The 236,013-nt window shown below is 37.7% G+C and overlaps 35 protein-coding genes, 2 long non-coding RNA genes and 2 other non-coding genes across 69 annotated transcripts; 18 read left to right on the top strand and 21 right to left on the bottom strand.

Moving 5' to 3' along the window:
- Positions 1 to 1,907: 1,907 nt before the first annotated feature.
- LOC113703323 (protein BRANCHLESS TRICHOME-like) lies at positions 1,908 to 3,606 on the bottom strand. Its single transcript, XM_027224649.2, has one exon. It carries the CDS (start codon positions 3,318 to 3,320, stop codon positions 2,166 to 2,168), a length of 1,155 nt encoding a protein of 384 aa, XP_027080450.1. The 5' UTR covers positions 3,321 to 3,606; the 3' UTR covers positions 1,908 to 2,165.
- A 1,987-nt stretch (positions 3,607 to 5,593) lies between these two features.
- LOC113703321 (protein CANDIDATE G-PROTEIN COUPLED RECEPTOR 7) lies at positions 5,594 to 9,863 on the bottom strand. The gene is made up of 2 exons (XM_027224647.2): positions 8,386 to 9,863; positions 5,594 to 6,136 (listed from the first exon to the last, which is right to left on the bottom strand). Exon 1 carries the CDS (start codon positions 9,750 to 9,752, stop codon positions 8,424 to 8,426), a length of 1,329 nt encoding a protein of 442 aa, XP_027080448.1. The 5' UTR covers positions 9,753 to 9,863; the 3' UTR covers positions 5,594 to 6,136; positions 8,386 to 8,423.
- Positions 9,864 to 10,974: 1,111 nt separating this feature from the next.
- On the bottom strand, positions 10,975 to 13,367 carry LOC113704209 (endoglucanase 1-like). The gene is made up of 7 exons (XM_027225942.2): positions 13,093 to 13,367; positions 12,787 to 12,996; positions 12,410 to 12,610; positions 12,228 to 12,320; positions 11,966 to 12,127; positions 11,746 to 11,857; positions 10,975 to 11,600 (listed from the first exon to the last, which is right to left on the bottom strand). Exons 1-7 carry the CDS (start codon positions 13,303 to 13,305, stop codon positions 11,104 to 11,106), a joined length of 1,488 nt encoding a protein of 495 aa, XP_027081743.2. The 5' UTR covers positions 13,306 to 13,367; the 3' UTR covers positions 10,975 to 11,103.
- Positions 13,368 to 14,581: 1,214 nt separating this feature from the next.
- Positions 14,582 to 17,182, bottom strand: LOC113704210 (beta-carotene isomerase D27, chloroplastic). 5 transcript variants are annotated; one of them, XM_027225944.2, is made up of 6 exons: positions 16,491 to 17,182; positions 15,841 to 15,933; positions 15,441 to 15,502; positions 15,197 to 15,303; positions 14,979 to 15,094; positions 14,582 to 14,905 (listed from the first exon to the last, which is right to left on the bottom strand). In XM_027225944.2, the coding sequence occupies exons 1-6, from the start codon at positions 16,893 to 16,895 to the stop codon at positions 14,747 to 14,749; spliced, it is 942 nt and encodes a 313-aa protein (XP_027081745.2). In that variant the 5' UTR covers positions 16,896 to 17,182; the 3' UTR covers positions 14,582 to 14,746. The 5 variants fall into 5 exon arrangements, 3 of the variants coding, with proteins under 3 accessions (XP_027081745.2, XP_027081749.2, XP_027081747.2); XM_027225948.2 differs by having other exon boundaries at positions 14,999 to 15,094; XR_011819952.1 differs by having other exon boundaries at positions 14,714 to 14,905; positions 14,979 to 15,122.
- Positions 16,018 to 16,100, top strand: TRNAL-UAA (transfer RNA leucine (anticodon UAA)). The gene has a single exon. It is a non-coding gene; the product is annotated as a tRNA-Leu (tRNA).
- A 5,623-nt stretch (positions 17,183 to 22,805) lies between the features above and the next one.
- LOC113705030 (GDSL esterase/lipase At5g41890-like) lies at positions 22,806 to 25,511 on the bottom strand. The gene is made up of 5 exons (XM_027226894.2): positions 24,849 to 25,511; positions 24,292 to 24,422; positions 23,935 to 24,174; positions 23,567 to 23,825; positions 22,806 to 23,230 (listed from the first exon to the last, which is right to left on the bottom strand). Exons 1-5 carry the CDS (start codon positions 25,261 to 25,263, stop codon positions 22,962 to 22,964), a joined length of 1,314 nt encoding a protein of 437 aa, XP_027082695.2. The 5' UTR covers positions 25,264 to 25,511; the 3' UTR covers positions 22,806 to 22,961.
- A 5,617-nt stretch (positions 25,512 to 31,128) lies between these two features.
- LOC113704028 (probable lysophospholipase BODYGUARD 1) lies at positions 31,129 to 35,881 on the top strand. Its single transcript, XM_027225641.2, has 4 exons — positions 31,129 to 32,247; positions 32,396 to 32,724; positions 33,040 to 33,239; positions 35,121 to 35,881. Exons 1-4 carry the CDS (start codon positions 31,647 to 31,649, stop codon positions 35,443 to 35,445), a joined length of 1,455 nt encoding a protein of 484 aa, XP_027081442.1. The 5' UTR covers positions 31,129 to 31,646; the 3' UTR covers positions 35,446 to 35,881.
- A 7,571-nt stretch (positions 35,882 to 43,452) lies between these two features.
- LOC140013101 (uncharacterized) lies at positions 43,453 to 47,335 on the top strand. Of its 2 annotated transcripts, XR_011820174.1 has the most exons (4): positions 43,453 to 43,666; positions 44,822 to 44,898; positions 45,978 to 46,052; positions 47,071 to 47,335. It is a non-coding gene; the product is annotated as an uncharacterized lncRNA (long non-coding RNA). The 2 variants fall into 2 exon arrangements; XR_011820173.1 differs by lacking the exon at positions 43,453 to 43,666 and having other exon boundaries at positions 44,764 to 44,898.
- A 3,091-nt stretch (positions 47,336 to 50,426) lies between these two features.
- Positions 50,427 to 52,554, bottom strand: LOC113705029 (transcription factor bHLH14-like). Its single transcript, XM_027226893.2, has one exon. It carries the CDS (start codon positions 52,395 to 52,397, stop codon positions 50,730 to 50,732), a length of 1,668 nt encoding a protein of 555 aa, XP_027082694.1. The 5' UTR covers positions 52,398 to 52,554; the 3' UTR covers positions 50,427 to 50,729.
- Positions 52,555 to 71,655: 19,101 nt separating this feature from the next.
- On the top strand, positions 71,656 to 72,602 carry LOC140012600 (uncharacterized). The gene is made up of 2 exons (XM_072060863.1): positions 71,656 to 72,198; positions 72,281 to 72,602. Exons 1-2 carry the CDS (start codon positions 71,794 to 71,796, stop codon positions 72,584 to 72,586), a joined length of 711 nt encoding a protein of 236 aa, XP_071916964.1. The 5' UTR covers positions 71,656 to 71,793; the 3' UTR covers positions 72,587 to 72,602.
- A 1,052-nt stretch (positions 72,603 to 73,654) lies between these two features.
- Positions 73,655 to 76,282, bottom strand: LOC113704202 (mediator of RNA polymerase II transcription subunit 10b). The gene is made up of 5 exons (XM_027225933.2): positions 75,855 to 76,282; positions 75,660 to 75,740; positions 75,472 to 75,574; positions 74,698 to 74,787; positions 73,655 to 73,884 (listed from the first exon to the last, which is right to left on the bottom strand). The coding sequence occupies exons 1-5, from the start codon at positions 76,115 to 76,117 to the stop codon at positions 73,813 to 73,815; spliced, it is 609 nt and encodes a 202-aa protein (XP_027081734.1). The 5' UTR covers positions 76,118 to 76,282; the 3' UTR covers positions 73,655 to 73,812.
- A 425-nt stretch (positions 76,283 to 76,707) lies between these two features.
- Positions 76,708 to 78,753, bottom strand: LOC113704323 (ubiquitin-ribosomal protein eL40 fusion protein). Its single transcript, XM_027226147.1, has 4 exons — positions 78,479 to 78,753; positions 78,206 to 78,308; positions 77,064 to 77,130; positions 76,708 to 76,956 (listed from the first exon to the last, which is right to left on the bottom strand). The coding sequence occupies exons 1-4, from the start codon at positions 78,666 to 78,668 to the stop codon at positions 76,930 to 76,932; spliced, it is 387 nt and encodes a 128-aa protein (XP_027081948.1). The 5' UTR covers positions 78,669 to 78,753; the 3' UTR covers positions 76,708 to 76,929.
- Positions 78,754 to 81,138: 2,385 nt separating this feature from the next.
- LOC113703680 (methionine gamma-lyase) lies at positions 81,139 to 84,592 on the bottom strand. Its single transcript, XM_027225125.2, has 2 exons — positions 83,501 to 84,592; positions 81,139 to 81,876 (listed from the first exon to the last, which is right to left on the bottom strand). Exons 1-2 carry the CDS (start codon positions 84,294 to 84,296, stop codon positions 81,299 to 81,301), a joined length of 1,374 nt encoding a protein of 457 aa, XP_027080926.1. The 5' UTR covers positions 84,297 to 84,592; the 3' UTR covers positions 81,139 to 81,298.
- Positions 84,593 to 87,778: 3,186 nt separating this feature from the next.
- Positions 87,779 to 93,761, bottom strand: LOC113702772 (embryogenesis-associated protein EMB8). The gene is made up of 8 exons (XM_027223912.2): positions 93,184 to 93,761; positions 92,940 to 93,068; positions 92,566 to 92,697; positions 90,827 to 90,969; positions 90,626 to 90,723; positions 90,447 to 90,541; positions 89,953 to 90,006; positions 87,779 to 88,175 (listed from the first exon to the last, which is right to left on the bottom strand). Exons 1-8 carry the CDS (start codon positions 93,616 to 93,618, stop codon positions 87,972 to 87,974), a joined length of 1,290 nt encoding a protein of 429 aa, XP_027079713.1. The 5' UTR covers positions 93,619 to 93,761; the 3' UTR covers positions 87,779 to 87,971.
- A 239-nt stretch (positions 93,762 to 94,000) lies between these two features.
- Positions 94,001 to 94,985, bottom strand: LOC113705035 (uncharacterized). The gene has a single exon (XM_027226900.2). The coding sequence runs from the start codon at positions 94,701 to 94,703 to the stop codon at positions 94,230 to 94,232; it is 474 nt and encodes a 157-aa protein (XP_027082701.1). The 5' UTR covers positions 94,704 to 94,985; the 3' UTR covers positions 94,001 to 94,229.
- A 1,784-nt stretch (positions 94,986 to 96,769) lies between these two features.
- Positions 96,770 to 97,653, top strand: LOC140013062 (uncharacterized). The gene is made up of 2 exons (XR_011820136.1): positions 96,770 to 97,241; positions 97,409 to 97,653. It is a non-coding gene; the product is annotated as an uncharacterized lncRNA (long non-coding RNA).
- Positions 97,654 to 100,396: 2,743 nt separating this feature from the next.
- On the top strand, positions 100,397 to 104,353 carry LOC140012873 (rab GTPase-activating protein 22-like). Its single transcript, XM_072061299.1, has 5 exons — positions 100,397 to 100,888; positions 101,779 to 101,914; positions 102,067 to 102,116; positions 102,451 to 102,504; positions 102,666 to 104,353. Exons 1-5 carry the CDS (start codon positions 100,545 to 100,547, stop codon positions 103,969 to 103,971), a joined length of 1,890 nt encoding a protein of 629 aa, XP_071917400.1. The 5' UTR covers positions 100,397 to 100,544; the 3' UTR covers positions 103,972 to 104,353.
- A 3,060-nt stretch (positions 104,354 to 107,413) lies between these two features.
- Positions 107,414 to 116,108, top strand: LOC140012561 (protein HLB1-like). 3 transcript variants are annotated; one of them, XM_072060733.1, is made up of 14 exons: positions 107,414 to 108,009; positions 109,016 to 109,135; positions 110,047 to 110,116; positions 110,406 to 110,519; positions 110,844 to 110,927; positions 112,078 to 112,128; positions 112,427 to 112,456; positions 112,604 to 112,666; positions 112,801 to 112,866; positions 112,966 to 113,094; positions 113,591 to 113,626; positions 114,180 to 114,299; positions 114,875 to 114,912; positions 115,657 to 116,108. In XM_072060733.1, coding segments are annotated over exons 1-14 (1,377 nt in total). In that variant the 5' UTR covers positions 107,414 to 107,554; the 3' UTR covers positions 115,658 to 116,108. The 3 variants fall into 3 exon arrangements, with proteins under 3 accessions (XP_071916834.1, XP_071916832.1, XP_071916833.1); XM_072060731.1 differs by having other exon boundaries at positions 107,415 to 108,009; positions 114,721 to 114,912; XM_072060732.1 differs by lacking the exons at positions 112,604 to 112,666; positions 112,801 to 112,866 and having other exon boundaries at positions 107,415 to 108,009; positions 114,721 to 114,912.
- Positions 116,109 to 116,636: 528 nt separating this feature from the next.
- On the bottom strand, positions 116,637 to 120,941 carry LOC140012560 (metal-nicotianamine transporter YSL3-like). 5 transcript variants are annotated; one of them, XM_072060727.1, is made up of 8 exons: positions 120,642 to 120,941; positions 119,581 to 119,968; positions 119,319 to 119,491; positions 118,719 to 118,813; positions 118,464 to 118,598; positions 118,162 to 118,351; positions 117,940 to 118,054; positions 116,637 to 117,739 (listed from the first exon to the last, which is right to left on the bottom strand). In XM_072060727.1, exons 1-8 carry the CDS (start codon positions 120,645 to 120,647, stop codon positions 116,808 to 116,810), a joined length of 2,034 nt encoding a protein of 677 aa, XP_071916828.1. In that variant the 5' UTR covers positions 120,648 to 120,941; the 3' UTR covers positions 116,637 to 116,807. The 5 variants fall into 5 exon arrangements, with proteins under 5 accessions (XP_071916828.1, XP_071916829.1, XP_071916830.1 ...); XM_072060728.1 differs by having other exon boundaries at positions 120,646 to 120,940; XM_072060729.1 differs by lacking the exon at positions 120,642 to 120,941 and adding an exon at positions 120,373 to 120,469.
- Positions 120,942 to 126,523: 5,582 nt separating this feature from the next.
- Positions 126,524 to 128,014, top strand: LOC140012942 (uncharacterized). Its single transcript, XM_072061602.1, has one exon. The coding sequence runs from the start codon at positions 126,828 to 126,830 to the stop codon at positions 127,743 to 127,745; it is 918 nt and encodes a 305-aa protein (XP_071917703.1). The 5' UTR covers positions 126,524 to 126,827; the 3' UTR covers positions 127,746 to 128,014.
- A 4,432-nt stretch (positions 128,015 to 132,446) lies between these two features.
- Positions 132,447 to 143,697, top strand: LOC140004338 (serine/threonine-protein kinase BLUS1-like). Of its 8 annotated transcripts, none has more exons than XR_011819815.1 (23): positions 132,447 to 132,591; positions 132,841 to 133,048; positions 135,166 to 135,420; positions 135,771 to 135,895; positions 135,998 to 136,042; positions 136,499 to 136,580; positions 136,685 to 136,753; positions 137,005 to 137,175; positions 137,257 to 137,322; positions 138,987 to 139,055; positions 139,143 to 139,214; positions 139,371 to 139,435; positions 139,731 to 140,009; positions 140,952 to 141,085; positions 141,181 to 141,275; positions 141,344 to 141,382; positions 141,465 to 141,524; positions 141,731 to 141,832; positions 142,006 to 142,057; positions 142,141 to 142,196; positions 142,512 to 142,586; positions 142,690 to 142,741; positions 143,031 to 143,102. XR_011819815.1 is itself a non-coding variant. In XM_072061199.1 (23 exons), exons 1-23 carry the CDS (start codon positions 132,578 to 132,580, stop codon positions 143,085 to 143,087), a joined length of 2,232 nt encoding a protein of 743 aa, XP_071917300.1. In that variant the 5' UTR covers positions 132,447 to 132,577; the 3' UTR covers positions 143,088 to 143,697. The 8 variants fall into 8 exon arrangements, 6 of the variants coding, with proteins under 6 accessions (XP_071917300.1, XP_071917301.1, XP_071917305.1 ...); XM_072061199.1 differs by having other exon boundaries at positions 142,522 to 142,586; positions 143,031 to 143,697; XM_072061201.1 differs by having other exon boundaries at positions 132,456 to 132,595; positions 142,522 to 142,586; positions 143,031 to 143,697.
- A 767-nt stretch (positions 143,698 to 144,464) lies between these two features.
- On the top strand, positions 144,465 to 146,871 carry LOC113706273 (uncharacterized). The gene is made up of 6 exons (XM_072061524.1): positions 144,465 to 144,911; positions 145,045 to 145,254; positions 145,357 to 145,436; positions 146,241 to 146,316; positions 146,392 to 146,487; positions 146,572 to 146,871. Exons 1-6 carry the CDS (start codon positions 144,513 to 144,515, stop codon positions 146,722 to 146,724), a joined length of 1,014 nt encoding a protein of 337 aa, XP_071917625.1. The 5' UTR covers positions 144,465 to 144,512; the 3' UTR covers positions 146,725 to 146,871.
- Positions 146,872 to 147,641: 770 nt separating this feature from the next.
- On the bottom strand, positions 147,642 to 149,573 carry LOC113703043 (uncharacterized). The gene is made up of 3 exons (XM_027224258.2): positions 149,042 to 149,573; positions 148,035 to 148,401; positions 147,642 to 147,947 (listed from the first exon to the last, which is right to left on the bottom strand). The coding sequence occupies exons 1-3, from the start codon at positions 149,501 to 149,503 to the stop codon at positions 147,748 to 147,750; spliced, it is 1,029 nt and encodes a 342-aa protein (XP_027080059.2). The 5' UTR covers positions 149,504 to 149,573; the 3' UTR covers positions 147,642 to 147,747.
- Positions 149,574 to 150,200: 627 nt separating this feature from the next.
- On the top strand, positions 150,201 to 153,749 carry LOC113703665 (uncharacterized). The gene is made up of 7 exons (XM_027225104.2): positions 150,201 to 150,510; positions 150,632 to 150,778; positions 150,954 to 151,052; positions 151,613 to 151,804; positions 152,033 to 152,152; positions 152,892 to 152,963; positions 153,080 to 153,749. The coding sequence occupies exons 1-7, from the start codon at positions 150,235 to 150,237 to the stop codon at positions 153,302 to 153,304; spliced, it is 1,131 nt and encodes a 376-aa protein (XP_027080905.2). The 5' UTR covers positions 150,201 to 150,234; the 3' UTR covers positions 153,305 to 153,749.
- Positions 153,750 to 154,007: 258 nt separating this feature from the next.
- On the top strand, positions 154,008 to 155,474 carry LOC113703666 (uncharacterized). Its single transcript, XM_027225105.2, has one exon. The coding sequence runs from the start codon at positions 154,287 to 154,289 to the stop codon at positions 155,361 to 155,363; it is 1,077 nt and encodes a 358-aa protein (XP_027080906.1). The 5' UTR covers positions 154,008 to 154,286; the 3' UTR covers positions 155,364 to 155,474.
- Positions 155,475 to 156,516: 1,042 nt separating this feature from the next.
- Positions 156,517 to 157,675, top strand: LOC113702739 (early nodulin-like protein 8). The gene is made up of 2 exons (XM_027223866.2): positions 156,517 to 156,850; positions 156,978 to 157,675. The coding sequence occupies exons 1-2, from the start codon at positions 156,655 to 156,657 to the stop codon at positions 157,373 to 157,375; spliced, it is 594 nt and encodes a 197-aa protein (XP_027079667.1). The 5' UTR covers positions 156,517 to 156,654; the 3' UTR covers positions 157,376 to 157,675.
- Positions 157,676 to 158,757: 1,082 nt separating this feature from the next.
- Positions 158,758 to 162,639, bottom strand: LOC113703949 (N(6)-adenosine-methyltransferase MT-A70-like). Its single transcript, XM_027225490.2, has 7 exons — positions 161,318 to 162,639; positions 161,098 to 161,196; positions 160,894 to 160,977; positions 160,455 to 160,804; positions 159,792 to 160,008; positions 159,474 to 159,553; positions 158,758 to 159,298 (listed from the first exon to the last, which is right to left on the bottom strand). Exons 1-7 carry the CDS (start codon positions 162,425 to 162,427, stop codon positions 159,013 to 159,015), a joined length of 2,226 nt encoding a protein of 741 aa, XP_027081291.1. The 5' UTR covers positions 162,428 to 162,639; the 3' UTR covers positions 158,758 to 159,012.
- A 2,721-nt stretch (positions 162,640 to 165,360) lies between these two features.
- On the bottom strand, positions 165,361 to 169,519 carry LOC113703232 (oligopeptide transporter 7-like). The gene is made up of 7 exons (XM_027224532.2): positions 169,186 to 169,519; positions 168,417 to 168,943; positions 168,121 to 168,218; positions 167,274 to 167,843; positions 166,788 to 167,043; positions 166,456 to 166,638; positions 165,361 to 166,329 (listed from the first exon to the last, which is right to left on the bottom strand). The coding sequence occupies exons 1-7, from the start codon at positions 169,226 to 169,228 to the stop codon at positions 165,718 to 165,720; spliced, it is 2,289 nt and encodes a 762-aa protein (XP_027080333.1). The 5' UTR covers positions 169,229 to 169,519; the 3' UTR covers positions 165,361 to 165,717.
- A 3,331-nt stretch (positions 169,520 to 172,850) lies between these two features.
- On the top strand, positions 172,851 to 174,605 carry LOC113702687 (protein yippee-like At4g27745). Of its 8 annotated transcripts, none has more exons than XM_027223811.2 (4): positions 172,851 to 173,031; positions 173,408 to 173,475; positions 173,628 to 173,744; positions 174,259 to 174,605. In XM_027223811.2, exons 3-4 carry the CDS (start codon positions 173,652 to 173,654, stop codon positions 174,484 to 174,486), a joined length of 321 nt encoding a protein of 106 aa, XP_027079612.1. In that variant the 5' UTR covers positions 172,851 to 173,031; positions 173,408 to 173,475; positions 173,628 to 173,651; the 3' UTR covers positions 174,487 to 174,605. The 8 variants fall into 8 exon arrangements, with proteins under 8 accessions (XP_027079612.1, XP_027079608.1, XP_027079613.1 ...); XM_027223807.2 differs by having other exon boundaries at positions 173,616 to 173,744; XM_027223812.2 differs by having other exon boundaries at positions 173,408 to 173,480.
- Positions 174,606 to 175,850: 1,245 nt separating this feature from the next.
- LOC113703860 (serine/threonine-protein kinase WNK8) lies at positions 175,851 to 179,913 on the bottom strand. 2 transcript variants are annotated; one of them, XM_027225343.2, is made up of 7 exons: positions 179,271 to 179,913; positions 178,279 to 178,316; positions 177,902 to 178,129; positions 177,599 to 177,819; positions 177,368 to 177,525; positions 176,828 to 177,221; positions 175,851 to 176,738 (listed from the first exon to the last, which is right to left on the bottom strand). In XM_027225343.2, the coding sequence occupies exons 1-7, from the start codon at positions 179,379 to 179,381 to the stop codon at positions 176,008 to 176,010; spliced, it is 1,881 nt and encodes a 626-aa protein (XP_027081144.1). In that variant the 5' UTR covers positions 179,382 to 179,913; the 3' UTR covers positions 175,851 to 176,007. The 2 variants fall into 2 exon arrangements, with proteins under 2 accessions (XP_027081144.1, XP_027081145.1); XM_027225344.2 differs by lacking the exon at positions 178,279 to 178,316.
- Positions 179,914 to 180,845: 932 nt separating this feature from the next.
- Positions 180,846 to 180,919, top strand: TRNAV-AAC (transfer RNA valine (anticodon AAC)). Its single transcript has one exon. It is a non-coding gene; the product is annotated as a tRNA-Val (tRNA).
- A 1,062-nt stretch (positions 180,920 to 181,981) lies between these two features.
- Positions 181,982 to 184,114, top strand: LOC113703716 (protein LEAD-SENSITIVE 1-like). The gene is made up of 2 exons (XM_027225170.2): positions 181,982 to 182,252; positions 183,185 to 184,114. The coding sequence occupies exons 1-2, from the start codon at positions 182,159 to 182,161 to the stop codon at positions 183,940 to 183,942; spliced, it is 852 nt and encodes a 283-aa protein (XP_027080971.1). The 5' UTR covers positions 181,982 to 182,158; the 3' UTR covers positions 183,943 to 184,114.
- A 172-nt stretch (positions 184,115 to 184,286) lies between these two features.
- LOC113703715 (plant UBX domain-containing protein 10) lies at positions 184,287 to 187,674 on the bottom strand. The gene is made up of 4 exons (XM_027225169.2): positions 186,746 to 187,674; positions 185,570 to 185,740; positions 185,210 to 185,413; positions 184,287 to 184,801 (listed from the first exon to the last, which is right to left on the bottom strand). The coding sequence occupies exons 1-4, from the start codon at positions 187,535 to 187,537 to the stop codon at positions 184,571 to 184,573; spliced, it is 1,398 nt and encodes a 465-aa protein (XP_027080970.1). The 5' UTR covers positions 187,538 to 187,674; the 3' UTR covers positions 184,287 to 184,570.
- A 963-nt stretch (positions 187,675 to 188,637) lies between these two features.
- On the bottom strand, positions 188,638 to 192,111 carry LOC113702792 (uncharacterized). 3 transcript variants are annotated; one of them, XM_027223932.2, is made up of 5 exons: positions 191,886 to 192,111; positions 191,026 to 191,098; positions 190,722 to 190,878; positions 189,991 to 190,050; positions 188,638 to 189,858 (listed from the first exon to the last, which is right to left on the bottom strand). In XM_027223932.2, exons 1-5 carry the CDS (start codon positions 191,966 to 191,968, stop codon positions 188,975 to 188,977), a joined length of 1,257 nt encoding a protein of 418 aa, XP_027079733.1. In that variant the 5' UTR covers positions 191,969 to 192,111; the 3' UTR covers positions 188,638 to 188,974. The 3 variants fall into 3 exon arrangements, with proteins under 3 accessions (XP_027079733.1, XP_027079734.1, XP_071918205.1); XM_027223933.2 differs by having other exon boundaries at positions 191,051 to 191,098; positions 191,886 to 192,025; XM_072062104.1 differs by lacking the exon at positions 189,991 to 190,050 and having other exon boundaries at positions 188,753 to 189,858.
- A 2,787-nt stretch (positions 192,112 to 194,898) lies between these two features.
- LOC113705027 (aluminum-activated malate transporter 10-like) lies at positions 194,899 to 197,467 on the bottom strand. The gene is made up of 6 exons (XM_027226890.2): positions 196,772 to 197,467; positions 196,523 to 196,663; positions 196,151 to 196,423; positions 195,955 to 196,064; positions 195,717 to 195,860; positions 194,899 to 195,562 (listed from the first exon to the last, which is right to left on the bottom strand). The coding sequence occupies exons 1-6, from the start codon at positions 197,121 to 197,123 to the stop codon at positions 195,074 to 195,076; spliced, it is 1,509 nt and encodes a 502-aa protein (XP_027082691.1). The 5' UTR covers positions 197,124 to 197,467; the 3' UTR covers positions 194,899 to 195,073.
- A 1,685-nt stretch (positions 197,468 to 199,152) lies between these two features.
- LOC113702663 (transcription factor bHLH157-like) lies at positions 199,153 to 204,678 on the bottom strand. Its single transcript, XM_027223775.2, has 10 exons — positions 204,006 to 204,678; positions 203,172 to 203,261; positions 202,929 to 203,037; positions 202,711 to 202,752; positions 202,559 to 202,618; positions 200,768 to 202,312; positions 200,447 to 200,548; positions 200,181 to 200,312; positions 199,926 to 200,057; positions 199,153 to 199,821 (listed from the first exon to the last, which is right to left on the bottom strand). The coding sequence occupies exons 1-10, from the start codon at positions 204,101 to 204,103 to the stop codon at positions 199,636 to 199,638; spliced, it is 2,496 nt and encodes an 831-aa protein (XP_027079576.2). The 5' UTR covers positions 204,104 to 204,678; the 3' UTR covers positions 199,153 to 199,635.
- Positions 204,679 to 217,726: 13,048 nt separating this feature from the next.
- On the top strand, positions 217,727 to 222,085 carry LOC113707181 (BTB/POZ domain-containing protein At3g05675-like). 2 transcript variants are annotated; one of them, XM_072061775.1, is made up of 3 exons: positions 217,727 to 218,183; positions 218,280 to 218,366; positions 220,519 to 222,085. In XM_072061775.1, the coding sequence occupies exon 3, from the start codon at positions 220,575 to 220,577 to the stop codon at positions 221,871 to 221,873; it is 1,299 nt and encodes a 432-aa protein (XP_071917876.1). In that variant the 5' UTR covers positions 217,727 to 218,183; positions 218,280 to 218,366; positions 220,519 to 220,574; the 3' UTR covers positions 221,874 to 222,085. The 2 variants fall into 2 exon arrangements, with proteins under 2 accessions (XP_071917876.1, XP_027085179.2); XM_027229378.2 differs by having other exon boundaries at positions 217,728 to 218,183; positions 220,514 to 222,085.
- Positions 222,086 to 224,694: 2,609 nt separating this feature from the next.
- LOC140012956 (uncharacterized) lies at positions 224,695 to 228,521 on the top strand. The gene is made up of 3 exons (XM_072061667.1): positions 224,695 to 225,273; positions 226,671 to 226,819; positions 228,104 to 228,521. The coding sequence occupies exons 1-3, from the start codon at positions 225,088 to 225,090 to the stop codon at positions 228,240 to 228,242; spliced, it is 474 nt and encodes a 157-aa protein (XP_071917768.1). The 5' UTR covers positions 224,695 to 225,087; the 3' UTR covers positions 228,243 to 228,521.
- Positions 228,522 to 230,579: 2,058 nt separating this feature from the next.
- LOC113702891 (dof zinc finger protein DOF4.6-like) lies at positions 230,580 to 232,868 on the bottom strand. 2 transcript variants are annotated; one of them, XM_027224052.2, is made up of 2 exons: positions 232,625 to 232,868; positions 230,580 to 232,115 (listed from the first exon to the last, which is right to left on the bottom strand). In XM_027224052.2, exons 1-2 carry the CDS (start codon positions 232,646 to 232,648, stop codon positions 231,243 to 231,245), a joined length of 897 nt encoding a protein of 298 aa, XP_027079853.1. In that variant the 5' UTR covers positions 232,649 to 232,868; the 3' UTR covers positions 230,580 to 231,242. The 2 variants fall into 2 exon arrangements, with proteins under 2 accessions (XP_027079853.1, XP_027079852.1); XM_027224051.2 differs by lacking the exon at positions 232,625 to 232,868 and adding an exon at positions 232,355 to 232,618.
- Positions 232,869 to 236,013: the final 3,145 nt, after the last annotated feature.

The following is a 236,013-nucleotide window of genomic DNA, read 5'->3' as shown; positions in this document are numbered from 1 at the left end:
TAAATGGTACTGAATTTTTTAGGCAAAACTTACTCTCAAAATTAAGTGATAACCTATTCACTAATCACTGAATGCAATATGTACTCAAATATATTAAATTTAATACTTAATAATTCAATAATTTAATGAATTCAAACTTCAGATTTCAAATTTCAGTTTTTAAATTTCAATTTTACTAAGCGCATCCTTACTGTGACACTTAATCCAAACAATAAACGGGTTATACATTAAATAGAGATGTCGAAGCACGAAGTTAACGATCAAAACAAAACCACCTAATACCAGGAAATAACACTACAGGATATAGTAAGATAATGGATGTAGAACAAATTGAATGGCGTGGCTGCAGCCTCTGAGAATGTATCTAAATACGGGTGCAAAGACAATGGCACAACATAAGACAGCATAAAATAAAAGATGGAGCAATGCAAAACAATTGCATTGCATCGAGCTGGAGCTAGCTGCTGCTGCACATGGTACCCCTAATTAGTAGTAATTACTGACTCTGGTCTGGACTGCTGCTGAATTGGGTAATCCAAATGAGCGTCACGTACCAAAGTTGGATCAGTCAGAGAGAATCAAAGCCTCTCTCTCCCTCTCTGTGGCAAAGTTTACCACCCCGATTTACTCAAGAATTGAAAAACTGGATTTCTTTTCCCGTCTCTCTTTTCTTGAATGACGATCAACCAAGTCGGTTGTTTTGTTTTGCTTTATGCCTTGAGGCTGGAGCTGCAATTGTGTGGCCTTCGAGGAACATGACTTATTGCTTGTTCCATTTACTAATTCCTGCTTTCTTCTGCTTCTCCCCTCACCTTAAGCTTAACCAGACTAAGCAGTGGCATTAACTAAGCAAAGTAACAACTAATGAGCGATATTGGCAGTAGTAACACAGTGGAGTTTTCGAAACAGGTAAATGCAACATCAGGCAGGATTATTTTATTTGGGAATATGATGATTGAAAAGTCTTTTCTTTCCGGGATCCCAAGTCCAGTAGTGCATTTGAAGCAGAAACGAGAGGTTACACTCTAAGTATATATACATGTAAACGTACTCGCTCCTCCTATGGATGGAAAATTGCCTCTCAATGGGGAACTCTGCCAAAACGAAAAGGAAACTGGTTGAAGCCCAGGATGAAGGTCAGAGTTTAGCAGCAATTGGGGCGCGCAAGTTCCTTCCAGTTGCCACTGAAAATGCTGCTATTTCACTGTTTCCACGCAAGAGAGGGTTGACGGCGCGCATAGATCGTTACTTGTATCATGGGCTTTGCCCAACGTCTGATACTTTAATTTTTAACAACTGATTATCAGAAAAAAAAAATTTTTTTTTTAATGACTGTATTACGTCTCCAAAGCGGAATGCATTTTCCATACTTATTGTTAAAGTGAATTATTTAAAACACCCGTAAGAATACAAGAGGAAATATAGAACAACTTTGATACTTTCTACTATTAGATATTAAATTTTCTTACAGAATAGTGTATCTTCATTATTGGAAGAATTAATTAGGTAACAAACTATAAATAATAACAACAACAATAATAATAAGTAACAAAAACTATTTCCCATGCATAAAGAAAAGTAAACAAACAAAGATCCATGAAGAAAGGAATTAAAAAGCTAAAGTAGGCCGTCAATACTTATGGTGTTTCACTTTCCCTTTGACCCTTTAGCTGATTATGGTCCTAGATTATTCAAGAAAATACGTAATACCATTTTTACTCTTGAGCTTCAAGTATAATTAACTCATCTATTATACAATAACTCAATCTCGTTGACGTTTTTTTTTTTTTTTTTTTTGCTTTTCTTTTTTAACCTGTCACAAAGGCAATCATTGACAGATGACAAAAAAAGCGGGGCAAAAAGGAAAAAAAAAATCTTCAGATTGTAGTATCATAAACACCGATGACTTGAACAAAGCACAGCAGTGCGTATATTGCAAGATAAAAAAGAGGGGAAAAAAATCACTAACTCTTAAAAGACACAAGTATATACTTTTACATGTTGGCTCCAATATTATTTGGATACGAAAGCAGATCATGAACATATAAAACCATCGACATGTATGAAGCTCATCAGGGACCTGGAAGAAATGGTAAATGGGAAGGAATAACGATGGTATGCCATGCCTAGTTTTCGAGTGGAAAATCCTGAAGACACCTAGGTAACTAGCTAGCTGGTAATAAGGGTATTGGATGATTGGATGATCGGATGGGAGTCTTCTGTTTGAGAAGTATCCTCAGCTGAGCCTTCTGACACTCCAACTTGGTCCCAAAATGCCTACTCTTGGAACCAATCGCTCGAACAACTTTTGGGAATTCCACGAATCCTTTGATGCCCCGCTTGATATGCGGATTTTCAGGCTCAGGCGAAGCTCTTCTCTGACTTGCCGCCACAATTACTGCAGATGCATTTGAACCGCTGCTACCGTCCACAGCAATAATAGCAGTCGTAGTAGGAGCCGGTTTCTCAACCAAAACACACGATTTTATCTCTTCTCCGGAGGAATCACGACTGATACTATTAATATCGTCAGCAGACTCAATCCCACCATTACTTGACCAAGTTTTGTTAAAACTCTCATCAGCCTTGCTAAAAATGTGGCGGTGTTGCGCTTCTTGATCATTAACCTTGGACCGATCAATCATCTGTTTCGTTTTGGTGGCCTCCAACTCCGTCAGCTTTTCTTCCAACAAAAGTTTTGCTTCAGCAAGCTTCATCTGGACGCGTTCTTCTCTCAACACCTCTGCCATCCGCAGCATCTTTCTCTCCTCCTCCATGTCCTTGTGCATTCTGCTCATTTCTGCCTCGCCGGTTGATACTTGTTTTGCAAGTTCTTCACACAGCCGCTCCAATGCTTCTCTGCTTTTCTTGACCTCCGAGAGTTCTCTGGCCAGCTTTTTATTCATAGATTCTGCTTTCTTACGAGCCTTGCGCTCCTGTTCCAGCCCAGCCTTCAATTCGGTGATCTTGGCTCGGGCCTTGTCAAGCTCAGACTCCATCAAAGGCCTGATGAAGGTTAGATCCCAAAAGGAAGCCGCGATCTTTCTTGCTGAAACAGGAAGCTGGATACGATGAACTTGCTTCAGCTGATCAGTACTACAGGTACTATTACTACTACTGGCCTTGTTCTCTAATTGACGGGAGTGCTGCTGATGTTTATGTTTTTGGTTATGAGGAGTATTTGTGTAGAAGGGGTTCTCGTACAACTTCCAGGTTGGGCAATTAGTAATGGGATCATTAGAAATGGACTGAATTCTGGGATTTGCTGGGCTGCTTCTGCTGCTGATCATCATCATCATCATCATCTCTTCCATTTCCATTGGGCAGTCTTGCTTTGCTTTCTCTATAATGTGCCTTTCTTTGGAAGAAGCTTTTCTATGTTTGTCTACCTTTTTTTTCCTCTTGCTTTTGCCTTTTCTCTATTGTAATTGCAAGTAGGGCCGTTCTATCTCTAAAGTCCATTTGTCCAAGCTGCTTCTGAGACTGTGGGAGTGTAAAAGGGAAAGATGCATCACATGCACCTCTTGGTATTTAATTGCTACATCCGGATGCATGTCGGAGGTAGCCGATGGTGCAAGTCATTCGTATAATTCAGCAAGTCTAGTAGTGTCCTAGTTTCTACTACTGCGGTTTTTTTTTTTTTCTTTTTTTTTTTTGGGGAGGGGGGGGGGGGGGGGGGGGGTGTTACTTTAACAAATTGTATTTTGGTTCTTGCAAACCTATTTTCTGTACGCACAAATGCTATAAGTAGCTGATTCTAAATCCCAAAAAAAGAAAAGGGGAACACATGTCAGGGTTGGTAAATTGTGAATAGGCAGTACTTCCAACACCAGTTATATTTCCTCCTGCACAAGCTCATTCGATGAGGGACAAATTGTCTAAAACCACAAGGATTCAACTGGTTATCTGCCAGACCAGTTATATAGAAAACTTTTCATGTATGTCAAGGCCACTTCAAGCCTCGTGGATATTCTAGAACATCTACAAAAATCATCAAGATTGTGTAAAGGACCACATTTGCATCTGTTTGAGATTTTCTCCTGCGAATGCATGATAGGAACTGAACTCCAAAGCTTCATTAATCTAATCCTCTTGCGTGAGGAAGAAATGGGCCTGCACAAGTAACATTACTACTAATTAGGGTCACCTCCGGTCGTCCGTTTTATAATTAATGAATGGCTTGTAGACCTCCACAACCTTCAAATTAACCATAATAGTACTAGGAATCCTCTTTTTACTCGTATGATTTTTCCAGACTGATGAATGATGATACCTCTGCTGTTAAAACAATTTTAAGACGCCCATGAAGGATTTAACTGATACCAGTACCTCGTAATTGCAATTTTTTTTTTTTTTTGGTTTTAATGATCGGTTGGATTTTACGAATGCATGAACTCAAAAGGAGATCTCAACATCCATCTATTCTATCTTGTTATCCAACTCAGATTGTTGATGTTCTGTCCTTCAAAAGGAAAAAGCCTTGGCCTAAGGAGCAGGATGCCAATTGCCTCGTGCTACCAGTAACATGGTTGGGGGTCCCCATGGAACAAACACTTCTCATGATCAATCCACACAACTTTTCACATGGGATGGTCTTCTAACATGTTCTCCTCTACAGTACTCCCTTCTTTTTCTTCATAAGCTAATTCTGGCGCTTGGATGATTAGTACTACGTGCTATCAAGAGTAAGATAATGCTAACCTTGTCTACGTAAATGGGGTGATATTCTCCCTGAATACAAGAATGGAATGACACCTTTCCACACCACCCCCTTTCTCCCAAAAAAAAAAAAAAGAGAACAGTATGCCACTAGCACAGGTTTTCTGCGGTAAGGTCTGAAATGGCTCTTTTAGCGTAAATTTCGTCCCAGAATCCAATTTCCGTCAATTAAGAGCCATACAAGCAAGCGATGTGCCTAAACATATCAGTCAACCGAATGACCAAACAAGAGCAGACAGACAGCAAACCAAACCTCATTTTTGATTCACTGACTAATACGTATTCGATTTTTTGAACTACGAAGGAAATAGTGGTCCAAGTCCACCAGACTAGGAAACTTTTTTGTCCACGAACCTTTTGAATTTTGACGGCAAGTTAGAGATCAAATAAAAAAGAACAGCGAGGATTGTTGAAACGTGCTCCAACTCTTTCTTGTCTTCGCTCTGTTCTCATCTACTACCTTTTTACTTACTAATCAATGAAACAACAGTGTAGTGTTTAGTCTGCCGTGCTTTTTGTTTTCATCATTTAATAGACTGACTAATAGCCCACGAAATAATGTGCACATGAAAGGGCCTGCGGCTCACAGTACCAGATGAAACTTTTGTGAGGAATGATTTTGCATTGTTTAAATTATGGAGGACAAAAATGTTAAAAAGGATGAAATCGATAATTTTCGGCTACAAAGGATAGGCGGATCTGATCAGTCTTATGGCTCCACATTTTGCATCATAGTAGTCGAATCTAGAGTTCTGCAAAGGGAGAGAAGGGCAGGTCAACAGGGATGGCTGTAATGCGCCCCTGGGATCGATTTAAACCACAGTTTCGTACTTTACTACTCTCCAAAGTTTACGCCATTTCTGGTAGTCAAAGCTTAAAAGGACCGCATTGCATATTGTGGCATTGTGCCATAGCCGCGACAATAAATGGAGCAAGTCCTAAATTTGGAAACCAACTCTCTTTAGGCGGGGTGATCATTAGATGACCACTTAATAAGATGCAGGCAGGATTCACTGTAAATAAGAGGATTCGAGCCTCGTAGTACATTCCGTTGGACGTCTCAAAATTATTGGTGCGTTAAAGGAAGAGTAGTTTATTGTCATTTCACTGAAGCCCACATCCTCCACTTTTGCTATGATTGCTGTCCAGCTTCCTTCGTTTTTGTGGGTTCAATCCTGTTAAGGCAAAAGAAACAAAAGCCGCCAAGCTGGCTGGCAGCCTAGCAGGGCGCTCCTCCTTTTAGCATCCATATTAACCTACACTACAACTCCAACTCCAACTCCAACCTTGAATTGAAAATTGACACAAAACTGATGCATCATCGAGCAGTTTACAGTTTACACCGAAGGAGTCAGAGCTGAAACAGGATCCAAATAAGCAAATCTGATAGTGCATGTCCTTCCCATCTTCCGACAAACTGCCCTTGACAAAATGTTTTGGAACAATTTATGCCATCAATTTTGGGCTTGCCAAGGTTAATAGCTAAAACAAGTAACAACACAATCTTTTCCAGAGAGAGATGATAGCAAAATCAAGTAACAACACAATCTTTTCCCGAGAGAGATGATTTAATCCAATGGAGAGTCAAACGTGAATAACACTACACCTTTTCACGTCACAGTATAAGTGGGAGGGTTCGAACTTGGACCTCTCATTTACACTCCCTCCCCCAAACCACCCATCCCTTCCTCACCCCTCCCCCCCAAAACTAAAATGCACCACGCGTGCTACATTTTGGATACCCAAATTTAAGGCTGCTTTTAACTGCATACCAGAATATTTGCCTAGTAGATTAGTCTCATGATGGATATAAGATAAAACGTTAACACATAATTACAGGATAAATACGACATCAATGCCACCCAATTGGTGACCAGCTGCTTTAATCTGTATATGGCCGAAAGCATTCACTTAACTGCCACTAACAGGGAGAGAAAAATTCACACCAAATTAATCTTCAAACCCAAACCTCATCACTAAATTAATCAATTTGATTGCTCAAATACTCAAAGAGAGATACTTTCGGGACAGATCTCATTGCCTCTCGGACTAAGAGTTTAAATTAGATACTCACAAATCTCACCTGGGAGACAAAACTTCATAAAGCTGGTATTAAATTGCTTTGTGATCACAATATGCTTAAAATTTGCCTGAAATATACATCACAGCAAGGGAAAAATCTCTGGACTACTCAGTCATCCTTGTGCTCCAACTAAAATATTAGTATTCACATTTTCTACTGTAAACAGTTGGACAATAAGTCGTAGTCTTCCACAAAGATAATGCATATGGAGTTAATAGCTGAACAGAAATTCAAGAATGTTTTAGCTGACAAAAATGAAGAAAAGCTACAGAATACCTATTATACATTCTTTCATGACCTCTAAAAAGGCTTTTTAGGCCCTCTTATGTTTGAAGGGGAACATATGCCCAGAAAATTTCAGCCCCTTGGTGTATTCAGAAAGGTTCCTACGCATAAATTATCAACTGAAACCATGATACCGTTGCTCGCACCTGTAGTAGCTCCAAATACTCAAAATTTCTAACCTTTTTCTTTTGAATCACTTCAGACAAGTTTAATGACTTACAAATTGTTATTTTTAACGTATCAGTATTACCAATGTGTCAATTCTAATTTCGCTATATTACTTTCCAGATGTTAGAGCATTGCAGTACCAGAGTCATGCTTGGTAGTAGCTAAGTAAACTACTTAGTAAACTACTTAGTAAACAACATAAACACAACAAAGACAAGAAATTCCAGGACTGCCTCTATGAGCCTCAATAGGCATCTCATCATTTCCTTCAGGAAGTAGATTCAGTCTACGGAACCAGAAAACAAAGAATAGATGCAATCAATGGAACCATACTGGTGAAATTATCAAACATATAGTTAAAAAAGAAATATTAAGACACATCATGACAATCAAGAATGAGTTTTGTGGACAATACCGACTAGTCACTTCAGACAGGCAAACAATAATGCCATTTCCTCATTGAACAGTCTCTCTCTCTCTCTCTCTCATACACTCACTTTAGATTATTCTCTCCCTTCTCAGTTTCTTAATTTTCTTTCAAAAAGTATGGACGTCTCATTACTAGGAACTGTGAGACACCAATTAACCATCAGAATATAGGAGCTAATTGTACTTCTACGTTGCAACAGCAGTAAGAAGAACTCACATCATCCAATGGTTATATCTTGAACAACATGAATGCAAATCAGTTCCCAAAATCAAGAGCTGCAACAGTTGGCTCATTGAACAGAAAATAGGAAAAGAGAGTAAGAGTATAATACTGTGATATATTACAAGGAAAATCACATGGGGCATGTTTGGAAGTGAGTTTTTTGACCAAGTTTTTTACCTACTAGTTTTTTAACAACCTTTGCTACAGGAACCCCAAAAAACTTCTCAAAACTTTTTACCTACACACTTCAAAAATACACAAAAAACTTTCCCTTCAACTTCTAGTATTGGAACCTACAAATATGACTCCATTCCCACAAAAATTTGTTTGACAAAAATCACAGACGCATTATAGTCCATGACAGGTATATACTACTGGCCTTAGTCATCAAAAGCCTTAAACAAACATCACATATGAAGACGCAAAACACTACACTACTGATGTCCTAGAAATATGGCAATAAAATAATAGACTCAACCTGACAGGTATCCAATGCTTGACCAGGTATCATCTGGCTCACAATTCAAATTCATCTTCAAGCTTCAACTGCTCAGCCGCAGCCTCCTCCTCTTCATCATCAACCACAAAATAGGGATTGTGCGCTTCAGGCTTAAAGTTGTAGCCAGTGAAAACATAAAAGGCAAGAGTGGCCAACTCCCCAGCCACAACACTGGTCCAGAGATACCTATACGAAGTGATGGTCTCCAACGCATACACCACCACCCTCGTAAAGTAAATGTAGCAGATGACCACGATATAATACTGCCTAAACAAGGTCAACTTCATCAAATTCACAGCAGCCTTGCCATCAGTCCTGGCAGCCTCGCGCAAGTTCTTTATAGACCAAACAATCGGGAACAAGACGGCACAACAGCACACTACATCCACCAACAGGAAAACCTGCTTCCACGTGACCCAATCTTGGTCAAACGGCCCGGACTCATCAATCACAACCTGAGCTATATTAGCAACGACCTGAAGAGGAATGACGATCATCAAAACCTTCTTTTCCTTGTCCTGCAAGTAGGGCTTCAAAAAGGACCACCCAGTCCCAATCAACACAATCAAAGAGAAGAGGGTAATCCCCTTGAAGAAGCTAAACACGTAGAACAAGACATCCCATCCGTGGGCGCTCCCGGTTCGGTTAATATAAGACTTGTCCTCGGCCTCGCACAGGAGATTGAGGGCCTTCAAGATAACCACGGCGAGCATGAAGAAATGGATGGCGAAGACGGTCAAGCGTTTCTTGTACAGAACATGGATCCAGAGGGCGGCCAAGGCGAAATAGACGAGCGAAAACAAGAAATAAATCGTGGGGAGGGGGGTTTTACCGGCGGAGAGATAATCGCGGCGGTTGGAGTAGGGACCGGGTTGCAAATTGTACATGGCGGAGTGGACTTTCATGGAGACGCGGAGGTTGGGGAGGCAGCTGGCGAAGACGAGAGAGTACTGATCAGGGATGGAGATGTTGTGGGGTTTGGAGAAGGAAATGGGGGGGTTAGGGAGGGAGTCGAAGGTGAAGACGAGATCGACGGCGTCGGACTGGAGGGCGCAGGTGATCTGGGAGTCGTCGATCTGGCGGAGGACGTGAAACCAGGCATCGCGGGTGCAGAGGAAGAAACCGAGGCGGGAGAGGTCGAGAGAGGAGGGGTCGGAGGAGAGGGAGATGGAGAAGACGTTGAGGTCGAGGCGGCCCCGGTGAGTGAAGCCGAACTCGTCCAAGGGGATGATGCCACGTGCATCGTTGCGAATCTCGGAGGATCGAATCTCAGCGATTACGACTGCCGGAGAGATGAGGAGAAGAAGAAGGACATAAATGTTGATGGAGTTGATCATCATCGTCATCCTCGGAAGAACAGAAGAAGCTCAGATCTCCGTCTCTTTTCTCTTTCTCCGCTCTTCCCTTTCCTTCTTCTACACTGTAGCCTGTAGGTAGTGGTAGAGCCGGCGCGCCATTTTTTTTTATCCTTTTTATAAAATTAATTAATCTCCTGATTTAGGCTCCGTTTGGATTGAAGGAAGGGAAGGGTAGCAATGGAAAAGAAAGGAAATGAAAAGTGATTCCCATCGAATCGTATCTGAATTAAATATGAAAGGAAAAGAAAACAAATATTGAATTTCTGCTTAAACTTCTGTTTAAGTGTTAATTTAGTTGAAAAGATAGCGAAAAAATAAACTTTTAATAAAATTGTAAATTATTTAATTTCATTTTCCTTCTAAGCATAATTCAATCGAATAATTAGATTCTTCTCCGCTCTTTCCCTCCCTAAACCTTTCCTTTCCCCCCTCAAAAGTCAATCGAAACAACAAAAACCAAATCACTCCAATCCCTCTCCTTTTCTTCAGTTGGGATCCTCTATGTCACTATTCAATGTCAAATCCAGTGTCAATCCCACTTATCACGTGATGGTAAAAAAAATTTAAATAAACAGTACATGACAAATTAAATAAACAGAACACTTGACATAAATATAGAAGTGACACTGAATTACCACTGAAAAAATGACGCTGAGGATCCCGTGTGCCTTTCCTGAGCTAACAGGCAAACAAGCTGGGCACCTTGGTCTTAAATCTCGACATTTTTAAATTCACGTTAACCAAATAGTATGGAGTATTCTCTTTTGGTCAAAACATAGTGGTAAATAGTAAGCATGCCATTTTTTGATCCAAAAATCAATTGTGAATGGATATAGAGAGGAAGAGTTCGCATTGGCCAAGGAGCAGCTATGTGAAATGTATGCATAAAAGGAGTTCAGGAGATGTTTCTTGCCCTTTATTTTTTCTTTTGCTCTTTTATTTTTATTTAGTTTTTCCCCTTCTTTGATTGTTAAGCAATTAAGTTAATGCCTCTCGTTCAGAGTTAGGGATCTCTATTGTCTCTCTGGACTAATCGTGTTTGAGGTGCCGTGAGTTAGGCAGGAAAAAGACTTTGATCATCTTATTCTGCATTTTGACGCTAGTACACTTTGATCATTATCTTCACAAAAGATTAATGCCTCCACAATTTTCCTGTAGTTCATGTTTCTTAGTTTAAAAAGAGTTTCGTCATTCTGCTTGAATGGTCAAATTGTAGAACCCTCAAAATTGGACGAGGGACAAAACAACACTAGTAGTAATTGTCAAAATCGTGCCAACTTGTTCTGAATCACAACATTTTTGGAGCAGATTTTTATCTCCATTAAAGGCAATGAAAATGTTAGACTGTTGTGGATCCGTCTGAGAAGAAAGCCACAGCCCCAACAAAAGGGGCATTTATATAAGTTGCTGGCTCAGATTGCTGATAGTTGTTTCTGTCATCAGCGAAATTGTCTCTGCTATCAGGCCCTCCTAAGATGGCTCCCACGAGAATATTTGGATTAGGCAAGCGGGAATAGAGATATTGAAATCCGTCACTGCAGCTAACACGTCCCGGATGTGCATGCACTGATGGCACAGAGGAACCTCTGTGGTGAACATGCTGGGGATACCTTTGCCCAAAACCCACCATGTATGACATTTTTGCTGGATTATCTCCTAATATATAGTCAACCTGTCTCTTTGCAGTTTCTATGATCTTATCTGCTGTGATAGTTGAGACCCCACATGCTGCAACTCCTCCATTCGAGCGTAAATACTTGGCATATGTTAGGAGAAGGAAAGACGAAGAGGTAACATACTGGAGATTGCTCTCACTTTGTTTATAGAGAAGTCCCCCTGTCAACCAATGTTGTTGATTTTGAGACAGCCAGAATCAAATTTAGCATAACGAAACCACTAAGCACCACAATATGGGCGGCTGATTCTGTGAGGGAAACGAAAGTCATAAAAAAAATAATAATAACAATTTTCTCCAGCACACCTGGGGTATACTGGGCCTGGAAATTTGGCATTCCCGGTATCAAAGAGCAGATGTAGCTGTCAGAATGTGCTTTATACAGCTGAAATTCTTGGGTGCTCTTCTCCAAGAAACCCTATGTGAAGTTGCATCGGAGAAGCATTGAGCATGTAATTTAACGAATTTGTTTATTTGTATTGCAGGAAAGAAGGGAAGGCAAAAAAAAAAAAAAAAAAAAAAAAACCTTTGCAAGCAGAACTTTTGTTCCGGGGCGTTTGTCATCCCAACTAAAGGAATAATCGTCATTATCTGCGCCAAGTGTGTGGCCATTTGATTGGATGTAAGCCAAATACGAGGAATTTTCTGAAGCTGTATGAAGCCAAGAAGCTCCCCACAATAGCTCATCCTAAATCCATGAGAGCAGAGCAGGAGATGGTAAGTTGTGACAGATGAACCTACGCTAGGGACATTAAAGAAAACCTATGAAACTGTTTCGTTCGTCTCACTTGGTATCCTGAATATGAGCAGTAAAATGGGCAGACAACAGAATTGAGAGAGTCACTGTAAGAGCCCCTGTGCCTGTCTGCAAAATCAAACACCTGCAGTTGCATTTGTTCGGGATTGTTTTTTATGAGAAGGGAGTGGTAATAAAAAGTTGGGGAGTCGAAATTAGTAGTGAAAAACTAACCTCCATTGCTGTGTGCAATAATTTGGTGGAATAATGAGGATCGGAATCTTTGAACACAATAGAGGCTGCTGCCAGTGCTGCTGCTGTCTCTGCTGCTACGTCTGATCCTGGGTTTTGGGAGGTCACTTTATACACATTCCGAGGTGTGTCCATGTCCTCTGGCCTTTCCCAGCAACGATGGTCTATATTCGGATCTCCAACCTGCTCCATTTAGAGGAAATAAAGCTTGTTTGCAATTTTCTATTGTAGAAGACAAAACATTCCCAGAAATCAATCAATTCGGCGGCGGTATGGTTAATGATGTACCTTAATCTACTCCTAAAACAGCTATGAATTAGTAAATGTTTTTTTTTTTTATCAAGTGCGGAGTTTCTCACTTGAGCGTATAAGGTAGCAGGAGTTGCTGTGGCTGCTTTCAAAAGATAATCGGCACCCCAGCGGACAGCGGCTTTGGCATTCTCAAGTTGGTTATGCATGGAGCTACCAAACTCAATTATGCTCCATGCAAATAGAGTAGTAGTGAAAGCCATTGGCAGGCCAAACTTGACATTGTCTCCTGCATCATAATAACCTCCCGCAAGATCAACCTGTAATCCACGATGACAAAAATAAGCCGTCAAAAAAACTATTACTCCACCCACTAATTGGAGAGCATGTATACATTAGTAGTATTAATTAAGTACATGGTAACCAGAGCCGTCGGACAATGCAGAGTCACCCCTCCACGAAAGTCGTTGGTTCGAGGGCAGCTTCCCTGATCTCTGCCCTTCAAAGAAGAGAATGGATTTTTCAAGGGCATCAGAATAGTCTCGAGTGGTGAATGCATGAGAGGAGGATAAGGAGAAGCATAGAATCAGTAGTAATTTTATGGTAAACTTAGGAAGGCAAGAAGTCATGTTCGTTTTTCCAAAGTGAAAATAAACTTATAAGGAGGCTCTATCCTTTAGAAGCGAAGCATTCACTAGACTATGTTTTTGTTTTTTTGGCATTGGCACCTCCTCTTTATAGAAAGAAGAATTGGATGGATGGGAGAATGGGGGTAGTTAAGTTCGTTGGTGAATGCGTGCATGAGAGAGTGAGTACTGAGTAGTGTGTTTGAAAGCTTGGACGCATCATCCATTCACGGACGGATTCAGCTGCGCCAATTCGGATAATAGTGTGTGTGTGTGTCCTACTACTCTACTACTAGCATAATACTTACAAGCAAAAGCTACCGCCCGTAACGGTGGGAAGAATAATAAGCCCCCAAAAAAAAAAACAAAAAGTATGAGACAGTCAAAAAAGACACATACAAATTAATCTTTGAATGGAAGTCATTTTCAAACTCGCATCATCCCGTGCACTACAGTTACAAACGAGCACCAGGTTTTCCTCTCATTCATGTTCGTGACGGGACAAATTTTATCCACACTGGGCTGCGGTTCAGCTATGGATAGATAAAGGGGGGGAATCCAAGAACCCCCCCCTCCCCCCCCAAAAAAAATTAAAAAAATAAAAATCTGTGATCTCTATAATTGCAATTTTGAGTTGCTTGCATGCAAAAAAAAAAAAAAAAAAATGTGATGCTGTCATATGACATACAGGGAAGGGCCTTGGATTTGACCCGTGAAGGTGAAGGAGGATGCATGTTTGATTCGTCATGTGACTTTTGGGAACGCAAATTTCAAACTCAGCGACTGCGTGATTTTATTTACAGTACTTGTTTGTATTTATTTTGGGGTGGTTTAGGAGGGAATAAGAAATGCTGCTGTTTGAGCATGTGATTATATTAAGAAGGCGTAATTCAAGGTGGAAGGGGTGCTTGGAAGCCTACAAAGCCAGCACCAATTTGTTGTTGAATTTTTTGTTAGGATTGGAATTGGAAGTAGTAGTACCAGTAGCAGCAGTAGGTAGTATTTCATGTCGACGTTATACAGAGGAAATGGGATTCCATTCTACCATCTGCACTTGTTGCTTCCTCTCTCTCTATAATAGTGCAATCCTTTTAAGAGATATATATTTTTTTTAAAAAAAAAAAAATCATTAAAGGGACCAGGAAAATGCATTCCTCTTAAGGACTTTCTTTTGCATGTTTGTTGGATTTGTGGGAGAGTCTGCAACCTTGGACTTTCTTCTTTTTTTGGTCTGTTCAACCTATAGCAAAGTGCTGACTAAGGAATGAAAACAAAAATGTTGTCAAAAGGAAATGACGACAAGGTCATCAAAGTGAGTTAAAAAAAGTCTCAACACCAGAAACCAGCATATTACAGTAGTGTGATTGGCGAACTTATATGCATTAATTACGCGGAATGCTACGACTACGAGTTCGCTAGTCAAAGATAGAGCAGTCCCATTAGTTCAAACAAACAATTCCTGCGAGTTTGATCTTTTTCTGTTACTTTTGAATGTCGCGCCATAGTCACGGCCCCCAACACTTCCCGAAGAAATGAAATAGGAGCTGTTTCTGTTAGGTTTGCAGCTTGGGACAGACGCTCGAATTGGGATTTGCCAAAGAGCCTGCAAAATATACCCCAATAATTAATTAATTAATTAGGAAAGGAGATGACATGCATCCTTCAAGCCTCCCAACCTTTAGCAGTTGGCGCTTACAAATATCTGCAAAACAAGGTTGTTTGGATGCCGGGTCATCTTCAAATGGCGGTGGAGCCTGCCCGTACACCATCTCACAGCTCATATCTTCGAAATCTGCATTTTCCAACAGCGCGCAGCAGGACTTGTGTTGGGTCATTTAAATGTTTAGAACAAGGAAGGTAACAAAACAAAAAACACACAGTATATATGTACTACTTGGGGTCATAGTTAATGGAAGCCCAAATTCGTCGGTGAAGAAGTCTTGTGTGGGTATTTTGCACATGTTAACGCACATTCCTACGCACCCGCTGTTCTCCAAATACCTTCATTGAACATATATGCCAGACGATTAATAGCACTACTTGACTTGGTCATTAAAAATGGGAACACTAGTCACTCTGTAACTGAACTGAACTATTATATATTCAGACTTCGAGAGGAAAGAAACGTCCTGTAATACCTGCACTTCTTTATGCGCACTCCACTTCTTTGCTTTACTCCATTTACCTCCACTTCCACGACCTACTGGGTGCGGGCAAGTCAGCTTGTAAGGGCGAGGTGAAGAAACAAAATGCAACAACATTTTATTAGTTTTGGTAGAAAAAAGTTGACGCACGGTGGCGGCGGAGCTAAGGGGTGCAAATTTTCTTATATGTCCATTTCATACGAATTACAAACCAACCAATCATTCATCTGACAATTCAATTATGTGGCCAACTATATGTGGGAATCATAACATACATCTTGGAACAAGCACTCTTTAGCATAATAAAAAGGCCCTCCGATGAGAAAAATGGATCGCCAAAACTGTGGAAAGCAAAACTTGATCGAGTCTAGTACAATAAAAATGAGAATACTACCTCTGAAGGCCCAACTAGCCAGTCGAAGAAGGGTACTGTTATCGTGGCATTGAATTCACAGGCCCATCTCGTCGGTGGAAAAAGCTTCCTGAACTGTCAAACCCAAATTTGATTTGGGTAAGCTACTAAGCTGTTGGCTCGTTGGTAGAAGAATAAGGAAGCTCAAAAGCATTAGCAGCTGGTTTGCCCGAGAGGTTAAGGGGGAAGACTTAAGATCTTCTGCACATAAGTGCGCATGGGTTCGAACCCCATAGCCAGCAAATTTTCTTCTTTCAATTTCTCCTTTTGGCCCTTTTTCTTTCAAAAATTAGCTTCTTCTCCCCCCCCCCCCCACCCCCCAAAAATTTAGTCTCCTTTCTTTTCCCTTTTTCTTTCAAATTAGCTGGTTTAAAAAAAGGCCGTGTGTGATGCGTATTCACTCTTTCATTTCTGCGCCTTTTTTTTTGAAATTAGCTTTTATTTTTTAAGATAAAAATTAGCATGGACTTATCACAGTTTCAGCTGGTTTGCAAATTGGAAAAAGTCGTGCGTGATGCGAATTCAATTTCACCCTTTCATTAATTCTACCACTTGCTATTTCTCATCCAGTCCAGTCCAGTCCAGTCCAGTCCAATCCAATCAGGCGGAAAAAAGGAAAGAAAAGAAAATACCTGAGCAGGAGCACCAGGAGGAAGCATGGACAAGAGCACCTCTCGAACCACTTGCTGCTGTTGCGTGCGATTCCTACCTTGAATCACTCTCTTAGAGACGTCCACAAAGCTTTCATAGTCATAATCAAACCAACCCTTCTTCTCTACTGGCGTCCCATCTTTGTTGGATTTGGCAGCAAATTTCTCCATTTTGCGGGCGAAGAGCGTCATGAAAGCCTTCTCAAAGAAACCATCCTTGTATTTTGTCTTCTGCCCGAATGGTGCTGGCTCTCCTGATGGCTCTGCAATCCCACACCTTATGCTAACAGTTCCATTTTTAAGGCGTAGTCTTGGGTGGTAACCACACTTTATTGCTGCTGCTTGGTTATGGACTTGGACTGCTTGAAAACTTGTTAGAACCACCATCAATACTCCCTCGACTCGGGTTGTGTTTCGCAAGAAGCAGAGCACGAGAGGCTTTCTCTACGCTTTTTCTTGGTCAATTTTCGCGACAGCTAATCTGGACGCGCACTGTCTAAGTCTAGTTGAAAAAGGTCTAAATTAAGGACTCTTCATTTAGCAGCAGTCGTCCCTGGAGCTATAGATATTATGCACTCTTCTGTGATTTTCAGGAATCCCAGAGGGCATATGATTGGTTCATGCAGCTCCACTTTTTACTTTTCATTCCCTCAAATAATCAAAAACCATTCACCATCCACATCTTTGAGGGACCTTTCAAATGTCTAGAATGACCCGATCCTTCCCTGTGAATATACGGACGGAATGCAGTCTGTTGCAAAACCAATGGTTATTAGCCTTAGAGCCTGGGCCCTGTGATGGCAGAAAGGGCAAACACAATATCAGAGCAACTGGTTGCGGATGAGCCAACATGATCTATGATCGACTTGAGGCTGAGGTAATGCCACGCAAGACTTGAAATTTGGCCGAGCCACGTAAGCTTTTTCCCTCCCGTTCAGGTTTTTTTTTTTCTTTTGAAATATATACTAACTATTGCCTGGTTTTTCCCCCATGTAATGTAACAGAAGTTCCCCAATTCGACCTCTTGCCTATCACTTTCCTCCTCGGGATCAAGAAAGTAGCAGGCATCAAATTCATGTGCCGGAAATAGTACGTCTATCTCTTGCCACTCTCCTTTACCCGTTAACCCTGGGATGGATTGCTTTGCTCTAACGGGCAAAGGTAAACTCAATGGGGAGTGGTTAGTTCTATAAGCGATTAATCCTCAGAACTCGTGAATAATTTACATCCAGATCCCAAAGGGGGAAAAAGAATACAAGAATATTTGCAAACTTCTTCCAAGCCACCAAAACGTTCTGCAATTCTCGTGCCGAGTAACATGCCAAGGCCACACAGACAAATAAGCTTCCCTTCAGCAGCAGCAGTTTTGCTCAACCATGTTTGACCAGTTACCCAACTGCAAATCAATAGACAATAGGTACACAGAGCTATATCTAACAAATACATATGGTACATGATACACCATATGAGACAAATGAAATGCTACGACGTGTAATTAGTTACTCATCTTCGGATCTGAGGCTGGAACGGTTGTCAGAGCAACCGTTCCGGAAAGTGTAACACCATTTGCACACGGTGTAACATCATCTGTACAAGGTGTAATAATAGAACAACAGCGAGTAACACTAGAACAACATTTTTGTGGATCCCACATGGCGTGAAAATCGAGTTACAAGGAGTGATCTGAACCGCATAAATTTTTTTGGCCTAATCATGGCCGTGGACCTTCCGGAACGGTTGTCAGAGACAACCATTCCAGCCCCTCCTCCCTCATCTTCTTAAGCTGCATTCGAAGCTCAGTACCAATTGTCAGAGGGCCTATACCTTAGTATAATGAGTGATGTGACTTATTTCCACAAAAGAATCTCCGAGTTTAATGGAAAAAAATGAGAAGAAAAAATTATAGTAAGAAAGGAAAAACAGTAACTAAAACGATTAGGAGTAGGCAGCTACTACTCCACATTTCACGAAGAGACCTAGGCACCTGGAAGACGCACAGAAAGGGGAGGAAATGCCCAGGGCCAAAGAAATTGGGAGTTAGGATAGTGAACATGAAGAACAATGACCAAAAAGAATAACATATTATTTTTACACAAAATATGAAGAGAGAGAAAAAGGAAGGAAAAAGAAATCAGCCAAAGTACAACTAAAAGTACACGGGCTATTTCCAGCAGATTGCAAAGGTATAATTCATGCTTGTTGAATAGCTAGCTGCTATCCTACAATGCACTTATTCAGTGCTCAGTTGATCTCCATTGATGTGTTTCAAAACAAAGAACAGAGCAGAGAAATTCTAAGAGATGCAATGAGGTCATAATGACATGCAGGCCAATACAAAAGATGGTAATCAGCAATAAGATACCTTTGTATGGAACACTCAAGTGAGTTCATTAGATGTTGCACGACAAATACTTAAATGAGTGATTTGAGCTCTACCTTAGTCATTAGACACTTTTGGCTTTGAAGCAAAATGAATAGCATTGGAACAGCCAAAAGTTGTCTTTGAAAGAGATATACTCCAGTTCGCATCCAGCAAAGGCCTTGGCTTGAGTCACAACATGACCATCCACTGTTAAAGGTTGAGACCAAGTGATATTGGAAAGAAATATTCAATAAGTCATATTATTTGTCGATGAGATATTCACAACAAACAAACTCCTGTGAATAAAAGCTACAACAAACACAATAAACCACGAGAAGTTGCAAATTCAAGGTCCATTCCATTGATTCCCACTATGAATACATAACTAGTGAAATTCTGATGTGAAGACAGTTTGGTTTTCCATCACACAGAACCCTTACACAACAAAACCTAAATATGCTTGAAACCTCAAAAGGGTCGAGAAGTAGTCAACTGCTACTCAGAAAAGCACAGCTTATAACTTCTAAGGTGCAGCTTGAACAGATTTTGCAGGCTGAACTTCTTGTGACTTTTCCAAAGCTGAGATCCTTCCCTCCAAAGACTGGTAAAGGCCAATCGCCTAAAGGAGGGGGAGAAAAATGGTAACATAAAAACAACAATGCCACAAAAAACAAAAAGAAAAATAATTTTTGAAGCAAGATACCACCAACATTGTAAGTGGTGCGGATATAATTTTCACGGCCATATTAAACAAACTTAAATACACCATTACCCTCTACCAATATACCATTACCCTCTACTATTAAATGTCAATTAAGTTCTAAGGTAATGACAGTTGATTCGCATAATTTTACAGCAGGCCAGTTGCTTCCAATGTTAAGGTAGCACGGCTACATCTGTAACTGCAGACAAAGTTGACATTTTGCTATTTTAACTGATGAAGTAGTCAAATTAGCACATTTTAGTGCCAAAAAGAAAGAACCGCAAATCCCAAGATTTACACAAATAGACCATCAAAATGATCTCATAATCCAGAACAAAATCCTTAACTGCTTTCCGTCCCATTAGAAAAGACTTTGTCTGCACTAAACAACTGCATATCGTGGTCAATCATAAACCTATAAAATCCAAGTCCCAGACAAACAAAAAGGGAAAAAAAATCAAGTAGGGCGACCAACGTCTTGTATTAACTAAGAATTCTTTTGATTTATTTCTTTTCCCCCACCTTTGAACTGTTCAAAAGCATAAGTTTATAAGCATGAAAACATCTTTACTAACACACATCAAACCCTCAGAGCAAAGGCAAGTTGGAACTTCAGAACAGATGAAAAGCAAGAGCTCATCCCTTAAAGAACATGGTCATTCATCCAAATTTCTATTTGCATAAAAAAGAAAGAAAAAATCCCTCTCTGACTTCCATTTTTGTCCGGTAATAGCATTAGGCTTTTCTCCCTCATCCAATTAAATCAAAATAAAGCTCAACAGATATACATAGACGGGCATGGATATGAGGAATAATATCTGTAATTAACTATTCGCAGAAATGGAAAACAAAAGGAACGTATACAGGAAAGAAAACTTAAAAAAAAAGGTCAAAAGAAGAAGGAGAAGAAGCAGGAACCTGTTGAGAATGGGTGCGATGGGCATTTTTGTAATCCTGTTGCAGAGCATAAATTCCCATGGCAGAAGCCACCGCTGCACCCGCGAAGAACGATGCTGTCCTCACTCTCAGTACGTATCCCATTTTTTTTTCAAATTTTTTTCTGCTCTGGGTTTTGTTCCTCCTGCTCGTCGATCGAATTCGATGGCAGTTCCCAGGATCCTAAAATCTGATTACTCAATATTGTTACGGCGTCACAGGCCATTGTGGGTGATTTCTAATGGGCTGGACTTCATCTTTCAATTTGAATGTGAACTTGGGGGTAACCGCTGGGTAATTGGGAGTAACGCCCGAAACCCACAATATTCATTATGGGCTGGACTACATGCTTCCAAAATAATCGAAGAGCCTTGTGGAAAGCGGACAATACCTGCAGAAGTCCGTAGCTGGTCTCTTTTTCTTCTCCATTCCTTTTTTCCCCCTAAAAAAAAGAATGTAAGGTACCAATACTAATTTTTCATAGTAATAAAAATAAATAAATAAAATTTGGAAGAACAACATATAATCAAGGCAAAGCTATTATGACAGCATCCAATTTTTAGGGTATTAAGGACAAGTAAATCTTCCTTGCTGGTTCTTTTCAGCACCACCAAGTGCTTGTTTTCGACAACTTCTTAATGTTTTTGCTTTTCTGAGGCCAGTTTATGAAATGTTTATAATAAAGAAAGTCCACTGAAAATTTTTTTTGAATAAGCAGTTTGAAGGCTTTCTGGCACAATTGTTTATGTGCGTATGATCGAATTATAGCAGCAGCGTCGACAAAAGTGCCTTTGGACTTGATTGGAATGGTCAGTTGAATTTTTGGGAAAAAAAATGAGCAAAATGGGAAAGCCAACCCTACACCAATATTTCTCTTGGCAGCAGAGAAGTCGTGTGCAAAAATTATTATGCCCACTGAGCAAAATTATTATTTTCCACCATTGCGTGGTATTGCTAAATTAGGTTTTCTACGCATGAATTTTTCTGTTTGAGCCTGTTACTCTTTATTTAATGAGCTATGTTTGATCTTGCAATGGACTAGCGTTCGTTGAGAAAAGAGCATGGAGTAGCATTTTATTTTGTTTTTTTAAAAAATTTTGCCTAGGAATAATAGAAAACTACTTTGCATATACGGAAACTCATTCCACTCATTATCAATCAAATATAACAAAAAACTATTTGTCAAATTTTATTTTGCTCGTATAATCAACACATTTTTCAAACATCATTTTTATTTTACGTACATTATATCCAAAAAAAAAAAAAAGACGCTACAATATTTTTTTTAAAAAAAATTATTCCAAATAGTCTACTATCTAAACACATATTATTATTATTAGAGTATTCGAGCACAGCACGAGACTATCCGTAAGGAATGTGAAAATGGGCTCACTTCCTTTCAGAAAAAAAAAATAATGAAAAAAAAAAAGAGTGGGAGGAAATTGACTCGTCATTGCCCTTGTTTTCTTTTTTTTTTTTTTTGGTTGCCTGTCACGGTATCCAGGGCTTTGCCCTGACTAATCCGTTGGTCGACCCGAGTCGCACACCTGGCTATGGTGGGTGAATCTCCCAACAAGGTAGCTGCATACGCCAGGTTTCAAACCCGAGACCTGTTTAAGCGGAACCAAGCTGCTTACCACTTGGCCCAACCCCAGTTGGTCCCTTGTTTTCTTTAATAGCATCTGAAGTGTATCTTTGACTTTGGGAGCTAGAAAGAGGATTATTATTATCACTGAGGGCCGGCCAACTGCCAACTGCACTGCAATTTTCTAATAGTTCCAAGGAGTTGCGACAATGCAGGATGGTGTTACCCCTAAATCTCTGCAAATTCCACAGAGAGAGAGAGAGATGCAAAGCCTCACTAAACAGCTCACGTGCTGCCACCAAATTTCTGGGCGGTGTACGCTCTAACCGGTCCCTGAGTTGTTCCATTGGAGTAATTGATGATCGGCTCAAAAGTCAATACACGCAATTAATTATTTTTCCATACCTATATACCAGCAACACTGACCGTAATAATAATAATAAGTATCATATCAGAGAAGCCACTCTCAAAATCCACCCCCAATATTATTATTATTATTATTATTATTATTATTTACAGCCTGTCTCTCATCGCCCAACACCTCATGTAGTAAGTACATATTTACTGCACCAAGAACAAAAAAAAAAAAAATTCTCAATGGTTTCCTGGAACTAATTTATTTATTTATTTTTTGCTTTGATTGTTAAATTAAGCTTCCTGTACTTAAAAAAGAGTATTATGGTAAACGAAATATTGTCCAGAGTGTGATAGTAGCAACTTGAATCAATACTAGTACTGCTACTAGTGTAGTAGTATAAAAGCAGATTACATTAATAATGCTTTGATAAATCATCCATTATGATCAGTAGATGTTGATGTTGATGTTGGATTGAGTCCGAATTGTGTGAATGGAAGCAAGAAGGAGTCTTAGCTCCGTTGGTGAATGGGAATGATGGGGGAGTGGTGAAGCTGACGAATGTTCATGGGGGAGCACACACTTGGATCGCCATCTAACAGCTTCTCTGCGACTATGAGATTAGCTGCCTCTGTTGGATGAAATGCATCCCAGAACACATATTTTGCTCGATCACTGCACAGAAATGAGCTGCTTGCATTTGCCGTCTTCCCCTTTCCTTCGAAGCAAACAAATGGAGGGAAATAGCCACCACAACAGGGACCATCCCCATTCTCGAATCCTGCCAATCAATTATTATCGATCCATCCCAAAATAATATCCAAACAAGTACTACTATCAGGAATCACTCCACAATTCATACTACTAGTCTACTACTTGTCTGAATTTCAGGAGGATGCCCCATCCGAATAAACCATCAAAACTTTTAATTATAAGATGTTAAAAGTGGTTACCTTCCCCTCCCCAGTCCCCACCCCTTCCCTTCAATACAATTTATACCCGTACCACCAACACAGCACCAAATCAAGATTCTCCATCGAAAGAAAAGAAAAGAAAAGAAAAGAAATGGAACTCTTTTTTCTTCTTGTTTTGTTCAATAAATAACTAACCAACTCACCGTATTGATGATAATTTCGTATCATTCTTCTGAAGACATCGTAGGAATTGGCGTACACGAATACAGCTCCAAATCCCACCTCTCTGTTGAGTCGATTCAGCCCTTCTTTTAGTTTGCTATTGTAGCCTCTCACCACCGAATTTACTTCAATCGAACATTCTCCCTCTGGGATAAGGCGGGTGGCACGGACATAAGGGATGCATCCAAGAGGTCCAACTCCAACTACCACGAATTTTCGAGCACCTAACCACCGCAGTCGCTTCACAAAAACATTTATTTATTATGATTGCCGAGTATTATACATCCAAGAACCAGTAGCGATCGCGCTTCCCATCAATGTATATAACCCACTAGTATTTTTATGATACCTTAAGCTGCGTGGTTAAGTTGGAAACCATATGATCTTGCAACACTTCTGGAGCTATTTTGTCACCAGAAAAGGGAAAGGATGGTCGGAAATAGCTGAGAATATCATTTGATCCAATTGTAATGGAGAAGATTGCTTTGCTTAGGAGTTCGTTGGTCTTCTCTTCTCCCATTAGATTCACCATGTATGACCTACTCTTTTCAAAATACCCAATTTGCTCTTTCAGCGTCAGTCTTCCTATCTGTGAAGCATCAACACAAGTCAAAAAAAATAAATGATTAGTAACGCCTCCTTAATACTCTATTATGCATTAAGTCATTAACTACTAGTGAATGGTAGAAAAGCAAGGAATACAGACAAAGAACGTTCCCGTTTGGTCCAAAATCCCTGAAGCTCCTGAAGCATAATTAATTCCTTCATGAATGGCGTTTGATGTAGTGTTAGGGGCCAGGCAAGGCGGAGGAAATGACGTGGCCCCAAGAACTTGACCTGAGTACATTAGAAGCCATGCAATTACTTGCTCGTGAAAATTATTGAATTAACAGTACGTGCTAAGACTTGGAAGCTACTACTATTACTCTGCTGAATTAATGAATGAGGTTCGGAGTTTGTAACGCGATTAAGCGACTCTGGAGCAACCCCCAACCTACCCAAGAGTGGGCTGCTCCTAAATTACTACCAACCAAGTTTGGAAGTTTATAGTTTTTTCCTTTTTTGGTCAATCCTCTGGACAGGTACAGATTGTCTGTTGTTTTACTCAGAAGAGCGCATATGGGTTTACAGTGTGCAAATCATAAGGTTGTGGCAGAAGGTTCCCCCTTCCCAGTCATTGCCTCAAAAAGAATATTACAGTAAAAAGAAAGAAAAAAGGTTAGAAACTTTAGCAAGGCAGAGGAACAAATTAATTACTACTACCAATTATATCTGGAATTGTGCGGCCATTGGTAAACCTTCCGGTCGGTCTTCCCCCGGAAGGGAGGAAATCGATGCCATAAGGTGGAGAATCCGCCTTAGATAGCGTAAACAAGTAGTCGTTGTTCCCTGCATCCACCAATGAGTCTCCGAACACAAAGGAAGTTAAAGAAACGCAGGGGAAAACGTGCAATTGGATGACAACCAATATTGCGCAAAATGTATGGATCTCCATTATTGTCATGAATATTGCCACGGGATCAGAGCCAGCACCAATCGTGGTAGACACATATATAAGTGTGTGCGTGTATTTACTGTCAAAGGGCTTTGTACGTTGATTACAAGCCACACGGTTTGCATGACTTTGCTTGAAGAATGTAGTACAATTATTGAAAGCGTCTTCGATGAATTCTTCCATCAAAACTATTCGTCACCAGTGGAGCCTGATGCAAATTATATTCGTCACCAGTGGAGTCTGATGCAAATTTTCCTGGCTCTTGTTGAGTAGTTCTTATTAGGTGCCTGCAGCTAAATTAGTTACAGCAAAGAGGATGGATGATGTTAGTAACTATTGGCCTGAGATATATGAAATTTACAAAATATCTGAGTCCTTATGAGTGCATGAATGTTGGATGACGAAGCTAACTCGACCTTGAACGTTTTACCTCTAGATTTTTGCATTTAGGTTGTCAGCACAACACTATCTTTTCATATATAAAAAGTGGAGACGAACAAAGTTTCTATCTAGATGATTCCCACAACCAACACCGCGGCGGGGGATCAAAACAAGGGGAGGGGGGGTTCATGTTGATAGACGGTTAGTTGGTATCTGTATCTAGATGTTTATTTCTAATAATCAGTTAGATGCATTTTAAACTTATTTTTTGTGGTTCGGCTGATGATTATAATTGCATATATAATCAATGATTAATCTTTCATATACTAACGGAATATATGCTATCAATTTTGGATGAATGATAACTATATAAAATTTGGATTTGAAATTCAATTTTTGCACATGTTTCATGGATTTAACGATGTGTACATTAGCATGATTTTAAAAAAAAAATTATTATTAGTGTTAGTTGCAAGTTTTATGGAAGCATGAATAACTCGAGGAAAAAATAAAACAATTTTCTTACATATTCATAAATATTTATTTTACAAAACTAAATGTATCTAAGTGCTCGTGTACCATATTAATCTTTGAAAACTTTTATGCATACGTTTATTTAAATACAATACTATTATACATAAGAAATGCAAGGTCTACGAAAAGGTTGATAGATATTCTTCAAATTAATTTAAAACCTAAATATATATGTATATTTGTATTCAACTAAATACCAGATATTCTCCATGAACAAATATTAAGTTTCTAGCAACATTAATTAAGTAACAATTTAAATAATACTAAATAAAATTAGTATATATGGATAAAATAAATTAAGTGGATTTATAAATAAAAATATAGTTTGTTAGAAGAAAGTAGAAAAGTATAACAAAAATAATCAATTTTATGAAAATAGATTAAGTTATTAGAATAGAGAGAAATTATGAGAAAATTTAATTGGAGAAGAATTGGATGCGAATATGGGTAAAACTCAACTATCCAAATGACTCATCAATTGTTTTCAATTAAACATGCTACCTAAGAGATCGAAAATGGGTAATTAAATTAACAACTATTATATATAGGGTAAGTTTTTCATAAGGTGTGCAATTTTTTTTACACTAACAACTTTAAATTTTACACTAACAACTTTAAATCATGCCACGTAACATGAATTTAAATTTAAAATTCAAGCTATGCACACGTGATATATTTCCGTAATTGCTATTGTTAAAAAATCAATACACTATCATTCCATAAAAGTTACATATATATATATATATATAGAGAGAGAGAGAGAGAGAGAGAGAGGAGGGGAGGTTAAACTGTGTGTGGAAGGATGAACCGTGTTGCCAGAATTGGTCAAATTTCTTAATTCCTAACGACTAGATTGGTTGAAGGCTCAGCTGTGATAAATTGGTTTGAAATTTTTGTGACAATAAAAGAACGAAAAGGATAGACCGTAAAAAGTTGAGAAAGCATGATGAGACATTTAACACTGGTGATTAGTATTGAATGGCCATGCAACAGCCCTGAGCAACTTTAACAACTATGGGCAGAAGAAATAGTCAATGCGACACGTTCAGGCACTTGGTGTTTTTTCTTAAAGAAAAGATACCTATCAAATAAATATTTTATCCACCAAGTTCTTGATCAACTAGCATTTTGACCCGTGTTATGTGAGGATTTATGTTTCAATTCAAAATAATAATATATACTTATAAATTGCAATACATGATAGAGTATATGAAAAAGATTAAAAATTTCAAATAAGTGTATACTTAACATATGTATATAACATGCTCTATGTGTGTTGGAATTTTTTTTTTATTAATTGTGATCGACATTTTTCACATCTATTTGTCTGAGAGTCTTAATTTTTTTCATTTTTTATTTAAAATATAACTTGACATATTGTCAATGTTACACTATTATAAAGTGAATTTGGCGAGTAAAATATAAAGACATTCAATGAGTCAAGAATTTTTTTAAGGAGGAAAAATATATTTACATACTTAATTTAAAATTACCGAAAGAAGGTTTGGAATATTGTTGTTTCTATATTGATTTGAATGTCTGTCTTAATTTTCTTAATTTACAACACAGCCTTTAATCTTAGTGTTGCCAAATTAAATGGTTTTAAATAATGGTATTTCTTTTTTTATTACGGTCATTTGTATTTTACTGAATTATACTCATTTATAAGTTTGATAAGCTTTTAATTTGAAGTGATATGTTAGGTTTTCTTTAATTAGTTCACATTAGAATATGCTAATTAATAGCTTTGATGTGATAAGTATATAATCCGAAAATGAAATGTTGTTTTATTTAATTAAAATAGGTTAAAATTCTAAGAAGAAAGGATACGAAGTTGAGAGTAATTTTCCTAATCTACTACATTGCATTTGCCAAATTAAATGGTGTGGAGTATTGTTACTTTCTTTTTGGTTATGGTCATTTATATTTTTTTTGAATTATAGTCTTTTATAAGTTTGGCAAGTTTTTTATTTGAGATGGTATGTTAGGTTTTCTTTAATTAGTCGACTTAAGGATCGCAGCTAATTGATAGCTTCAATATGGTTTTCCTATAATCTAAACATTAAATGTTGTTTTATCTAATTAAAAAATAAAATTTCTAAGACAAAAGGATAGGAGGTTTGGAGTTTTCTAGGAGATGAAATCTGAAAAGTTATCTTCAAATATATTGATATATAGATTAGTATCTTCTATTAGGTCGTTCTAGAAAAACAATATATGCACTGGCCGATGAAATGTTTTTCCTTGTTTCTTGATTAATTTTTTCCTAAATTGATGGAATATTTCTTGAATATCGTAAAATATCAGCGCATCAAGGGCAAGGAAATAGGGATATAAACAAATTTAATCAAACAAAATACGCTAATGTTCAAATTTACCGAATTGAGTTTGAATGATTTTTTTAAATCAAATTTGAATGTCATCAAATATAAAATGGTATTCAAACTTGGCTTGTTGAACGAGTTCTTATCAAGTCAACCTTGATTTGAACATTAAATAATTTGATTCATCTTTCAATTCTATAAAGAAAGCATTGGATTTCTTGCGAAATTATCAAAATTGCATAAGATATTGCGCGCGCGTGTATATTTCGGGGATGCTAGTGATTTTTTTTTTTTTAAGGTTCTACTTTTCTTGGAAGCTTCTATTTCCGCAATGGATCTTCTGTCCCACATCATGTGCCACTCTCTGTCCCACTTTTTATTATATTACCATTTCTCCTACGTAAATATCATGTTTTAGTTTTTTTTTTTGTTTCCTTAAGATCCAATAACTATTAATTGAGTAATATACAAAATTACAAATTCAAAAAATCAAAATGCATAAAAAAATGAGATTTTTTATGAATTTTCTACTATATTTTTTAATTTTCTATTATATATTGCTTTTTTGAAGCTGCTGTATTTATTTTTTACTCAATTAATAGTTATTGGATCTTAAGGAAACAAAAAAAGAACTAAAACATGATATTTACGTAGGAGAAATAGCAATATAATAAAAAGTGTGACAGAGAGTGGCACAGGATGTGGAACAGAAGATCCGTTGCGTTCTATTTCCTCCTCCAAGTGGTCGCGGAATTGTTTCTTGATATAATCCTCGAACTGCTTAGGCTTGAACTTGTGGCTTTTCGTGTTTGCATATAAGTTTGACTTAATGTGTGTGCGTGTATATACATATATTTTTCCAATTAATGCTCTTTAATAAGTCGCGGACTACCAACTAAAATCCTGTGATCCCAATTCTCGTCCAGTCCACAAACCATAAACTTTTAATGCAAGAGGCCTAGGTCTTTTTCAAGCTTCTTGATGAAAATGGAAGCAAATCTTGCATTTCCATTGTATCCTATGTTATCTAAGTACGGAAATATATACATACCAATCGTCAAATTAAGCTATTGCCTGATGATTGATACAGGTCCGGTTATCATATCTTCGTCAGCCAGCCAGGTTATTATGTACTGCTTAGTGCTTAATGAACCGCTCGGACGATACAAACTACAAAGCCATGCATGAGTTGCATGTTGTAATCCTAGTCCACACTGTGGCTGACCTGAAGGCAATTAGTGGCTCCTCAGGGTATGGGCCGGGAGTCATGTGGTGTGAGACGATGCAATAAATTGAACCCACACATTGTGGTCTTTTGCCTTTGGGTTGGGGCCTCTTTACGTTTGAAAAGTTTACATTTGCCCCTCAAAGTATGGACTGCACGCAGAGTTGTTGGAAAATTTTATGGTATTAATAATAATAGGAATTTATGACTTTAGAATTACAAATTTGATTAGGGTAGGTGCATTTTCTAAAAATGTTACCTAATTGCATTATCAGAATTTACTTTGTATCTACATTTTATGAAACAAAAATAAAATATATTAATGATTCAAGCTGGAGATATTATTATACTCGATCGGTATTTTAAACAATACTACATCCCATCTTTACATTTATTTTCATGAACTATATTAGCTTAGAAAATAAATAATTAAAGCCTGAACTTTACATTTTTCTTACAATCTTTTTAGGAGAGTCCCGTACAAGCTTCAACCTTGGCCATTTTTAAGATCGATCCTAACATTAAGAACCTTAACTATGCAGTTATGATGCGAATTGTGCTATCTCCTTCGATACCCAAAAATAAATAAATAAATAAATAAATGATAACTGGATGGTGTACAAACAAACAACAGAATAAAAGAAGGGGAACCTTTTCTACGACCAAGAAATGAGAGTTCCAACTGGAAAAATAAAAAAATATTCATAATTTTATGTTGGGGAGTTACGAGAAAGGAGATAATTGCACTCATTATGACATGACTCGAGGGGGGGTTATGACTTGTGCATGCGTAGCTACTAGTAATTCCTAGTGTTGAAAAACACAAAGTTAAGATGGAGAGGTTACGTGTGAATATTCTACTAGTCTTAAAAATGCATTAATTCATTTGGCATGAGTTACAAATAAAATTCAGTTTGGAGAATAAATTATTCAACAATATACTAGCACCTCCACATTAACACATCCAATAAAATTTTTTTTTTTAAAAAATAATAAAATAAAAATTCCGGTGCTACTGTTCCGAAAGGCTTAAATTAAAATTTCACATAAAAGAGTCGTATTTGACGCAATATCCAAAGAGTCGTAATAACTTTTTTATTTCTGAATAAAAGCTAATTACTTCAGGTATTGCCCTAATTACTTCAGCTAGTAGCTAGTAGTTTTGGTAAGAGAACCTAGTGATAGAGTTCATGTGTCTTTATTCTACTACATCTTTTTGGGGTGGTTCTGGAGCCAGGGACAGCTGCTTGTATTAGAAATAAATATAGTAGTATTTAAAAAACAAATAAATAAATGGCAATAATGTTGGTTAAAATTGATAAGAAGAGGTTGAGGAAGAAAGGCAAGGCTGAGATATGGGATTTTGAGCAGAAATGCAACTTCACCGAGAGGTTCAACCACCACCAACCTTTTTGCCATTGACCAGCAAACCCATTTTAATGTAAAACAACATCGAAATGAATTCATTTCATCTGTTACCTGTACATACGTGTCTAAATCGCCGCCCTTCTGTTTCTTGTTTTTTTCTTTTTCTTCAGTCTTTTTTTGCCTACAAAACCTTCCAATAAGTAAAGCAAGAAGAGCAAGTTAACTAAGAGAGAGCGTTGTTGTTGGATGTTATCGTAGAAAGACAGAAGAGTTAGTACTGGCAGCAGCAGTAGTAGTGCATTGGTGGGTTACCTCCAAATTAGGACTACAATTATTTCTTCTCTAAACTTTGAGAAAACAAAGAACCTACCACCCATTTTCTCTTTCCCTTCCAGATCATTTTCCTTGTATATTGCTTCGTAATTCGACCAAGCTGATCTCAGAAAACAGATTCCACTGAGGAGGACCCGCGGGTTGCCTTGACATTTTCATTCTACTGTTATTAACATTTCCTTCTTACCATTTCCAGCAATGGTTGCATTAAAACCAATAATGTTTCCGTGACCCCCCACCACCACCACCACCTCCCAAGAGTTAACTCTTGCTCGGATCGATTTTGAACCGGCCCGCCACCGCTCTTTTCGTTGGGCTGGTCTGGCCAGCCAGGCGGTGGCACGTACTTAAAAAGCTTTCTTCTCAAATTTTATACTAGTATATATATCATTAGTTTTGCAATGGAAGTTAAGGCACGGTCTAGATCGGCCCTACTAATGACTGGCAGATTTCTGAACCATTTGCTCAGCTTGATCATGTTCTCTGTTCTAGACCTGCTTGATTTTGCGCTGTGTTACTTGTACAAAGTGATAGATTTTTTCGTGGAGGCAGAACGGAAGCCCTGTTACTGCTCCTCGGCTAAAGAAGCCATCACCAGCAGTGGCAAAATCCTAGTCTCGGAGCAAGGAGAGTCTAAAAAGGTCGTATGCCTCACCTCTACCAAGTTGCAGCTGGAGGAGATCTCCGACACTCTCTACACTCGCCCTGCATTGCTCTCCGGGGTCTCTAAGTCCACCGTCAACCGCCTCACCGTCAACAGCCGCGCCGTCATTCAGAAACCCGACAAGAATACCAAGAGGGGAGGAGGAGGAAGAGGAACGCTACGCTCAACGTTCACCGTCAACTCCACCATTGTTGAAATGCTGCAAGGTAAAATCAGGGCCGCCCACCAACCCCCCCATCCTCCCATGCCAAGGTGGTCAGATTGTGATTGTAAAACCTGCAACTCCTGGGCGTCTTCTTGCAAAGAGACCTTATACGTCAAGGTCCAAGGAGCCACAGGTAAAGCCGCACCAATATTGCGCGCCTTGAGCTTCAAGATTTTTCCTTCGTGAATTTGACCGATCATTGACTGCAGCTAGTGTTGCATTAGTAGCTGTAGTAGATAGTAATTCTTTTTTTTTTGTTTTTCTCTTTGGCGGTGGAGCAGATAATGTGGAAGAAGACGTGATATTCATACACGGCTTCATCTCATCTTCAGCATTTTGGACGGAAACATTGTTCCCAAACTTCTCCGAGTCAGCCAAGTCTAAGTATCGATTCATTGCGGTTGATCTGCTTGGTTTTGGAAGGAGCCCTAAGCCAACGGATTCACTCTACACCCTGAGGGAACATGTGGAGATGATTGAGAGGTCGGTTCTGGAGCCACACAAGGTCAAGTCTTTCCACATCGTCGCCCATTCTTTGGGCTGCATCTTGGCTCTTGCACTCTCTGTCAAGCATCCTGCCTCCGTCAAATCCTTAACTCTTCTAGCACCTGTAAGTTTTATACGCTACTAGTATCCCAGTATATAAATCAAAATGATGCACTTAAATCTCCAAGGAGTTCTACATGGTGGCTTTTATTTCGAACTTTATACAGTTGATAGGATGATCCCATGCTTGATTATTATTATTATTATTTTTTGGTTGTGTGTGTGGTCCATGAGCGTTTATTGGGGGAAAGAAAAGAAGAAGAAGAAGAAGAAAGATTCACAAATTTTCAAAATAGATAGCATAATCTAGTGGTGTCAATTAATTTCTAGAACTAAGATTAAGCTTGCACTGATTCGTGGAATTTGACAAAAATGGCAGCCATATTTTCCAGTACCCAGGGGAGTAGAAGCTAGTCAGTACATGATGAGAAGAGTAGCCCCTCGGCGAGTATGGCCACTGATGGCTTTTGGGTCCTCGATTGCTTGTTGGTATGAGCATATTAGCCGAACCGTTTGCCTTCTCATCTGCAAAAACCACCGTCTCTGGGATTTTCTTACCAAATTACTTACCAGAAACAGGTTTGCGCCACTCTTCAACTCTCTCTCTTATGTATGCGTGTTCCTTACAACACTATAGTAAGCTTCCGACCCACCAAAAAAACAAAGAAAAATTAGACCACTTCTTCTTCTAGTAATTTATTAGCAAAACACCTAAACAACAATATTATTTATGAGCATTAAAAATAATGGTACAACTTATTTCCAAAGACTTTGTGCTTTAAGGACAATATAAGAATTTTTTTTTTTAATTTTTACGCTCCCACTCCTTTTTACCTCCTGACTGTCAAGTACAGAGTTTAAACTCTGAATTTAACAGCGAGAATGAGTATAATAATGAGAATATTAAAGAGTATTCTGATAAGTTTGACATACTCTATATATGAGTACAACGTTTCGACCGTCCACACTGGTCCCTTGCTACCACAATATCCAAACAGACGTCAAGTTTTGGGCTACCTTGCTGATGTCTAAATCCGGTAAGTTTTCCCAACCTTTCCAAGAAGTCTGGGACCATTTCTTGACATTCGGAGAAAGATCTCTTCGCAAGCTTAGGATTAGGGGTGCAAATGAGGCCACTCGAGTCGAGTTTTGATTTAATCGAGTCTAGTTTTAATTTAGTTTTATGAAACTCGAACTCGATAAGTTTTCAATATAAGACTCGAGTTCGACTTGAATTTGAGTCGAGCTCAAGTTTAAAAAAATAAAAAATAATCATTTTTTAAAAAAAATAAGTAAAGTAATAATTTTTTAACAAGTAATAAAATATTAGATATATATATATGTAATTTTACTATCAAAATAAAATAAATATATGTATAGATAACCCCGCTCGCGAGCTAATGAGTTAAATATTTTTGAATTCGAGTTCGACTTAGCGAGTTTGAACTCGGATTCGAGCTGCTCGCAAGCGACTCGATTCGTTCCTAACTCTACTTGGGATGCAGTGGTCTCTTCCAACGAGGGTAGAATCGGTACTTTAGTATTCCTCAGGTTTTAAGAACAAACAAAATTTTATCAAATCGTCCTGAAAATGTCCCAAATTTTGTTCTGGTCTGCGTAATTTAATGCTAATTCTTATATCCGGCCTGTTAAAGGTATCAAAGTCGTAATATTTGGTCAAAATATGTTGGATTGGTCAGGTGAAGTAAGCATATCCAAACTGAATTAAGATTAGTTGGACGATAAAGTTTTATGACATAGAAGACTAATGAATTGATTTCGTAAAGCCTCAATTTACTTCCATTTGAATGTAGATATTTGTCCAAACTCAGCAATCTGCCCCAAGAAGCCTTTGTTTTTTAAGGTAAATCCAAACACATTGATTTATGTTTTGCTCAATTTACCACTAGACACTGAGTAATCCTGTATTAGCGTCTCCTTAGTGCACCACTAAGTCTAAGCTGAATAGGAAAGAGAAGTTAATTGATTGAGGTTGAATTTGCAGTGGGACGAAGCTCTTATATGAATAGGGTAACGGAATGCATAACTACGATGGACGGGTAGGTTTGAGTTGTTATCATAACCTGGTCTAATTAACACAAACATCTATTTTTCTTTTTGACCAATAACAAGGATCATTTCGTTAGTAATTCGGTCTGATACCGAGTTTGAACATAGTATTCTTTGTTGAACACCAAAAGCCATCCATCATTATTCTATGCCTCAAACTTGCATATGTAAACCGATTGCCCGGATTCGTGACTTTTAACAAATACCTGTGAGAAACGTTCTGCCTTAGATAATGCAATTTTACCGCGTTATAAATATCATCCACAGGCTTTTGGTCCAAGTTTGTGGGATGCAGTCGTTAATCAGTCAAATTACAGTTTCTTCTGTTATTTTTTTCAAAAAAGAAAAAAGAAATAATTCAAGATGAATAGCATTCTTAATATTTTGCAGGATCAGAACATATTTGATTGAGGGATTTTGCTGCCACACACACAATGCTGCGTGGCACACGCTGCACAATATTATTTGCGGGACTGCAGGGAAAATGGAAGGATATTTGGATGTGGTGAAGAACCGGCTGAAATGCGCGGTGACCGTAATTCACGGTCGAGATGATGAAGTCATCCCAGTTGAATGCAGCTACAATGTTCAATCCAGAGTGCCTCGAGCCCAAGTTAAAGTTGTAGAAAACAAAGATCACATCACCATTGTTGTTGGAAGACAGAAAGCCTTTGCTCGAGAACTCGAGGAGATTTGGAAAATTTCAAGCCTTTAACAAACCCCAAATAACTTGTGGTGGTGGTAATCGTTGTCGTGGTCGTGGAACGTGTGCGCCTTCGAAGGAAATATATCGCTTCTTAGCCAAATCATTGATGAAACTTTGGATAAATTGATTTGGCCAGTCTTCTACTCCTCTATTCATACCAAGAATGCTGCTGCATATATATACATATATACATGTACTGAAGTCTTAGGGAGGTAGGGTTAATTTGTGAACAATCAGCTATCATAATTGAGGAACGCAAGCAGCAAAGCCTCGTCAGTCAATCGTGTTAGCTTGGTACTCCACACCGTCCCTTTTCTATAAGAAGCAGACTTTAAGAGTTTCGACCATTCCATTTTAGTAAATTGTTTTGGACGATTGAAATTTTAATTGTCGCCACTCACATGATGGGTTGAGAATTGATCATGTTCTTGATATTTACCAGCAATTGCATGGTTCACCTTCTGCTTTCTGAAATACTGCGTGCAGCATTCGCTAATTCATTTTGGGTATACAATGGAATACGCTATAATAAGTATTAATGCTCAATTGGTTTTGAGATACAGAATCTGAATTTCCCTCTCATTAACAAACTGTTTGTAGTCGAGGCAATGAACTCATCCCAGTTGAATGCAGTTACGCTGCTATTAACTGAACCTTTTGATAAATTCAGTAATACAAGTGCATGTTTTAAACATAAAAATCTATAAATTCTTTTTTTTTTCTTTTTATAAGTGAAAGGATTTGAATTCAAATTTACATAAATGCAAAGTAAAAGCCTTCTTTGAATTCAACAATGGTGAATCGTTCCATCCCTTAGGTCACTGTATCTTTTTTTTTTTTTGTCAACACAGGGGTGTCCCGCCATTCGACCCAACTAATCCCTTGCGCTTGTGCATTCCACCCCCAAGGATACACAAGACGGCAGAAGGAGTCGAATCCAATTACACGGTGCCAGAACCTAACTAGGCAATCCCAGCATCAACCGAGCCAACTTCGATGGGCACTTAGGTCATTGTATCTGGGAACTTTAGGCCTTGTTTGGACAGCTATTAATCGTCGAAAAATTACATCGTTTTTCGTGATCACATATCCCTATTACCTTTTTTTTTCACATATATCAAATCGTTACAATAAAATTTTCACGCCTACCGGAGGGGGGGGAGGGAAGGCTATGTTCCTGAACTCTGTTTTGAAACTCGGACCGGACCGGCCGGTCGAACCGGGAACCGGCCAGGTAGCCGGTCCGAGTCACATTAAAAAACCGGAAATTTAAAACCCGGTCAAAGCCGGTCAAAAACCGGGTTTGGACAGGGTAAAAACCGGTTTTTCCGGTTCAACAGTAATTTTTTTTAAAAAAAATTTAAACTTTTGAATATTATGTTTTGATCCCCTAAATTGTTAAAACTTATTGATATACCTCAAATATTTGATACTTTATAAATATTATCCTAAAATTTGATGTTATTTTTCAATTAAATTCATAATTTTAATTCTAAACTTGTTAATATTTATTAAATAATATAAATAGCTACTTGATTGTTCTAATTTCTTTGTATTTTTTTGTTAAATATATTTGAAATATCAAATATATATGAATATACCTTTATTAATATCAATATATTATTAGATATTATATATATAATATTTTAATTTTTAAATAATTTTTATTTATGACGTCATCCGGTTCGACCCCTATCGACCCCCGGTCGAACCCATTGATCCCTGACCCCTGACCTCGGCCGAGTCGCTATCCGGTCCGGTTCTGAAAACATAGGTCCTGAAGTGCGTTAATAGCTGAGGCCACTTTGGCATTCCATGGCCACAAAACAGGGACGGGGATGGCAGTTGGCCGAGGACTTTACGTACTACGTGTCATCTAGCAGCAGATGTTGTTGGTTGGTTGGCGCTCATCCAAATTCTGAAGGCCTTATTTCCTCCTGAGAATCCATTGAATTGACAGCCAACAACATAAGCTTCTCTAACATTTATGACTTAACCAGCCCCCGACTCAGTGTATTCATTAATGCAGCCATTTCTGTTTGTAATAATATATTTCCGGTTTCCCTTTTTTTTCTTTTTGGGGGGATGCTGTAGTGTTGTGGTACAAACGTGTAGTGTGCTTTCCATATGTCGATATTAATTTTGCCTTTTTCACTCACTTTTAAAGTTGTCCCTTCTAAGATCTACAATCAGATGGAAAGCACAAGGTAAAGAGAACCAATGACTTGATTTTATGCAACATCATCTACCCCCAACAATTTTTTGGGAGAAGATAGAACATATAAGCATTCCCGTAAGAATCAGACAAATCATTACATGAGTCCGGACTTGAAAAAGTTGAACAGACCTCGATTCCACTCCCAAGTTTGTGGTCGTGAAAACAGAAAAAAAAGGTCTTGGGAAGTGTAGGACAAGTTTGGATTATTAAAACAGTTTGGTCTGGCATTTATTCGTTTCACTGCTCAAATGATAACTTTCACTCATCTGTTGGCCAACCTGCGGAAGCCACATTGATCGAAATATCTACTTGCTATCCATGCCCGCACATTTTGATCTAACAAAAAGCTATTCATTCCCACCCCCCTCAATAGGAAGTTTTTTTTTTTTTTTTTTTTTTTTGTCGACGGAGTGGGTGTCCGGGTCAATTCCGTAAAGGCGGCCCGACTAATCCCACTTCGACCCGGCCCGGCGCCCCAACCAGACCTAGCACGTTAGATGCACGGAGAAGTCGACGTTGCTGCGGAGATTCGACCCCCCAGGACCTGACGGTCCAGAGGAAGAGCCGCCAACCACCAACCCATTCACGTGGGGGCCCCTCAATAGGAAGAATCTAACAATTTTCCTTGCTGTCGGACTGTAGGATCAGAAGAATTGTGCCAAAATTCCAAAGGTTACAGTTCAATTAAGACCCTCTTATTTAGATATGACAACTACTTTTTTCTTTTTAATTTTCTTGTTGGTGTGGGGGAGAGATTTTGTGGGGATTGACATGACACATTGCCCTAAATTGGCCGCGCGAAATTAACAGTACTAGTGATAGTCAACATCCATAATGCTAAAGTTTGGACAAAAATAAATATAATTTCAAATGTTTCAATTTATAAGGGCACTTAATTCCATTAATCGATTTTTGAAATTGAGTCACATATTGTCCCGTAGTTGGTTCGGTAATTTGTAGGTCTTTTGTTTGTTGAACGTTGTGGGAAGGAGCAAGAATGAATGCTTGTTTCCTTCCAAACTTTTGGTGATATGACGAGGCCCTTTCATCTTTGCTTCGTCTCGTCTACAGTTACTGATATACAGCCAATGTGAACAGCAGCTAACAAAGGATTTAATTGGAACGTAACGCCCAATTGCAAACTCAAAACATTTTGTTAAGCTAAGAAGAAAGTGGCACAAGTATTGGCGTTGGTGCTAGTAGTAAGTTGTAACGCGACCGTAAACTCAAAATGGGACAACGTACTACGTTGCCAGCTTCTTCTACCACCTGCACTCGGGAGGAGCTCTCTAATTTTCCAATTTGCGTGCTTGCCAACCTCAACTTATTTTTTATTTGAGATGATTTTGTCATGCCACCCAGGCCCACCTTAGCTATTGGGGTCTTCTGCATCAGGCCCACCCAGGACCTGACTTTTTACTGAGTTTGTTTCCTTGTCTCGCGGGACATTTTTTGCGTCACTGCTCGTCCAAGCCAACCCCCGAGGTCATCTAAGCCCAACTTTCCGAATGGATCTAATAGCTGGGGGTACATGAAACTTGTAACTACACCTACTTTGATACAAAACTATCTCCAACGTTTTGTTGCCTTGCCCCAATTCCCCTCCAATCAACATGTGCATAAGTAAGGAATTTTCTTTGTAAAATTGTCATATAGGCATCTAGCATGTGATATAAAATAGATCAATATTAATCTTAGTATACAATAAGGATTTCTTTAACTTTTAAATATCAACTAGGGCATCTCCTTCAATTTTTTTTTTTTTTGCGAAAATGTCCTATAGCAATCCAATTCTTAGTTGTTTTACAGTAATATACGGGATCGGTATCATTTCAATATTAGTATATGATTAGTTAATATAACTCTTAAATAGCAACTAAGAAAATAATACTTAATTTCTTTATTACATGTGATTGTTAAAACTTTAAAATAGTTATCAAAAGAAACACTATACCAACAGGAAAAGAAAATGACAAATAAAAGGAACCAAAGACAAGAAAAAAAAAATGAAAAAAATCAACCACGGATACAATTTTATTACTACTAAATTGACTTGGACTAAAATGATAGGAATATTTGTCAAAAAATAAACAATAAAAGTTTTGCCTTTTGATTTTTTTAATCAAGTATCGATCTTTCCTAACTTCGAGAAACCTATTTTAAGGATTGACACTTCACCAAACTCAACTTTCTGAAGGTAAGTAATTTTTTTTTTCTTTAGAATTTCTTCTTATAGTTTAAACTTTAGTTATTGATTATTCACATAAATATTACTCCCTCCGTCCCGAAAAGTTTGTCACTTTTCGGGAATTGGAATATTTTTCAATAGTAGACAAGAAGAAGAGATAGCTGTCTGTAATTCCTAAATTATCCCTGCCAAGCTGTCTAAATTTTGCCTATAGTGGTGCGGATGAAGTTATTCAAACTAGTCAACACTTTGGGCCCACTACATTATTAAAGCTACACTAACTTTTTGCTTATTTTGCACTGCACGCGCTAGTAAACATTGGCTAGCATCAGCCACGCACTTCAAAGCGTGTCTTGTTCTTTTGACAATTTATGCTGGACCCACATATTTAAAGGTAGTGTCAGAAGGGTAAAATTAGAAAAAGGAGAAAAATTCATTTGCCATTTTAGGTATGTGACAAATATTTTGGGACAGACCAAAATGGAAAGCATGACAGTTTCAATGGGACGGAGGGAGTATTATTCAAGTTTATAATATAAACTTTATAATGAATATTAATTTGTACTGCGTTTGACTGTTTGTCCCTCCTATATTAAAATCCTAGTTCCGCTCCTGCCTTTAGCAAGGCTCAGACAATTACGCCAATTCAGAATTCAGAGAGAACAACAAAAATGCATACTACAGTCATCAATTGCCACCATTGCTTCCTCGCATGCCCTCCAGAGGAAGAAGAAGAAGAAGAAACTACAATCATATGCTGACACCACTGTCAATGACCTTGGTGTCAAATCAGCACGCTATTCTCCTAATAATCAATAAGCACAAGAATTAATCTTCAAAATCAATGAAGCAATGAAAGCTAGCAACATCTCTCCCTTCATTAAGTTGGCGGAGTTGGAAAATTGCGATTGTGAATCAAAATATGAGATGATTAGCCATGTTGACTGCATCGAAGGAAATCAGGATTCAACCACCGCTAGCTGGTTGCAAACCCTCAAAGTCTTGCTAGCTCTTGTGTTATTTTTTCGCTTTCATACACACCAACATCAATCAAAGGATGATCATGTGGGCAACCGAGAAGAGAAGAGCGAGGGGTAAGACTTGGTCGGGAAAATGTTAAGCCAAAGAGGTGGGGGCAAGAAAAACATGCGTACTAATCGGGAAGTTGATGAATATTCGTCAAGTACTTGATCTCCGATTTGAACTAATCATAGTTTAAAAATCATCTCTATAAATTAGTAGGATATCTCGTATTCAATATATATATATATATATATATATATATAAATGTCAGGCCCTATTATAGCAAAATATTCAAGATTTTCAATTAGGAGTAGAAGAGGATAGTTACACTACCTAAGCTCTTGATTTTATTAAGCATCTTTATTTTTTTCGATGAAAAATGAGAAGACATTTGATTGCAAAGATGGTGCTCTTGATCTCTCCCACAACTTAAAGCTGAATCGCGCAAATCCAAAATGTATGTTATCTTTCGAAAACGAAGATTGCCAAAGAGAAACATATGTAATCAGCAAATTAGCCAGATGCAGATGATCTAGGTTATTTTGCTCGATCGCATAGATACTTACTTGTATATATGGTGCGTAATCAAAACTTTGGCATGCATGCGGTGTAAGTGATGTTGTTAGTGTTCGTGAGAGTAGCGTAGGAGCTGATGATTGCAAGAAAGCTGTAACGTTCACTTTCTCCGAATAGGTTTCCTCCACACAATCAAATCATTCGTGCATGCCCGCTTTGATTCACTCATTCATACATGCAATTTTTCAAGCCCATGTAAATGTACAAAGTACTACTCTATTTTGAAAAACTAGGCCGTATTCTATCTCGTACAGTTATATGTAATTAGGAAGTAGGAAACAAACTGTACGTGAGGATGGCCATCCGGCTCGGCCATACCGAGCTAAATCCTTTATTATTTGGGACGGGTCGCTACCAATTTTGGTCATCTCGGCTAGACATTGCATGCGGATAGCCGAGATGACTCCCACATCAACTGGTGCCTCGGATTTGTGCACGGCATGACACGACATCCGAAATCTTATCGGAGAATCTGACACCTGCATGGCGGACAAGACATCTGACGGAACCTGTCTACTGTTCCGTCCCATCAAATCAGATTGGACACACTCAATCCCTGCCAGGTCCTAGGGAGTTGGAGCCCACTATTCCTTCCTTCAACTTGTCCCCTATAAATACCACTCCCCCTCATTCGGGAAAGAGAGGGAGAAAGAAAGATAGTAAGAACTCTACTGTTTTCATTCCCATTATTCATTTTTCCACAAAACTAACTTAATCATCGGAGGTATTCTAAGGGAGAAGGCCCGATCTAGCGTGCGTATCATGAAAAGTACAACACAAAGTCACACTCCGTTCAAGAAGAGGACATATTCGGTCAGCCAGACTTGACCGTCCAAAAATAACCTCTTCAGTAAGTTTTACTGAGTTGAAAGGTAACACCAAGATTGTTGGAGTTTAATTGAAAAACAAGATCTTACTAACTAAAACAATACCAGCCCTAGCACATCTTCTTAACACTACAAGAAATTTGGTCATTAGTGACAAAATTTCTCAGTGATGAAAAAAAATCATCACAGAATGGGGTCATTTAACCACAAAACGGCAAGTTGTCACAATTGAGTCAAGGAAGCCAACACATCAGTGACGACCTTGCATTGTTGTCACAATTCGATTCCCGCCAGGAGTCACGGAGAGAGCGGGAACTGCAATAGTGACAACTTTCTAAAAGTCGTCAGTATTAATAGCACTTTCTTTGACAACTTTGCTATTGTTGTCACTGATAACATTATATAGCCGTTAGTGACAACCTAGTCTTATCACTGTTTGATTTAAAATATTTATTGCTTTTTGCAACTATTAATCCTAATTTTTTGTAATCATTATGTGTTCTCTAATGATTTTTAACTGTTGTATACTTATGAGCCTCCTTATTAGTTTAATTTTCTTGTATATGTAATAACTTCATTAGAATAAAAAATAATTAAAAAATAAAAAATTCATTAGTGTAAATAAACTTGTAACTACTTAACTTAGAATGATTATTAGTTAATTTGATATGAATAAATAAGAGTTTTCAAATTCAACCGATTATCGAAGTGGATAAATCCTAAACTCCATAGTTAATTAACTAATACACTTTATGTATTAGTTGAATTGTGCATTTTTTTCTTATTTGAAGATAATGGATTAATAGTGAAGTTTTATAAATAGTAGTTATAATTGATATAAAGTTTTAGCACCTATAAGAACTAGTTAAATTTTATTAAAATGCTTTTCCATTTATATGAATTTAAAAAGTTTTGCCACTAATACTAAAATTTTTAAAATTGTGACACAAAAATAATGAATAAAAATGAAATCTATATTTCAAATACAATTATAAAAGACAAAATTGCACCAATTTTTTTTGTGTAAAAAGGGGGGAATTATGATGTCCAAATCTAGTTAAAATTCAAGACAAAAACAAAGTGGCGCAATTTTAAAATTCAAGGCAAAAAAAAGAGGCGCAAATTTGTCCAAGTCTCTTGTACTACGTAGATGCAAAACAATAACTTTTCTAAGTGTTGAACTCTCTCTCAGACTCTCACAAATCACCTCACTTTTACTCAGCCCGTCAGCCCACACTCACCTCTACCTCTACGGCTCCACCTCCACTTCCACTTCCATTTTCACCTCCACCTCCACCTCTACCACACTCTCGATCTCATCGACAATTGAAGACCAGTGAAGTACCGTGGCTCTTTGGCATTGAAGACCAAGTAATTCTCCAAGTCTCTGCAGCAAAGGTTAGTTCTTTCCCTCTCTTCTTTGTCTCTAAGATAGTTTGCAAATATTTTGGCCCTACGCTTGTTTTTTTTTTCTGAAAATTTCTACCTGCATTCTTGTTGAACCTGTATTGAGGGTGTAATTTAATGGTTATTTACATGATTAAACTTTTCATCCCCTGAAATTTTATTGCCCTAAATTTTAACTTAGGGAAAAAATTAGGGAAAAATTTTTGCCTAGTTATCGTGAATCCCCTAGATTAATTGTATCCTCTGCCTTTTGGCCCACTTGGGAAGGACTTGCTGCTTCCCAATGATTTTTTGTACAAAATCAGCTACGGCTGGACTTGGTAGGGGGAGAATTGAATAATAATGACCAAATTAGATGAGGCAATTGGACAAGCTTTAGATGAGGCATAATAGCATACTCATTTACCTCAAAATATTTATTGCTTTATTCTTATTTAGAAAATTGTAGGTTTTAAAATCCTTCTGTTGTATGTCTTGATCCCACAAAAAAGTTGCAGGGGAAGGGGTTGGTTGCTGCCAATCCTATTGCTATGTTGTTATGCCAAGATTGGCTAATGGTTAGTTGACGAGTTAAAGAAATTAGTAGATGTTCTGTCTCTTATCCTTGAAGCAAGCTACTTCCGAAAAGGTGGTTCTACTAGCAGTGACGATTGTAGTTCATTGGAGACTTGGCCTTCAAAGAAAGCTGCAGGTCACATAATTGAGTTTATTACTTATTATGTTGCCTGTGAAAGAGCAAAGGTCTCTAGAGATATTTTAAGTCAAAATTTGGAGTATTTGACATCAGAAATTAGCTTTTCACCTAGTGTCTCTAGGCAGAATATTGAGATCCACAAAAGAAGAGAGAAGCAATTGCTTACACTTTTAGAGGTTGTACCTGACACAGATTGGGATGCTCCTTACCTGTTGCATTTGTGTGAAAGATGTCAGTTTCACCAGGTATTTCACATGCTGATGAAAATAATATCCATTGTTAGGCAAATCCATGGATATCGAATAAGTCGATTGTAATGTTTTTATGACCTTGTTCAGGTCTGCAGCTTAATTCATTCAAACAGATGTCAGTACATTGCTGCATTGGATAGTTATATAAAAGCTGTAGATGAATCCATTCATGCCTTTTCTTTTATCCATGATATGTTGCAGCGACTGAGTGAGACTGATTCAGAAGCCTTCCAAGCAGCAGTCTTTTCAAGGATTGGTGATCTGGTCAAATTAGACAGGTAATTTTGTGCAAACTCTGATGGTAATTTGTCAGTTACATTCTCACCCAGAGAGCCTTTTTCTTTATTTGAAGACACTTGTTGAAGTTCACACAACTGGAAATCTCAAATTTTCTTGCTTAAGAAAAGATGGAATATAAGAAATTTTCTTGTCCATCACAGTCTTTTCGAAGTTTCTGTGCATATTTTGTATTTACTGGGGAGGGGCAGCTTTATACATTCATGGTCCTCACATCAGAAATGACTACCCCAGAAATCAACATGAGATGACATCTTGATATTTCTGGATTGAAGAGGTCCAATGTCTACCTAATTAACGGTGTCTTTATTTTTTTTGGCTGGCTGATGGCAAGGATTTTGTTGTTTGTTTGCATGTTTCACCATGTTTACAGTCACTATAGTCAGGTCATCCAGATGCATTCAGTTGGTTATTTTCTAGTATTCGTTGTGCCTTGCGCTCTTTCTATCTTGAATTTGATGTGGTTTGGTAAAATTATCAAGGGGCTCATAAAAATGTTAGCAAAGAAGCAGTGAGGAACAGTAATGCTCTGATTTCTTCTATTACCACAGTCAAATTTTTCCCTCGCGTTCCTACTTGTACAAATCTATAGGAGAATGCCCACAAAAAATAGAGAAAGATTAGTTCAACTTTTGTATGTGATCCGTGCAATTCAACTTTGGTTACTTAAGTATGGTGAAGTAGTTTATACATATGTTATGCCATTGTGGATGGGTAATTCCTATGCTTTTTGGTTCCAATTATCATCTATGTTCTTACCTTAATTATCTTTTATTTCTCCATGCAATTCAATTTTGGTTACTTAAGTATGGCAAAGTAGTTTATACTTAGGAGTAGTTTGTGATTTGAAGTGTAATTTGAAATGGTTTTCAGAGTATTCTACCTTAGGGCATAAAATAGGATATGGTGAAGAGGACAGGGTGCTTGTTTTTCTTTCTTGAAAAATAAATGTACCTGATAAATCAATAGCCTATCTGATGCCACTGGCTATGAGGTAATTTTTTTCTCAGCAAACATATTATTTTTCATAGTTATGTTCAGCTTATTATTTACTTGTTAGATTTGAAGCAATACTGAATTCTTGAAGCTAGGAGGGAGTGTTAAAGATAGAGTGGCAACGAAGATTATCGAAGAGGTGACTTAATTGTTTTTCTTTAATTTGCTGCTTTTAAAGTTCTCTTATTTGACTTTGAAAGTTTTGAACTTTGGATCTTTCATTACAGAAATTTGTGCTCTCTAAGCTTAGCATATGTTGTTTTGAAATATTGAAGTGATTTGAGTTTTTGTATGATATGATGGTGTTATTGAGGTAATGTGTTTGAGCACAAGCTAGGATAGTGATGAGTTCTGACCTTGGATGGTAGCTATTAAGTCTTGCAATTTACAGTATTTACTGCTTTAACAAGCATTTACACGGCAATGCCAATGCTTTTCAGTAGCTTTTAGTTGTTTTTGTGATTTGAGTAATTTGGGTATATGGATTTTGATAAGTTTAATATTGTTTATGTAGTACCACTCCATGTATTTATCCTCTAGTGGTTTGGAGAAATGGGTTGTAAAGATTGAGCAACCCATAGACATCTTTCTCACGATACCCATTGTATCAGTTTCTCTTATATAAATGAGGTACACATTGCCTCAGTTTCTCCTATATGAATGGATAGCTCGACACCTTGTATCGTGATTCACATTACTTTGGTTATCATACTGGACACGTTGTATCCTCTGCTATGCATTACTTTGGATTGTTTTGGTTTAGTTCAGTTTAGTTTATTTGAATGTTTAGCTAAGCAAGCGAATCAAAGTTGCTTTTCCTTTAGTGTTGTGCTTGTAGTCTTATCAATTGGTTATATTGTTCATAGCAGTACTTATAGCAGTGCTTGTTGCATTAACAACTTGTTATATTATTCCTTTGAAGCTGAAGTTTAATAGCAGTACTTATTTCTTGAGCTGATTTTCTGCAATAGTTCGGGGTTGATTTTGATTTTCTGGGGCTGATTTTGGTTTTATTTGGGGTTGATTTTGAATGTACAGCTTTAATTATTGAGGTTCTTATTGGATTGCATATTTTAGCTAAGCAACCTAAGTATTGTTACTTCTCCTTCAGTGTTTTAATCCTCCCCTTATCTACTTGTTTTACTACTTTATTACAGATAAATGCTATTTAAACAAAATTTTGGAAGCTGTCTATAGCAATGACTGAAGGACGTTGAAGACAAAGTTACAATTTCTCATGCAAGGGTTCGCTTGGATGTTCTTTGGTTTCTTGAACTCAATTCCTTTTGTAAACGTACCTTATGAATATGTGATATTTAGGCACAATGTTACTTTTATAGACCTTTGTTGGGTAATGTGCACCTCAATATGACATTTCAGTACTGAATGTGCTATATTGGCATGTAGCCTAATGCAACAACTACTTTTAATTATCGATTGTTTAGATTATTTCTTTCTATTTATTTTAGATAAATAATTTACCATGCTAAATTGTGAGTTTATTGAAATGGAGCTGACAATGTTAAAGATCACAAATGACAAAAAAGAGCTGTTGCATAACAAGAATAAAAAACTCTTTGTGACAACAAAGCTTGTCACTAACTCCAAACTTCAATTGTGACAAGAAATGTTGTCAATAAGTATATCATATAAGTGACAACTTCTGACACTTTTCAGTGACAACCTTGATCAATACATCTCTGACAACATGTCAAGTCGTCAATAAAACTCTTTCATACTGTTGTCACTAATGACAACTATTCACTGACGACTTTTTGTGTTGTCACTATATACTTTTACCGACGGAGATATAGTGACGACTCTGTGACGACGCAAAAGTCGTCAATAAAAGTCATTAGTGACAACATTTCTATGTCTTGTGATGAAATATTGTTGTCACTGATGACCAAATTTCTTGTAGTGTAACTTATGAATAAGCAGAGTTGTTTAATACCAATTTTAAGCTTTTCAAGTACTGTTCTTAGCTATTTTTCAATATTCTACTAGTACTACTATGTGTTTTTTTTTTTTTTTGGTTCTTTAACCATAAGGTGGTAGAATATATATATATATATATGTATGCATAACTTTGTGGGTAGTATCTAATACAATATTTTTTTGATTATAGCATCGCTGTGACTGAAAATTTTCTTCCTTGTCATAATTTTCTAACAGACTATAATCTTTTAAGATTTGTCAAGTCACTTCTGACTATACATGATTGCTTGAAAAGGGTGATAATTTAGATGATACTTGCAAATTTGCGTGAAAATGGACATTATTTTTTTTTTATGTATATAAAGAGAAAGGTGCCTGATTGCTTGATAGAAAGAATACATATGATTGAATCTAGGTAGTGCATTTTACATTTCAATGATGGTGATATTAACGGTGAATATATAAGAAGTCAATTTTCCGAAAACTTCTAATAGCAATCACGGAGGACCTTAATATTGTAAAACTTGAATCGCAGAATTATAGGGCACAATCACCGAAATTAAAACCGTCAATGAAAAGAGAAGAGTTAAGTCGTTCTTTTTCTTTTTTTGAATAGGAAAAATTAATTAGTGTAGCATATCTCTTTTTAACATATTTAATACGACAAAGTAGTTTTGCTGCATGAGTTAATTTAGGGACAAAGAATTATGGGCCAAAGTCTGATGTTGATGAATCTCGGAATAGCTAATGTTGAACGAAGCTGCGAAAAGACGTGATTCTCGAAGAAGTTGAATTGAAAAGTTTGACCCTAATGGGCCATCCAAAGCATCGATCTGCTCGTGTTTCACTTCAAGAAAGTTAGCTCCTTAGTCATGATTGTGACCGGGCCATAGACATGCAGACACATTTACCTATGGGCGACTGGACGCCTTTCAGGTCCGCATATGAAACATTGAATCTAGCTGCCTGCTTGTTTTAATTTCCTTGAGAATGAAAAACGTGAAACTTAATCGTTTCTGTATCATCATCTAGGGCCTGTTTGGAACCGAGTTTTTTGGCTAAATTTTTTAGCTAATAATTTTTTAATAACTTTAACTACAGGAACCTAAAAAAACTTATCAAATTTTTTAACGTACACACTTCAAAATATCTAATACAGAAAAAACTTCCTCTTTTCTTTTTCTTTCTCCCCCACCCTTATCCACCACACCTTCATCGCAGGCCACCTCACCGCCGCCGGGCACCACCACCTCCGCCGCTGTTTCTAGCGTCCACCACCTATTCCGGAGCCGGCCTACCCCCTTTTTTTTTCCTTCTCCCTCTCCCCCTCCCCCTCCCCCTCCCACTCTCCTCCCTGGCCACCCTCCTGCTTCCTTAGCTGCGATCTGGTCACACGGTAGCAGATCGCAGATGCGATCTGGTCGAATGACCGGATTGGGCAAAAGGGGATGGGGAAGGGGAGGGGAGTAGGAAAGGGGAGGAGAATGGGAGAGGAAGATGGAGAAGAGGGGGAGAGAAAAAGCAAAAAAAAAAAAATTGTAGGTGCCATGGCTGCTGGTTCTCTGCTTCGGGAGGGAGAGGGAGATGGTGAAGGGGAGTAAAGGGGGAGAGGGGAGCAGAGAGGGAGAAGAAGGGAAGAGAAAAAGAAAAAAAAATTTGGGGAGAGGGGCTGCTGGTTCGTCTGGTACCGCGAAGGAAGAGGGAAGGGGAAGGAAGGAGGAAGAAGAAGAAGAAGAAAGGAAAGAAAAGAAAAATGAAAGAAAGAAAAAGAAAGAAAAAAAGAAAAAAAAATGGTAGGACCATGGCTGCTGGGAACTGGGAAGACAGAGGTAACGGAGGAGGGAAGGGGGAGGGAGAAGGAAGAAGAAGAAGAAGTGAGAAAAGAAAAGAAAAAGGAAAGAAAGAAAAAGAAAAAGAAAGAGAAAGAGAAAAAGAAAGAAAAAAAAAAAGGAAAAAAAAAATTCACCTTACAAAAACTTCTACAAAATTTTTTCAAAAACTTCTACAGTGCACTACAGTAAAGTTTTAGATAAACTCCCAAAAAACTCAAGTTCCAAACAGGCCCTATATTCTGAACCTTAATTCTTCTCAAGAAACTAAAATGGAAAATAAAAATAACCCAAACAAAAAGCCAATGATGTCAGTAGCAGAGCTAAGAGCATATGAAGAGGGGAATAGACATTAAAAAGGAATATTGAATATAAATACTTTAAAAATCTTAAAAAGGAATAGACATTAAATTTCTCTAGCTATAAGACGAAAGTAAAAAAAAAAAAAAAAAGGAAGTAAAAAGTGCAATTTTAGTAGTTTTGATGCAGTTTTAATGCTTAAAATTTTGACAAATGCAAATTTGGTCTTCACAGTTTAGCGCAAGCGTGATTCTAATCTATAAACATTTGGAAAAGCAAATTTGGAGCAAATTTCAAACAATTGACGATTTTTTCCAAATACCAACAAAATCAGTCAAATTTGGTCACACATTTTGTATAAACTCGGGACTAGATTTGCCTGTCAAATCTTTAACAACTAAAACTACACATATTATACATTGAGGATCAAATTTACTCTTGTCAAAACTTTAAGAACTAAAACTGCATAGAAACTAAATATTAAGAACTAAAATTACATTTTTTTTCCCTATATTACAGTATTAGATCACGATTTCAGGGGGCAAGAGAAGGACTTCGTACGCAAATTGTAAAATTTCATAGAGGGTAAGAGAAGCTTTTAAAATTTAAAGGGGAGGCGAGGAGGGCCCAGCTGCATGCCTCCGCTTTATGCTATGCTATGAAGCCATGTACAGCAGACAGCTAGTGTTACAGAAATTGTTGAGGAGCTCCTGAGTTTCCCGCTTCAGTGGGTGAAACTGTGATGGGATTTAAAGCCGTAACCTTCTAAGGAGTGCAGTTTTGAGAGCATCCTCAGTAGCCAAAGCATCATTTCTGGGAATCCTAATCACAACATCGTGTAGCATCAAGTCCTGTACGGGGGAGAAGCTTGCGGAGCAAACTTGGAGCTCCATTTGTCGCAGTGCATCCATCAATTTGGCTGATGGGTAATTCACATCCGGACATAGAATGTGGAGAATGGCTACCGATCCATTTACAAACTTTACTTGGATTTCATGACTCGAATTATTAGCAGTATATGGAACACTACTGTAAGGTTTAGATGACATTCCGCTTTGATTTTGATCAGCTGTGACGGTGCTTTGAGTCTCTTGAATGAAATCCCCGCAGCTTGTGGCAGTAGTAACAAGTAGTTTGCGATCATGATATTGTGCTCCTCCTAGCGATCCAACTCCAACTCTGGCCTCCAATTCCTGAATTTTGGCCTTGAGCTCGTTGATGTAAGCGACTGCATCTGCAAGAAGCGAGGCTTTGTCCATTCTGGATACGTTGGGTACCACGCTTCTGAGAGCATAGAATCTGTGATTGAGCTTCTCTCGCCTCTGCCTTTCTGCCTCCACATGGTTCAGCGCCATTTCTTGCCCCGTCATGGATGCCTCTCTCATTCTTCTTCTCGATGACGGCGATCGGACCTTGCTCCATTTTCCTGCCGCCTCGGGCATGAAATTTTGAGTTTCCAATAGTTTGGGACCAGTGTGAGCCATCCCTGCAGATCCAGTTGATATCCGCTGCCCACCTATTGGTGTCAACGTTCCTGAAGCGGATTCATCATCAATGTTCATAATTGTTAAGTTGCTTTCCTGGGGCTTGTCTTCCTGCAGTGAGTTTTGTTTGGGATCATGACCTAGCAGGCCGCCAATGTCAAACAGTCCTCCTCCTGCAGGAGTAGTATTATTACTACCAAGGATGGCGTCTCTGGTGGTGGTAGTTGTACTAGTACTGCTGGTGCTGTTTTGATCTTCTGAGCCAAACAGTGTCTTGCAAAGTTGCACCAGTCCCCAGTCTTCTTTTATCAATTCTGAGGATCCCAATTCCAGAATTCCACCTGAAGTGGAGATGCAAACAAAAGTTTTAACTCCATGAGAATGAGCTTCTTTAGCCCTCTCGCAGTTGTAAAACAGGAGTTGGTGATCTCCAACTAACCACGCATACGAACCCGAATTGAAGGTTCGGACCAGAAGGTCTTCTCCGGACACAAAGCACCTGGTCAGCGACAGCATATAAAACCACTCCGAATCAGCAACATCCCGGCCATCACCAAATCCATCGCTTTTGCTGTGGGAAGTAGAATCCCTCCAGGGAAAGGACGAAGGAACTTCTTTCCCTGCCTTCCTTCTCCCGAAGATGTCCTGAGTGGTCACCTTCACGCCGTTATCGGCAAGTGGTTGCTGTAGTAGCAATCCGTTGTTATTGCACGCTCTCTGGGAACAGTCTTTAGGCCCGCGGAAATGGCCATCACCCCACGACAAAACCAGGCGCCCGTCTCGATCCCTTGATGCCTGCCAGAAGATAGAATAAACCCACCACTCTCGCTGGTTTTGCATGATGAACTGCAACCGTTGCTTAGGTGCAGCAAGTGTTGCTTCGCAGAGTAGCGAAGCCGGAGAAGATGCTGCAGCAGCTAGAATGTCTTCCATTGATATTAGTCACTACAGACCACAAAATGATGAAGATGATAGGGTCTGATTTCAGATACAGAGATACAAGATATAAAATACTACTAAAAGTTTCTTACTGTTTATTTCCAGAATTACGAAAGAGGAGAATAGGATGAGTTTCAATTGGTGGGCAAGGGATTCAAGAGTTAAATACTGCTTATATGATTCTAAGGTAAAAGGGCTAAGCGGTATATATATTTTTCTCCGGGGGCAGCGCTGTATTACGTCCATTCCCTAACTGGGCGTCAACGTTATACCCGCTCAGCGTGTATCACGTGCAAATTTCTGATTCCCTAGCAATGTACCACAACCAACCAATAATTAGACATCTACCCCTAACTATCTTCCAAAACTAATAAGCACCCTTTTTTTTTTTTTTTTGCCAACACGATAGGGATTCTATTCTATAATTACTCCTATTCTATATTAAAGGGAGGAGGGAACCTAAAGAGATTAAAGGGGAATCTAGCGAGTCACCACCGGTTCAACGGCACCTACTGACGAAATTTTTAAAAGAGTTTGGATATTATAATACATGTAAATCAAGAAATTCGATCCCTTGACCTACAATCAAATAGAGATATAAACTTTCTTGGTGTCCAAGTACCTAAATACCATAAGGTTCTCATAACTTCTTAATGGAACACTTTAGTTTGTCTTTGCCCTTAGATTTGTATATACAATCATGCACTTAAAAATAATATACCACATACTTTGCCCGTTGTGGCCTCTAACGGAGATTGAATTGCGCTTATTTTCTGCTATGTAGTGAAGTAGAAATTTAATATTATAATGCAGGCTAGCGCTACAATTGGTCAGGCCTCATTTCTATGTGGAAAAGAATTTTAATAGTGATTTGTAATTCTAAATTATCACTGATAGCTCCTTGTTCAAATCAATTGAAAATTTATGAGTTTTGTTTTTAGCTATTTTACTAGAGAGAGAGAGAGGAGTTTGCTTCTCGTAATTTGCATCTATCTAGTAAAATATTCTTATTCATTTAGCGGTATAAAAGTTTTTCCATTGAAAAATAGTTGTCAAAATTTATTACAGTTCAACCAATTTACTACAACTTGATAGTATATACAATTGATAACTTAGGGTACAAATCACATATGGGTGACAATAGAGGTGGCAATATGGATAAATGGTTCATAACTGGTTTTGACTTAATGGATGGTGGATGAAATTTATCCAATCCATTTAGATCCATTTAATAAATGGATCTAAATGGATGGATCTAAATGGATTAAATAAAAACCAATTATCCATTTATGATCCATTTATATATTTTGGTTATTTTTTTTTGTATTACCATTTCTTATAATATGAAGATACATTTTTTATGTACTTGTAAATTTTAGGTGTATATGAATGAGAAAAAGGACAAAATACTTAGATTTAGAATGTGTGTGTATGTATTCTTTATTACTCGTCAGATATTATATTTTTCATTCCATATAGTAAGTATACATCAATATAAATCAGAATTGTTCAGTCTTTACTCTTCTCCAGCCACAGATTATAATCTTTTTAACATTTCTATAGACGCTTTTATCTCCAAATGATCCAAAATAAAATGTCTATGATAGACGTGAAGTTAATAACCAGAACAACCTTAATTTTCTTTCCTGAGTGCCTGATATATCAATTAAGCACTGCAATTTATTACTACTACTAAACTGGTCCAAGTCCAAGAAGAGGAGAAGGACAAGGTCTTTAATCTGTTAATTACAAGTGTAAAAGTAGAAAAAGAGAAAAATTAATAATAATAATGATCCACGAAGGGATAAACAATGAAGATAAACCAAAGAGAAACTAATAAAGGTGGCTAAGATTACTGGTAGTGCAAAATATTTACTGGGACTTTCTTTTTTTTTTAATCGTTATTATTCGGTAAATCCACATCCATGTGTGGGTGCAGACTGTGCAGTTAATATATGGTTAAATTAGTTGGTCCTGTTTTGTTTGTGTGCGGGTCTAATTCTGGTGACTTTCTCACTCTATGACTCGCTGCTCAATAACGTGAAGAAATATATGGTTTTAGTTATTTCTTTTTCATTTCTTTTATTTGATTTTTAAGTAAATGGATATATATGGTTTTTATGGATAATCCATATAAATCTATTTAATTTAATGGTTTTACTTTGGTCAACCATTTAAAACCAATACTATAAATGGATAATCCAAATCCATTTAATTATGGATTATATGGATGGATAAATGGATTTCAATCCAAATTGCCACCTCTAGGTGACAATTTAGGAGTGCATATTGCTATTAACCCAAAATGACATACCGCTGCATTGCCCTGCCCCCAACGGTGAGACGCAGCATAAAGGCAACATGGAAGAGTGAGCAACAGAATGACAGTAGGGTCCATTGATTCCGGAAGGAAGAATTATGATGACATTCACACTCACAGATCAGAGAAGGATTACACCGCACCGGCAATCACCGTGATATACTGTTGCCAAAGTTTTTTTTTTTTTTTTTTTTAAGGATGCTGTTGCCAAAGTTCTTGAACAGGGAAAAAACCAATCTCTATCGTGAAAAATCAGAAAATCAAGTAGAACACTGATGAATAGTACACCCGTCTGGTCCGGTGGTGGTTCTGTCCCCATCGGTTCCATAGGCTCAGTTAAGCCTCCCCGTAGATAGAGTAGGAGTAGAGATGACAATCGAAAAAAAAAAAAAAAAAAAGTAGAACACTGATGAAGTATACATTAGCAGAGTCTGTTGGGATATAATAGTACATGAAAGAAAAGCATGAGAATTAGCGAGTTAACAAAGCATAATAAAGACTAAGGCCTTGTTTGGATTGCATTTTCTTGAATTTTTTGTAGAAAAATTACTGTAACAATTTGATGTATGTGAGAAAAAAAGTAACAGAAAAATGTGATTACAAAAAACGACGCAATTTTTCGGCGAAAAATGACTGTCCAAAACGGGGTTTAAGATTTTTTTAATGCATGCACCCGTTCAACTTTGGAAATGAATTCCACATTCATGCACGTGTTTAAGAAGCTTTAATATGGTAGTCACGTCATAAATTTAAGGGTGTCAGTTGGCTCGATCATGCATTACAGAGTCATGAGACCTGCCAAAAAAAAAATTTTTCTATTTATGAAAGGTTCCTATTCTCTTAAATTGGCTTTGTAATAATTGTCAACCATAGAAGATCCTAATATGTGATCTTTGCTCATAATTCCGTACAGACCCGTCCTCATGGATTATGAATTAAAAAGAAATGCTATACTCCATGAAACCGAAAGTCAAAAGGTATATAGGAAGAGACCCGAATTGTCTAGGGGGTAAGAACGATAACATGGTGAAGCAGAAAAAAGGTTTCTATTCTGGGCAAGCAGGAAGATTATGCGCATGCCATCCAATTTATTTGTTTTTCTAATTTTTGCCAAGGTATTAATGCTACCATGATTTTAGACTAGAAAAGCTGTTATTACGTACACAATCTACACTCCAGAGCATAGAGAGTCAACTTGCACAAATGCTTGTTTCCCACATCTATCAAAAGTCCCCTGTGAGACCTCAAGAGTTGCCGGCTTTTGGGGTTCTCACGGGAATATGGGTTGACAAATCTATCAAAAGTCCTTTGGGCTTGGAAAAAAGACATCAGCCTCATTCACGGGGGGTAACGGGTCTCTTTAGGTTCAGCCCACCGCAGGGCAGGCTCCCTTGTGGAGGTTGATATCCCACATCGGAGAACTAGGGGGTTGGGTAGTAGTAGTTAAGTCCCCTGTGAGACCTCAAGAGTTGCCGGCTTTTGGGGTTCTCACGGGAATATGGTTTGACAAATCTATCAAAAGTCCTTTGGGTTTGGAAAAAAGTACAAAACTACTACTCCCTATAAAAATTGTTCATGTTAAAAAAATGTTACCTAATGGGGAGACATATTTTTTGCTTTCTTTCCAAAACTAGCTATTGACGTTTGCAAACAAAGCAACGATGCAAGTAATAATTTGGGTAGCCCTCCTTGGTTCTTTTGTTTGGAGAATGTTGTCCCTCAAGAATTTTATCCGAATAGATTGGAGAATTTTGTCCTGAATGGAAAAGCCCCAGATCAAACCAACAGCGTCTTATTTTCTAGTGTTAAGGTGACATCATCGCCACCCTCCAACGGACTTGAAAAATCTATTTTTTAATCACTTTTTTATTTCATATATATCAAATTATTGCTGTACATTTTTTTTAATATAAAAACTCCAAAAAATAGCAATCCAAAAAGACTTGCTTTTCTAGTGTGGTGTTGATATTAATTTTCTTGATCTTCCTCCTCAGCATTCTTTCCTATTAATTTTCAAAATTACACATTTCCACGGCAGAGGTTGCGCTTAATTAGGGACTGCAACATGGACACTCGCCCTGTAGGGGAGGAAGGGGGGGGGGGTGGGGACATAACCCTGCCTAACAAATATAAATAAAATTATTAATACATCTATATTTTCCATGTTAAATTATTAACACATTTATTTTTTTCCATGTTATGTTGGCTTAAACTAATAATAGTAGTGGTAATATTAGTTTTTCGTAACGATAGTACTACTAGTAATAATAGTAGTGGTAATATTAATTAGTCTTTTCTAATAATAAAGGTGCTAAGAGAGAAGAAAAGGAAAAGAAAAAAAAGGTGCAGTACTCACGGGACGAGATGAGTTACATGGCGACGGAGCAAGTTTGTGACCCGCTCCATTGCCATCCTTTCCTGAGCTTTGATTCTCCCTCGACTTAAACCCACAATGGTTGGGCAAGCAAAATCATATAGTACTTATTTGGTGTTGAGTATGATTAAGGAGTTTATATATGATTACAAGTTGGCTCAGCATAACCATACGTACTCTTACTTATTTGGTTTTGATTTGGAAAGTAAAGTAACTTTTGACATGACTCTAGAACAGTTTAGTTTTATTTTTCAAAACATTGAAGAGAGCAGAATCTGTTTTTTTAGAAATTTACGGATGAGAAAATGGAGGAATCTTATAATCAGTTAATTGGTCTTTGCGTGTGTGTGTGTGTGTGGTGAATGAAGACAATGTTGACTCTGTGGCCGTTATTGGTAGTATATTTCAAACAGCAAATAAAAAAAGGGAAGATTTTGTTGGGTTTCACTCATTTCCATCCCTCTCATGCTGACAACAAAAACAGGGAAGTTTCTGTTCCGGACATTGACGATTTTGTGAGCCAGTGCTGACTAGGCATCCACGTCAGTTTGGTCATCCTAAACAAACAACAATATTGCTGGGGGCGCGTGTATGGTTCGAGGGTGATTCAATTTTCATCGATATACGTATGATCCTATTGTGTCACCTCCTAATATAGATTAGAGTAAAAGTAGATGTAAATAGAGGCCATGAAAAAAAAAAAAAAAAAAAAGTTGGGATGCCGCGTTTAGAATTGCTTGAGGCTGCAGGCATCCCCTTGATGTCCCTCCCAAACTAATATATATTATTATTGTCTCCCGACATATACGGTCTGTTATTATTTTGAAAAACAAGCTACACATACTTGGATTGCTTGTTTGGTCTATGTTTGGTTACACAATCCATATCTATCTAAACTAATACTACAACTGATTTGTAAAGCAAAAGACATATACTGTGTATGGTAGGTACTATGTATTATTCGGAAATGGCTGTCTGTACTTCTGAAACGGACCCATGGCCGCAGGGATGGTCCATAGCCGTAGGTTGTGTAACCGTGGTGATCAGTGTCCATTGTCCCGCACCTATCCTGTATAGCCCCTGTTACAATTACAACATGCAAGGCACGTGTTGTGCTGTGTTTGAGATATGTCGACTTTTCCTACGGATTTTGTTAGATTGTGTTTGGTATTAAAACAATTTAGCGAATAGTAGTTAAATAAATTTTGTTGTTGTGATATTTGATGACCAAAGATCATGGTGTTGTTTAGCAGCTAAGATTGCAGGTGCAGCTGCGTAGATCGAGATGGGGGCGCGGTCCCAAAGCGAGAGTGAGCGGCCGAGGGTTGCGATCACTTTCAGTTATAGGACATGGAAGCGCCGTTGGTACAAGTAACTGTGTGTTGTTAGGTTCCATGAATGTAGATGAATGATGGAAGAAGGATATATTATTACTGATCACAGAAAGGAAAGGTTGGGGCGAGGGGGCGTGGAGGGTGGTCAACGTCGTCCACATGGGAATTATGGGCGGCTAACTGTTTCCTCAAATTATCGCCAATTACGCCCCAATGAAATCCCACCACCACCCATCCACACACACACACACACAGGGCCCCCTCTTCCTTTCTTGGAAAAAAAAGAATACAAAATTATTTCTTGTTACGTTGATCACCATCCAGAATCCCTACAGTTAATCTCAGGCATGCCTTTCACGCGCGCTTCTTGATTGCGAGTTCTTTCCTTAGGAACCAGTAGAAAATCAACCACGATTCATGGTAATGAGAGGATCACTATCCAGTCCATCAGATATGAGAGGATCATCTTTCTTTACAACTCTATCTACTAAAGGTAGTGCTAATTATTTCGCTCTCAACCTAAAATTTCAAGTGACTAAGATGTATATGCATATTCTGTTTTATCGCCAGTCTTTCTTAACCAGAAAATGGCAAACTGGCGACAGCACTCATAAAACGAAAACAATTGTCTTGGGAGTGCAAAAGTACAATCCCTACATTTGTTTCCCCTTTCAAACGGTCCCCAGTTAACTGATGATTGACATGAACGCCCACCCACTAACTTTTTCAATCGTAGAAAACGTCTCATCGGACGGCCATCGTCTCAGCTCCAGTTTATGATGCAACAACACACCTTAGACATGAAGGTCAGGTCCTGATCAACAGTTAGCTATGGCTAATGAAAGAAGGCTAACCCAAGGTGGTGGTGGTTGTGGATTTAGCTGCGGATTTTCTCTACTAACCACCATCCCATCCCCACATTTATTTTATCCAACTTCAAATTCCACCAATCTCTAAACTCATGGTCTTAGAAAACACACCCCCAAAAACCAAAAAAAAAGGAAAAAGAAATGGTGTCTAACTTGTTTACTCTTTTTTTTTTTTTTTTTATATAATCCTTTTCCCCATTATTGAAATAGGCAACAATTTTTCTACGAAAAAGAAAAAGAAAGAAAAGGGCCAAGAGATTAGCAGGCCGAGGTTCATTAACTGACCGAGCAACGGTCAACCGGGCTCGGCCTATTCAGTCCATCACCCATCATAAGCGCTCACACCTTAAATGACCCAGGTTTTCCCGGGCCTAATTAGACTGAATAACTAATTGGGCTTTCCAATCGTGCCAAAAACCATTTTTTTCGGCTGCATACCTCAACTTGGGCCGTTAGAGTCCATTTTTATTTCTGTACAATTCGATTTCCATGCCCTTCGCCGCCCTTTTTACCCAAACAATAATGAAAAAACGACTGCTTTCTAGCTATATAGGATTTGTAAATAAGAGACGAGATCGATGAGGTGCCAAAAAACAAATAAGTTCGAAATGTAGTACTAGTACCATACAACAGTTAAAAAGAGTGTCATATTACAGTACATTACATTACATTCAAAAAGAAGAAGAAGAAGGGGTGGTAGCTGTCAGATTAGAGTATAGCACAAATTTTGTTGGTGCAGGCAGGCTGTGTGGACGACCAAACCGAGCTATGCGTCCTAGAATTGCTGAGGTGAGAGGTCTCCATGTACATACAAATCCACAGGCCACAGGGGAAGAAGCCTATTTTTCCTTTCTTCTTTTTCTGGGGAGGGGAGGGGAGGGAGGAAGTCAAGTAAGTCGGTCTTCCAAGACTCACAACATTTATTATGGTAGTAGTAGTACTCGTAGCATATGTTAAAGAGTTGCTGATTGTTCGTTTTGAAAATTAAAGTTTGAATGAATAGGTCAGGACGTAGGACTTGGGAGCAATATCAAATACTATGTTTTTCAGCCACCGAGTGAGTGGCGTTTCGAGGAAAACACTTTCCATCAAAATGGCACTCTAAAACGGGGCTGAAATCGGAGAAAGTAACCTGACATTTTGACTTTGCTCCCAAACTCCGATAACGACCACCCGCAATTTGCTAACCATTGGTTTTGCTGAGAATTAATCTTAACTTAATTGGCTGACAACTTTTTAAATGATTGATTGCCAGATAAAAAAAAATGTATTGCATGTCAAGAACTGGGGAAGCCAACCTCCAGTTTTTCTATTAATATTATTGTACTTTGTCATATGGTTTTTCTTTTTCACCACCTCTCTCTTATTTTTTGTCTGCTTACCCTTGCTGCCGAGGAGCGGAACTCTTATTTATTTTCTGCTTTCCAGTTTAGAAGCAAGCAAGGAAAAATGGACTTGATTAATCTTCTTAGCCGGGAATTAATGTTACCAAATATAGGGAGTATACACACACGGCTCTTTATTGTCTATTGGTATAAAGTTCGAGAATATGTGTACATTCAAATGATGATCGGGCTAGCTATAGGCAATCTTCTTGATAGTAGTAATACTTACTGATGATAGCAGCACAAAGCACATTTAGACTTCAATTTGTTTTTTTTTTTTTTAAATTTATATTATTGATTATTAAAACATTGACTAGAGTTAAAATAGCTGGGAATACTGAAAAATCCCACTAATCAGGGGAGTTGCTGTTGGAAAAGGAAATGTGGGACGAAGACGGGGAGGGCCGGAGGGGGAGTGGGGGTCCTGCACAACTCAACCTGACAACTCTCTACTGTACTTAGTCCCTACTCCCTCCCTAGTCCCAAGTAGCAGTAGATTTTTGTGAAAAAAGAAAAGAAAAAAAAATAGAGTTATATATGTAACTTTCCACTTTCCAGCAAACCAGAGCCAAGGGTAAAACAAAAGAGAGTAGAAAATCCAAGAATCCATGGCCTGGAATGCGACACTATGCTGATATTGACTCTACTGTGATGTCTAGAGAGAGAAGTCAAGAAAGAGAAAAGGGCTCAGATCATTGAAGGCATTCATTAATGCTATCATATGATGCCTCAGGTTCAGGAATTGATGACTCAATGAGAGAAAGAGAGAGAGGGTCTGGCCTGCTTCACCCATGCCATCCCATACAACCAAAGCAAAAGCCAGGCTGTCAGGCTATTTGTCGAGTGACGACTGATCCCTGACCACCCCTTTCCTTCCCTCACTTCCCCCAATTCATTTATTTTTCCATGTCATCTCCTCCTCCTCCTCCTCCTCTTTTTACTCTTCCATCTTCAATTCCCTGCTTTTGTTTCCTGCACTGCTGTATCTGGGCTTCATTGGAATCCACACTAGCATAATCAGCAGATTGAAAACTTACCAAGTGCCGTAATATATATATTAGTATTAGAAAGAGCGAAAACATTTCACTCCACTCCATCTTTTTTTGAGCAGTTTTTTAGCTCCATCCTTATTTGCTTTTTGTCCCAGCATATATGACCCGAAGAAGCAGAGACACTCTACTAGTACTGCTTTCTTATACAATGGCATCAATCGGGAAGTAGGACATAAAGTTTTGCAGATGGATGCAAAACGATGTCCCGCGTATCAACTGGAAAAAAAAAAAAAAAAAAGAGTAGAGCTTCAGTGCTACTGGGCTAGACTAATTGCCATTGTTTTTTTTTCCCCTTTTTGGGGTTAAAAAGCCAAAAAAAAGAGCTCTAGAAAGGCAAATCTCAACTATAAATAAATCAAAAGAGCATGTTCGAGGAGGAAATGAGATGAGAAAAAGTGATGAAAGACCAAGAAAAGAAATTGCAAAACTAATTGAAACTTGAAACTAAACAGGATTTGCTGAACGCCCAATAGTAATACAATGATAGTATAGCGTTCAAATATTGTAAACCTATTGTCTTTAATCTCCTAGCTATTGAATCACCAAAGAGCAAGTAAAATCAGGGGAAGTTACAAGGCATTATTATTAGTCATGTCTGATAAAAAAAAAAACAGAAAAAGAAAAGAGTAAGAGAAGAATAGCCATTTCTGATCATGACTAACAATGCAAATTTCACAATAGAGAAAGGACTTGTATTCAAGAATAACATTACATCCGAGAGAAGAGAACTGAGTTGGAACTTGCGACTGAAAGCTCTGAAGTTTGAACAATCGTACAGACATGAGGCAGGTCTTGATTTACAACAACAGCGTAGGGTAGAGGCACCAAAATCTGAGGTAATGAACAGTACTCCATCTCGTCGCATCAGTGAAATACTTGTTGAATTTTGGATTAATACAAAAAAACGTCTATCATTTCATATCTAAGGAAACCTGGCTGGCCCAATGAGACCAGCCATTATTCCTGCTGCAACTTTTGGGTTACTTCTCAAACACACATTCTATCTGTATATGAGGAAGCTTTACAAAACTATATTCTTTCACTTGCCTTGAAGCAATGGTTTTCGTACAGATATTACACCAGCTCTAAAACATGTCCATGCAAGGATATGACTTGGACTTGATGCAAAATCAAAATCGGGCATTCATTAATCACTGAAATCATTAACCAGCGGAAAATATACATGAAATTGGACCCATGTGAATAAGTTGCAGCAACGCATCTGTTAAAAAGCGTATAATGACGAAAGAATGACCAGTGAGTTTTACGGTAGTAAAAGTGATGCTTAAGATAGACTTGGAAAGGATCTAATATCAGGTTTGTCAACATAAAATTTCAAATCGTGCTTTAGAAGTTGGTGTGAGGAAAGTGTGACAACTAATTATGAGGGCTGCTAAACGAGAAGAATAGGGCGTGTAGTTTTAGCCTCTTTGAATGATCCCCAAGTACTTGAGAAAAAAATCTTCATTCATAGCGCTGTCCCAAAACCCTAGGAGGAGGATGGAAGAAAAGGTCAATTAGTAGTCCAATGACATATGCGTATATGAGAAGTGGAGGTCCTGAGAGTAATGATGATATTTTGTAAAGTCAATCAGTGGAAAAGGCATGCATATCAGATATACTAATAGATCACAGAAACGGACAGGGCAGATTCTTGAAGCCATCATCAAAGAAATGATGGCACTAGGAAAGAGTTAACTGACAAAAAGAATCGCACCACAAAATCCCATACTACATCCAATGGAACCTACTAGTACTACTTTGTTAGCAAACGGATCACATAAGTAGTAATGATTAAGCTATAATGGAGTGGTACTCAATTACCTCATTCTGCATTTTCTTTTTCTTTCCACACGGAAAGTAGAAAGACATGGCCAGATTTTTCCATCATTACACCAATCTTCTCCTTCGCCAGCAACCCATTCTATCTATCTGCTAACCAAAACCCACCAAGTAAAACAGATTAAATCCGAACAAAAATAACCCACAAAGCTGGTTTGAGCAACCTACCTTGATCTTCTGTATCTAAGCTATATGATCCCGGAGATGGCAAAGAAAGATTAATATCTTTACTGCACGGAAGCAACAATTGGGGGGAATGAAGCCTGGTCCGACGCCACTAAAGTAAGATCTATGAACTCTTGTAAATGCTGTCAGATCAATGTTGGGATTGATCTAGTAAGAGAGAGAGAGAGAGAGAGAAGCAGAGTAATCTGTATAGATCTAATTGGTGGCCTCGCACCAGACAACATTCCCCTCAAAAGAGAAAAGCTTCCCCATCATCTTTTATCCTTTGGCCTCAAAAGCCTGTATAATTCTGTTGTTTTTTTAGGGGGTGGGGGGGGGGGTTGCGGTGGGAAAAGGCAGGGAGAAAGACGGAGGAGATGTGGTGAATGAGGAGGATAGACTATATTACTAGGTGGAGGTGCTTTAAGGAGTTTGTGTGAGAAGCAAAGTGAAGCGATAGAAGATGATAAATAAAGGATGGAGAAGGGAAGGAAGGAAGGAAAAGATTATGCTTTTTTTAAAAAGAAAAAAAAAAAGAAGAAGAAAAGAGGGTCATAAAAGCAAACCAACAGTCACCCACGACCCTACAAATACCCAACAGGGTTGCTTCCAGAAGTAAACATTTAATGGTCCTTCCCTCCCTCCCTCTCACTTCTGTCTTCTAACTTCATGCAATACGGTAGCAGAATAACTATAAATTTTTACAGTCTCATCATGACCTAATCATGCCATATCGCTTATTTTTCTCCCTTGAAGGTATATATATCACTCCATATATTACTGCATATCACTCATTTGTTTCCTTCGATCCAAAATTTTTGTCCTACTTCTCATCATTTTGAAATATTCTAAGATATTTGTCTTGATTAAAAAATCAAAACCGTTTTTGGTCTCTTTTTCCAATATTGCCCCTACTTTTAATTATATCTATGTCATATTCAAATTCAAAATTTGAATTTTGAAGAATAAGATTGGAAAAAAAATTCAGACATTACCGTCAAATCACTATTGATAAAAAATTGAATTCCCAAAATGTGACTAGAATTTTAGGACGAAAGGAGTACTTTCTTTGTTTTGTAAAGATAATTAATTAAGTCTAATTTTGTATCGAGGATAGTAATATATTACTCTTTCTATCCCTATGAAGATAGATTTATTTTTAGGAAAAATCGCTCAAAATGTCTCTCATATTTTGTAAAATAATTTATTTCATCTTTCACTTTTAAAAGTGTAATTTTATGTCCCTTGCAAATTCACATTAGTCAAATTTGATCCCTACCTATATTTCTAACTAGTTTTTTATCAAAATCCACCACGCACCTTATACGTGATTATTTTTTAGAGACAAAATTATCAAATCAAATCTTATATAATCCGATTCATAGTTTCTCACATTTCATAAAATGAATTATTTTGTCTCTCACATTTCACAAAATAAATTTTTCATCCCTCGTATTTCACATTTTTATCCCTCACTGACCACGTGTATAAATAATTTTTTTTTAAATTCACATATATATCCATTTGATTTCGCTGAATAGTACGAATAGTATGTAATTTATTTTTATTTGATTTCACTTAAATAGGGTAACTGTACACATACTATTCAATAGATATATACATGGGTTTAAAACTAACAATTTTATTTTAAACTCATGTATATATCTATTTGATTTCACCATGTGAACTTGTTTAATATTTGTAACATTTTCTCTTTTGATAATAATTCATTAATTGAGTTGTGTAATAAGACCATCTAAGTAATTGGTTCTAACTTGAATTTTATAGTCATGATAACAAATTACAGATTAAATTTAAAATTTTTACTCCCCACCTTTAAGACTAACGGTTAAATTACTTGTTTTGTGATTGTTTTAAAATTTGAAAATACTAATTGCTTATTTCTTTTTGTCATACTTTTCCTTTGTTTATTTTTTCTGTCCAAATTTAATTTGATATAACACTCGACAATATTTAGGATTAAATCTCTTCTTTGTTTTCAATTTTTGAGTAAAAAGAAATGAACATCAGTGAAAACTTACAATTTTTTTAAACCCATATATAGGGCTGCAAACGAACCGAGCCGCTCGCGAGCGGCTCGAGTCGAAATCAAGCTCGAACTCAAGCTCAAGATATTAAGCTCGTTAGCTGGCGAGCCGGCTCGCGAGCTCGAGTATATATATATATATATATATATATATATATATATATATATATATATATATATATATATTTTATTTTAAGTATATATATATTTTTATTTTTTTTATTTGAAGTATATATATATTTTTTATTTTAATAGTAAAATTACATATATATCATTAATATTTTATTATTTATTAAGAAAAAAATATTATTTTATTTATTTTTTAAAAAATAAAATAATTATTTTTTATTTTTTTCGAGCTCGAGCTTTAAATTGTTGGCTCGTCGAGCTTGAGTTCGAGTTCACTAAAAATTAAGTCAAGACTCGACTCGATTAGGCTAAAACTCGACTCGGCTCGGCTTGTTTGCAGCCCTGCCCATATATATATATATATATATATATCTATTTGATTTCACGTTAACAATATAAATAACATGTAATATATCTCTATTTGATTACGCTTAAATAAGTTAATTATAGTTGTACATATGCTATTTGTATTATTCAGGTGAAATCAAATAGATTCATACATTGGTTTAAAAAAATTTATTTATACATATGATCGATGAGGGATGAAAAATTTTATTTTGTGAAATGTGAGAGACAAAAAAATTCATTTTGTGAATTGTGAGAGACGAAAAAATTTATTTTATGAAATATGAGAAACTATGAATTGGATTGTGTAAAATTTAATTTGATAATTTTGTCCTTCAAAAATGATCACGTGCAAGGCACGTGGTGGATTCCGACCAAAAACTAATTGAAAATCTAGGTAGAGATCAAATTTGATCAATGTGAATTTATAAATGATGTAAAATTACACTTTTAAAAGTAAGAGATGAAGGACGTTAGAACGATTTTTCCTTATTTTTATTGTCACACAGATGGCCTATTTCTATTGACACACACACACACAGTAAGAAGGACAAGTTGATGTATTCAATACAATCAATTTTGTTTTATTTAGTACGTCCTTTCTTCATATATTACTAATTCATACTAATTTTAGTATAATATTTATAGCCCTTACTTAAATAATTGACTAGTGAAGTTGCATATATATATATAGATATATGTGCATATCATAGTAAAGTAATAAATTAATTATACTCTTAAAAAGGAAAATAGGCTTACATAATTTACAATAGGTACAAAAGCAAATTGAGTCTGCCTTAACGTGAAGGAGAGATTGGTTGATATGCCGCAAAGATGCATCACAATGCCTCGTGATGCATTGTGTTTGACATATCTCATTCATTAAGGGGAAGATGATTTTGTCTATTTGCAATTGGACAAAACAAGCCACTAACATCGATTTTCCTTAGTCAGATTTTAATGAAATTATGATATTTTATTTAAAAAAAAATTGACTCTCCTTAGTCTCCTATGCCTATACACATGAAGATTCCCGAGGTGAAATTCCTAGATTAGATGGGGACTCAGCAAAATTTTCACTTTTGTTGGACTGTAGATTTTGTGGGTAATATTGTAATCCAGCAATTTATGTGTAACATGAAAATAGGGACCCTAGATCAGTGCGTTACTACATTTTCTAAGCTTGCTGGGGGATAGCCCGGCCCCCATAGCGTAGCATCGAACACAGCAAACGCACAAGGACTGAGATCCCTCCCCCAAAAACAAAAGAAAAAAGAAAGAAGAAAAAGCCAGAAATGATCAGCGTTTGTCCGAAAAATCTCAGGTGCTTCTCATCGCCATTTCAACAACTGGGGTACCTTGATTTTGATCCATTTGATTTCTCATCACTAATTATCACGGATCGGCCCCTCTTACCCCGTTTGTGCTTGTATTATACTATATAATAATAGAGCCCTCTCACTTTTCCATGTTTTTACTTTCAGTAAGTATTTTAATTAGTGATGCATGGAAAAGGAATACTTCAAATGCAAAATTACGCACACCTATCAATTCTTCCCAATTGCTTCCAATCCTGAAACTTATTATTAGGGAATGGATCAACGGATGAACCAGAAAAAAAAACAGGTGAAAGCATCCCAGAGAAAATTTGCTCTTTTCGAGGAAATCAGGATGTGGTTTCTTACAGGCAAGCTTTCCTCTCCCACACACCCAAAGATGCACCATATGCTGCTATACATGTGCTGCTGCATTATCTTTTTCGTCTTTTTTTTTTTTGGGGGGGGGGGGGGGGGGCTGTTGTATTGTTACCTCCCTAGCAGGGAATTAGGGAAAAGCTAGATAGCTACTGGGGTCTTTGATTGTTGCATTCCGTCATCCTCAGGATAATGCTTAAGATGTCGACAAACTACGTACCTATTACTGGGGCAATTTTTCTTTTTCAAATTACTACCTAACAAGTTGTTGAACAAATATATATATCTTGACGTGGCATGAACTTAGCCATGCAGATCATACATAGTCGTAGTCTCATCATGTCTGAATGTAATCGTTTCCATCCACTATAATACTATACAGTTACAAATCCATAATTCAAATCGATCGATCACTGGAGTCTGGCCTAAAAAAACTTGCACTCCAATAACAGTTTATGGGTTCCTACCCAGAGAAGAAAATGAGAAATGGATTATGCCTTCCCAGAAGAATGGAATGGAAGGATGAGGGTTTCAAGATTTTTAACATGCACCTCCATTAATTGCCAAATTCTAATAAACAAAAAAGATTTTTAGATTCAAGATAAAATCTTGTCCTTTCAAGACAATTGATGACTCTGCGTTGTGCTATGTTATTGCATTCTTTCTTTGGTTGTGCGTATCTTCCACCTTCATACCCCATCATCATCATCTTCTTCTTCTTTTTCTTGGTGGTTGAACTTGAACATACCTCCATCTTAGGCCGATGATGATGAGCAAATAGCCTCCGGATTCCAACGGACATGTTACCAAATTAAAATTCCACTTAAGAAAGAGGAAAAAAGAAAAGAAAGAGGAGAGAGAGAGAGGGAGAGTTTCATCTTCATCATCCACAGTCACCGCTTGTCCTTGGCATATGTGGAAAACAATAATGATCCGCAACCTCTTTTTGACCTCCACGACTATGGTTGACCTACCCACTCCACAAACAACCCCAAAAGCCCTGCCTTGATTTTTGATCCCTCCCAACAACAGATGAGGACAGCCCTGCCTTGACTTTTAGTACTGCTCTAGTCGCTCTCTAGTCTAGTCTAGTGTGATTCACCCCTTTTTTTTTTTTTTTGGGCTTTGGTTTTCTTCATAAAGATGCCTTTTTGCCCTTGTGGTTCCCAATTCGCGTCCAATGTAATTCTGAACGTGCTTAATTAATATCCAAAATTCATCATACCTTGATATAGTAAATTGAAACTTGAGCAAACGCAGCTGCTAGCTAAGCTAGGCTGGCATTGTTAAAGCTTACTTAATTTGTGCGTACGTTGTTGGGATGCTTAATCATTCTGCAATAACCTTAGCAAAAGGTGCAGGGAGTAGTTGAAAAGTGGGAAAGGTGAGCGCCCTTTTCTGCAAAAGCTTTTTCACTCCCCCCGAAGTTAGAGAGTGTTTTTTTTTTCAAAAAAAAAAAAATTTACCTAATATTTAATTTAATTTTCGAGGAAGATTCTTCTCATACAAAACAAAGGAGAAACTTTAAACCAGGGGCCTAGCCTAACCCCGGATGGGATGTCTTTGATGTTAGAAACTACCAAACCAAACATTGACAACAGACATCTAGAATTACGGGTCATGACTTTGGACATATGTTTTGGTAGAAATTAAAGAAAACATTCATTTTATTATTGTTAGGAGCTGGTCTCAGTCTCGGAGATTCTCTGTATAATTTGGTGGTTTTAGAGTTCAATTAATTAACCGAGCCTAGCCTAAGAGTAGTGTTTGATGATCGATCAGTTTTATACAGCAAGCAGATGGATGAACCGACTTCCAACACCAACTCTACATAGACCATGTATATATATATATATGTAAATATATATATATTCCTTTAGTAAACTCGGGATTAATAACTTTTTTTTTTTATAAAAAAAAAAAAGAACAGAGAAAAGAAAAGAAGAAAAAGAGCCGTCCAATTCACAATCAACCGTCAAGACGGACGCGAACCCGTGAAGACTGGGAGGTTTTGGGCTCAACACTAGGTAGGCTCAAATTACGGAACAGGTGTCTTTCCAGCCCAAATCACATCAAGTAGGGTTTCAATTGGATTTATTGTAGGCGGTCCTAGTCCAGCATGTACATTAGGACAAAGTTCAATTTCTAATACTCTACTTCTATAACTTAGAAGAAGCTGGGGAAGTATACAGAGTTGGAAGCTGAGGAACTTCAAATGCGTCCATCCCTTTGGTTTTGTCAATAGTCCATCCCTTTGGTGTGTGTGTGTGTGTGTGTGTGTGTTTTTTATTTATTTATTTATTTATGATATGATGGGAAGCACTAAAAGTTGTACGGCGGTTGTGATGATACTGATCTGATGACTAGGGCCTTTTTACCTTTGCAATTCACAATAATTTATTTCAACCGCAACAGAGACTCTCTCTTATTGCATTCCTATTTCTCTTTCTTTCTTCTGTACATAAAAAGTACTCACTTTTCAAAAGAGAGCAAAGAAAAACCACCCAAAAAAAAAAAAAATTTTTTTTTGTTTTTTTCAACTCCTCTTTGACGTAGCCGCCTAAAACCAGAAGCCATCTGGCAACAAAAACTGAAAAATTCCAGAAGGACAAGACCACGTAGAATTACGTGTTTACTTAAACAAAAGAGCACACTGGAGCCACGAGGCAACACATCGTTGGCTTTCCCCACAGCCAAAGAATCATTATTATAATCATACGTTTAAGTACGAAATCAAAGACTACTGTACGCCTCACTGCAAGATAGCTTCTCTTATACCATTAGTGCATCATCTCTGGCGCTTCTTTTAGACGTGGCAAGCTTTGGTCGGACGACAGCGACTCCCGTCAAACCACTTGAAGTTGACGCCTACCCTCCACTTCTTTTCCGCAGCACATTATTTATTTTGTTGTATGTCTGAATCTTAATATGGAGTATTAATATTATTGTTTTTCTGTTCTTAATATTTGTTCAAAAAATTATAAATCTTATTCGTGTATGTAAGAAAAAATTGGCTGATTAATGAGATCAGAGGGAGGAACGTACACTTGAATCATGAAAGCCACAAGCGAACATCATCACCGTCTTACATAACATGATTCCTTCCTTCTTCCCTTCGGCCTCCACCAGCACACTTCATTTTAAAATACTGGTGGCAAAAGAGCCCAAAAGCAAAAAGGAACCAAGATTTTTTTTTTTTTTTTTTTTGAAAAAAAGTATGAATAAATATCACGCACGGAGTGACTTAAAACAAAAAAACAAAGCAGGTGGAAGAATATCAGGTAGTAAAAAAGATTCTCCAAAAAAAAAAAAAAAAGTATTGATCAACGGTTAGTATATATATATAATAATAATAATATACTACCCGGAAACCAACTGTAGCTATCACTATCAAAATAGTTAACCAATGATTAGTGCTTCTATTCTCACGTTTTAGGATGACGGTTCCACACAAGCAGCTCTCTCGCCCTTTGTTTTTTAAATTTTAATTTCTGTTCTCGTGGCCGTATCCTCGGGTGCCAAGTTGTACACTAAGTATAGCCCAGAAAAAATTAGACAAATAAATAAAAAGGACTGGCAAGAAATTCGGGATTGAAGTAGCAACTGACAAGTATGAAGGCCCAGCTGGACAGCTAATGCCATTCTTATCACTTTCTTTGCCTGTCGGAGGCCCACGAAACAATGAGGTACACTCGTCCACCCCCACTCTCTGAACCATTTTGGACCCCCCACCAATGCCTTTGTTTCTTTCTTCTACTAGTACTAGTATTAATCAGCCATGCTCCTCCCCCATCCTCTAGCTGAAGCCAAGATCGCTGGTTAAGTAGGAAAAAAATGTTTCAAAGAGGAACGGCACCACCTGCATGTCCAATACCGTCATCATCTTGGACTGCACAACACGTCCCTGCAGATGAAGTAGTAGAGCTAGAGCTGCACAGCATGTCCGGTTCTTCTACTACCAGCAAGACCATTAGCAAAAGGAGATTTAACGATGATCAGATCAGGTACTTGGAGAGTATGTTTGAGGCAGAGTCGAGGCCGGAGTTACGGGTAAAGCAACAGTTAGCTAACAAGCTTGGCCTCCAGCCTCGCCAGGTTGCTATATGGTTCCAGAACAAGAGAGCTCGATCAAAGTCAAAGCAAATTGAGCAAGACTACAGCGTCCTAAAGGCTAGTTATGACGACCTGGCCTCTAAGTTTGAGTCCCTGAAGAAAGAGAGTGAATCCCTACACGTTGAGGTATGGATATCATCCATAAACTTTTTATGTGTTCTTACTCATTCAGCAGCGAACATGTAAAGGAGATTTCCTTGATCAACAGGTACAGAAACTCAGGCAACTTACTATAAGAAGCGGCAAAGAAGAATACGGGAGAGAGGACATCGAGCTGGAAGCTGATCAAACAACAGAGTTTCTACTAAAGGCGAGCAGCAGCCACGAACAGCGCAGTGCAATCTGTGATGAAAACTTTACCAGGAGTACAGATTACCTGGTAGAAGCAACTAATTCTCTTTACATGGCACAGTTAGCTGATGGTTCCTTAACGTCAACAGAGGATGGATGCAGCTTCGAGGCCAATGATCTTATAGATAATTCAAGTTGCAACTCACAGTTGTGGGAGTTGTGAACTTTGTCCAGGAAAATGGCAACGAATGCAAGCATCCACCGTACATTCAGGCGTTCTGGTCTTTGGCATGACAATTTGGATGGCTCTTCTATTCCCTGACACACTCGGAGGAGTCAGGTGTAAGCTGGATGCCACTGATGCTCCTGAGGACAACTACACCTTCCCCTCAACAGACGTTCGTAGGCAGAAGATTCTTGTCATACCCTGATCATGCGGCTGATCCCAGTAGATTTTATGCACTGCATTCTCCTTAGAGCTTAATTTCCTAGTTGCCATGCAGATCCAATTTTCTAAGCGCATTGTAGATGTATTTATAGTCCACCCGATAGCCAATAATATGATACGAGACACAAATCCTGCATCGTAATGTTTTGTTTGGTTTTGAGGCGGGGAAAATTTTTGAATCCTAGAAGATACTTCCCCAGTAGATGGTCACACGTCATCTTCTTCTTCCTTTCCATTCACGTTATGATCAATTAATTGGTTGCATTTCGTATCTTTTTCATTCAGAAGAAACACACGACCCCAAAAAACTAAAAGTTCACTCAAAAAGTTTTGTTTGGAAGAGAAACCATTTTAGGAAAAATAAGTTTTGACACCTCCTATGGCCTTGTTGCCACGTTAATTTCACCAGCATGTGATTATTCAAGGTCCAGCAATTAATACCCAACATACATATGCCAGAACACAGATCAGTGACCTGTAACAAGAAAGCCTGGAGGACAGGAAAAGCAAATAAACAGATAGCAACACCAATTGAAGATGGTTGTTCAAAGCCTTACTTATCAATACATAATTATTTAGTTGGATAACATACATAATTTCATGGTAATCACATAAACTTAAGTCTCTTTTCGAATTTGTGCTTCTCTAAATTCTCTACCCGTGCAGTATCAAAAGTAGGGAACCATTTTGCCACCGAGAGAGCTAGACGTAGAGGAATTGCAATTGATGAGTTTCACTTACAAAGATTATTCCCGTTGGTGTGTACTAAATTAAAGATATGCGCATTAATTCTGTGATACCCATGGCTGACAAACAAAACCCTTAAAATTAAAGTCAGCAGCATTTCAAAGTAGCTCTGGCATAGCAGCATTTTTATATGGTATTCTTCAGGGATCCAAGTATTCAACACAGAGATTTTGCCATGTCAAATTTTTGTATTCAGAAACAGGTACATATTATAAATACTAATCAAATTTATACCAATTAACCTGTCATCACTCCTAAATCTCACTCTTCACCTTGACATCTCCATTTGGTAGCATACTTTGTGCTTGCGCAAATCGTTTCAGTTCCTACATTTCATTTAAACAGGTTAGTAACCAGCTAAAGCAATTGAAATTAAAAAATAATAAAAATAAAAGCAAAGAAAAAAAAAAGTCAGGCATGGCTAGAATTCAGAAAAGCCAAACAGTTCAAGAAAGAGAATAGCTTAACATAGACAAATACGACAACTGGACTTAGAGATACCTGTGAAGAGCTAATATCACTCTATTTGCTTATATCATTAACACTGTCTTTCAGATATAATACATTTCTAGAAACATAGACACGGACAGTATCTCCACCTATCAACATCCGAAGTATATGGTCATTGTCTGGTTATGTCCACCAGAGGTCTCTGCAAATAGTTGCAGTAACAAAATCTTTCACTCGATCAACATATCAACATCTCTTTCATGGCATCTTGCACTCCCACTCCCCCGGGCTCAGTCTTTTGTTGAAAACATGAAAACTGATTTAAACAATATCCCCAGCTAGAGTTCCAAAGAGATCCAAACACTTAAGGTCGTCGTGTAAATACCATTATTCACAGCTGCAACTGGAAATGGCTTGAACAAAATTCACACTAATAGTAATCTTGCATAGTCTATGTAACAACAATTAATTAAACTTAAAAGAATTAGTGGTCCCTTAATATCATAGGCAGCATGGCAATAACTTCACAAAACTTTGGCAGTGATGCAGCACACAACTACAAAATTCAGGGGCGCATGCTTCCAACATATACCACAAACACATATAAAGCTGACCAAAACTATTTTCAGAGCCATCTTTGGACATGTCTGAAGAATACTAGCAAAGCCGAGACTTAGATAATAACTCACAGCTGCAGAGCCTGCACGTACGTCCCTGTAAGCTTCCACCTCGTCAGGGAATGCCTGTTCAAGTTCTTCTAGAAGATGCCTACGCAGACCCTGAATCCAAAAACAGGTAAAACATTATTCTTATTAGTGCTAAAATCAGATAAAGAGTAAGAGAACACGAGTGAAGCATCATGAGGGAAAAGCAGCAAATGTCTTCTGGTACATGGTCAAGAGAAATCTCATATCCTCGTTTGATTGCTAAAACCAGTTTTGATAATTGAAAATTTTATCCAGATTACAGTAGAAACTTACTGTGCAATAGAATCTCACCCAAAGATGATTCCAACGGAATGTTATCAAATGATCGTGCACTAAAAAAAGCTTCTCATCACATCAACAAATACTTCTAGTCAACAGGAATAAGCTATAAGCACTGCAGTAATTGAAATGCGAAATTCAATAGGTGCCTTTTTCTTCTTTTTTTTTTTTTCGTTTTTTTGGTTCTAATAGGTGCCTTCTTCATCTGAGAAGCTGATAGCTAATTTCGGGAGCAGGCAGCCATAGTTACAGGTAATTTTTTGTTTTCGTTTTTTTTTTGGGGGGAGCGGAGGGGAGCGGAGGGTGGGGGGGCTATGTTATCAAGAAAAGAAGCTTTAAAAATGGAAACTTGGCAGGCCTCGAAATGGAACTCTCCACACAATAAAAGGAAATGTAGAACAAACAATAAAATCAAACTAAGACCAAGAAAAACTTGAAATAAAATAGTAGGTTAGGGGGATTAAAGAGAAAAGAAACCTTGAAGGCGTCAGTTTTGCCTTTGGTTATCTGATTCTTAGCAATGCAATTATTGATAACATCCTTGGTGAACTCATCCGGATTCTTCCCATCATCAATCAAGCTGCATACTCCAACCAATGATTCCAAGATTGGGATTTGATAGAACATAAATTGAAAGGGGAAGGAAAAAGAGAGAAAGCAGTTACTTGAGAACCTCCATAGGGACCTGAATGTTGCACTTCTCAGCTAATTTCGACATATTATCCAGCTCCAAAACCAGATTATTTCTGTGCGGGAGGGGAAAAAAAAAGCTAAGAAAAGAATTTGGAGTGCAGAGTCAAAAGCTATTGAAAATTGATAGACGCTGAGGAATAATGAAGGAGGAGGAAAGAGGACGGTACAGGCGTTGGAGGAGGGGGAGCTGGGAGGCGACGTTGAAGGAGGAGACAGTGAGGTACAGCTGGTGGAGAATTCCTAGGGTTTTCTGAACAGAGTTGATGACTTGGGTAAGGTTGTGCTTAGGGTCGTCGATGGGGTTAGGGGTGGAGGCATTCATGGCGGTGGATTCCACCGGTGAGGCGTCGTTGGACTGAGAGATTGTCATGCCGTTGCCTCCGCCGCTAACTGGGGGGGTTCCCACGACTGTGTTCTGCGATGACTCCATCTTCCTTCTTCTCACCCGATCGATTCCCGGAGGAGAAATAAAATAACGTTGAGGTCCTTCTAGTAGTATTAGTAATAATACTAGTACGACTTTTCTCAGCAAAATGCCCAAAAGGGATGCGGTGCCTTCTTTTTAGTCCTTTGTTTACGGTTTACGTAATGCCTCCGCCTCCTCCGTCTCATTTCTTTTGTCTATACGGCAGAGTTGCGATTCTGCTATGAGTAGCAGCAGTGACTCATCATTGGATTTGGATCCAATGAGCATCTGCCATTCCATTATTCAATTTTGACATACCCTCAACTCCACGACTCAGAGCGAATTGGGATCCTTCTTTCGTTTGTTGATAATCAATTAAGTAGTACATAAAACTCTCAATTAATATTTGCTACTTTGCCATATTTTGCTCTCTCATTCGAATGTGTTCCGCACTGACAAACCATTCCTACTAGTTTCCATGCAATATGGCTACTTTTCTCCTTGGGAAAAAGCACGTCCAAGTTTTAGGTAATTCAATCAATTCTCTCTCAGGAAAGAGAGTTTTGTGAAAACGGTAAATAGTTAATAGGTTTAAATGAAACGCAGGCACAAACTTCAGACTGAAATGGTAAAAATCCTTAAACCATTAAAATAAAATTCATCCACCAAGCGATAATTTGAGTCGCAACAATCTCCAAGTATGAATGAAGGTGTTCACAACAATTGTCACAACATTTAAAAAAAAAAAAATTGAACAGAACATTCAAAAACTTCTTGAGCTCTGAGAGCCTTCATAGAAACATGCTTGATGGACATTCATAGGTATATATATCCCTCTACTTGATCTTCTTCTTTGGCCTCAACTGCAACAAATTTAAAGAAACAGAATCAGCGTGTCTGCAATAGTAAGCAAGATAAATGATTCTAGGAAAATCGTCATGTTAGCACACGTGTCGTATGATACACTGACCTGGTTGCTGTGCCCGCACTTCTTCTTCCTACAGTTCACAGCACGAGGATGCAGCCGTGCATAACACCTAGAGAAGAATTCCGATCAATAATGTCACTGCTCCACTAAAGGTTTGTTGGGAACGCACGGGATCGCAGACACACAACTCAGATCAGTGAAACATACAGAGATATCAAATAGATCGCCATCTTAAGTTCAATTCTCAACTACATGCCTGAAGCGGGTACTTCAAGACTCAGGCAAGCTCCTATTGCCTCAGGTCATGACAATAAATATGCTCATGACGATTAAATACACTTCTGTATATGCTCCAAAGTAATCTTGATGAAGGAAAAATAAGAAACAAACACTTAAAATCTTTTTCCAGATCAAATAAAAACCCGATGAGAAAAGACAGAACAAAGGCAAAATAAACAACTATGTGAACTTGTAATGAATTAGTAGTCCACATTATGATAAGACCATCCTGCATTCTTCTCCAGTAGAAATAAACTCCGAAAACACAAGCACCCACACATCAAACTGATCTTCTCACCTATGCCTCATTGACATTACATTGGGAAAAAATTGCTCAGCACTTGCTACTCGAGATCTCAAAAAAAAAAAGATGACTGTCAAATTCTCACCGTTTGGCAAAATTTACCAAGCATCCTAGCATGATCAACATTTGAGTCCAAGCTTAAAGCAAACGGTTATTTGGGCCATTCTCCGACACAGTAGGGGCAGTTTAACTAATTAGGTGCAATTCAGAGCATGTGTAGTTTAAAAGCATGATATTGTGACAAGATAGACTAGATGAGGAGGAAGGTATTTCCAACAGCCTGAGCCCTCAAATAAGATTAACAAAAGCTTCTGAGCTTGGCAGTTCTAGCTACCAGAGGGAAAAGGAACACGAAAATGAAATGCTTTATCCACAGAGGCAAAACGATCAAACTGATCTAAACAAATATTAGGGCAATTCAACAAAAATTAGTTTCCCAATTTTAATGAATGATTACACAAGCACAAGCTAATAAAAACACAGTTAAGCAATATTCCATCACTTAGTTGTGCGGTGCATAACAGAAATATCCAAAATTGAGATATCTACACCGAACTTGATAATGCAAAAAGAAAACTGTAAATGCGAAAAGAAAATTTACTTGCGGCAAATCATCTTGTCCTGATTGTACTTCCTAGCCAAAGCCATCAAAGACGGTTCAATGATTCCACCACGAAGCCTCAGCACCAGATGCAGCGTTGATTCTGCCAAAATGACAAAAATAAAATTCCAAATCACACACACTCTTTTTCTTTTCTTTTTTTTTTAAGTAGTAAAATCACTTATTTAGGTAGAACACCATCAGTTCAGGACTTAGAAAGGAAAAAAAAGTAATAATAAAGATGAAAAGTAAAATAAGAGGAGGAGGAGGAACCTTTCTGGATATTGTAATCGGCAAGAGTGCGGCCGTCCTCCAACTGCTTTCCAGCAAAGATCAACCTCTGCTGGTCGGGGGGGATTCCTTCCTTGTCTTGGATTTTGGCCTTCACATTGTCGATGGTATCACTCGACTCAACCTCTAGAGTTATGGTTTTCCCTGTCAGGGTCTTCACGAATATCTGCATCTTCCTCCGCTGTCTTCCTCCTTTGCTCTCTCCCTCTTCCTCCCCCACCTTTTATAGCTAGGGTTACTTTCGAGATGTCAAGCCCAAATCAACAGGTACTTCTAGCACACTGCTACTAATTTCTAGGAGTATGCTTTACACAGCCCATTAGCCCATCAAGATGTCTATAGCCCATCAAGATGTACTCATATCTCACTCCAGCTCTCTGTTTCCACTTTTACCCCTGTCCAAAATTCTATGGCTCATGTTTGAAGAAATGCTATCAAAATTCTGTGGCTCATTTATTTATTTTTTGACAAATAATATTTGCATTGCAAATTAATTCTTTGATACTCTGCTCCTACCTTCATGTAATAAAAAAATTAGATTGATGTGCAAATTTCACTTGCCTTTTCTTTCCTTTTTTTAGGTTAAATAGAGGTGTTAATTCCATTTTGTCCCCTCAAACTATATACGGAGTCCCACTTCAGTTTCTGAACTTTAGAATAAAACACTTAAATCTCTAAATTACAAAATGTGTTTCGATTAAGTAAAATCAGTGACAAAATTCAAAAAATTAATGATGTATTAGAAGTGTGGAGAGCACGCTCAATTAGTGTCATTGTGTAACTATTATAAACCAAAAGAATAGGGACATAAGATAATTTTACCTTTCTTTTTAATTCCTTCTTCTTCATCCTTCCATTTTCCTTTATTTTTTCCCATATTCTTCTTCTTTCCCATCCTCCCTAGTCGCATCCCCTCCTCTACCACCCCATCTTCCACCACTATCACTCCCTAACATCTCCCTTCCCAACACCTCCCTTGAAGTTTCTTTTCTTTGGGAAGAAACTGAGCGAGCCGATTTTGGAAGCGAGTGAACTCGCTACTTTAACTTCGCCGCCAATAATCCGAACAAACACTTCCACCACTTGGGTCGGGTCAAACTTCGGCAACACTTTGGATTCGATGAAGAAGCTATTGCTATTGGTGATGATGCTACTTAGGGAAGAAAAAACTTGAGAGCCAATGACAATTATTGGGGGAAGGGAAAGGAGGTTGTCTACTGCATCACTTGGTTGGATTCCTTTCACTGAATTACTGAACTCCACCCTTTTTCTTGATATTGGCCAGAAAAGGAAGGATGAAGAAGGAAAAGACAAAAAAGAAAAGACAAGGATGAAATTATTTTTATGTCCTATTTTTTGGTTTATAACACTTACAAAAGATGAAATTAACACTTACACAACCATCAAGTTTTTTATTCCATCACTGATGTTACTTAATTGTAACACATTTAGTAGTTTAGGGATTTAAGTGTCCCATTTTGAAGTTCAAAAATTGAAATGAGAATTCGTGTATAGTTTGAGGGGATAAAATGAAATTAACACTAAATAGAGGACCATAAGATAGACTCGTATTTGGCATGACCCCCTCGAAATTTGGTGAATCCTCGTTCGAGAGTTTAGAGAGTCAGTTATTGGTCCAAAGCTCCATTCGATCGCATGGTTCGTAGTAGGTTTTTGTATTACTCCTATCGAATGGGATAAGAAATTTGAAGATTTGAAGACTTCTTGCTTTGCGGTAAGAAATTTTAAATTTCAATAGTGCTCAAGTAATGTATTTAAGGGTAAATTACCTTTTACCCTCTAGTGGTTTGGTGTTTTATTACACAACTGCTTTATGATTTTAAAACCCATATATAACTCCCATGTGATTTGGATTAATGTGTTAATGATAGTTTTTTCATTAAAATTAGCGATTAATAGTAAAAAGTCAAAATTAAATTTATAAATTTATAAATATACCCTTTCATTACTTTTTTCCTCCAAACATAAAAACAAGAATTGAAATAAAAAATAGACAAATAAGCAATAGAAAATATCATTAAAGATTTAGTTTAAAAACCTATAATGATATTTGTAGTCAAAAAATATTTGGTACTTTTTGTTCCTTAGTTATTTGTTCTATATTTTCTTTCCATCTGTTTTGTTTCTTATTCATTTATTTTTATTTTCCTTCCATCTCATTTGTATTTGGAGAAAATTAATATTATATTATGTAGGCCAAGGTATAGGTAGGTTTTCAAAAATCATCTTTAAAAAAGAGAGAGATAAAAGGAAAAAAGGAGTGAAAGAGTGATTTATCAATTTATTAGTTCAACTTTGATTTTTTACTATTGACCGCTAATTTTAATTAAAAAATTAGTTGTGACAATTTAATCCAAATTATGAGAGAGTTATGTATGGATGTTTAAACTATAGGGGGTTTAATGAGAATCCAATGTGGCCTCAAAAGGGCAGGACAGTAGTCGACATTCGTTTGTTATTATTGTTGGCATTCTTCTTTTGGTTGTAGGAGAAAACATTAGTCGAAATGTTAAAGAATAGAAACATATAATAACCTTCAATGTGCAAAAATCGAAAAAATTGAGGGCTTGAGAAAATACACAAGGTTAAGAATTACCAAAACTAAGTGGGGTCCAGCAGAGTAGAGGTCATAGACACGATTGTATTACCCAAAAAGGGAGCAGCAACATAATGTACTTGTATGTGAACGTTCACGGTTTTACATAAAAAACACCAGCAACCACTGAAAAAGTAGTAGTAGTAGCGAGACAGAAGATATGCGTGGTCTTCTTCTTGTTTTTTTTAATGCTTTTGGAACAAATTGGTGTCTTGCATTCTGGAAAGGGCCTTCTCAAGCTGGCTCCATTTCTGCTCCAGCGTTCCACTATAGCCAATCGACATCCTAACCAATCCGGGCGAAATGCCAGCCAACGCCTTCTCTTGGGCGTTCATCTCGCTGCTGGTGCTGCTTCCGGAGATGGACATTAAGGTCTCATAGTAGCCCAAACTGACAGCCATGAACCCAAACTGAGTGTAGTTCTGCAGAAGATTCATGAAACGGTTAGCCCTCTCCTCAGTTTCCATGTCCACGCAGAGGATGCCCCCGAAGCCGTAGTCCTTGTTGGCCAAAGATTTCAAGGTGGAATGATCAGGATGATCATCGAGTCCAGGGTAGATGACTTTGAAGCCCAGTTTCTTCATGCGGGTAGCGTAGGTCAGAGCCCGGTGGCAGTGCTCCTTGATCCTCAAGCCGAGGTGGGGAAGCCTCTCTGAAAGTTCAAAAGCCACCTTGGGATTCATTGTTGGACCAAGCAGCATCAGAGCACCTTGTTGCAGATCCATCATGGAGTTCACCAGGCTCGCTGGACCGCACACAGCACCTGCAAATTGTAACCCCGACATTTGCCATCCTTAAATCATAATGGAGCTTACTTAGGAAAACCCACACGAACATAATAATAAGTCACGATCATAGCAAGATACCGGAGGAGCAAAATTCTATATTTATATCTATATCTATACACGCAGTGTTTATTATTAGTATTATTACTTATTATTTTCAGTATGTTTGCCAAATTAAGTCGGGTTCACTGCAGGAGAAGAGGCTTTTTGACAAGCTGAGCAGTCCAAAAGTGGAATCGATTCTACACCAGAATCCAGAGTTTTGTTTAATAAAATCCTGCATGGTGAAAAAGATAAAGCTCTGATCTTGAACGGGCACCCTAATTAAAAGCCGCAAAGCATTTAAGAGAGGTCTGATGTACCATGGAGGGTACGTGTGGATGAGATAAACTTGAAGAACATTACACTTGACGTCTTTGTTTGTTACTACTATTATTATTATTCTTATTGATTGTTGTTGCCGCTGCCTCAAAGGCAAATGAAATTAAAGGCGTTCTACAGCTACAGTTGTTGCCGCCGCCGGTCGCTCTACAGCTACAGTGTGTGATATTTTGATGCCACATCACACGTTGCCATAAAAGAAACCAAACCAACTCAGAAGCTTGCTGGCGGTAACTTTTTTTTTTGTCAAATACTTGCTGGTGGTAACTTGAAGTGGTACTAAAAAGAAAGAAAAAGAACTAAAATAAATTATTTAAAAGAAAATCAAGTTGATGGTGATTCACAAATTATTGTTAAAAAAAATCAAGAGATTCATTTAATTATATTGAAAAAGATGTAGTATTTAACAAAATTGATAATAAACTGAATTGCAACGTTTTAAAAAAATGAAAACTCGTATGTTTTAATTTTAATCTGTGTATAATGGTAATAATTTTAATTTTTTATTTTTTAAAAGAGTGTTATTGTATTGAAATTTGCCCCCCCCCCCCCCCCCCCCCCCCCCCTAATATGGGGTCTTAGCTCCGCACTGCGTGTGACAAGACCCCAGCCCCCACATTCAGGAATGGAATGGACCATCTATTGTCTCATTCTCGTACTGAGCCCAACTCGTGTGGATTCGACAAACATCTTATCCGCTAGGTTCCATAATCAAACCAATCTTTGACCCCAAAGAATCTCGCCTCTTGATATATTATTGAAGCACTTTGACGTCATGAATAATTGGCTAATGTGCGGACATCGAATTACTAACAGAGGATTCCCGCGGTGGGGAATCGGAGAAATCTGTTCTTATCTTCTTCTTCTTCTTTTTTAAAGTTAAAAAAAAAAAAAAAAAATCCAGTGGAACTTAAAAGCCCCCATCCTGGCGGCTGAGACCAAAAGTTGCTTTTGTGCAAAAATGACTCTGAAATTAAAAATTAGACTGTGGCGTTAAACACTTTAACAGCAGCAGCCCTTTCAAGTTTTACCCAAAATAGAACTAGAAGGCTAGAAGACGGCTAGAGGGCTAGAAGAAGCCTGGAACACAACACCGCCGAAGATTCCCAGACGGACAGCCGTACTACTACTAGGTTGGTTGGTTACAAAACGGTGCTATCAGTAAGAGGGAAGACGAGGATGATTCACAAGAAAAGAAACAACAAAAGCATAGTGATGTACCTGCAATGATGTCGGCGCCGCCACTTATGAACTTGGAGATACTGTGAACCACCACATCAGCACCCAACCTCCCGGGCGACATTACCATGGGTGCGAAAGTGTTGTCCACCACGACCGTCACCCCCTTGTCATGCGCTATCCGGCACAGCTCCGGCACGTTCGCCACCTTCAGCGCGGGGTTCGAGATCGACTCAAAGTACAGCACCTTGGTCCTCCCCTCCACAATGGCTTCCTTCACCGCCAGGTGGTCCCTGATGTCCACGAACGACGTCGTGATGTTGCACGCCCTCGGCATGAAATGGGACAGGAGGGCGTAGGTGCCCCCGTAGAGGGTCCTGGAGGCCACCACGTGCCCCCCGGAGCTGCACAGTTGCAGCAGCACGGACGAGATGGCCGACATCCCCGACGCCGTGCAGTAGGCTGCCTCCGTTCCCTCCAGGGCGGCCATCTGGCGGCTCAGGTTGAGCACCGTCGGGTTGAAGTGGCGGCTGTAGATGAAGAAGTCACGGTCGGGGCCGAGCTCGCCGGAAAACATCCGGCGCATGGTCTCGGGCTCCATGACGGTGAAGGTGGCGGAGGCCTCGATGGACATGTTAACGCCGCCATGCTCGCCGAACTCGTGACGGGCATTGGCCAGAGCGGAGGCAGGGTCCTGAATCTGATCGGGCCGGAGGGTGAGGGGCTTCATTTGTTTCTTGGCCACAACCAAGTCATCGCGGTCCCAATTCTCGTCGGAGCCGGACCTTTTTCTGGTTGGCGTGACTACGTTGCTGCGATTGATCCCAGTTTCGGCCATTTGTCGCGAGGCGAGTGATTACACAACAAGTTCCTTTTTTTTTTGTTGGTTCAAATTTTACTAATTGAATGAATATTAGTAATTGGTACTAATTGATAGCGAAGGGGAAAAGTAGAGGATAAATTTGGAAGAGGAATTTGAGAAGGAAGAGGCGAGGACGAATTTTCGACTCAGCTGCTGCGTTGTTAATTTATAGATGATGTACAGAGAGACTAGAGAGGAGGAAGGCTGAACCAGATATAAGAAAATAGTACTACTCCAAAAAAGGCTTAACTTGCCACTGAGGAGTATTGCCTCCTTTGAGTTGGAAAATATGTACTAATTTTAATTACCATAGCAGGACTGGTTCGGTGAATCTGGTCGTATATTTCAAGTCTGCTAAGCTTCTTTTTTTTTTTTTTTTTATTTGACTTGAAGAGGAACAAAGTCTTTTTTTTGGCTTGCCACGTTTTGTTTTGTGACCGACGGCAGGATTTGATCCTAGATCTCTCACTCCATCAATTTTGGTGGCTTGTTGAAGAGGAACAAAGTCGTATTAGTTAAATTAGCTGCTAAAAGCTTGTAATTCTTCATTCTCACCGAAAAAAAAGTTAAAAGAAAATCTCTTACTACATTTCAAGGGCTGTTTATTTAGTCCCCACAAATCCAGTAATCCACCAAATTTTTTTTTCACATCTTCCAACGTACGTGACGTCCTGCGCTTCCTCACTTTCAGGTTTCAATGCTGCTTGCTTGTTTACGTTCGGTAGCCAAGAAAAAAGCTAATAATCTTCCTACTTCAGGAAATTACTTGTTAGTTTTTTTTTATTAATTAGAAAGAAGAAAAACGGAGAGAACTTTTGCACAGCTACGTACACCTGCAATCCAAGTATTTCGGGAGTCCAAGTTGAAGAATTAAATGTCAGTAGTATTTCCCATTTGGGACCTTTCCAGCATTTGTGCGTGGGTCAAAGGGATGGGATGCAATCTCGGACAATCCTCAATCTCACTAACTATTTTTCCTTATTCTAAAAATATTTTTCAATCTCGCTAAAACGGAACATTTCCTTCTTGGGATATTCAGTAGTCTCCCATTTAGCATTAGGCAATTATCTTCATTCACCGATGACGGCGCTGTTGAGGAATTTACAACAATAATGAAGGGTTTTGTAATGGGTGCCTAGCGTAGAATGGTAGCCAGGGCAAACGGGCCTGGTACCGGTGCTTACTACTACATTAATGCATTGCATGATCTAAAAGTTTAATGCTTTACGGTCATACAATCGGCTTATGTTGTCGTTATAATTTCCTTTCATTAAGCTTCCTTCAAAAGAAAAAAAAATATCGACTTTTATGGAAATTATAAGAAATCACATTTGTTAAATCAGAAACAGGAGCGACCGATTTTGTATCATTGCCCCTTCAAGACATACATTTCTCGTTTTGCATGCGGAGATCTGAAGCTCGCTATCAGGATCAGGACAGAACTATAGCAGGGACAGTATTTCTTACAACATTGAAATTTTTATTAAAGATTAGAAAAAAAAAAAAAAAACTTAATACTGCTACTACGGTATCAGACGCCTTTTCTATTTTTTGTATTTAGAAAGGGCCAACGACTTATACTACTATGAAATAAAATTTGTTAATAAAATAAAAAAAAAAAAGAACCATGATCATCTTGGTGTACTGTTTAGGATGATGCGGATGTGGTTCTGAGATGATTCACAGTCACATCATGCCATGCGATATAGGAGTATTATTATATGCCTAAGCCTTTAGAGAGAGAGAGAGAGATGGTGTGCGTGTGTAGTACGCCAGAAGGGTAGTACAGTAAATTTGTTCAGATGAACGCATAGTGCTTGTCCCACCACATGAATCCAGACGTCATCGTGCGTGTTTTGTGTTTCTTCCTACTCACAGAATTTGGAACGGAGCTTGTCGGTCCCATCCTCATCTTCAATGGCATTCCTTTAGAAATGATTTCTTCAGATAAAGAAACATTTTTAGGTCACATGTTATGTTTGTTAGGTTAGGTTTGTAGGATTTGTTTTCCACGTGATTGATTATCTGAGACTCGAAGAAAACCTGTACTGCTTCATATGGATGACGACATGAATGAATGAATATTAGGCTCGCTCTTATTAATTAATATTGATTGCTTTGCTACCCCTTTTTAGTTTTTATCCGCTACCCGCCGTATTTCCGCTTCTGTTTTTTGCTTTTCTCTTTTGCTTTTAGTTTTAGGTTAAGTCATAGGGTAATATGATGATTTATGGCAGAGCAAAAGGGCGGTATTGAGAACTTTGGATAATTTGTAGTATTATTCTCAACCAACCGCAAATAACACACACATCCAGAATTTAAGTCAAACCCACAGTTAAACCCAAAAAGCATGTTGACTTTCAGGCCACACCGAGGAACTTAAGTTCTACGCATACACACCACTCACAATCGATGTGGAATTGAGAAAACTAGAAGAGGAAACACCAAGACTATTACCTTTTACAACTCACCAACGACTTTTAACCACTTCTGCATTTCCTTTGAAAGGAAATTTGTAGTGTTACTGCTTGCTACTTATTTGGTATCTAAATTATTATTATTGCTCCAACAGTGTGGTTGGACTTTTCAATGGCGGGAAAAAATTTTCACGGTTGGACTCAGCTTCCACTCCAAAAAAAAAAAAGAAAAAGAAAAAGAAAAAGGATAATGATTGATGCCAAGAAAACTTAGGAGAAGGCATCTCTGCTGGGAACTTGCAACATTCGACCGCACGCAAGTTTTGGCTAAGATAAGGGTAAGGGTTATGCGTTGGATTGCCATGCTTTAAACACGTACCAGGAGTATATAGTACTGCAAGAGCCGGCAACGATCAGGAGTCAACGACAACACAAAGTCAACTGAGAGAGACGAGCATTCCTCCAAATTGCAAGGAACCCTGCTCATGGATGATGGATGGTTGTTGTTTAGTCTTCGGATGGCAGAAAATCATGAACTGAAACCCCAGGGAAGGGAACTTAGCTGGGATATCGGGCCACATACATTAAATCGTCCAAGTTTGAAATCTCCACCTGGATGGATATCATATGGATAGTGATGCTGATATGTGCGTGGTTCCAGTTTTGGCAGCCACGGTAACAGCACCATTGCTTCAAGGCTTTGCCACATGAAGAATCTCCAAACGTTAATGCTGTTTCGAACCTATTTCCCATCCCTATGTTGTTATTATTATTATTATTAAGATAAGATGGAAAATTATCAAATCTGCCCTGCTGAGTGGTCAGAGACACGCACGCACCCACTGGTGCCAGATTATCATCATTTTGAAGAAGAGTGAAGAGGCGGATAAAACAGATGGAAATGGGATCGCAATTTTTTGTTTTGAGATAGTAGTAGTACTACTCATCAAGTTTTGACTGTTGTCATAAAAAAATAAAAAATAAAAAAACAACATTACGCGCGCGCACACGTCAGACGTCAGACGTCAGCGAGCGATAGACTCGTCGGAAATGATATACATATTTGCATGAGATCTCCATTACATTTTTTCACATCCTTCATCTTGAGGTAACATCCATAAATGCATATAATGAATGAAATGAATCAACGATTCCAACACAATACAATGAACGGGTGAAACCGATCTGACGTCCTGGACGGTAGCGTACCCGTTCTTTGTAATTTCTCGAGAGATCAATAAAGGGATGCCTCAACATGTTGGAGGTTTTGCAGGCCACCCGATCCGACGCTCGAGCAAGCAGCAACACGCTCCAGATGTTCAAGAAATTCCATCACCGGGGGATCAGTCCAAGGCGCCCCTCTGGGAGCTTCACCACCAGCTACCCATCCTAGGTGACCGCCTTTGGGTGTGACTATTAACAAGCAATTCGAGTTTGCCTTTGGGAGGAAGAGCAAACTCAATCAATCATGCTTTTCATAGGATTTTTAATAACACCATGCATGCTTTTCATAACAAAAAAAACCAAGAACCAAAGGAAATGCAAATGCCTGTCTATATTTCATTTATTGGTTCTCCCAAGCTAAGTTATCCGTTGGAAAATGACAACACCGTCTGGGCACATTACATGGAGTAGTATTATTTTCCCTTATAATGAATGATAAAAGGCATCATTATCCATGAAAAGCATACGGCACTCCATGAGAAGAAACAACAAACTCCCCTGAGGAGGGAGTGAGAAATGGAATAGGAATCAAATCAAATGGGTTACAGTCAGCACCCTTGTCGCTATCCAATTTGTATGTTTCAAAAGTCAATAAGACCCTCCCTATAACATAAAAATATCTCGGTACTTCTCGTCATACTTATCCACCGGACTTGATGGTTCCACAAAGTACAAGAAAACACTGAAAACTAGTATGTGAGATAGATGCAAACGGTCCTATCTTCAATAATAACCAAAGTTTGCTGGTTTTCAAAACTAAACCGTAAAGATTTTTCAACCTTTTCCCTTTGTCCCAATGATCAGTATTAGTGAATTCCTGCGTCAAAACATGCTCATCCTCAAGATATATTTCATCATCTTTTCCCCTTAAAGATGGTAGCATAAAATTTCAGTACTAGGAGATGGAAAGGTTATCAGCCGCATAAAAAACCAAGGCATCTATTATTTTTATTTTTGGGCAATGCCAATCACCTCAATATAGAAACATATTACTATAAATAATGTAAAAGCCAAAGCAAAAGGTTTAGAAGTGCATCTAAGCTGTATTTAGAGCTCTTTGATGGAAATCAGAAATAAGTACTTAGTCAGCTATAAGCAAGCTAGACTCTAATATTAAACTTTTGTACAAAATGACCTGAGGGAGAAATAAGAAGGTATGAACAAAGGATTTGTTAAACAAAACAGATGGCCAATACAAGAGAAATCAGCCAAGTTGTTGCGATATTGAGAAAAAAAGTAAAAGTGCAAAATGCTGATTATCTGGAGAACTTCAACTGGCATCAAAATAAATGAAGTACAACAGAGCCATAAACACGTCTATGTAGGCCAAGTAAAAGAATGACAGTTTTGATTCAGCACCTGGGATATGGTACAATAAAAAAAAACTCATGGAAAAAAGGGAAGTAAACTGATATTTGGCAGCAGAATTGGGACCAGCCCAATAAGATGAGCTAAATAAAAACATCATTACTCCAAGAACTCATATCGACCAAATTGAACACGAAAAGCGAAAGGAGTAACAAATATCTCAGTTTTCTCCATTTTGCACTAGTGTCAACAGCAAAGTTTGTCTAAGATACTTCGCTAGACCAATCTATTCATAATCATCATCATACCGTGCGCCATATAAGGGTATAGGTGGATTTTCTTTATTGAAAATTTTTTTTACATAGTCAAAGGAAAAATCCATATATATGTACAATTCCTGAGTTCCAGCCATATACATATTCATGGATGACACAACCAATTGACTGCATCATCGCTCTTTTAATTATTGTCCTTAACATAAACAATATATTGAGTTACCAAACATTTTGATAGTTGCCTAAATGTGACACCAATAGTCCACTGCCAGCACTAGAAGTGCCGAAAAATAACATCTGTCAATCCTGTTTTTTAGATGAGCACACGAGACATTCTCTCTGATAAATTGAAAAAATTAACCAACTTCTACTCAACATTTGACAATACACATGAAAAGTTGTGCATACCTTAATATCTTCACGAGGAATTCCTCTAGAAGGAGCAATTGGATCATTTGCAGCCTGTAGGCAACATATACAAACAATTATTTTCGTAATACTGCTTTACTTTTGGCTGACATAATTCAAACAGGAGTAGTAAAACCCAACAATTTTATCATTCTTCCACCCATTATGCTCCTTATCCTCAATCATTAAAAAAAGATAAATCAACAATTTAGTGCTTCAAAATAAGAAGATGCCTAGGGTTGACTGGGGAATAGTCAAATGAAAAAGGAAGCAGAAATTTTTGAATTGCCACATAAAGTTCCTTAGGTAAGTTCCAAAACTACCAAAAAAAACTTAGAGAAGCATATCAACAGTATTCTTCCTTGCACTGCAGTTTTATTCTACATAACTGATAGGATTGTAAAACATATCATGCATTCTTCAGTATTGTTGGGATATACAGAGCAAAAAGATTTTCTTTGAAAAAATACGATATATCATCAGAATGTTCTTGCCTGAATACAGAGCAAAGGGATGCAGACATTCTTTATGGAATCTGAACTGCTTGAATTCGAGTAATAGTCATCCACTGACTTGAATCCAAATGACACTGCAGGTATTACGAAAAGAAGTTGAAGCAGCCAGTAAGTAACGATGCATATCAACAATCTATTCCAGCACAAGTATTAGTTACCTCGTGTTAGAGCTTCATCAAATTCTCTGACAGATTTGGCATTGGCAGCTGCTGAGATATTGTATTCACCATCCATCTCTTCAAACAAAGGAGCATGCCTGCAAAGGCAATGGATATATCCCTTGAACCAATGTGGGAAAGCATGATAACCAAATTACACATAATTAGGAATAGGGGAAACTTAATGAATTGGTGAGTTACTCGGTGAAAATTTTGCAGAGACCATTTGCTAGAGATTTGTCATAAACAATGTTAAAGCCCTTACGGAAATCTTCATCAGCAATGACCAAGTTGAAAGGATTGCATAATGATACAGCACCAGAAAGAACACAGGATCGAGATTCCTGTAGCAATAGAAGAAGTTACAACTGAGACTTATAAAATTTGATAGCCAGAAGCTATTGAATATGAATTTCAATTCCTCTTGCAAAGAAATGAGTCAGCTAGAAGCCCACATTTGTATTAATGCAATGTCCAAAAGTTATAGTTGGATGTGAATGAAGCATTTACACCTCAAACAAGTTTCCTGCAGATAAACTGACAACCCTTTCAAGTATGAATAATCTCAGTATCTAGATATAGTAGAAATAATTTCTAAAAGGTGAGTGGCTTTCTTCAGTATAGATGTAAAATTTAGTTGCTAAGAAAGAGTCATGACTTTTGCATTGCAAGGAAGGTAAACACAGCTCGACAGAGATAGAGAAACAAAATAGATCAGTTACTAATGAATGGACACAGTTAAGAAGAAACAAAGCTTCCAGACTCTTAGTTGGACAGACATTTAATAACATTTTTACTATGACATCTGCAGTATTACAACATGAAAACTTGAAACTGCTAACAGCACTTGTCCCAGTTGGTCTTGTCATCATGGTTGAACTTTTTTCGTTCATGAAGAATAACTGTCAAAAGTGACGAGAGGAAATGATACTTGGCATGATATATCTGATCATATGCTCCATGGGCAGGCCCCTTGTATTCTATTTCAGGAAACAGAACCACAGATATACACATCCTCATCCAACACAAAGAAAGTCTTTTCAACCCTTTCATGGTGTCATAGAACTAGCTCTTGGGATACATTTATTGGTTTGTGTAACGTGCAGTTATGAATAACTTTTGGCATGTTTGCCCTTTCTAGTGCTGTTCAGCATCCTTCTCCTGAACACTTATTATCCCATCTATCACCAACTCTTTTGTCCATAAAATGGCACAGACAAACTATATGCCATGGATAATCAAGGTAATGTTGTTGACTTGAAGTACAAGAGCTTTTATCTTCTCAATTTCGTTGATGGAACTTAAAAGAACCAAAAGAGTTAACTTTATCAAATATGGTGCACCAAAAGGCAGCAAGATAGCAAAACTTAAGTTCAACACAACACCATCTAATTAGGTTTTCTTTTCTTAGTTTTGCTTAAGCTGTCATATTAAGAAAAAAATGAATATGACCTTCTTTAATCTCCTAACCTCCCATATACAACTAAAGAAAGAGCTTTTGTTTTCTTGCATCTCTTCTATTCTTGTTTCATGAAAGTTTTTATTTTCTTTTTACCTTTTTTTAATTTTCCCACAAACTTCTGCAAAGGGTTGCAGATGTTAAAGCATGAAATTCTCAAACAACTAGTCACTTATAATTTATTGCCAGTGAATACAAAGCACTTCATATACCTCGTCATTTATGATTAAAAAAAAATCTGTTTGTGCGCTTGAGATGGGAGAGTCCTTGTGTCCCTACCCTTCCCAAATAAAACAGAAAATCACACCTGCAAACCTATAACTTGTGATGGAAGTACTCATTGCCTGAAATAACATCTACCTCACTAGCCTAATAAGCTCTTTAACACATATTAGCATCGCCACATTGTTATTTTAGATCAGGGAAACAAAAAATTTTGAAACTGAAAGGGTGAGAGGATATCAAAAGTTAGTTGGAATACCTGACCCAAATAACGAACAAGAATATTGGCGCCAAGAGACCATCCAACAGCATAGACATTGGCTTTCGGATACCGGTTGTTGACAAGTGCCACTACTTCTGACATATCTCCGAGAAATGAAGCTGAATAGAACTGCAAATAAGTCAGCTCGAAGATTCTTGCAAAATAAAGTAGCATAAATTCTCTTTGTCCAATTCAAGCCAAAAAAAAGGCTATTATAGTTGTAGCTAAATCTTCTTTGTTATACGCACAAAAGACTAATTGATCAAGTTCAAAGTTGATTCACATTAACGATGAGCACCAAGTAACGGAAAAGTGATTAAAAAAAAGATTGCAACTTGAGTAGGATACTCGAGGAGGAACAGTAGTAGTACCTGAGGAGTGGTGACAGGGCTATTACCACATCCTCTGCTATTGAACACCACAACCCTCCATCCTTTGCTCCTTGCTCTCACCAACATATGCCTCACGTACGAGTCCTGACTCCCTCCTGTCAAACCTGGCTGCAACCCACCAATTCACCAATTAACCAAATTAACGCTCGCAACTAAACCAATGACTTGTAAACCAAAACCAGGACAGGAAAGGGGGACTGTGGATGAAGCACTCCTCGCTTACCAGCAAAATGAGGACGGGGGCAACGGCAGACAAGCGAGTTCGGTCACCGGAGACCCAATCAAGTGCAACGGTGCCGTTGTCCTTTGTACGGAGGCACTCACGCCGGAATTTGATATCAGGGAGCGAACGAAAAAACGCGGCAAAGATGGTCTCCACGTGTCTATTCCAAGCGATAAAAGGGTAAGGATGATAAGGGGTGTGAAGGCTTGTGAATGCTGGGAGGAATGAGTCCCGAGCTCCACCGATAACTTCCAGGGAGGGGTGAGGGGTAGGTTGGTTGGACATTGTCAACGGGGTGGTAGTGTTGGTTGAGGAGCGGAGAGGAGGGGAAGAGCGATGGTTGTGAGCTGGAAGTTTACGGTGGCGGAAGGGGGAGGAGGAGAGCGGGGTGGAAGTGGCAGTGGCGGAGCCTATGTAAAAATAGGCTCTCGCCATGGGGAAGTTGGAGATATGGGTTGCGGAGAGACGAGTGGTTGGGACCCAACGTAAAAGTTGAAGAAAAGAATCATCCTTCTTTTTTCTTTTCTTTTTTTTCGGTTGAAGTTGGCTCCATTTCTTTCCTATTTCCGCCAACTAGATTTTGGTGCATTTTATGCGTGCTGCTATTTGAGTTCAAGTAGTTAGAGCCTTCTTGAATTCTTACCTACTAGTTATTTATTAGTTTATGTATTTAAAAATGATTGAGAAATATATTCATAATATTTATAAAACAGTATAAATAATTTATACCATCTTGCATTGTACACAAATAGAAAAAAAAAACTCTTTAAAATACTGGCCTCTCCTTTTTTCTCCACATCATTTTAAACACAATAACTTTATTTAACAATAAATTTTTTTTTAATTAAGCATAACGTGATTTTACATATGGTAATAACAACTTACAACTTACTTTGAAAGAAAAAGGAAAGGAAAAAGAAGCAATAATTGTAGTATATTATTATTGAGATGAGCATAAACGTAGGGTGTGGAATGAATATTAATATTGAATAGTAGCAATAACCAATATGTTGGTTGGATCCTTGGCGGCATCCACTGAATGAATTCTACTCTCCGGTGCTTTCCGAGTACTTGCGCTTCTCCTCTTGGGTCATGAAAGCCGTGATGGGGAAGAATTTCCCAATTCCCACGGGAGTTTTGAAGTGAATCTTCTTATGATCCGGATCATCAATCCTCATTTCGGCAATAGGAATCCATAAAAGAAGCTGCTTGCTCTTGACTCCAGTCATCTTTTTCATCTTGAATTTCTCTACGTAGGCAGTCACCTCAGTTGCGTAGCTTACGAGGGTATTGCTCCCAGTAAAGAAATGCTGATACGGCTTTTTTTGCTTCATCCACACGAACCCAGTTGCCCGAACTCTTCCACATTCTTCCAGATTCTGCAGGGGAAGCACTCCCTTAGGAAACCCCAATTCTTCAAGGAGTTGTATGGAGTGCTGATAGCATGCTTCAGCTCCATAAACAACTTCTGCACCTTCCCGACGTTCTTGATCTGCTGCAAATGATCTCTCACTAGCCATTTATTTCGCTGTCGCAAAATGCACTGAGAGTTAATTTGGCCCGGATGGAAGTTTAAATAGCGTACGTGATCCAGGCTTTGACAAATCAAATTGCGCGTACGTCATGGAATATTGGAATGGAAGTTGAGCTAATACCAGTTGAAGGCTCTTTTTGTTCCGTTCCATTCGCGGGTTGTTTACCTATTTCCTACCAGCCGCCTATTTCCAAATTGTCGGTCATTCATTAGTAATTCCTAAATTAATAAGCATCGGGCAGAAGACTTTTTTTTCCCCCCTACTTTGGCAGACAACAGAATGTATTACTAAATGTTAATGGATTATGATAGCATCAAAGATATTAATTGTAATTCTCAAGACATTTGTGGAATACTCCGAATTGTTGCTTGTATCGTGTAGAATTTTAAAAAAGTCATGAAAGTATATAAAAATCGGGGATAAAAATACCTAAAATATAAAGATGAGGAGATAAACCGTGATAGATTTACAAAAAAAAAAAAAACGTGAACATGTTTACTACGAATTCTGCGCTATAATTTGAGGAATTTCTTTAGGCGGCACTTCCGTGCGTGTTAGTGAAATTGCGCCTTTCAAGGAGGCAAATGTGAGCGCCCCCACGTGAATGGGCTGGTGGTTGGCGTCTCTTCCTCGGGACCGTTAGGTCTTGGGGTCGAACCTCCGCAGCAACATCAGTTCGCCGTGCATCTAACGTGCTAGGTGTGGTTGGGGCGCTAGACCGGGCCGGAGTGGGGATTAGTCGGGCCGCCTTTACGGACTTGACCCGGACACCCCACTCCGTCGACAAAAAAAAAAAAAAAAAAGGAGGCAAATGTGAGCGCGTAATTCTTTTTTTTTTAAAGGGACAATTTCACAAACCTCCCTGAGGTTTCTGACACTTGCACTGACACCCCCTAAGGTTTTAAAAATTTCATTAACCACCCTTACTTTTGAGATTTTGATAACAATTCAGTCCAAATATGATTAAAATATTATTTTCATGAGTATGATGAGATTTTTATTCCATGAATGCCTTCTTGGTCCATGTATTAGTAGAAGATTGCAAGTTATTAAAAGGTTGAAATGATTAGTAAAGTTGAGGGAGTGTCAATATAATTCAAAAACTTTCAAACATCACATGGAAACATAAGCAATGTTTTAACAGCCATAGCAACGGCTACCTGCAAGTTTTAACTGCCAGGTTTTTGATTCAGCTGGAAGTGTATTATAAACATCACAATTGCATCTACACCCTCAAGATTATGATTATGAGCAGCAAGGGTTTGGATACATATAAAGTTATTGTTTTGTGCTGCATTTAGAGTTTATAGTGAAACATTTAGTAGAAATTATGGCCTCTTCAAACCATAGGGGAGAATCATGGAATTCACCCTCATATTTCAATAACAAAATACAACTTTTACTTAATGTAAGATTTAAAACAACACACCAACATTTATTTCAACTCTTAATATTTTTCTATTATCCCTTTCTCACAGTATAAATTTACACATAACAATAGGATACATGAAGAACAAGAATTTAGTTTTATTACCAACTAAAAAATCTACTGATCAAATAAAGCAGTTCATAATGTATTGTAGATAATATACTAGTTTTCTTGAAACCAATTCACAAGAACACTTTGTAATAGTAGGCTAAGACAAAAAGGAAATTTATACCTTGATTTCTGCTTTAAATCACCTTTACTCCTAATAAATGAATAGCATCTTCACTTTGTCTCCATTTTCTTCTTCTTTTTCCTTTGTCTTTTTCGTCTCTATTTCTTTCCTTATAGTTACATGGCTACAATATTAGAAATTTGTTCAATCATCTTTGTAAAATCATGCCTGTCACAAAAATGGCACCAAATTTCTTCCTCAATTGGCACCACTTAATTTGTCTCTTTTTCGTCATGGCCGGTAATAATAATAATATTGAGTAAATTATCCGAATGGCCACTAAACTTTTACAATCATCGAGTTTTGATTATTAAACTATTAAAAGTTTGGTTTTGACCATTGAAATGTCTAAAGTTAAGACTCGAAGTCATTCCATTAGATCTAGTCGTTAAGTATGTCAGATCTGAGTGCTCGCGCGATTTTCAAAGCATAAAAATATCGAATTTATTGTCCTTTCAATCTGTTATTTCCAATTATCCCTCTTCTCAAATCCTGCGATGCCAAAATTTTCCCCCTCTTTTATAAAAATGCTTCCCTAAAACACCTAGAGGCAACAAAACAACCCTTTTATCCACAAAAAACATGTCGTATGATTGATACAGCTTTTGCCTTCTCTCCAGAGTCTTGCAATCTGATTTCAACTTGGATAGCTTGACAATCATATCAATGAGAATATCCTTGGACTTCACCTTATTTTGAGCGAATTCTGCAGTAATTTTATATGGAAATTTGATGGGCCAGTTGTCTATAATTAGGCCAAGGCTAAGTCATCAGTTAGAAAGTGAAGCGAGATTGAGAGTGAAATTTTGTGGGGTATTTTGGATGAATCTTTCAGTGGGATTTTCTTGAGGGTCAATAGGAGGTAAATAAAATATTCTTCTTCGTTACCATCTTCATCTTCGAGAAATTCTTGCTTTTCTTCTTCTCCTGTACCTGGTTTATGATGGGTTGTTCTGGGTTGGAGTTTTTTCCATTTTATAAGAGCTTTTACTACTTTTGTGATTGTTGCTTGGCTGATTATGTTTTCAGGAGAAGAAGGACTGGTTGAAACCATCGAGATAGACGCACACGACCGATGAATGGACTAGAGGACGGAGGCTATGGACGGCGGCAGAGGCAGAGGCTGCAGCTTGCTCCTACTTCCTCTAACCCAAGTTGGGTTTCTTCCATTTCCTTTTCCCTCGTTGTAGCAACAGTAGATTTGTGGTTTCATGGTTACTCCTTTAGGTTTATAGAATAAGAAGAAGATGATGATGCAGGTCAAACTTTCTAAATTTCCCTTTTCTTTTGTCTTGGGAATCACGTAGGCAATCAGATCTAATATACTTAACGACTAAATCTAATGGAATGGTCTTGAGTCTTAATTTTAGTCATTTCAGTAGCCAAAACCAAGACTTTTAATAGCTTAGTGACCAAAGCTCAACGATTGTAAAAGTTTAGTGGTCATCCGAATAATTTGCTCTAATAATAGTACACCCAATTAGCAAATATTATCAATGACATCTTATTCCTTCATATTTTTACTGCAGATCTTTCATATCACATCCTCTGGCCAAATCTAACACAAGATCAGCCGGGTTGATCAAAAGGATAATTTTTACAGCTAAAGCCAAAGATTATTGTGACATTAAAAAATATGGCAAATGGTATTTGCATTTTTTTTTTTTAAAGCAAAGGGCTTGAGACGCTCTACCATGCACTATTTTAGTTGCCTCTAAATTATTATGCAGTATATTTGTTTTCTCGCCTCTTCTTGCTTCTGTAGCCACTAGCGAACGACAATAGCCCTGCCAATGCATTACTTGTAACAAACAATGTATTCAGATTCATTTTTTTTAAATCTTTATTATCAATATTAACAATACAATGGATTTACAAAAAGATAATATTACAAGCGTTTGAGACACATCTGCCAGTTGAATGAATCGATTTTTAAGGATATTGGAATGGTTAAAACTCTTTTGATGGGCAAGCAAAGAGTATCATATGACTAAGGGTGTGTTTGATAAAATTGAAATTTAAAAACTGAAACCTGAAGTCTGAATCAATTAAATTATTAAATTGTTAAGAATTAAATCTAATATATTTGGGTGCATATCACATTCAATGATAAAATGAATAGCTTATCACTTAATTTTGTGAGTAAGTTTTTCCTAAGAAATTTAGTACCACTTAATTAATTTAGATGTTCAATTTTTTGTTATCAAACAGTTTGAATATATTAAGATGTGAATCAATTAAATTTAAGTGTTGAATTGAATTATCAAACAGGGTCTAAAATTTTAACTGTAACAAATAATAGTAATGCCAATGCCAAAAAAAAAAAAAAAGAAGAAGCGTGCTATCCCTCCAAATCCTTCCATTTCCTCTCTTTTCTACCTTATTTAAAAAAAACCAAAAAAAACCGACTCTCTCAACTTTTTTTTCTTTCTTTTCTGCCCAAATCTCCAACTCCCAAAATAAGCCGTCATTTTGCTTCATCAAAAAAGGAAAAAAAAAAATCCTAAGCTTTGGCGTAATGGAGGACAAAAGAAATGGCATGTGAGCCGCCATAAATATCGGAAGGTCCTCCCTGTGCTCCTGGATCCAAATCCATCCTATCTTTCTTTGCATGCCCACTTCCCGCTTCCTGCACCCTCGTACAAAAAGCTCTCTATAGAGTATAGACTATTGCCGTGGCATGTGACGCTACTCCACTGCTATCCATCATTTTATTTTACCACAACTTAGGCATTATTATTATTAATCCCAAAGTAACCTAAAGCTTGGTTAGTACTTGGCAGCATCTTCACGAGTCATCATCAACAGCTAGAAGAGCAGACACCATTCTCTGCTCTTTTGCCTCATCCATCATTTTCTTTGACTAATAACCACCTCACCTGTCTATTTTTTCCTTTGTTAAATTAAATTACTATTACTATCAGTACCCGCTTATCAATAATTTTTTTCACCTCACAAAAGTTGGAATCAAAAGCTTTGTGCTAGTGCTAGGTTGAGAAACTCATGAAGAAAACGTATAAAACATAAAAAATACAGCGCCCCTCATTCAAAGCAGCCCCCACACAAACCAAAAACCACACATTTCTTTCTTACGTTGACTAAATCAATCATATGGCAATGGAACTAGTTAACTGCTAATTCAAGTCCGATCAGGCCCTTTGGTGCACTTGCTACTACTTCAAGATATAAATAGGACCAAAAAGAAAGGAAATATTTTTCGGGGTATAAATTAAAAAAAACCCCAAAAAAAGAGTTTATGTTGTAATAAACCATAAAACCAAAATGTATGCAGTACTATTCTTGAAGATATAAATAAAACTACAAAAAAAAAATAGCAGAATAACAGCTTGTGGAGTCATGATAATGATCATGTTTCGATAGATTTTGGTCTATAATTAAACATTTATGTCGTGAATCATACCGTCAAAAAAGATTCAAAATCGTTTTACATGTCCCCAGATTTAGCTCCATCATATCATGTTGTAGGTAATCCAACGGCTCAATTACACCCTCACAATAATTGTTACAAACAACAAATCGTATCTTGTTAATTATTTTCTCCTTCTAAATGGTAAATGCAAAAGGGCAAAAAATTAATTATTATTATATTAATTAAGCAAGTATTATTCCTAGCAAAAAAAAGTATTACTCCTAGCACGAATTGTTGGCAAGCTGGTGTCACAATCATATCCATCCATGAACTCCCGCTTTGCCCCACCAAAGACTACCACCAGAAAACCCACTACTATGTATATGTATTAACTTTGTCAAAAATCGGTGATTATTATCCTATTCCTATGCGAAGGACAACACCCGCCCCCACTTAAAAAAGACTACTAGTATGGTAGCAATGAAGTAGCAGTAGTATTAGGGACTAAGAAAAACTTAATGGATCAACTGGGCCCACACTCATCCCAGCCCGCAAGCAACAGGGTCGATCTCCAGCCCCCACATTCTCCCAAAAAAACTTATAAAAAAAAAAGTCTCTATAAATTTTACTAATACTAAGCCATATATACAGAAAATCTGGAGAAATTATTACACATGATTATTTAATTAATCAGTGTGGAGTGTTCTTTATTTTTTATTTTTATTATTTTAGTTCTGAAAAAAAAAAATGGTCCAACACTCCAACTAAAGTGAAAAGCGGTTAAAGCGTTGGGCGATGGTGTTTTGGTTCAGCCGCGGATTTGGGAGAAGAGTGAGAAGGACCGCTTGTAAGGAAAACCCTACCATTCCGATTCACTTTCCGGCGCCGACAAGGCCGTTGCTTGTTCTCTTGCCGCTTCTGCTGTTGATGTTTGATATCTTCTCCGGTGGTGATGGTCGTCGGAGAGGAGGGATCATTGGCATTTTCGCGGAAGCCGGGGGAGGCGGCGGCGGTGGCGGCGGATTTTGGGGTTTTCCCTCATCTAGTGTTGGATTGCCGGCTTCCAATGTCGGAATAGCTATCGTCGTGACGGCCATGGCCGGTCTCGCCTTGGCCGCCACCGTCGTCTACTCCCGTAGGTAAAGAAAACAAAAACAAAAATTCTAAAACAAAGATGGGATTATTTTTACGCGGGTGGTCGAAATCTGTACGTCATCTTCGTTTGCAATTGAAGTAAACCCTAGATGAATAGCTGGAAAAGGAAAAGGACTCGATCAATGAATTAATCGTCGTTAACTGAAAAAAGAAGTAGGCTTAGGGATAGGTACATAGGTGTAGATGTTGATGATGCAAGATAAACCGTTGATGAGAGCACTGCGGCGGAGTCACACTTCATTTTTCTCGAACACTCCTTCTCCTTCTCCTTCTTCATCACGGCCGTCCACGCCATCTTCTTCTTCGTCATGGGTTCATTTCAGATCGGTTTTATTAGTCGTTGCCTCCTCCTCTTCTTCGTCTTCATCCTCACCAGTTTCCGCAGATCGGTGAGTTCCCAACGTTCTCCTTTTCTTTTTTCCTGGACTATTTTCATTTTCTTCAGATTCCTTATCTTTATTTATTCGAAGACTTAGGCTTTTTGATCCCAGATGTTAGAAGTGCTCCTCTAGCGATCTCTCTCTGCCTTGTTTGATCCTATACTGTTAGGCGTTCATCTCTTCTTTCTTTTCTGGGCATGGTTAACGAAATTCCAGTGAAAAGTAGATGGATAGTTCAGTATTGGTAGTAGGGTGCATAATTTGATATTTGATGCTAGGAACTTTAAGCTGTTCCTGAAAGTCTGTTTCTTAGTAGGGGAGTGGTATGAATGTGAATCCGGTTATTCATCAACCGTATTCACCATGACATTGTGAGCTCTGACATCTTTTTCTTTGCTGAATTATGTGTGCTATTCATTCTTTGCTTTAGACTTTTTTTGTTTTTTTTTTGCGCTAAAGTTCAATAACCTAATATTTTGTCGTCTTTTTTGCAGGGGAAGCCTAAAATCACCATGGTCTAGGAGGAGAAGGAAACATGCCCTGCTGCAGAAACAGTGGAAGAGTTTCTTCGACACTGATGGTAGGCTGTTAGATGGGGGTGTTAAGTTTTTGAAGAAAGCCAGGAGTGGGGTATGTTTATCACCTTCCATCTATAAAAATAGTTTGATGCCTTCTATGCAGCACTGGAATTTTCTGCCTTTGTAGTAGCTTTATCGAAATTGAAGTTTCCTTATGCATCTGCTTGTTGCTCTGACTTGAGTTTGGTATTTGTGTTTGAGCAGGGTGTTGACCCAAATATACGGGCAGAGGTTTGGCCTTTCCTTCTTGGAGTGTAAGCACCATAATGTTTTTCCCCAGTCGATTTGTTTTCCTGTCTGTCATAGCTGGTAAGACTTAAATGACAAGGTGTCAAGTGTTGTGTGGCTCTGGTTCTGATAGGAACATGTCAGATGCTTGATATTGGGGGTTTGTTGATGCTGAATGGAGTACTAGCTTGATAGATCAATTTGCCTGTGGTAGAAACTACATATATTGTTGTTATAGTGCTGTGCTATGGTAGAAACTACATATATTGTTGTTTGTATTAGTTCCCTCATTCTTTGCAAATCTCATCCCTGCTGTTTAAAATGGAAGCTTTATTCACTTAATTGATTTTTTTGCTACAGCTATGACGTGAATAGTACAGAGGAAGAAAGAAATTCCATTAAAGCTCGGAAACGGTAATTCGATCTTGGCACTTTGACTAATCAGTTAAAAGAAAGTATGATATGATATTGACTAAGTGGCAACAAGTAGTTCTAATGGACTTTTTTCTGTGAACATAGACCGTAAGCTTCTTCAAAATTTTTTTTTTCATTTCTTTTATCTACTGCTATCACAGAAAAGAGTATGTCAACCTGCGAAGACAGTGCCAACAACTTTTAAGTAGTAGTGATAAGAGCTTCAAGTCGAAGGAAACTTCTGGAAATGACAGCAATGAGGACTCTGGTGATTTTAGTCAAGTTGGGCATTCCCGAGGTCTAGAAGATGTTGTTAGTGGTGGGAGTTCCATTCCCATGGAGGAATTGAGCCCAGCATGCGAGGACAGGAACAGAGTTAGAGGTGCTGCTGCTCTTAAAGCGGACAATTTGTTGGGGGGTCAGGACAGTGATGAAGTTGCTGATACTCTTAAAGCGGGCAATTCCTTGGTTGAGCATGATGGTGATCATAGTGGAATTGCCAATGAGAACGCTTCTGAACCTGAAACAGCGTCAACTGATTCTGAATCTTCTGAAGACCCTGAGGAGACACAGCCTTTCATTGCTCAGGAAGGAACAGAAAAAAGCTATATTGATGAGGGTTCTGAATGTTGTCATCACAAGTCAGCTGGTACCTTGCTACCCCCTGCATCTGAAGATTTTGCAACGTGGCAAAGGATCATACGCCTTGATGCTGTTCGGGCAAATGGTGAATGGCTTATTTATTCACCTTCTCAGGCCTCGGTATCCGAGGTCAAGGCACGGCGATTGGCTGAGAGTGTTGGACTAAAGGATTATGATCATCTGGAGCCTTGCAGGATTTATCATGCTGCTCGTCTTGTTGCCATCCTAGAAGCTTATTCATTATATGATTCTGAGATTGGTTATTGTCAGGGGATGAGTGATTTACTTTCTCCAATTATCTCTGTGGTAGAGGAGGATCATGAAGCCTTCTGGTGCTTCGTGGGTTTCATGCGAAAAGCTCGGCATAATTTCCGTCTTGATGAGGTGGGGATTCGTAGACAGTTGAACATTGTGTCAAAAATAATAAAATGCAAAGATTCACATCTGTACAGGCATTTGGAAAAACTTCAGGCAGAGGATTGCTTTTTCGTGTACAGAATGGTGGTCGTTTTGTTCAGAAGAGAGTTAAATTTTGAGCAGACCCTTTGCCTCTGGGAGGTAATGTGGGCAGATCAGGCAGCTATCAGGGCTGGAATAGCAAAATCTGCGTGGGGAAGGTTGAGGATGAGGGCCCCTCCAACAGAGGATTTACTTCTTTATGCCATAGCAGCCTGCGTGTTGCAAAGAAGGAAGCTGATCATTGAGAAATACAGTAGCATGGATGAAATTATGAGGGAATGCAACAGCATGGCTGGGAATCTGGATGTTTGGAAGCTTTTGGATGATGCTCATGACTTGGTGGTGAACCTCCATGATAAGATATAGGACACTCTTACTGTCTTAGAATAATTTTCACGTTTTGTTACCCCTTTAGTTGATGTTCCTCGTCCCTTTAACCTCAACCCGCTCCCACCTTTACAAAATCTCTGCTGGCTTGTTGCTTCTTGTGAGAAATGCCCTCTTAAAGCAGGGTATTCAGCTTTCGTTCATTTTCTGATGCTAGTTATTTATAGCCTTATAGGCAGTTGTTGTCTTGAGTAAATTATGAAATCATGGTGTATTGCCTGCAATCTGGGCACTGACTTGCTGACTGAAGTAGCGATCTACCAAGCTTAGTTGTTTGAAATGATTCGCGGGTCTCAAGTACAAAATCATGTATACTTGAGCATTTAGCTCACCAAACACTAGTTTTGTGCATTCATTGGCAGTGGTCTTGATCTCGTTTGTTGTGTATTTACTCCTTGAAATGGTTGGCAAGTTTTGAATTTTGGCAGAAGAGTCAGTACTTAGTGCTTTAAAATTGACAGCCAGAGGAGAAACTGAATTAGAATGGGAAAGAGAGGAACAGAAAAGAAAAGGCGGAGGAAAGAGGTCGGGCAAAAAAACCTTTTCAAATAAAATCAGGCGCTTTGTTTGGATATCAAATGTTTTTAAATAATATTTTGTTTGCATCATAAACATATATTTTCCCGTTCACTTTTTTATATTTTTAATTATTTTTTTATCTCATATACATCACATTACAAAAAGTGTTACAGTAATTATTTCAAATAATATTTCAAAACAATGTGTTCCGTGGAGCTAAGATGATAAAATGTTAAGATGATAGAATGTGCATGTTTGCTTTAAACTTCTGAACAGAAAACCAACATTTAATCAATGTTGTTAAATTTTGGATCGGATAGCAACTCGGTTAAACTATTAGATCTGGGCGAACTGGTTGGATCGGTTTTAAAAATTCGTTGTCATTAGCGTGATGTCATAATTATTTCATATTTTTCTTATTTTTAAAATATTAAAATTAAGTTTTTGGTTATATTTCGGCCAACTATATTTCCAAAAATATTACATGTACAATTAAATCAGGCCCAATTTGAGATCTTTTTGTTGGGAATATGGCTTTTTGCTACAAGTTGAAATCATTAGTGATAAATTGATAAGATAATAGGGATGAAAACTTATTGGTTTAGAACATTTAAGGGTACGAGTGATTTTGATGCTCATACTAAGAGATGGCGCTTTTTTATTCCTATTAATAAATTAGATGAATGTTTTATAATTTAGATAACTTATATTATATTTGGAAAAAAAAAGAAAAAAAATTGAGAACCGGATCAAGCAGTCAAACCAGGTCATTGATTTGATCGATTTTTGACAAATTTGATTGGTCTTTTGATTAAAGCGTTTTTGCGTTACTAACGAACTCGAGAAAAAGGCTAGTTCATGGTCAAATCAACAGGTTTGGTTTGGATCTAACAACACTGCCTCAAATGGATATGTCTCCTATCCTTTTTATTGGGTAAAAAGGTCATTTCATTCCAAATCATTTGCTCATAGCAAGTGTTACTGAACTAATGTTTGTCGTAGTGGGACTCAATTTGTAAGTTTTTGTAAAGACAGTTTCTAAGGCCCATTTGAAATTACAGTGTTTTTGGTAAAAAAAACACTTTTGGGTGCTAAAAATATTTTTGGGTTGTTTGGTGAATATCATCTCATAAAATTAAGAGTAAAATTTTGGTGCTAAAAGCACTCTAGTAAAAGCTAAAATTTGGTAGATTTACAATAACTTTAGTGTTTTATAAAATAAATGTTAAATTTAATTATTCTATCCTATACTATGAACCAAATTAAATTACACATTATCCAATGCAATAAGTACTTATTTAATTATGGATCTAAATAATATATTTAAAAGTATTAAACACTTAATAAGTGTTTTTATTAAAAATTTTATTAGATAAATTACTTTTCAATAAATCATTGCAATCCCAAATAGATCCTAAACCGATACCGTTTTGAGTTTGGACTTTTTTGTTTTTTCCTAAGGAAGGTACGGGTGTTGGGGAAGAGGACTTGAGGTATTGAGAATGGTTCTTCGCGATATCTTCTCTGAAAGAACAATAAAAATGTGCCTTTGATTTTTTTTTTAAAATTTTTAAAATAGCAATTGTAACTATCCTTTTTTTTTGTTACACTAAACTAAGGACACATTTGATAAAATTCAAGTTTGAAAATTGGAATATGAAATTTGAATCCATTAAATTATAAAATTATTAAGTACTAAATTTGATACATTTGAGTGTGTGATAAAGTGATAAGTGAATAGTTTATTACTATTTTTTTGAAACAAGTTTTACCTATGAAATTCAGTGCTATTCAATTAAGTTAAATGTTCAATTTTTGGTTATCAAATTCATTTAAACATCTTAAAATATGAATCAATTAAATTTAAGTATTGAATTAATAGGGGCTAAACTCTCCTAAAATAGTAAAATGATTACGTCAGATTATCTTAATGTTTTCAAAATCACATAAGTTTCTATATTAATTTTTGAAAAATTCGTTCAAAATATTTTTCATATTTTGTCAAATGAATTTATGTATCTTTCATTTTTAAAATATTAGCTTCACGTTTTTTACAAATTTAAGTTAGCAAAATTTGGTCTCAACCTAAATTTTCGATTATTTTTTAGTTTGAAATCACCACGTAACCTATATGCAATCATTTTTATGTATAAAATATATCATATCTCACTTTTTTAGTGGCATAAATGAATATAAATGGGGTCAAATTTCATTTCTTTAAGGAAAAAATGAATATAGTTTGAGTCAAATTTTACTTTTTTAAGGATAAAAAATAGATATGGACCGAGTTATTTGTTTAATTACAAATAGAATATAACCTTTTTGGGCCTAAAAATGACCATATATGAGTCACATGATAGATTCGGAATAGAAAATGGTTGAAAATCTAGGTTGCAATTGAATTTGATCAACTTGATAGGGACATAAAATTACTATTTTAAAAGTGAAGAACGAGAAAAATTTATTAATGAAATGTGAAAAATATTTTGAACGATTTTTCCTTGACTGTTCGAGCAAACATAATACACGGACGTCTTTGTAGTTAATACTAATAAATAGACAATGCAATAATTGAATAAAAAGCAAAAGAAAATTAATTGCAGTAGGTTAATCTTTTAAAATCAGGCAAAAAAAATACAAAACTTGTAAGATACATGTAACCAAATCAAGTAATTAGTAAATTCAGCCCCACCATGAGGAGGAGGTGAGGTAATTTAGCTGCTACAGCCTACAATAAGTGAAAAATTAACTTTGAATGGGGCTGGCAGCACGAATTTTTAAAAAGGCTAAAGTGGAAGCATCTGCTTGCAATAGTGCCAATCCGTAGGGGAGGTGAGTGTAAATTTAAAAATTGAAGCAAAGCCCCTGGTGATTGTTAGCTTTTGGAAGATCGTTGCTTTGCAGGAGTTTTAGTGGGTAAGTCAGTCCTCTAATTACAGATCTCTCCTCCTCCTCCTCCTCCTCCTCCTCTCTGGTTCTTCTCTCCCACTTCTCTTTCTCAATCCCTGTAGAAACACACACACACACACACAAGTTATTACCAATGTCCTCAAACGCTGACCTCTCAGAATCACAACCCGGAGCTACCCATCCCGAAGTCCCGGTCCAAGCTTCCGTAGGAGTTGAGAATGCGTCGGCCAACGGCCAACCGAGTGATGCGTTAGAACAAGACACTGCAACAACTCAATTAAATCCAGAAGCAGAAGATGGAATAACCAATGCCCAGGCATCGACTAAATCTGATGACCATAACTCGATCCAGTCCGATTATGGAGCCCCGCCCAATTCTCATTCCATTTCCGACCCCAATCCCAATTTCAATCCCAAAACCGACGAATCTCCGGAGCCTAGCAACGCTTCGGAGACCAATTCCAAGCTGGGCAATGACCAGGGCAGCCGAACCTTTACCATGCGAGAATTGTTGAATGAATTGAAGAATGGTGAGATGGTTCCTGGTGGTTCAGATGCTGATCACAGAGATACCGCCACTCCCCATAGGTCAGTTCATGAAACTTGACTTCAAGTTCGTTTGGACTTTAGGAGGATTTAGAACTGCTGAGATCGATTCTTTTGGAGTTGAGCTTCCATTAAAATTGCAATCTTGAAGCTGTTTCTACGTAGCTGAATGCTAATTCTCCAGCTATAGGATTGGATTTCTGTTTCCTCGATTTGATTTTCTAGAATATAATGAATTACGACGAGGCCAAAGTTGTCAAGTTAGAATAAGTTTTTGAACTGAGTGATGTTTGTGATGATCTTCTTAGAATGTAGGGTTTGATACGTAATAATGGAGGGAAAGCTATCTAATAAAGATTGCACATTTTTTTAACCTATGTGATACGGGACTCTACTTAATAATTTGTCAATTTAAATGGCTTCCGTTTCAATCATTATGTCTCTTGGACATTATTTGAATGCTTTGAAAAGATATGCGGGTTGGAGAGTTGGTCAAGTCAGTGGGTGGATGGACTGCTGCACGGATAAATGGACATTTTGGAAAAAATGCGCGTAGGGTATCTGACCAAAATCAATGCATGCTAAAGATGAAGTTACCTATATGTTTGAGGTTCCATCTGTGCTACGGAAATAATTAGCATCTGTGGTGACTCGCTAGGTTATGATGACCAATACAAGGTCATTTCTTCATTTTGGATAGATGATGTTTCAGCAGAACAGGACAGTGCTGAAATTGGTAAAATGTCGTGCACTTTGCCAATAATATTTACACACTTTCAGCTTGAGTTCATTTAGTTGGAAATCATCTAGTTAATTATGGGTTCTTGATCGAAGCGTCTAGGGGAAATGGGTATGTTAACATGGATATGGCCTCTATCGTATTAATAGTTCTTTTGCTGCAATGTTCTGCATGATAAACCTTAATTTTTTATATTTTTGTCTTCTGTGATTTATTTTAGTTGCAAATGTTCTTGTGCAAAATGAGATGCTTTCTATATGCCACTGGTTCTCATTAATGTATCCTCCATGTTTTCTATGAATATTCCAGTCAAGAAAGCACACAACATATTGATCAGAACAATGCTGCCATGGAATTACTTGATAGCGTCACAGGGGCTGATGAGGAGGGTCGGTCTCGCCAACGCATTCTTACCTTTGCAGCGAAGAGGTGGCTATCAGATTTGCACCTTGAAATTGTCAACTACGCTGTTATTTGGGTTTTTCTTCTCATTTTTCAGGGACTTAACATTAGAATTTCTTTTCAGCTGTTGAGCTCCTATGTGGAAGTTTTGAAATTTTCCTAGTGTATTTTTTCACTTGCATCTATGATATTGTTTCTTTTCTTTCTTGTTCTTTATAATTTCACGTTCTTAGCATATGTATTTAGTTTTCCTCAAATGTTGTCAGTCATGTTGTCGGCTGCTAGGGAAACTCCAATAGTGCCAAACATGTTGAAAAAGTAATTTTATAGCATGTTAGAGTTACTTTTCTTTTCTTTGAATCCTGTTAGCTTTCTTATTCAATGTATTTGTTTAGTTTGTTTTACTCTACTTGGGCCATGATTTTCATTTTTGTTAGCAGTTATATAGTTTCTTCTTACTTCATTTCACTAGATAAACCACTTAGCCATCCAAAAATCAGTATTCAGGGCTAAATCACATTACAGGAGAGCAAAGTATTCAGTTACCAAGACAGAGTTTGCTATTCTTCTAAAGTATTTGCTCAATATGATTTGACATACTGGCTAAACTTAGAGAATGATATTGCTTTATGCTATGCATGTTTCGCATTTACTAGTGTCTTCTCAGTTGATCAGATATTGAATGTGTTGAATTGCATGGACTATATGCTTTACCTATTTCCAAAAGCTTTACTGGGGAGTTGTCTTTTGATACTTCACCAATCATGTCATTATAATTTAGCTGAAAAAATTTAAACTCCACATTCAATGCATTCCACCCTGGGGTAGAAAAAGAAAGATCAAATCCTTGTGAGAACTTGTCTTACAACTCCACTTCTGAATCTGGTTGGAAACAAAAGCATACTATTTGTTAATATATGTTGATGTTTAATATGCAGGTATGCTAGTGCATTAGAGAGAAATCCAGACGATTATGATGCACTCTATAATTGGGCGTTAGTACTTCAGGTCTGACCTATTGCAACTCCTTGCTATGTCTTAACCATTTTACATGATGAGTATGTGAATGTATTTGCCTTTGTCTTTTCCTTGGGGGGATTCTAGTATTTGAAAGAAAGCTTGCCTTCTGGATACTAAATTATAGTTGCTGTGAAGTAGTTGCCCATTGCCTAGTTGAAGGATATCTTAGCAGAATTATTTGCTCTGAGTCTATTTGTTGCGCTTACATAAATTAATGTTTCCAAGGGCTGTCTGACTCATATCTGATGCAGTCCCCAAAATCTTTCTTTGCATGCAGGAAAGTGCAGATAATGTTAGCCCTGATTCTGTTTCACCTTCCAAAGATGCATTGCTTGAAGAGGCATGCAAAAAATACGAGGCAGCTACACATCTTTGTCCTACTCTTAATGATGTACGTATTAATTTCTGTTGTATGTTTGGAATGTTGTAGTTACTGCCACCAGCACATGCGCTGAACAGTATGTCAGTTTTGTAGCATAATAATTCGCCTCCGGTTTCATCTCATGCATTCTGGTACTAAAGTACATGCACATGTGTATGGATAACCTCAAGCAAAATATGATTTTCTCTTTAGAGATATCTAACTGCAAATTCCTAGTATGCTTAAAATGGAGGACTTAATATGAGTTTCCAGCTGACCTTCTTTGCATTTTACACCATGATGTACCTTGAGAGATAATTTATGCTTCTCCTTTTGTGATTATCCAAATATCAGGCTTACTATAATTGGGCTATAGCAATCTCTGATCGAGCAAAGATGCGTGGTCGTACAAAGGAGGCAGAAGAGCTCTGGAAACAGGTTTGACGTTTTATCTGTTTTATTTGTCCTCTTGCTGGTTGTCTTTCATTAACATCTTGTCTCTCGATTGTGAATGCATAGCTGCTTTCTGTGGAAATTAAATGAGCAAGCACCACAAGAGATGTAGTATATCTATAAAAAAAAACATGTACGATTTGGAATTCTAATGTTCCAGAACTAAGCGGGCACTGTGATATTTGTCTGAGATTGGTACTTTCCCGTTTAGACCAGAATGAGGGATATCTGTTCTTTTATGTGTTATGTGCCTTAATATCTTTTTATCTGTCCAAGGCTCTTTTTTGAAAAAAACTATTATGTTTCATCAGTCCATGCACATGGCTTTACATTAACAGATTGAGAATTTTTAAACCGTCAATTGTTTGCAAACAAAATTTAGATATGAAGCTGATCTGGGATTGGAAACTTCTACTTGATCACATCTTTAACTAGAATAGATTGAGGGCCGGTTTGATGACTTGCAACTCTGGACTATGCATTATACTCTCTGAACAAACTAGTATCAGGAAGTAATAAATTGTTGGCATAAACAGGTACAAGAAGTCTACTTGGTCCATTATTTCTAATTTACAACTTAAATTTAGTTTTGCTTTTGTCGAATCCTTGTCCTGTGCTGCAGCCTTTTGGTTGCTATGATAAAAGGAACCTGCACACTTGTTTGCACACTCATGCCTGCCTCCTTCAGTTCTATTACATTCCATGTGAAATTTCACCGATATAGTGAAATAGAAAAAGTTAATCCCACATGTTTACCATTTCAGAGATTATAGTAAGGAGAGATCACGGAGGCTAGAGGACAATCAAATTATTAAGTAAAATTTCTTCAGGGAAAGAACAATATGACAAGGGATATAAGAATGCAACTTCATTCTAGTTAATGGAAGTTACTAAAACATAAATTGATAATTCACTTTTGTTACGACTAGGGTTTGTGTGCATAAATGTTATAATCGAGGTTGCTGATACATTTGGTTTACGGTAATTAAGCCAGGGGTAAATTGTTTTTCACTTTTTTTTTATGGAGAAGCAGATCAAACTAGAGATGTTTTCCCTATCTGCCAATTACATTGTTCAATATGAGACAAGTATGGGATTCCATTTTCACATATTTCTTTATTCTTCTTAACTTCAGGCAACAAAGAATTATGAAAAGGCGGTTAATCTCAACTGGAACAGTCCACAGGTAATTGTTGAGAAATCTCAGCATGTCAGTCTTAGAAATCACTGTTTTCTGAGTATTGAGGACCTCCTAAGGGGTCTGGTTTATCCGTGTTTTCCCCAAGTGGGACTGCATTTCCATTACTGTATAACCCTTAGGATGTTATTTTTTATGTTTTCAACTGTGACACATTTCCTTTTGGCAATTTCTTGTTTCAATAAGGTTTCTACACTGTTCTATTATTTGTCCTTACAAGGAGTCTCTTGTAATCTTCTTACTATTCACTTCTACCTTCCTAAATCTGTGAAGTTCTTTATACCAGGCACTTAACAACTGGGGACTTGCTCTACAGGTGCATATACTTCTCCTGCAAAAGAAATTCCATATCTGTTTTATGTCTGTTTCTTTAGAAGGGTGATGATTGGAGTTTTAGTTCTTTGACTTGTGGTCTTAGATGTTCTTCACCTTGATAGGAAACTATGCTTTAAATGTAATGTAGGAACTCAGTGCGATTGTCCCTGCCCGTGAAAAGCAAAACATTGTGAAAACTGCGATTAGTAAGGTAATAATACATGTTAACAAACACAATGTAATGGTGTAATTTTGCGCCTTGTACCTAGTTTGTGTAAGCAGACTTTCACTATATGGTTTTGATCCTTTTTCTTTCTTTCTTTCTTTTTTTCCCTGGTAATGCAGTTTCGTGCAGCAATACTGTTGCAATTTGACTTCCATAGGGCTATTTACAACCTTGGCACAGTTTTGGTTGGTTTAGCATTTGTTTTACATTTAGTGCTATAATAACATTTACCTTTCTAGTATTCCATTCCTGGTGGTTGATTTATACCGTGTGTCATTTTGCAGTATGGATTAGCAGAAGACTTGTCAAGAACAGGGGGACCAATTAATGCAAAAGAGGTCTCTCCTAATGAGTTATACAGCCAGTCAGCGATCTACATTGCAGCTGCTCATGCACTGAAACCTAATTACTCGGTACACATGCTATTTCTAAAACATACCTGTTAATAACACTGGTATTTATTGTAATTCTTGCTTCCATCACATCCTCTATTCTTTATACTAATATTGTCAAATACAGTGAAGGCTGCTGTTACATTCTAGTATTAGGCTTGGGTAAGAGGGAATTTCTCTATACCTTGTCGAGGACACTTAGCATACTTTCTTGATGTTGCAGTTCCATAACTAGGAATGAACAGGTTTTAGCATCATGATAGCTTCTGTCTATTTTGTCTGTGGTTGTTTCATCATCTTTATTCTAGTGAGGAATGTTTGTATATGAGAGATCCAAAGGATAGCTTTGAGATTGCAAGAGAAGTGGAAAATGCAGAGAGAACTAGTTGAGAACTTTTTTCCTTATTTTCCTCTTACTCCACTTAACTGGGATGTCTGGATAATATATTATCTGGAGTATGTCTTGTCTATTTTGCTAAATTGACTACATGAGATGGTATGATGTTTGTTTTTTCAGGTTTACACCAGTGCCTTAAAGCTTGTGCGTTCCATGGTGGGCATGCTTCTTTCACTTTATTCCTAATTTATTGTTTTTCAATCCATATTTCAAAATTCTATATTTGATTTCTTTTAATGATTTAAGAGAATTTTGCTTGAAGGAGGATTCACATTTTTTAAACTGATATGATTAGTTATCAGTTTCTTTAGTGTTATTTGTATTCTATTTAGGTAAGCAAGAAAAGGTACTGTAGCACAAGCTAAGCCATCAACTCTCTCCTTTCTTGGACTTAGTTATCCATTGATAGAATAATCCTATCTTGAGGTACTAATGTACTAGTTTCTGTATTTCCCACTATTCATCATCCCTCTACGGATGAATCACTTCTATAAACTTCATCTTTTTTCCTTGCCCTTAATTACACACAGAAATTTGTTTGAGAGTGCCCCAATTTGCACATATTTGTTTTTCAAGGACATTTTCTGATTTCGTCATTACGATGATTTCCTTCATAGCTGGTGAAGAAGTTATGGAGCGATACTGCTTTTTATATTTAATTTGTGCCATTTTTCAAATAGTTCTTCTGACAAGATCCAAGTCTTTGCAGCTACCTCTACCCTACCTGAAGGCTGGATACTTGACTGCCCCGCCTGCAGGAAATCCAATTGCACCTCATAGTGATTGGAAGCGTTCTCAATTTGTTCTCAATCATGAAGGCCTTCAACAGGTACAACCCTTTGTCTTTTGTTGTTATTGTAATGTTTACAAGTCCTGATAAGTTTGCTTCTTCAAGCATCATTCCTAGATATTAAAAATTAAAATAACAGTAAACAATTGTCACTCCTTTCCTTACCTAAAACTCTTGATTTCTGAGGATTGGAGCAGTTGTTGGGCTTGGGAGATTGACCTCTTAAATTGACAAGTTTCTCTTTATTGTGACTTTAACACATTCTTCATCTGTAAAAGTCTTTTACACCAAAATTTCTCATAGAAAATGAAGTCACCTTTTGCTTGAACCAGTAAAGATTTAATTCTTTACTTCGAGGTCCTGTAGATATTTATGACCTGTACTGAGGATGCCATCATTCTCCTTCAGAGATGCATTTGTTAATGGCATTTGTTTGTTATGGTAAACGCTTCTCATACAGATCGCCAAAATCGATCAAAAACACCTTGCCCAGAGTCTTTCTTCAAAATCTGGAGATACTATGAGCACTACCAGTAAACCAGCAATTAGAGTTGATGTTCAGGACATCACCTCTGTGTCAACGTGTGCTGATCTTACATTACCACCTGGTGCAGGCCTCTGTATTGATACAATTCACGGACCAGTTTTCTTGGTAAGAATAGATTGTTCATTTAATCCTCATGTTTACCATTCATTTTGATGGTGATGTTACCTTTTTCGCTATTGCAAGCTCTCCTAGTGCTCAGAAACACAAGATTATGGTTCTGCATGTGTCTGTGGCTGATTGTCAGTGTTGTGAACTGTGCCCTTTATTATACCTTGTGCACTTGGATCACCTGATCAAAGATAATTAATGATTTCCATGAGCTCACAATCCAAGTGGTTGGGTAATAATGCTAGTATCATGAACCAAAGTCAATATGGTTCCACTATTCATGAATCATGGACTCGGCAGTAGGAATTCCATCTGACTCCATTCTGTAGGGGGATATTTCTCGCCACATATTGTGTCAGTTTTGCATTCTATGTCTTCATCCATTATGAATGATCTAGATTTCCTATCAGATTTTGGTAAATAACAGTAGAAGGTATCACCTGCAGATTTCTTCATCAAGACATGATTAGAGTCGTCTGCTTATTGATTGGGTTCTGTCAACCTGTAGAAATAACATTAAGGTTCTTAGAGCTTTGGAGGCTTAGGTAGTCTTAAAACCCTAAGTTACCGGGACTAACTTTATCCTTTCCTTTTTAGTTGATAGGCTTCGGATGTATATAGTGAATTGTTGCTGCATAGATAGTAATATTGCGGCCTTTGTTTAGCACATTTTAGTTGAGACAGGTGGTCAACTACATCTTTTGAATTCTGTACTGATACCTTACCTGGTCTTTGCCTCAGATTGCTGATTCTTGGGAATATTTGGATGGATGGCTTGATGCAATTCGACTAGTCTACACGATATTTGCGCGGCGCAAGAGTGATGTGTTGGCTGGTATAATAACTGGATGAATTTGTACAAGCCATGGATGAGAAATGCCAAAATCTGTTCGAGAAGATTTGAGATGTACCATCTGACTTAGCGGCTGGCCATGTATCATAGTGTGTAATTTTAGTCAGCCTCGTCACATGAGGTTTGATAGACGTTCAGTTGGGCAAAATTTGTCCCGAGGTTTTTTGTCGACTATGAGGTCTGTTAGGCGTTCAGTCGGGCAAATTTGTCCCCCATTTTTGTGTTCGACATCATCTCAAGAGTGGCTTCCTTGTACAACAACCCATAAAAAAAAAACTTCACCACAAATTGATTATCAAAACTCTAGTTGATACATAGAATTAGCTTTTTCCGGACTGCAGATGCTGAGAAACTTTTATACTTTTGTTACGACGAATATAGGCAGTTTGTATTAGTCGACGCGCAAAATGCAGACGCGATCGACTTGGTCATAATGCATTAAAAATACGAACTTCCAATTTGATATATCGCACCCTCTTAAATGTGAATGTCTTTCGGCGGTTGAGCTAATTGCGTCTGCTATGCCTTTGGAAAATGCAGCCGTCCGGAGCGCAGCCAAAGCTTTACTAATTGGAAGCTTCTTTAGATTGAAAACTAGTTTTTACTTAGAAATTATTTCTAGCAGGGGAGTCGTATTTAGAGCCAGGTTTGCAGTTGTGTTGCTGTTACGGCTTCAGTTCCGAAAGGCGAAAAAGTTAACATGGATGATGCTACTCAACACTAACATTTCAGGAAGGTTTAGCAAGTCTATTTGACAAAGCTACCGTTTCCTCTGAGATTTTTAATCCCGAGATATGGAGAAGCACTGAAGACGCATAAACAGATGCAACAGACGTTAAGACTGGTATCTAATGTAGGTTCTTGGTAGTGATACTAAAGTAAAACTTCGATTGTTATATCTGATATATTCAAGGAGAAACCATCATGTCTAAATGGAAACAATGAGAGATTAATTTTCCGTGATGGGTTCAATTCAGGAGTTAGATCCTTTATCTGTTGGACATTTTTTTGAAGGAAAAAAAAATGCAATTTATTCTGTCTAACTCTTAGAAACCAAGAATTTCATGCAAATGGGTGGTTTGACTTTGGCCAAGGCAAGAACTGATGCAGGCAGTATCCACAGGCCTTCACCACATATCATTCCTGAAGCAACCGCTGGAACGATCAGCTCCGCCTTCGCGGAGTTAAGTTTGTGCCACACGAACACAACCAGACTTCCAATGCACATATCAATTGCGACGTAAGCCCCAACTAAGAAGGGCAGTGCCATAGCCATTGGCACTGGCATCCATTTTCCGATCCTCGCCGGAGAAAGATCTTTCACTACATTGATGCCAACTGCCAAGGCAAAGAAGCCGTAACAGAGATGCAGGCAATGTTTTGGCAATGCTGAAAAGCCTTCAACTCCAAGAACGGCCATGTTTCTGTAAATAATGGCAAAGGGGGCCTTATACTCGCCGTTTGGGTTTCCAACATCAAATGCTTTATAGAACAAGTAGAAGCAGAGGGGTGCAACCACACAGCCTATAGCTGTGCCAACTGCCTGGCTCAAAAACATTGCTCTGGGGGACGTAAATGTTAGATGTCCTGTTTTAAAATCTTGCATCAGAATACAAGAAACAGAGATGACCGACTTGATGAGACCTGCCCCAGCTAATCCTGCCACAACACCATGTTCTTTTCCAACCAATGCAGCAATCAGAAAAAGCCCCACTTTACCATAATTGTAGGCCATGTTTATATCCGTCAAACCAGCTCCATAAGCATTGCAGAAAGCTAAAGACGGAGCAAAAATGTATGCTACGACAACATAGTACCACTTAAGCGCAGGAAAGATCGAGGGAATGGCAATTGCTGAAACGATTGCCAATGTGATGTACCCGCATGGTGCTATCCACGTTGGAAAGCTTTCTCTGATGAAGAACTCATCTTGTTTCAGATCATCAATGGCGTTGTTATTTTTACTTTCCCCTGCCAAAAGAAAATATAATGTTTTCATTTGCTTTTCTTGCACGATATTGTTTAGATTTACGTTGCTGGAGTATAATGTTTGATAATATGCTTGAAATCTCTTTAAACACTTAACCTAAAAACAGGCCTGGTTCGAATAAAGTTTAGGAACAAAATGCTTCCAGGTACATATAGCAGAACAGATTTGTACATAACTTCACCTGATCTGATTTTTCTCTCTTTAAACTTGACGTACATGCTCGAAAGGGTCATACCAGTTATCTTGATGAAGTTGTATAGTCCATCACCCAAAAGGAGAGCAATGGGGACGAAGACCTGTTAAGAGATCACAATTAAATTGAGTCAATGATCCAGCATTATGTCGAATTTCCCATATGAACATATAAATGTGTGTTGGTGTGGGGAAGAAAGATGGGAGAGACCTTATAACCACTAAGACTTTTCATACTGTCTTCTGGTAGTGCTGCAGGAAACCAATCTCCCTTTTGCTTTCTGATGAGTGGCCACATTATGCCCCATGAGAGCACCGAGCCAAGAAGCATAGACAAGTTCACGATGTGAGGACATATCATTCCAGTTCCCACATAAGTCAAGCTAAAATCAAAGTAGAACCTTAAAACAAAAAAAAAGATCATGATGGTACAAGTGTTAGAAAGTAAAACAACTTAAATGATAGTCAGAAAAGAAAATAATTAACTAAAAGTGGTGCATGATAGAGACATACGTTTGCCTCTGAGCTTGCAATCCAAATGTAGGAAACTGTGAGAATCCGCATTGTCCTTGACCAGAATAAAACCACTGAAAAAATCCCCATAGGAAACTCAAAGAGAACATCTTCGTGAAACCCCGTACTTGCTTTCTGGCAAATAAAAAATCTTGCGTCTTCATTACCAATATTAGTTGCTCAAAATAAAAAAAAAACAGTTAAAAAAGAAAAGAAAAGGCATATTTCTTTTTATATTAAACAAAGAAGCTGTACTTCGTCATCTTGTCAGCCATTGAATGAAATCCATTGATCAGAACACCAGTTGCCATGCCGCTTGGAAAGGTCAATTTGTAGTCTATTATCAAGATCTGCAGACCAGTAGGAACTCCTTGTAAATTGTAAAAGAGAGTACTTGAAACTCGCAGTTAAATGATAAAGAAAATGCTGTAAGACTGTATCTTTCCTAGAAACTGTTGAACGAAGTGAATATTGTGGTCCAACAGCAGGACAGTAGCAAATTATGTTAAGACTTAAAGAGTGGAATTGGTTGACACGATGAATAGCCTCCCATCATTTGGTCATGCTGCTATATCGGATACACATATACAAGTATACCAGTATATCAATGTTTTGCAGAAAGTCTGGAATCTTCGGAAGTATCCAGTTATTACAGTGCAGCTAATTAAGGAGCAGGATCCAAATCACAGTTATGAATGCAACTTTGTAAATTTCTCCCTCAAAAAATAGAGCGAAACTTGAGCAAAAAAGATGTTAAACTTGACAAATTGCAGCATATCTGATGAACAAAAGATATAGGAAAATGAACAAAACCAACAATAAAGACAAATGTCATATACATTCGTGAACATGTACCTTTCGGAGTGGAATCAACACAAAAAGACCAATGAAACTAATTGCACAGAGATAACCGGTCATCCAACCAATCCCAGGTTCCTTGTAGCTGCCCGGAGGATTTCCCGCAGTGCTTACTCCTGCCTGCTCATATGTCTTCTTATTTAGAGCTAACAGATAAGAACCAAAACCGCCTGAAAGTTCGAAAACAAAGCAAAAGAGCTTAGAGAATCAGACAGTGCTAAGAGAGTGGACAAACTAAACTTGTAGTAGACAAACTAACCTCCCACTGCAATGCTGTAACATGCAACTGCACAAGTTTGTATCAGAGTGTTCTCCTGCTGCGTGAAGGGAACTGAAACTAGTCCAATCTTTCGAACCAGCTTTGTCCATGTACGGACAATAATGAACGCAAGAAGAGCAGCTGAGACATTAAGGTTGGGGCTGATCCCCGTGGTAAGGCTCAGCTTCATAATTATGATGGTGTAGATGGTCCCTATGATTATGCTGGCAATGACACCTCGGACAGTGATCTGCTTCTTCCATGGTTGAAGTCTCCTCTGAACCTCGGCCTCTTTCTGCGGCTCATCCAAGTCCTCTCTCTCAATTATTTCTTCCTTCTGATTATGGATTGTCCTTTTTTCAACATCCATTGCTTCTACAGGAGTAATCTGCATCATTTTGATTTCCAGAAAAACCTCAGTGCAGTGCCCTCAAAGACTGGATGAGAATGATAAATATAGGGTGCACTCACGACAGAATATGAGCAATTTATCATGCATCCGAAGTCCGTCCTGTCTGGACTTTCTTATTGGTTTGCTTGAATGAAGGAAGCAATAAAGGTCGTATTATTGCGCAAAAAAATAAAAGAATCCATAAAGAAAGTACAGCCAGATGGTTGTTAGTTGATAGTTTAATAAAAGTGTATACTTTAATGCTTGAACAAGAATTTATGCAGAGCTGTGGCCAATCCCAAAGCTTCCATATGGGTTGTGCCCACTACTACAGTCCAGTCCTAAACTTGTCTTCCATAGTATAAATGGTTTTAAAAATCAGAGAGCTCCCAGGTTTTTACCCTTCGCTTTTCTTGGGCTGATCGGTGATACTTGATTTTGAAGGCTGAGGAAATCTAGAACACTAAAATAATCATGAAAAGATTCAAACTCTAGGGACAAGACTAGGTCAATGATTCAAATAAGTAGCATCCCAAATTTAATTATACTTTTTTTTCTTCTGTGAATCCTCTTATGTGTAGGTTGGCAATACAATACAATACAATACAACGGTTTGTGTCAATGAAGTAGTACTACTATCTATACATTTTCCTAGTATCAAAATACATACATACATGTGAACTCTACGACCCGGTGGGACTCTACAGAATAGAAGAGTACTGATTAACTTGTCATTTTGGCCATATGCCTCCTCTATCGTCCTGGAAAGGATACCTTCATACTAGTACTGATAATATCATTTTTTTTTTTTAAGAAAAGAAAAGAAAAAGGATGAAAGAAAATGGTGTTGGACTTTTCTTGAAGTAGATCTTATCACTACTGACTCTCGTTTATCCACATGCAACTTGAGGTCGAGGTAGTCGTGACAATGGCGGAATCAGTAGAGAGAAGATTCTGACTCCATAATATGTACAAGTATGTGGTTCATATGTTGACCTGTGGCAAGTTTAATAGGAGTGTCAGTTTTTCAGACCTTTGGACGATGATTGATGAAGAATGAAAATTACAATAAGCGCAATCTGATTGGTCACAAGGGTCGAAACACTCATACAAAAAACTGTGAGTTATGAAAGGGGATTGGTCACAAGGGTCGAAGAGATTCCTTTGGTTGGAACGTTGTGCACAACTTGATGATCATTAATTTTTATTTTTTATTTTTTGAGAAGACTTGACTTGATCATCAATAATACTCATTTTTTTTCTTGCCATTAAATGCAGAGTTTGTATGCTAGGAAAGAAAACCTTCGATTGGTCGAAGATCTTCTGTGGTTTTCCAAGTCCACGTCCAAATAAACAATTTCCAGAGGAATTCGATTAACGAGAAACTCAAACTTAAATTGTTACATACTCATTGATTTTTGTCCTTTGAGCTTCAAATAGAGTTGCTTAAATTAATCATTTCTTTGTTATAAACAAAATAGTGGGTATAATCGTATTCAAACTCATTGATTTTTTTTTTTTTTTTTTTTGGTGGTGGTGGTTGGGTGGGGGAGAATCACTTTTTGGACTCATTGATTAATTCTCGTTATCAATTGTGTGTTTCATTTTCTTTAGGAACGGGCAGAGCTTACTTCATATATCGCTTTTTTTTTTTTTGTCAACGCAGTGGGTATCTGGATCCATGAACTGGTTACTGTACGATGCAACTAATCCCATTACGTGGTCGGGAGAGGCTGCCCAACATCACTTCATATATCGCTTACTTTCTGGTTTTGTTCATTTGACTGTACGAGTAGGTCGGTAGGTATATTTTGTTTCTTAAAAATCAAGCAATAATGACTTTGTAGTTTGGAGGAGCATCTTCCCCGGCGGAAATTAGGCACGATGAGAAGTCCCGATTTTGCCACCTAAGCTAATATGTTTCTCATTATACAATTTGATTCCTAACATTTTATTATTATATGCATAAGGGATTAATTATATCTAGCCTCTGCCTAACACGTACCTTTAAACATTTATGCATCGCATGATATGAATGTTCATGAACCTTTTCAAACAGCAAATGCATATAAATATATAACACCAATTTTTTGTATAGTGAATCCACGATAGCATGGGCCACAAAGAGGGAGGGGGGGGGGTTTGGTAGATATGTCATTTACAATTCAATTAAATTGATCCGTTCAAATTCATCTATCAATAATTGGTGGATAATTAGTTGACTCGTCTTTTACATTTATATCCAATTTAAAATAATTATATATTTAAATTCAACTTTTAGTGAGTGTTAAGTAAATACATATGAATTTCTTTTCAATCTAATAACAATAATAAAAACACCGCTATTTTTTTGTTAAATAACATGCGGAAAAATAGAAAACATATAAGTAGAATTTTAAATGAATAATTGATATACCTAATTATATCCATTATCCAATTATGATCAGTTCGAATCGAATCATCCATTTTGACGCTTGTAGGTATTGAGCAGTAAATACACTACTATTTCTTTGGCTGCTACTTTTGCAAAACAATAATATCGTGTAGCAGCCTTCACCACATGGATATAGGAAAGGAGTTTATGTTTCCACCTTTTAACCCTCATATTATTGACCAAACTTCTTTCTCACGATCGATATGATTGAATGGAATATTAGGAGTTATAAATCAGATGGAAGGAGTAGGGGAGAGCACGCCAACGTAAGCTAGTTGCCCGCAGTCCTAGATACCCATCCTACGGTTGACAAAAGACGAGGTTATACACATAAATTAGTACAAAGTACTATATAATTTCCACAATAAAAATTGAAGTAGAGCCCATGCACCAAGACAGCACACAAATAAATACTCCATGAGCTATTATTATGACTTTTTTACCCCAAAAAAAAAAGAAGAAGAAGAAGAAGCTATTATTATGACTTGGAGTGATGCCTTATCAGTCCATTGCGTTGGCATTGAATGGAACCAAATGGTAGGTCTTCCATTCGTGAGTTTATGAGTGGGGTGGCAATATATCTCATACCCTGTAGGGTATGTATAATTATGACAAGGGATTGTAGGCTCTGGATTTAATTGTGCAATTTGTTTGCCTGATCTGGCTCCTGAGCCTAGAATACTTATGGACCCTTTTTTAGACTTAGTAATAAATAAGGCGCAGATAGAAGTTTGGCTACTTTAATTTTATACTTAGTAACCACGAATATGGACGTTTGACTGATCTCAATGACCTTCTTTTTTTTCTGGTGCCTCAATTTAGTAGGCAGCAAGTGGGCATGTTTGATCTTCACAATCTCACCTTACATAAAAGATCAAGTTCCATGTGTATCTTTTCCATTTTCTTTGAGCTAATTTCAGTGGGCGTGGACCAAAAAAACAGCCAACAGGAAAAGGGAAAGAGAGGGCAGAAATGATTCATTGTTACATAAACCATAGGTTATACGAAGCAGAAAAGTCATCCAAAAGAATAATACAGTAATATTTTTGAAAAAAAAAAGGTATAAAAGCTCAATCAAGGAGATAAATAGTTTCCTATTTGTGGCAAGTTGCAGCAGCCCTGTAATCCGAGAAAGAAACATATAAGAATACAAGAAAACGAAAATAGAAATTTTACCAGAGGAGATGTCGCAGCTCTGTGATGCAAACAAAAAAGCCCAACACGCAACGGGATTGAAATTAATGCAGGCTCTCCCTCATGAACTGATCAGTTACCTCAATCGCCATCTGAGTAGAGTAGGGTGCACTCCTGATCAGTACTGTAACTGCTGATGCGCTGAAAACAACGACGGAAGAGTCAAAACAGGCATCCTCCATATTGAGAAGGGAAGTCCAACCCTTATCGCCTTGACAATGTAGAAAGGCAACTCCGACTCCGTAATTTGTTCGTAGCCTGTGACCATGTTGCAGTTGGACAGTAACGTAAACAGTCGAGAATCCTGGAAATAATAAAATGCTGCTCTCAACCCTAACTACATGAAAATCCCTAGCAGTCCCACCATGATTGTTCCGCAAATGAATTCACTTTTTTGGAGGGGTATTGTCGAAAATCAACTATCCTGAACAACCAAAAATTTTCGAGTTGCTCCAAAAAAAACCCAAACTGGGAGAGTTGCATTTGCCCACCCGTCTTGACTGGATAGCAGCACAGTGTTGTTAGATGCTCATATATTTTTGTTTTTCGAGCGTTAAGCAGAGCTGCATAAATTAATTATTGGGTATATCAATCCTTAACCTCGTAATCATACATTAGGTTCTCACGATGCATCATTAGTCCATTCGTGAGTCGTGATCACTAGTGAGTGGGGTGTCAATGCATTATATACCTCTGGTTGAAATGCAGTTGTATTGTATAAATATCTCTGGTTACATATATAGCAGTCCACTAGAGAATTTTTGTCCTTACCTCTCATGTGAAAATTATCTCACTGAAGATAACAAACAGCATGAAGCGAAAGAAAGTAGAAACCTTTGAGTCGTAGGATGAAGCATTTTGCTGTCCAAAGATGTCATGAGTTTAGTAATTTGGCATAACCTTAGAGTTTTTTTTTTTATTTAATTTTTGGAATTGCCTAACCTTAGAGTATGAAGCGTAATTTAACTAAACTCACGAGAATGTAATTATTTGTTGGTTTTTCAAGAGCATACATTAAGAACCAATACCTTAGTTAGTGATGCAAAAAAATGGCTAACAAAAGACTTGTTATTGAAGGTTGAAAATAATCTTATGTTTTTCATTCATCAACTCATTGTTTATAGTATTTATATGAAACAAACTAACATGATTTTTAACTAACCGTTCTCCATAAAAAATTTAATAAAACTACTTGGTAACAAAATAACATAATCTAAATCTTAACAAAAATATTTGTTAGCAACTCAACATGACTTCCTTTAACAGCATTTAGTCAGCAATTAACTAACTTATTCTAGTACTAAATGAATCTAGAAAAAAAAAACTGTAAAAGTTGGTATATCTCAACATTAATCCTATTTTCTACTTGTAGGTAACAGGCTCAAGGTGGTCCCCACTGCTGCGAGTGGGGGTTTTTGTTTTGGTGGGCGTAGGGCAGGACGTAGGGATGGATTGATGCTGGGCATGTGGTTTGGTATTGGAGGTAGAGGCCCAATGTAAATCTACGGCGTAAGCAGGTTCTCTTGGTCTGCTATATTGATCGCAACCATTAATCCAGACTTAACTCAGAGAGTAATGAAAATCCAACATTCAAGCAAGGATCCAACTCGTTTCCTGAATGCCGATGAATTGCTGATATACATATCCAGACCGCTTTCTATTGATTTACAATATTCACAAAATTCCATCAGATTGTTCGTGCCTTCTGCTCGTTGGTGCATGGTCATAGTTTTTTTTTTTAATGTTTTTTTTGGGTTATTAGTTTTGCCACTCTGTATGCGCTGCACTGTGTAGCAATGTTTCAATTTCTTCATCAGACCTCGTTTTGACCTATTTGTTTGGACTGGTCATTAATTACATTCCGAAAAAAAAAAAAAAAAAAACTCTACATGCATAGTAAAAATGTTCTACCTCCCTCACATATATCGTATCAACAAAATTACTAAGTAACATTCACAAAATTAATACTATCATAATAGATCAAAGGGAAAATCGCAAAAAGTTCCCCTAAGGTTTGTGGTGTTTTGTATTTTACCACTCTAACGATATCTTTTTGGCACTTAATCCCCTCTGTTAGTCCATCTTAACAAATGATCCATTGAAACAGACGAAAATACCCCATTTAAGACATTCAAATTTCTAACAAAAATGTCCCCGTCCTTCAAACCCAGAAATATTTTGTTATCATTCATTATCCATAAGAGCCTTTAAACTTCCAAATCCTATATTTTTAGCTGAAAAAAGGGGAAAAAATGTACCAAACATCTTCAAATTCATTTCATTGCTCTTCTTCTAATTGTTGTCTATCACAACATCTAAAAGAACCCATCAAGAAACTTGTGGATATGGTAAAATAGCACTCTTAAAAAGATTATGGACACAGAAAAATGTCGGAAGGAGATTTATTAGATGTTCAAATTATAAGGTATGATTTGTATGATAAATTAATGACTTTTTAACTTTTAGAGAAAATAATTTGGATAACAAAAAGTTGGTTTTTTTTTGTCTGAATCGTCAAGCATATGATCTTCTCGTGTTTCTTTGCAAAATATACTAGCAAGAGCAGGCTTTTTCCCTTCAAAAAAGTTATTTTTGGAAAAAAAAAAAAATTTGCCCGACTCGAATTAGTAGACAGTTGTGTCTATTTAATATTTTGTCAAAAATACCATTGTCCTTTACCGGTCAATCATCGTCACAGTTACTGTTTGAATGCCTTGACTGCCAATAAAGGGAATAAAGTGTCAAAAAAATAAATGTTAAGAGTGCAAAAAATAAAAAAAAATAACGTTAAGGGGTGAAATGGAAAACACTGCAAACATTAAGGGAAGTTTTCGTGATTTTTCCTAGATTAGATGACAAAAAAGGGTCGGGGCGTAGGGGTTCCTCACTAAAAACCAAAGCAGAAATCGGGAATGGGTGGCAGCACATCATTCGAAAGACTCCTACCGCACGCGGCAATTCGAAATACTGTTGGCCAGTGGCAGCCCACCCGCTGAAAGACCCTGAAAACCGTGTGCTCCGCCTGGCTCGCTCGCGCAATCACTCGTGCAAATTGCAAAACCCATCAACCATCGTCCTGCCCCTAACTTATTTGTTTCTTCTTGTTCCCTGCATCTATATCTTATGCTAGAAATGATTGTAGTAAATGCAACTATATCCCTTCCCCTATCAAACTATCAAATCATTTAAATTTGCTCATCATCTAACCACCGAGTGCTGTTTGAAATAATGTGCAGAGGGTCTCAAGGCATCGAAGAGCGAGAGCCCTTGAAGATCAAAGCTTTTCACGTACATTTATCGTTCTCCATCACCACCAACTTGCTTCAGATCAAGAAACCGGCCTTCTTGTATGATTCTCTAACCCTGCATTTCCTTCCTCGAATCAATGGTGCTTCCTTGGAGATCGAGGGGTCGAGCCTTCGTCCCGATACCCCTGGCTTTATTACGCTGCACCCACTTGTATCTTCTTCGGCCGCCGCCCATCATCATCATCATCATCAGTACGGTAGTAGGGAGAGAGTGAGGGTTAGCGAAGGCTCCCGCTTTGAGATCTACGCTAGTGATGATGTCAAGTTGTTGAAGGGAACTTTTAGGAAGGACGGCGATCGCGATAATGAGGATCCGCGGGGAGTAGCGGATGTCAATAAGTGGAAATTGGATTGTAGGTGCCAGTTGGAGTTGGAGGAGGATTCTCATTTTCTGCGGGAGGCTGAGGTGTGCGTGGAGGTGGAAGGACGCGGGGTGGGGTCCATGATCAGCGACAAGGTGGCGATGGTACTCCCCAGGAGAAGGGGAAGGCGGCACTGTTTTGAATGGTTGGAGGAGATTCCTGAGGAGAGGGAAGTTGATGAATCTGATGGCGGCGGCTGCTGCTGCTGCTCCTCCTGCGGTTCTGATGATGAGAAAGCCGGGAGGGACGAGAGTGTCGGGGACCGGCGGATGGACGACGGTACTTGTAGTACGGATACAGTTACAGTACCAGAAGCAGAAGGAGGCGGATATTGGGCCGCTGTGGAAGGTGTTTGGATTTGGGTCATGTGCTTGGGTGGTGTTGCCTACTTGCTTTCTAAAACTTCTTCCACCCGGGTCCTTGCTAGAACCACAAGGCAAAACGGATTATCGTTTTTCAACAAAATCAAATACTAGTGGTAGTAGTAGAATTTACTAATTTCCTGGTTACTTTCCGATTTGTTTATTTTTATTTTGACTTTCCCCGCTTTTTGGTGAGTGTATAGCATCCAGAAACGCGGCAAAGACGATTATTTCGTGGATTTGCATTTGTCCAGTTCTCTGTGGGTCGACCCTGTTCTTCTCTCTCTTCTGGGGATGGCAGGCCTCGGACATTAAGTCATTTTGAATGGCAGTTGGATTAACAGGAGTTCCAATAATAAGCACAAATGTCAATTGTTGGCCTATTGTGTTGTTTTAAATGATTAATAATAACACTTAGTAATTAACAGCCCATTAACCCATTAACCCTTTAATACTTCGGTTAGCGACAATTCGAAGAGTAATTAACAGCCGCCTGAACATTCCCTCTACTTTCGGAAATTAGAGTGACGTCCCTATACACTTAGTAATATATATATATATATATATATATTAGACAACCTTTCTCACATAAAATATCAACAATATAATCTCAATTATTTCCGTGTGACAACAGGGGGTGAGGAGGTCACTGTAATGCAAAGACAAGCGACAAATAGAGAAGAAAAAAGAAATCAAGTAGCTTAAGAAAATGATAATGGAGGTTAATGTAAATTTAGGAGTTAGAAAGGAGGTTGAATTGTAATTTTGAACCTTAATAAAAAAAAGTTTCTAAAGATTTGTTACTGTTATTAAACACGCCTAAAATGATGAAGGCATTTTCTTTTTTCGGATCCTCCCGAGGATATCATCAGACCTTTGACCAAACAAGTTTATTTATACTACTGTGAAAACTTTACCTTATGCCCTAAACTTGAGCCCCGACGGAAATCAACAATTATGAATTCTTCATGCATGACCTCAATCCCGTCCCAATATTTGTGAAATTGAAAGGCTCGCTTCACCGTTCATTCTATTCGCAGCTTTCTCATCTTTTTACTTGCTGCTGTGGTGGATTCTGTTTTCCACTTAGCTTTATTATTATTTTTTTTGTCAAATTCCACTTAGCTTTATTTAGTTCCCCTTTAATGCAAGGTCTATAGAAATCCCATAATTAAGGTCAGCCCATCAAAGCAGATAATTTGGAAAAAAAAAAAAAAAGGTTAAGAGCATAGAAAACAGCTTCAATTTGTGAAAACATATACAGGTGTACGTCTACGTGTACGTACGTTGAGAAAACAAAAATAAAATCAATTATAATATGCAAAAATGACACGACGTCTATATGCAAATCTAGTTCAACACTTCAACTGCATCTAGGGATGTAATCGAGCCGAGTCAAACTCGAGTAGTACTATACTCGAGCTCGACTCGACTCATATATCCCTAGGCTCGAGCTCGATCGAGTTAAAAAAATTGATACTCGAAACTTGACTCGATGTACTCGCTCTAAGCTCGAAACTCGACTCGATAAGACTCGATCCTTAGTCAAGCCTTATCAAGCCGAGTCTAATCAAGTTTTTTGACTCGACTCGACCAAAAAACTGAGGCATTTTTTAGACATTTTTTCTTTTTAGGTATTTTTATAATTATGTTATTACTTTTTTACCCTTATAAAATTTTATTATAAAGAAGAGTATATTGTAAATTCCGTATAACCTATACCCATAATAGTCATTTTATAATTATAATACATATATATTATTTAAATTATAAATATATTATTTAAATAGTCCGGCTCGACAAGCCTCGAACCAAAAGTTTGAGACTCGAAACTCGACTCGAACGCCAATCGAGCTACTCGAAACTCGGCTCGAACTCGGTCAACCCGAGTTCGAGCCAAGCCGTTGACCGAGCTACTCGCGAGTAGCTCGGCTCGCGTACATCCCTAACTGCATCATCATCACTTATAAGGGTTGCAAGTAATGTCCTAAAGTCAACAATAGCTGTAATTTATTCCCTTTTTTTTTTTGTAAGGGGATAATTTTAAAACCTCCTTTGAGGTTTGTAATGATTGTAGCCTCATCCTTTAAGGTTTAAAAAATTATAGAAACCTCCCCACTTTTAATGTCCGTTTATGAAGTTAGACCTATTGAATAAAAAAATATTTGCAAAATACGGATTTCTTTTTCTTTTACACCCACTTTTCATTTAGGATTCGTGGAATTGTCAAGACTGTTACAGTTTTTTTTTCATAATATAAAGAAAGGTAAGTGTAATTTTTCAAACTTCAATGAAAATGGCTGCAATTGTCATAAATCTCAAGGGAGGTTTATGAAATTATCCCTTTTAAAAATTTTTCTTTTTCTTTTGTGGACATTTTTATAATTTATTCATCATTTCCTTTGTCACATTTTCAAACGTCAGCAACAAAATTTCCAGCAACGATAATCAAGCTGAAGTTTGATCCTTTGTGTGTGCCGTGAAATCTTTAACTCAGCACGTACTCTTCTTCTTCAATATGCATGCAAGTGTACTCTCAGGTAGGATCAGAACAAGGTGGAGGTCCCGTCTTCCTGGGCGTGATTCAGTTTTACAACCAAACCTTTTTATTTCCAAAAGTAAAAGGGAAATGAACCCACCATGAACTGTATATTCCTTTTTCTGTTTTCCCTTTTTTTTTTTTGAGAAAAAAAAAAGTAACCGCCAACACAAGTTGGTAAAGATGAATTACTTTTTTTTTTTTTTTGTCAATCGTCATCTCTACTCCTACTCATACTCTAACTACGGGGAGACTCAACTGAGCCTATGAGAAACCGATGGGGACAGAACCACCACCGGATCAGACGAATGCTTGCACTCGTCTGGATTTTTTTTTTTAAGAACCACAATTGTGACAAATTGGCCACCCCACTAAAGCCTTAAAGGCTTGGTGGTGGCCACTAGCCCAAGGCTGATGGTTGGTAAAGATGAATTTTTTTTTTTTACCAAAGCCAGGATGACTTTTGATCATTTTACAAACCTAAACCCCTAAGAAATCACAAAAGCCGGCAACTCTTGAGGTTCTTCTGGAGACTTATAAACTAACCCAAACCCCCCCAACACTCGAAGTGGGATAACTACCATAAGCAGGGTAGCTGCTACTAAGACCTAAAGTTAGTAAAGATGAATTACTTGCTCACAAAAGGTCATTCACTGTCAATGTTATGCCAGTGTGACGGAGGATTGCGTTGATAAGCGATTTGTTGCAGCGTGTTGATCAAAATTGAATCCACATAATAATTAGGGAAAATCGTTTAAAACATCCCTTACATTTTACAAGATGACTTTTTTCGTCCCTCATTTTTAAAAGTGTAATTTTACGTCCCTTACAAATTTACATTGACCAAATTTGGTCTTTACCTAGGTTTCCGACTAGTTTTTGGCCGGAATCCACCATGTGACTTGCATGTGATTATTTTTTAAGGGCAAAATTGTCAAATCAAATTTTTACATAATCTGATTTATAATCCCTCACATTTCACAAAATGAATTTTTTTGTCCCTAACATTTTGCAAAATGAATTGTTTCTTTTTTCACATTTCAAAAAATAAAATTTTCCATCCCTCATATTTTTCAAAATAAATTTTTTTATCCCTCATTGATCATGTGTGTGAATAGCTTTTTTTCTATAAACCCATGTATATGTCTATTTGATTTTACCTGAACAGTACGAATAACATGTAATATATATAGGAGTTTAAAACTAATGATTTTGTTTGAAACCCATGTATATATTTATATGATTTCACAATTTGAACCTATTCAATATTTGTGACCTTTCTCTTTTGGTAATAATTTATTTATTGAGTTGTATAATAATGTCATCTAATTAATGAGTCCTAACTCGAATTCTATAATTGTGCTGACAAATTTTAGTTTAAATATGAAATTTCTACGCGACACTTTTAAGACTAACAGTTGAATTGCTTGCCTTGTGATTGTTTTAAAATTTGAAAGTGCCAATTACTTATTTCTTTTTGTCATACTTTTTTTGCTTATTTTTTCTGTCCAAATTTAATTCGATATAAACACTCGATAATATTTAGGATTAAATGTCTTCTTTATTTTCAAATTTCAAGTAAAAGAAAATGAATATAAGTGAAAAACTAACATTTTGTTTAAACCCATGTATATATATATTTAATTTTACTTGAGCAGTACGAATAGTATGTAATATATCTCTATTTGGTTTCACATGCTATTCGTACTATTCAGATGAAATCAAATAGATATATACATGAATTTTAAAAAAATTATTCACATACATGATCAATAAAAGATGAAAAATTCATTTTGAAAAATGTGAAGGATGAAAAAATTCATTTTGTAAAATGTAAGGGACGAAAAAATTTATTTTATGAAATGTGAGAGATTATGAATCGAATTATATAAAATTTGATTTGACAATTTTGTCCTTAAAATATGATCACATGCAAGGCACGTGATGAATTCCGATCAAAAACTAGTCGGAAACTTAAGTAGGGACCAGATTTGATTAATGTGAATTTGTAAGGGATGTAAAAATATATTTTTAAAAGTGAGAGACGAAAAAAGTTATTTTGCAAAATGTGAGGGACGTTTTGAACGATTTTCCCTAATAATTATTAGGGAGAGAAAAAGAGTATATACTGGAGTGATGAAGCGCACGTGGCATGGAGATGGGTCCAGAGGAGGCCCTTATCTCTCCTCATCCACGTGTCATTTGAGAGTAACAGTCTACCACGTCAGCACTACTCTTTCTCTCATTTTATTTTATTTTTTTCAACTCTCTCTCTCTCTCTCTCTCTCTCTGGGTCTCTCGCATCGCATCTCTTCTCTCTCCCTAAAACCTCTTCCCCTCTCAATTAGCAATTCTCAATTCTCATGGTAGTCAACGGACATCCTCTAAAAGTGAACAACCCAAAAGAATGAAAGAAGAAGAGTAGGTGAAAAACAAACGAAATCTTAAAACATATCGCTAATTATTCGGATTACTGTAAGAGAAAAAAAAATTGAGCAGCATCATCATCTTCTGTCTTCCTCCTCCTACTGCTGCTTCTTCTTCAACTTGAATGCACATTTTTACTCTGCTCAGTCCACATCTCTCTTATATTGCAACTTTAATCCCATCATGATTCAGGTTTCTTGATTGATTTTCGATTGTAATTTATTCTCATTGTTACTTCCCAAGTGGTTTTGCGATCCGCGGTTTTTGGTTTTCCGTGGCTGGAATGGGCGGCGGAGGTCACAAGAACTATTCAGTCAATCCTAATGATTACAAGCTACTTGAAGAGGTCGGCTACGGCGCCAGCGCCACCGTCTACAGAGCGATCTATCTTCCCTTAAATGAAGTTGTGGCGGTCAAGTGCTTGGATCTCGATCGCTGCAACAGCAATCTGGTTCGTTCACCTCCATTTCTTTCCCTGCCTTTCTGCTTTCGTACTCAATCTATGTGTATGTGCCTGTATCGTCTCTACAGATATCTGTGTACTGGTTGCTTTGGTTCTAGTTGTTGTATAAGCTGAATTCATTCAGTTTTTATTTAGTCGTTAGATTTGGTTGCGATTGTGAATTCGGTTTTTATTTATCCTGTTCATTTTTGTGTTTTGATGCGATTCCTTGTGTGCTATTGCATGGTCTCAGAAATTGCATATCGGAACATATTTCCTGAAAATTGCGTGACTCGAACCAAGTGTTCTCTCGCACACTGAATGCTGAGTTTTGTTATAGGATTTTAGTAGGAATTAGCTTTGGATTAATTTAATTTGGTAGAGTGGTTGGTTTCTGAGGATTGTTGATTTAGTTTTACTTCAGGGAGAGGAATTTGAAACCTCACGGTGCCAAAGGCTGTTGCCGTTGCAACACTGGGAGTTGCACTCAATTTGTATGCCATTTGGAAGTCAAAACTCCTTCAGGGTGCTGATTCTATATATATATATATACACATACGTGTGTGCGCGTGCATGTGTGTGTGTTTTAACTAATAACGATTAAAGCTAGAAACAAGTTATTGTGATCTCTAAATGCCGTATATAAAGTTATCTATTTGCTAGCCTTTTGAATAAATGGAGAGACGAAATAGTTATAAAAATTCATTTTTTTTTCTCCCAGTTATTCGTTTTAGGTAATTACTCTTCTACAGTATTCACTTAGTTTTTTTTTTGGTTCACTCGATGATATTTAATGCCAACGTAGGAATTCCCAGTTACCTTTACTTGTCGTGTGGGGGCTTCCTATCTTTTTTTTTTATAGGAAAACCTAGGAGAGCTCATCTTCTTTGTATGTATCCTAACCTGGAACCTGGAATCAAACAACTAACTCACTTTGCCAGTTGCCATTCTCCCATTACTAAAGGCTGTCCCCCTTCCCTTGTTAAGGGCTCAGCTACAGTTATAGTATAAGAAGCGGCTCCTTCGGCAACCCAAGCCCTTGGGTACGTCTGAAACGGTAGATTTGTTTACGGCTTCTCGTGAGAGACAGGATCTCTTGGTTTGTCGATGTCTAAACAATGGGGTCGAAAGCCTCTGTGAAATATTCCCTTGTCTCTTTAGTTCTTTTTTCGTCAAATCCTTCATCTGACGCCTCATTTGGTCTAGAAAGTTCCCCCAAGACTGGGGTAGTTCCTCTTTATGTGGTTCACTTGTGTCATCAATCCCCTGTATAGTAAAAGCTCTTCAATGTTGTATGTGTGTTGGCAATTGCTTTTGTACTTTCGTAGATAAAGCAAAAGTTGTTGAGCTGTGTGCTTGCATCATAGTGGGGTACTAGAAAATACAAAAGACGCGCCTTTGATGCTTCAGCAGCAGGTCTAAGGGAATTCTACTTCTAATTGCAAATGATTTTAGCTCAGATTCTTTCACTTCCAGTGCACCTATGATCCGTAGATGATTGCGTCCTAGCCCTCTACAACTATTGTCAGCGCTCATCTCTTCAGGCAGCTATCTGCAGTTATTTGATATCATATGACCAATGTGAATGCTCAAATGAGTAGTTAAAGAAATTTGATAGCTGAAGATGATTTAATTTTGTCTGTTTCCATTCATTCTTTTTTTTTTTTATTTAATGTAAAGCAGTTATATGATGTATTGAAAATATTTATACAATGGATACTCTAGAAAGGTAGTGATGTGCTTGCCCTTAAATTTTCGTACTTTTCATGCGTTTTAATTCTTTCTATATAAATAGATGGTTAAAGTTACATATCATTATTTCTTACTTTATTTGATAAATGCATGCTCTTTCTTGTTTCCTTCCATGCTTCATTCATTCACTTAAAAGTATCTGAATGTGAATTTTTTTTTGCAGTAGCATAGTTAAGCATCAGTTTGCTAAAGACGTTAGTATGCCTAAAAGCTCATTTTTTATTTTGAATCCTATTCGTGTCATGTTCAAAAAGATAATTTTTTTACAGAAAAATGCTCTAGTTCCTTCCACAGAAATTCAATTAAATGTGGTCTTTTTGAGTATTTCTACAATGATGTGTACGTGGGTTTTCATTTTTTAATTTTTTTCACAGGATGACATCCGAAGAGAAGCTCAAACGATGAGTTTGATAGATCACCCAAATGTAATAGGAGCGTATTGTTCGTTTGTTGTCGATAGCTACCTTTGGGTGATCATGCCATTCATGGCAGAGGGATCTTGTCTACACCTCATGAAGATAGCATATCCTGAGGGATTTGAAGAGTCAGCTATTGGATCAATATTAAAAGAAACTCTTAAGGCTCTGGAGTACCTTCATCGACATGGCCACATCCATCGTGACGTTAAGGTTAATTAAATCTGAAATTCACATTCTATTGATTTTACGCTTGCTGTCATGGCTGTTTAGAATTTTCATTTTAATTGTTTTTCATTGAGAAGGATTTTTTTTTTTGGGGGGGGGGGGTGGTGTTGAATTTTTTCAATGATTTTTGTTATGTTTATCATTTTTACCTGCACTTGACAAAGTTTGGAGAGAGAGAGAGGGCGACTGGGTTCCTATGGCTTTTATGCAATAGGTTTAGCTAATTCAATTGGCAGAAAATCAAAATATGGGGGTGGACATGGCCTCTTCTTTGGCCTTTTGGCCATGGCTGTATGAGTATTTTGGTTTTGGTCACCTTAATGGTTCCACTGCAGGCAGGAAATATATTACTTGATAGTAATGGGGAGGTAAAGCTTGCTGACTTTGGTGTGTCAGCTTGCATGTTTGACAAAGGTGACAGACAGAGATCAAGAAATACCTTTGTGGGAACTCCATGCTGGTATTTATTAGCAGCCCTTTCCTTTTAACCTTTCATATTAACAGCCATGAAATTATCTTTATTTTCTTGTAATATTAAGCTCTTTGCTGTGTTTCTTCACAGGATGGCACCAGAGGTGTTGCAGCCACAAAGTGGTTATGACTTCAAGTGAGTAACCTGGTATTTCTGTAGAATTTTAATTGTAAAATTTTTTTTACCTGTTTTTATATGTTAAACAAGCATGGCTAAGCTTTTTATTATATTAATTGCACTTGTTTTACAAGAGCTTACAGTCAGTGGCAAAGGAAAATCTGAGTGTATGGCAATCAGTCCCTGGGAATGGTCGTTGCTTATAGAATGCTCCAATGTTCTCCACTTAGGTGGGAAGGAGGGTGACTAATATATTTTAGTTGAAATAGAAGGTTGTTAGCATACCTTCTTTTTAAGTTTTCAACCTAGAGCTTGTCATGGGCACCAAATTAGAGGGTAAGGGAAAGCCTGAAAGAAAGAAGAGAAATTAAATCATTATTGTGTCTAATGAATTCCAGAAGCACTAAAATGGCCTTTCTGCATAATTTGGTTTCATAGTTTTCTGAAAGAAACAGTGATTTTTCTTTGTATTAGAGCTGATATCTGGTCATTTGGAATCACCGCACTGGAGTTGGCTCATGGTCATGCACCATTCTCAAAATATCCCCCAATGAAGGTATGGACTTTATATGCAACAACACCAGATAACAATAACGAACTTGATGCAACATGTTCTTGAACTGTATTTGTGCACTTAATGGAACTTCCTCATTGTGGTAGGTTCTTTTGATGACCATACAAAATGCGCCTCCTGGACTTGATTATGACCGTGATAAAAAGTTCTCCAAGGCATGTCCTTTTTCTTTTAATAGTTGGCTACTGTACTTAGATATAAACATTTTCTAGGACACCAAGTTGGATCCATATTCTATCTGTTTGTTTCTACTTCTGCATTTCCTCTTCAATCAGTTTGTTTCTACTTAGATATAAAATTTCTCTAGGACACCAAGTTGGATCCATATTCTATCTGTTTGTTTCTACTTCTGCATTTCCTCATTCTTATGGTTTCATTGCTAAAGCATTTCCTCAATTTCGAACAGTCTTTTAAAGAAATGGTTGCAATGTGCTTGGTGAAAGACCAAACAAAGAGGCCAACTGCAGAGAAACTGTTGAAACATTCCTTTTTCAAGAATGCAAAGCCTCCAGAGCTTTCTGTGAAAAAACTCTTTGCTGACTTACCTTCGTTGTGGAATCGTGTCAAGGCACTTCAGGTTTGTCATTTTAATGGTACTATTATGGAACTGCTAACTATCATTTTATTTTCTAATGGTTTACCTACTAAAAAATTGCAGCTTAAGGATGCTGCACAACTAGCTTTGAAGAAAATGCCTTCAGCTGAACAGGAAGCATTGTCACAGGTCTGAGACATCAGAAGAATTTATTGGCTGTTTGATCTTTTATTTGCAACTTTCTGAATGTACATTAATTTTGTGCTCAATCTTAGTTTAGATATTAGTTCGATTGTATTTTGTAGCTATCATCTGGGACTTTTTCAGCAAAAACATGCAGATTTAGTACATTCATTCTCATTGTTACAGTTGTTTCCAGGAAAAAAAAGTCCCTTCTTTAATGATCCCTTCTCAAAATATAAACTTCTTGTTTTCTTCAACCGTTTTGCACTTCTGATACTTATAAATGTTCTATCAATCATATGAATACTGATTAGTTAAATTTCAGTTAATATAAAAAATGTGTACAAGCTTATTATTTTAGTGATTTGGATATGGCCCCATCTTCTTTGTAGTTGATTTCTTATACGCAACCAAACAAGGGTATGCATGGGCAATTGGCAAATGTGATTTTTTTCCACCATTCTATGCCTGAGAGATCATGGCAGTCAGTGTATCTATGAGAGTGGTTAGAACATCAAATGGAAGAGAAGTATGAATAATTAACATGTAATCACTTATTAAATTTATGACCAAGGAGCTCCTGTGCTTGTAGGTTTTGCTGTCACTTATCTTAATTAGTCTAAGATTCTGTCATTACCTCCACTTAGCATGCATTCACTCACTTATTGCCTATTGAGTGTAGGTGTGCACTCACTTAACATGTATTGAGCATCTTCTATCATCTGCCTGGTTTGGTGCACTTGTTGGGCTTGTGTTGAGATCTTTAGGAAGAAAAGGGTTTGGAGCAGTATACTGCACTTTCTGGCATATGATAGGATTTAATTTGCTCATATGTTTATCTGAATATAAATGGGATCACGACAGTTTGAAATTCATAGTTAAAAAAGCTGCTGAAACAAAGGAACTTTTCTGCATTGTAGAAAGTTTTGTACCTATTATTTTCCATTATAACAGATGGAATCTTCCATTTCGTTACATAAAAAATACTCCCTCCCTCCCGTTGAAAGTGTCATACTTTCCTTTTTGGTTTGTCCCCAAATTTTTGCCGCTTTCCAAATATAGCAAAGTAGTTTCTTTTGTTTTTCTCTTTACACACTCAGTGGACCACCCTAAACATGTGATTAAAACTCATCTTGTGGGTGGCCTAAGAAATATGACTCACAAATTTTGTCAACTTCCTAACCCATGCGTGATCTTCACTTATAGTACTAGAACTTTGAAATCCATAGTCGTGAAAGGCACATCAAAGCTTCTTGCTTGGAAGTTATAAATGCATAGTGGCAGCGGGGCTTCACAACTTGTTCCCTGCATGTGTGGATACTATTGACAAAAAGCCAAGTCCCGAAAAGTTTGACACTTTTCGGGACGGAGGGAGTAATCTATTTGAAAAGGTTGTTTGAAAAGAAATGTGTATTATTTCTTTCGTGTTGCTTATATGTCCATCATTAGGGCATGAGGGCTGCTGTTTTGTCATGCTTATGTCTTCTAGTGCTAAGCACTCAGAGTGTCTCAATTCTTTGCTGAAAGTTGCTTTCTGAGTGCAATGCTATGGCAGTATTTTATAAACTTTCTGAATCTTATTTTCATGCTCTGGTCAAGTTTCCTACTATGATATTTTAGTTATCTCTTTTCCCCGGAAGTGGTGCTAACCTCTTGCTTATACTTTTCAGAGTCAGTATCAGAGAGGTGTTAGTGCCTGGAACTTCGATATTGAGGATTTAAAGTTCCAAGCATCACTGGTATGTACATAGTTGAGTTTTTCTAAAAGTTTAACTTGTAAAGTTTCTTAAAATGTTGATCTGGGCTTTTTCTCTGACACATGGTAGGTGCAAGATGAGGATGAAATACAAGAAATTAAAGAAGAACATGGAAGTGGGAAAGTCCATATGAAAAAAAGGGTGAGTCATATTTTAACTAATTATATCTCTCAAATAGTGTCTCGCTATCTGATTGGATGCCACTTAATTTCACATTTTGCTTACCATATATCTATATTCTTTTGGAGGAATTTTCACCTAAATGTGAATTAAGATTATTTAGTGCTTCCTTGACAGTGGCAGGACGCATATGGTTCTAAAGCTGATTTGGGGAGCTCTGTTTCCACAGATCTTATTATCAGGTATTTGGTGATATGTAATCTTCTGCACATATGCAGTTGCATTCCAGTTTTTGCAATTAGTCATGTTTAGTCCTGTGATAACTTCTATATTGCAAAATTTTGGGGCTTTAATTCTGATAGTCCCCATTATACTGAAAAACAGCAACTTGTGATTTAGTTAGAAAAGGAACATAAATATCCTTGCAATTCCGTGCCTCGGGCAAGGAAAGTGGAGGTGGTGATTTGTTTTCTTCATCATGTGCAATTAGTGCATCTTTCACCAATGGTCCTAAATGAAGTTTTTGTGCTTTTGCAGCGAACACATAAATGGTGATGAAGGACTACAAGACAAGGGCCAAGTTGGGGGAGTAAAAATCTCAGAAAGTGATACTATGGAATCTGACAGTCAAGGGAAGTCTTCATTGAGGAAGAATGGATCAAAAACTGAGCTGCCACCACCTATCTCAGAAAAGGATTCTTTGCTTGCCAAGTCTAGACCTCAAACAGTGAAAGGTCGTCAAACTCAGAGTGGGCCACTCATGCCTGGAATGGTTGTTGGTCAATCTATTCCTGAAAGAGCACGAACTTCAGAAAGGTGTATGACTATTCTCTCGTTGCTTTATCTTCTCTGTTTACACTGATCTGATATTGGAGAAGAGTAAGATGTTAAAACTGTTTCAATATAATTAAATTTTCCAAAAGCAGGTGATAAGGGAATTACGTTTTTCCTTGTGTCCTTTGTCTTTTCTTTTTTCTTTACTTTTGGTTTTGTTTCACCCTTCTAATCTAGGTTATGTAACTTTAAATAATTGGCAAGTGTTAATTTTCAGAACTGCAATAATTAGCAAATATTAACAGATAGACCATGACTATGTTCATGTCAAAGGATCAAGAAATATCAAGAGAATCGATTTGATCCATGTAATAATTTTTATGGGATTCCGGAAACCATTACTAGAAAATCAACCATAAGGAATCGAAGAATTACAGACAACTCTTATAAAAAAGAATTTAATTCTATGAACGGAACACTTAACATTGCTAAAATGTCAATAATATGAGCATTGTAGATTTCAAACAGAGCTTAATAGTTTGTGAGATGTGAGATGTATCATCTTTGTATCCCTAGGATTATGGTTGTAGGGTCATTCAGAACAAAAGAAGCAGTACCTAATGGCCAAAAAAAAAAAAGTGGTAATGGCCAGAAAAGGAAATTCATCCAAAATATTAACAAAAAGTCAATGTATCTTCATCTTGTACTACAATGTCATTTCAGAATCTTCATATTAATAGTTACGATGATGACCAACGATTTCTTTAAACTTGTTTTCATTTTTTGCTGTTTCAAGTCCTCAACTATTCCCAGAAAAAATTTAAACCAAAAAAGAAAAGGAAAAAGAAAGAGAGAAAAGAGTGATCCAGGTTTTGAGCAACAGCAGTTTTTGCTTTATGCTGAAGATTGAGTTAGCCTACTTTGGCTTTATGTTATACTGGTACCATGATTCTGTCTTTTAATTCTTTTGTGGTTCTTTACCAGGTCTGAGAATGAAACCCAGCAGCCAGTCGAGAAAGCTCAGCAAGTACGAAGAGCACCTAGCTTCAGTGGCCCTTTAAATCTTCCAAATCGTGCTTCAGCAAACAGTTTATCAGCTCCAATTAAATCCTCGGGCGGTAAGGATTTACTTACTGTTGTTGATGCAAGTGATTGCTGTTGACATGAAATTGATGTTGGAAATTTTCTTATCATCTATTTTTCTGATTTCTAGGGTTTAGAGAATCTTTGGATGATAAATCAAAGACCAATCTGGTGCAAATAAAAGGACGGTTTTCAGTAACATCTGAAAATGTTGATCTTGTAAAGGTAAACCCATGTTTCTCCTACAATTTGTTTAATAGAGTGACCATTGCTAACTTAATCATGTACGATAGGATATTCCATTATGTACAGTTCCTCGACGATCTTCTCAGGTAAGTGGTCAACAATTGTTTCTTGATGTTCCTGCAGAAGCTGATTATAGGTTTTCTCATGAAGATACTGATGTTGTTTCAGGGGTCATCTTTGAGGAAGTCCGCTAGCGTTGGAGACTGGATATTTGAATCTAAGCAACTGGTGGGTAAAGTGTATTTTATTTTCATTTTATTAATTTAAACTGTTTTGGGAAATAAGCAGAAAGATCCCAGACTAGTCTATAATCTGGTTGAATTTGTAGCGTCAACAGTCATGAACAATTCTTTCTTTTATGTACTTCAAATGAGGACTTTTCTGTTGTTACATTAAGTTCTCAGATGATGACGCTTGTTTGATTTGTTTCACAGCCTACTAATCACTTGCCAAAAGAAATTGGCAACAGCAGTATGCCAGCTTCAATTTTGATGCCTCACCTCCAAAACCTTTTTCAGCAAACATCAATTCAACAGGTGAAAATTTTCCTTCGGTTTGTTTATGACATTTTTGTTTATTTTTGTTAGTAGTACTTTTGGTGTTGGTGTAATGCCAAGCTGCTTTTCTACATTATGGTTAAAGCATATTGTTGCTAGTGGATACTTTCTTTCCGTTTTCAATTATGTGTGTTTTTGTTATATAATCTCAGGATCTTATTATGAACTTGCTCAATAGCTTGCAATCAGCTGAGGCAGCAGATGGTGAGCAGGATATTGCAGCATTACGATGTAGTTGATTTTGCAAATGGCTTGTTGTTTAATAAAATTCTCTTAATGTTCTACAGCTTCTCAAAATGGGAAGTTGCCTCCAGTGCCTTGCAATCCGGAGAATAATGGAAATGTGAGTGACATATAGTTCCTCCAGTACCTTGCTGTAGCGTTTTACCATCCCCAGCCCTAGCCAACCCTCACCTACCCTTTGCAGGCCAAGAAACCATATCACATACTTTTCACATGAAGAAGGGAAATAAAAACTTGCCAAGTTAACTTATGAGGCAGTGTTTGTGAATTCATCTGTGGCATTGAAATAAAAAGATATTGATGAGGATGTTTCATATGGTTCTTTAACCAGTTAATTGGGTGAAGAATATCCACTACCAAATTGCGTTTCATTTGCTATTATAGGGTGTGTGATTAGTATGACAAACTAATTCAGTAATTGACAGGTTGATGGTGCTGTTACTGAAAGGGAACGCTTACTTCTTACAAAAATCTGTGAGCTTCAAGCTAGGTAACTCTCTTTCCTTGGACTTCTATTTTTCTCCATGAGTTTGTTTAGTTTGCTCTCTGTCAAAGCTCAGCTCCGTCTCTCTTGGTCTCTCACTCATTTGCAGGATGAATGACTTGACTGATGAATTAACGGCAGAAAAATCGAAGTACATTCAAGTGAGTTTTCTTGCAGATATTTGCTTTTATTGCATCTTTTCAGTTGCATTTCTGTATCTGTTCTTGGTTCAAATAGGATGGATTCATATTTAGATATTAGGTAGGTAACGTTTCGTAATCCTGAAGGTGAAACTTATTCATGCATCCTCAATTGAAGCAAAGCACATTGCAATGGCTTTAACTATTGGGCATATTCCACTCACCTTTCCTATAGACAGTTTTAGAGCCAGAAAACTGAGCAGAATCTTTGTAGTGTTGTGTGTGTTGATTATTTGCATGTTGCTGACAGTTGCAACAGCGGATAAACATGGTGTCTGGCCAGGAGGATGGGGACAGGAGAAGTTGATTCTTGACAAGTAAATGAATCTGTACAAGTGTAAATTAACGCCATGTAAAGTCAGTTGAGAGTTTCATCCGGTCAATTGACCTTGAGAAGTTGCTGTGTATGTGGGGCCTAGGGAGAAAGGACAGCTACTATAAATGTTTCTGGAGTCTTGCTCGAGATACATTACATTTTTGACAGAAGATTCCAGCTTTCCAAATGACAAACAAGTAAATAGTAGGCTTCTTAAGGATATATTATTTCTTCTTTCATTTGTGCGGAAGGTCCGAATGCATATTCAATTCGGCGTAAATTTCTTGAACCAGTCAAAGTGAGGAAAAGAAAAGCAAAACTAAGGGGGAGTATGCTGTGTGCATTTTGTAGATTTTACATCTCTCTCTGAAACGCGCAAAACTGTAATTCTGTTAAATAGATTATCTCTGTGCTTGAGTTTGTAATTTGTATATTGACCGCCATCTCAATGTTAACCATCCTCCCCCCCTTCCCCTCTCTCCTTTTATTCACCCATAGGTTCTCTGTGGTTGTTCCTTATCTCTTCCTGTAACATATTGTAGGCCGCCAGCAGGCGTTAAGGATGATATTATTGCAATAAACAAAGTTTGATTTGGTCAAACGCATTTCATATTTAGTTTATTTTTAACTAATATTTCTTTTTGATTCTAAGTCAAATTGAGGGGCATTTTTTTGTCTGAAATATTCTTCATGCCATTGAAATCATTTTTGTATTGTTTTTTTTTTTTTTTGAATTGGGCTAATTTGTTACAAGAAAACTAATTTAAAGAGAGACTAGTGATATTTCTAAAACTTTAGAGAAGAGGGCAGTAAAATTGTCAAAAATTTCAAGGGAGATTTGTGAAATTATCCGCATGAAGCATTGATATGTGTTTTTATATTTCGAGCAAGAGTTCATAAATCTTAAAAAACGATTTGGTACTGGGAAAAGGTATCGAGTCTTGACATTTCAAAATTAGTGGTGTTATTTTTCAACTTCAGTTAGATTATTGAAGTTTGGTTTAATTTTTTATTTAACTATGTAGATTTTGTCCCTGAACTAGCCGAAGATTGTTCATTTGTTTGAATTTGGATAACTTGATTTATTTTTTTGGTAACCTACTAACTTGATTTATTTGTACTAAGATATGTGGAATGTCACTTTTTTAAAACTTATTTTTTAGATTTGTGTTAAGTTAAAGATTTCGAATCTGAAATTTTTCATTTAAATTCTCTCCTCTTACTGTCCAACCCATCTCCCGGTCAAATGTCAGTGTTTGAATGAAGCTCCTGTTGAATCAAATTATAAGTACTTACTTAAGACTTAAGAGTAAGCTACTACCAAAACAATTAGTCTTCCAGCCCGCCCTTAGCAAAGAATAGACAGAATTTCCAGAAAAATGATAAACCAAAAAAAAAAAAAAAAAAAAAGGAAAAATGCTAAAGCTCCCCAGGGCATCAGACGATCCATTCCTAGCCCCAGTACACAAAAAGCCCATGGCACTTTCTTCAAAGAGAAAAAAGAATCAAAGAATCTCCGATCATTCTGCAAAGTTCATCCAAACAAAAGAAGGCAGGGAGTATTTTATTTTGACTCTTTTCACCTACTTCTGGTACTGGTACTGGCTACTACTGCAAATCTTGCCATCGATCCCCTTAGCAGTTAGCATAGCACACTTAGATGCTAGTAGCACCCTGTATCAATCAATGGTTCCTCAAAGCCTCTCAGCTCCACCATCTTCCTCACCTACTTTACTCTCCACCCTTAAACCCTCCCTCCTTTCGGTCCTTAAACCCCCCATAAATCTCCATCGCCATCACATAAAGCTCCTCACGGTAAACTTGCACTATTACTAACCAGTGTAAATCGTTAGCACCAAAACATACTCCCGAGCAGGAGTATTTCTTTTATTGCTTAACTTGAACTAAAGAAATAAATTTGGGTTTTTTTTTTTTTTTGGTTGCCCAGAGAAAAGTGAGAAATGGGAAGTGCAGGGCAGAGTTTTCAGCTGACACGCCTATTGGGGTCGCAATCGGCGCGTGCATTCTCAACTCACTGGCCTTTCCAATCCCTTCTTCCCCGGAGGATGATGATGAGGGCGACTCGGTGATTGATTCAGCTGATGCGCGGTTTGCGGTCATGGGAATCATCAGCTTCATACCTTATTTCAATTGGCTGGTTAGCCTTTTCCTAGAGTTAGATTTATTTCTCGATTTGCTAGTTTCTGTTATTCCGCTTTTCTCTTTCCCCACCTTCAGTTGGGGTGTTATCAATATGCAGAGCTGGTTTTTTGCATGGTTGGATACTGGAAAGCGGCGTTACGCTGTTTATGCTATTGTGTATTTGGCTCCTTACGTGAGGTTGGTGATTCTTTGACTTTAAGCTTGCTATTCTTTTTATGCTTATATAGCATCCATTCTCTGATTCTGAGCTCTGGAGCAGGCAAACTATTTACCATACGTTGATTGCTTTGATCAATTGAAAACGATTTTACTACTTGCTCAGTTGCTCTGCAAACTCTCTATTTTTTTGTTGCTGCGAACATTCTGGTGCATCTTATGGTTTAAACTGGCCTTCCATTTCTTGGAGGAGGCATTTGTGCTTGATTTACTTGCTTGTAAATTTTGGCAAGGCAGATGTAGGCTCAAATATCCTTTGCTTATTTTGAGTTGTGGGATTTAGCATGTAACAAAAGAATGTGTGGTTGCTTTTTCCTGACTCTTAAGCATGTTAGCTGTGAAGTTTTATTCAACTATCTGCGGTATGAAGTTTTCCTAAGCATGTATTGAGTTTTCTACCTAATAGTGCTGGTGGACTGAGGATGTCCCCTCTCTCTCTCTCTCTCTCCAAAATGTGAAGGTCATTTAACAAGATATGGTGCTCTACAACTCCGCTTTAACATTTCTATAACGTCTATGTGTGTATTCAGATGTCGATAGAATCACTTAGGTTTTGGTTTAAGAAAGGGTGTCTATTTCTTGCTTTATCTCTACTTTTTCTGCAATACTTTGGAACCAAAATGTATGGTTTGTTCCTCCAAATTTGAAATACATATGCTGATATGTATAGCATTTTGATGCCTACCTGTCTCGAAGTAGGAATTCAAAAATTTGCTAGCTTGTGGTCAGCATAAGCTAAACTGGTCTACTTCTTGCAATTTGTAGGCCAAATTTGTCAATTTCACCTGAGGACAGCTGGCTGCCAATTGCCAGCATTTTATTGTGCATCATTCACGTTCAGGTTGAGATTCGCTGTTCTCTTTACCATTCTTTTGTGATGGAATCTTGATTGGGAATTTCTCTTCTATTTTGGCAGCTAGAAGCTAGTATTAAAAATGGAGATTTTCAAGGGTTTCAGTTGTTTAGTGAAGTTGCAAAGCATCTACCATCAAATGCTGCAAATGACGATGAGGTTAGCTGTGAACAACATGGAAAGATATGTTATTTTTGTCTGAGTTTCCCATCTCTGACTGTTAAGGACTTTTTTGATATGAAGGAGAAAGAAAATGATAATATGAACTTGCCATCTGCACAAGAACGATATAGAAACAATACAGGGAACTCGGGAAAACCTCGCAGAAAGCCGTTCAAAGATTCCACAAGTTTGGATACAGAAGATGGAGAGGCCGATGAGGGAAAGAAGCACTAGGGAAACAGGATTTGCTTTGCAAAACGGGGAGGCTGAGTAGTGAAGACTTGTTTGTTGTTTGTAAACTGTCCTGTGAATTATGAATGCTTGCCACAATCTTACCTCACACATTTTTTGCCTTGCTTGAATTGCCATTTTTCCCCAAAATTTTTTTTGTGTTTTCCATAAACACAATTTTCAATCACCTTTTTACTTCACACAAAATTTTCTGCTAATACTCTAGAAAATAGTCATTATTGTGGGGGATTTGGGTATCTGAGTCTATATGGCAAAGGTCATTAACATCAAGAATACAGCATGATTGAGTCTATATGGGAAAAGGTCATTAACATCAAGAACATAGAATGATTCGGTATGCCGTCAGTATTTATTTACTTGAAGGTGAATAAAGCTCGCTTTTGCTCTTCGTTTTCACACTGTCAAAGCTCTTGAGGCCTTTAGCCTTAAGTTTTACGATACATGGACGTTTATATATACACACAATAGACTTTGTGCTGCACCATGAACAATGAAATACAGAAAAACTGCAAATGGTTCTTCAGCCTTTCATTTTACGGTAAAGATTCCATAACAGTTGCTTAATTTAGGCGAAGCTTCAGAGAAAGGCCACTGCAGTTGAATTGTATCAAGTTTGTGTGCAGCTCATCCGCTCTGTAGCAGGTACTATCGAGGGTTTAAGCATAAATTGCACTAGTTGAAGGAACAAGTGGTTGGCGGCAGCAGCCTGGCTTTTCAGCCCTCAGTCTTTCGTAGCTTGGCACGGGCTTGTGTGATTGACAACAAGAGCGACTGATCCATGATTTTTCCAAGCAGCAATATTGTTGGTTCATCTTGTGTTTGGATTGCATTTTTCTAGAATTTTTGTAGAAAAATTACTGTTTGATATATGTGAAGTAAAAAGGTAACTGAAAAATGTGTTCACGGAAAACGTAGCAATTTTTCTTTGAAAAATGGCTGTCCAAACAATACAGGTTTGCAAGTTCGCCGCAACCAAAGAAATTTTCCATCATATGAGAGGCCTGTTCATGTATTGGTGTTGGAAATAGATGTATCGATAGGAAATTGGCTTAGAAACCCCACTTTCATGCAGAAATCCAAACCAATACCGGCCAAAAAGAAAATCAAGAGATTTTCAGATACATAAACTGCACCATCAAGGGCGGTTGACAAAAGGCTGTCAGTGTCCAACTCCAGACCTGGTTCGGCACCCAATGTTGCAAGGCCTACATTACCAGAGGAATACGCCATAAATATCACACTCATAATTATCAAAACATTAGCACTTATCATCCATTTTTGAACAGTAATACCTTTGACAACGCCAAAAGCCGCAGATGTTCCTGACTTGAGATGAATATCGTCCAAATTTCTTCTTACTGCATACCGGAAGGTTACTCCAAATAAAGCACAGCTAACACAGGTAATTCCTAGAGGGAGTATTAGGTCAGAGATGGCAGTTATTCGAGTTAAGGATAAGGGCAGCCCTGCCAAGGTGCCAACTATGGCAGATATTGAAGCCGCTTTTACAGATTCTAGTCTCTCTTCATTTCTGTCAACTGATTGAATTTTCACTGCAGTGAAAGAATCTTCCTCCCCGCCACTACCACCAATTAAAGCACGCTCTGCCTCTTCAACCATTGCTTTTGCATCTAAAATCTCTTTTTGACATTCTGCAATCTTCAACTCATTTGCACTCAGTATATCGAGCTAAAAATCACATCTCAAGCACATTTCAGCATGCAAATCGAAGTAGAGCGTTATATGGAATTGGAGCTAAAGCAAGGCTCAAACATTGGCATGGGAGGGCTGCGAAGGCACAGGATTGTCAAGAAAATGATGCTTTGGTTGACAAAATATCTCCTATGCTAGCCTTGTCAAGTAAATTAGATAGAAATATAATGCTACAACTAGCTAGCTATGCAGCGATTAGACTATTTAGATCACAAATAAGCTCTTAAAGAACCCTCACTTTGCACGTCCCATGCTACACCCATCTATGCTTCTCCTCCTATAACAAAAATAGCAGACTACTAGTATTAACAAAAGCACTACTGTTTTTGGTGGTGCATACCTTGTGTGAGAGTATGAATAGCTGTTCAAGTTACAAAGCAATAAGACAAAGGTCAAGCAATAAGACAAAGGTCTTCACCATTGACAAGAGGTACAGGTGATATAATGAGCATGCACAACATCCACAGAGCAATTCGATAGCGTTTACGAGCAGAGCTTCCAATAAGGTCGGAAATCAAAATAATGCAGAAATTGTATTAGGAATTGGGGAGGAGAGAGAAAACGTTAAAGAAAAAAGAAAAAAAACCTGGGAAGTAGTGGATTGGAGCTTGTTAACATAATCCCTCAGGAGCTTAGCCTCGAGTTCTTGTCTTTGAATCTCAGCCAGCTGTTTCTTGGCCATTTCAACTCTGTGGGTTGCTTTCTCCAACCCATCCAGCAAAACCCGGTTCTCCTCTTTGTTGAACAGTTGTTCTACTCTCTCATCCACCATACCTGATAGTATATCCTCGAGACTGCTACCCGTTTCATTCTGATTCCCGTTGCTGCTGCTGCTGCATTTAACGAGATTTACTTGTAACCTTGTTAGTCTTCTTGGTCTTGTTGGTGCTGCAACTAACACCGCTGCCGCGTTTGAGAACAACTTTTTATTAGTGACTTGAAATTTCTGATTGTAGTGGTAGGAGACGTGAATTCTGATTCTGGGGTTTGGAAATGGGATTGACGAAAAATTGGATGCTGAAGCGATGGGTGATGAAGACGAACCCATCTAATCCGCAAGGGGAAAAAGCAAAGGGCCTCGAGACTGCTCCCAAAAAAAAAAAAAAAAAAATCTTCGCTTTGGGCTTTTATCCAGCCTTGCTCTCCATCTATATAAAATTACCATTTTGTTCCTTATAACGGAGTCTTGGCAAATGCTATCTTTACCACCATGTACGGGTACCCATTTTATTTTTTTCTGGTGCTAAACACAGACTCGACACGTGTGCAATAAAAATAAATAAATAGTATTTATGATCATATGTTTTATAGTATAAATTTTTCAATATTAAATCAATTTTTAATGTTTTAAATTTTTTATAAAATAATTCCATAATGATAGCTATAATGTTTAGAGATAATTATGCAAAAAACAGATGTTCAAATAGTTAAAAGTAAAAAATATTTATAGATAGTTATCTTGACGTGAATTCTGATTTGAAGGAAAATAATTCATCGTATGTGTGGATAAACTAAAAGAGAAATTTATAAGAAAGATATAATTAGCAATTATGTATTCTATTGGGAAAAATGATATGAGTATTTTCATTTGCAGAAGTGGGGAGGGGAGGAAATTTTCGAGGATTATTGGAGGTTATTACAAGTAAAGTGACCATACAATCATACATACGAGACATTGGTTTAAATTAAATAATAATACTCTAATAAAATATTATTATTTATTATTATAAAAAGGATCCGGAGCTGTTTGGATTTGGGCGGTTAGAAATAGCGACAGGCATGTTGGCCGCAGCAGTTCAAAGAGTTCTTCTCAGCAAGAAGCCGCTTTTCAACTTCAACTTTCACACGCAACACAACAACTTCATCTTCCCTCTCATGGCAGCCACCTTCAGCACCGCTTCTTCTTCACCCACAGCTTCCGGCAACCTCACAACAACAAAGCGAGTGGGAACTCACAATGGTAGCTTCCACTGTGACGAAGCTCTCGGCTGCTTCATGATTCGCCTTACCAGAAAATTCTCCGATGCCCAAATCGTCCGTTCTCGTGATCCTCAGGTCATTATTGTTATCTCTTTCACACTTCGTGCAGGTTCTACTGGCGCCGCAGTTTTCGGTGGGTATAGGTTTGTGCATCTGACGTGTAGTTAATGTGTTTGATGAAATGCTTGAATTGAAGGTTTTGGAAAAGCTTGATGCTGTTCTTGATGTTGGTGGGATTTACGATCCAAGTCGCGATCGGTATGATCATCACCAAAAAGGTTTTGAGGAGGTTTTTGGGCATGGCTTTAATACAAAGCTCAGTAGTGCTGGTCTCGTCTACAAGGTAGAAAATATATATTTACTTAATTATGTCTGACGACGTATGCTTCTATGTCTCATTTGGCAGTTGAATAGACTTTCTCTATCAGTTGATAGATTTTAGTTGCCATGATCTATCTTTTGAATCCTCTGTGACATCCGTTAAGAGTATTAAGTAACGATGCATTGCATTTGATTAGCACTTTGGAAAGGAGATTATCGCAAAAGAGCTTGGAGTTGCGGAACAACATCCTGATGTGCAAAGGTTGTTTTTAGCAGTTTATAAGAGCTTCATGGAGGTACTGACAAAGTGCTCTGTCTAAACCCCCTTCCCCGGTTATTTGACGATATAATTGTTCTCTTTGTGATCATGGCACCTCAAAGAATTCTGAATGTAGAACTGGATGGTAAAGTAACAAACTTCTTTGAGCCATAATTCGAGATCATATTATGGGAAAAAGATACCTTGCTCGAAAGGATTCTTTTATTTAAGAAGAAATCTTTGTGCTGAACGAAGTGTGAGGACAATATTAATTAGTCAATGCAATGCTTAAACATTTAGTTCCTGTGTTTAATTATCTATATCTCTTAAAGTAGTATGAAGGATAATTGACTGGCTATTAATTTGTAAAAGGTGGGAAGGAAATGAAGACTTGCTGTAGATTCTACAACACTTTTTACCTAGCTACAATTGTACTCCTGGAAAAAATATGTTTCTCATGGAAATGGGGTGGGGGCGGATAAATGTATGAAGTGATGAAATGTCATCCGTCTGTAATGGCATTTGGGACAGTTTGCACAAGTAGGAGATTTTTCTCCTTGGATCAATTGTGTTGACATTTTTGTTCAACTTTCACAGGCAATTGATGCGATAGACAATGGAATTAACCAATACGACACAGACCAGCCCCCGAAGTATGTAAACAATACTCACTTGTCTTCTCGGGTAGGAAGGTTAAATTTGGACTGGACCGATCCTGACCAGTCATCTGAGAGAGAGAATGAAGCCTTTGAACGTGCGATGATTCTGGCTGGGAGTGAGTTTTTGGATGTAAGGCTTCCTTATTTGTTTTTTTATCTATTTTTTGGAAGATTAAGTTTTTGCACTTTAAATCTTGCTAAAGATTTTGGGGAGTAGGGCTCCTGTCACATTTATTTTGAAGGTTAATTAGTCTTGTTTTGATCTGACAAGGATAGAAGGATTTATAGCCCAATAGTTGACTAGTTGCACTGAAGTTGTTTGTTTAAACTGGTAACAAATCTTTCCTTTTATTCACAGAGTGTACGGTTTCATGTAAGATCATGGTTACCTGCTCGGGCAATTGTCATTGAGTCTCTTGCAGAAAGACAAGATATTGATCCAAGTGGAGAAATCATGGTCTTGAAGAGATTTTGCCCTGTAAGTAATTTGAAAACTTTGTGCAAGATAGTGCAGCTTTTTAATGCTTTTTCCCTTAAATCTACAATCTTTCATTACTCTGTAGCTCATAAGTGCTTGATTTAGATTGTTGTCATTATTACTCTGCACTTACTTGCAATCAGTTATTTCTTGGAAGACTTGTACTGGATAGCGCATATCTTTTGTTCTACAGTTGAGAATGGTCACTAACAGTTAAAGAGAGACAAGATAGGTTGTTGTTGCCTAGTGTCAGTTATGCATGTTTTCCGTCTTTATGAAACGAATAATATGTATACCTGTTTTCTGGTTACATTTTGTGAAGCTACCATCACATTATATGTATGCGCCATGCAAGTCACATTTGATTTGAAGGTGGGAAAACTTTCAAATTCTTGTATTGAACCGTGATGATTTGGCATCTTTTTGTTAGATTCTTTTTCGTCTTTTTTTTTTTGAAACACGTTTTAATAGTATCATTAGTATTACAAATTCTATCTGTTAGATTTTTTTGTCTTTTTTTTTTTATAAGTTTTTCATAGTATCACCAGTATTACAAATTCTATGACACACCCATTTCTTTGCTGGGAGATACTGCGCATGGTACTTTATCAAAACATACCTCATATATTTATGGGTGTTAGAACCTTATCATAGTATCAGTTTGTTATTTGTCCACATAACCCATGGCATATGGGCTCCAAGCTGAGAAATTTTTATTTGGCATTGTGTTGTCCCATAGTGGAAGCTTCATTTGTTTGAGCTTGAGGCGGAGATGAAGATTGATCCTCCTATTAAATACGTCCTTTACCAGGTACCTATGTGCATCTTGTTTTGTTATCACTTTCATCTGAATTTTTTAACCTCTTGACATGGATTTTCCTCGAGTTCTTGGTTGGTTTAAAATTATTGTTTTCTTTGCTTTTGTAGGATGACAGAAGTAAAAGTTGGCGAGTGCAGGCAGTGGCAGTATCTCCTGATAGATTTGAGAGCCGGAAGGCCCTTCCAGCTCAATGGCGCGGCCTCAGAGATGATGAACTGTCTAAGTTGACTGGCATTCCTGGGTGTGTATTCGTGCATATGAGTGGTTTTATTGGTGGAAATCAAAGTTACGAGGGCGCTCTGGCAATGGCCCAGGCTGCTTTGAAACTCTAGGACACAAACCTAGAACTTTCAATTTTTTCCGAGGACACAAACCTACAGCTTTCACTTTTTTTCGCTAGGAGACAACTACTTCAGGATTCGAGCACAGTGCCAACCCAGCGTTGTTGCTGTCCTGCAGTTGTTCGCCTAAGAATTGTCAGCGTTGCCAGCTTTGAGTTTAGGTTTAACTTTAAGATGGATTTGGACGTTTTACTACCTTCTGAATTCATCACAAGGTTAGGAAGGAAGAAAGGAATTCAAAAATTTTTAAGTCGAAAGTGGGAATAGAATTTCAATGCGTATGTGTCCAATTATTTGTATACGCTACTGAGTGAAATTCTTTTGGCATGCAATGACACACTTATCTTAGATGGTCCTGGATGGACGGAAGATTGCTTTGTATGTTGAGATCTGCGTTTTTACGTTATTCAGAATTGACTGACTCTGCTTGACTTGAGATTGGGATGTCTACTTATTATAGGCTAAAGCTGCTGCATTCAGGTTTCAGCCTCTTACTACCATGGAAGGAAACAATCATCGTCATGCCTAGTAATCCCTTTTGGTTCTATTTCTGTTTCCGACTCGGGAGATATGTAATCAAGCAGCTGATTAAACCTACAAGTCTATCCTCCTATAATCAAATTAATTATGATCATAGGTGGTTCTTTTAGTGAATTAGCTATAATAAAGGTGAATGGAGGATGATGGTAGCGGGAAAGAAATGTACACTTTTTAAGGCAAACACTTGCCCTTGCATCCGGAATATGCAAAGGTGAATGGAGGATGATGGTAGCGGGAAAGAAATGTACACTTTTTAAGGCAAACACTTGCCCTTGCATCCGGAATATGCAAAGGTTCCAGTCGAAAAATAATTAAAGAAAGCCCTAACGGTTCGTTTTTCTCATTTTGTGCGCGAAAACAATACAAGGCGCAAAGAGAGTCTTGGCCATCCCCCACAGGCCACAACCATACCCAAGTCGAAGTTAGTTCGGCCATGGCCACTGTGGCAAACAATTCTTCTTCTTCCCTCTCAACTCTCAGAAAAACAGCCCTTTATCCCACTCTCTCCCCAAGACCTCATTCAATTCAGCCACCCTTGCCCTTCTTTCCTTCTCCTCCAATTACCCATCTCTCCCTAAACCTCAAATGCTCCGGCCCCACCACTCCCATACGCATTAAAAGTTCTTCGTCCTCCGCCGCCGCCGCCGCCTCCGTCCCAGAAACACTCAAATCCCGCCTCAGAAATGGCGAGACGCTTTACGGCATATTCCTCCTCAGCTTCTCCCCAACCCTCGCCGAGATCGCCGGCCTGTCCGGTTACGACTTCGCAGTCGTCGACATGGAACACGGCCCCGGCGGCATCTCCGACGCCCTCCCTTGCCTCCACGCCCTTGCCGCCACCAACACTGCCGCCATCCTCAGGATCCCGGAATCCTCCGCCACCTGGGCCAAGAAGGCCTTGGATCTGGGCCCGCAAGGAATCATGTTCCCGATGATAGACGGGCCGAAGGCGGCCCAAAAGGCCGTGTCTTACTGCCGCTTCCCGCCCAGTGGGGTCCGGGGATCGGCGCACACAGTAGTTCGGGCCTCGGGCTACGGGATTGACGAGGGGTATTTAAGCAACTACGAGGAGGAGCTGTTGATCATGTGCCAGGTGGAGTGTGGGGAGGGAGTGAAGAGGATTAAGGAGATCGCGGCCGTTGATGGGGTGGACTGTATCCAAATGGGGCCGTTGGATTTAAGTGCGAGTCTGGGGTACTTGTGGGACCCGGGTCATAAGAAGGTGAAGGAGGTGATGAGGGCAGCTGAGAAGGCGGTGCTGGCGGAGTCGAAGCCGCCTGAGGAAGGAGGGGCCTACTTGGCTGGCTTTGCCATGCCGCACGATAGTGGGTTGGATTTAAAATCACGAGGGTATCACATGGTGTCTGGGGCAGTGGATGTAGGGTTGTTCAGGAATGCAGCTGTAGAGGACGTGCAGAGGTTTTGGTCCACGGGTGTGGAGGAGGCGGACAAGTCTTCAGAAGAAGGCGAGGGTGGTGAAAATGGGGATGAAAAGTATTGGAGCGAGTAAAAAATTTTTTTTTTTAAAAAATGCTGCTGTTGAATTACCGTACCGTACCGTCTCTCAAATGTAAGATGTAAGGGTTGGGCAAAAATAAATAAATGAAATCCTCTTCGTGTTTGTCTTTCTTTCTCATTGGAGTATCATCTACCACCGCCCCCTTTCTTCTTTCCTTCGTCATGTGGACGAATTTGTTTCATGAGTTAGATTGCGAATGTGCGAACGTATCTGTATTACAAAATGTGGTTTTGATTGCCAAAGACGAAAAGGAAAGAAAGAAAGAATGTGAAAGGGAGCGCCCCCAATTCACGAGTTATTGAAAAAATTGTTGCCTACCGATTTCCTGCTTGTGTAACGGATATATAGGGTAATTGCTCTGTTGGAGAACACATATGAGGAGCAAATTCTACTCACTACATTCAACAGATTAGGATCAAATTCTGCAAAGTGATTAATTTGGCGCGTATGAATAATTGTTGCCATGGGGGCTGAGTGACAGACAGAACTTACGTAGTGTCGGTAGATTGGGTGGGACTGTTATGGAAAGACCCTCGATCACTTTCAGTAGCCAGTTACTACATAATTCTTGCCCAGACGTTTCGGAAACAGGCATAGGCCTGTAACCAGTTCTTCCCAATGATGAGCTGCATCATGTGGTGCTTGTCCAAACTGTACCATGTGCTATGGTTTTCTCCAATAATGTAAAATTCCCCCAAGTCCTTACCATTCTCTCCTCTCTCTCTCTCTCTCTCTCTGCTGGGTTGTCCTACCTCGTCTTGCAGCATGCAAAACCAGTAGATCCAAAATGTTTGCACTGATTTACCATAACAAGAAGAAATACCAATAAACATATCTTTATTGACTGTTCTGTTCCTTCCTGCCCCCAAATCATAAGTGTACCTATTATTGAACCCCCCCCCCCTCCCCCCCAAAAAAAAAGGAAAGAAAGAAAGAAAGAGCGAAGCCAGAATAAAGGCCGAGCACTAGTACAAAAAAAAACATCCTCAGTCAAAGAACTCGCAAAAGAATCATGGGTGCCGGTGGTTAAAACATCAAACCTTTGACTGCATACCCAAAAAAAAAAAAAAACCGAGGACATTGTCGTAAATCCAGCTGGCACGTGTCTCTTAAGTCTTTACCCCACCAATCAACAATTGAGCAATCAATTAGTGAATACTCCGATTCTCTTTGGCCAATAAAAAAGTTCAGTTCCCGGACTCCCAAGTTGTGTCCCTCTCCAGATTTGACGGAGGAAAGGCAAGTGCAGAGTGCAGTGTGCAGAGAGCAGCGACGCCACCATATGGCAAGTCTTAGAATTTCAAGATGCCAGTTTTTGCATGCTCTTCAGTTGTATCTTTTGATCCAAACCGCCACAGTCTGCTGCTACCAATACAAAGTCGGAGATTTGGATGCTTGGAACGTACCCTCTTCCGCAAATCCAGATGTCTACCACATATGGTCCAGCAACCACAACTTCACCATTGGAGATTCCCTCTGTGAGTTAATTCTTTGCAACTCCCTCGTTCCACTGAATTTTTTCCCCAGTTTTGCATTGCTCTCCACACTCTCTTTTGCAGTGTTCATATCAGCAATCTAATGATTCAGCTCCCAACTCTTTTGCAGTGTTCCTTTACCCTCCAAGTCAAGATTCCGTAATACAAGTAACAGCTCAATCCTATAAGAGCTGCAACCTTAAAGATCCAATCTTGACAATGAACGATGGCAATTCGCTCTTCAATATTACGTCCCCCGGCTTGTTTTACTTCACCAGTGGCGTACCGGGGCACTGTGAAAAGTCGCAAAAGATTCGAATTGCTGTTCCTGGAAATGGATCTTACGTATTTCCACCAGATGATGCTTCAACTGCACCTTCTCCTTCTTATCCTACTGTTTTCGGTCCCATGCCAATGCAGGAAACAGCCCCCTCTTCGGCACCATTGACCAGAGTTCGTCCCGTCTCAATGTCGGCTGCCACTCTACTCTTCCTGTGTGTGAGTGTGATTGCGATCGGCCGCGTTTGAACGATCTGAATCTGAGCAAGAGACATTTTTAATGGTTTGAAAGAGGATACAATCATCCAAATCTCCGGAAGTTTATTTGTTCGCATATATAGTTTTGAATTAGGCAAATTGATTTGGGTTTGTCTTCTTTTACCTGTGGAGGAAGAAGTTGATTTTTTTTTTTCCATTTATTTCTTTTAAAAAAAATTAATTCTGGATTATTTGTACAAGATGATATACTCCGACCAACTATGATGGTTCTTTCATGTAATATGTAATTCTTTGCCATGATATAAAACAGTAAAGATTGTATTCACAAAAGCGTAAAGCTGTTGTTGACCCTACTTGCTATTTCGTATATGATATGAATATCAACCTTTTCTTCTTGCCCGGAAACATATCATCACTGCACACACGATCAAGTTCTCCATTATTGCCATTTTGTTACAGAGGAATTGAAGTGGAGAGTTAGATCCTGAGATTAATTTGGATGTGGGTCCCCTCCATATTCAGTTTCTGAAAAATCAAGAAAAATAGATACTCCCTCCGTCCCACTTTGATAGTTCTGGTTCTTTTTTCACACAGTTTAAGAAAAAATAGTTAATTTTGTTGGAACAATCAATTTAGGTAGCTTTTTTTCTAAAATACCCTCACATTAATTAGAGCACAACTTTATGGGAACTTGAATTGATGGTAAAAAAAAGAATAAACTCTCATTAAATGGAGTAGGTTTATAGTAACAATAACTTAAATTGAATAAGGGTATTTTAGAAAAATTAAAATATAACTACATTCTTCAATTGGAAAGTGGACTACGATTTGAGACAGACGAAAAAGGAAAACAGGACTATCAAAGTGGGACGGAGGGAGTAAAACGTAGCAGCAGTTAGTACTTGGCACATCGGAGAGGCAACAAATTTGAGTTATTTCAAGCCGTTGTTTTCCTTCCTCTTTTGCTCTTCCCAATGTAAGTGAAGCACCAACTTCACTAAAGGGTGACGCGTCCATACAATACACTTGTTGCCAGCTGAAACCAGCCACTCGCCATCGAGCATGAAAAGAACTAATTTTGTCAAATTTTCCCCAGCGAACATTCACTTTCACAAATACACCCATTTTTTTTGTTAATCTCTTTAAACTCAGGTATAACGTAATTTCCTCACAAATTCCTTTTCGCATTCAACCGCAAAAGAACTTCCGAAGAAAACCACATTGCTAACTCAGCATTTCACAAGGAACCCCGCAGGAAATGCACAGCCAATATTAAACATTTACAGACCCCGCCAGAAATGCAGTAGTTGGATGACACTGCATCAGGTCAAGCTATACTGAAGGCGTTCTCATAGCAATGGTGAGGTCTAGTCATGGAGTCAGAGACAAACAATTTCACGCCACACACAGGCTGAGGAATTATAAATAAACATTGACATTTCTTTTCCTTCTATCACATCTAGAAAGTTAAACCTCTTCATTCTTTTTCTCCAAACTATGTATTACATGAAGGCGACGGTTTTCTGGTCCTAGGCTTGAAAGTGGGAAATTGGCATGAAGCCCACTAACCACCTCAATGGTTAACTGCCGCACGACCTCACCTATATGATACTAATAACTTAACAATTCCATAGTTTACCAAGTTACACTACACACGACTCAAGGTATTAGCTGGTCAACCCCACATCAGGACTTGTAGGCTTCTCTTGAGACACGTGAGCAAGGCCAGGAGCAGTGGCCTCCACATATGGAGTTCCTGAGGTTTTCAATTCACCTGCCGCAAACGGATTCCTTACCTGAGCAGCATTCAAGTCCACATCCATGGCAGATGATGATGCCCTTGGGGGTGATGCGGGCTGCACCTCCACATCTGGGTAAGCGGCCTTGAACCTCGCTCGAAGGCCGTCATCAACAAGCCGTACACCATTCAACTGGTTACCCAGTGCCATCCACCTGAAGAAGACATGTAAGCGTTACCAGCAGAGCTTTTAAAGCAACTTAATGATTCCTGTTAACTAGTTTCCTAAAAAAGAAGATACCCTTAGATGCATATTAAGCGAAAAAAAAACCTCAGATGCGTATCTGTTTGACAATCTCAAAAAATGTTCTAGAAATCATGATCACATACCCTGCATGACAATTATGCATTCGAGCAAATAACTCCAGCTTTCTTGCCCTTGGCATTATCCTCTCCAGCATGGGATACATCTAAATAATATGATAGGCACCAATTAGCCTCAGAAATTTATGACTCACAACACAGAACAAAAATAAGAATAAGAAAATTTTTTTCTCCCATCCTTTGCAAGTGTATCCACTAAAACTGGAAAAAAGGGACCAATTTGCAGAAGAGCAGGACATATGATCACACACACACACACCCACAGATATACATATCTTTTCAATTTTTCCCCTCCCTTGCCATCAAAGGTGTAACTCAACTAACCTCATCTGGCTTCCGACTTGTCTCTCGGACCTCCGCAACAATGACATCAGTGTCAATGTTTCGATTTACTTCTGGATTGCCTTTTATCCCAACAAGGCAGTGCTCCTTACTGTGATTCAGCCAATGGCCTGTCCGGCCTGTTCTGATAATCCGCTGAAGTTGATTCGTCTTCACCCAGATAATCTCCTCAACACGCTTGTACCCCCAGAGTTCCAAACTGCAAGATGATGATAAAATTCTTGAGTTTCTAGTGACAATTTACATTGAAGCACGTAGTTCTATCTTTGCCTTGTTGGCAAATTGAAATGCACAACACAGTAACATCTAAATGAAAGACAAATCTTAGAAAGTAAACTTAAATGTTGAATGATATCTTGATCATTCAAGACAAATCTATTGCACCACGACTGGAAAAATATCATCATTGAGAAAAGATTGGATGATACAACAATCTGATTCTCATTTCGAGAAGCCAAAGTTACAAGAGCAATTACTCAACCCTACCTCAATATGGCAAGTTCAGGTGATTTCTCTCACTTTTTAGTAAGCACATTTTTTGACCAACAAATAAGGATGGCACTAAACTTTTTTGGCATTACACCAGTGGCAATGACTTTCATATCCTAAAGAAAGCAAGGACAATCATTTCTAAATATGACATACCACTCACGCCCTAGCTCCATTGCACGTCCAGTTACCCACAGAAAAATCAGACCATCAGTCTGCAGAGCAGGAACATTGAGGGTACGCATTTCATCATCAGCCATTGTCCCATAGGGCAATTCCATATGAATGTCCCATGGTGGATCAGCCATGATAACTCCAAATTGACCTAGAATATCCATTCTAAATGAGCGTATGTCACAATTGATCCATTGTGCTTCACCAAGCTCTACTTCTGAACAATAGTCAGCCCGTTGAGGCTTCAATGATTTGGCAGGAGGTAATGCCCCTGGTCCCATTGGTGACATATCTGGTGTTGAGTCAAGCTCATAATGCACGTATTTGCAAGTCTGCCATGGATAGTGAGTATCAGTAACATGACAGACATTTCAGGTATCCCATTGTTGGTATTAAGATATAAAGCAAAAATTGAATTCACCTTCATGTGACGACAAGTATCAAGAAAAGAGCAGTCACCCAAGTTAACATCAGTATGCGGAGCAATTATCCTCCGAAAATGAACCTAAAACATCAAGTACCTTTACTTTTAGAAATCCTTCAAACAATATGGAACTTAAGTAGAATCATCTCAACTAGAGCAATATGACAAAAGAATACAAGGAAATAGACTCAAAAGAGTTACCTTTTCACAAGCAATATAAGAACCAGATTGCCGTCGGCAATCTTCCTTTGTCAACGCTGAGCAGTACTCCTTTACTTGGGAACCACCTTTGCTTTTGAACTGAAACAAAATCAAGGCAATCACATAACTCATTAAGGACGCTTAAAAGTCAAGAAAGCAACTTACTTAAGAGCTATTAGGGAGTACTAAAGCCTTGTCACGATCTAAGAAAGAAACTAACCTTTGCAGCCACAGCAGTTTCCCTAGCAGTGGGCCTGTGAATGAGGTCCAAAAGCTCCTCTCCGGTTTTAGACTTCTGCATTTCCCTAAAGCTCTTCTTATTCAACAAAGCCTCAAGATCCTTCATATCATCCTCCTCGGTCCTTGGCTTCAGAGCAATGGCACCCGGGCCGCCCATAGGTCCATTCGACCCCATGGGAGGTCTCTGCATAGGAGGCGGCACGCCAACACCTCTAGGGACCCCCATAATCCCAGCCATCCCTCTCGGACCACCACCCCTCGGCCCCACTCCTCCTCCGGGAGGAAACACGGGTGGCATTCCCGGCCCTCCCATCCACATATCCGGCATTGGCCTCCCCATTCCAAAACCTCCACCACTACTACTGACAAAATCACCCCCATTCCTGGGACCCTCAAGACCTCGACTTTTCTGGTCGGAATTTGAATCGCTCTGCTGCTTACTCTCCGGCAACTCTTTCAACAGGCGAGTCCTATCAATATTCATCACCATAACCCTAGACTTGCCACTGACCACAAACTCCTCCAGGTCCACAACTCCCCCATTCTCCTCGACCATGGAGCGCAAGGCCATCTCCACAGCCAAAATGGCCCCGGACTCGCCTCCGAGGTCCCTGAGTGCGGCCCGCTCAGCGGGCGTGGCAGACTGATCATTCTCGAGCTTCCTCAAAACCGTAGAGGAATCAATCGGGGTAAAGGGCACCCTCTCGAGCAAGCAAACAGCGACCATGGACCTGACGAGGGAGAGGGGCCCACCGGCATCGTCGATGAGAAACTTGTCGGAGTCGGAGTTGGGAGCCTGAGAGAGAGGTGGAATGCGAGGGGGCAATTTGGGAAGGTTGAGGTTGTTAGCGTTAGCGTTAGGGTTGGGAAGGGGGTTGGGAAGGGGAGAAAAGGGGCGGGAGTTGAAGGAAGAGATAGCTTTGAGAGAGAGGTCGAGAGAGGAGACGAGGTCGGGGACTAGGGTTTGGAGAGAGGCGATGAGGTGTAGCTGAGCGTTGTGTAAGGTCTCCACACGGGATTCTAGCTGCTTGCGGACCTGCTTGACGGCAGTCATGGACTCCTCGCTGCTGCCTTCAGATGGCGTCTCCATGTTATGTTTTTTCTTTTCTTTTCTTTTTCTTTCTTCCAATCCTAAGGTGAAATTGCAGTAAAAAAAATGGAGATTGGGCTTAATTAAGGCGTCTCAGTTTGTTTTCTGAGCGATCTGATGGGGTCCTGAGCAATCCTCCCCCTGCAAAGTGCAAGCTTCCAGAGTCCCCCCTCAGCCCAGCAGCTGCTGCTGCCGCCGCCTTTTCCGTGTTTGATAAAACAACAGAGGCAAAAGAAGGGTTAAATACTAAAAAGTCCATGTAATTCACTGAAAGTTCAACTTAGCTCCCTGTAATTTGCATACCATACTATAACTTTCTCTCGATTTTAATTAAATTGAAATTTGGACAAAAACCGTCTAAATTGAGCATGTAAAATGTCACGATTACTCTTTATAAATAAATAATTGGATTAAATACCAATAAATCTTTATGATTTGTCGAATATTCTAGTTAATCCCCAGTAATTTACAAACCTACATATCTAGCTCTCTAATGATAAACAATTTCAATAAATCCTTTAACAACTACACATTCTTATCTCTCTGTGGTTCAAAAATTTATATTTCAAACCTTCGTCATAAACAATCTCAATGAGTCATTTAACAACTTCGCAGGCCTATATTCTAGTCCACCGTAATAAACAATTTCAATAAATTCTTTAATAACTATATATTTAACTCTATATAGTTCAAAAACTTGCAATTTAACACCTTGTGATAACAATTGCAATGAATCCTTTAACAACTACGAGGATGAAGAGAATGCCAATGTGATGAATTTCAATTGTTAGGAGAATTCTTTAACAATTGCTAATGTGACGAATTCAATTTAGTTAAAATTACGATGAGCTAATATGTAGGTTTTCGAATTATAAAAGGTTAAGTTGAACATTCGACAAACCAAAAGCATTTTGACAATTAATCCTACTATTTTATAAAGGACAATTTTGATGTTTCACGTGCAATTGTTAATTTAAAGGTTGTTTTTTGTCTACATTTCAATTTAGTTAAAACCATTGAAAGTTAGAATGTAAGTTTATGAACCATAAGCAGTCAAGTTCAATATTCAACAAATCACAAAGGGCTTTTTGGTATTTAACTTGGCAAAAGAACTAACTTGGTTTAGTGCATGAAATACGCTTTTCATTTCTAATATTTAGTATAATCAATTTTTAAATGACAAAATGGAATAAAATATGTGTAAATTTGACTTAATTATCCTGAAATCTATTATTGAGGATTACATATTTATACATTTATTTTGTTTATTTGCAAAATACTATTTGTTACTTTATACAAGGAACTTTGACTCTTTTTTTTTTGTATATTATGAATAACTTATGTACTTATTAAAATAATTTGATTATTATATTTTATTTATTTTTGAAATATGAATATTAATTTTCACTTTTTGTTTTAAATAACAATATAATTACCAGCTTATTAAAAATTAAATCACATGAAGTTAGACATTCATATTCTCCCTTTATTTTTTTCACTATGTCAAGTGCAAAAAAATGAAATATCTATACGTTTGCACATAAGTTTAAAGAAAAATATCTTAAAATTAGCAAAAAAAAAATTTAAAAATAACTGGAATAGTTTGTAAAAAAAATTATGGTCAATTATTGATTAAATTAATAAAAAGCCTAGTAGTTGGTAATGGAGTGAAAAAATGTATGAGAGTAAACTTGACACCAATAATTTTAGACATTTCAAGATGAAGGTGAAGGGATTGAGTGTCCAGGAAAAAGTTGAAATGACTCCAACTCAAAACATCCATATAATATGAGAATGAAATGCATAAGTGGGAAAAACCTTTTCATTCCGATTGATTATCGCATACCAAATGTAGAGTAAGGAAAATTGCGTCGTTTTCCGTGATCACATTTTCCTATTACATTTTTCCCTCACATACATCAAATCGCTATAGTATTTTTTCTATAGAAAATGACGGAAAATGCAATCCAAACGGGGCCTTAGGCTCTGTTTAATAATCTGATTCAGCATTTAATTTTAATGGAATCAGATCTTAACATATTCAGACCTGTTTGATAATAAAAAATTGTACATTTGAATTAATTAAGTGGTACTGAATTTTTTTGGCAAAACTTGTTTCTAAAATTAAGTAATAAGATATTCGCTTATCACTAAATATGATATGTACTCAGATGTATTAGATTTAATTCTTAACAATTTAATAACTTAATGAATTCAAATTTTAGATTCAAATTTCAGATTCAGTTTTATCAAACACAAACTTAGTAATCAAATCAACAAAATCACACTTGGAGCCACTAACCATGAGTAACGACATTGAGCCGGTCCGTATGAAATAGTACTGTGTTACACGTATTTGATCATCCCCAAGACTAACCTCTTCAACATTTGATTTATTTTTATTTTTATTTTTTGGAAAAGAGGAAAGATGCAGGTGTCGTCTCCAGACTTTCGGCCATTTTTTTTTTTTTTTGACTGAGTTCCCATGCAATGCATCTTGTAATGTTCTTAAGCTATACGGTTTCTAGCAAATTCATTAATACAATTCTAATTTTATTGAACCCAAAAAGAAAAAAAAAATTTTGTTTAATCTCGCAAATCACTCACCTCTGTTTCTAGAATTTAGGCACATCCACCTTTATCTTGTAGAGCCTCGTTCTATTTTCTTTTCTTTTTTTTTATCAGACTTTTGAAGTTAGTTAATTAAATCTAATCCCAAATTAAACCCCAAAAGTCTCGTTCTATTTTCTAAAGTCTCTGCAATTGACAGTAACAAATGCTAACCATTACTCCTTTTTAAACAGCTTGACATCTTGGTCTGGTCATTTTCAAGATGAGTTCGAATAAGCTTAGCAAATTAATTTAGTTTTAAGCCTGCGGTGTCGAATTCACGAAACTAACGTTCTGTTTCGTAATTGATGAAAAACGGTGCATTTTGTAAGTCCAGATGATGAATATTCACACACTTTGCTATCGTTCTGTTTTTGACATAATTCTCAAAAACACAGTACAATCCAGCCAGATGATGCAATATTCAAACATCTCCCTGTCATTCTGTAAATTCTCAAAATGCAACATGCAGTTCAGTAGTGTTTCCAACTTCGTGTGTCTAGACAACTGCTTGCATACAGTCTCGATAGCATGCATGCAATGCAATCCCGACTCCCTTGGCCAACCACCTCTTCCTTACCTCCTCTTTCGTCATTGATCAAGCAACCAAGAATTAGAATAAGACACAATTATATACATACAAGACAAGTAAAATCAGCTTTCTTGATCATTCATCTCAACTAGGAGATCACTGGACAGCCCTCAACCACTATCCCTTTAGCGGTTGGGCAAGTGGCGTAAGGACAACCATCAAGGTCATTTCCCCACCAACTGAGAGTGATGTCTTCCAATCCCAGTGCCATATACAGCAGAACCCCCATAAAGGCCAAACCTGCATCTAATGCACCAGAGAGTACGTAATTGAAGCGTCGCCAAGACTCTGGCCTATATCTGTACCATACATAGCCTGATAAGAACCCAACTATAATCCAGGTGGTGTAGTTAACTGCAGTTGCCGGTGGCATGCTTCCGGTGGCTCCAATCAATACTGGCATGTTTATAAGTTTAATCCAATGTTGATTGGGGAAGGCCCTAGCAGCCAACCACACAAGAAGAGGAGCAATTGCTCCCCCAAGGAAGAACCAATTCACCATTGCGTACGTTCCCAAATCTCCAAAAATTCTACGTGGGCCGATGAGTCCCCAGATTACTGATGCATCATAAAATACACGATCACTTGGACAGGTCCATACTGATTGAGAAGATGTTGTCTCGCATATGTCCGGGATGGTCTCCAGCAACCACCATGCCGTGCCCAAATACACAAAAGCCGCTATTAGAGTTCCAACAACCTGAACAACAAAACTTACTAATTGTACTTAGGCAGCTTTTAAATTAATAGAGTATTCGTTCGATTAAAGGAATGCTCATCAAGAAACGTACTTAAGCTGTAAGCAATTAATAGAAAGTGATCGAACCTGCGCCATAAACATTGTTCTGGGAGGAATTTTCATGTAATGGCCGAGCTTGAAATCTTGCAAGAAAGTTATGGCCTGAGACATGCTAATGTATCCATACACCTTGAAGCACATGTTTGCCACGGGATATCCCGGATATATGTAGCCGATGATATATTCGGTGATGATGTTCAACCCCGGTGACTATCATTTCAAGGATAAACTTTCAGGAAATCACACAAGTAACTTCTTGTGAGAGAGAGTGAAAAAAAAAATCAATCTTTTTTTTTTATGCATTGCAGTTTTCAAAAGTATGGGTACTAGTCATACTAGCTAGTATGATAAGGAATTACCTGGTTAGTGATGGCAGTGATTATGCCAATAGGCAGAGTGAAGAAAATGGCGATTAAACAAGCTAGTAGGACGCCCCACCATGGCAACTGAAGTTGCTCGTTGTAATATTCACAAACAAAAATTGTAAGCGCAATGTTTGCGACCAAAATGCACCAAAACCACCACTCGGGTACTTGATTGTACTTGCTCATGAGCCTTGTGTGTATGTCCATTTTCTTCTCTTTGAAACTCGATTTGCTCTGCTCCCATATTTCTCTGCATTTAGTTTGAAAGCTGAAATGTATGAGCTTTACACTTGCAACATCTAGTTCATCTCCACGATCAGCACCATTGTAATTTTCTCCGCGCGCCCAGTACAATTTTATCATTCATATTAGAGCAGATGAAACATCAAATCATAAGAAGCCCATGAAACTAATAGAAATAGGAGCGATGCAAGCAAGTAACATAGCAGCAGTACTCCTATTTAGCATTTAGGGGCGTACCTGCCATGGAAAAGACAAACGTGCGTAATGGTAGCAGTGAGAGCGGCAAAGCCAATGCCGTAAGTCATTGCAAAAAATGTGCTGAGATAAAGGGTTCCCTCTCGCTCATATGCCGCAATATCCAGGTGAAAGTTAGAGTCAATAATGGCGGTGATGTCGTAAACTTGGCCTTGGGCATTGAAGAGCTCATCGGAGAATATGGGGAAAGTCTTGGCTTTGTAAAGGTCGAGCCAGTAGGCTAGAGGAGTCAGCGCATACATGACCAGCACAAATCCTGCAGCAACATTGGCCGTGGCAAACCATGGGCTTGCCAATGGGCTTCCTAGATAGGATGAGATTGTGGACCAGTCAAGCCCCATGGCCCCAATTCCCAGCCCATTCAGGCCGGAACCCAGCTGCTGGGCTAGGATTGATGTAGGAAAGATCCAACACAGCCATGAAAGGGAGGTTAGCATTTGGAAAAGGTAGCCTGGAAATACATAGTAAGCAAAGCTGGAAATGAAGGCAATTAGAAAGAATTGGGTTCGCGTTAGACCCCTTCTGGGCCTTTCTTCCTTCTCATGGAGAGCCCTGTAAAAATTATAAATGCATTAATAATAATAATTTGTTTTTGTTTCTTCTTTTAACAACAATATATCGACATTATTTGAATGTTCAACGAATTTCTGCGGACTGAAAAGTTAAAACCAGTTACTTAGAAAATGGTGAGTTGAGTGCATTTTGATCCATGGAAGTCGCAGCAGCAAGCCAGCAACACTATATATTATCAGTATATACATGGGTATATGTATAGAATTATTTACATGATGCAGGCAGTAGGCAGTAAATTTAGTCGGTCGGTACAAACCTGAACAAGGAGACTTGGACTAGATTGGCTGGCCACCACATGGCCGCCGGCTCCACCAAATACCTTCTGAAAATACCAGCCCATCCAAACCCCAACACCTACCATTCAAATTAACCATGTATTCACTACTAATCCAATATGATCATCTTCATATGTATGTATGTATGTATGTTTGTATATGTATATATATATAGGTGCATATACATCCAGCAACCATTCAACTCATTAAGCACAGGCAAGTAGGTAGGATATATATCTAGGAGTTGGCTTACAACGTAGTACTATGTACTAATTACCTGAGTTGTTAAAACAACAATCAAGGACACAAAGAAGGTGATGTGCCGTTTATAGAAAGCCTTGACAACAGTGACTATGTGAATAGCATAAACGGTGCCCGCACCAGAGTTTGCGAATATGGTTATCAACACGTGTTCTTTTACATTGAATGGCCCCGGATTCAGCGAGAATTCCCAGCGGCTCCCTTTGAAGAAGGCCCCTTTGGGGAGCCTGGCAGCCATGAGCTGGCCCAGAGGGACTACGGCTATCTGAGCCGAGATGGCTGTGATGGTCAAGGGTTCGGTTCTGTACCAGAAGAACTGGTTCAGAAAGGACAGCAAGATGCAGGAGAGCGTCCCCAGCACCCACATTCTGAAGGTGAGGACCGGAAGAGAAGGGTCGTCTGTGGTTGGTACCGTAAGTGCCACCTGCGGGATTGGCGAATTTTCTTCTTCTTCTTCTTCGTCGTATACATGGTGGACCTCATTAGATTTGGAGCTCGATAGTGCATAAACATCATCATCATTAATGTCTTCATCTTTCGAGACTGCGCAGATGGAGATTAGTTCATTGTTTTACGACGATGGAGTTGTTGTAAAACAAGAAACAAGGGGTCTTTAACTAGCTATTACTCTGTAGGCTTTGACTTTATCTTAATGCATCTTTATTTACCAAAAAAAAACAGGAGTAAAACAGATGGATCAGTATAACTGGAAACTGTACCTATATCTAGCTAGCTAGCCAGCCCGCTAATACCACTACTAATTAGAGCGTAGAGAGAGCACTTACTTATGAGAGGAGCCCGAATCTCATCTGCTGATGATTCTTCCATTGCTGCTCCCGATGAGCTCTTAATGAAGCTGCTCTTTCTATATATATATATATACAGTACACACAAACAATATAACGGAGCAGTACTTTCTCGTCACCGCTATTCTGTAGTAAGTATTCTTGATTCGTTAGACTTGTAGGTGGAAGTGATTCTTAACTAAAGAATCCCGTTCCGTGTGCAGGTAGACAAGATAAATTTTAGTTGCTACTACTTATTAATTATGCGAGTGTCATGAACAAAAAAAAGTTTAAGTGAGGGCTGGGATTTTTGAAACTTGAGGACTCTAATTTGTTAGTTGTAAATTTGGAGAATGGTAGCGTGCAAAGTTATATCATATCATATGAGAGGATGAACTCCGCCCTGGGCTGGTGGGTGAGTTGTTGCAGTTGGCGGGCCACGTGGTGCTCTGTTGACTCGCTTTGCCTTTCCCAGTTGAAGTTAATGGTCAACGTATCATTAGGATTTGAGAGAGACTTAAAAAAAAAAAATCATTGCTTAATTCCACCCTTCACATCATGGAATGATGGAAATGGAATAATACTTGATGGAAATTCAAGCTTCCTGTCGAAATATAATACTTCTTTTAGCAGTTGCTTAATTACTCCAATAAAACTTGAAAAGTTTATACATATGTAGTATAATAATGTATTGTAATGTAGCCTCAAGTCGCTGAAATAAACCGAAAGAGAAATATTTCGGCCGTTGCTTGCATTGCGTGGAATTCAGAGAAGTTAAAGATCCTGCCATTTTTTTTTTCCAATTTAATCACCTCTAGAATTTCTTTATTTCTAGAAATTAGGCGAGAGGTGTTGAATAATGAATATTGGAAACTGGTCTCCTTCAATGCATGGGGTTTAGGGTATGAAAGCAACTTGCCAAGGATCCTGAGAGGGGAGGATGTAGGGTTTTTTGTTTACAAGGAAAAACAAACATTTTTATTAATACTCCTCCGTCCCACTTTGATAGTCCTGTTTCTTTTTTCACACAGTTTAAGAAAAAGTAGTTAACTTTGTTGGAAAAGTAAATTTAAATTGCTATTTTTCTAAAATACCCTCACATTAAATATGGTACAACTTTATGAGAACTTGAATTGATAGTAAAAAAAGAATCAACTCTCATTAAATGGGGTAAGTTTATAGTAACAACTACTTACATTGAATAAGGGTATTTTAAGAAAATTAAAATACAACTACATTCTTCAATTGGAAAGTGGACTACAATTTGGAACAGATGAAAAAGGAATACAGGACTATCAAAGTGGGACGGAGGGAGTATATTATTGGATGACCCGAAGGGCCATTTTATTAATACTAAGAAATTACAAAAGTTGTAGCCTTAACAGCCAAATTATGAGCCAAATTGACTGTTGATCTGCTAACTTTGACAAAAATAATTTTAGCAAAAAAATTGGTAAAATGCACGAGACATCTCGTAAAAATTGGTAAAATTGGAAGTGTTTCTGGAAATTAATGTGTGTTCTTCCTGCTCAGGTATCATGCTATCAAAGACTAGTTCAGTAAACATGGGTTGACTCTTCAATTATTGCCTTGAAGCCTTCAAGATGGGGTTTTTTTTTTTTTTTTTTTTTTTTTTTTTTGGGAATGAATCCTGGTTCCATTATGGGGGGGCCTTGTTTTGAAGGAGCGTTTCGTTCTAGTTACATTGATTGATTCTAGTGAATGGATTTGACGATCTGTTTATCTCATAAAAGTGCTTATCAGAAAGCTGTTACAGTGAAATTTTCTTAAAATCAAAAGATCTGAACAATAAACCCAAGATTATGGTATTTACGGGCTCATATTGTGCAAATAGGTCTCAGACGAATGGATGTAGTTTTTAATTTCTAACGAAAATTTTGAAGGGACAAGAACAAATTTTAAAGGAAACTGTCCAACGTATTTGGATTTTTTCAGAAGTGAAAGCTTTGGAAGCATCAATTTTTGGGCCATCCTCCCGGTACCACATATCCGCCATTGCTGGGCAATATTACTGGTAAACTTCTCGTTTCCTTCAACAGCATATCACAAAATCTTGGGAGCAATGAATTTTGATCATCCGACAGACAGGCACACATACGCCTGTTGGCCCAAGCAATAATGGTTCAAAAATCATTAAGCTGCACAAGATAAGCTGCAAGATTAGAAAAGGCATCTCCCAAAGCACAAAAACGCTCGAGTATCACCTTCCTCCTCCCCTTAAACTTAAAGAAAGAAAGGGGACAAACACACACACACACACACACACAAAATTATTTTTTGCTCTGTACTTTCTACCCCTTAACAGTGACAATTGAATATCACGTTCTTAAATTTTAAAAAAAAAACACACACACACACACACAATTATGTCGCTTTTTAATTATGATTATTCTCAAATAAAGAGGGAGCTCATGGTTCGCTCGAATGATGTCTTCAGCTTTTACACGAAGAAGACAGGCAAAAAGAAGACTGGAGCCTTGACGAGGAGGCAATGGCATGTGAAGTAACCTTTTGAGAACAAATTTTGACCATTTAAAGTTGGAGCAAATGATCTTTATTTTTATCAAGCTGTAAACCTTTTTCTTTTTTGTTTATTTAGATATACAAGCAAGTATGTGCAACTGCAAAAATAAATATGTATCCGGATATTTGAAGGATTGAGGAATGAATCACATAATTGATCAATACTTGATCTGAAAGCATTTGATGCTTCGAATTCATCATCTCGTCGTATTCCGGCTTATCTCAACAATTTTATGTTTCCATTGAATTTGGCACCCTTCTGTTTTAAGGTTAGGAGTTCCACTAATTAGGCAAAGTATTGTAAGTAACTTTTTCTAATTTAGTAGCTTATTTTTACGGTTTGTATGTTAGTATTCCTACTATTTCCATCATTTTGCATAGTTAGTGTTGGTTAAAACGAAAATTGAGGAGTTTCGGGTAGCGACAATTGCCACATTAACTGATAAGGTCGAAAGATAAACCAAACTATTTAATCTTCGAACTTGATTCGAGCTCGTCTGAGTTTGATTCGACAATTGGTCAAGTCAAATTCGAACAAAATTTTATATTCGATATCTTTTAATCTCGATAAAAAAGCTTGTTCAAGTTCGATTCGAAAATAAACAAACTAAATTTGAACAAGTTTCAAACTGGTTAAAAAAAATTAAAAGATTGAACATTAGAACGTTCGATTTAATTACACTCGTTTGAATCCCTGGTTGCTAAAAGGTCAAGATTAGTCCAAAATAAATTATAAAGCTCACATTACATTACATTATGTATATCGTTACTAATACTATACGTGGGATCTAAAAAAATTTGTTTTTTGCTTACCTTACATTCAAAGTGATTTACATTCCAAAAAATTGAGCGTATATTTTATTTTGTTGAATTGAGCGAAACATTTCTGCTTGAACTGCCTTCCCTAAAATGAGTGTTATACTACTGTAATCTTGTATATTTATTTATTTTTTAAAAAAAAATTGACTTTGTCAACTCAGCTAACCTTGAGTTTGATAAGCATATACACATGATTTATATTAAGAATTTTTTTTTTACCGTTGTAATTTTTTTTTTGGGGTCTAATTTCATCAAGTCCTAACAAATTACAGGTACTATATATATTATTTCTGTGGCGCAACTTGTCATCTTCTAATCAAAGAGCTCACCAAACTCCGACAGACCTCAACAGTTCCCAAACCCTCTGAAAACCTCCGCCCCTAACTTCTTCCTCCTCTTTACGCTTAACTTCTCCTTCTCTCTCACGTACGATCCCCCCACAAATTTCAACTGATCCCCGCATAATCATTCCACAATGGTCAGGTTAGATCAAAATTGCATTTATTTCCTTAATTACATGAAGAAACCGAACAAAAAGAGGGAGGAAAGGACCAGCATCTGTTAAAACTCGTAGCTGAAGTTCTTGATTTTCTTATTGAAACTTCTTTTAGCTAATGACTTAGTGTTTGCAATTGGGTTTTTCTGTTTATTGTTTGGGTTGTATATTTTTATCAAATATTTCTTGTTTAAACATGTGATTCTGTCGCTATCACTTTCTTCTTGTATTGTCTTTTTTCACTTCTTAATAGCTAATTGTATGTTTTTACTCAATTCATCATGATTGGCTTTTCCTTTGATTGCAATCTAGGTATTGATCACCGTGTTGAGCTGCTGTTTCTTGTTTGACTGTTGTTAGCAGATATCCAGTCAAAGAATTTTGGTTAAAGGTATAGGATTTGGAAGGCTCGCTTGAATTTTGGCAGAAATGTGAGGTCCTTTCTCGCTTGCCTTCCTTCATACTATTGTTGTTATGCATTTCTATGCAAGTTTTGATTTTTATACGTCAGTTTTTTGCTAGCTTGTTTCATTGTTTCCATTGTTTTAGCCATGATGATCTTGATTTACAGCTGCTTCTTTAGTGTCGGTGTTGATCTTGCTCGTCAATGGCTGAGTTGATGGGGCCAAGATTGTACAGTTGCTGTAATTGTAGAAATCAAGTTGCACTTCATGATGATGTCATTTCCAAAGCATTTCAGGTCAATTTTTATCTTTTCGGTGAAATAACTATTGTGTGGACACTAAAAAAAATTTGATCTTCAATCTATTTATTGGGGGTGTTTGAGATTGCTTTATTCAGTAGGGTAGTTTCAGTAAGAGGAACATTCAAATTGAGTATTGGATGCTTACACTTCAGAGGCTGCTCTAAAAACTCCTCTATGCAGTTCTTTTGAAACAAATTTTAGATGCAAAGAGATTTCTGTGCATTTGTAACCTAAAATTGGTGATCAGAAGTCATTCTAAGAAATGATTTGGGGCATTCACACAGTTGCCCAAGAATATGCTTCTTGAATCGAATTCAAATTACAATTCAACTCAAACAAGATAGCTGTCATGATATTTGGCTTTGTTCCTTTGAAATTGTAGCTTCAATCTATACTTCGTTGATCAATGGAAAGATTCAAGTATGACTGTATTGGGAGATGTAAATTATTAGTTAAAGGATATCTCTTGGTATTTGTCCTATAATATTGCTGGCTATTTATGAAATAGGGAAGAAATGGTCGAGCCTTTCTATTCTCCCATGCAATGAATGTTGTTGTGGGGCCTAAAGAGGATAGGCAGCTTATGACCGGCCTCCACACAGTCGCTGATGTCTATTGTAATGATTGCCGTGAGGTGCTGGGTTGGAAATATGAACGAGCTTATGAAGAAACACAGAAGTACAAGGAAGGGAAGTTTATACTTGAAAAGTCAAAAATTGTGAAGGAAAACTGGTAGTGCAGGTTAGCGATTGTCCTCTGTACGAAATATGGGCGCAAGTTTGATAATGGTTGCATATATGTATCGAACAATTTCTCATCAATTCAAAGTGTTGATTCATTGTTTGTTGCTGTGGATATCTTCTGGATTTCCTCTGGACTATTTTGGAGATCATGGGATTCGTACATAAATACGTCATATTCAATATCTCTATCTTTGTGCTCCCTTGATTAGTTGAAATAATAAACTTGTATCCTCCCTTTCAATGGGAAAGCCAGATTTAGTTCATTCTATGGTGATATTCCAAATTTGCATTCTATGCCATGATCATTTCTGTCTTAGCACCTTTCATCTTCCATAATCATAGACTTCTGGCAAAGAGAGTTGTTCAGCCTGGAAATTTTACTTTAAAAATGAGAATTCTACTGCCTCAGATAAAGTTATTCTCATTCGCTAATAGCTAATAGCTGTCTTCGAATTTGCCTAGTAACAGCAAGAATGAAATTTGATGGTCAGGCCCAAACACCCAATACAGATCATCTTCATGGAATGACCCCCTAGAGTTTTTACATCTTAGCATAGGACATATTCTCTCTGTCTGCTGTATTTATACACTTGTCCTGGAGAAGTGGTGAAAACTGGAGATAATAGGAGTGTGTGAATGTAATTTTGTCTTGTTACTAATCAGCTAACTCTTAGATGAGATAATGTCTCAAGTTGAGACAACCTAATGTAGAAGTGTGTAGAGTTGGCAACGAATTGAATCAAGGCATGCCCAAGAGTTGGCAGGCACAGGTTTCAGTTTTGTGGGTCTATTCAAAGCTCTGGCTCCCGTTCTTGAATCCTCAGTAGTAAGTTGCTTCTTTTGCATTATAATATATTGGTCTTAAAAAGCCAAGCATCACAGGATCTCTATCAAGATTGAACTGTTATGGTTAGAGATAAGTTTAATTCTTTCAATTTTGACATGACTCAAAGTCACAGCCGATCACTCTTAATTTGTTTCCTTTTCGGGGGAATTGTTGAAATAAGAACCATTTTGTTGAACCAAACTCGAATATTGAACTAATTTCAGGTTTCACTGAAAATGACAGAAATCATTCCAGTGTTCTCAATTCATGTGCATTGGCTCCTGTTTCTCAGTACCATGGTTGCAAACGTCTTGAGAACGAACAAGTTGCAAATATACGGAGAATCACTCTTGAAAATAAAAGGAGACACCAAAAACAGAGCATGTTTTATTGATCAGATAGATTCCCAGAAGTTTCAGGAAAAGGGAGTTGTTTTTATTTTAATGCCCAAAAACAAAATGTACATAATGCTGTACAAACACAAAAGAAACAAACCCAAAAATGAAAAATAAAGATGTTGCAAAGAAACAATTTCCAAAACAAGCATTTTTTTTTTATTATTTACAAACACATTTGATCCCAGCCAGATTTCTTTATCTGCCTGAAAAGAATTGTTCTCATTTGTTCAAAGAAGAAACTAAATGCCCATAAAACAGAAATAAAAAAAAAAACCTACAAGTAATATACATCAAGAAACAGGCATCCTCTTGCTTGTGACCCACCTCTTCTTAGCATTTGCCAGTGCCTCCTCTCTCATCCTTAAAAGTTCATGGCAACACTGGTCGTATTGAACAGCTATTGCATTGAGTTCTAGCTTCAGCTCTAAGCATTGATCTTTTTCTGAGTCTTTTTCATTCAGAGGCGCAGAAGAAAAACTGAAGCACAAATCGTTAGATATTGCACTGCTAGAACCAACAATTGACAACCCTGATTTCTTTGTACATTCACTCATCACAGACTCACTGATATTACCGTCGTAAACCTCAGCGCCATATTTCTTGCAAACAATGCCTAAGTCAGAACTGCACAAAGAATTAGAAAATCCTTGATCGTGCTTTGATAACTTCTCAACTGACTCTTCAGCATCATGTCTGTCAACAAAAATGAATTCGGTAAAAGCATGCGGTTCATTTAAATCATGGCAGGGCATACTATTCGATCCCCGTTCTATGCTGTAGCTTGTTAAGAGGTGACCATTTTGACATATGCCAGACTTCTTGTTTAAGTCGCCTACTCCAGCCAAACTTTCAAATGACGGTTTCCAGTCGGGAACCATTTCTAAAATTAAACAGTCAATCAACTCCGCTATGAGAAAGACATCGTCACTCAATAAACCAAGCTGTTCAACCATCTCGCCAGCTATTGAAATCGCAGTATCAGCATCCAGATAGAACATAAAGTGGATATTCCTTACCCGCCCTGTTGAAAACAAACAAAAGCTTAACTTTTTGGAATAGAGTATTGCTTTTAAGAAGTATTGATACCTTGGCAACAGCTGAGTTCCTCACCATGAAAGTCAGCAATGCGCAATGTCAATGATATGGAACAACTATCACGAATTTCCCCTCGCAATCTAAATTCATTTCTGGTGTTGTATCTGTGCAACATTACGTTATGGGTTTCAATGGTGCTTTCTCCACAGGCATCATATGACACATTTCTGTATGTAGGTTCTATATCCATAGAAAGAGAATCAGCCTTGCAAAAGTTCATTGCTTTGGATGTAATACTAAGCGGTTGCACAAGATTGCACAGTAACTCCTTTGAACTTTCAGATGAAAGAAACGGATCTTTCAAGAGCTCTGCTGCATTCAACCTCTGACCTGCTGGGAGCAAACATTTTTCTATGAGCTGCTTTGCTTGGGGGTCCTTAACATTACCAAGCGCAGCTGGCTTTATCCCCTGGAGCAAAACATATTAGCCTACATTAAAAGAACGATTTAACAAAATATCAAAGATGTGCATGAAGCTACTCCTAGGTTAAAAACACAGAAAAAATTTAAATTATACACATTACATGGAGAAACTTGGCAATTTGGTTAACTTACTGAAGTGACCTTTTTATAGATTTGAGCTTGATTTTTGCATTCACCGTATGGATATTCACAGGTTATCATCTCCAACAAACACATGCCAAAAGAATAGATGTCAACAAGTTGATTATACTCCTCTTCATAGAGCTCAGGAGCCATAAATTCAGGAGTGCCTAGAAGAAAAAGCATTAAAATACTATACTTGCATCACAGTTGCAACATTGTTAATGCAAGTGAAAAGATTACCAATAACACTTCGCACAGTACGCTGCTGCATCATTGTTGCTAAGCCTAAATCTCCAATTTTAACTTCTCCATGATTTCCATTAACAAAGATATTGTCACACTTCAAATCTCTATGAATGATCGGTGGGTCATGATTGTGGAGATAGTGTAAGCCTTGCAGTATCTGTCTAGCCCAGTTCTTAATAGCCTTCAGCTCGACATTTCTGTGCTTCTTGCGGTACCTAAGTTCCCGTAATGAAGCAAATGAATTAGAGAACAAGAAGAAAACTGAGGTTTATATGGGAAAAGAACAACAGTACTCACTGCCTCAAACTTCCTGAAGTGAACAACTCAGTAATCATGTTTATTGTTTTGTTCTCATCATCAACCCAAGAGGTATATAACTTCATGATGTTCTCATGTTTCAATGTTCTCAACAGGTGAACCTCAGAATATAATCTTCGAAGATTTTCTGAAGACTGCAATGCGTCGTCAATGCTTACTTGGTTCCACGCAATTTCAATTCCATCTACTTCATCAAACCCCTTATAACTAGAAAGCAGAAGGAATCCAAAAAAAAAGAAAAAAATCATTTGCAACAGCATGTGGACGTTGAAATTGGTCAAACTGAAACTAAGATCACATCCATAAACTGAGTAATCTGCAAACAAACAGACAGCAGATAGGTCTAGGAACCATACACAATCTTGAATGCTCCTCTCCCCAAGATTTCATTATACTGAAGAAGAAAAACAAAGAAACATGGTGATGGAGTTGCTAAATCAAAAAATAGTAGCTAAAGACGTAACTTAAAAGAACAACACCATGAGAACCAGCAAGTATTTGAGCTACTATAAGATAAGCACAACAAAAATTTGAAGTTAATACAACACCATAGAGCATGCAAGTGCTAGCACTTACATCCTCTACCATCAAATACATTTAAAGTTGAGTTTAATGTACTGAAGCACAACTTTGTAAAAGGACCTAGGCCTTGTTTGTGTTGACAAGATACCAGGTGTAAGTTAGCTAGACCTCTAACGATCTCTGCACCCATACAGGCACAGACCACTCACCAAAAAAAGGGTGAAGAATGAGCTGAGCTAAATCACAAGCACAAATTTTTATAGGATAAACTCTTAACATTCTTGGTTGCTCAAAATTTCCTTCTCGGCAGTAAAGTTTACACAATCAAACTCCATGAGCCTAAAATGAATTCAAAGTACGCATACAAGACATCAACAAGGAAAATCAGTCTTCCTTAGCGATTCGCCTACTTAAACAGAGGCTTCGTTCGATTCTCTATCAGAATTGGAACTGGATTCCAACAGGAAATGTATATGATTCACTACAAGCTACAAGATTCCTAAAGAATATGATTAAAATTCCAACTTTCACAGATAAAATAAGCAGCCTTAAACTAGTCAGAAGAAAAAATAATGTAAAATTAAAGAAAATCCATAAACTTAAGATGAATATGTTGATGGTGTCAAGTTCCGACACCTGTAGCTCAATAATCCATAGATCCACCAAAATGTTTCAATAAGACGAGTAAAATGGAAATCACTCTAGCAAAAAATTAACATCAGGATTAAACACCAAACGAAGCAATTAAACATTCAAGAAAAAGAAATAGTTGCAAAAAAAAAAGTTCTATGTAGCTGAAATTGACACAGAAAAACCCGAACCGTACCCGAATATATCGTTTATCGGGGGAAACTTCTAAAATAATATCATTCTCACTGGCCTCCAACTTCAGCTTAGCATTTGGCGCTGACAAAAACGAACCTGCCCTAGAATTCATCTCCGTAACAAACCCAATCTACCTTTCCCAAAATCTCTCTCCTTTTGATTTTTTGAAAAGAAAAAAACCAACAACTGAGGAGGAAAGAAAAAATTAAGAACTACAAGAAATCAAAGACGAGGACGACGATGTTCAGAAAATGCCTCGCAGGCAGCTGAAAATGAATCAACGGCAGATACGAAACGATCCGAACATCCATGAAAATTGATTTGCAACGCTGTTAGATTGAAATTCCAAATCGCAATTCGTCCAATTATCCTTGCCATTTTCCAGAAAAGAATTTATGTTTCATATAGCTATCTATTGAGGTATTTATAGCTGAAGGACTGATGGAAAAAGGGCTAAATGAGAGACCTTTTGGGGCACAAATTAGGGCTAAATGACCCTAAAACTTGAGCCCCTGAAATGAAGGAGAGAAAGAGAGAGTGATTGAGGAAAAGACGACCGAAAATAGAAGAGAATTTTGGAGAAGAAATATAAAGTCCCTGAAAATGAAAACGAATTTGTCCAGTGTTAGGATTCTTTTGGAAATAAATTGTGGGGTTATCTCCCTTTTGGGTTAAAGGCTTTTTTAAAAAAAAAAAAAAAAAAAGAGGACAGGTGATCTTTCTTTTTACTCTTTCCATGTGAAGATAATTAATAATATGTAAATAATTAATGGGTTTGGACAGCTCAGTTCCGGTTTGAATTGCCATTTTTAGTAGTTTTCATAAGAAAAATATATATACTATATCGCATGCAAGGTAAAATGATATTTGAAAATATATGTTTATAAAAAATATAAAATTTTTTCAATGAAAAATCACAACCTATTTGCTCGAATAATATTCCGGTCATGTCATACGTACATTTTTTAAATTATATTTTTATATTTTAAATCATCTCTTTATTTTATATATATCATATATCATCGTAAAAAGTCTCCGGTGCCAGCCAGCCGGGGGTTCAGGGCCAGGCATTGAATTTTAGATCCGATTGGGGTGATGGTCCATTATGGAATGCTTCTAGTGGTTAAGAAAATGGAATGGAATTAGCTCTTTAATTTTCCTCTTTCTTTGATTTGACAAAAAATAGCAGTAGCATATAGTATAATGCCTAGAATTTTTGCTACCATTACACACTTGCTTCTCATACATGATACAACAACTGAATTCTTTACTCCTAATGATTTTTCCAAAATTCTGATGTCGATATATAATATATAATATTTAACTAGGAAAACTTGTAAGTTTCAAATTGTAACATGCCCAAACAATACTTAGTAGGCCATTCTATTATATTGCATTCGGGATACTAATAATTAATATTAGCAAATGAGTACTATAAAAAGTATAAACACTTAACTGGAGACGTACTTCCTCTTTAGGTTATGAAAGAAACAGGTGAAGCTTGAACTCAACTTGGTGTTAAAAACCCTCATTCGCCGCGGTGGAACTAGAATTGTCCGTAGTACCTTGCCATCGAGGTGTCGTGGTGTAGTTGGTTATCACGTCAGTCTAACACACTGAAGGTCTCCGGTTCAAGTCCGGGCGACGCCATACAATTGCAAAAACACCATTTTTACCATTTTACCTTTTTCTCCCCATGTATTTTTTACCATAGTACTAGCAACTTTTTTTTACCAAGTATTTCATTAAGAAATTATCTAGTCGGAGCCTTATTATTATCAGAGTTTATATCAGCAATGTTTTAGTTTAGGTAAGGTTTTACTAATTTTCAACAAAAAAGAAATTTACATATTACTCCCCATTTAGAAATGTTTTAGTTAAGTTAAAATTGTAGTAATTTTATTGGATTCAAATTATATTAGTTTTATTATATAGCCTTTTTTTTTTTTACCACACTAGTGCCCTTTTTTTCCAAGTATTTTATTAGGAAATTATCCAGTCTACAAATATGAGTCTTCTTATTGTCATAGTTTTTATGTTAGCAGTGTTTTCATTAAGTTAAGACTTTAGAAATTTTTAAAAATAGAAATTTCATATTATTATTTAGAAATGTTATAGTTAAGATTTTAGTAATTTTATTGAATTTTGGTTATCGTAGTTTTATTATATAGGAAATTTGTGATTATAAAATTTGTTTACTAAGTCATACATAATCTATAACAGCAGTCATTGAAAAGAGTGAAATTTTGAAAGTATTATCAGTGTTATTGATATTATATTACTAATACTATTATTATGATCTCTCCTACGTACGTACATGTGTAAATTGTCTCCCCATATATATTAGATTTATAAAATTTATCCCATATATTTTTTCCATTTTTGGTGAAATTTTTTGGGTTCTGCAAATTTCATAGCGAGTTTGTGAGTTTAGGACAGAAAGGAAAGGATGATGAGAAAACTTAAATTCTGAGAGAAGAAGTAATTCTAATGTTGTTTGAGAGTTTTGGAAAGAAATGGAATGATTTTGGATAAATATATCAATAAAATTTCATTCAATAGTTTTGTGAGGATAAAATGGATAATTTAAAAAAGTTTTGTAAGCTTCCGTCAGTTTTCCTTTGCTTTCTGCCCGTTTTGGTCAGCAAAAAAGTTTGCACTGTAGCATCGCTTGACATTCTTTAAAATCCGTTCGTTTCTTTTCTTTTCCGTCTCACTTGGAGGTCCCAAACGTAGGAAAATCCACCTTTCTCTTCCTTCTTTTCGATTCCGTTGGAATCTGAACTCCCAAACTAGCTAATGTCCGTCTCTCAGAATTCCTGGCCTTCTTTTTTGGGGTCTCTTTGATCCATCTATTGGTTTAAGTTCAAAACAGAAATCAACTCCGAGATGGGTTTTCTCTCACACAAGGTAGAAAGAAGCGACATTGAAGCTGGTGACCACATCTATACTTGGAAAACCGGGTTTAGTTACTCTCACCATGGTAATTGTATTCCGCTCTCCTTTTCCACTTTCAATCACCATTGTCATCAATATATATACGTTATTAATTTTCTTTTTTCCCCCGTCTTCTCGACGTTATTGCCGGCTTTCCACGGCATTGAGTAGTAGCTCTTTTCTTCCATGCGACGACTCGATATTTTGTCCCCTCTCTTATTGGAAATTTAACAAAAAGGACAAGTCTTCGTCGAATATAAGATCCATATGGTTGACAGAAAGAGGATTTGCAGTTTCAAGTTGTTACGTACGATCTGAAACAAGATGGGGGAACAGATACTTAAATTAACTAGTACTAGTGTAGTGCAACATCACTTGTAATTAGCCGTTTTCTCTACGTCACTTGTAGAGATTCTAAAGGAATTTTTATGGCCTCAGTCTGCTGTAAACTTATTGGCTTCGAAGGGTGTTTGTTAGATCTGTGTGGTAATTATACACTGTTTTATGATTGTGGATTTCTCTTTTCGTATTCCTTGTCGTTTGAGAACTGCCCCACTGTCTTCTGATGGTATTGCTGACCTGTGCGATTCATGCAGTACTGAACACGCAGACATGAATACTGCCGTCCACTGAAACCACATATAGGTGCAGGTAATTAGACTATCCAGGACATGCGTCCGCCAGTACCCTTGGTTGCAGATTAGGGCTCGGAACAGCCATTCTGTCTGAGATCCTCCTTCAACATTTATATTGCTATTTATCAAAATGCATATGTTTGCCTTGCTTTTGATAATCTTCCTATCAATGCACCATCATTCCTATGCGTATCTCTAAAGGTGTACACTTGTTGAACTTGTGTGACCTCTACTTGTGTTGGTACTTTTTCCATTTGCTGGTTAAACACTAGTCTATCTTCAGAATTCATCAATTGTATATTATTATTAGTGGATCCTTTATCTCCCATTCGCTATTTTGCAGGCATCTACCTTGGTGGAAACAAAGTCGTCCATTTCACTCGTGAAGAAAATAAAGTCTCAACTGGTGGTTTCTCCATCAGCTTTTCAAGTACAGGTGAAGTGTCTTCTCTGTACTCTGCTCCGCGTGCAAAAGAGCTGCCAGCCTGTCTACATATGCCGGACTGTGGATTTCGTCAACCTCAAAGTGGGGTTGTTCTTTCTTGCTTGGATTGCTTCCTTGGTGGCGGATCATTGTGTCGCTTTGAGTACGGAATCAGCCCACTTATTTTTGTTGTGAAACTTCGAGGTGGCACATGTACGGTAGCAGACTCTGATGCACCGAAAACAGTGATTCACAGGGCCATGTTTCTCCTTCATAATGGATTTGGAAGCTACAACTTGTTTGAGAATAACTGCGAGGATTTTGCTCTATACTGTAAAACAGGTCTTCTCATTCATGACCAAACAGCTCCTGGAAGGAGTGGTCAGGTGTCTGGTGTCGTGTGTGCTCCGCTGGCAGCTGTTCTTTCTTCACCACTTAGGTGGTTCATGTCTAGCCCGATCAGCATAGCAGCAGCTGGAGCTGGATTATACTGTTTGAGCCGATATGCTACGGATATTGGGGTGAGAACTGATGTCATCAAAGCGGAAGTAGAGGATATGGTTTTGTTCCATGGCATCATCGAAGGCCCAAATAAACCTACTAATCATGTTAAATCCCATAAACGGCCCCATGAGTCTGATCAATCGGATTTTCCTGCTTCTAAGAGGCAATGCTAGTGATAACGCGTTGAGAGCAGTAACTCAAAAACCCTTTCGAACGACCGGGACATAGAATGCCTTATCCTCTGTTTTATAGTACCGGCATGTTAGAAAGATGAAAGATTTAAGTCTGTTGTTTATTTCGAGAAGCTTTATTTAGCCTGGCAACAACTTGCTTTTGCTTTCTTGCTTCTTTCTTCTCAACGTTCAGAACATGGAACGCAGAATTATTGGTTAGAAGTGTCGAAAATACGGCAGGTAACATCCACGTTTTCCAGTGTACAAAGATGTGCCAATAAAAAAAGTATCAAAGAGTTGTTGGGCATCAACTGAATATCTGTACGGTGAAAACTCAAGCAGAATTCACAAGAAATCACCATCAGAATGTACAAGGATCAATTGTTTACGGAGGTGAGGTCCTTTAATTGGTAAGATGCTTGCCTGTTTACACTTTCAAACATCGAACAACATTTTCCTCAAATTTAACATGCCAGAAAAAAAAAATATTAACATCTCGCATAAATGACAATGCCATTTGATTGCAAAAGTGCCAAATCATGCAGCAAAGGAAACAAGTACAACTAAAATTTTATCCTAAAAGAATTCCATATTGAACTATTTGAACACCAGAAGTTCAATTTTGCCCTCATGAGTTCAACTCCACAAAAAGACTTGCTTGAGGATGTAACCCTGCTTCCTTCAGAGAAAGGGAGAGCTTCTCTGGCCCATATACAGTTCTCGGAAAATTTGAAACAAGGCAGTAACTGCCCATTTCTAAGCAGCCCAAAGAATCGACATAGTCATACAGAGATTGTATTGTTGCAGTACTGTGGAACCTCCTTTCCTTGCGATCTCCAGCTGGAAAGCGTACCAAAACCTAAATGATTGGAAGAACAATTAGGATATAAAATAGATCATTCCCAGCAAGAGATCCAAAAAAAAATCTTGATGGCAGAGAAGCATATTAAATGAGACACAGGAGTAACAAATGGCTACGTATCTTTTTGACTATTAAACAGCAGTCTAATGGAAATAAAATGCTAATTAAGTTTAATACAAATGCCTTTTCCAGGTTAAAATCCATTAACCAGCTGCAATTTCCCAAGCTCATAAATATTTAAAACGGGACAGAGGAAAAAAAAGAAGACAGAGAAAAAGAGATGCTCTTAGAGCATAGATCATCACTTAAGCAGTAAAAATGTTCACAGAGCCCAGTGATATTATTGAAAAGTGACCCAATTCTGTTCTCTCAAATTAAGAAAAGATGATAAGAAAAAAAGATTACTTGAGTAACATCAGTTCCCTTCTCTGGTTCAGCACCCAGTGAAAGAGCTTTCTCCTGTCGTAATTTGGCTAATGCAGCTTCTTTTTCGGCAGCTTCTAGTGCTGCTCTGTCACGAGCCTCTTCTTCCTCCTTCCTTTTCCTTTCAGCCTCAGCAGCTTCCCTTTCGAGCCGTTCCTGCTCCTCTCTCCTTTGCCGCTCCCTAGCCTGATAAAAGACAAACAGCCAAAAGGATTAGAGATTTTTTTCCCTACAACATAATTTCAAAAAGAATGGAGGAGCAGATAGATTCAGAAACTCGCTAATAAGCTTACTTAATTAACGACCATCAAAATTAAACATAAATATCCAAAAGCAACATACTTGGTCAGCTTCAAGTGCAGCACGATAAGCCGCATCCTGCTCTTCCCTTAAACGCACAGTATTTCTTCTTTCTTCTGCATCAAGCCTAGCTGATACAAGAACAGGGGCACTTTCTTCAAGCACTCTCTGCAATATATTGATCATTTCCTCAGGAGACTGAGGGCCCTCAATCTGCAAACATTTTCATAAGGATCGGATCAATAAGTCCTAACCAATTAACTTCAATATTTTAAGAAGTCAACTAATAGAGCTAGCATTTTAGCAACAAGGGGCAAGGATATTCAAAGAACCTACATAAGCAAAAGAGGGAAGAAGTAATTGGGACTGAAGCAGGGTCTTATGGCCAAAGATTAAGCTATTGGGATTGACTCTGTACTTTCGAAATTACAAAACCCAAGCCAGCCATTTTTTACTATTTTGGAGTTAGTAACATAAACCTTATATATCCATTCAGCTAAATCCACAGACAGTTAATTCTTAACTCTCACAAGTTACTACGTAATTAGCTAAGCCACAGCGGAGCTGTACTCCATTTTCTACAGGTATAAAAACCCAACTGAACATGGTTAACGATAAAAGCAGAGAGACTCAACCAGCAGTAAAAACTCAAGAAAATGATACTAAAACCCATACGTATATTTTGTCCTTACCAAAAGTAGATGAGTCCTAATGGAAACTGCAAAAGAGTTTGTACCAAAAATTGCACAAGGACAGAAATAACAAAAATTTCAAACAAAACAAATTACGCTCTCTGCAGCCACAACAAGGAATAACCGAAAAACCTTATAGACGACAAAACAAATGCACCACAGATATATACTCCTAAGAGTTGGAAGCAAAAACAGGCATCATCAACTGACTAAGGAAATGCCTCTACATTCTACCACTTAACCGCTGCCTACTGTGTCAGCACTTTTGAAGGGGTTTGGTGAACAAATTAGGAACTGTTAACATATGTAAATAGTTTTGAAAACAAAGGCTCAGGAAGGGAAGCCAAAACCCCTAGCTAGCTAGAAAAAGGCACTAAATGGAATTTCCAACTCAAACTAACAAAAGTACAATACTTTTGCTCCAAATAAGTGAAATGACGTCTTATAGATCAGGGACATCATCCTATTGAGTAGCCATAATCTAAATGCACTAAGTACTCAAGACATGAAATATTCAAATTTATACCTGTTGCAGCAATGCAATTCTCTGGTTAGTGGCGGCCATAACAACTGCACAAAAAGGGAATCTTGACGCCTTCAAGCTATTGCTCATCTTGAACCCTTCACTAGCTCTGATACTACCGCCCCAGGCGACAAAATTCTCGTTAATAAAAGCAGCCAAAGCCTCGTTACACAACGTTCTATCGCAAAAAACAGGAGTATCCGGATGATCCGGCGAGTGCAAGTAAACAAATAAGAGCTTAAACGCATGCCTAGACCTCTGTAGTGCATCCATAAAACCCTCAGCTACAAAATTCGGTCGCGTCCTACCAAAATCCCTTTCAAACCTCGCGACAAAATCCATAGCCTCCGACACCGCAGCTGAAACAGACACCAACGGGGTCGTTGTCGAAGAATCCCCAACTCGGCCCGAATTGAGACCGATCATCCCCAGCGAATAAGATAGTACTCCGCTGGCGGCCCACATCCCGAGCCCGATCGCTCCCGATACTAATCCTAGACTACGGGAAATGATGGAGAACGGGAGAGTCACAACTTTCCAAGCCAAGCCGGGGGCCCCACCGGTCCAGGCTGCTGTGGCCGGTAAGACCACTGCTGCTTCCTGGGCATTGGAATTGGAGGAGGAGGAGGCGGCGGCGGCGGTGGGCTCGTCAGAGGAGTTAGAGATGGAGGTGAAAGACGAGATCGCTTTCTCGAGGTCCCAGCCATGAGCGGAGAGGATCTCTGTGCATAAATCGGGGTCGTCGAGGCCTGTAATTGCTTGAAAATAAGCCAATTTATCTGCCACATCCCCCATTCTTGTTAGTTTCGGTCTACAATTTTGGAAGATAGAAGAGAGGAAGAATTTAGGGTTTTGGAAAGAGAGGAGGGATTGATGTAAATTTGATCAACTTAACTGATTTGGTTTTTGTCTTTATTCGAAAATCTACTTCGCTTCGTTCATGCCAATTTGTCAAACCAATGCGTCTATGCTCATTTCCCACACCAAAAAAGCGCCCAAAAACCAAAGGAAAAAATTTATAATGAAGAGGTGGAATTCGATATTTGTCTCCAAACTAATAATGAAAAAAAAATATTTATTAGGTACTCTTTCGATTAGGTTTTGGGCATGATAATGGTTATGTTGATTTTTTAAAAAAAAAAATTTTCTGTGTGGTGGGTATTGGGAAATGTTGTGGAGGTATTCTTTTTTTTTTTTTTGGAGCGCAGACTTTTTGTTTCGATTTTTTTTTTTTTTAAAAAAAAAAGCAATCAAACCCAGTAGACCCGTTATTAATGGTAATGGCTTTGTTATGGTGACTGCTTGGCCAAATGTGTGGAGAATCTTTCATTCCAATCCTACTCTCTAATGGTGGGCTGAGACTTGAGAGAATTACTCTAAAAATCAGTTAAGTACTGAATTTACTTTGGTCAGTAGAACTGAGATTAGATTCTCTAAATTAAGTATTACACTAAATAAAATTTTTTCTCTCCAAATGATCTTCAATTCAAAGGGAGGGAGCAAATTTTTTTTTTCTTTTTGATCTTTTTCAATTCATAAAAGAATAACAATTTAATCGGGGTATCTATTTCCTCACTTTGGCAACTCATACCTCTAATGTGTTTCTTTTTTCTTACCCCTTTTCTCCTCTGGTATACATTTAGTCAGATTTAGCTGCTCACATTCTTCCTTCCGGTCCGCAAGGTTTCAGAAAACCAACGGCTGCCCAGAAGAGACGACATCTTATCCACGGCATCATCAGACTATAGTCTGTAACTCAAGCTTTACTACGCAAACAGAAGGTAAATTCCGAAAGTGGCGCTCAAGAGCTCCTTTAACGTTCATTTGTTCACGCAAGCACGCAACTTCAATGAGGTCCTTCCACATTGTATCAAGATCTATTGCAGCCACAAAAGTTAGAAATCCGATGGCTGATGACATGTTTAAAATCAGATAAGCTCGGCAATCTTCTAATGTACAACCAAAATCCGCAAAAATGCGAATCATTTCTCTACTAAACATGGAAGAAGCTGGTATTCCAAATCTACAGAGTTGTAAATCAACTAGCAATTGCAAATACATATACAAGAATAATGTCTTCCAGGGAAAGACGGCCCTGAACTTTTTCCAATTACACCAAATTCTGCCACTAGCTTGTGCTGCTTCCTTTGGATTGACTACACTTGAAACAACTGAAGAGGGCGAACAAGGTAACCAGGACAAATAAAAGAGACTCATCAGAGGTCCGGGAGCTTACTGAAACTCGCAAATCATTGGCTTGTCTTTGGGTTTAGACCCTTCCTCCTTTTTCGAAGAATATCTTCCTCTGGTTATATATGCCATAGCTGAACTCTTCTCTGCCTTCACTATAGCAGCTAGAGAAGACCATGCTTCGTTTGGCTGCTCATTAGCCCAACATTTGATAAAGTAAACCTTTCGCTCAGCCGACTTCAGTTTCGTCTTTATTTTCGACCCTCTTGATTTTCCTGATTTCTCTGACTTGAACTCTTTCTCTGCTGCCTGAATCAGCCTCTGAAGATCACAGAGCAAGCAGACTATTGCAGCACCCCCAAGATAAAGTACACTAGTTACATCGTCCATAAGGTTCAGTGCAAACTGTGACCCACCCATGTGTCTATATGCTGGAGAGCAGGTCTGCTCCGAGCAATATGACAGGGCTTCCAACACGGTCTCTGGCTGCCCGCCTTGGCCCAAAACAGAAGAAATACTCAGAAGAACTTCCACAGATCCTGTGGAATCTGACGACCAATCCCCATTGTAAAGGCGAAGGGTAAAACAGTAACTGTATATGATGTCAACAAGGTGAACTGTCAATAGAGGGGATGGTTCAGTAGCACTAAGCCTTCTAACAGAAGGTAGAGGAGCATCAGGGCCCGGTGGAATGTCATAGACCTGATCGTTTTCAATATTATCGTGGGATGAAGCTAGTTTTCCTGTGTTGTCAAGTGGTTGAACGAGTTGGGTTCCATCCTGGCTGAGACGTGTATAATTAGCAGAACGCTTCAACCACCAAGGCTCCCATGGCTTGAGCAGTTTGCTCAGCTCTCCTGAGGCTATAGCTCTTAGGAAATGCTTCTGCTCTTCCACAGAGAGATCATCAAGGCCTACCTGACTTCCTATACACAGAATGGAAGAATTTCGGATCAGCATAAAAGGGTAGAGTTTCCAACAGGATTCCAAGACAGCAAAGGAAGTTTTTACATACAGACATTATATTATATGAAAATCTCTGTGCACATGCGTCATACCAGATAAAATCTTTCGAACAGTCTCCTCTGCAAAAAGTGACTCTGAGTCTGAATCTGAACCTGATCAAATTCAAATATGTTGCAAATGGGAAGCGGTTGGAAAAGCATAAAGAATAGCATTAGGAAGGGCAGGTGAGAAGTAACATGATAATGCTAAACTATTAATGTCAAAAACAAATAAGGACCAGACAAACATTCCAAAAAGTTCTACTGAATTTGAGGCACACAGATAGATAGCCAAGACCAAATTATCAACTCTAAACAACTAAATTATGATAGTAAGCAGCTTTTCAAGGCTGCCAAAAGGTCATCCTTCCAACAGAATGCAGTCCAATTTAGCACTGTTACATATACTGTTGCAGCCACATATCAAGAATTCCTAAAAATTACTCATTTAATTCACCATAAATTTCAGATCGACTATATAATGATTTCTCATAATATTGTCTACTTTTTAGTCAATGAAAATAACTAAAACCTACCACACCAAGTAAACTGGCGATATAGACTTCAAACACAATTCACTTTAATCTTTACAAAAATAGTCAAGAAGCAACAACAAATTGACTGTACCCTATACTGCTAAAACAACCCAACTGAGACCAGCAAAACATACTTAAGAAGTAAAAATGGTAAATAGCATCAGATACTTAGAGTAAAAAAGCAACAGAGAAAAGTAAATTAGTAGCATTAAGAAACAAAAAACAAGTTAATGACAACAATATATATACCATGCTCATCCATGTAATCCATCTCCTGCTCTTCCGAATGGAATCGCTTAAGGATATGCAGCATTTTTTGTTTACTTTCATCATCAGGCTGCAACTGTCTCAGTTCCTCCTCGACGTTCTCCCTCATAAAGGACTCAGTGCAATGAAGACTGTGAGACTGCAAGAATCAAGTACTTTTACTAACTAAAATCCACAAACACAAAAAGCAGAATAGTTTTGCAGCAATCTATTTAACATTAAAAAAAAAAAAAAAAACTTTTTTCACTAAAGAAAGTGCCTGAAAAATCTCTAGATTTTAACACACCTTGTAACAAGGGAGGGAGCAATACCGAGTATTGCAGCGCGGGCAAGTATACTGTGAATATTGTTTTTGACATCTGCACCACCCAAAATTCAATATTAGCTTATAATAACACGAAGGATCCTTTGGCAGGACGTCATATCTTCTCCATGAGGAAAAAATATTTTCTCCGAAACTTCCAAGAAATTAATTTGTAAGTTTCACTGATTTTTTTGGAGTTTTTTCAGAAGTATTTCCTGCAAAACTAGCATCGCAAGTACTTTATTCAAGCAACAAGAGTACCACCGCAGCACTCCTCAACAAGCACCACAAACAACACCATGACCAACATAAAAATCTTCCAGAAATCAGCCACAGCAAACCCAGAACAGTATTGAAAGAAAGTTGAAGAAGTTGCCGAAGCTCAGTTTCTAGAGTACTATCATTGCGGTCAAAATTCATTCAAGACTATAAGAAGCCTTATCCTGGATTGAAACTACAGAACAAAAATCAACACTTTTCACCTATACTAAAATTTTTCCATATAAAATTAATCAAATTTCTACAAATGAAGGGGAAAACATTTTTATTACAACAAGGGCCTTCAATCCCTAACAAAGAGCAGCGGAAAGACCAAGCAAGGCGACACAATCTGCTTGAGTTAGCCTCTGTGATTTAGCTCAATTCCTCATGTCGGGCCCAGAGGTATCATGTATGCGAGCAGGGAAGAGAGAAGAGGAACCGATACATCGGCGCTCCGCAGGGAAAGAAGGAAAGCAGGAGGAGGATGTTACCAAAATATACCATTTCACACACACAAAAGAAAAAGGCGTACAAGATCATAGAAGTATTTAGTAAGTAGGAATTAAAGTAAAGAGCTTTACACGCGGCAGATTATTCGAGACGAGGAGTTGAATTGGGATGAAGACGAGGGCGTGTCGGAGGTGATTATTGTATCAGGCAGCATTGGGTTGGGAAGAGCAAATGGATTGCGATTGCGGTGGTCGCTTCAGAGTTCAGACGCTTGCACTTGGCGGCATCGGCAGAGAGCACTGCAGATTTTGCTAGAAATTTCCAAACAAACTTTTCCTTAATGTTTGTTGCAACTTGCAAGTCCTAATAGTTATACTCCTACCGGTTAAATTACGGACTATAAGACAACTTTTCCTTCCGCTCTTTTGCCCTTCCAGAGAGTTGCACCAATTCCGCAACAGATCTTCTGTCCCACACTCTGTGTCATTCTCTGTCCCACTTTTTATTATATTGCTATTTCTCCTTCATAAATATCATGTTTTAGTTCTTTTTGTTTACTTATGATTCAATAACTATTAATTCAGTAAAAAATAAATACAACAGCTTCAAAAAAGTAATATATAATAGAAAATTAAAAAATACAGCAGAAAATGCATAAAAAATCTCATTTTTTATGCATTTTGATTTTTTGAGTTTGTTAAATTTTGTGTATTACTGAATTAATAGTTATTGGATCTTAAGGAAACAAAAAAGAACTAAAACATGATGTTTATGAAGGAGAAATAGCAATATAATAAAAAGTGGGACAGAGAATGACACAGAGTGTGGGACAGAAGATCCGTTGCGCACCAATTCTCTCTCGCATATTATTATTTAATATGAAATTTTAATCCCTTAGAATTTAAATGAGTGATTTTAGTCCCTAACAAATGAAAAGGACTTGCTTTTGGTCCTTTTATCAACTTTCTGGCGAAATTCTGAAAATTGGTCCCTTGTTTGTGGATTATTGGGTTTTAATTTCTAATGGGTCTTGATCTTTAGGATCCTACAAATTATTGGACATAATTTTATTGCAACTTTGTTTGAGTCTTATCTAAAAAATAGAGTACGAAATTTGGAGTTTTGAATTTATAATTAGACAAAACAATGCAGAAATTTGGAACTTCGCTAATTGAAAAAGAAAAAAAGGCGTCCCCCCGCTAAGAAGAGAGAGTATCAATTGCAATTTGTTGCGGCAAGTTGGCCATTAAACTATTTCCTTTATACGTTTTTGGCCTGTCAATAATGTATTATCGCAAATAAGACCCTCAACACAAAAAAAAGTATTATGTTTAAGGACTTTCGTCAAATTTAGTCAATGGAACGATAAGTGAAAGTATATGAAAAACCCTTAAACTATTGTCATTATCAAGTTTTGGTCCCTAATTTGTAAAAGCAGCCCCAGAACAATTAAAAGTGTATACTTTTGACCCTTTCGATTGTTTTAGTAGTAAGTGTAGTTTAAACTAAATGGCATTTTGTTCAATCACGTAATATAACCATCGAGACCAAAATCAAAAGAGTTAAGATGAAGAGCACACTTCATTATTCACCGTTGCAAAAGGTTGAATCTAATAATGGTAAAATAAAGTGTATTGTTCTTCTCAACCCTTTTGATTCTGGTCTTGATCTTTTGGTTTCAATTGCACTTATAACTAAAATGGTTGGGAGGGTTGAAAGTATGTATTTTTAATTGTTTAGGGGCTACTCTGAAACAGGTTTAAATTAGGAGTTAAAACTTGACAATGAAAATAGTTTAAAGACTCTCTAGATACTTTACTATTAAGAAATTCTTGTATTCGGTGAATTTAATCCCTCCTTTCATCAGAGCTAAATTTGACGGAAGTCCTTAATCATGACACTTTTTTTGTTGAAGGGCTTATTTATAATAATAATATATTATTGACGAGATAAAAGAATGCAATGAGAATAGTTTAGGGGCTGGACGAACAGTTTCTTGGCTGCCTTGTTTCTTCCACAAAGAATGGAGGTGACTTTTTGGCTGCCTGTCTGGCATGTGAAAAAGAAGCTGTTTTCGTTTTTCATGGTGTGAGAGCGACCAAAACTGTAAAGACGGAAGAAATTGAACGATGAAAAATTGTTTATACTGAGTACATCATAACAGGAGATGCAAAGCATCAAAACAGAAGCACCCCTCAAAAAAGAAAAGAACCCAACTTTGAAGGTCTGTCACTATACATGGCGAAGTTCGAAGCAGTGAGTTATGGTGGTGGATAGCAACACATCCCACGATGGCGACGACTGCAGCAACGTATTGCAAATTAATGAAGCAAAACAACCGCATTATTCTTCCATAACTTTCCTGCCTCCGCTCTCTTAATGCATTTAGCCAGTGGGTTATGCTTAGCAATTTTATTTTATTTTTCTCGTTTGCTTGAAAATTTCTATGCCATTGTTGTTTGATTATTTTCATGAACCTGGTGTACTCGATTGATTTTAATGAGAAGGAACTTCCACTCCATGGAATCCTGTGAAATTTTGTAACTTTAGCCTGCATCCTAGTCCGTTGTATTACATCTATTGCCTTGGACATTTACCCGAGAAAACCTAAAGCAAAATTACCAGTCCAACCCAACGAAGAAAACAACGATACCTTGGGCAATACAATATCATCCTTGCAAGTTCGGATCTTGCAGAAGCTAAAGGGACTGTTTCCGTTAATCTGTTCCTTTAGCTAATAGAAACAGATGCAAAATAGGGTACAACATTTCAGCTTAGAAGTGCTAATCGTTGCCATGAGTAATATTTTCAGTTTCCTCTTGCGAATATTATCAAATCTTGTTAGCGACAAATCTCCATATTCTTGGATTCTTAAAACAGGAAAAAGTTTGGAACAGAATGCATTTCACACGTAGAAGTCATATTGCCTCCTTTATGTACCAGTTTATACCAATGATAAGATCTTTTAGAGTTTTGAGTTGGACTACCTAAAAGAAAGATCCTTTGATCAATTAGTACCGGAATGGTTTAGAGTTTGCATCAAGTACAATTGCTGTTGTCAAATTAATAGGACAATCCCAACATGGAGATCAAATTGGAAACAATGTGTTGTGTAGATGTACTCCCTGAACCTGGTGTCGCATGTTAACTGAAGTTCTATTATGCTCATTGACAGAAATATATATATATATATATATCATCAGGAGATGGGCTGATTTAGCACAGGAATTTCTGGCCTAGCGTTCAATTCGCTGCAGCCTTTACCCCATTTTATACATTCTAAGTGAAGAATTACTGCTAACAAACAATTAGATAAAACTCAGACGCTCTGAAGGGTCTTCATTGTCTTTTCATCGTTTAGTTGTTCAGATACAGTTTTGTTGTTTTGTTCATTCTGTTTTGGTTTGTCATCAGGAGCAGGCTTGAACTTAGCCTTGTTAGCTAGCTCTTCAACTGCATCAACAATGGCTTCGACGCGTGTTGGAATCTCAATTAATAAGGAAGTAAATGTTACCAATGGTATGACTTCCACAAGAGGTATGGTGTTAGTTGTCAGAAGCGGTTCCATTATTGCCGTTTCAGATGATTTTGTCTCTGAAGTTGTTGGCGTAAGGACTAAACCAGGGAGGGACTTCAGGTAGTTTTTAACTTCTTGAACTGAGTTGTTCATTTCTTCAATTGAGATATCCATTTTGGAGGTTTTCTTAAAAGTCTCAAGGTTGATTGCGAGTTCCCTTAGAATGCTCCCCGAACTGGAATTCACTTTGAGGCAGATATCACTTAGATGCTTCTTCATGGATTTGGAAGCCTGCATCGAACGGAATCAATATTACCTGAATGAGTTAATTTGAAGTGCTAGCTCCTAGAGAGAATGTTGCAGTTTGATTAAGCTAATTAAAGGACTTGTCTATAATATACACAGAACAGTCGGATTATACGAGATTGTACCAAATTGAGGATACCTGTGTTTTATTACTGATGCAACTATTTAGTGCCTCAATGCAGTATGCACAGTCACGCATGGCTGCAGCAATCTTAAGGTATTGTTTCCATGGATGCTGGAAGTTGAAGCTACCATGAGCAGGCTCCCATGCAGCAAAATTGGCCTACAGAAATTCCAATCACCATATTCAGCCAGCCTGTATTTATAGAGGTAAGGCAATTGCTGGAAAACCAGCAGGCTAATACCCTATAACCTACCATTGATTCTTCAGTAGCCTTGGAATTCAATACACATTTGTAAGCCTGTAGATTTTGCACCGGGGCACTAGTGGTTTTCTGACCATCATCAAAATATTCAGCTACACAACCTAGAAAAAAATTGGAGAATCACCATTTTGAGAACGTTGATTTTGCATATTAAACTACTGTGCTCTAATAGAACAAGAAAACTCACATTCTAAAGATGTGGCTAATTTTTCCATGTTTTTTATGATCAAACAATGAAGCTCCTGACCAGCCCAAATAGGGGAAACCAGCATGCTTGTCAGAATGCACAACGAAGTCCCGATAATGATGGTTGATAGCCTTTGCTTGGCCATATCAAATAATTTTTCCACCCGATAACCAGATACAGATACCAGACTGAAGGTGAGAATAAAGATCACAGTGCCGTAATCAAACTTTTTCTTCACCGCCGGCACAAATCTGGAGAAGGTCGCTGCAGAAGCTGGAGGATGAAGAGAATAGTTATTATGTACAGAGTCATATGCAGGAGTTTCCTCCATGCTAAGTTTAACACTTTTAACGAGTTAAAAAGCTTTTGTACCTAAAAGGAAGAGGGATCCTCCCACAATAACAGGCTCAAGTTTGTTCCCTGATTTACTGGCGACATAATGGATTCCTACAGCGAGTAATCCAGCTAGACAAGTTCCAATAGCTCTGTTCAGGCTTTTTGAGATGGTTGCACCTGCAAATATCATGAACAGGGTTAATTACCAACAGTAGTATAAACTACCGCCTTGAAACTTGAGTTCCAATTAAGCATCTTGATATATGTTTAGTGGTTGGTACCTACCAACAGTATTTTCAAAGACCACGACCACTGTCATAACTGCCCACATGGCAGTTCCTCCAACACCGTCATACAGAGGTCTCATGTAGTAAAACAAGGAGACGACACTGAGAGCTATTCCCACCTTGAGACAGTGGAACACTTTCCTAGGGTCATCCACTCCCAAATGCCATGCCTTCTTTAAAAACCTCAGCAGTCTCATGGAAAACTTATTTGCAACCAGGCACTTGAAAACACGACAGAAACCATTTGCAGGACCTGGTTCTGTTTCCAAAACCTGATCGGACGAGCCGTCTTTTTCATCCACCCTTATCCTCCATTCAACTCTCCCAGCATCTTCCTTGATGTTAGTCATCTTTGCGATGATATGTAGATTAAGTTAATAAACAATGCAGCGGAAGTCGGATGAGGCTAAGGGTCGTTGGGATTGTACAAGAGGTATCAATGAATCCTACGAGAACCCAATGCTTTTCATTTAGCACTACGGATCAAAGGGCTAAGCTTATAACGCACGCATGGGATAATCAATCCAATTGACCGTTTGATGATTTTATACAGAGGCCTGAGTGCTGACGGATGAAGATTTCAACTCACTTTGTAGGACAAGTATTTTTTTTTTTTTTTTGAGGAAAAAAAAGGGAACTGAATTCCCTAAAGCATTTTATCTTTTTTGAGGCCACCGAATTCTTTTGTAATCTCGTTAGGTCAGGCTTTGGAGTGCTTTTGTTGCGTACATCACTGAATCTCTCTCTCTCTCTCTCTCATAAGTCATAACACGCTGGCATTGATGATATATGCAATGTCAAGCACCACGATGTACAATGTAGGATAGTAGTATTTCTAGTACATGGAAATATGAACGTGAAAGAGATCAGGATTGACAAACTACCAGTTGGGAGTTGGGAGTTGGGACAGAAGGCATGGAGGAGGGAAACAATTTTTGTTGCTCAAATTTTTTTTACAACAGAGAATAAGAACTTTTCTTGTTTTCTATTTCCAGCTAAGTTACGGGCACAGGGTTATTAACATTCTCAAGTTGATAATGAGATATGATATGAAAAGGTTGGTTACAAGACGTCAATTAAAATATCATCTGCAGTGCGCCCGCCCCCCCGGGGGGGGGGGGGGGGTGGTGGTGTGGTTTGTGGCAGAAAATTCTTGCTGACATAAAATTATCCCTCCTCCCACCCACCCCAAAAAGCTTATACATTCAGCAATCATCCAAACATTTTCCTTCTCTTCAAACATCATCAACATTTCGCTACACTTCAGTCTGCCTTTCTAACGAGTGGATGTCTTCATCTGTCCCCTTGAGTCGTTAAATCAGAATGTTTGGAAAAGCGGACTCCTTCACTATCTCTTGATATATCTGCTACAATATTTAACCCAATACGTTTTTTTTTTTTTTTGCTACAAAATTTTGAGCACCACTAATACTAAACCATTGATTAACCTGGAAAGTAAATAATCCTTAAAACCATGCTGTCTGTCCTTGTCGTGGATGGTCAGATAATACAATACAGGCTTGCGATTTGAGTAATCAAAAACTTTCATCTCATTCCAAGTTCTGAAAGCAAATTTAGGTCATGAATGGACAGCCCTTTATTTTTATTTTTTTTTTAAGGTCTGGGGCTATTAGCATTTGGATACAGGGTGGTATTAGGTTTTCAATGTGGTTTGATTGGTTGCTTCAAGCTTTACGCTGCCTGAATGGGAAGAGCACTTATCTCAATGTGATAAAGAGCATGCCAGAGTGCACTGATTTGAAAAGCAAGCTCAACTATCAAAAGTTCTCTTTGGTAAATGAACCATCAAACGTTGTTTTCTACCTTTTTTTCTTCACATCCTCCTGGAAATTGCTACTGTTTGTCTTATTCACAAACTCAATACTGTGTTGTTTATTGATTAGACTACCACTACACCACCAAAAGCATGTTTATGGAGTCCTCCTGAATTAGGAATCATATTGAATTCAGTTCCATGTTTAGATGAGGAAGGTGATTTAACATAAAGCATGTTTATTAGCTGGTCAGATTTGGATGGAAAATTTATTCTGGCATTTGTACAATCTACCAGCCGGGTAGAAATTGTATTACTTCCATAGTACTACAAGATCATGATAGACTGCATCATGTGAGATCGACAGCGTATAGGATTTGGCTTCCACAGTACTACCATTGCCCGTTGCCTGAAGCATTTTCATCACGACATATTGATACTTTTGCCATTTCTTCTCCCTTTTTTTTATTTCTTTCCAAAGCTGAAACCCTATGAGAAGGTAGGTCGGGTGGCAAACATCTCATGTGCTTCCTGGTTTAAGAATCCAAACCACGGCATACAATTCTTTTAAGACGCGGGGGACAAAACCACCGGCGAAAGCCAAATTAGATAGGGAAAAACACACATCTCTTCTTCCGTATAGCAACATACAACCAAACCAAATTGTCGTTGGTTGTCGTGATTTACCGTTTAATCTATCAACCTCTCTGTTACATATGCAGCCTGATAGGGGTCTAGATATCACCCCCACCCTGCTCAGGGAAAATTGGAAAACAAAGAATCACTAATCTAGAATCCCTCTTCTCCCACGACCTGAAATGCAGGTCCAAAATGGATACAGCGGATTGGGAAAACTTAAATTCTTCTAAAGCTTCTATAGCAAGTAATGCTAATTTTTAAGGATGTATTCCAAAAGCATTTGAAGAAGGCATGTCCATTTCAAGGAAGCTGTTGGTCACTGGGGGCAAAATCAGCATCATTCTAGTGCATGCACTTCTAATTTGACATTCCATCTTCAGTTTCTCGAACACCAGACGAGAAAAACTAATTGCAGATGCCTGCCTCCATTGTGGAAATAAGGTTCAAATTTAAGCATCAACCTGTGCTGATACGAGTTGTAGAGCAGATTGTTGGCAACTTTTCAAGAAAGCGGCTCCTCCATCCATAACATTGTCAAGCTGGTCACTTTCACGGATCCTGGTTGAACCCGTCAATTGTAGAAGCTGAACAAGTGAGGAAAAGATCTCATGCCTGGTAACATGCAGCCGATTTTCCTGCAAGACATTGGAACCAAACCTGATTAGTAGACCAAAAGAAAGCTACACAAAACTATATGGTCTTATTTGTTACTTGTTAGTCATATTTAGTTCAATATTACCTCAGCCTCAACATTGAATCGCGCCCATATTTTGGTCTCACGAACTTCCATCACTCCCTTCAAAACGGTCAAGCCAAAGCCACGAATTATGTCCACTATTTCCAGGAAAAAACCCTGCTCTTCACATAGGATCTGCAGGACAGATGAATATTTTTTAGATTCATATATCCCAAAGTACTTGATCATACATACTTCTGTACTGTCTGTAACATATGCAGGAAACACAATATACAAGTGGAATTGTTTTTCACTTGCCTCGATAAGCATCTGGCCAGGAATGCTAAGGTCCTCAACTATCAATGGACAAAACATCGTTTGATCTCCAACTTCACATGCCCATGTAACCCCATTGCCACTGTTAGGGTATCCATTCCCAACCGTTCCACTCTGTCGACAAAATACACAGAAATCCCATAGTTTTGTACCACGTGAGACTTAAAATTAAGATGGAAACTCCATTTCTTAGAATCAAAACTAGTACAAGATGATGACACAAAAAAAACTACCAACAAGCTTTTTACCTTTAGCTCATCAGTCTGTACAAATCTTTTGGCATGTCTTGTGACACATTGCAAGAAAAGCAAGTGTTTTATAGTCAGATGCAGCAACCGATCAATGCTCATCTGTTGCATCAACCAACAAACATACAAATCAAACTTATTGCATACTACCGACTTTGCAATTAGAGCATTAAATGCGACCTATGATATTAGAATATAAACAGAAAAAATATGTTTCCTTTCTTACAAGGAGGAAAAGGAGCTCTTTTATCAGACAGAAAATGCAAACAAGTCTTCTATTTCTCTCTTTTATTAAAAAAATAAAATTTGAGATCTACATACCTTTTCACCATTAGGGATCAAATCTCTCAATTCTAAAAGACGGTCATGAATTTGCTGTCGATCTCTTGGCCTAGGTTTAGTCCCTGGTTTGGCCTTCTTTTTTATCGTTTTTGCAGGCGGCTCAAGCTTCTTGGGTGACAAAACAGTGTCTTCTGCAATAATACTGCAATTGTCATCATTGCATGAACCAGCTTCTTTTTTTCTGATAACCTTGTCTTTCGATTCGAAATTGCTTGTGCTGTTTAGATGATGTACTGGCTGCAATGAATTTACAGTTCCAACAAATTCAGGAAGACAACTCACTTCATTACTAGAAAGCAAGGGACTCTCAATCTTCCTTCTTTTCGCTGTTGAAGACCACTCATCTCTAAAATCAGAGTTAGCAACTGAACAAGATCCTCTACCAATTGCATCCAACCTCTGATAAAGTCCTAATTGGGAGAACAATGTGTTTGAGGTCCTAAGCTTGGACTCAAGGTATTGCTCCGACATGCAGTCTGAACTGGAAGCACAAAAATGCAAGTGTCCACTGATATCCATTGACCTCATTACATCTTCCCAATCTCCAGGGTTTTTTGACCCCATATCCACTCTAGGACAATCAGATCTCATATCATTGCCAAAAATACCTGAACCTTTCTCTTTTTCAGCCGAATTTATGGCATTAGTGACTGAACTTTGTACCGAGGTGGATGGCTGGTTGTCCAAGATGAGATTAGTAGGAACATGATGTCCTTTGGAATTTGAAGATAATGAAATAACTTCTGATGTGCCTGATGGGTCACTTTTTAGTTTTGCTTCCATGATGTCATTGTTCTCGTCTGTCATGGGAGAAAACCATTGGAAAAGGTCATCATTCATACAATGCTTGGAGACAGACTTTGCAAATTCAATTTCTGGCAGCAACTCTTCAAATGTGCAAAGGTTACTTGGCCTCTGAAGTTGATCTTCAGCTGAGTGGAACCACAGACCATGATTCTGATTGCTCATCTTGTTTTCACAGAGCTGTTGAGAGGTCTTCGGCATGTCAATAAACGACTCCAAGTTACACATTAAATTGAATATTGAGCTCTCTTGAATATCATAATCAGTCCATGAACAGTTAAAAGGACCTTGAGAAGCTGAGTGCTCAAACAAGCTACACGACTCCATAAGTGACTGTTGTGGAGAAACATTAGATTTATTGCCATTGCTGTCAACATGAGCTACTGTACTGGGAAATCTTAGTCTATTGTCACATAGTGATGATGCAGTGGCAAGAGGGCCTGTTGTCTCACAGTCTGAAGTGGAAGGAAATGACAGTGTGATATTCTCTAGCAAACAATCTTTTTCAATTAAATCTGCGCAGCTATCACCATGTTGAAATGCAGGAGTTGCAGAATGTGGACTCTGACATGAAATTAGTGAAGCAAACAACCCACTTGCTTCCCAAGCATCATTTTGCAAAGACAAAGGTTCAATTTCCGACAAAGCAAGCCCCTGAAGTATTTCGATGCTTTGAAAAAGATCTCTTGTTTGAGTAACAAACTCCAATCTCTCAGCAAGCTGCAGAACCAAAAAATATATATATATATATTTGTCACATTGCTAAAAAAATACTAATAAAGGATACCTAAAACCCCGTTTTGAACTGCCATGAATAAGTTGAAATCCAAGGAAAAATATAGATTTCAGGATATTTGCCAAAACAAATGTCTACTAAAGAATTTGAGGATGATCGGCAAGCAGAAGTAAGAACTGAAATGAGCTTATGTTGGTTCACTTGAAATAGGTAAGGAGCCTAAAGCTGACCTTTTGAGTAGATCCAAATTGAACCACGCCCAGCGGTTCCACTGAGATAACAACAATTGTCTGCAAAACAAGAAATTTCCAATATTGGCCATGACTAACAACATAGAAAAAGCTACAGAAAAGACTAAACAAATAAAAGTTAAACAACTCACCTTTATCCCATTGGAAAATTGGCAATGAAACGCAGAATAATCCTGCGGAACAAGCAAAAGATTAATTTATAAATTTAAGGGAATCAAGAAAGATTTTGACGAATGGGATTATGCTTGCATGCTATAGAGAAAGAACTACTACACTGAGAGTACCAACATGATAGTCGATAGGATGCGAGCTGCTCAACAGTATCTAAAGCAAGACGAAACTCAATTACCTGGAGGGCATCAGAATTCTGAAGTGATCCTGAGGGACTCAGTTTTCCAGAATGAGAATCAGAAATCATCCATCTGTGGTTCTTGGTAAAAGCAGATTGGCCAATGACCCTACATGAATCAAAAAAGGAATCTTAACCTTGTCAAAATTCTCCCTGATGCATTCACTGCAAGTTGGGTAAAGAGGAATTTGTCCTCCATACCACACTCGATTGAGAAGCATGTACAATGAGAGGTTGGCATACCCTTGGCCCAGCATGTGAACTTGTACGAGCATGTCGTCAATAACAACTCCCAAGTGTTCTTCACAGTACACGTCTTGCAATGTCAATAATCTGCAATTTGAAACATTTAATTGGCCTTAAGAAGAACAGCACAAGTATAATGAAATTAACCCCTAGTCTGCCAATCTATTATGAAAATCAGAAAAGTTCACTTCCTTTTAAAACTTAAAAAAAAAAAAAAGGTGGGGGGAAACAAACATTATTAATTTGAACAGACTGAAAATCCGTACATATTATCCTTTCTGATATCCTTTCTCCGCGATCAAGTATGTACAAGCACTAATAAATTCTCCTCTAATTTACCATATTAACCAGGTGAAATTTACTACCAACAAGAACTTGTACACAATAGGGCAAATAATTGTAACACTACAACAAAGAAAAGAAAATTTCAAAAGAGCAGTTCGATTTCATTTTGTCGTATGTACTGCCCTCTTGTCAAAGATATAATTAACACAGAGTGATAAAGTGGTTAAGGGAGTATATATACTCAAAAAAGGAAACAGTTCTGATTTCGACAAGTAAATCAAGAAACGGCCAAGTAAAAGAAATATACCTGTAGAAATCAAATGGTAGTACACTAAAAGATCAAAACCTTTTGACTTCACAATTTTACAACTCAAGATTAGAGGGGTCAAAAAAAAAGCAGATTAAATTTTTGCATTAGCCAAAGAAAAGGGTGGTTTTGGCAACCGTTAAAAAAAAAAAAAAAAAGGAGAGACACCGAAATTAAAATCATGCATAATATGACATGCATACATGAGAGAGAGAAACGAGAAAAAAGACAAAGCTTACAAAGAATTTTTCTGATCAAAACCCCAGAAAGCACCATAAGACCATCCGTTGTTGCAAGAAAGGCTCTCCAGAATCTCTTTTACTATAGAATCGCCCATTAACTCTGTAAGCGTTTCGCAAATGGATTTCAAAATGCAGCCTAGCCTTTTTATATATACTAAACAAAACCAGGACGAAGCAAGCCCAAGTCCAAGTCAACCCCAAATCTTTCCAAGATTTAATCTTTTCATTAAACCAACTTCTGGGTTTTGCAACAGCCCAGATCAGAATTGAAGAGAAGCAAACAGCCAGCAGAAAAAAATATATATTTTCTTGCTGAGGTTAAGAAGCTTCAGTAAACAAAAGTAAAAGGCAGCAGTTTATTTGTGTGTGGAAAACAATGAAGAGTTCTGAGAGGGTCCTTAAGCTAGCAAACGTAGTACCGCAACAAAACCAAAGAGATGACGGATGGATTTCAGAAACCAATGGCGGAAGCTAAAAAGCAGTTCTTAATCCAATAGAAAAACTGTTGAGGGGGCTCAAGACGGGGAGAGTAGACCACTTAAGCACTCAAAACACACAAATAGCAATAATAAAGTGGCCCGGTGAGAGAAGGCAAGAGGATTTGAAGTGGATTTAATGTTTAGATATAGTTACAGATATCGCTGGGAGCATAATGATGCAACTGCACCTCCATTTTTGATTATATATCAAGAATAGATCAAATGAAAAGCTTTAATAAAAAAAATACTAGTTTATAAGAAAACGGTAGAAATTAGGCGAATCAGGAATATAACAAAGTTTTGTTTTTTGTTTTTTAGAAAAAAATGGGATGTAAAGGATTCAGCTGATATTTTCCTGTGTGGATTGGTTGGGAGGCAAGGCGGGTCATTTATTTTCCACGTAGAAAGTAAACTAGTATTAGATCAAAGTGCGAAAGTGGAAGGGAACAGAGATTTTCCTCATTTATGCTGTGCATTTCTGATCATTTTTCTTTTTCTTTTTTTTTTTTTGGTATCTATTTTTGCGTATAACGTCTTCGAGGAAGATTTTCAGCTGAAGGTCCCCTTTGGTTATTCTTCCGCCATTGCATATGTCTACCGGCTATTCGTGATGCTTGATAAAATTTACTGTATTTTGCATAAGAATTAATTACTATAGCTTGTGATTAAATACTGAAATACAGTGTGATTTACAGTATGATTATAGGCAAATTACATAAGTTTGTAATCAAAGTTTCCTCCTTATATCATAGAGGCTTATGATATTTCATGTGCACTAGAATCAAAGAAAATTAAGCAGTACATTGTACGCTGGTCATTGATTGAGAGATCAACAAAAGAGAGAGAGATAAAATAAAATAGAATGAGAACTTCTCCTTTTCACTTGGTATGTGTACAATATCAAATATTCACATATTAATGTATTTAGTGTCATTAGCCCATCCTAGATGTACAATGTCAAATATTCACATATTAATGTATTTAGTGTCATTAGCCGTTCCTAGATAGCTCGCTTGATCACGTACCCTCCTGAGGAAGCACTGTTCATCTCCCCCACCAGGATTTGAGTCCCAGGGTTAACGTGTCCGAGAGGATGGAGCCTCTCCTCTCGGGTCGCAGGGGAATTAGTCGGGTCTTCTGCCCGAATACCCCCTACATCTGGAAAAAAAAAAAAAAGTATTTAGTGTCATTAGTGCAGCTTTATTTAAGCAAAATTATGTTGTTGTTTGTCAAGAAGTAAAGTAAGCCTTGGATAATTTTGCAGACAAATATACAGTGGATTAGACGTGATTAGATGAGATAAATAAATCATTTGGATTCAGATTAGTATGATTACTCCAATGGTGAGTCGTAATCGGCAAGTATGAGCGTCGGGATTTAACGTTTAACTGGCAATCATTTGTTTTACTTGACCGACGGAAAAGAAAGACGACAAATGAGGTTTATCCTAAACGGGGACTCTTGGAAAATTACCAGAACAATAAGGTAGATGAGTTGCAATATGAATTCCATACTGAAGAAAAGATTCAAACGTATTCTTTTCCATGACCTTAGAAATTGATGCATTTAGAGATGGATTCTCTTGTGCTTGATATCAATAATATATAATATTGCACGATTACTTGCAAATCGTATTCACCAATTCCATTTGGTCAGCTGAGGGAGTCCTAAATACTACAATTAAAAGCAATTATGCGACCAACAAAGTATGATGAGAACAACCCATAATGAAAAGAAAGACAAAAAAGAATTGATACTCATGATGTTTAACGTTTGACCTTTCAGGAGAAGCCCCTGGAAAACAAAAAACCAAACACCTTTACTTCACTATTACTAGAAGAAGACCACCAAAAAGCCGGAAACCATAAAAACCTTGCGTCCCTTTCAGCAAGAGGCCTGCAAAGATTTCTGTAGTGGCCAAAAGAAATTATGACCATGTCCATCACTAATTATTACTACTCAAATTGTACATACACTAATCAATAGAAAAAGTTCCAGTTGTTACCCCAAACACCTTTACCACAACACCCTATGGGATGCCGCGACAGATTTGCACTCTTTTTCAGGTTAATCACACATAAAGGATAAATATTACAATTCTGTCCCCAAAATTTGGTGTAGGCGCGATTTTGATCCCCCAAAATATGGGCCACAGCAAATGTGGTCCGTAATGTTTTAAATTTGAAGCACATTTAGGACAAATGATCGAATTTTTTTTTTCAATTCCTATTGGAATGGAATCACATAACCCTTGCCTAAAATTTAATAAATAAATAAATTATGATACTAAGCATTAATTGCTTACATGACCACACACCTGAAACTAAAAGAAAAATAATTACTAAAAATACAAAGATATACTTTTGGACATCCCAAATTTAATTTCAATCCCGATTTCATCCCCCCCCCGGCCTCCTTCTCTAAAAGAAAATCTAGGACCAAAATCAATCAAAAATTTTTTAATATGTCTTGTGAATATTTTTTAATTACTTTTTTACCTTTACTTTTGTAAAAAAAATTACTTTTTTACCTCATATACATCACATCCTACAAAAATTACTATATTTTTTCCAAAATATACAATTCAAACGGCCTCTTATCCTGTTGCTACAAACTTGTCATTGGTAAATTAGCCGTAAGAAACTATTGTAAAAATCCGATGGGGAATCATAATATAATGTACAAACCTTAAAAGGGTTAGCCTACACTATTTACAAGCTTTTATTATTTCTTAAAAAAGCGAGAGAGAGAGAGAGAAGCAGTGTGCTTTACGCTTGAATAAACTTTAAAAAATCAAACTAACAAGTTAAAGAGATTTTTTTTTTTTTTTTTGGGTAGGCTAACAAGTTAAGAGATCAACATTAAAAAAGACCTAGTGGCTATGTTCAAATTTGCAGCCTTATGCTAGGGCGGTGCGACTTTGAATATGCTACTAATCTACCACACTTTCGAGCACGTCTAGAAGACCAACTCTAAGAATTAAAGATACCTAATGTGTTTAATTTTTGACGTGGTAAATATGCGATGCAAATGAGAACAGATTCTAGACATAAATGTTGCAGCCGAGAATTAGGGCTGAATATTCTAAACATGACAACATGGTATTAATCCATCATTATCATATCTCAATTTCACTGTTAAGTTCAGAGTTTGAATTCATAAGATATTTGAATTAGATAGTGAAAAAACTCTAAGACCCTTCTCTGACTACTAGGACAATCCTAGTGATTATTTGAATATCTGTATGTTTGGGTAGAAAATTATTTAGAATAATTATTTAAAATAACAATGTAACAATTTTTGTGATTTGCTTTACTTGAGATGAAAAATGGTTAGAAAAATTAAAACAAAATTAGAAAATACGTTTTTAATGCAAGTAAAACAATATTTACAAAATAATGGATGTCCAAACAAACATGCCTCGCCGCTTGAATTTAGACACAGTATGTGAGAGGACAACAGCCACACAACTTCAATTAATCCTTATTCTAGAATCCCCACTTACATAATCATCGGTGGATCGAGTGAATTCTCAAAGGGTAAGAGTATTTAAAAAAATATGAAAAAGTGATTAGTTTTTTTAAAATTTTTTAAAGGATGAAAAAATATATTTACTGAATATAATGTTTAGCAAAAGTTGCGTTGTTTAAATTGTCTAGGTATTTTACTCCTTAAATACACTTTTTAAAGAGCGCATTCATTGACTATATGTTATATCAAAATTCTCGTTATTTAGGAACTTTTTTCAAAAAACTTGATTTGATTTTTGGAATTTTCTCTTGCCGGATGCCTTCTTTAAGTTTGTGTGAATGTATTACACTCCATTCTTCGAATACTGAATGTATATTTTTGGCCCCAAAAAAAAAAGTGTGCTTGTTATTGGCAATTGGGCGACACGGTCCAAATGAGGGCGTGAGGCTGGAAACGGGGTAGCAGCACTAGGCTGCAAGAAGCGTCGCATCGTCGGGAGCTATCACTTGAGCCGGAGAATATTCCGGGCGGAGGCAAAACTGAAGAAAGAGGTCCACCTCGGAAACTGTTGAGGTTTACCATCAATTACGACTGACAAGTGACAAGGTTTGGTGGTGGGCCCAAAACTGTAAATTTCTCTTGTGGGGTTTGTAGGGATCATCTTCTGAAGCCCCCTTCTGCTAGAGTGCTCTCTTGTCTATTCCCCAACCAAAACCTCGGTCCTAGAGAAAACCTTGACGGCTGAATTACGTCTGCAATTCCAGTTCCCTCGACCTCAACAACTCCCCCTGCTGCTACTACTACACTTCCCTTCTTTTCAAGCTCCGTACTCTCTCTCTCTCTCTCTCTCTCTCTCGTTTTTTGTACTACTGAGATTCCTCTTATTCCTACGCTTACCCCAATCATCCAGATTTTTAACGTTGATGGGCAGTTTAATAGGTTAACAATTTAATAGAATTGAGCCCATTTGGATTACTATTTTTTAAAAGGGAAAATCGTCCAAAACATCCCTTACATTTTGTAAAATAACTTTTTTCGTCCCTCACTTTTAAAAGTATAATTTTATGTCCCTTACATATTCACATCGGTCAAATTTAGTCCCTAACTAGGTTTCCGATCATTTTTTGGCCGGAATCCATCATATGCAAGGCACGTGATCATTTTTGAAGGGTAAATTTGTCAAATTATATTTTACATAATCTGATCTATAGTCCTCCACATTTTATAAAATAAATTTTTTCGTCCCTCACATTTTATAAAATGATTTTTTTATCTCTCACATTTCACAAAATGAATTTCTCCACCCCTCACATTTTAAAAAATAAAATTTTCATTTCTCACTAATTATGTGTGTGAATACATTTTTTTTAAACACATGTATATGTCTATTTGATTTTGCTTAATAATAATAGCATAAACACATGTATGTAATTGGGTCCAACTTGTGGGCTATCTTCTCTTTTTGTATGATTATGACTAATATTTACCAATAGAACCTTAATTTGTATATTCTTATTGTATTTTGACCGAAAATAGCTTTATTGGCCAACTTGACAATGAATGCAAGATTTTTTACTAGCTAATACCAGATGAAATCAAATGATCACGTATAATATATGGTATTTGTATTGTTAAGTGAAATCAAATAGACACATACATATATTTATGGTATTCGTATTATTAAGCAAAATCAAATAGACATATACATGTGTTTAAACAAAATGTATTCACACACATTTTTTTTTTTTAGGGTTTCCCCACACACATAATTAGTGAGGGATGAAAATATTCATTTTTTGAAATGGGAGGGATGGAGAAATTCATTTTGTGAAATGTGGGGGATGAAAAAATCATTTTATAAAATGTGAGGGACGAAAAAATTTGTTTTATAAAATGTAGAGGACTATAGATTAGATTATGTAAAATATAATTTAACAAATTTACCCTTAAAAAATAATCACGTGCCTTGTACGTGATGGATTCCGGCCAAAAAATGATCGGAAACCTAGTCAGGGACTAAATTTGACCGATGTGAATATGTAAGGGACATACAATTACATTTTTAAAAGTGAAGGACGAAAAAAGTCATTTTATAAAATGTAAGGGACGTTTTGGACGATTTTCCCTTTTTAAAATTTTACAATTTGATGTGAAAGATAAAAAATAATTAAAAAAATAATCATAAAAGATATATTTTACCATATTTTTGATGATTTTTTTTATTATTGTAGTGATTTTCTGTATCCTTTTTTATTTCACTAAAACTCTCAAACGTCAGAAACACCTAACTTTCTCTTAATTTTTTTTTAAATTTGTTGCCAAATCTCATCTCTTAAACTGGCTGTTAGACAAAATGTTTACCTCCTGAAGAAAAAAAAATTTGGAAAAACAAAATGAAAAGCAGCTGATGGCTCTATGGTATAGTCAATATGTGGACTTTATGAAGTGAAGGCAAGAGCCTTTTTGGTAGACTTAAGGCAATATAGCGTCGTTTCATTTTCTCTGATGTACATGTCAAATAATGAAGAAAACAGTAGTGTGCATCAAGTTAATCAAGCTTTATTTGGCTTGATCAATTCAGCAAATTCAAGACCACATATACATATATTCTGCTAAATTTGCTCAAGAATCGTAGGTTGGATGTTGTAGTTGCCTACGTGCAGGTGTACGTACTTGACATGGATGCACGAATCGAAATTGAATTGACTGGACGGTATCATTGGTCATTGTGAAAGATTTACCGATTATTACTAACTGCTATGATGCACAAGATTGACTTAGCACACTATTACGATCGTGCTTTTGCTCAAAAGAAAATGAAGAAGAAGAAAATCTAAGAAGTTTGTCAACGCCATTTCAACATTTGAGACCGTAGGACCAGAAATTTTACATTTATTTTTCTAGCTGCTAAAAGACACAGGTTACAGTGCAATCATATGAACTTTGTTTCTTTTTCTTTTTTTTTTTTCTTTGGAAAAAAGACAAACTCCCAGAAAGGTGCCAAGAAGTTTGAAAAGAATGAAAGGACGTGAAAAGTGCAAATTGAGTCACCCGATAATCTTAGCAAGATTTTGCAATCTTGTTCGATAAGTTAGTAGAGTAGTACTCAGGTCAGGATGAGTACTGCGCATCGGAAGTTGTTGGATGAGTCAGATTGCGAATTTCTGGATGGTGAAATCTGAAGCGATTGAATTTGGGTAACAGAAACTTGCGAATAAATGATGAGAAATATGATCTGGTTTGAGATAGGATGACGGCCGGCCACAGACAAGACATCTCGCTTACATGTTTGATAAAAGCTGTCGGAGAGATGATGATCATCATCAGATGAATGCCTTAATTTGGATTGTCATTTGCCAAAAGTTAAAGATCATAAACTAAATTTTGACTTGTCAATGCATTCCAAAATCGAAATACTACGTACATAAATACAGCAACTACAGAAGCAACGGTCCAATTTCCATCAGCAGATAGATGAGAGGTATAAACCGCTGACTCATGTTCCTCGATAAACCTTCTTCATGATCATATACGTTTGAATCGGGCATTGGCAATTGCCTGGTGAGATTTTTATGCACTAATACATCCAAGCATGTGTGCATGTTCTTCCTAGCTAGGAGCATAATATGCCTGTTGAAATCTGAGAGTCAATCAGGGTTACAGCTAATTGCATGAAAGCTGTCAAGAGTGGCCGCCGCTGCGTGCAGCTCTGTTTCCTTGCGGATCGGGGCGAAGGGCACTGATCCAAGAAGGTCCAACGTCTAAAACCTTAGGGGAACATCCATAATTTGTCATGATAGAAGAAGGGGAATGTTGTACATACAGCACCAAACAATATAAGCTTCCAAGAGATTTGGGTCCCCATCTAGGCCATATCCCAAATCTCCATCCAGTCTGACAATCTTGACTTGAGCACTCCCTTACCAACACCAACACCAACACCTTAAGCCTCGAATCCTTTCTTTTCACGTCCCGTATACGCAATTTAGGTTCTTTTTTTTTTTTTATCCAATGGCAGCATTATTTCACCCCTATTCCTATTCTAACCTCTTTGAGAGGGAGGTTCAACTGAATCAAATAAAAGAACCGACAGGTGATTGAATCAACATCGAATCAGATAAATGCACCACCTATTCGTACGAATTTTTGAAAAAGTCACGTATAGTGTCACAATAATATGTGATAAAATTAAAATCCTTGAAGTTCCACCCCTCGCATCCATCCGTACATGCAATTTAGTTAATTGGAACATGCTTGTGATTTGCAGCACGGCTCATCATAGCATCACTTTTTTACTTAATTGCTCTCTCTGCCAATCTCACCCCTTTGATATATGTGTACATAGATTGTCAAAATTGATGTTCTAATATTGATGACTATAAGATATCCAATAATCCCAACTTTTGGGGCCACCACCAACCGATCATGATCATTTGTTAACACCAATGATCAATATGCTCTGATCAATGCAGGTTAAACAACAGACCTGAAACTTTGCTGCTTCTTCATTGCCATAGACATGTAAATTACTCCAGTTGTTAGCGCCAGTCATGGCTATGCTAAGGAGAGGCAATAGGGGGCCTTACACAGTAAGTAACCAACTGAAGTTAATTATTGGGCAGGGGAAGATGATTAGAAAAAGCTCCCAGAAACAAAATTCAGACCCACAACTGACTGCAGACTTAAAGCTGCTCCTCTTAGCATCACCACTGGTCACCACTGCCCTTTTTATTTCATGTATTGGCTATCGAAAAAAGAGAATGTATATAATTATGTCTGCTACAAACACCACACGCGCCATCATGACCGTCAAGAACCAAGTCAACGGCGTCCCAAAAGTTCTCTCCGTTTAACTTTTCTCCTTCAATTTCATTCCCATGCATGGTTGAAAGATTGAGCTTTTGTTTTTTAATGTTACATAGAGATTCTTTCTCCGTCTTTCTCATATATCAAATTAATTGAATCAACCCAGGCTCCAGAAAGATACAAAACTTAAAGTTGTGTTTGGATTGCATTTTTCATAATTTTTAATGGAAAAATTACTGTAACGATTTGATATATGTGAGGAAAAAAGGTGATAGGGAAATGTAATCACGGAAAACGACAATATTTTTCGACTAAAACAAGCAATCCAAACAAGGCCGGAGTGAATTTAGTTTAAGTTGCTGAAGATGCACAGTACTTCCCTTTTCCTAGTGTTGAAATGGTTCTTAATTGTTGCGTAAACGGTTGCGGAACTTTAGCTGATTTCAAAAGAAGGGAGCACCATATAATTTGAAAGCTGTAAAGATACAGCAAAATCCATCCGCACATCTCTGTTTACTCTTATTAATTGGAGCCGTGTTGAAGGCTGTGGCAAAGTGAAAAAGAAAATAATAATAATTTTTTTAATCCTTTAACAACAGATTTCGTGTATATTCCTGCTCGGTACTTAAATCACACGTTTGATGTTTCCATGTTGGTCAAGATTTAAGTAACAATCACTCAAAGATTAGTTTGAAGCAAAAGGAATAGATGGAGAAATTAAAAATTAAAGCAAAAATTTATAAAATGTGATAGGTGACAAATGCAATATTTCTAAAGTTCCGGGGCGACTGCGACTTCTGGTCACCGCATCCTTCCGCCATTGTTGGCTAGTGGGCCGGTGGCTCCAAACAACAAAGAAAAAGAAAAAGAAAAGAATTGCTCTAAGTCAAGACAGACGGACGGAGATATAATTCCTCAACATGAAATACAGACGTACTTCAATAATGTCTTTTGATTCCACTAAAACGCATAAATGACCAAATCCTTAAGGGTCCATTTTTACCTTCTTTTCGGTTGAAATATAGGCTTTATTAATTCCCCTTTTTCTTGCACCGCAAATGGTACTTATGATCTGCTCGGGATTACTTCTCTTTGAACTCTTTTTTTTTTGTTTTTTTACAAGTTCTTTTAGTACATATTTCAATTAGTTTTCTATTGTACTTTGCATGTAGTATTTTTGTCGTAAAGTTTTTTTTAATCAAATAGCTAAAGTTTAGATTCCATAACTTTGAGGCTCTGAACTCTAATTCTTTTTTTCTGTCCTTACTTCTTAAATTTCACGTCAAAAAGTTTTTAAAAAAAAATGCATGAAGTATAATGCAATTTTCTTTAAATAAGGTAGTACAGTACTAGTAATGGTTTTGGTCGCATTTTAATTAGCAAAAGTTGGGTAGCCTTTGCGATCTCTTCATGGAAGGACGTCAACTCTTTAGGTCGGCCCATTAAACGTCCTGCAAAACAAAGTGGACCCCAGCCGTGGGGATTTGTGTCAGCAGAGAAGCCCACGCTGCTTTTATCTTTTATTTTTTTCTTTTCATAAAGGGCAGACATAATAAAATAACGGTGACGTGCTGGACAGCATAGGGTGCAAGTTTTACTTAAAAAAAAAAAAAAAAAAAAAGTTGGCTCAAAATATTTACCCAAAATTGAAAAAAATTGGCTCAAAATGAGATTTTTTCCATGGAGTCAAAATCGATTATGACTGAAATGAACAGTTTGTGTCTAATAGGGGCACCAAGTGTTCCTGTTTTGGGATGGTGTCACGAATTAGGTAAGCCTTTAATTAATGTATCTAAACACTACTATAGTCCCAATTGGAGCCAGGTCCATTACTAGAGACCGGCTACCCTACTACATTATTATTTTCCTTTTTTTTTTTTTTTTACTTTGTGCATGCATATAGGACAAGCGCGCAAAATATTGGAGTGGGCATTATAAATTTCAAATGATAGTAAATTATTTAGAATGATCTACTGTATGAGATACAAAAATGTGATTAGGAATATAAGAAAATTGATTGAAAAATTTGTTTGTAATACAACTAAATATTATTTTTTTTTTATAAATAATGTCAATCGAAACCCACCTTTATTCACTATTGAATTGAGGAAATTTTGCTTCAATGAAAGAAAAAGTTAAACTTTTGTAAATAATTAACCACCTGATCCCATCACTTATAATGAATTATTCGAATTGTCTAGGAATTAGGAGAGGGTTTTAGAGTTTACTTTGCTGTCAGATCAAATCCTATGTGCGGCAGTTGCAAATAAAAAGGCTCTGAGTGAGGTGGAAGGGAAAAGGGGGCCCCCGGGGTTAGAGTTGGTGGTAGTAGTCCAGTTGGGTGAGTATCACCACCAAGATTCAAATCTCGGGTACCGCTGTCGGTGATGCTGGGCAAGCCTTTTCCGACCCCAGGGGATTAGTCGGATCGTACGGTAACCATTTCATGGGCTCGGATACCCCTGAGTAGACAAAAAAAAAAAAAAAAAAAAAAAAAAAAAAAAAAAAAAGGTGGAAGGGAAAACGGCGTGAAGAGGGTGAGAGGTAAAAACAAAAGATGAAGAATTTTTTATTTTTTATTTTTTGCTAATATCCTACTATGTTATTTTTTTTTCTTTTGTCCGGCTACGTTGTGTCATGTCGCTGTCTCAAAATAAATGTGATAATGTGGAAATCCAGCGCACCGCCACTGCCGGGAAGAGTTGGGTAAATGGAGGGGAATGGCGGGCGGCAATTTCGACAAGTGAATAGTTGTCAGTGATAAGATAGGCAACTACGGCGCGCCGGGAGCGGGGGAGGGGTCCTAATCTAGGGCTGCCACCTACGTCTCATAGGTGTCTGAATATGCCATTTGATTGGTAGGAATCACAAAAGGTTCATTGTTGTTGCTGCTTTGGCACTTGAGTTATCTTGTGGATATTTTGGTCCACTTCATCTGTTTGCACTTTGGAGTATTAATTTCTGCATTTGGGCTTGGACTGTGAGCGCCTTAGCTTGGTTCAAGTCCTTCTTACACTGGCTCATTGTTTGCTGCCCTTCATAGTACCATGGGCCAAAGTTCCTTTCAACCCCTCTCTAAGTATGCTGCCATCCTTAGTAACATGGGCCAAATCTTATACTAACCATCAATCTGGGCTCCACACCACCCAGGTTTAGAGAAAATTGTCGTATGTTTTTTATTACAAGAGTTGTCAACTCCTTTTCTCGGGCTATCAATATGGCTGGATCAGCCCAAACTTAGCCTGTTCAGCTCAAAAGAAAAAGGGGCTGAGCTGAATTTAAGGCCCAATAAAAATGTAAGCTGAACTTGGGCCTCTATAAGATCAACCCGAATGAAACGTGATCTAATATTATATATTATTATTATTTATATATTTGATATGTTATATATATTTCGAATGTATTAAATATGAATTTCATGTATATTAGTCCAAAACTCAAGACCCGAAACCCGAATATCTTACTAACTAGGTGAGTTAAACTTGGGCTTGTTCAAGCCCGGTTCAGGTGGCCTGATTAACAACTCTACTTTTATTTTAACTCATACTAGATGAGGATCCAAGAAATAGTGGAGAGAGAAGATTTCACCTCTAAACCAAAAGGGTGTATAATTATATATCATTTAAAATTGACTACAGGTGCGTAAGTCTGCATCTTTCCCTCTAGAGACAACAGTTATCTTATTGTTTGGATTGCTATTATCTGGACTTTTTTTTTGTAGAAAAATATATTATAATAATTTGATATACGTGAGATAAAAAAGTGATCGGAAAATGTATTCATAGGAAATGACGTATTTTTTTTTTAAATGACTTTCTAAACAAGGCCAAATCGATTGATAGTATTAATCAAACCATGTTGAAAAAACCCAATCCATCGTAAATGTTGAACAATTACCTAGTTCATGGCTTATGCCTAGGCATGAGTTATATAACTTACTCTATAAATAAATATTAACAACATGTAGCATAACTTGAGAGGAATAGTTACCAAAATCTCTCATAATGTCTCTACTGCCTCTAGGAGTTATGACCCTAGAGAGTTTAGCAGGCTCTCTACCCTGGACTCGGAGCACGGACGGTTGCACCCGAGCAATTTTAGTCATTATCAACTGCGCGTAACTTTCTTTGTACATCGTGTAACTTTTTTTTCACATGATGTATTTTCACAACAGATAGTGGTGGGCCCCACACTTGACGCGAAAATCGAGTTACATGGTGTAATCTCAACCGCACAAAATTTTGAGGGCAAAGTATGGCCGTCCCTGCCCCAAATCCCTCTACCCTTGAGTTAGAAAAGTGTTTAAGTACTTTCCCATCAATCAGAAGCAGCCCAAAAGAAGGTCTTAAGGCGCTGAAACAAAGGAAATCCTAACCAGTCTACATTAATGTCACGTCCTCCACTTCGCCCCCCCCCCCCCGGCTAATTGTGCTTTTCTCATATATGCCCTTGTTTTTTTTTTTTTTGGTGTACTGAGGAACTTAATCATTCATCAAAAAATGCGGTACACTCATTTCTCAATTTCTCATGCTTATACCTATTTCATCAAGCACATACATTGCAAGACACAACTATTGATTACCGTTCAATATGTCTTTTTTTTTTGGGTTAATTACGCTTAATTTTCTTTCTACACCTCAACATCATGAAAAGATTAATGGAAATTATTATTAAGTGCTAAATACGAGATTTAGATCGTACGTAATGACTTCCACTTGCAAGTTGCGGTTTTTTAATTTTTTTTGGGTGGGTGGTGGGGTTTAAATCACTTTCTAAGTATCAAGCTCCATAGCGTACTGTAGTCGGTTCAGTAGTGTTCAGGAGAGAGTTAGTACTGTCACAACTGTAACTGAGACGGACATTTGAACACAGGCACGTGCACTCTGCAACTTGAGCAAGTTGAGGTTTATAATGCCTTTGCCACTTTTGACTTTACTTCGCGCCCACCTTATCTGTTGCTTATCCACTGGGAGAACTTCGTAGGGTACACTTCATATTACTTTTGGTACTTGGTTTAATTTTTCTCCATAAACCAACAAGATGAATTCTCTCTCCACCGTGTGGTTATTTTAATTGAATTGACCTTTGGTGATTTGGTGGAGCATCAGCATTCGAACACCTTGTGGAGTTTCCCAAACATGTAGCCTTTTAGGTGCTCAAGATCCAATCAGAATCAAGGGCTGCTATACTGATGATGAATCATTCCTGGCCTATAATTGGAATGTTGTCTCCCCATCCCATAAAACACATCACATCTACTAGTACAATGTTGCTGCCAGCCAAATTGCTGGGACTTTTTTTTTCATCTTTTTCTTTTTTGGGGTTAACATGGAATGGAAGGATGGTTTTGTCATGTTGTAAATTTTGAACTATCCTCTCTATCGTATTTTCCTGTGCACAGCTCGTCACTGAAAACAGAGTACATTCCCCGAACCCTAGTCCCTTTTCTGCTTAATTTGATTGATTTTTTATTTGACAGGGTGATGTGAGCTGACCCTTTGTAATTCAATGATAGGAAAGCAAACCCTTTCAGTGTCCTGCTTAGAAGTTGAGGGGTTCTTGATTCTTTGTCGTCGGTGATTTGAAGAGGAGATAGTTTGAGGTGAGGATCGTATCAGTATTATTTTTTGCTTTCCCGAAGGATATTATCTGATTAATTTTGCTTAATTTGAGATAAAATTTCCTAATTGGAACAAGTTTAAATAGTTGCGGTTTTTTATTTTTATGTGCGCTTAGTTCTGCTGATTCCCTAGTAATCTGTATTCATTTGTTGAAGCTACTCATTTGCTGCATTATTGAGACTCAAGAGCTTTGTTTTGATTTAGCTCCTCCCCCAAAGTATTCAAACACCAGCGCAGAAGAGAAAAACATCCCTGGGAGGGAACTCCTTTCATCAGTCATCGTTGTCCATTTGCATACTTTCAAATTTCTCTATTTCTCTTCTGTTTTTGTTTTTCCCTGATTTATTGCCTCCTTGGACTTGGTTAGCTGGAGATGTAGTTGGGATAAATGCCTTGATCCCGGGGCCTTTCCCATACCAACCTTGGCTCTACTGTGTCAATATTCGCGTTGAGTTTATGTCGGTCATAGTTTAGTTTGCATTTTATAGTTGTAAAACACAGAGCACTCGAAGTAGACTGACAAGTTTCCACACCTTAGTTGTTGTGCTTTCTGAATTTTCCTTCTTTTTGAAGCTTCTCTGTGATGTTTCATCATTATACTTCTCTAATCCCTGCTTAGGGTTGCATGATGCAGTGTCTGTGCTTATACAAGCACTGTCATTATGTTAGATAGTGTTAGAATTGCTGATCGGTTCATGACTGAAGAATATTGCTCTGATATACAGGATGCTTAGATTTCCTTTTCTAAGAATTTGCTTAGATTTGCTGTGATCAATTCAAACATCATTAACTTTTGGCCTTCTCTTCTTTGAGCTGCCCAGCAATAGCAGCATTAGATGCTACTAAAGCATTACTTATTCTTTTCATTAACTGTTAATTTTACATTTCCAGAAATCAAGTGATACTAAAATGGTCCTTTAGGATACCATATTGAGAGTGGGAAGGAAAGGAAACTGCTGCAACGCAACAATAGTATGCCTTTGGAAACAATTTGCTTTTCTTTTCCACTTCTTTCACAAACACAATTTATTGCCCTCACATAAAGGTCTGAATCTGGACGGACACTTATTCCATACTGCCAAATTGACCCTGAATATCTTTTTGATGCATTTTGACTAATGAACTGTCTTTGTCTTAGATTCCAATTGAAAAAACAAGCTGACATTATGAAACTTTGTGCCCCATGCTTTTAAGTCGGCCATAGGGTTAAGTTTTTTGGCATAATTTTTAAATTGCTGGACGATGGTTTAGAGGTCAGGAGTTAAATCCACAAAAGTAGACTCTTTATTTGCTCAAACGAGACTTTGGGGGCTGGGGGTTACCTTCCAGGTTTAGCTATTCCTGTCAAGGACTTTAGCTCCAGATCTCTAGTTTCATTCTAAAATCCTTCTTCATCTTCTATTTTTTTTGGGGGGTATATATAGTCATTTGGTATAAGTAGATTCTGTAATTTTGACGTATCAAATACCTTTCTTCATATCTAGTTTTTAAAGTTCTTTCCCTGCCAATTGCCATCATTGGTCATTGAGATTCATGGGTGGCGATTTAAATTGGTGTATAGGTATTTAACCCCATTTCCCCCCTTTCAAACAAATGGAGATCATTTAAGTTTTTCTTGTTCAGAACTGTGTTAGGACTGGCATTTACTTGTTAGCCAAGTTTGATCTGCAATCATTCCTTTTGTTAGAGGAATCAATTTATTACTTCTTGTACATCTCAAGATCATGATTTTGGCTTAAGCAATGAAGCCTGAGCATATAACAGAAAATTTGATTCATTAGTGGACTCTTCCACTCATCTGATCTTAAAATACTCTAAATTTGTCTGAATAGTCTTAGTAGTCGCCTCTTTTTGCTCCATCTGATAATTTATCCAAGGATGAAAATGGCGCTACTGTTGAATTTGTGAGCTCCTATTTGAAATCTTTGCAAGTTATTTTACTTTTATGTTGTGTAAACAAGTTTTGGTGGAAGCTTCATCTCTAGTAGTTCAGCTTTAAATTTGGTGCTGTCTTCCTCCCTCGATTGACTAAGGCGTTTATACTTGATATATATTGATTATTCTGCTTTCTACATTCAATTAAATTTCTTTTCCTTCTTATTTTCATTGACCTTCTTACCTGCTACAGTTCAGTACTGGTATGGACACAGTGGCGTAAAGATGCCATTTGCTCTGCTCCTGCAACGCTTATGGGTGAGCACGCATGGAGCTACTCATTTAAGCTTGGCGACCAGAGCACTTGTGATGTCATCATATGCCTGAGAAACAAGGAAGGCAGGCACGAAGCTTTCCATGCACATTCCTCCATTTTAAAAAACAAAAGCAAATTTTTCGCAAACAAGCTCTCCCAACCAAATTCCAGTACCCAGATAGAGATCCAGTGCACAGAGTCTGATTATGATCATTATGTTGAACTTGTGAAGCGTCTTTATTGTCCCAGAGATTTACTTTTGGACTCGTGGGATTCTGTTCGATCTGTTATTGGGGTCCTTCAGGTGGCTGTTTTACTGAACTGTGAAGAGATCACGGAGAGCTGCATCCAGTACCTGGAGGCTGTTCCTTGGGAAGACAAGGAAGAGGAAGAGATTGTTAAAATAGCACTAAAGCTAGGCCCACTAGCAATGCCAATTTTGGCCAGGATTGAACCGGTAGATGTCAATGCAACGAAGAAGGTGTTCATCTCCGCCGTTCGCTTTGCCACTTCTACTGCTGGCCCTTGTCCTCCGCTGTTCGGAGATGAGCTCAAGACCTCAGCCCAAGAACAAATTGATTACATGCTAGGTGATGATGAGGGTGTGCCCTTAATTACAGGTGATGATGAGGTGAAAGTGGAAGCCAGAAGCGGTCTGTCCAAGCTTTGTTCTTATTTCAAGAGCAACGTGTCTTCGCTGCTTCTGGAGTCTGAAACCACATACGAGTCAGCAGAGAAAAGAGTAATGCAAAGTCTGTCCGATCTAGAGTGGATGTTCAATGTGCTTCCCAAGATGGATTTGATGAAAGATTTTGTTGGTAACTGGGTAGACATATCAGATAATATACTGGTCGTCGTTGAAGATAAGAAGCTTGATTCTGCATTCTGGGGTCTGAAAGTGAAGCTAATAGAAGTCACGGCAAAAGTATTGGAAGCAGTCGGATATGGAAACGTGATTCTTCCAGCACAATGTCGGGTACATTTGCTAAAGACATGGCTTCCGTACATACGGAAGATGAAGGCCCTTTTAGATTCCATGGCCGACAAGGAGACCGAGTTCCCATACAAGTTGGATGAAGATCTGTGCCAGAGCATTGAGGGAGCCATGGTCTCATTGATTTTGGCATTGCCATCAACTGATCAAGCTGACATCCTTGTGGACTGGATGAGCGCTGAGCAGTTAAGGTATCCTGATCTGAGCGAGGCTTTTGAGGTCTGGTGTTATCGAACCAAGTCAGCAAAGAGAAGATTGGTGGAGGGCTTAGGCAATGTTGGCAACACCACCCTCAGCCTTTAAGTTTAACTCATCTAAGCCTAAATTTTTTGTTGCATGATTAGATTAAATTTTGATGTAGGTGGTGGAAAAGAAGCCTCCACTTTATGCATTTTTTGGTTGATGTATGGTTTCATAGATGGATTTTTTTTTTTGGTTGGGGTTCATGTCTTACTTTCTGGAAAAATTCCAGTGGTAAGCTTTGATATAACAAATTTGTTTTCAGTTCCTGGTAATTTCCTGCAATGCATGATGATGCCTTCTAAGTTCCACCCAATGCGAGGAAAAGAAGGGGCCAAAAAAACCAAAAAAAAAAAAAAATGAGGCAAATTTCTTTGAATATTGTTAAAAAGAAAAAAGAAAAGTCGAAAAAGTGTGGCTGAATAAGGACCTTCATCTGAATGAATAAATGAGAACAGGGGGCTACAATTTTTTTCCTTTTTTTAAATCTAAGGCACCCTCATTTCTCCTTTTTGCACAATAGTCCCTACCAAGTACCAAGTACCAAGTACCACCACATGCACATGCAGGGACCGATTAGCAAAAGGTAATTGCTTAGTGGAAGACAATTGTACTATATAATTGTTGTTTCAGAAATCCAATCCGGTAGACCCTCATTAGTTTTTGTTTCATTTACAATTCGCAGGTACCTATTCTAACTATTTAAAAAAGTTAAAACCTTTGCGACCCGGTTTGACCCATTATTATCAGAAGAATAAATAAATAATTTAAATTATAAAACTAATGTACTACTTAGAGTTTAGGGTTTAAATTTAAGTAAATATGATGGGTATCTAATTTATATTACAAGAATACGAAATAAGATTGTAGCGTAAGGGTAAAATGAATTTTTTTTTATGTATTATAGATAATTGTTATACCTTTTTTATTTTTTTTAAAAAAGTAGCACAAAAAAATGAGCACATAATTTATTAAATTAAATTAAATATGTTAAGAAGATAACAAACTAATTTATTAGCGAACAATAACGTAATTATCGATCTCTGCATCTTTTACCCTCAAAATTATTTTGAGGTGTGGTGGAGCAGCAAAATTTCTTCTAATTAGTAGTAGGACAATAAAAGGTGAGCAACCAAATGGCGAGAAGTATAAGAAATATTTCATGGCATCCTCCAGCCGGTGGCGCGTCTGCTAATTTGGCGGAAGGCTGCGTCTCTTGTTTGTTTTAGCGCTCATTGCTCCCGCGACGAAGACTATTATTCTGAAGTTGTTGCAGTAGTACAAGTCATACGATTAAAGTACAGGCTGTCCTGTCACTGTTAGGCCACCGACCGGGATGGACGCCGCCTCAACTACGGAGCTCCCGGACCAGGAATGAGGCTTGAGGTTTAAGGGAGCCATATTTGGCTGTGTTATTTCACTTTATTTACACACATTGATTTGCTTGCATCATTAACATATTTTTCAATCACCTTTTTATCTCACATACATCATATCAAAAAAGTACTATAGTATTTTTTCATAAAATTATTTCAAATAATTTACGATCGAAACACAATCATGTCATAAAGTGAGGATGGAAGCAGCCGAGGTAGGTAACTACTGGGTACGCCATTCACCATTTCTGCCAAACCCAATCTTTTTGACCAACAACATTAATATTATTATTGTCTTAGGTACTTGATACACCTTTGGTCCGTTACAAACAATCGGTTGGCACCGCGTGGATTTTTTTTTATTTATAATTTTGGGTGGTTTAGGGTAGAGGTGGCAAATCAACCCACTTAATTAAATTTATCCATATCCGTCCATGAATAGATGGGTATGGGTATCTTAAATTTTTATATATGAGTATAAATGGGTTACTCAATAATACACCCATCAAACCCAATTAACCCATTTAGAATTCTCTTCCCCCCAATCTCTTCTTTTCCTCCACCCATTTTTTTTTCAAATTTTTTATTTTGTCATGATGTTAACTACTTTTTTTTCATTATTTTCATTATTATTATTATTATTTGTTGGTTTTATCTTATTATTTTATTTTCTCTTAGTTTGTTAACTTGCTCATTTTTCAGCATTACTCATTTATGATAAATTTTAGCCTATTTTCTTATCTTTCTAAAATGAAATTTTAAATTTATATATGAAAAAATGTTAGGGGTTCAAAATTTTTGGATTAAGTTTTTATATTAATTTTTATAGTACTTAGTTTAAATTTTTATATTCTTATTATTCAATTATTAAATAATAGGTAATTTTGTGACATAGAGTATAAATGTAATTAAGTTTATTGAACATTATAAATAAATATTTAAAACTAATGATGGGTACAAATAGTGGTATAAATTGATAACTTAGTTTGCAAAAATGAATTTAAATGAGTTTACAAAAAGTTAAAATAAATGAGTTATAAATGGGTAATTGGATTACCCAATTCATTTTTTGACTTACCCATTTATACCCATCTAATTAAATGGGTATAAATGAGTTGACTCACTTATACCCATTACCCATTTTACCCAACCCAAACCCGCCCAAGTCACTCATTTTGACACCTTTAGTTTAGGGTATGACATGACAATGGTGGCATATTTAAATCTTACCATTTGTCCCCAAAAAAAAAATTACAAATTTTTTCTAAAAACTACAATCTTATTGAGTTTTGTTATGCATGTTTTGATTCGGTTAGTAAAATGTTTTATATTTTCGAGTAGTATATCTTTTCAAACAACTGCTCCTCAAACTTTTATGCTTCATAGTTTTCTTCATTTACTATATATTTTTTCTTTATTTCTTTTTCTTGGTCTTCATTTGATTGAAAGTAGATTGCCTTATTTTTCTTTTTTGGGATAAGGAAAAGAGAAAGGGTAACATAAAATAGTCTGGCTGGCCGGGTCCATTGCTAACAAACCAGAATATGCCTTTTTGCCTCCCAAACGCATTGATGATTTTTCTTTCCTCTCCGTCCCTTTTATCCTTCTTCATCGGTACAGATTTAACCACCAGATAGCCTTAGTCCTTTCCTTGGGTATCGTCATTATTATATCTGTTCTACGCAGCAGCAAAATCTGGGCTCATAAACATATACTCCCTACTGGGTTCTTATCATATAGCCCCACAAATTTATGCATATTGAAGAAAACAGTTTTTCATTTGTCGTCATTGATAAAAGATTATAGAGGGGAGCTCAGGAGGAAAAGGTTGTTTGAAAATTAAATTGAAGGGTTGCTCAATAAGTCGGACTACTGGCACAGAGGAATAGTACTGGGAGAAGATGGCAAATTTGTACGTGAAAGCTGTGCCCCCGACGGATCTGAACAGGAATACGGAGTGGTTCACGTATCCAGGGGTGTGGACCACTTATATATTGATCCTATTCTTCTCTTGGTTGATGGTTCTCTCCGTCTTCGGCTGTTCTCCCGGCATCGCCTGGTCTGTTGTCCACCTTTCCCATTCCCTCGTAAGCCGCCCATTTTCCATTACCTCTTTCTCTTGTTTTTCTCATTTCTCCTTTTTTATTTTCCCCTTATTGTCATTTTTTCTTTTCAGGGACACGTTTCTGAGTTTGGATGCTTTAATTGATCTGATTTATATTTTAGTATCCCCCCCCCTCCCCCCGGCCCGGGGGGGCGGCCACTTTGTTTTGTTGCTGAATATGTTAAAGACTTAATTTTTTATCCTTGGTATTTCTTGGTTCTAGTCTGGTTATGGATTGTAACTAGAGGGCTAAACTTGGTTAGTCACAAAGATGAGATTTTGTTGGGGGGCTTCCAAAGGATAATATTTCTATTGGTTGGTCCACCTTGGTTTTAGATACATAAGCTGAATATTTGCCAGGGCAATATGATTCTGGTTTGGATATTTGCATTTAAAGATTTTTCAACCTGTTGCATTTGATTTTAGTTTTGTGGAAATGGAGTTTTTTTTTTTCAAGGTATGTGATGAATTCTTTGCTCCTGTTGTTAACCAATTGCAACTGGTAGCAAGAGGGTAGGGTTAGTCAGAGGCCAAAATCAGTACCTACCTTATTCTTTGTTGGTTCGGAAGTTTTTAGCTTATTGCATTAAAGTTCTAACCCATCTCGAATACCAGGTGTATCAGTTGAATATGACCATATGACTTTTTGTCCTCAATTATTCGTGGCCTGGTATGAGGTTACCCCAGACTATCTGCTTTTATTCTTAATCAATTTAAAATGGATTCAATAATATGAACTTGGAAAATATTTGAATTCTATTTCTAATCGAATGTGCTAAGTAATGGATGAATCATGATGCCAATTCAACTTTGTATGTGACTATTACAAACTGCAATAGCAAATACAATATATTCTCTGCGGTTACTAGTTTAGGACCAATATCAGCGGCACGTGATCTTCCTGAAGTCCTACCTTGATAACTGGCTCAAATTTTTGTTTTCCTGAAGACCATGTATTTATTGCTTAGAACTTGTACCACATCACCTTTTACCTGATAGGATCTCTACCATTAGCATATGCTGACCTCATGTTATTGCACTTAAACTCAATAGCATGATTTCAACCTATCAGTTTGCTTGCCCATGCCTCTGTTACTATACAACTTGTCAGACTTGTCTAATTCACTTTGTAAATTATGTAGATGTATTTGTTCTCTTTTTCAGAAGCATCTTCTATGAGTGAAAAAAATGGAACTTCATCATAGGCTCACTTGTAAGGCGGCCGCCTATTGTGATGGAAGTTTGTAAATGCATCTGACACGATACCAGTATTGTTAGCTGAATGGTCCTTTAAAGTTTGATATTGCAGTGTCCACACACGTGTTGAGAATGCATTTGACAAGATAAGTGTTTTAAGTCACTGTTTTTTGTCTTGTGCAGATTACATATCACTGCTTTCATTGGAAGAAAGGAACACCATTTTCTGATGATCAGGGTATCTACAACAGGTTGACATGGTGGGAGCAAATAGACAGTGGCAAGCAACTGACTCGCAATAGGAAATTCCTAACTGTTGTTCCCGTTGTATTGTAAGTAGTTTTCTTCCTTCATATTTTTCAGGTCATGTATCATTTAGATGATATATAATACCCTGAGCAAGCCATTTCTTTTTTTAGCAAGTCAAACTATTCTGTCATTCTCCAATACAATTACATTTATTTCAGAGGGAAATTAGAATGAGTGGCATTATTGTATACGTAATATAAGTCTTTTTTTTTTTTTGTCTCAAGAGTCAAGGATGTTTCTGCCTAGCTTAATGAGTGGCATATATCACAATCTTGAAGCATGCAAACTCTTCTACTATTTTGCTATTTAGGGGATCTAATTTCTGTATTATGCATCTCAGGCAATAAACGTTGTTAAAGTAAATTTAAGACTCTTGTTTTATTCTTGCTCAAGGTTCAATTCTTTCTGTTTAGAGCAGTTTGTGGCTAATTTGGGTAGTTCTTTTAGGCGGCACTGGCTAAATTTAGCTTTGATCTAGTAAACATTCCAACATGAAGGATTTTGCTTTCTGGTAATTTGGCAGAATCTGGGTGTCCACAATCCGTGGATGGATGTCTGGTATTAGTTTTTTCAGTTTCTAGATCCAGTACCAGGTTACTAGTGTTTGTTCTAGGCTTTATGTTTGGTACTTCCTTCCAGAGTTCGTTTTAATTTATTGAATGTTCTCCATTTGCATGCAACAGGTTGAGACTTGTTTGAATAACTGTTCAGGGTCATAATTGTGGCCAGCCCTTTTTATGGAATCTTTGAAAACGTGAATGTTAAGCTAAATGACATTCTTATTGATTGCATGATGGATGATGCCCAAAACTTGTGCTCCTATTCCAATTTTTCTACTGAGAGTGCGGTGGGAAAGACCGAGTAATACTTCGAACAAGTCAAGCAGGCTTTTTCTTTTTTCCATTAGGCCATAATAGTCTATGTGCATAGGCAAGAAGCTTGTTAGAAACCTTATGCAGTGTGTTTCCACGAACTTTATTATTTCTCATGTCCTAAACCTTCGGTCAACTGCCCCCCTGGTGCCCCTCTCCGTTCTTTTCTCAATCACGAATTTGTGCTAGGAATCTGATTGGGCTATGAAGAAGTCATTATTGAACAGTGGTTTACTGAAAATTTTACACTTCCACTTGCATGAGAATCGTGGTGGAGTTTATGCAACGAGATTCATTAGTTTTTAGTTTTCCAGCTTTTTCACCTTTTCCCTCTCCTGTAGCTAAATGGGAGGAATATGCTTTCTTGGCGTCCGTTGCTTAACATGTAGTGACTGTGTTTGCTGATGAGGCGAATTAAATTTGTTACGGTGGCAGGTACTTAATAGCTTCGCACACCACAGATTACCAACATCCAATGCTCTTATTGAACACGGTGGCAGTTTTCGTTCTGGTTGTTGCCAAGTTCCCCCATATGCACAAGGTTCGCATTTTTGGGATCAATGCTGATCAGTGACAATGAAAGAATGCCGTGCAAGTTCTTGTTTCAGCCGCAACGTTCTTGATTTTCGCATTCATTTAGCAGTAGTATATGTATAATGAACTTGTACAGCTCAAGTACGGGCAATGCTATCATACTTGGTGAAAGTTGGGACTTCTTCCTGGGGGATATTTGATAGTAGTGTTTTGATATTGATTTTTTTAACAAGCCAACTTGCTGAAATTTTTTCAGCTATGATAGTCTTTTCTGTATCCTTTTGTTAGAGGGGAGATATATAAATTCAATTCTGAGAGAGAGCTGGATGGTTAAAGGATTTTTTTATTTATGCAGAGGGCGTCTGAAGTAATTGGATGGTGGTTGTTCGCAAAGATTCACTTCTTCCTCTGCTGTTGAATTGAAAGATTAGTTTAGATTTATCTTTTCTTCTTCTGTGTCTTCTTTCGCTGATAATACTTGGTAGACATGACAGGTGGTCAGAAGGAGTAGTTGTGCGGTTGTCAACTTGGCTGGCCCTTGTCGTCAGATTATATTAACTCCCGTGTACTGTACGCTCGTCACTTGTGAATTTTAAGGTGCATTTTGCTTTGGCAATTTTCCGCTTTGTGTTCGGCCGGAAGTAGAATATCAGAACTGTATAGTTGTCAGAGCATCTTCTTGCATTTAAGTTTTATCATGTACACAACGTCGTTAAAGAGTGGAGCTCCGACTTTTACAAATTTCCGTGCTGCTGGCCAATGTTTAAAAGGAATTATGAGTTGTATATTTTGACTGGTCAAAAACAAACGGAGCTTACATTTATCAATTGTTGCACAAATTACCCGAAACAAAACATATTAAAACCAAAAAAAAAAAAAGAGAGAAGAAGAGAAGAAGTAGAAGAGAGCTTTAAATAAATTTGCATAGGCAATAAATAATGGCTTTGGAACTTCCCAAACGGATTAAGAAAGAGAGAGCAAAATGCTGGGAAGAATATGCAAAGGCAATTAATTATCTTCTAATTATTATTTTTTTGAAAACAACAAAAGGAAAGGAAAAGGACCTCCACTTCACTTCACTTCTTTTTTTTTTTTTTGCGATACGATAGAATTCTTATAACCTAAACTAACGTATTCTAGGGGGAGAGGGAAAGGGACTCGATGCTGGTTAATGAAGACCGTCACATATTATGACAACCTTTTGTGAGAGGCAAGATTCGAACTCTTGACCTCCCGCACCACCATGCCTAAGAGGGCTTTGAGATGACTTCAGAGTCTCCACCTCCACTGAGTAGTCAATATGGCGGTGCGAATGCGAAGAGAGAGAGAGAGAGAGCATTTGACATCAGCGGCGTGTGATTTAAGGAAAGTGGGAGGCAACAGCAAACAACAAAATATAAATGGCCCCATTCGCATTACCCCAAAACAAAAAAATTAGTATACATTTATGACAATTAGTACTCCTCTCTATCGATTAATTAATTTATTTATATTCAAACAATTATACAGCTCACTTCATTCACTAGTAGGTAGGGTAGGAGTAATCAATTGGATTTAATTTATTTATTGGATGGACGTTTTAGACTAGAGAGTCTGACTGTATTAGTATTAGATTAGATCCGGTGGATGGATTAAGTAGTAATTAAGTAGCAGCAGCAGTAGTAGTAGTAAGTGGGAAAGAGACTACTATTATTGTTATTATTAAAGTATTGTTGTTAGTATTAGAATAGGGGGCTATGATTATTCGCTTGCACACTGGCCGAGGGGAATGTTTGTGGGGGCTGGCCGCATGACTGAGTCGAGAAAAAGTGGGGAGTTAGTAGTAGTAGTAGTAAGTAGGCTTCGTCGGATCTTTCTAAATCTTTCAAAGTTGAAAGAGAATATGACGACAGACACCGATGAATATGATCCTCCATTCATTCCAACCATTTTTTTTTCTTTTTTTTTACTTCTCAATCTCAATGCGGCCAATGCACTCACTGGTATCAATTTCAAATTCTTACCAGCTAAGTAAGATAACCATTGCCGACAAAACTGTTTTTGGGATTTACATATGCAACTTATATACTAGTAGGTGAACTTTTTACCTGCTGGTATACTGCGGATTACAGTACTACAAGTAGAAGAATGAGGATTAATTTCATAGTTTTGAAATGAATTACAGCTAAAGTGAAGAAATAATAATACTCCTACTGCCAATTCTTGATCTCAAAATTAACCGTTGAATTAATAATCAATGGTTTCATATCTCTTAAATAACAGTAGCACTACTTAAAGGATGGATACATTTAAAATTACATTATTGTACTACTAATAAACTTTGGACTTCAGAAGTTTCGATTCAAGCAGTACAACAGATGCCAACCAAGATGAATAGTTAGTACGAAAAGGTGTGAAACTCCCATATATTTGCTCCCGAAAGTTTAAACAAATATACATGCCAAACACGGAACAAATAAAAGTAATGAAGAGCAAACCATATCTTCAATCCACAGATTCAGAAATTAATGCAAACTTGCAAGTTATACAGTAGTGTGTTATTTGCGAATTAAGCAAAATGACTATCTTACACTGACTGTGTATCCTTTGCCTTTTTTCCTGGCTGGATGCATCAGATATTCGCAGACTCCTGACATCAATGAATGGCATCCTTGCATGCAGCTTCCCACTACATTTTGCCCCTTCTAAAATCTGGGCCGCCTAACTTTTCCATCTTTGTCATCTGTCATCAATGATCTTGCAGGTTACCTTAATTGAACTAGTCTCAACTCTGAAGCCAACCTAAATATGAGCTCCAAATTCACACCACCACTCATTCAACAGTAAGGAGATAAATTCAAGGAGAGACTAAAGAAAGAAAGAACCCTTGTATTGTATGAGTTAGCTTTGAAGAATTCCAGAGAAATCAACCCACCACTAGATAGATACTTAACCAAAATCCCGAAAGTATTCAAACAAAATTTTCCAGAAAAAAGTGAAAGGAGGAGCTAGGGAAGGGGGGGGGGTGTTCTGATTCCTCTCTCTCTTTCATCTTCTTTAATTACCAAGATCCTCCCCCTCCTCCTAGTACTCCAGTCCAATATCCAGTTGAATCAGCATGCTGATCCCTATTTTGCTGATCGACGTCAGTTGAAGTAGTGCCTGAAACCTGTTTCAGATCTTCAAAAGGAAATAAAGGCCTCCCCCCACTTGACTCTTGCACACCGTGGAGGTTCCCATAGCCCCCGCTACTTCCCAGCCCATCCAAAGAAAAGCTTAGAGATGGTTTAAATTCTGGCAGCTGAAACCCTCCGGAAGAAGAATAGACTACAGTGGGATCAGTTGTAATTGGCATTGGCACGAAGGAACTTAATCCCCTTATTGGTGTAATCCCAGTCAACAGCTCTAATGCTGAAAGGTGACATGAAGTGGTAGTTGAATTGCTAGAGGAAGAAGTCAAGTTTTCCTTGTTATTGTTATCAAAGTTGGGAACTTGGATGAGCTCAGTGATGGTCTTGAAGTCATGGCTGGATGAAAATCCCAAGTTGAGATCTTGGCCCTCATGGATCTTAGGGTTTTGATGTGAGGATGGTGGGATCAGATCAGGAAGCTTCTTCGATGATGACACTGATGAAGAAGAAGATGATGATGATGATCTTTTGTTCTTTCTTGAACCTCCTCCAACCGGGATGTTTCTCAAAGATCCACCTTCAGTCCAATATCTTCTACAGGTCTTGCAAAAGTATCTTGGCTGCGAAAGACTGTAGTTGTTGTAGTAACAGAACTTGGTGTTGGTTGAATTGCATCTCGGACAGTTCAAAGCTTGCTCTTTTTGAGGCCTAACTTTCCTCTCTAGAGAAGAACCGGGCTTTGAGCATGATGTAGTACTACCATTAGGTACTACTATCTCTTCCATTGGTTCCACCATTATCTCCTGAAAAAAGAGAACAGGAAAGTGAAGAAAAAGACGTAAAGAATCCGACCATGTATAATATTTCCAACTACAAGGATTGATTAGATGAACATATCAGTACAGCAAGTAAAGTTTTTTTTTTTTCGAGTAAGAAGAAAGAAGATACAAACAGGAGACAAGAATACAATATGAGTCAGGAGCTTTATACTTCAAAAATCACAAAGATACAAATATGATCAGTAAGTATAGGGGGATTCAACCTGTGTTTCAACTTTTCTCATCAGGCAAAGGAAAAGTGCAAAACAAGCAAAAGCTTTGAAAGGACTTGATGAACAAGTGGGGACTTTTGCACTATCTTTCAACACCATCATCAAACATCAACCTTTGGAAAAGTTGTTACCATCCAATTAAAGGAGTTGCTTAACACATACTATTTTACAAGGACTAAACCAACACAGACAATATACATGGAAGTAAGATCATAAAGATGCTCAGTGGAAGTAGCAGTAAAACAATTTTGATCTCTCTACCTGCGGCCATTGAGCAGTATCCATGGATGGATGAAAGGAGAATTAGGCAGAGAAGAAAGAGAGGAGGCAGTAGTTATTTTTCGGAGGAGGAAATCACCTGCTTTCTGGCAAGTTGATAGAAAAGCAGGAAAAGGAGTGTTTGAGATGTTTTGTGGACGTTCTGTGTGGGACTAGAGTGTAGACAGAGGTAATGGAGGGCCTTGTCAACATTCTTTTTCTATGTTTTGTAGTAGTTTTTATGACATTTTTATTTTGTCAGTGGAAGAATTTTCTGTTTCATGATACCATTAATTATAGTTTAATCGTGGGTAGTAGTGTTTAAACAGATATCCTGAGGTGGCCCTATCTTTCCTGACTGTAGTACTTGTGGGAAGTGGGAACTGGTGCTCGAGAAGGATAAATCAACTCTTAACCCAAAAAGAGGGAAGTTCATTAGAATTTTCTCATCTACCCTTTGATTGTGCTTGTCAAGTGGTATGATTTCTTCATTCTGTTTCAAGTTCTCATTTTTGGATGATCCTAGCACCACATAGGGAAAGTTCTTCTGGAATTAATCTACAGTCACTACATAATCGTAACACAGGTCCCCTTGCATTATCATGAAGAAAAGAAGAATTCCTCAAATTAAATATGCCCAATTGGTTTGTTTAGTAACGAGCAACGATTAATTGTAGAACGTGATCCCTCATACAGCTTATATCTTGCCTTCTTTCTAGCTACTACCCAAACTATGTTCCCACACCTTGAATCGATTGACCTCATTGCACAAGAGTTTACTTAAAAACTCGTATCATGTTAGGGTTGCATCATTCAAATCAATCCTCACATGTCACAATAGGGATGCATGAAAAAGAGAACAAAAGAGAAGATTAATAGAAAATGGCATAAGGAGGCACTAATTAGTAGGTTAGGGTTCGATTCAAGATGTTGCTCAAAAGGGAATGAAGGGTTTGTCTGAAACAGTTTTTACACGCTAACTTCTCTTGAAAGAATTATAATAAAGCGATATAGATTTCAAAAATGAAACAAACATTAATTGTCAAAATAGGTTTTGGCTTGGCAGGTAATGAGTTCATTCCAAATTAATTTTGTTCACCAATTAAGTCGACTTTTGGTATGTGTTAACGTTCAATAATTTTCACTTGATAAACACAAAAAATATTAATCTACCACTACTCATGTGTATTGAGAAAAGCTAATTAATCTGACTTAGACGTTTGACAAGCCAGTGCAACCACATAAAAGTTCATCAAGGTTTCAAACCAAGTTGGCTGTGCTTATGTGATCTTCCCCTCCCCTTAATGTATTTGCTTGTGTCATCTACTCACGAGTAACAAATTTTTTTTAAAAAATAATAATAAATAAATAAAAAAAAGCACGAGTAACGAGTTTTGATCGATCCCCTGTCAACTGTAAAAGTGTTAATATGATCTTGAAACGATAAAGTAAACTACACATATCTGGTTTGGCTTCTTTCGCTACTGCTTTTACAGAAATAAAAAGGGATTTCTTGGCTTCTTCGCTTTAGGCTTTCGCCTTTCTTCTGCCCCAGCTCTGACGACAGAGAATAGCATTAGCATTGTGCATGCATATAATTGACTAATATGATGGTAGTATATATATACTTTCTCTGGTTGAATGAATTTTAACTCTTTCTTTCAGAAAGACTTGAGAGCAGCTTGTCTTCTCATCCTTTTCTATGATGTTCAAGGAGTTGATCTTTCGCAAAAAGACCAACCAGGTGTTTGCTTTCTCATATCTTTTCCTGCTTTTTTCTTTTTCTTTCAACTTTTAGGTCAGCAGGCACAGCACTCATTTATATCACTTTCACCTTTGTCTATGTTTGTTTTCCAGCGCCAACCAAAAAAAAAAAAGATGAAGAAACGACAACATGTTGTGGTTCTGTTATCTTTGTTGCTAGTTGATAGTTGATCATACCACGTCTAACCCTGATTGCATAAGTTTATATATTTGTTTCTGAAATTAATTGGAGAATCATTATTATTATTGAGATCGAAGATGTTATAGTTGTGTTGAACTAGTTTTTTCCTCTGTATATATCTGTCGCTAATTAAAATTCTAAATCTCTTGTTCAAGTTAACGCGCATCGTGGAGTTCAAACATATAATCAAATCATGAATTATCAATCGTCGCTCTTGCTACAAACTTTTGTTCTTTGTATTTATCTCCATCGGCAAGTAATTGCTTATGATATTTTCTCACTCATTACACTGTTATATAAAGTAGCTTTTTTACTAACTGCTTAACGTAATTCATCATGTCTCAAGCAACAACAGTCTTTATTTTTCATTTTAGTTTTTTATGTTGAGTCAAAAAATCTGATTGAGGTATACCTAAACTTGCAGAATATTATCCTACAAAGACAAATATAAAATGATGTAGACAAATTCGCAATTATAAAAATCTAATAAGAACTAGGGCAACTAAATAATATTCAATTTTGAACACGTACACAAAAAAAATATCTAAAAATGAAGATTAGATGTACGTCTAAAATTAAACTTCAAAAGTCTTCAAAAAATTTTATGTTTCCAAGTGGCTGGCACTTGTTTTTAATTTTGAAACATGTAATCAATTTTTGACAGCATGACTTGAAGACTTGTACTTGTGAAGAGACAAAACGTATCGAGAAAAAGAAAATTCAAAGTTTTTGGAGGGGGCAATTAATATGCAGAGAAAATATATATATATGTATATGTATATAGACACACACAGAGCCTCCAGCTGCACCGCAAAAACTGATTTGCTTTGAAACATTTGGCTAGTCCCCCACTTTGGATCCCCACCCAGGCGTGTATACCATACAGCATTAGCAGACTTATAACATGGTCAGCTTTTTCCCCCAACCTGGAAATGTCGCACTCTAAATAGCCAGATGTCAGATCAGAGTAATTCCTTGAATACAAAATAAAGCGGAGCAAACTCTTGAAAAACAAGCACAGCAAATTATCAAACTTGGCTCTGTTTGCATTCCTCAATTTTTGAAAAATAAGTTTTTCATATACAATACTATAATAATATACAAATAAAAATAATTTCAAAAACATTACATCCATATAATATATCAAAAATAACTCCAAATAAAAAAAAAAATACACCATCAGCATCACCACCATCCATCTATCACTCTCCATCACCACTGCTGCTATTTTACCGCCACCACCCCCACACCGACGATCTTTCCTCCTCTCTACTCTCTCTTCTCCCTTCCCCCTCCTCATCTTTTCTCCCTCATTCCTCCTCCTCCCCTTGCTTCTTCCTCCTCTCTCTCCTTCTCCTTCCTTCCTTCTCCCTTCCCTTTCCCTACCCCATAATTCCCCTCCCCTCCACGGACCGCAATTGCGGCTTTTGGTCGCGACCTTCCTGAT

The sequence above is a fragment of the Coffea arabica genome, chromosome 8e (genome assembly GCF_036785885.1).
Source record: "Coffea arabica cultivar ET-39 chromosome 8e, Coffea Arabica ET-39 HiFi, whole genome shotgun sequence".
Taxonomy (NCBI): domain Eukaryota; kingdom Viridiplantae; phylum Streptophyta; class Magnoliopsida; order Gentianales; family Rubiaceae; genus Coffea; species Coffea arabica.
The sequence above is the reverse complement of the archived record's forward strand: the minus strand, read 5'-3'. Positions and strand labels throughout refer to the sequence as shown.

Excerpts from the sequence above, each read along its gene's own strand:
- LOC113703323 (XM_027224649.2), bottom strand. The coding sequence starts at position 3,320 with ATGGAAATGGAAGAGATGATGATGATGATGATGATCAGCAGCAGAAGC.
- LOC113703321 (XM_027224647.2), bottom strand. The coding sequence starts at position 9,752 with ATGACGATGATGATCAACTCCATCAACATTTATGTCCTTCTTCTTCTC.
- LOC113704209 (XM_027225942.2), bottom strand. The coding sequence starts at position 13,305 with ATGACTTCTTGCCTTCCTAAGTTTACCATAAAATTACTACTGATTCTA. Across the intron at positions 12,128-12,227 it reads GCTCATATTCAGGATACCAA|GATGAGCTATTGTGGGGAGC; the intron begins GTGAGACGAACG and ends TCATGGATTTAG. Across the intron at positions 11,858-11,965 it reads CAAAAGTTCTGCTTGCAAAG|GGTTTCTTGGAGAAGAGCAC; the intron begins GTTTTTTTTTTT and ends AACTTCACATAG.
- LOC113704210 (XM_027225944.2), bottom strand. The coding sequence starts at position 16,895 with ATGGTGGTTCTAACAAGTTTTCAAGCAGTCCAAGTCCATAACCAAGCA. Across the intron at positions 15,304-15,440 it reads GTGCGCATAAAGAAGTGCAG|GTATTTGGAGAACAGCGGGT; the intron begins GTATTACAGGAC and ends TGTTCAATGAAG. Across the intron at positions 15,095-15,196 it reads TCCATTAACTATGACCCCAA|ATTTCGAAGATATGAGCTGT; the intron begins GTAGTACATATA and ends TGGAAAATGCAG.
- LOC113705030 (XM_027226894.2), bottom strand. The coding sequence starts at position 25,263 with ATGGAAGAATTCATCGAAGACGCTTTCAATAATTGTACTACATTCTTC. Across the intron at positions 24,423-24,848 it reads CACAATTCCAGATATAATTG|GTCAAGTTCTTGGGGCCACG; the intron begins GTAGTAGTAATT and ends TAATGTACTCAG. Across the intron at positions 24,175-24,291 it reads ACCAAACGGGAACGTTCTTT|ATAGGAAGACTGACGCTGAA; the intron begins GTCTGTATTCCT and ends GATGCTTCACAG.
- LOC113704028 (XM_027225641.2), top strand. The coding sequence starts at position 31,647 with ATGGAAGTTAAGGCACGGTCTAGATCGGCCCTACTAATGACTGGCAGA. Across the intron at positions 32,725-33,039 it reads CCTTAACTCTTCTAGCACCT|CCATATTTTCCAGTACCCAG; the intron begins GTAAGTTTTATA and ends CAAAAATGGCAG. Across the intron at positions 33,240-35,120 it reads AAATTACTTACCAGAAACAG|GATCAGAACATATTTGATTG; the intron begins GTTTGCGCCACT and ends AATATTTTGCAG.
- LOC113705029 (XM_027226893.2), bottom strand. The coding sequence starts at position 52,397 with ATGGAAGACATTCTAGCTGCTGCAGCATCTTCTCCGGCTTCGCTACTC.
- LOC140012600 (XM_072060863.1), top strand. The coding sequence starts at position 71,794 with ATGTTTCAAAGAGGAACGGCACCACCTGCATGTCCAATACCGTCATCA. Across the intron at positions 72,199-72,280 it reads GTGAATCCCTACACGTTGAG|GTACAGAAACTCAGGCAACT; the intron begins GTATGGATATCA and ends CTTGATCAACAG.
- LOC113704202 (XM_027225933.2), bottom strand. The coding sequence starts at position 76,117 with ATGGAGTCATCGCAGAACACAGTCGTGGGAACCCCCCCAGTTAGCGGC. Across the intron at positions 75,741-75,854 it reads CTCCCCCTCCTCCAACGCCT|AAATAATCTGGTTTTGGAGC; the intron begins GTACCGTCCTCT and ends CCTCCCGCACAG. Across the intron at positions 74,788-75,471 it reads GCAAAACTGACGCCTTCAAG|GGTCTGCGTAGGCATCTTCT; the intron begins GTTTCTTTTCTC and ends TTTTGGATTCAG.
- LOC113704323 (XM_027226147.1), bottom strand. The coding sequence starts at position 78,668 with ATGCAGATATTCGTGAAGACCCTGACAGGGAAAACCATAACTCTAGAG. Across the intron at positions 78,309-78,478 it reads CGATTACAATATCCAGAAAG|AATCAACGCTGCATCTGGTG; the intron begins GTTCCTCCTCCT and ends TCATTTTGGCAG. Across the intron at positions 77,131-78,205 it reads GACAAGATGATTTGCCGCAA|GTGTTATGCACGGCTGCATC; the intron begins GTAAATTTTCTT and ends ATTCTTCTCTAG.
- LOC113703680 (XM_027225125.2), bottom strand. The coding sequence starts at position 84,296 with ATGGCCGAAACTGGGATCAATCGCAGCAACGTAGTCACGCCAACCAGA. Across the intron at positions 81,877-83,500 it reads CGGCGCCGACATCATTGCAG|GTGCTGTGTGCGGTCCAGCG; the intron begins GTACATCACTAT and ends TACAATTTGCAG.
- LOC113702772 (XM_027223912.2), bottom strand. The coding sequence starts at position 93,618 with ATGGCGAGAGCCTATTTTTACATAGGCTCCGCCACTGCCACTTCCACC. Across the intron at positions 92,698-92,939 it reads GCCCTGTCACCACTCCTCAG|TTCTATTCAGCTTCATTTCT; the intron begins GTACTACTACTG and ends ACTTATTTGCAG. Across the intron at positions 88,176-89,952 it reads TTCCTCGTGAAGATATTAAG|GCAAACTCGAATTGCTTGTT; the intron begins GTATGCACAACT and ends TTCCTCCCAAAG.
- LOC113705035 (XM_027226900.2), bottom strand. The coding sequence starts at position 94,703 with ATGGCTAGTGAGAGATCATTTGCAGCAGATCAAGAACGTCGGGAAGGT.
- LOC140012873 (XM_072061299.1), top strand. The coding sequence starts at position 100,545 with ATGGTGTTTTGGTTCAGCCGCGGATTTGGGAGAAGAGTGAGAAGGACC. Across the intron at positions 101,915-102,066 it reads TGAAGAAAGCCAGGAGTGGG|GGTGTTGACCCAAATATACG; the intron begins GTATGTTTATCA and ends GTGTTTGAGCAG. Across the intron at positions 102,117-102,450 it reads TGGCCTTTCCTTCTTGGAGT|CTATGACGTGAATAGTACAG; the intron begins GTAAGCACCATA and ends TTTTTGCTACAG.
- LOC140012561 (XM_072060731.1), top strand. The coding sequence starts at position 107,555 with ATGTCCTCAAACGCTGACCTCTCAGAATCACAACCCGGAGCTACCCAT. Across the intron at positions 110,117-110,405 it reads ATTGGGCGTTAGTACTTCAG|GAAAGTGCAGATAATGTTAG; the intron begins GTCTGACCTATT and ends CTTTGCATGCAG. Across the intron at positions 110,520-110,843 it reads TTTGTCCTACTCTTAATGAT|GCTTACTATAATTGGGCTAT; the intron begins GTACGTATTAAT and ends TCCAAATATCAG.
- LOC140012560 (XM_072060726.1), bottom strand. The coding sequence starts at position 120,075 with ATGATAAATTGCTCATATTCTGTC. Across the intron at positions 119,969-120,051 it reads TAAATTGCTCATATTCTGTC|ATTACTCCTGTAGAAGCAAT; the intron begins GTGAGTGCACCC and ends AAAATGATGCAG. Across the intron at positions 118,055-118,161 it reads AAAGTCTTAGTGGTTATAAG|GTCTTCGTCCCCATTGCTCT; the intron begins GTCTCTCCCATC and ends ATCTCTTAACAG.
- LOC140012942 (XM_072061602.1), top strand. The coding sequence starts at position 126,828 with ATGTGCAGAGGGTCTCAAGGCATCGAAGAGCGAGAGCCCTTGAAGATC.
- LOC140004338 (XM_072061199.1), top strand. Across the intron at positions 137,323-138,986 it reads AACAGGAAGCATTGTCACAG|AGTCAGTATCAGAGAGGTGT; the intron begins GTCTGAGACATC and ends TATACTTTTCAG. Across the intron at positions 139,215-139,370 it reads AAGTCCATATGAAAAAAAGG|TGGCAGGACGCATATGGTTC; the intron begins GTGAGTCATATT and ends CTTCCTTGACAG.
- LOC113706273 (XM_072061524.1), top strand. The coding sequence starts at position 144,513 with ATGCTAAAGCTCCCCAGGGCATCAGACGATCCATTCCTAGCCCCAGTA. Across the intron at positions 144,912-145,044 it reads ATCACATAAAGCTCCTCACG|AGAAAAGTGAGAAATGGGAA; the intron begins GTAAACTTGCAC and ends TTGGTTGCCCAG. Across the intron at positions 146,488-146,571 it reads ATGCTGCAAATGACGATGAG|GAGAAAGAAAATGATAATAT; the intron begins GTTAGCTGTGAA and ends TTTGATATGAAG.
- LOC113703043 (XM_027224258.2), bottom strand. The coding sequence starts at position 149,503 with ATGGGTTCGTCTTCATCACCCATCGCTTCAGCATCCAATTTTTCGTCA. Across the intron at positions 148,402-149,041 it reads TCCAATCCACTACTTCCCAG|ATTGCAGAATGTCAAAAAGA; the intron begins GTTTTTTTTCTT and ends AATGAGTTGAAG. Across the intron at positions 147,948-148,034 it reads GGCTTTTGGCGTTGTCAAAG|GCCTTGCAACATTGGGTGCC; the intron begins GTATTACTGTTC and ends CTGGTAATGTAG.
- LOC113703665 (XM_027225104.2), top strand. The coding sequence starts at position 150,235 with ATGTTGGCCGCAGCAGTTCAAAGAGTTCTTCTCAGCAAGAAGCCGCTT. Across the intron at positions 150,511-150,631 it reads TCCGTTCTCGTGATCCTCAG|GTTTTGGAAAAGCTTGATGC; the intron begins GTCATTATTGTT and ends CTTGAATTGAAG. Across the intron at positions 152,964-153,079 it reads TTAAATACGTCCTTTACCAG|GATGACAGAAGTAAAAGTTG; the intron begins GTACCTATGTGC and ends TTGCTTTTGTAG.
- LOC113703666 (XM_027225105.2), top strand. The coding sequence starts at position 154,287 with ATGGCCACTGTGGCAAACAATTCTTCTTCTTCCCTCTCAACTCTCAGA.
- LOC113702739 (XM_027223866.2), top strand. The coding sequence starts at position 156,655 with ATGGCAAGTCTTAGAATTTCAAGATGCCAGTTTTTGCATGCTCTTCAG. Across the intron at positions 156,851-156,977 it reads CACCATTGGAGATTCCCTCT|TGTTCCTTTACCCTCCAAGT; the intron begins GTGAGTTAATTC and ends ACTCTTTTGCAG.
- LOC113703949 (XM_027225490.2), bottom strand. The coding sequence starts at position 162,427 with ATGGAGACGCCATCTGAAGGCAGCAGCGAGGAGTCCATGACTGCCGTC. Across the intron at positions 160,805-160,893 it reads ATACTTGTCGTCACATGAAG|ACTTGCAAATACGTGCATTA; the intron begins GTGAATTCAATT and ends TATCCATGGCAG. Across the intron at positions 159,554-159,791 it reads CAAGTCGGAAGCCAGATGAG|ATGTATCCCATGCTGGAGAG; the intron begins GTTAGTTGAGTT and ends CATATTATTTAG.
- LOC113703232 (XM_027224532.2), bottom strand. The coding sequence starts at position 169,228 with ATGGAAGAATCATCAGCAGATGAGATTCGGGCTCCTCTCATAA. Across the intron at positions 167,844-168,120 it reads GTCCAAGTCTCCTTGTTCAG|GGCTCTCCATGAGAAGGAAG; the intron begins GTTTGTACCGAC and ends TAATTTTTACAG. Across the intron at positions 166,330-166,455 it reads GAACAATGTTTATGGCGCAG|GTTGTTGGAACTCTAATAGC; the intron begins GTTCGATCACTT and ends TTTGTTGTTCAG.
- LOC113702687 (XM_027223811.2), top strand. The coding sequence starts at position 173,652 with ATGGCTGAGTTGATGGGGCCAAGATTGTACAGTTGCTGTAATTGTAGA. Across the intron at positions 173,745-174,258 it reads TCATTTCCAAAGCATTTCAG|GGAAGAAATGGTCGAGCCTT; the intron begins GTCAATTTTTAT and ends TTTATGAAATAG.
- LOC113703860 (XM_027225343.2), bottom strand. The coding sequence starts at position 179,381 with ATGAATTCTAGGGCAGGTTCGTTTTTGTCAGCGCCAAATGCTAAGCTG. Across the intron at positions 177,526-177,598 it reads TACTGTGCGAAGTGTTATTG|GCACTCCTGAATTTATGGCT; the intron begins GTAATCTTTTCA and ends TTTTTCTTCTAG. Across the intron at positions 177,222-177,367 it reads TCTATAAAAAGGTCACTTCA|GGGATAAAGCCAGCTGCGCT; the intron begins GTAAGTTAACCA and ends GTTTTGCTCCAG.
- LOC113703716 (XM_027225170.2), top strand. The coding sequence starts at position 182,159 with ATGGGTTTTCTCTCACACAAGGTAGAAAGAAGCGACATTGAAGCTGGT. Across the intron at positions 182,253-183,184 it reads GTTTAGTTACTCTCACCATG|GCATCTACCTTGGTGGAAAC; the intron begins GTAATTGTATTC and ends GCTATTTTGCAG.
- LOC113703715 (XM_027225169.2), bottom strand. The coding sequence starts at position 187,537 with ATGGGGGATGTGGCAGATAAATTGGCTTATTTTCAAGCAATTACAGGC. Across the intron at positions 185,741-186,745 it reads GAATTGCATTGCTGCAACAG|ATTGAGGGCCCTCAGTCTCC; the intron begins GTATAAATTTGA and ends AAATGTTTGCAG. Across the intron at positions 184,802-185,209 it reads AGGGAACTGATGTTACTCAA|GTTTTGGTACGCTTTCCAGC; the intron begins GTAATCTTTTTT and ends CCAATCATTTAG.
- LOC113702792 (XM_027223932.2), bottom strand. The coding sequence starts at position 191,968 with ATGCTGCCTGATACAATAATCACCTCCGACACGCCCTCGTCTTCATCC. Across the intron at positions 191,099-191,885 it reads TCTCGAATAATCTGCCGCGT|ATGTCAAAAACAATATTCAC; the intron begins GTAAAGCTCTTT and ends TGGGTGGTGCAG. Across the intron at positions 190,879-191,025 it reads GCTCCCTCCCTTGTTACAAG|TCTCACAGTCTTCATTGCAC; the intron begins GTGTGTTAAAAT and ends TGATTCTTGCAG.
- LOC113705027 (XM_027226890.2), bottom strand. The coding sequence starts at position 197,123 with ATGACTAACATCAAGGAAGATGCTGGGAGAGTTGAATGGAGGATAAGG. Across the intron at positions 195,861-195,954 it reads AGGCTACTGAAGAATCAATG|GCCAATTTTGCTGCATGGGA; the intron begins GTAGGTTATAGG and ends GAATTTCTGTAG. Across the intron at positions 195,563-195,716 it reads GCATCAGTAATAAAACACAG|GCTTCCAAATCCATGAAGAA; the intron begins GTATCCTCAATT and ends CGTTCGATGCAG.
- LOC113702663 (XM_027223775.2), bottom strand. The coding sequence starts at position 204,103 with ATGGGCGATTCTATAGTAAAAGAGATTCTGGAGAGCCTTTCTTGCAAC. Across the intron at positions 200,549-200,767 it reads TGATCCCTAATGGTGAAAAG|ATGAGCATTGATCGGTTGCT; the intron begins GTATGTAGATCT and ends TTGATGCAACAG. Across the intron at positions 200,313-200,446 it reads TACAGACTGATGAGCTAAAG|AGTGGAACGGTTGGGAATGG; the intron begins GTAAAAAGCTTG and ends TTTTGTCGACAG.
- LOC113707181 (XM_072061775.1), top strand. The coding sequence starts at position 220,575 with ATGGGTGAGCACGCATGGAGCTACTCATTTAAGCTTGGCGACCAGAGC.
- LOC140012956 (XM_072061667.1), top strand. The coding sequence starts at position 225,088 with ATGGCAAATTTGTACGTGAAAGCTGTGCCCCCGACGGATCTGAACAGG. Across the intron at positions 225,274-226,670 it reads TCCACCTTTCCCATTCCCTC|ATTACATATCACTGCTTTCA; the intron begins GTAAGCCGCCCA and ends TGTCTTGTGCAG. Across the intron at positions 226,820-228,103 it reads ACTGTTGTTCCCGTTGTATT|GTACTTAATAGCTTCGCACA; the intron begins GTAAGTAGTTTT and ends TTACGGTGGCAG.
- LOC113702891 (XM_027224051.2), bottom strand. The coding sequence starts at position 232,465 with ATGATGGTGTTGAAAGATAGTGCAAAAGTCCCCACTTGTTCATCAAGT. Across the intron at positions 232,116-232,354 it reads TGAGAAAAGTTGAAACACAG|GAGATAATGGTGGAACCAAT; the intron begins GTTGAATCCCCC and ends CTCTTTTTTCAG.